At 49.1% G+C, this 282,902-nt stretch overlaps 5 protein-coding genes and 1 long non-coding RNA gene across 22 annotated transcripts; 4 read left to right on the plus strand and 2 right to left on the minus strand.

The window, feature by feature from the left end:
* Positions 1 to 3,166: 3,166 nt before the first annotated feature.
* Positions 3,167 to 28,164, plus strand: Stard10 (StAR related lipid transfer domain containing 10). Of its 2 annotated transcripts, XM_076938934.1 has the most exons (8): positions 3,167 to 3,307; positions 3,669 to 3,988; positions 16,598 to 16,657; positions 23,934 to 24,081; positions 24,630 to 24,733; positions 25,327 to 25,444; positions 27,484 to 27,536; positions 27,751 to 28,164. In XM_076938934.1, exons 2-8 carry the CDS (start codon positions 3,782 to 3,784, stop codon positions 27,994 to 27,996), a joined length of 936 nt encoding a protein of 311 aa, XP_076795049.1. In that variant the 5' UTR covers positions 3,167 to 3,307; positions 3,669 to 3,781; the 3' UTR covers positions 27,997 to 28,164. The 2 variants fall into 2 exon arrangements, with proteins under 2 accessions (XP_076795049.1, XP_034350191.2); XM_034494300.2 differs by lacking the exon at positions 16,598 to 16,657.
* A 1,566-nt stretch (positions 28,165 to 29,730) lies between these two features.
* Positions 29,731 to 92,389, plus strand: Arap1 (ArfGAP with RhoGAP domain, ankyrin repeat and PH domain 1). 9 transcript variants are annotated; one of them, XM_076938887.1, is made up of 35 exons: positions 29,731 to 29,875; positions 48,149 to 48,225; positions 54,180 to 54,725; positions 65,652 to 65,830; positions 66,350 to 66,414; positions 66,906 to 67,030; positions 67,149 to 67,298; positions 67,535 to 67,604; positions 67,857 to 67,977; positions 69,136 to 69,338; positions 69,761 to 69,867; positions 71,430 to 71,629; positions 73,206 to 73,291; positions 74,557 to 74,739; positions 75,804 to 75,978; positions 77,126 to 77,260; positions 79,311 to 79,446; positions 79,731 to 79,833; positions 80,430 to 80,625; positions 80,903 to 80,954; positions 81,048 to 81,211; positions 81,296 to 81,508; positions 81,781 to 81,886; positions 82,276 to 82,423; positions 82,509 to 82,595; positions 82,679 to 82,747; positions 82,953 to 83,070; positions 84,791 to 84,904; positions 85,102 to 85,247; positions 85,756 to 85,788; positions 88,787 to 88,869; positions 89,864 to 89,914; positions 90,065 to 90,128; positions 91,426 to 91,575; positions 91,811 to 92,389. In XM_076938887.1, the coding sequence occupies exons 3-35, from the start codon at positions 54,217 to 54,219 to the stop codon at positions 91,826 to 91,828; spliced, it is 4,359 nt and encodes a 1,452-aa protein (XP_076795002.1). In that variant the 5' UTR covers positions 29,731 to 29,875; positions 48,149 to 48,225; positions 54,180 to 54,216; the 3' UTR covers positions 91,829 to 92,389. The 9 variants fall into 9 exon arrangements, with proteins under 9 accessions (XP_076795002.1, XP_034368196.1, XP_076795023.1 ...); XM_076938900.1 differs by lacking the exon at positions 29,731 to 29,875 and adding an exon at positions 37,997 to 38,140; XM_076938904.1 differs by lacking the exon at positions 29,731 to 29,875 and adding an exon at positions 42,496 to 42,514.
* Positions 92,390 to 101,983: 9,594 nt separating this feature from the next.
* Pde2a (phosphodiesterase 2A) lies at positions 101,984 to 193,087 on the plus strand. 4 transcript variants are annotated; one of them, XM_034512349.2, is made up of 32 exons: positions 102,032 to 102,174; positions 131,102 to 131,168; positions 141,245 to 141,306; positions 161,541 to 161,630; positions 164,724 to 164,812; positions 174,803 to 174,912; positions 175,739 to 175,794; positions 180,611 to 180,670; positions 181,195 to 181,336; positions 181,584 to 181,636; positions 181,824 to 181,898; positions 181,984 to 182,025; positions 182,505 to 182,573; positions 182,785 to 182,915; positions 183,702 to 183,813; positions 184,232 to 184,271; positions 184,400 to 184,463; positions 184,803 to 184,875; positions 184,985 to 185,162; positions 185,356 to 185,468; positions 186,217 to 186,294; positions 187,213 to 187,335; positions 188,127 to 188,197; positions 188,456 to 188,578; positions 188,877 to 188,964; positions 189,139 to 189,186; positions 190,153 to 190,227; positions 190,361 to 190,460; positions 190,728 to 190,840; positions 191,208 to 191,246; positions 191,401 to 191,507; positions 191,746 to 193,087. In XM_034512349.2, the coding sequence occupies exons 2-32, from the start codon at positions 131,150 to 131,152 to the stop codon at positions 191,951 to 191,953; spliced, it is 2,751 nt and encodes a 916-aa protein (XP_034368240.1). In that variant the 5' UTR covers positions 102,032 to 102,174; positions 131,102 to 131,149; the 3' UTR covers positions 191,954 to 193,087. The 4 variants fall into 4 exon arrangements, with proteins under 4 accessions (XP_076795066.1, XP_034368240.1, XP_076795060.1 ...); XM_076938945.1 differs by lacking the exon at positions 102,032 to 102,174 and adding an exon at positions 123,623 to 123,733; XM_076938951.1 differs by lacking the exon at positions 141,245 to 141,306 and having other exon boundaries at positions 101,984 to 102,174.
* A 25,595-nt stretch (positions 193,088 to 218,682) lies between these two features.
* On the plus strand, positions 218,683 to 261,385 carry LOC143443247 (uncharacterized). 5 transcript variants are annotated; one of them, XR_013112039.1, is made up of 7 exons: positions 218,683 to 218,767; positions 219,333 to 219,472; positions 219,957 to 220,038; positions 228,119 to 228,216; positions 233,496 to 233,841; positions 234,331 to 234,400; positions 258,053 to 261,385. It is a non-coding gene; the product is annotated as an uncharacterized LOC143443247 (long non-coding RNA). The 5 variants fall into 5 exon arrangements; XR_013112040.1 differs by lacking the exons at positions 218,683 to 218,767; positions 219,333 to 219,472; positions 219,957 to 220,038 and having other exon boundaries at positions 220,046 to 228,216; positions 258,053 to 259,133; positions 259,208 to 261,385; XR_013112045.1 differs by lacking the exons at positions 218,683 to 218,767; positions 219,333 to 219,472; positions 219,957 to 220,038 and having other exon boundaries at positions 220,055 to 228,216; positions 258,053 to 258,179; positions 259,208 to 261,385.
* Positions 232,795 to 242,503, minus strand: LOC117695831 (T-cell ecto-ADP-ribosyltransferase 1-like). Its single transcript, XM_076938966.1, has 4 exons — positions 242,402 to 242,503; positions 236,163 to 236,231; positions 234,988 to 235,699; positions 232,795 to 233,203 (listed from the first exon to the last, which is right to left on the minus strand). Exons 2-4 carry the CDS (start codon positions 236,214 to 236,216, stop codon positions 233,121 to 233,123), a joined length of 849 nt encoding a protein of 282 aa, XP_076795081.1. The 5' UTR covers positions 236,217 to 236,231; positions 242,402 to 242,503; the 3' UTR covers positions 232,795 to 233,120.
* A 495-nt stretch (positions 261,386 to 261,880) lies between the features above and the next one.
* Positions 261,881 to 269,692, minus strand: LOC117693579 (T-cell ecto-ADP-ribosyltransferase 2-like). Its single transcript, XM_034484319.2, has 4 exons — positions 269,615 to 269,692; positions 264,239 to 264,307; positions 263,040 to 263,775; positions 261,881 to 262,159 (listed from the first exon to the last, which is right to left on the minus strand). Exons 2-4 carry the CDS (start codon positions 264,290 to 264,292, stop codon positions 262,077 to 262,079), a joined length of 873 nt encoding a protein of 290 aa, XP_034340210.2. The 5' UTR covers positions 264,293 to 264,307; positions 269,615 to 269,692; the 3' UTR covers positions 261,881 to 262,076.
* Between the last annotated feature and the right edge of the window lie 13,210 nt (positions 269,693 to 282,902).

Genomic DNA, 282,902 nt, shown 5'->3' on the forward strand with positions numbered 1-282,902 from the left:
TTCTCCCCTATTCTGGGAGCCACAGTGCTGAGGAGCTGAGTCCCCTTGGAGCGCTGGCCTTCTTTATGAGGGTGCAAATGAGAGCCGGGCTGCTCAGTGCCGTCTGCCCTGAGCCGCCCTGAGCCGCCCTGAGCCTTGAGTTCTCGCCTCCCTGAGCTCCACTTGCTGATTACCCCTCCCCCACATAAACTCTAATCTCTCTAGTCCAAGGCACCTGCTCGGTGGCAAGCTTTTGGAGCTGGGAGCCATGAAAGAGCCAGCCCAGCCTCTGATGGACTTCCAGAGGTGGCACACCCACCTTCTGGGCTCTAGGAAACTTCCTCGCTCTAGGAAACTGTCCAGGCACAGCAAGTGTCTTTCTTTGCCAGCCTTTGCACTGTGTAATCTCGCACCAGAATCTAACTACATCATGATCTTTCCTTAATCCTTTTTTTTTTTTTTAAATCAATGAGTTTTGGACAATCCTCCGGGTGGGTTGCAGTTTGGTTTACATGTCGAAGGATGAAAGGTACATATACCCAAGCCCAAAGCCTTTATTGCTGTCATTCTGAGGTTAATGTTCCAGATGAGGAAACTGGCATGTGGGGGGATCTACTTCTAGTTACAGAACTAAAAAAAATGGTATTGTTTGGATTTGAACCCAGGTCCATAGCCAGAAAGTAGGAACCAGGGGTGGCTGGGTCCTGGGATTCATGTTGAGACCCTTCTGCCAAGCTTCTTCCCTAGGTCCTTGGTTCACTTCTCTTGTCTCTCTTGCTTAGGGACGTGGTACAATAGACTTGGGAGCCTCAAAGCCAAGGACACCTAAATTCATGGGGTGGGGGTCCTGCATAGGCAAATTAATATGTGGGATGAAGTGACATTCTTCTGCTCATCCTCCAGCGGGTCGCCTGCTATTTTTGACCCTTAAGACATGAAAGATTTGTTCTTAATCTGTGTTGTGTGAGTGACAGCTTGGCTCCTGTCATCTGTCCCTCACTAGCTGGCTGTTTTCCCCTCAGACTAGCACCTCAGGGGTGGGGTCCTGTCAGCTTGTCTTCACAGCCACTTCTTGCTCACACGCCAGCCTTATCTCCCCACAACTCTGTACTGGAAGGTGGGCATGAGAGGTTTAGTACTCTGCTGCCTGCAATCTGCCAAGATTCATACTATCAGGGCTCCAAAAGCCATCAGGCCACTGCTGCTATCTTTGCCTCATGGCCAGTCCCTGAAGATCCAGCTCACAAAGCAGTCTTTGGCTTTGCTGAGGTCCCTTTGGGCTTCCCGCCAACCTAGGAGTATTGGTGTCACAAACATACCAGGCTTGGGCAAGGTAGACTCGGGCAGAGGAGGTTCAGAGAGTTAGTGCCTGGGGCCTCTCAAGCTCAAAGCCAGCCCCCCAATGCCACCTACTTATTCCCAGACACTTCTAAAGAGTGTGGGTTTAAAGGGTGTGGGTGTGATTAGCTGACGATTCCTCCCACATTGATGGGAGGCCTGGGTATCTAAGGTCATTGCACAGGCCTGATGGGGACCTGCAGTTTTGTTTTGTTTTAGAAGACTTACTTTGTAGAACACCCTTCAGGGCCGCTTGCCATCATGGCTACCTGTTTGCCCTTGATTATTTTTTATTTGTTAAACCTGAGGCTCTATGACAAAGTTACAGCCTCAGCTTTAAAAAAAAAAAAAAAAATTGAGTCAAGCTCTTATTTTATTGCCTGTGCTGGTTTTGAACTCAATATGTAGCCCAGGAAAGCCTTAAACTTTGGATCTTCCTCATCAGTCTCCTGAGTAGCTGGCCTGTGCTCATTATAGGCCTGTGCTACCACATCCAACTTCCTGCTCGTTTTAAAATTGGGCATGATTTACAAACATCTCGGAGCCCTGAGCACTTCAAGAAAAAAAACACATCTATTTGTGAACCTGCAGTGCTGACTCCGAGGTTTTCTCTTAACACCTATAAGAAAAGCAACCTACGTGGTGAAGATAGGAGGTGACTTCTGAGGGTCCAGAGAGAGAATGCAGAAGGCACAGCCAGGAGCCCTGGGTGGCAGAGGCTTGGTGCTGGTGGGGATAGCCATTAGCTCACTACTAGGTCAATGGCGGTCACTTATTGCTTCTATTATCCAGAGGAGCACATCAAAGGCCTTCCCTGCCCTTCTGTGGCTCAGGACCAGTGACAAGATTGTCATGCTCATACTGGCCTGGCCCTAGCTTTCATTGAGTAGATGGGGTAGAGTTGACACAAGGGGTCAGGGCTCCCAGAATGGAAGAGTAGGCAGAGGAGTTAGTGACAGATCTTAGACCAGGCTACAGAGTGGGGCTCTGGGCCACTCTATTCTGTAGAGGGGTGGCGGGGGGGCGGGGGGGGGAGTTTCAGCATTCTGGGGCCCTGTGCTCTTAAGAACTGGTGTCAGCCTATGGCCGGTGTGTGTACACGGATGAGAGCTGCGTGGGTTTGGAAGCTGCCAAATAGGGATGTAAGAGGGTGCTGATTCAGGACATCTCTCTGGTCAGGGTGAGACTGAAGTGGAAATTTTGCCAAATTCTGGCCAGCCTGTGAACCCTGAGCCTTTTAAGTAGGATCAACTTCCGGCTTGGTTTGCACATCCTACTGGGAATTGAGTTGGGTGTGTGGAGGAGGCTTGTTATGCTCTTGGTTGTTGGGGTTTGCAAGCTCTAAGTTAGCCACTGAGGGGCTGTCATCCCTATCCCTGCTAGTTAGTCTCTCAATCGTCATGGGTGTGTGTGCCTGCCCACCCTTGAATCTCCGAAGAGTTGTGTGTGTGAACAAGCTGTTGGAGAAGCGTGTACCTGCAAGGGTGGGAGCGAGGAGTAGAGAAGCGACTCCCAGTTAACTTCCAGAATCCCTCTTGGCACTTCAACCTTACTCTGAGAGCCCAGGCTACTTTGCTACTGGGCTACTGCCCACGGGTTCCCGGTCCTCTGCGGGTGTACAGCTCCTCCCGGACTTTGCCCCTTCCCCGGGGCTTACGGGGGCGGGCGCTAGGACCCGGCGGGGCGGGGCGGGGCGGGGCTCGATGCTCCCGCAGCTCTTACCTCCGCAGCCTGGAAAATACCAAGCGAGGAGAGCGGAGCCCGGGAGCCCCGAGCCTAGCGGGAGGGAGGAGGGCGGAGGGGGCGCGCGGGGCGGGGGGCGCGGAGCGGGGCGGGGCCGGCGGCGGCGGGACCCACTGCTCCTCCCCCCAGGGCCCCCGCGCGGCCCCCGGTCGCCCGGGCAGCGGAGGCAGCGGCGGCAGCGGCGGCGGCGGCGGCGAAAGAGCTCGCACCCCGGCTCCAGCGGGCCCCGGCAGAGAAGCCCGCACAGGTGAGACTCGGCCACCACGCCCCGCCCCCACCACGGCCCCGCGCAGCTTGCTGCCGAGTTAGTTGTGCGAGTCAGGCCAGCACCGCGCGGGGACTTCGTGCCAGACCCGTACCTGCGATCCCCCAGAGTCCCGCCCGGCTCTCGCGGGCTCCTGCACCCGCTACGCAGCAATCCTACTGCCGCTCCAGGGAAGTATGAGGTCTCTCCTTGTGGGAGGGTGGCCCGAGTGACTGTCCTGTGCCGGTGCACAACCGCCTGGGGCCAGTACCTGCCCTTCGCAAGCTGTCCGCTGGTCCGGACCCCGGCTAGCCCCACCCGCGCCCCCAGCGCACTGACTCTGGTCCCCAAACCGGTCTTGCAGGTCCCAGGAAGGTGGCGTCAGCATCTGCAGCCGCGTCGACGTTGTCTGAGCCTCCGCGGAGGACCCAGGAGAGTCGGACTAGGACCAGGGCCCCGGGCCTCCCCACGCTCCCTATGGAAAAGCCAGCTGCCTCAACAGAATCCCAAGGGTCTCGGCCCGCCTTGGGCCGTGAAAGTGTCCAAGTGCCCGATGACCAGGACTTCCGCAGTTTCCGGTCAGAGTGTGAGACCGAGGTGGGCTGGAACCTGACCTACAGCAAGGCCGGCGTGTCTGTGTGGGTGCAGGCTGTGGAGATGGATCGAACTCTGCACAAGATCAAGGTAGGGTTGCCCTGTGGTACCTGCAGCCTCCACTCCTCCCAAACTGTTTCTCACAGGAGTCTCCTCGTCCAGACTCAGACCAGGGGCCCATAGAGAGTTTCATGTGGGCTCAGAGTCTCCTAATATAAACCAGGAGCAGGTATGCCTTCCCCCCCCTCCCCATTACACACATGGACCATATGAGTTATCTGGCCCACAGAACTCTAACCTGGGCATGCCTGTGTGTTTGGGTGATGGCCAGGCACACTTAGGGGAATAGGGTCTCTGAAAGATCTGTCTTTCAGAGTAGCTTCTGCTTGGACCCTTAGTTTGACTCACTAGGTAAGTGAATGGCCCACTTTCTCCTTCACCCCGGGTTCTCTAGCCTGAGATGGGTCTTCTGCTCGACTTTCTGCACTCTTGGGTGCGGAGGATGAGATTCCTTCCTGCTTGATTCCTCTAGTCCTCTCTGTTCCTGCCTAGTGACTCCATCGGGCTCTAAGTCTGCAGCAGGCCTTTAGGACTGTGGCTGGCAGCTCTTTTGCCCGGAGCCACACTGGGGGTGAACTAGGGGAGGTGGGGCCTTAGGGTCAAGGAAAACCAGCTCAGAAGAGTGTGCTCATCAGCCCCTCACTGACATTTCCCCCCTCCCAGCGACAGGAGTGTCTTTTCTCTGTCATGACAGGGCAGCTTGGGGTTTGATTGGACAGAGATCCTGGTCTTCGGGCCTCAGTAGCTGTTTCTCACACGTGTGGTTTTGTTGTGCGTGCCACGTTGTAGGGTGTGAACTTCCCCTTAGAGGACTCTTGGAAGGCCATTGCCTTGTGCCCTTCGGCTGCTCTGGATCTGTCGAGGATGCATTCCTGTTCTTAGAGGCCAGGGCGCTGGAATATCTTAACAGGGTCTCTTCTGCCTAGGTCCTTCCTTATAACAGAGCCTAAGGTGCTAACCTATTCCCTCTGGCCCTATGCTTTTTTGCCTTGTCCTAATATTTATAGCTTTATCTACCTGTCCCCACATGATTGGCTTGCTCCTCCTGCTGTCCCTTTGCCCTCTGTGACTGTCTCTGTATGCCCTGGCTAACTGACTCTTTCTGGGTTTCCGTGTCTACCTCCTTGTTCTGAATCTCTTCCTAGGCTTAAAGACCCTGGGCTGGAGCTTCTTCAAGGCCTAGACTAGGTCTGAGCCTGAGGAGCAGGGTGGGAAGGGCAGCTGGTAGTGTCAGCATGTTGCTGATTGCATTCAGGGTCCTCCCCACAGTGTTCACTAGGGTAGTGATTTTGGAGAAAGATGGACCTGGGAGCAGAGTGAAAGGTGGTGGACTGACGGAGAAAGTCTTAAAGCCAGCAGTGTGCAGGGGCTGGGAAGTTTGGCTTCCCCACAGGACTGGCTCTCGTGTGTGTGTGTGTGTGTGTGTGTGTGTGTGTGTGTGTGTGTGTGTGTATGGGGGAGTGTGGGTACTCCCACCCTTTGTCAATAGGGCGGAGCTGCCTCCTCCATCTGGCTTGGTTAATGAATAAACCCAGCCTTGCCCAGGACTAGAGTTGGCAGGTCTAGAGACCAGGTTGCCTCAAACAGACCCCTTGTGGCTAGATCAGACTTGGGAGGGGAGAATATTTGAAGAAGCTGTGGTGTTATGGGCTTCTGGGCAAGACATATGTTTTCTCCAACATACAGGGTTTCAGTGCTTTACATACTGAATAGAGGCTAAGGTATTATACCGCCTTTTGTACAACCTGCTTTGTAATCTCCCCCTTCTCCTAGGATGTAGGTGAAGATACTAAGGACAAGAAAATGCCAGGGACCAGCACGTGGCTAAGGGGGGGGGGGCAGAGAGAGCGTGAGTGCACTTACAGCCCTGATGGGTTAGTCTCCAAGTCTAATCTTGTCTCTAACTTTTCTCCCATACTGCCCTTGCCCCATTTTCCACAGTAGAGGAGGTAAGCACAACCTGACCCAGGGAGGAGACTGGCACCTTAGTTATAGGTATCACCAGTGGCCAGGCTCCATGCCTGGTCCTCTCAGGACAGCAGATGGAGCTCTGGGAGATGAGCTGAGGTCTCTGAGCTTCCTGTCCCCAGATTTAAGGACTTCCAGTTGCCACAGTTAGCCTGTTTCTGGTAAGCGCCCTGCTCCCAGCCATTTTCTCTCTGTTATCTGATTTAGCCTCAGACCAGTCCTGGGGAGTCTTCAGTTTGTCTCTGTGTTCCTAAGAAAGAAGCAGACCAAAAGAAAGCTCACCCACCACTGAGGCAGGAGCACAGCTCAGGCCAGCATGCCCAGAGCTGCTGGCCCTCGCCAATGAATTTGCATCCTTGGGCAAAACTGGCCTTTAACCCCATCAGTTACTCTTTGAAGAACTGAAGTACATGATGTTCTCATCATCTTTTGTTTGATGGATGACAAAGCTGAGGCCTAGAGGGGTGAGTGACTCTTGCCAAGGTCATGCATCAGGTAGAAACCAGAGTCCCAGGGATCATTGGGTCACTGCAGGAACCTGGGACTTAACCTCAGTTGTTTGTTGAAATTCTGTTTCTTCTCTTCTCCTTTCTTCCCCTCTATCCTGCACGCTGTGTGTGTGTGTGTGTGTGTGTGTGTGTGTGTGTGTGTGTGTGTATGTAGGGGGTGCCTTATTTTCTTGATTGATTTCACCCTGCTCTTCAACCTATCTCTGTGTTCAAAGGTCCCTGGAAGCCACCATGGCTCTGGGCCCAGCATTCAGCTAGGACAAATAAAGGGGCTGATGGAACCTACCCGTACTCTTTCCCTCCCTCCTGGCCTCTGGCCTGCTCTGGCTTCAGGCCTGCACTGGGCTCTGGGTTAGTGGACAGGAGGCAGGCAGTTCCTCCTGCAAGTCTAGGCCCTGTACCAGAGGCAGATGCGGAGTATGGACCCCAGAGACACGGCAGAGGGCTACTTAGAACTCAAACCTAGGTTTCCCAAAGCCCAGGCTTGAAGAAATAGGAAATATTTTTCAGTCATTAAAGCAGGAAATTGTTTAGATCTGGTATCTTTTTGCTTTGTGTAGTCACACTCTCTGGGCTGTCTGGTTACCTACCATTGGGCCTTTCTAATTTGAAGGATCTCTGAACTCAGTGGCTGGGTCAGGACTCATGGGAGAGAGAACAGAACACTCCTGGCAAGTGTGCTCTGGATAACTGTGCTCAAGTCTTCTGATGCTTACTGTATGTCTCTATGTGTGGCAGGCACAGGACGACTCCTGGCTTCTTCCTAATGCTTTCAGAACTTACTGGAGAGAGGGAAGGCAATTCTAGGTGCATCCAGGCCCACAGAACATAGGTTTGTGAGCACACACAGCAGCAGAGGTGACCCAAGAAGGAACCAGGACCTATGACAAGAGCAGACTGGTGTCAGTGTCTCTGGGGGCTTGGAGTTAGAATATCTGTGAGAGTTCTTGAGAGCCTTTTGCCACAGGAAACTGATTCAAAGGGGCTTGTCTCCTGACTTCTAGTCCTGTGGACCTTCCTTACCTTTAGAGTCTGGGACTCAAAGCTGTCATGGGAAAGACCAGGGTATATAGGGCTAGGACCACTGAGTGGTTATCGTCCTGTGAGGTAGGAATCTTCAGTCCAATGGAGTAGATGTGGAAAATGAGGGTTCAGAGCTGGGGTCTGCTTGTACAAGACCAAACAGAAGTGGCTGAAGCTGGATCAGAACTCAGGTTCTTGCCTCCCACTGCCCCAATCAAAACTACCTTCTCTCTGCCCCCTGGCCAGCTCTCAGCCCTATGGGCCTTTCTGTCTCCAGAACCCCATGGAGATTCACCCTCTGTCCTTGGGTCTCTCTGTGCTGTGTCATTGTGAGAGGATACCTTGGAGGGGACCCAACAGGGTAAAAGTCCAGTCCTTGCTGTGTAACCCGAGGGGTCACGTCACCGTTCTGGGTCTGTTTTCTTGTCTGTGGTGGTAAGGGTGAGAGGTGATATGTATTTAGCAGCTGGGGAAGTTCAGCTCCTGGTTTGGCCTTTGCTTCTCGAGGGTCAGTGAGTCCATCTCTATCGGAAGTTGCTGGGCAGGTGGTTTGTAGAGGCAATCCTAAACCTTAGGCCCAGGATGGCGATGTGAGTTCTGCAGGGTGTAGGTGAGTTTAAGGCCTTGCTGATCTTTACCAGCAAGAAAGGCCCCCTAGGTGAGCACTCTGAATCCAGAGATAGCTCTGAGGATTCCTGCATTGGCTCCAGCCTTGACCTGACATAAGAGACCTAGAAGAAGAGGCCTCCAGAGATGTCCTGGGGAATAGAGTTCTAGAGAGGTTTCCAGGGAGTTACTAGTGTGTGCTGTGGGGAAGGTGCACTAGAGGGGGACAGTCAGCAGTGGCTGGAGGTGTTGAGGAAACCTTTCTGGCTTGAGGTGCCTGTTTGAGTCGAAGCTCTACAAGAGAGAACACAAGATTCAAAGTCTTAGCTCTGTGGTCCTGGGCAGGCTGCTTCTGCTTCCTCCTCTCTTTGACGTGGTCAGAAGTATCAGTTTTTCTGTATTCTGCTACTTCAGTTACTCATTCAGTGAACATCTCTGAATAGCCCCTCTCTATCTGAACCCATGCTGGGAGTAGGGGACAGCCAGGAATTGAAGGGCTCCCAGTTGAACCCAGAGCAGCCACTGAGCCTGCCAGTCCTGGAGTATGATGCCTAGGTGGTAGCTTTGGAATTGAGGGGAGAGAGAGTAGGAGTTTGTCAGCATCTGGAGCATTCTGCACAGATACAAAGAGGAGGTTAGGATGGAGGAGACAGGACAGGGACTTGGAAATGATGCCCTGGTTGAGAATAGGGAGTAGAAAGGGATCAGTGAGCTAGGCCAGGCCTTAGGCTTTCTGGAGCTCGGGGTCTTATGGTGCCAGAGTTTTGCTGTTGGGAGAGGCTGCACCTGCCCAGGCAATGGTACTGAGTCTGTACCAGAATAGGGGTTGTGGCCAGTGCAGCCTGGGATCAGCCCAGAGGCATGAGAAGGGCTGGGATAGCAATGTGCAGGCTGTGACTGTACTGAGGTGGAAGATGGTGGGTTGCATAGCCCCTTGTGGCCCTTGCCCTGGCTGTAGGTGGGATGTCTCCAGGCTATGTCCCTGTTGGGGGTAGGGGAGTCCACAGTTCCTAGGCTGACTTAGTACCCTCCACACCCAGTTCCCCAGGCTCCAGCTTTTAAACTTTAACGAGCCTCAGCTCATTTTCCAGCCGAGAGTGTTTAAAGTTTCAGGAGATGAGAGAAAAGAGCAGTCCTGGAGACAGATGGGTCCTCTTTCTTCCCTTGTGCCTCTGTGCCTGGCTGGACCACCTGGAGCCAGAGCCCTGGGTACCATGACCCTGGAGACTTGGCTCTCTGTGCAGGTCTGAGACCTACACTGGCCCTCTCTAGAGTCTTCCCAAAGACCTGGGCGCCAGGTTGTCAACAAGCATAGATGGGGATAGAACCCAGTCACAGCCCAGACCCCTTACCTGGGTAGATGATGATCCTCTGGCCACAGGAAGAACACGCTTAGAGTAGGTGTCAGGTTGGCAGTGTTCCCAACCCTCTCAGTTCCCTTTATGTCCCCTTCTAGCATGCTTGTGTTGGTGTAGATGCTGTAGGTCCCTATAGAGACTCAGAAACGTGGGATTGGAGAGTCCCATGCCAAATACACACTCTTGTCACTTGTCATTAAGTGGAGCTTGTAGCCAGTGGCTTAGGACAGCTGGCATTGTTTTTTGAAGCTGTATGTATGTATGTATTGTATGTTCTATGTATATGTGCACATATGCATGCATGTGCATATGCCATGGCAGGAGTGTGGAGTCAGAGACCAACTTGACGGAGTTGGTTCTCTCCCTCCCATATGCAGGTCTCAGAGGTTGAACTCGGGCCCTCAGTCTTGGTAGCAGGCTCCTTTATCTGAGCCATCTTGTTGGCCCTCTCTGGCATACTACTGTACTTCTGCTTTCCAGCCTGGTCTCCCAGAAGGCGGCCATATGCCACATCGCTAGAGTCTTTCTGTCCTGGGGCAGATATACAGTGTCTACACAGGTGGGAAGTAGGGGGTGACACCTGCTCTTATCTACTTATGGCACCTGGGCCATTTGATCTTATTGGGTTTCCATCACAAGGCTTATAGTGCTGGCCCCTGAAGATCCCTTCATCATTTTCTGGTCCCCACTCTCTGTCTTTGGACCTTTCTAGATGTCCTGGCACCTAGAAATGGGTGAGAGGTGATAAGACTTGCGATAGGGAGAGGCCTGGTAGCTAGAGGGAATCTGTCTCCCCTGTGTGTCTCCAGCATGCATTCATTCATGCACTTATACATTTAATCACGGAGTCCATACATTTAGAGAGTGCATACTATATGCCAAGCATAATGTTCTGCAGGAATTTGGCACCAAATCACACTTATCAGACCCTGTTGTTATGAGGTTCATATCCTGTCAGGGAGCCAAGCAAAACAGAAGCAAACAGCTGAAGAAGATACCAGAGGGTGGCTCTGTTCTAAGCACAGGGTAATTTGATGGGGGTGGAGGATTCTGTGTGTGGGTTTTTGTGTATGGAACTGGACTGTGGGTGGCTGTGTGTGATCCAGCCTTCGGATGAGTGGACTGTGAGCCCCTCACAAGCAGGTACAAGGTTTCCCAACCCCAAGTAGGCATCTGAGATGTTTGGGTCATTCCACACTGAATGCATGTGTGTGCCAAGTGTGAGTCTCTGTGTTTCTGTGTCTGGCATTACTCTGTGTGTGAGTCACACCCCCTCACTGCAGGAGCAGAGTTGTCTCTGATCCAATTATGTCTGCTCAGCTGTCTACTGGCAGCTCCTGCCCCCTGGTGCAGCTCTGGATCTACCATGGCTTCTCCTTCCTGCTGCTTCTGAAACCTCTGTCTGCCTTTTGCTTCTCTCTGGGTCTCAAGATATCCCCTTTCCAACCCTGTGTCTGTTTTCTTCTTCCTGCCTGGTAACTGCCTGTGTCCCTGATGGCTCTGCTTGGCCCTTTCTTCTTTCCCCCCTTGTCTCAGTTGTGTATTCATTTATCAAGCCTCCTCTTCTGCTGTCTGCCGACTCTGCCAGCTACTGTGTTGTGGATATGGAGACAGATCAGACCCAGTCCCTCCCCTCCAGAGACTCTAGGCCTGGTGGAGAGACAGGGAAAGCCTTCACAGGAGTGAGGACAGAGACTTGTGCTGAAAATGATGACCAGCAGCCTGAAGATGGGAGCAGGGCGTGAGACAGGACTTCCACAGGGAGCGCGGTGCCTAGACCTAGCCAGATTCTGGATGTCTGTGAGCTCCTAGATGCAGCAGATGTACATACTGGAGGCTGAGGAAGAAGGGAGGCAGGACAGTTGGATTTTATCCCGAAGCCAGGAAAGGGAGAGGCTTTCAAGCTTGGCAGTGCCATTGTCTGTTCCAGGGCTTAGAAACCTCCCTGGTCAGGAGACCGATTGACAGGGAGCCTGGAGACTTGAAAGGAGGATGTGGCTACAGAGGTCAAGCAGGGATGGTAGGGCAGAGAGGGCTTGCCCAGAAGGAAGGCTGTGGTTCAGCAGGCCTAGGGAATAGGGGGAGGAAGGAATTGGTTCAGAGCCAAGTTTGGGTTCCAGGCACTAAAGGGAAGAAGGTACTTGGGGCAGCTAACAAGCTAGTGTTGGACACAGGGAACCCAGTGGCCTGGGGGCTGTCTAGGACTCGATGCCTAGGAGGCTACTGAGGCAGAAGTCCAGTGCTTGCTAGATCTTTAGGGATCATCGTCCACGGTGGTTCCTGATACCAGGGGGAGTGTTTGTCTTTATCTGTCTCAGTGTCCAATAGCAGCCCTGAACTTGTCTCATGTCACTGATCCCCTGCCTCATTTCCTTCTACCTCCCCGTTATACCTCTCTTTCTCAGGCCCAACCCCCCCCTTCATCTGTCTCCCCCGTCCTCAGGGTAAGAGTGGAAAGGCAGACGGATAGAACAGGGGAGGGCCCTTCCTCCCTGTTCAGAGCTGGGCCTGCTGCTAAAGCTGGGCTTGGGGGTGGGGGTGTCCAGGGAAGCTGCTGGAGACCAGAGGGAGGGAGGGCACCAGGCAGAGCAGGGATGAGTCACCCAGCCCTGGATGGAGAGCGAGCTGCAGAGAAGGGCTTGGGTGGGTCCTCACAGGAAGCTCTGTATACAGAAGACACAGCAGGACATCTCTCCTCCACCAGTCTTGGGGGTGCCTGAGAAAAGCTGAGTTGCAGGTAGTTGCTGCCAGACCCCTTCCCTTCATAGGAGAAGGCTGTGGGGACCATTTTCCAGGTGTGACTACTGAGCTGGAAGTGGGGGACAGAGACTTTGTATTAGGCCCACAGATGTACCCCTCCAGTAGGCCCACCCCAAGCAAAGTTAGCCCCAAGAGCCCCTTTCCATTCCACATATATCCTATGAGCTCCAGCCTCTAGCACGGACAGCCTTCATCTGGCTAAGTGCTAGCCCAGCTGCCATTTCCTGGTTCTCTTACAGAACAGAGCCTGATTCTTAGGGACCAGGCTTGGGGGTAGACTTTGGGTTACACTGGCTCTAGGTAGGTTCCTCCATACTATTTTCCCAAACCCCCATTCACTAAGGGACACTGACTTCCCATAGAGTGGGCAAAGCTGTCCGGCCACTAGCTCAGAACCTGGCACAGCAGGCACTCCATTAACAGTTGCTGAATGGATGAATGAATGAGCAGGTTGAGTGCCCAAGGGACAGCTCCATTTCCTGCCTTATCCTTGTTCACTGAGGTGACTCAGGTTACCTCACGCAGCTGCATGTGCCTTCCAGAAGCCAGCTGATTCTGGTTCCCGGCTTGTACCAGTATCTGCCAAGGGCCTTTCCCCCCTTTCACCTGGGTGCCACCTGCCCATCTCGCTTTCCTTTAGGATTAGGCTTTGCCATGTTTTCCTTTGCCTGTAGTTCTTCCTTCTGTCTCTGCTGTGACCCTGCAGGGTCATCATTGCCTGCTTCCTGCCCTGGCCCAAGAGTGAGTGGCCTAAGACCCCTCTGGTTCCTACTTCTAGCACAGTCTCAGTGGCATAAAAGCCTGATGGGCATTTCCAATAACCTGTGTCAGCCCAGTGTCAGGCCTCAGCCTGGATGAGCCTGGGCCTTCAGCTCCAGGCAACAAGGTCTTAGAGGATCTGGATAGAACAACTCCAGCATCTTCAACTTCAACAACTCCTCTTCCTCCTTTTCTTCCTCCTCTTCCTCCTCCTCTTCCTCCTCCTCTTCCTCTTCTTCCTCCTCCTTTATCTACCTCCTCCTTGCTTCCTTGCCACCCTCCTTCTCTGACCCTCTCTCTTTCTTTCTTGAGACAGGGTTTCTCTATGTTGCCCTGTGTTGGAACTTGCTCTGTATAACAGACTAGCCTTAAACTCAAGAGATCCTCCTGCCTCTGCTTCCTGTGCTGGATTAAATGTGTGCACTACTATCACCTGGCCTGGACAGAACTTCTGATTAGGACACCAAAATGTGTTTTTTCCACAGGTCTTACTCTAGCCAGGCTGACATCAAACTAATTTACTCTCCTGCGTTAGTTTCCTATGCAGTAGGAGTACAGCTATGCAAGATCAAACATTGGGTTTAAAAAAAAATATTTCATAAATATTATAGTAATAGTAAGAAGAATTCAAAAATTAAAACCTGGCACATGCCCAAAGTTTCAATAACTAAGTATGCTGAGGCAGGAGGACCACTTAAACTCAATAGTTTGAGGCCAGCCTGGATAAACAGCAGAAACCTTGTGGGGCAGGGTGTCAGTGGGAGAGAATGAGGGGTGGTATGTAGTTCATTTGGTGCTTGGTAGAGTGTTCGCCTGGTGGGCACATGCATGAAGCCTTCTGTTTGGTTCTCAGAACTGTATAAACTGGGTGTGCTGGTGCAAGCCTGTGATTTCTGTACTGGGGAGGTGCAGACGGGGTAAGAGGGTAGACATTTGAGATGATCTTTGGCTATGTAGCAAGTCCAAGGCCAGCCTGGTCTACATGAGACTGTCTCAAGGTTTTTGTTGTTGTTGTTGTTGTTTTTTGTTTTGTTTTTTGTTGTAGGTTTTTTTTTTTTTAACAAAAAACCAAACCAAACCAAACCCAAACCCTGGTTTCCCAGTGGGACCAACCCCAGCACCCCTTCCAGCTCTTTTCCAAAGGCACAGGTAATCTGCGTAGTTGAGACCGAACGCAGTTTGTGTGCTGCTTTGTGATGTGAGCAACATTTAAATTTGCATTGCTCACATCACTAGAGTTACTAATTCATGAACAGTTCTGGCAGCTGCTTTCACCAGGCCTGCTCTGGGCTTGGAGGGTTACAGAGCTGTAAGGCCGTCCCCGTCCTGGGGGTGGGGGATGGGGGATGGACAACACAGCCCTTGATGGCTGTGCAGTCCTCAGGGTGATGTGTCATTCTGAACGGAACTGGCCTTGCTTATGCTGTTCTTCAATATAATTTTCTAATTACAAATTCAATAATACACTCATGAATATTGTAACAGAACTTATTTTATTTTTTCCCTGAGCTTAGGTTTTTTTCTGAGTACTGGGGATTGAACCCAGGCCCTCATGCAGGCTAGGCAAACACTCTACCTCAGTTCTTAGTGTATTAGGTACACATGCATGTATGTGCATGCACATGTATGTGTACAGAGGCCAGAGAAAAATCTTGCCTATCACACCTCATGTACCGTCTACCTTGCTGCTGCTGCTGCTGCTGCTGCTTCTTCTGCGGCTTCTTCTGCTTCTGTTGTTTTTGTTCTCGTGTCTCTCATGGAACTTGTCAAGTAGACTAGGCTGGCCCATGAGCACCAGCCTTTCTCTATTCTTGAAGTGCTGGGATTAGCAGTTTGAGTTACTGCCTTTTAAAAAATTAAATTTTATGTGTGTTGGTGTTTTGCCTGCATGTCTGTCTGTGTAACATGTGCCTGTGTAAGCCGGAAGAAGCATCAGATCTTCTGTGACTGGAGCCGGTCGTGAGCTCCATGTGGGTGATAGGAATTGAACTTAGGTCTTCTGGAAGAGCAAATACTCTTAACCACTGAGCCATCTCTCCAGCAACTCCATCCCCACCCCACCTAATATCAGTTTTGAGGATCAAAGCAGGTCCTGATTCCTGAAAATCAAATACTTTACCAACTGAGCCTTCTTGTGCGCTCGCAGTGTGTGTGTGTGTATGTGTGTCAAGGCCTGTGCACTCACCTGTGAGTGTGCAAATGTAGAGCCAGAGGTGGACATCTGGTATCTTCTTTTGCTCTCCATCTTAATTTTTGACCCAGGACTTCGCTGAGTCTGTGTTTGCTGTTTCCATCGCGGTGTTGGCTGTAAGCCCCAGGATCCACCTATTTTCACCATGCAGTGCTGGGGTTCCATGTCTGCTACAGTGCCTGGCTTTGGCAGGGGTGCTGGTGATCAGAACCTGGGTCCTTATGCTTGCACAGCATCCACTTTACTGACTGAGCCCTCTCCCCAGCCCTGTCCCTGAGCTTTTTCTTCTTTCTTTGAGAAAGAGTCTCATTAAGCTGTCTAGGCTGGCTTTGAACTTGCAATCTTCCTGCCTTAGCCTCTCAAGTAGGTGGGGTTTCATGGCTGTGCCAACCAGGCCTGGCTTGACAAATTATTTCCTCGAATAGTACAGCTAGTTGTTATTGTCACATATCATTCTTTTCCTTGGGTGGTGGAGCTGCTGAGGGCCTGACCAAGGCTTTGCTCTCATTACTAAGCTATACCTAGAACCCTATATAACACTGTTACCACATCCTTATAAGGAGTGGGTATTTCATATATTAGCGGGCATATTCATGTTAGTTTATGAGTATAAATAGGTACTCAATATTTTTTAGATGATGATGATGATTGGTTTTGAAGACAGGGCTTCTCTGTAGTCCTGGATGTCCTAGAACTCACTCTGCAGACCAGGCTGTCCATGAACTCAGAGATTCACCTGCCTCTGCCTCCTGAGTGCTGGAATTAAAGGTTTGCATCACCACAACTGACTAGATATTATTTTTTTGAGACAGAGGTCTCATAATGTTGGCCAGGCTAGTTTTCAAAAGACAGTCTTCCTCCTTCTTCAGCCTCCTAAGGAGGTGAGATGTAGGCCCACTATCTGACTAACTCATTACTTTTTTTGACTACCAGAACTATTAAATATCTTAAAAACAAGTCCCAGATCTTCCCTGGACCTGCCTCTTGGTGTTTCTGATCCACTCCAACCCCTCTACTCCTTTGTTAGAGGAATTTACCTTAAGACAAAAACTTTTTACAAGTACCCAAGGGTCTTTCCCAGCTGTGCAGGTGTCTGAATTGAACTCTGGAACACTGAGTTACCAGTCAATATCCAGCATCCTGAGTTAGAGAAACCTATGCAGGCACAGCCTCTCTATGGGCCTCGTTCACGAAGCAGGTCTTAACTGAACACTTGGTATATGTCAGGGGTTGCTATGATCAGGGGCCACAGAGCTTCAGGCAGAAGAATGCAATGCCTACTTGAGACAGCACTATTGCCCGGAGAGGACAAAGAGGTCTGGGACACAGCATAGCCTGAAGAATTTAGGGAGAAGACAGCAGATGCATTAGGAAAGGAGCTAGTGAGAGGAGACCTGGAGGAGTAGGTACCTTGCTACTCATCATGGCAGGACTGACAGATATCTTTCCTCTTTTCTCTTGCCAGCCTCTGGAGAACGGTCTTAGGAGTTTCTGTTTTGGGGACCCCAGAATCCCAAGACAAGAAGCAAGTCCACCCTCAGATCCCCTGGGCCTGGTTTCCTGTGGAAATGCCAAAGAGGAGGGAGAGCCAGAGCAGAGGGCCAAGAGCCTGCTGTGTGGCTTATGCCATCTGGGCCTCTCAGATCCCCTTTCCTGGTCCCGCCCCCTTAGGGCAGAGCCTGGTTGTAGGTCATGAAAGGTGACTGGGTTGATCTATTGATGTATGTAGGTGTTCCTATAGCAAGTATCCACCTGTTTGTCCACTCAACATCTCAGAATTTTTTTTTTTTAAATTCCTTTTCTTTATATACCTTGGCCTTTGGAGGTTAGTAGGAAGACACTCCTTGGGCATGGCCAGAAAGGTCAGGGAGGAGCCTGGGGCTTGAAGCCAGTAGAAGGCACAAATTTGAAGGCTTTCAGTGCAAGTCTCCTTTAATACTCATGACACCTTCCAATCAAGGGTGATCCTTCTTTGACAGGTACAGATGCTGGGACTTAAAGCTCCTCTCTTTGCTCAAGCTAAGACCACATAGCCAGGATGTAGCAAGGAGAGATCTGTTACAAGCACAACAGTCCAGAGCTGCTAGGGAAACTGAGAGCCTGTAGGGCCCCTGCAGGGCACTGTGATAGCCTGAGGCTTCTCAGAGAGGCAGAGCCCCAGCTCTGGGTTTCAGAAAAGCATGGCCCTGCCTTTGGGGAGGTCAGATGAAGAATCTGTTAGCTGTTCCTCTCTGGCCAGCCATCCCTCCAGAAGGTCATAAGCATAGCACTGTATGGTCCTTAGACAACATGCTTTCATTGCCAGCATGCTCATTTTAGTTGGGCAACAATCCTGATGCTTTGGGGTCAGGAGTCCGTGGACTCTGGTTCTCTGCTCTGGTACTATGTGGCCTTGATCCATCATTATACCTCTCTGGGCCTGTTTTAGCATAGTGCATTGGAAAGTTATGAGGGTGATATGTTTTCGCACTGGGGAAACTTAGCCCAGAAAAAGATAAGGGAACTACTAACTTATCAACAAAAAATATCTGAGCAGATGATCCTGTGAAGGGGGTAACCATTAAGCAGCCAATAAGATAGATATGGCCTTGTACTATGGAAACCTGCCAGGTAAGAACAGCCATATTTTGAGTGTTCACAATATTCTAGGCATATTTCATACATTATCTCATTTAGTCACAATATTCTTAGGAGGTAGTTGTTATTGCTGTCCGTTTTTTTATGTGAGGAAGCCAAGGCTTGTGTGTTAAGTCTTGTGCCTGGGGGTAATAGCTGGGGTAATTATACAGTAGAATTGCCTGCCCCGAGTATTCCTGAGTGTTCCCTGGCACTCTTCCTTGCTTATCCAGTTCCTTCTGCTGTGGCTCTGTGAGTTTAGGGTGCTGAGTTAGGGCTATGCTTGGTAGTTCTGGATAGCCTCACACAGTCATAGGGATCCATCCCCACATCAAGATTTGGAACGTTCGCCGGGCAGTGGTGGCACACACCTTTAATCCCAGCACTTGGGAGGCAGATGCAGGCAGATTTCTGAGTTCAAGGCCAGCCTGGTCTACAGAGTGAGTTCCAGGGCAGCCAGGGCTGCACAGAGAAACCCTGCCTCGAAAAACCAAAAAAAAAAAAAAAAAGATTTGGAACCTTCTGGGGACACAGCATGCAGATGCAGTTTCTCTGGTGACAGTGGTCCCTCTGGGACGCACTTGTAACATGGCAGCTATCACACATGCTATATTCACACACACTATACCAGACTTTGAAAGCTTTGTAGCCCAGTAGGGCTCCTAGCACTCTCTACCCCTGAACTTGGCAAACATCCCCCTCCTAGACTGAGCATCTCCAGGAAGCCTGCTCCACACTGGCCTCTGAGGAGCCAGGCTGCTCTGAGCCCTACCAGGCCTGTTAGGTCACCTTCCTTCTCTGGAAGGTTAAGTCCAGGCTTCAGATTCCCCTCTTCCTCCTTTGACTCAGGACAGGGCTGGAACTGGGGGCTGCTAGTTAGATGGTGGGATCCAGTCAAGCACTTTCGTGGACTAGAGAAGCAAATGGGGCAGAGGGAACCGACTTCCCCATTTAGGTATAGTTGGAGTTCATCCTTGGATATGTTTTGATGCTGGTAGAACCCACAGCTTTGGCTCTGCCAAGCACTGGCTCTGCCAATGAGCTCCGTCCTCCTCTTGTCTGAACTTTAAAACTCTTTTTAAAATAAAATGTAATAATGCTGCAATGTGTTTGCTTGTGCACGTATGTGTGTTTGTGTGCAGGTGTGTGTGTGTTTGTGTGCAGGTGTGTGTGTGTGCATGTGCCTGTGTGTTCTATTCATTTTATTCAGAGGCTGAAGGTGGGGAAGGGCTGAAGATCTGATCTGGTGTCCTCAGCCAAGGCAAATCTATCTGGCTGCTTCCTTGCTGACAGCTGGGATCGGCCTCTGCTGAAAAGGTGAGAATCTCGGCTTTGACTGGAAAGGGGTGGTATAGGACTCCGAGGAGCCTGGCTCCTCAGGGGCCAGTGTGGAGCAGGCTTCCTGGAGATGCTCAGTCCAGGAGGGGGATGTTTGCCAAGTTCAGGGGTAGAGAGTGCAGTGAAGACCAAGGCCCAGAGCCAGACAAGAACACAGTCTACTGGCTGGCTGAGCCTGTCCACCTGGCTCCAGTTTCTGTGGCATGGCATACATAGCCTAATACTCAAAATGTCCCTGGTTCCAAATATGCTAGGACCAATGGATGATTCCAGGTCTGGTCACAGAAAGTATAGGATGAGCCTGGGACATCTTACTGAGCTAGAAAGGAAGTACTCAAAGAATGACAAAGCCCTTGTCCAGTAGACATGACAGCCAGCCTGAAGACTGACCAGCCTCTCAGGATTTACCAGGCCTCTTGAAGTTTTACCACTGAAAGTAGCCAGTTCTGGGAGACCCAGTTCCTGGTAAACTAGGTTAGGTATCACCCTACCATGAGCTACATCTAAGACAAGCTGATTAAAATGAGTAATGAACAAAACAGTGATAACAGAGTATACTGAAATCAATACGGAACCAAAGTAGCTTTTCCAACCTGGGCCTGGCAGAATGGCTCCCGCAAAGAAGGGTGGCAAGAAGAAGGTCCATTCTGCCATCAACAAGGTGGTGACCCAACAATATACCATCAGCATTCACAATGGCATCCATTGACTGGGCTCCAAGAAGCCTGTCCCTTGGGCATTCAAAAAAATCTGAAAATTTGTCATGAAGGAGCTGGGGACTCCAGATGTGCTCATTGACACCAGGCTCAGTAAAGCTATATGGGCCAAGGGAATAAGGAATGTTCCGTAGCACATCCTTCAGAAACTGGAATGAGGATGAGGATTCACCAAGCCAGCTCTATACATTGGTAAGTTATGTGCCTGCTCTCATGTTCAAAACTCTACAGACGGTCAATGTGGGTGAGAACTAACCTGCTAAAGGTCAAATAAAGTTAAACAGACAGACAGACAAACAAACAAACAAACAAACAAAAAGAAATCAAAGTATATATAATTCTGAAAAAATAAGTGCAGTGTATGATCAGGAATGAATTATGTACATAGTTTCAAGGCACCGCCTATCAAATACTTATTAATTACAAGGGACAATAAGAGCCTGGGAGATGGCTTAGTAAGTAAAGCACTCGAAATGCAAGTGTTGAAGGCCTAAGTATGGTCTTCATCATCTATGTAAATGCTGGACAGGTGTGGCAGGCCTCCTGCAATCCCAATACTATGAGGCAGAGCTAGGGAATTCCTGGGACGAGCTGGCTAGTGGGACTAGCTGAATTGGCGAGCTCTTGGTTCACTGATGAATCCTGCCTCATTAAACAAGGTGGAGAGTTACCAAGTAAGACATTCCATGTCAACTTCTGGCCTCTACACAACCAAGTACAGGGGCAGAGAGTGCAGTCAGGACCAAGGCCCAAAGCCAGGCAATAGCATGGTGTACTGAGTTGTGTCCACCTGGCTGAGTTTCTGGGGCATGGTGTACATAGCCAAGTACTCGAAAGATCGCCAGTTCCAGACACACAGAATGAGAGAAATAACATCACAGTAGAGAAAGCTGGTTGATTTGTGAATGTTACTAAGTGAAAATAGGGCACTCCCTAATAGAATGCAGTGGGAAGAATGTGAACAGCCCTTATGGGGTATCTCCCCCAAGGAGGCGTTCTTTGAGTACTTCCTTTCTAGCTCAGTAAGATGTCCCAGGCTCATCCTATACTTTCTGTGACCAGACCTGGAATCATCCATTGGTCCTAGCATATTTGGAACCAGGGACATTTTGAGTATTAGGCTATGTATGCCATGCCACAGAAACTGGAGCCAGGTGGACAGGCTCAGCCAGCCAGTAGACTGTGTTCTTGTCTGGCTCTGGGCCTTGGTCTTCACTGCACTCTCTGCCCCTGAACTTGGCAAACATCCCCCTCCTAGACTGAGCATCTCCAGGAAGCCTGCTCCACACTGGCCCCTGAGGAGCCAGGCTGCTCTGAGCCCTACCAGGCCTGTTAGGTCTCCTTCCTTCTCTGGAAGGTTAAGTCCAGGCTTCAGATTCCCCTCTTCCTCCTTTGACTCAGGACAGGGCTGGAACTGGGGGCTGCTAGTTAGATGGTGGGATCCAGTCAAGCACTTTCGTGGACTAGAGAAGCAAATGGGGCAGAGGGAACCGACTTCCCCATTTAGGTATAGTTGGAGTTCATCCTTGGATATGTTTTGATGCTGGTAGAACCCACAGCTTTGGCTCTGCCAAGCACTGGCTCTGCCAATGAGCTCCGTCCTCCTCTTGTCTGAACTTTAAAACTCTTTTTAAAATAAAATGTAATAATGCTGCAATGTGTTTGCTTGTGCACGTATGTGTGTTTGTGTGCAGGTGTGTGTGTGTGTGTGTGTGCATGTGTCTGTGTGTTCTAATCATTTTATTCAGAGGTGGGGAAGGGCTGAAGATCTGATCTGGTGTCCTTAGCCAGGCAGCTCTATCTGTTCTCCTCCCGGCTGACAGCTGGAACTCTTCATTCTATACTATGTTTTATCCCTCAGAATGTAGTTGTTACCTGGGGTACATTTGTACTATAAATTTTTTGTTAATAGCTGGGCATGGTGGCACACACTGTAATCCCAGTACTAGTGAAGCAGATGCTGGTGGATCTCTGAAGTTTGAAGCCAGCCTGGTCTACAGAGTGAGTTCCAGAACAGCCAGGGCCACACAGAGAAACCCTGACTCAAGAAACCAAAGGGGAGATGGTGGGGATTATTGCTGAAGCAGTACTACAGACATTTCAGAAACTCAGAAATACAACAAAAAACAGACTTTGCACTTCTGGCAGAGAGAGCTGTTGCCACCGAAATTTGTGCAGCTTGAGCTTTTTCTAAGCATAGATTGTCCTCGCTGCTCTTTCCAGTTTGTAATGTACTTGGGGTGGGGACAGACACTTCCCACCGTTTGTTTCCATATGGTTTCAGTGCATCTAAGACTCAGATCACCCCTCATGTGTCTCTGGTTGTCCCCCAAAACATCTTTTGTAAGCGGGACATGGTGGTACAGGCCTGTCAGCTGAGGCAGGAAGATTACAAATGCAAGTCCAACCTGGGCAACTTAATGCAATCCCATCTCAAAAATAAGAAGCAAAAAGAGGCCCAGGAATTTAGCTCAGTCATAGAAGTCATTGTTTTGCATACATGAAGCCCTAGATCAAATCTCTGGTTAAAAGAAGGAGGAAGAGGAATATCCTATTTATAGCTGATGTGTCATAATCCAGAGTCACACTTTACAGATGGTGCTACTCAGGCCTGGAGAGATGGCTCAGCAGTTAAAAGCACCAGCTTCTCCTTTCAGAAGACCTGAGTTCAATACCCAGCACCAGCACATGGCAGCTCAGAAATGTTTGTTACTTCAGTTCCAGGGGACTGAAACTCTTATACAGATACAGATACAGGCAAAACACCAATGCACATAAAATAAACATAAATCTAAAAAAAAAAAAAAAAAAAAAAAAAAAAAAAACAAACCTTGCCTTTAATGGGAGCATTTAGGAGGTATTGGTGGGAAGATCTCTGAGTTCTAGGCCAGCCTGGTCTACATAGTGAATTCTAGGACAGTCAGGGCTACACAGAGAAACCTTGTCTCAAAAACAAACCAACCAAACCAACAATAACAACAAAAAACCAAATGGTGGCGCCCAGTCCCTTCATTATGACACCTATTTGACAAGGGCAACTTGTCTGCATAGACTAGGCTGATAACTCTGCAGGGCCCAGCATCTGGCTGTGTCTGTGTCTGCTCTCATGGGATCCTGTAGCTTGTTCCTTTGTGGTTGTATTTTCTGTAGTCTAAATGAGTGTGTAGGGTACAGAGCATTTCTTGTACTTAGAATCCCCAGCCAGGAGCAGCCTATCATGTGCTTTCATTGTGCCCAGGCCTGTCCTCCGTGAGGAGGGGGGCAGTGCTTCCTCTCGTAGCTGAGTGTACTCACTTTCTCATGGGTAGAGAGTAAAGTGTGTGGGTTTCCTGTGTTGGACGAATGTCAGTTCTAGGAGAGTATTATAGACTATACAGAAAAAAACCATTATACTTTACTGTGGGGGTTGGGCTCTTGGGGCAGGATAGAAAAAGGACATTGAATCTCACCTTTTTGAGTATGGATCTTGTGAACTCTGGTTCTGTCTTTACTTGCTGCCCAGACCTGTGAGCTGGATTAAATCAGCTACTTAACCAGCCAGGTGACCTTGGCTGGGTCTTAACCTCTTTGAACCTCAATTCTCTCCTTGGCTTTGTTACCTGGCATAATCGTTTGAAGGGTTAAATAAAGCAAGGTGTGCAGCTTGGCTGTCCTCTCCCCTAGATGGGAAACTCTCTGAGGGTACAGCTGAATAACAGGAAGATGTCTGAAAATAGTCTCCTATCAATTCACTATCTAGCTCAAGCTGACCCTTGAACTTAGGGTGATCTTCCTGCCCCAGCCTCTCAAGTGCTGGTATTACAAAGATGTTAAAACACACACACACACACACACACACACACACACACACACACACGCTCACATTTAATGTGTCTATCTCAGGCTCCTTGCTGCATTAATTGTGTCTGCCCACAAGCTGCTCCCAGGGGACAGGGAGGCATAGACACAGTGTGCAGAAGCCTGGATGGTTTGCCTGAAGAGGGTACAGGGCTGAGCTGGGGGGCTGACTGTCCCTTGGTATGAGGTTTCTGGGGAGCTGAGACAGGCAGGTGGTAAGAAGTGGCTCCTGTTCCTCTGTCTCCCCTCCCCCACCCTGTGCCTGTGGCCCTGACAACCCCTGTCTGTCTGCAGTGCAGGATGGAGTGCTGTGACGTACCAGCTGAGACGCTCTACGATGTCCTGCACGACATAGAATACAGAAAGAAGTGGGACAGTAATGTCATTGAGACTTTCGACATCGCCCGCTTGACTGTCAACGCTGACGTAGGATATTACTCTTGTGAGCAGGCACAGAAGGAGGCTCCAACCGCCTCAGCCTCCATCCCCACCTCCCACTAAGTCTCCTCTGAGTCTCCCTCCCTGTGGTCACTCCTGTGCTGGGCTGCTTGGAGTCCTGCATGCTGAGATGGAGAGCTGCGCTCTCCTTGGGCATACTTACATGCTGTCACTGACACATACTCAACAATAGCACACACAAACACATGCATGCACAGTTGTATGCCACACGCCACATACCTCAGGGACACATTTTCAAGCACATGCTGTCACAGTGTTGTCTGTCTTTCAAATATATTCACACATACAGACAAGTCAGACCAATGAGGTAAGGGCTGTGTGAGGCCCTGGGGGGCAGGGTAGGCAGAGACAGTGGAGACAAGGGTTCTATTAATACTTCCTGGTTTCACAGTGTGCCTGTGGTAGGGGGTATCTCTTGGGATGGGGAGGGCTGGCAGTTAATTGGATCCCCATATTTCTGGCCTCCATCACACTGTCCCTTATAGGAAGATGGGCCAGCAGCCTGGCTGAATTGTTCCTTGCCCTCTACAGGGAGATGTCCCAAGCCCCTGAAGAACCGTGATGTCATCACCCTCCGCTCCTGGCTCCCCATGGGCGCTGATTACATCATTATGAACTACTCAGTGAAACACCCTGTGAGTTGGCCTACCTTCCCCCTGGGTGCGCAGAAGAGTGATGGGCAGGGCTGGGCTGTGGTTATCCAGTGACTTCAGGCAGGCATGGGGGCTGGTTCTCTTCCTGCATTTTGAGGATAATGACTTCCCTTCGGGGACTGTCAAGTAGCTCAGGGAAAGGGTAGTGGGCTGGCTCTGTGGTGAGTGGGTGTGATGAACTGATGTGGTTGACTAGCTAGCCCTTGGGATGAGGCTGGCCTATAAATGGGTTAGCAGGAACTAGAAGGCAGGTTCCTGTGGTGAGACTCACTTGAACTCCCTGGGCAGAGAGGGCAGGCAGGCATAGTTAGCCTAGGCAAGGTTTCAGTGCCCATGAACACTCACAACCCCTGACACAGCCTGGCCTTTTCCTAATGGTACAGAGAAAGCACAGTAAGATGAGGCAAGGATGACCTTATTAACCCACATTAGGGTTGGCTGCACACAATTGTCAAGGAATGTGAACAGCTATGAGTTTGTGTGTTGTGTGTGTGTGTGTGTATTCGTGTGTACCTTATAGAGACATTGCCTCTGTCCCTACCCAAGTCTCACCTCCCTGTGCCTTCCATCCCCAGAAATACCCACCTCGGAAAGACTTGGTCCGAGCTGTGTCCATCCAGACGGGCTACCTCATCCAGAGCACGGGGCCCAAGAGCTGCGTCATCACCTACCTGGCCCAAGTGGACCCCAAAGGTGAGGGCTCGGCCCCGCAGCCCATCGAAGGGCTCCTTCTTTGTACAGGGAATAAACCTGATTTTCCAGGCCATCTGAAGGCCATCTGTTAGGAGCCATTTAGACCTGGAGGTGTCTCTATCCAAAGCTAGTGGTTTGAAAGGAATGGCCCCACGAGGCGGCCAGTGATCCTCCTGGGAGTTTGGAGCTGCCTTCCTGGTGCTAGCATTCCTAGCTTGGACCTGCTCTTGCTGAGTCTCCTTCAGCCACATCCCAGAGGCCTGAGTTTTCCAAGCTGTCACATCCATGACAGCTGAGCCCTCATCTCTGTTGAGGTCGTCAGCCTCCTAGACATATTTCTCAGGATGTCTTCTGGACACCTGAGACTTGGTGTACCCAACTGTGAATTCACCATTGCCCTTCTTAGACCACCCTTTCTTCAGACCAATAGCTTGCTTTCTGGTTCCCCCTGGTAAGAACTTGTCCAGCTTCTCCTTGTCAGCTCCTAAATCCAGTACTTAGTCTCTCCCTCCCTCTCTTTCTTCTGACTCACTCTGTAAAGCCCAGGCTGCTCTTGAACTCGTCATCATCATCCTGCCTTTGTCTCCTGACTGCTGGGGATTCCAGGCCTGTGCTAACATTCTCAGCCCCTGTTCTCACCTTTCCACTCTCTGACAGCTCCAGCCTGTCACTCTTCTGGTACTCAGCCACAGTGTTTGTCCAAACAGCTACTAGAGGAGATAAAAAGCAACACTTACTTCCTCTGACTCACCTGCTTAAAATGCCACGGTGACTCTGTTGCCCTCTGAGTCCAGCCAGAGCCCCTGCCCAGGGCAGGGAAGAGGGATTTCTAGCCCCTCACATGCTTCACTTCCCACCTCCATGTTCATCCAGCCTTTGTCCTCGGCTAGCTCCCTGTACCTCTGCTTCTTACTCAGTGCTCCAGGGATCCAGGAAGTGACCTTTCCTCTGTCCCTGATTCCCCTAGTGTCTTAGTCAGGGATTCTATTCCTGCACAACATGACCGAGAAGCAAGTTGGGAGGAAAGGGTTTATTCAGCTTACACTTCCACGTTGCTGTTCATCACCGAAGGAAGTCAGGACTGAAACTCAAGCAGGTCAGGAAGCAGGAGCTGATGCAGAGGCCATGGAGGGATGTTACTTACTGGCTTGCTTCCCCTGGCTTGCTCAGCTTGCTTTCTTATAGAATCCAAGGCTACCAGCCCAGGGATGGTACCACCCACAAGGGGCCCTCCCCTCCCCTCCTTGATCACTAATTGAGAAAATGCCTTACAGCTGGATTTCATGGAGGCATTTCCTCAAGGGAGGCTCCTTTTCTCTGTGATAACTCCAGCTTGAGTCAAGTTGACACAAAACCAACCAGTACACTTAGTGAGGGCCTGCTCCCTGTTTCAAGGCCCATGACCCTCCAGCAGAACATCAGTCTATGTTGAGATGCCACATACTGAATTCCTGTTTCGATTCTCCAGGCAGGTCCAGGGTGGGTGTCACAGAGTGTGAAGTGAGTTGGTGACTGAACACGTAAATAAAGGATGGTTAAACCTCTTGACAGGATTGTCATAGATAGGAATACCCCATGGCCCAGGTCAGGGCTCCCAGCCCTTAATGAGTATTCTGTGTGTACAGAGCAGGTACTTGGGAGGGAGACAGGTGGAGAGCTGGCCTATGGATTCCAGAGCAGTCTAGACTGGAGTGCTGGGCTTAAAGAGTCTGAGGAGGCCCAGCAGGACAGACAGGAGAGAGGCTGAGCACCAGGGACAGTCCTGAGTTATTAGTGTGAGGAGAGGGAGGTGACAGGCTGGAGCTTGGTGGGTCAGAATGTCTACCCACAGGTTACTTGTGGTTACCTAGAACCCTGTGGTTTTCTTCTCTGAGCTGGAGCTCAACAGAAAGACAGTGGTGGCAGGGATGAGCTTGGGGGATTTGAGAACTTCATTGAGAAGGAATGAAAAGGGGTGGCCTACCCACAAACTCTGAAGAGGGAGGAGGGCTGGCAGTGGGTGGGGCTGGGTGCCTAAGGGCCTCTCCATGCCCCCACAGGCTCCTTACCCAAGTGGGTGGTGAATAAGTCATCTCAGTTCCTGGCCCCCAAGGTAAGTGGCTGTGTGCTCTGGGACCTGGGGGGAGGGGCGGGTAGCACTGAGGAGTAGGGCAGGGGCAGAGTTAACACTGGGTGATGGCTGATAGACCAGGTCTACAAATGGCCATAGGTGTAGTTGGGCCACTGGGGACTACTGTGCACCACAGGAGGGCTCTGGAGGGGTGCGGCCCTCCAGGCACCCCTAACAATGTTCGGATGGTCTACAGGCCATGAAGAAGATGCACAAGGCCTGTATCAAGTACCCCGAGTGGAAGCAGAAACACCAGCCACATTTCAAGCCATGGCTACACCCGGAGCAGAGCCCATTGCCCAGCCTGGCGCTGTCTGAGCTGTCAGTGCAACATGCAGACTCACTGGAGAACATCGATGAGAGCTCCGTGACTGAGAGCCGAGAGGAGCGAGCAGGCGGTGCGGGAGGAGAGGGCAGTGACGATGACACCTCGCTCACCTGAGTGCCACCTCTCTGCAAGGACCAAGACAGGACCTGGGTGGAACCCTGGGGCACTGAGCCTTCTGCACTTCCTCCCCTCCTCCACCTGCCTTCTAGGGGCACTGGGCTCCTGCTCAGGTGGCTGCGGCATGGCTGGACATGGCCCCAATAAATGAACCACACAGCCCCAGCCAGCTCTCTGTGCCTGCTTCTCATCTGCCCAGCACCACGCTGCTCTGTTCTACAGCTACTTTCCTTATTATTATTATTATTATTATTATTATTATTATTATTATTGCTCGCTGGACCTCTGTCCCTGTAGGCATCTTCTTTCTACTTGTGTAACGTAGGATGGGGCTTGTTGCTTCCTCCTGTCCTGTGGTGTTTACTTTCTCCGTGTCCATTTGCCCATTCATTTTGCTGGTCACAAAGGTGGTTTGCTCATTTTCCAGGGCTCTTAAAAGGAGCTGGTCTTGCCAGAGGTCAGGTTTCTACTGTGTGACAGACTTCTGGTCCAAGCTAACTTTAAACAGTTGTTCTGGCATACTCCGACTGGCTCCTGTCATCACAGAAGGAAGGGGAGGGACCCATAGGACAGAGACCAGGGCTGAAGGCCTCAGAACTGAGTGGGCCGCTGTGTGCTGGAGGAGGGAGAGGGGTGGGTGAAGACACTTCCACTGCACTTAGTGTTAAAGACCTTAGAGTGATCACAGGAATTGTGGGGTCCTCTGAACAAGTGTTGACCCTCATATTATGCCTAGCTGCTCTGAGATCTAGAGGGAAGCCTGGGCCGCCTCTGCTGTCCAAGAGAAGCCCAGAGCCCCGGAGTTAGTCTTAGCCCTGCTTTTCTTTGGCATTTTTGGAAGAACTCAAGATCTGACCCTTTCCACCTCTCCTGGGAAGCCCTGTCAGTGGAAACCTTAGTGAGCTAACAGTCAAGTTTTCTCCAGAAGAACAGTTTTAGTAGAGAGAGGCCTGGACAGGACCCTGTCACCTGGAACATCCAGCTCTATCTAGGTCTGCCCATAATGGTAACTTTGAGAACACCCTGAAAATTTCAGACTCTGGTTTCCTAACCCATAACCTAGGGTGACAGTTTTTACCCTTAAGCAAGTATGAACATTTTTTTTTTTTTTTAAATTAAACAGAACAAATTGCTCATCCCTGGACCAGGCATGTAGTAGGCTCTCTGATTGTCCTCCTCTCAGGACAAAACCCACTTGATGCACCCTGCTGAAAGCTGTTCTTCCAAATATGCCCACTGTTCCTATGGAGAAATGGAAGCCCAGCTAAATTAAGGCCTCTGGCTTGGCTGGTCCCAGAGGAGCCCTGGCCTCAGGACCCAGAAATGCTTGCCAAGTTTGGGGATTTCATCTGTATGGGGAGGAGATGAAACGCTGCCAGACTCTGGGGGGACTTTCCCAGCACCTTCTGCAAGGAGATGTAGTCCTGGGGACAGAAGCAGAGGACTCCCAGGGAAGGTGCTTGTCCCACCTCCAATGGTGTGTGTGTGTGTCTGTCTGTCTGTCTGTCCTCCCAGAGGGTAGACTCACCAGAACAGGGGTGTCGAGACAAGGAGACTCAAGGATCCGTGGAGTCTCAATAGGGGTAGGGTAGACATGAGCCTCAAAGCCTTAGCAAGCCAAGGGTAAAGGAGAGACAGAAACCCGGCGGGCCGGTCGGCCTAGGGTACTGAGGATCCGGACTAGGCTGGGGGCGGGACCGGCCGGCTCCCTGCCCGTTCCCCGCCCTCACGTCCCCCGGGTGTCACGTGGGGCGGGCGGAAGCGCCGGGCGAGGTGGGCGCGCCCGGACCGCTGCCGCGAGCTGGCTGCACCGCGTGTGACAGACGGTACCGGGACCCCGAATCCCACCTCGTGGAGTTCTTTTCGCTCAAAACAGGTCAGTGAGGTTGCTGGGACTCCCAATCGCCAGTTGTGGCCTGCATTGCCCCCATTCCTCAGAAGGGAATGGTGAGGCCCGGCTCAATTTTCCCGGGGTCATCTGGTGCGCGCTCTTGCCTGGGGATGAAGTGAAGTGGGGTCGCCTTTGGAGGTGGAGACGTCCAGCCAGACCCGTAGGGACAGAGAAGGTGAGCTGGTGGACTCTTCTGCCTTCGGGCTTGCAGGTTCCGGAGCCAGTAGCGTCAGGCAGCTTCGTTTTCCCACTTAAGAAATGAAGACTCCTACCTAGTCTACCCGGGACATTCTTACAGCCTCGCAAAGCTTTAGGACTTTAGCCCCGGACCTGAAGCGTTTGGTAACCTTGGGCAGGCTACTTCCGTCCTCTGCACCTCAATTCCCCACCAGTTAATGGGGGCATGGTTTCTCTAGAGCCTACCTGGCCCAGTTACCAGGAAAAAAGGGGTGTGTTCATTGAATGGGGTCAGGCTGGGAGTGGGTGGATGGGCTTAGAGCAGGCTTGCAGTGCAGCCGGGTGGGGGGGGGGGGGGAGGAGGCGGAGGCGGCGGGGTAGGTGTTTGGACACAGATCTCCGTGGGTAGGTTTGGGTGCTGGGTGATTAGGAGCCAGCACAGTGGGTGTCTTGGGGAAACCTTCCCTAATGCCTAGACTAGGGGTGCGAAGATCCAAGGTTGGACTTGGGGATGCCCAGGTAAGGATTTGACTGCTGCTGGGTCCAGGGGACCTTGATACCTGTACTTGGAAAGCCGTGACTGTCCTGCTAGGGGAAGCCTAGGATCCTAGCAGCGTCATTATAGAGTAGAGGGAATTTAGCAGAACCCAGAGACAGGCATGGACTGGTGCAGACCTGGGGAGGAGAGGATGCGTGAATGAGCCTTGGTAGTTAAGTGGCTGTTGGCAAAGACGGTACAAGGTGAGGCAGAGCTTGTGCCACGGCAGGGATACTGATATCTTTCCGGAGGAAAGGCAAGGGAGGTGGGTGTAGCTCTAAGGGGTTCAAGGGGGGGATGTACAGAGAACTCATCCTTGGGATTTATGCCTGGCTAGAGTTTATTTAGACTCCGGCCCGGGGACCGTGCTCCCAATGGCCATTTGCTCACTGGAATTGGGTACATGTGAGATGTCCCAGGCAGGCTGTGACATCTGGTTGTGAGGAGGAGATGGCCCCAAAGCCCCCAGGTTTCATTTGGACGGTCAGTCCTCCTTACTTGGCCCCCCACCATGCAGAGTACACACACACAAAGGTGCTCCCCGCCAGATTTCCTCATCTAAGTCCCCATGTTCTACGAGACTCCAGGGTTCAGATGTGGGCTGCAGATTGCAGTGCCTTCCAGCCTGGTTTTTACTTCCGGGTAATGGCAAGGCCGGGACAGGTTTCCTTGGACGACTCTGATGATGGGGTCTAGGCATCCGGAATACTAGCACTGCTACCAAGCCCCGTGTGACTTTGTCACTCTCCATCCTTTTCAGAGTCACTTTCCACCTCTGAGGCTGGGGTGATTAGCCTGGCTTCATGTTCCAAGGACAGACTGCTAAAGCAAGAGTCAGGCCAGTGTGAATCCTCCTTAGTGTCCGAGTGAAGGAAAGGCAGACCCAAAGGAAAGGGCTGTGAGGAGCGGGAGAGCAGAGTGCTGGCTAGGGGACCTGTCTCTAACATTCTCTAGGGCTTCTCCCTCCCCACTCCACTCTCTTGGCTGAGCTCAAAGCCAGCCGCCAATGCCCAAACAAGTGGCCTCTGTTCCTAGGGGAGGGGGAGGGGAGGCAGGCCCTGGGCTCCGGGCCTGCCTGTCCAGCACTGACCCTGCCTCCCCCTTTTGCTGTGGGTCTTAACTCTTGGAAGCCTGGACTGGGTACTGGGCTGTTGAGGGCCGGTACCTCTTGTCCTACAAGTGTCCTGCTCACTTTGCCTCAGATCTCTGGGCTCTGAATAGGATGTCCTTCTCAGAGGAACACGTATGTGGGATATGGGTGACAGTCAGCCCCTCTCAACTCCTTTCAAGTCCATCAGGCCAGACTTAGTCCCTGCACAGACAGCATGAGGACATGGTGTTTTAGAGAGAGGTTCTGTGCTCAGAATGATCTACCAGGTGTCTGACAGTAAAGACAGCTCACAGTTTACAGCTGACTTTACATCAGGACCCCTCCCCCCAGTTCTGACAGAGTATATAACTTCTTGTCCACTTAACCCCCTCCCCCAAGTCAGGCCCTTAGACCTGTACATTCCATCTGGGGTTCTGGGGAGGCCAGTGTCTGCACAAGGAAGCAAATGTCTCCTAGATGACAAAAATTAGGAGTGGTGAGGGGCCACAGCTCAGGGCTCATCGTCCACTGCTTTCCTGTAGAATCAATCTCTCTCTCTCTGTCTCTCTCTCTGTCTCTCTCTCTCTCTCTCTCTCTCTCTCTCTCTCTCTCTCTCTCTCTCTCTCTCTCTCTGTCCCTCTCTCTCCCTCTCTCTCTCTACACACACACACACACACACACACACACACACACACACACACATCTTTTGGGTGGTAGGTCAGAAAGAAAAGCCTGTTCTATAGGATTTCTGAGTCAGGTATGGTGGCCTATGCCTTTAATCCTAACACTCAGGTGGCAGAGGCAGGTAGATCTCTGAGTTTGAGGCCAGCCTGGTCTACACAGTGAGTTCAAAGGAAGCCAGGACTATACAGAGAAACCTTGTTTAGAAAAACTAAGAAAGAAAGAAAGAAAAAAAAAAAGATTTCTGTCCTAGATCATTGGGATAGAGTGGCTGGGAGAGATGTGGAATTAAGTGACTACTTCAATAACATTAATATTTTATCCAATATAATTATTGTTTGAGTGTAGTCATAACAGCAGTAGAAGCTGCTATTTCTTGGCCATTCCCATTTTATAGGTGAGCAAATTGAGGCCAAGAGGCAAAGTGAATTTTTAGGGACTATCCATTTCTTAGACTAGTGGGGACATTAGTTACTTAGAGTGAGACCCTTGAGCATGGGGAGATTTTTTTTGCAGATTCAAACTCAGCCCTGCCCTACATATTCCCCATTGCAATAACTGGCAGGTTGGAAGGCTGCTTAGTCCCTAACATTGGTGGTGATCAGTCGGTGGCAAAGATTAATTTTCTCCCTGTCCCCTGGGCTTTCCCAGACCCTATTTTACTGCTGAGGAAGCCAAGACCTGCAGATGGTCAGCATCTTGGGGACAAAAGTGAGGACAGGAGTCCAGGCTGGGATGTACGTGTGCTCTTCTCCCTGCCTGGGGCCAGGGGTTCTCTGAAACCCTGAGCTCCCTGCAGAGGGTGCCCACTGCCCTATCATAGGGCACAGGTCTGTGTCCTCAACAAACCAGGAGCTAGCTCTTCTTAGGGGCCCTGCTATTGCTGCCATGTAGGGTATTGGTGACTGAACAAACCTGGTTTCCAGAGTCAAGAGACCAAGACACAGAGGCCACCTGAGGTCAAGTGGATTGTGCTTCAGTGGGCCAGGGAGGGTGCAGGGGTTAGAGATCCATTTGGTAGCCCCCTCTATGTGTCTCACCTCCTTTTCCCTCATTTTCATTTTGTGAGGACCTCTCACGACCGTTCCTCTGTCATTATCTGAGGGTAGAGAGCTGGAGCCACATCCGGAATTCTAGTGGCCCAGGACTCCAGGGGAGTCTTGTCTGGCCAGCCAGACCAGGCCAGGCTGCAGTAGGTGGATGCATCACCAGGACACTTCAAGGCTGAAATGTTCTTGCTCTGTATCCTCCTGGGTGCCAGGGTCTCCCCCACTGGCATCCATCTCTCCAGACATTCTCTTCTTTCCTCCTCTACCCAGATCTGCCTGTCCCATGTGTGGACAGCACTAGAGAGAAACCAATGGGACAGTCTAGGACTCGATCAAGTGATAGTGACTGGAAGGGAGGCACCGCCCATCATCACTCCGTCCCTCGACCCACTCTAGCTGACTCGTAAGATTCTGAGTCTGCCACACAAAATGTTAGTGACTTAAGGAGCAGGTGTTCTCAGCTTTTAAATTTTAAAGTCCTAGGGGGCCTATGAAGCTTGGATTTGGAGTGGGTCTCCTTAAATTGAAGCTAAATCCTATGCCACCCTTGGCCACATTGTCACCAGACTGTGGCTTACAGAATGTTGTGGGTTACTCAGTGGCTTTGATTCCCTGCTGGCCTCCAGTCTCATACGACCACATATGCTCTGCTCTGCTACTTCTCTTTCTAGAAATCCACAGGGCCAGCCCTGTGGCCAAGGAGTAGCATGTGGTACAGTAGTCTTGTAACGGAGAGCCTTGGGAGTGGGGGCGGTTGGGACCATTGACTGCATTCAGGAAAGAGAAGCCCCATGGATACGAGGGTGCAGTTGGGGAGGAAGCCAGCCTAAGGGCTGGCAGGGCCATAGAACAAGGTCAAAGGTTGCTCTGTGGACATCGGAAATAGCATGAGATGTACCTCATCAGACCTAGATCAAGTCTGCAAAGGATCGGGGTCAGGCTGGAGGACCCTACAGAGAGGGGTGGTGGGCAGAGGCCTGAGTCAAGGAGGCTGAGGAGACCTGTCTTGCCTTTGGGTTCAGGAAGCTGGACCTTGGCCAGTGCACTTAGGTTTTTACCGTATCAGCTGTGTCACCTGGACCCTGCCCTTGTAGGAGAACTGTTCCTTACAGCTGTGTGATGCTTCCCGAAAGTCTCCCTGGCTGGGAGAATCCTTGATCGGGTTGGGGTACACCTCCCAGTCCCTTACTATGTCATTTCCTCTGTGGAGATTCCCTGTCATTGGATTCACCATTTGATGTCCCAGGACCTGGGGCAGGTGGAGTCCTCTCTGTACCCATGGTGTGTGAGCTAGGCTAGGCTTTCAAACCCCCGGAGTGTCAGCTCTCAGTCTCCTTAGTGAGGACCTTCAGTGGGCTGTGTGTAGTTTTGTAACTAAAATGCAATGATTTTCCCCCTCTCCAAGACCCCAAACCTGACAGGGAGAAAGAGGAACCCCCTCCCTGAGGGGCAGAGCCTGGGACAGATACTTTCCCAGAGGGTGAATTCCTCTTACTTGGTGAAGAGGTGCCAGAGTATTATTAGCTAATGGTCTACCTTCCCCATCAGAGGGGGCTGTGTGTGCCCCCAACACCTGCTACCTCCTCTTCTGCCCTAAAGACGACTCACTGAGCCTAAGGAGTCTGAACATACAGGGGCCTGACCGGTCACTTACCTGCCTGTACCGCTTGTGACCTGAAAACCCACATTGTCAGGTCTGGAGAGATGGCTCAGTGGTTTAGAGCACAGGCTGCTTTTCCAGAGGACCCAGGTCCAATTCCCAGCACTCAAATGGCAGCTCACAACTATCTCTAACAGTTCCAGGGGATCTGATGCCTTCTTCCAACCACTGAGGGGACTAGGCACACATGTGGTGCAGAGACATACATACAAGCAAAACACCTGTAATATAAAATACAATGAAGGTAAAACCCACATTTTGGACTAGGGTTTATCCAGCACCCACTGGGTTCAATCTCCAGGAGAGCAAAAACTGGGTATAGTAGTATTTCTGTAATCCCAGCACTTGGGAGGTAGAGGCAGGAGATTCAGTAGTTTAAGACTGGGATGAGGAGATGGGTTAGGGGATAAAATACTTGCCATGCAAGTGGAAGGACCACGTATCTATCACCAGAACCTATGACAATAGTACATTCATCCGTAATTCCTGCACTCCCATGGGAAGATGGGAGGCAGAGACAGAGGAGTCCAGAAGCTTGGGGCTGGCTAGCCTGGTCTATGAAGCAGAGAGCAACCAGAGACCCTTTCTCAAGCAAAGCAGAAGATGAAGACCCACATTGAAGGTGGCCCTGGTTAAGTTCTTGCTCTCTCTAGGACTCACTTCTCTTCTGGAAATGAGAGAGTTGGATGAAACACTGCCTGGTGCGTTAGGAGCAGGTGGCTGGGGCCCGGGTAGTGCTGGGAAGTCAGGGCAGGAGGTGGGATTGTGTCAGGTACAGTAGAATAAAAAATCCCTATGCCAGGAAGGCCACTGAACTGTAGTTCCTGCTTCGTGTGTCAACCAGGAACTGTCCACCCAGTTATCAGCTATTTACTATGTGGCACCTTTGAGACACAGGGGAATCAGCCCCTGGCCTTGTCTGGGTTGGGTTGAGAGGAAGCACGTGATCCAGTTGTGACCTGGGAGTGAGAAACTTGGAGCAGGCTGGAAAGGCCGGGTGGAGAAGCAATCCAGGCAGAGGGAATTGTATAAACCCAGACATGGAAGGATGCATGGCTATAAAGGAAGTGGGGCCAATGTCTGAGCTCCCTGGACAGTGAACAGTAATGGACGGTAGGCAGACAGAGGAGAGACGTGTGTGCTGTGTGAGAAGGGTGGCCGGGCTCAGACTCCTGGAAGCCAGGTGTCAGCTGCTTCAGGGACCTGTTAAGCTGTTAGGCATAGGTGGCGTGAGCCAGCATTTTTCCTGTGTGGACTCCCCAGAAGTGTTTATGGAGCTACCCAGCAGGAAGTGGCTGGGCCAGCCTCACTTGGGAAGACAGCTGTAGAGGATTCCAGGGGACCCCAGAACCCTAGGATCTCTCTTATGTCTGAGAGATTTCTAGACTTCTGCCTTGAACTTCACAGGTGCCTTGCCCAACTCTGCTGTCTCACTGGGTGGCTGTTGTGCTTAGTCTAGCCATCTGTAGATCCTGCCCTGCCCATGCTGACCCACTGCTGTCTGTGTGTGGTGTGTTTGCTGGAGGCTGAGGGAGGATGGTTGCTGTCAGTTCTAGACCAGCCCAGGCTAAACAACACACACTGGAACAAAAACAAAACAATACCCCCCAAAATACCTCAAACACCTCCTCCCTCTGTGCCCCCCCCCCAAGAAAGACAATAAAAAAAATCATATCCCAGAAAGCAAGAACACAGTGTCAGACTAGCTGAGGACTCCCTGGGGGCTAGGCCGGAGGCTCCATGGTAAAGGGCCTTGGAGTGCTTTCATTGGACCTGAGTTCAGATCGCCAGCACCCATGTAAGGAGCTGGGCACAGTGCTGTAACCCCAGCACGGGGAGGCTGGAGACAAGCAGCTCCCGGGAGCTCAGTGCAGTCAGTCCAGCCAAACTGGCAAGCTTCAGGTTCAATGAGAGGTCCTGTTTCAAAACTAATGATTGAGAAAGACACCTGGCATAACTCCCCAGCCTCTGCATGCATACACTCTGTGTCTGTGTCTGTGTGTGTGTGTGCGCGCGCACTCACATGAGTGTGCGTGTGTGCACACACTTGCATGCATGTGTACATAAATACACACAAAAAAGGAAAAAACAAGTGAATCCTCAAGCCTCGCAGTAGTAGGAGCCCCTCTGTCACTGAGTGCTCTGTTTCCCTTCTGGTCATCTGTCACCATTGTCTGGACAGTATAAATGAGTATACTTTTTTTATTTTTATTTTATTTATTTTTGATTTTTTGAGACACAGTTTCTCTGTGTAGCCCTGGCTGTCCTGGAATTCACTCTGCAGACCAGGCTGTCCTGGGACTCAGATCGCCTGCCTCTGCCTCCCGAGTACAGAAAGCAAAGGTGTGCGTCCACTGCCCTGCCTTGGATGAGTGCCTTTGCGTCTAGGCTTTGCATAGCCTGCACTCCCCTCTTTCTCTCCTTTCTTCCTGTGTCCTCCTTGGGCCTGCCCATCTCCACGTTCATTCTTCCTTCTGAGGAAATTAGAGCGGACTGAGGGCTTCCTAGGCTCAGATCTTGCTTTGTGTGTGTGTGTGTGTGGGGGTGTCACCTTGAGTGAGCTACTTCACCTTCCTGAGGCTCATTTTAGTCATCTGTAATGCTGGCTACATCACATGCTCTCTAGGATGTGAGGGTTGTGGGTAGGGCATGCAGTGTGGTGGCGGGGTTCTTGTTGGACAGTGTGGACTACATAAGTTCAGTCTTTGAGGGCTCTATGCAGGAAGACAGATGACAGATAGGCTGGACACCCCTCCTCCTCCACACACATATACATGCCCTGCTTAGACAGGGCTGGAGAGGGGAGGAGGAATGAGGAGTCTTCCTTCCGGTTGTCGGACTGTGGACTGGAGGAGGCTGAGGTGACCTGCGGGGCTGCTCCCCACCTCTCTTCCACTCCCAGTCCCTGTGCAGCTGCCACCCACGCAGCCACCCAGCCAGCCAGCCTGCCGGCCCTCTTCAGCATGGCAGCTTTCACTTTCATGGGGCCAACAGCAAGGGACCTACCTACTATCTTCATCCTCTCCATCCCAGGGGACTTCTAAGGAAATGGCAGGTTTGTGTCTCTATTTCCTGGGGTCACTAGTTCTGAGTACAGAGAGCCAGAGTCCGTTCCTCATGGGCAGTAGCTTTTGATTGCCCAGCTTTCTCCACCTCCAATCAGCCAGTGCTGGCCTTCAGCCTCTGAGTACATGGTGAGGGTCCTACTACTTACTCTCTGGTGACCCTGGTCTGTCCCTTCCTGCTGCCTGTGATCCTGTGGTCAGCCCTGTGCCCTCTCTCCCTCCTGTGGTCAGCGGCTTCCTGTTTCTACCCCATTTAGTGTCTCGGTCCCCTGGGTGGAGGGTGCAGCGGCCACAGGAGGATCTTCCTGGAACCATGCTGTGGCACCTTGGGCAGTGTATGCCCTTGTAGGGGCAAGAAGTCTCAGTCCCCAGAAAGGCATTGCTCAGCTGTTCAATGTGGCACCAGGGCCACCTTGGTGTACACTAATGGAGAGTACTGCAGCCTGGGACCATGGCTGTGCAGAGGCAGTTAAGGGTCCATCTCTGCCTAATATTTGCAGGAGAGGGAAAGGCAAGGAACAGGGATTCCAATAGGGTCCAGCCAAGAGCCTGAGGTTGAGGCTCTGGTAGAGGCCTTGGTGTGTGTATGTGTGTGTGTGTGTGTGTGTGTGTGCGTGTGTTGGGGTGTCAGGGGCTGGGTTCCATCTCTAGCATAAACAGAAAGGCCTGGGAAAATATTGAGGGGAGCATGAGTTAGAAGTATGCCTGTAAGGAATAGCTAGGGGCATGCGTGGGCCCATTGAGAGGGTTCATGTTGGAGTATGAGAGCAACAGTCTGTAGCACTTTGTCACATGGCCTAAAACCACCCCTTTGACTTTCAACTTTTTTGATTTGCAAGTGAGGGACTAAAGAGAGTCACACCTTCTCCCCCTGTGACCTCCTTCTAGGGTGGAGCCCAGGCATGAGGGGCCCCTGGATGAGGTTTGAGGCTGTGATGGGTCACATGCCGTCTTGGGGGACAAAGCAAGGGTCCCTGAGTCTGATGTCTACTAGGAGCTCTGTGCGTCCATGTGGAGATTTAGCAGGCCCAGCCTCACTGCTCAGGATGGAGTGGGAGGGGCCGTGAGTCTCTCTGGGCCAGATGGCCTGGGACTGTAGCAATTTCATACGTGATAGTTCCGCTAGTAATCTATATATATTGCTGGGTGTGGTGGCTCACTTCTGTAATTCCAATATTAAGGAAGCAAAGACAGGAGAATTGTCACAAGGTTGAGATCAGCTTGGCAAACATCAAATTCCAGGTCAGCCAGGGTTGTTTTACATAGGAGGACTTGTCTCAAAATAACAACTTGGGGGCTGGAGAAATGGCTCAGTAGTTAAGACCATTACTCTTTCAGAGGATCCCAATTCAATTCCCAGTACCCACAGTGACCACTTACAACTGTTTGTAACTTCAGTTCTAGGAGATCCAACACCCTCAGACAGACAGACATGCAGGCAAAGCACTAATTAATACTCATAAAATAAAAATTAAAAAAGATAATAGCAAAAATTAAAATGAACCATCTATGTTGTATTTAAAATCACAAAGGACGAGGGTACCTTATACTTGGTTCTGAGAACCAGCTGCCTTAACTCTCGTTTTGTGTTTTAATGCATTTCTTTACTTATTATGGTATGTGTACATGCATGATGACACATGGGGAGGCACACACCACAGGTGCATGTGGAAGTCAGAGGACAGCTTTACTTCTGTTCTCCTTTACATGTGTTCCAGGGATGAAACTTGTGTCACCAGGCTTTGTGTGACAAGCACCTTTACCTACTGAGCCATCCTGCTGACCCATTGGTTTTTACTTTAAAAATAAAGTGTGTGTGTGTGTGTGTGTGTGTGTACAGCTTGTGCATGAGTGTGTATAGCATTATTTGGAGGTTCAGAGGCAACCCTGAGTGTCATCTCCTCTTTGAAGTAGTGTGTGTGTGTGTGTGTGTGTGTGTGTGTGCGCGCGCGCGCATGTGTATATACAGCATTGTGTGGAGGTTCAGAGACAACCCAAGTGTCATCGCCTCTTTTTGTCATTCACTGCTGCGTATACCAAGCTAGCTTCTGGTTCTCCTGTCTCTGCCTCCCATCTTGCTGGAGCCTTGCTGGGATTACAGGTACATGCTACTGCTACCCTTAGCTTTACATGGGTTCAGAGGATTTGAACTCAGGTCTTACACTTATGTGATAAGTGCTTTACCCACCGAGCCATCTCCACAGCCCTCTTTTTTTGTCTGTTTTTGAGCCAAGGTAGCTGAGACTAGACTCTAGCTCAGGCTGGCCTCTTATCTCTTGATTCTCCAGACTCAGTTTACAGAGTACTTGGCCACCAAGCCTAGTTCTGAACTCAGTTCTAGTGGTTTAAAATACATCTTGGTTGGGGATGTAGTTCTCTTGGTAGGATGCTTGCCTAGCATGCTTGAGGTCCAGGCAACTAATTAATTAATTTTCAGCTCTCTGTAAACTGGACATGGTGGTGTGTGGTTGTGATCCAACACTCAGGTGGTGGAGACGGGATTTGAAGTTCAAGGCAACATAGTGAGTTTGAGGCCAACCTGGGATACATGAGATCCTATATCAATAAATAAATAAATAAATAAATAAATAAATAAATAAAAGTCATCTTCCTCTTGCCATCTTCCTAATGGGGGATTGAACTAAAGGCCTCAATGTTCCAGGCAATGCTCTACCTCTAAGCTCATCCCCCATCTCCATTCTAATGGTAGAAGTGATAACACTAAAACTTTAAACAACAGACATGAGATTTATAGAAAGTCTTTCAAATATAGCTTTTGTAGCTCAGTGGTAGAGCAATTGCCTAGTATGTGGGAGTTCCTGGGTTCAAATCCCAGCTAGTACACGAATGTACACATGCACACAAGATGGGGATAGGAATTAAGAGCTAGGCCTGACATTATGGCCAGGGACTGTCTGCTCTCCTTTTGTCATTAGCATCCCCTGTTTATTAATAAAACTGTGGGTTAGCATTTTATTAGGGAGATGCTATAAAAAGCTTGTTCAAGCTAGGCAGTGGTGGCACACGTCTTTAATCGCAGCACTCAGGAAGCAGAGGCAATTGGATCTCTTGAGTTTGAGGCCAGCCTTGTCTACAGAGAAAGGCCTAGGACATCCAAGGCTATACAAAGAAACCCTTTCTTGAAAAACCAAAACGGAGGAAAAAAGGTTGTTACGAAGCTGTGCCTTTTGCCAGTTCCTCTATGTACGGATGCCCATGCGGTCTAGAATTCCTGATGGAGGGTCAGGGTGAGAGCCAGGAGAGACAGGACTGAGTCCCCAGCCTATCCTCTGTAGGCTGAGCTGCATCCTGTTGTGGGGTTCTGGGGAAGAGACACCTTTTTCTGATTTGTTTAAGGTCCCCACCTGGTTTAGGGACAGCAATTCATTAGAGTGGGGAGCATTGGGGAACAGTGGAGAGTTCTATGTGGGGTGGAGTGTGGGGTACCTGAGTTGTAGGCTGGTGTGTGTGTGTGTGTGTGTGTGTGTGTGTGTCGGTGGTGGGGTAAGTTCCATGTAGCACAGGTGTCTGGGACAAAGCCCGCTAGAGAACATCACTGAAGCTGGGGTGACAAACTCATTGGTGACAGAAACCTGAGAACATTAGGTACTTGGAACTGGCTATAAGCCTAAATACCAAGTCCAGTCAGGACCAGTCATGGCCTTAGGACTGGGGACAGGAAATGATGCCTGAACTGAGGAGGAGTGAGCAGAAGATGAAAGTCTTGCCTTTGCTATGCATGAGGTGACACGTCACAGTCATCTGGGTTCCTGGCTGTGGGCAGAGACCTTCACTTTGTAGAGGGGAAAATGTGGCCTACAGTGGGATGGGATTACCTAGGGTTTCCGGCAGACATGAGAGCTAGCCTTGACTTGCATCTCTGGTAGAGATGGGGGCCACGCTTGGAGCCTATTTTTATTCATATAGGCCTGGGAGGCCCAGTCATACTCAAGACCCCCCAGAAAACAGGACCTACCTCACATGGGATAAACAGAATGCTCTGGGAGCCAGGGAGAGTCAGTCAGTAGGGATATAGCTGGGATTAGTACAGGAAACCTAGTAGGCTCTTTATGAGACCTACATGCCACAGCCTACAGTCCCTGAGAGACAGGAAGTAACTTGGTCTAGGGGTCCACTATGCTGTGCCCCACCCCTTAGTCCTTACTGCCTTGGCTCAGAGGGAGTTAGCTTGGCAGAGTTGGGGGTCACTTCTGCACCCTTTGAGCTGAGAGCCCAGCCCCCCACCTAGTTCCTCATAGCTACAGGAAGTATCTCCAAGGCTTCTTGCGCGCTAGTGGAGGCTCACAGAGTCCTGTGGACACACATGAGAGCCGCTGGAGCCTAGGAGGGTGGCCCCGCCACAGGTATTACCTGGTTACTTGGCCCAGGCATATGTGGGGTGGGTGCTGGGCATGTTGGGGTTTTAGGGAAGTTGTGTAGAACTCTTGGACAATTGTGTGGGGGCTCTGGGACAGTTAGGTGCACTTGAGTTGTGGATAGGGGCATGGGTTCCTCAGGCTGGTGGCTGAAGGGCAGCTCTACCCAATAGCTGCTGGTGAGTAGAAGGCCTGAGGCCTTGCGGGTTTGGGGGGCAGTTCAGGTATGGTGCTGTGGTGTGTGGTTTGTAGATCCAAGTAGGTGTGTGGTAGTGTTTACTGTGGAGGTAGATCTGAGGGGATTCCTGAGGGCTAGACACTGGAGTCCCTCTCCAGCTGCCTGGCTTGGGAAACCTGCAGTCCTGGGGCAGGGGTGGGACTGTGTAAGAAGCCAAGGAAAGGAGAGCGAAGGCCACAGGTAGGCCTAGGGCTGCCTTCTCCTTCCTCTCTCTCCAGGGCTGGGTCTTTCCTTGAACTTGGAGCAGAGTCCTGTAAAGAGAATACAGCAAGGGAGACCACCTGGCCATGGGGCCTCCAGAGCTCCAGTGGGAGGAGCCAGGACCTTTAAGATTGCTCTGAGTCACTGTTGTAAATCCTGAATGCAAAGAAGACAAAGGGAGGCCTCCAGAGAGGCACACTCCTCAGGCCCAGCAGGCTCACAAGTGACCTTGCAAGCTGCTGCCCAACCTCTGGGGTGGCCTGACTTCCTTCCCTGCTGGACTGTCTCATCTCCAGCCGGTTTGATCCTTTGCTGTGTGCTGTGTGATCCCAGCCTTGTACATTCAGTTCCCACTGCATGGAACAGTGTCCTTCCTCCGCCCGTGTCTCCACCTGTCGAGGCCCAGGGAGGCAGCCTGTTCTCCAAAGACTTGGGGCTACAGCAGGGGACTTGGTAAGTGTCCACCCTACCCATATGACATGAGGCATGTCCCCAGGTCTTGGGTTCATTGTAAGAACTAAGGGGACATAGATGGCAATCTGGGAGGGGCTGAGCTGATGGTGGCATTTAGGAGAGGAAAAGAAGCCAAGGCTGTGGCTACCTTGCTGGGTTGATGAAGTTGGTGTCACTGGTCAATAGTAGTAGGCATACCATGCAGGAAATGTTGACCAGGGCCAGAAATGGGCAGTTGGTTCAAATTCTGCCTTGGGATTGGGCTGATAAGGTCATTAGAAGGGTGAAAGCTTTGGATCCAGCAAGAGGGAGTCAAGCTAGACCTGAGGAAAGACTGGCTGGGAAGGATTAGAGTCCTTGTAAAGTAGGAGTGAGTGCCCTGAGTCCCTCTGTGGATGGTGAAGTTGGAAAGAGAGGCAAACTCAGGCCATCACAGAAGATGCTGAAGGCAGGATACAAGTGGGTCCTCAGAAACAGAGCGACCAAGAACAGGCAGAAACATGGAGGTCAGGAGCAGTCTTGGAGGACTTTCTGAAGGAGGTGGCTTGGAGTGGTAGTTGATATACTCACTGGCAGCTGACTCTTTTGGGGGCTTCCCTATGTCAGGCTTGTGCTGATGTAGGAAATGACACAGGAGTTGTGGATGGGGCTGGGGCTTGGGGTATGTCATTGAGCATTTGGGCAAGTCACTTCCTCTCTGTGGTGTTTATTTCTTCATCCATAAGTGGCAGGGCCGGACTACAGCAAATGGCAGGCTGAGGAGCCCCCGGGGCACAGGGAGCCCCATCAGTGTGGTGTCGGCAGTCGTCCCTGAGCAGTACAGGAGGAAGAGCGGTGTGGATGTGGGTGGCTACGCAAGCCTGGCTGGGTGTTGGGGTGTACCCCTCACCCCTAGCTGCAGGGTTGTTAGATGAGGACACTTCCTCAGCTGGGTTTCTACCTCCCAGAGAGTGAGAGCAGAGCCCGATGCTGAAGAGCTCCATCATTGAGGCGTAGGATACGCTGGCACCATTTAAAGAGAGAAAACCCATGTCAAACTTCTATGGTTCTCTATAGAGACAGGGCAGTGTTACCAGCACTCTCTGGCCTCCGCAGTGATGACCACAGACTTTTGTCAGCCACTCTGACCTAACATGGTTGTGGTTCCTGGGTGCCAGTGTCCAGCTTGAAGTTCCTGGAGGCTTCTCTGGGTTGTGCTCCCAGCTCCTTGAGTAGTATTGTCCCCGAGGCTGTTAGCACCCAGTCCCCAGGTCTCTGACCTTGGCCAGTGCCCTTTAGTGCAGGAATAGGAACTTGAGAGAGGCCGGGCTCTTCTCAGGGAGAGCAGTGTGTTCCTGTTTCCCAGCCCCAGCCTGTCCAGCAATGAGGGTTGGGACAGTAAGCTGCCTGAGCTCAGCAGGCAGTCCTTTATACATGACTCTTGCTATGAGAGGCAGACTAAGGAGAGCTGCCTTGCCCAATAAACAATGCAAGAGCAGGCTGGGAAGATGGCTTCGTGCTTGAATCGCTGGCTGTGCAAGCCGGATGACCTGAATCCAGATCCGCAGAGCCCAGGTAAAGCTGGTGAGGTGGCTCAGAGAGTACAGATTCCTGCCCCCATCTGACGGCCTGAATTCAGGGAGCATGTGGCAGAAGGTCCTTGAAAAGTGTCCTCTGGTTATACACATGCGCACACATACATGCATGTGCGTACACACACATAGCATAAAAACAAAACAAAATCAAGCCTGGATGCAGTAGTACATGTGTGTGTGTGTGTGTGTGTGTGTGTGTGTGTGTGTGTGTGTGTGTCTCGCCATGCTCCAGAAGATAAGAGGTTCCAGAAGTTTGTGGAGAGTGAGAAGTAAGGCTAAGCTGCCAGCCTGGTACACAGTAGTGAGCAGTGAGAGACACTGTCTCTAGGGGATAGGTAAGAGACACATGCCCAGGGTTGCCCTGGGATTTCAACACATGCATCATGGCATGTATGTGCATGTACTCACATGCATGCATGCACTCACATCACACACACATGAGTGCAAAAGAAGTCACATTAGCATCCCAGCACTCAGGAGCCTCAAGGACAGAGGCCTTGCTTAGCCTGGGCAAGGCCCTGAGTTTGATCCTAGACAGAACAAAACAAATAAGAGTAATGAATTCTAACGTTTTTACTTATGATTTTAATGTTTACTTTTTGAGTGTGAGTGCTTTTCCTGCATGTATGTACGTGTACTACGTGTGTGCCTGGTGCTTGAGGAGACCAGGAGAGGCATTGAGTTCCCTGGAAGCGGTGTGGAGACAGGTGGTTGTGAGCCACCATTTGGGTATTGGAAATGGAACCTAGGTTCTCTGTAAGAACAGTGAATGCTGTTAACCACTGAGTTGTCTCTCCAGCCCTGCTTTTAAATTGTTAAATAGTGTCGTCATCATCATTGTCTTTAGAGTCAGGATGTTCTATAGCCTGCGCTGGCTTTAACCTCACTGAGTACCCAAAGCTGGTGAGTTTTTGATCCTCCTGCCTCTACTTTCCAAGTGCTGGGATTATAGGTGTGTATGACCGACCCTCCCTAGCTTTACGTTGTTTTAGTAGCATTTTAAACCTAAATATCCCCAATATCATTCATTACTCATCGTGTAATCAATAGCAAGACAGTGAGATAGTTTACATTCTTTTTTTTTTTTTTTCCACTTTCTTCAGAATCCCATATGTTCAGAATTCAGTGTTCCTCATTTTGGGGACCATATTTCAAGTGTTCAAAAGGTGTATATGGCTGTGCCAGCTACCGTCTTAGACAGTGCAGGGCTAGATATGTTGAGACTGCTCCTTCCTAGCCCACGACTTAGATAAGTCGCTCAACTTCCCTCTACTCTAGTCTCTTTATCTCAAATTCTCTAGACAGTTCTTTGTGCTTCACGGATCATGGCGAGGACTGAGTGAATTTAAGTGTGGAGACACTGGGTAGAATGCATGTTGTTTCTCTTTTTTTTCTCCCCAAGACGAGGTTTCTCTGTGTAGCCCTGGCTGTCCCAGAACTCACTCTGTAGACCAGGCTGGCCTCAAACTCATAGCTCCTTCTGCCTCTGCCTCCTTAGGGCTGGGAGCCAGTTTGTCTTTTTAAAGCAGCCATTTGATCCGCCTGCCATTTGGGTCAACACTTTCTCCAGGGTACCAGTTACTTACCATGTGTTTTAGAGGCTGGGGGGATGGCTCAGGGGTTAAGAGCACTGGCTGCTCTTCCAGGGGATGCAGATTTGAATCCCAGCACCCATCCAGTGGCTCACAACTGTCTGCAACTCCAGGCTCAGGAGGTCTTCTTGCCTGCTTTGGCACCACATGTGGGTGGTGCACAGACATACATGCATGCAAAATATCTATACACATAAAATATATAAAATCTTCAAAAGTTGTTTTAAAAATTCTCACTTTAAAATCTCATCCCTTGGGCCGCCGCTGTTTGTAAAGTGAGGCCCTTGTTTCTATGCCTTCACCTAAGAAGCTGGACATGGTGCTGCTCTCTTGGGGGACATGGTACAGCATCTCCTGGGGTCCTGGCCAGCCGTAGCCTAATTAGTGAGCTCCAGGTCCCAGTGAGAGACTTAAAAAACGAGGTAGATGTCTCTTGAGGAATGACACTGGAGATTGACCTCTGGCCTCTACACACCCCTGCATGCGTTTGCACCAGCTCCTTCACAGGCCCTTGTACTAGCACAAATACCCACAGGCACCCACATGCACATAAAACACCATTTTGTTTTGTTTTGTTTTGTTTTGTTTTTGTGGGAGGTGTTATTTTTTTTTATTTTTTTTTTTTTTTTTTTTTTTTTTTGATACAGGGTCTAACTATGTAGTCCAGGCTGGCCTGGTACTTGCTTTGTTGTTCAGGGGGCACCCTCTTCATAACAGTTCTCCTGCCTAAGCCTCCCAAGTACTGGAATGCAGATGCGTGGGATCCAGATGTGTACCACTGTTTTAACCTTGATTTAATCAGTGACAGTTGTAGCGTCTACTTACCATAAGTAAATGGTCATGAGTGTCCCCAAAACCATTGTGCAGGGCCCAGCAGTTACTAGGACACTCCTGCCCTGATTTTGCTCTTTTGCCCCAGGGAGGGGTCTGTCCATTCCACTGTGTTCATGTGACCCCCCACCTCGCAGAGCCTGGTCCTTCTGAGCAGCAGGAGCATGGGCCTGTCTGTCGGCTAGCCTGTTCTGTCTTCCTCTGGAAACCCCCTATTGGCTCATTTTCCTCAACCCTTTCTCAAGTCCTTGCCCCAGCTGCACTGCACCTTTGTCTCAGCGTGCTCCATGGCCTCCAGATTAGTGTAGTCTTGTGTTCCTATGTCCCTAGCTCTCCTGTCAGGAAAGCAGCCTGCCCTCTTGCCTCCCTCCAGGATGCCATCTCTTTGCCAGACTTCCCTGTAGTCAGTTCACTGCTGGGGTCCCAACCAGGGAGCCAGTAGCCCTGAGCCCTGAGTTAGTAACTGCATGTCTCACCTCTTAAAGGAACCTCACCATTCCAACCTCCCACTCCTTCTCCTGGAAGGAGTGGAGTTTCTGGGGTCTTACTCCATGGCCAGCATCCTGGTGCTCTGGAGGCTTCTCTCTGCCTGCTCTCTCTCGCTTCACCTCCTCCCTGTCTCCACTTTCTTCCCCTGTCTTTGGTTTGCGCCCACCTCATCCCCCTTTCCCTTTCTCTCTCCTCATAGCATTGTTTGCCTCATGGATTTTCTCCCCCATCTCTGTCCCTGCAGCTTCCACCTCAGACACCATGAGGAGCCCTTGAGACTAGGAACAGCCTCCTTGGAGGACCAGGTGTCCTTGGTGGCAGGTAAGTGAGGAGCTGGGATCCTGAGGTGGAGTTTCATGGAGGCTGAGACCTGGGGCTTTATGTTCTGTTTGGGGAGCTGATGTTGTGGGCAGAAGAAGAGGTCTGAAAACCTGGTAAGGCCTTCCTGAGGGGTTCTGAGAGGAGAGGACAGGCTCCCAGGCTGGTTTGCTGGGTGATTGGTGGTTTGCTAGTGATTGGTGTCTCCTTGTTTGGTGAGTTTGGTTTCTTTCTCATTCCCAAGTGCTCTTAATGATGACCATACCCCTCTCCTTTTTAAACATTTGTTTTGTTTGTGTGTGAGTGTGTGTGTGTGTGTGTGAGAGAGAGTGTGTGTGTGTGAGTGTGTGTGTGTGAGTGCGTGTGTGTGAGTGCGTGTGTGTGAGTGCGTGTGTGTGTGTGAGAGTGTGTGTGAGTGTGTGTATGTGTGTGAGTGTGTGTGTGTGAGTGTGTGTATGTGTGTGTGAGTGTGTGTGTGCGTGTATGTGTGTGTGCGTGTATGTGTGTGTGTGAGTGTGTGTATGTGTGTGTGAGTGCGTATGTGTGTGAGAGAGTGTGTGTGTGAGTGTGTGTGTGTATGTGTGTGTGAGTGTGTGTGTGTGTGTGCGTGTATGTGTGAGTGTGTGTATGTGTGTGAGTGCGTGTGTGTGAGCGCGCATGTGTGTGAGCGTGCGTGTTTGTGAGTGTGTGTGTGTGAGTGTGAGTGTGTGTGTGTGTGAGTGTGTGTGTGTGTGTGTGTGTGTGAGTGTGAGTGTGTGTGTGTGTTTGCTGTGCTCTCTGGTGCCCTAGCATGTATATGGAAGTCAGAGGACATCTTGTAGGAATCTGAAGGAGTGTTCCTCCTTCCGCCCTAGGGATTGAGCTCAGGTCATCAGGCTTTGTGGCAGCACCTTTACTCACTGAGCACCACATTCTCTCTCATTTTAGGGGCTTGTGACAAAAAATCAAAAAGAAGGATCTAAAAGGACCGGGTCTCCTTAGCTGCCATTTCTCCCCAAATGTAGCTTTTGTTTGTTTGTTTGTCTTTGTTTTTATGAAACAGGGTTTCTCTGGGTAGCCCTGGCTGTCTTCAAACTCACCCTGTAGACCAGGCTGGCCTGGAGCTCAGATCCGCTGGCCCCTGCCTTCTGAGTGCTGGGATTAAAGTCATACACCACTGCTATCACCTGGCCCAAATGTAGCTTCTTATGTATCTACCCAGATGTGTGAGTTCATGGGTTTGTTGTTTGTTTTGCTTTTGTTTTTCCTTAGCTCAGATGTTTATATAATGATGTTCTGTTCTTTGCTTTTTATGCTTGAACATACATCTCTAACATCAGTTTATATAAACTTTAGAGCCTTGCCCAGTTTCAGTTTGGAAATTGCTTTCAGGGTCCAGTTCAACCCAGGAAGACTTTCTTTCTACTATTATGCCACTGAGGGCCGGGCCGCTGTCTCCAAGAACACTGAGCGCTTTTGTTTCTTTCTACCATGTGACTGTTCCTTTAAAACTCACATAATTGAACACTAGGTGGCAGAATATAAAAGGAACCGTCTTCATCCACACCAAAGTACTTTACCAGGGAAGCTGAAGTTTTCATGTTCAAGGCCATTCTAGGACTCAGAGAGGGACCTGAGCAATGTGCCTGCAAGGTTCTATGTTTAGTTAATTTTTCAAAAATAAGATATTCTTGTGTTTTCTTCCCTCAAAAGGCCATCTGTGTTTCTGTCCCTGTTTCTTCAGGACCCCTCAGCCCTTAACTTCCTTCCTTTAAGGAGAGTTCCCTTGGCCTTGCCTCCTGTCTCTGTGGAGATACATCTAACCACGCTTATCCTGACACTCAATTTGTCTGTCGTTACTGTTGTTGGCTCTTCTTGTATGTAAAGGACAGAATGTTACAATCCTGTACTGGTTCCTGCTCACGTAACAGGGAGTTCGTTCGTGTCAGTGTAAAAGGATCTTCCTCATTTTCATACTCACTTGGTATTTTATTGCATGATTACACCATAATTTAGTCATCCATTTCCTGGCTGATGGGCATTTTGGTTATTTCCATCTTCTGAAAAGCACACAGTTTGGTAGCTGATAACCTTCCACATATGTTGCTTTGGATGGGTGCCAGTAACACTGCAGGAGAAACACCTTTATTTGTGTTTTGACCCAGGGTGACTAGGTCAAAGGGTAGCAGCAGGGGGCTCTTCTATTGACTATGACATTGCCTTCCTGGAGGCACCCTTGCTAGTCAGGGAGGATGTACCTGCCCCATGACAAGTGCTGTGTGTATTCAGGATGTTTGTGTTGGCAGCTTGATGGATGGAAGGCAGAGTTTTACCTTTGTTGAGTGCCTTGTCCTGTGTTGAAAGGCTGTGTGTGTTTCTTCCTCTGAACCTCTCTGTTCAGGTTATTCCTCACCGCCCCACAGCATTCTCTCTCTGTTAGTTTGGTGTCTGTTGCTGTAATAAACACCTTGACCAAGAGCAACTTGGGGAAGGGTTTGTTTCATCTAACAGCCTGCATCATGAAGGGAAGTCAGGGCAGGAACTCAAGGCAGCAACCTGGAGTCCGGAAATGAAGCCGAGGCCATGGAGGATGCTGCTTGCTGGCTTCTCATGGCTTGCTCAGCCTGCTTCCTCATAGAAGCCAGGACCACCTGCTCTGCAGTTGCAAGGCTCACAGTGGTCTGGGTCCTTGTACATCAATCACTAATCAAGAAAATATCCCACAGACTCACACACAGGCCAGTCTGTTGAAGGCAGTTCCTCGGATAACATCTCTTCACAGTAACTCTAGGTTGTGTGGAGTCGACAAATTACAATATGCCCACACTCGTGTGCTCCTTCACCCACTTGGGTTCTCATTCTCTCCTTTTCTCCCTCTCTTTCTCCTCTCTCCTTTTCTTTTGTAATAGTTTCAAGTAGCCCAGGTTGGCTTTAAATGAACACTGTCTTCCCTCAGCCTCCTGAGTGCTGAGATTACAGGTCAGCTCCACCAAGCCCAGCTAATGTCCTATTTCTAGGTGCTTCTCAGCTTTTGGGAAGTAAGGGGCCAGGGGACACCTCCTAGGTGGTTTCGTACCTCCCAGTTTGTTTATAGTGGGTTCTACCATGCAGAGTAGCTTAGTTTTTATGTACTGTGCCACATGACATTGAATGACAAGGATACAGTCTGGGGGGAAATGTGGGGCGCGAGCAGGGACGTGGCTGAGTTGGTAGAGTGCCCGTTCGCCTGCCGGAAGCTCTAGGTTAGTACTCAGTGCTGCATAGCAGGGTGTGGTGATAGGCCAGTAACTGGGAGGTGGAGGAGGAAGGCTTTGAAGGTAAAGTCATCCTCAGCTATACCCGGAGTTCGAGATGATAAATACTTCTGTGGTGCCACCTATCCAGAAGTTATGCCTTTCTATTTGTCCAGGTCATCTTATTTGTGTGTGGGTGTTTTCTTTGCATGTTTGTCTGCCCATCATGTGAGCCTGTGCTTGAGGGGCCAGAAAAGGGTGTTGGATCCCTACGGACTGGAGTTGCAGACTACCGTCAGCCACCATGTGGGTGCTAGGGAATCAAACTTGGGTCCTTTGGAAGAGCAGTGAGTGCTCTTAACCATCAAGCAAGCTCTTCAGACCCATATACAGGCCCTTTTAAAAAATCCCTGAGTAACACCTCAGACTTTTATTCATGTCACTTTTCTGCCTGCCTGCCTGCCTTCTTCTCTGGTGTGAGAATGTTTTTAACCCTGCTTGTGCCCTTCTGTCCTTCATGCTCTTCCCCTCACTGGGAATGAACCAGCCCATCAAGTGCACTGGGACAAGCTTTGTCACCTCTCTGAGGTGTGTCTATTTCTTATGATGCTCACTCTTGGTATTTTCTGGTTTGTGAGACTGTTGTTGAGTTGGGACCTTGATCCGGCTTCCCGATCACTGCACAGAAATACCGGCGTCTGTTGTGTTAGCGTCGAGCTCACTGATCATACTAAACTCTTCTCTCTGTGCTAGTAACAGTTTCTCAGCTAAGGTGCTTGGCCTCCCATCTCAGAACTCTTACTGGCAGCCGTGGATAGTTTATCTGTCCTGATTCATATTTCCAGCCGCTTGCTTCTCTGTGCTTGCCTAGGACTTTCAGAGCAATCTGGATAGTAAACACAATGATGAAATCACTGTCTTATTCCTCACTGTAATGGGATATTTTTTAAACTTTATTTTTATTTATGTTATTTATTTTTGTTTATTTCTGTGTGGTCCTTCAGAGGCCAGAAGAGGGCAGTCCCTGGGAACTAAAGATACAGGTGGTTGTAAGCCATCCAGCATGGTTGCTGGTCCATGCAAGCGCTCCTGACCTCTAAGCTCCATGCCCCTACAATTGGGCTCTTCTATTAGCTTGAGGTTATATGAGGTTTGTATGCGGAAGTATCAGTCTGTTAAGTGAGCGAGCTCAGTGCTGGACGTTACCATCACCTCCTCAGTGCTGTGGGGCGACCAAGTGCCTTCGCTCTTTAGATCTCTTAGTTGCCTCTTTCTGTCTTCCTTGGACTCTTAGGAGAAAGAGGCTCTCAAGTCCTTGATATGAGGGGGAATTTTTACTGTCCAGGGCCTGCTGTGAGGGGGGGGTTCCTCAGTATCCAGGGCCTGGTGTGAGGGTGAGTTCCCACTGTCCAGGGCCTGGTGTGAGGGTGAGTTCCCACTGTCTAGTGCCTGGTGTGAGGGTGAGTTCCCACTGTCCAGGGCCTGGTGTGAGGGTGAGTTCCCACTGTCCAGGGCCTGGTGTGAGGGTGAGTTCCCACTGTCCAGGGCCTGGTGTGAGGGTGAGTTCCCACTGTCCAGGGCCTGGTGTGAGGGTGAGTTCCCACTGTCCAGGGCCTGGTGTGAGGGGGGGTTCCCACTGTCTAGTGCCTGGTGTGAGGGTGAGTTCCCACTGTCCAGGGCCTGGTGTGAGGGGGGGTTCCCACTGTCCAGGGCCTGGTGTGAGGGTGAGTTCCCACTGTCCAGGGCCTGGTGTGAGGGTGAGTTCCCACTGTCTAGTGCCTGGTGTGAGGGTGAGTTCCCACTGTCTAGTACCTGGTGTGAGGGTGAGTTCCAGGTTGCTTTGATGACTGAGTCAATGAATGAATGGATGAACACATGAACAAATGAATGTTTTTTTTAAACTCTGCCTTGGTTGTAGGGGAGGGGGTTGCACAGGAGGCAAGCATTCCGAGACTCTGTGACCTGGGCCTTTTCCCCTTCTGGAGCACTCCACCTAAGGGACATGGAGGCCAGCGGCACTGCCCTTCGATCCCACGTGCTCACTGAGCCTCCAAACCTGGCCCTCACTGGGATCAGGCACCTCACAGGGATTGGGCCTGGCCTGGGTCTTGCAGAGAAGAGTGGGTACTGGGTGTCTTGCCCAGCATCAACCATGCCATTTGCTGGTCTCATGGCAGTGGCTGAGCCTGAAGGTTGGGGGCATGATGGCTGAGGAGGAGATGATATGTGAAGAAACCTCGGGCTAGATCCTGAGAAGACAGAGACTCACAGAGGGGGGACCAGGGTTATTCAGTTAGGCCTGGCAGCTCTCAGCTTTGCCTGGTGTGTGAGCACAGTGTGGATCTACAAGAATAGAACTGGTGTTGGGCCTTGTGGCACATACCTAGGATTCATGTGAGTTTAGGTTAGCCTGGGCTACATAGTGAGTTGAGGGCTAGTTCATGGCCAGAGCCAAAGGGGCACATAGCAAAATCCCATGTCAAAACGTGCAAGGCACTAACAGCAAGAGAATATAGACTTTGAGCTCCTGGTGCGAGCGGGCCTGAGCATTTCAGCTGTCAAGGCCTTTGTCTCTCAGGACTGTAGTCTCTGGGATTTAGGCTTTAGATTTTGATCTTTTGGAATTCTGCGTTTGAGATTAGGACATTCAGGATTCTGACTGGTGTATCGTGGAAGCTCACAGAGGGACACTGCTGGCCACGGTCCCGGGTTGCTGTGCCTCTCACCTGTGACCTTCTGTTTCAGGTCTGAGCCCAGCCCTGGGCCTCTGCTGCCAGAAGCCATGGCAGAGGGTCATGATGCAGCACTGTCGGTAGCTGAGTGGCTGCGGGCACTGCACCTGGAGCAGTATACGGCGCTCTTTGAGCAGCACGGACTGGTATGGGCCACCGAATGCCAAGGCCTCAGTGATGCTAGCCTGGTGGACATGGGCATGCTCCTTCCTGGTCACCGCCGCCGTATCCTGGCTGGACTGCATCGTGCCCATGCACCCCCCATCCCCTTGCCTCGCCCCGCCCCACGGCCTGTGCCCATGAAGCGACACATCTTCCGTTCACCACCTGTGCCCGTCACTCCACCTGAGCCGCCACCCACAGCTGGAGAGGATGAGGGTCTGCCTGCTGCTCCACCTATCCCACCCCGCAGGAGCTGCCTCCCACCTGCCTGCTTCACTCCACCATCCACAGCTGCCTCAGATCCTGTGCTGCCCCCACTGCCTGCCAAGAGACACTTGGTAGAACCAAGCATTCCTCCTGTACCTCCTCGAATCGGACCCCCTTACCCACAGGCCAGGTGAGTGATATCACGGCTGGTGGGTGGAAGGTCCTAGGGCCAGCATTTGAGGAATGACTCTGACTGCTGGTGGGAACACAAGTTTAGAGAGAAGAGAGCAGGGCCAGGCCAGGGCAGAGTAGGGTGAGAGGTGGACCCAAGGATAGCCAAGACATAAGGATACCTGGATATGTGCAGAAAGAGCAGGGGGGCTACAGTGGCCCCCAGGTGTCTATCCCAGCAAGTGGGTGGTGGTGTCATCACTGAGGGTGGCCCAGTAACGAAAGAAAGTTTGGGAGACATGTGAGTTCGTTGGGGCACCTGGCCTGTGAGATACTGTGGAGATCAGGGTGTACCCTGGCACTAGGAGACAATATGTGAAGATGGAACAACAGGATGAAGGCTCAGGTATGGGGGTGGGGAGTGCTTCTGCTCCCCACCCCCAATGCTGTACTTGGCAAATCTCACCAAATTCCAGGACCTGTCTGAGCGGCAACCTGCTTACTCTCCGTCCCCAGAACTCCTCCTCTCCCTGGCTAGTCTCCTCTTGCTTCCCCGAGCTTTTTCCTCTTTCTATGGAGACTCCGCGCTCAGCCTGCCTCCCTGTCAGCTGTTTGCTTTGGTGCCCGCCAGAGAAGTGTCTAAAGACAGGCTGCCGTATATTTGGGGGAATGAGTTTCCATTGGATTTTTGAAGGGACGTGCTGTCACAGGTCTCTTATTCTAGTCACTGCTGGACAGTGCGGAGGAATTTCACTGATCTCTGCAGCAGGCCTTCAATGGAAGGTGGGGATTGTGTTCTGATTTCAGGCTGGGAACCTGGGGCTTGGGGCATGGAGGGAGGGACTAGCTGGATCCATGCAGGTTCTTGGTGGAGATGGGAGGAGGGGGCAGAGAGCACTCTTGTGGGGAAAGTCTGTGAGGTTTTCACCATCTAGAGAGTAGCATTGAGTCAGGGGACCTTCTAGGCCAAGCCAGATCTAAAGTTATGAGATGTAATTGATGGGAAAAAAAAGTACAAGATGTTTTTTTTTTTCCCTCCTGGATCCTCGGGACCCTGATACCACAGTATAGATTCATGGTTCTTGGTGCTATTGCTCCCTCTAGTGGCCATTTTCTTGAATGCAGGATAGAGAGGAAGCGGGAGAGGGAGAAGAGGAAGAGGGAGAGGCCATAGCAGATTCAGAGTTGCTGGAATTCAGGATACCCTGAATTTAACAACCCACATCTCTTCTCTCCTTTCTTCTCCCAACCCAGGATGTAGGTTTTAATTTTTTTACCTTAATTTTAATAACGTTTTTAAAATGTTTTAACCTTCCTTCAAGCCCACCATCCACCAGAGGTAGTGGGAAAAACGGTTATTAGTATAGAGGAGTACTGGACCTGCTTAGAAATTGATTTTTGGAGCAAATCTCATCGTGTTGTTAGGAAACCAACAGTTCAGCTTACAGAAGTCATCTGCGGCAGCTCGATCCACTTGCGAACATTTTACGAATAAACTAGCAGTCTAGTTTGGTAGTGTCAGGATAGTACACATGAATCAGCAGCAGTGGCAGGACCTAGCAGAGAGAGCCAGGCCTCAGCTGAATCAGCACAAATCAGCAGGAGGGACCAGGACCACCAGGGACTTGGCCATGCCTTTCTCAGTGAAGTGGAGATGAAGAAGCACTGTTAAAAGCTAGTCAAGCCCTTGTCACTGCCCGTCAAGTCCTATTTATACTCCCTACAAACGTCATGTGTCTTCCACGGGTCTTGTCTCACCACACGTCTTGTCTCAGCATGTGAGTCTGTCTTAGTAAAACTCCATGTGAGTCTGTATCTGCTGACATCACTCTGTCAATTGTCCTGTGGAAGCGGCAAGAAGCTGCAGGAACCTCACTAGAAGTTTTTTGGTGCCTTTCTGTCTATGGAGTCCTGACAAATGGAGCTCAACAGCGAAATGTAAGGTGGATGAATACATGTGTGGTTAGCAAAGACTCCTTCATCACGTGTCCTTTCACGTGCTTGCTTTAGCAGAACATCCTTTCACCCGTGTCTGCTTCAGCGAAACATTCCTTTATGTGTCTGTTTTAGCAAAATGTCGTTTCACCTGTGTCTGCTTCAGGAAAACACTCTTTCACATGATCGCCCCCAAAAAACACCATCTGACACAACTGACTTTTGAAAGAAACCATAAGTTTCCACTTCATCAGGGTGACCCTCTGGAGATGTTTTGAGAAGGGAGAGGCCTTCAAAAGAGGACAGGAGAAACTCAGCTGGGATAAGATTTTAGGCTGTAGACCAAGATCTATACAAATCAGGAAAAACCAAGGATGGGGTTTCCACCCTCTGCCCTCTGCCCTCGGGACCTGATGCCCTCCCTGACCTATCTGAGCCCTCTGTGTTGTACCTTGTTCATAAAACTCTTAGGGTAAATAAAAATCATATCCACAGCCCTGAGCCCCAGGATACAAGGCTCTACTCTCAGAGCTATAGTCCAAACACAAGTGCTTGGCCAGCATATGGGGGAGTCAAGGCCTCTGACTAAGACATCTGGCCCCTCAGGAGGCATGGGGTTGGGGGCATTATAAAATGGTGTAATACTTGCACGAAATCTATGTACATTCTTAATGGTTTCTTTTGCTTTGGTGTTTGTTTGTTTGTTTTTCTGGGCTTTAGGATCAAACTCGGTTATGCATATGCTAGGCAAGTTCTCTAACACTGGTCTGTGTTTCCAGCCCCATCTCTTGTACCGCAAATCATCTGGACATCACTTACAGGGCCAAGTACACTGTAAATGCTCTGTAGATAACTACCATAATGGATTGTTAGGGAATATGGTCCATTTCTTGGAGTGAAGTGGTGCCAGGCCTGGCATCCTTGTCCAGGGGATGAGGCATCAGTAGTCGTGGGCATCTGCAGTCCTCAGCTCATGGATATATAAAGCCTTTAGTTTTTTAAAAAAATAGTATTTAGTTAATGTATGTGACTACACTGTCACTGTCTTTAGACACACCCAAAGAGGGCATCAGATATTATTACAGATGGTTGTGAGCCACCATGTAGTTGCTGGGAAGTGAACTCAGGACCTCTGGAAGAGCAGTCAGTGCTCTTAACCACCGAGTCATCTCTTCAGCCCCTAGTTTTTTCTGTTTTGTTTTAAATTTTTACTTTATGTGTATGGGTGTCTTGCCTGTCTGCGTGTCTAAATACCACATGTATAGGTACACATATGCACCTTTAGCCAGCTGTCCGGGTGATGACATGTCTGTCTATTTGCATATTTGTGCTGGTTCTGCAGATGGTCATGCTTGATCCTAATAGGGACAGGGATCTGTACAGGTGACAGGCCTGTATATCTGGGCTCATCCGGGCTGAGTAGACATATACACAGGCCTGTGCGTTTTGCTGCTATGGGGATTTCAGTGCTAGGTTGCACTGTTAATAGTGTGCAGATGCTGTTTGGGTAAGTGAGTTGGCACATTTATTGTTTGTGTACTGTCAAGTGTGAGTCATTGTGCACATATGTGTGTGCATATGCTGCCAAGAGCCATTAGAATGTCAGCTCTCCTTGAGCTGTGGGATCCTTGTCAGTTTCCTTTACTGTTGAATCCCCAACGCCTGGCAAACAGTACCTAACAGGTTCTTTATACATGTCATGGAGAGCAAAGGCCCGTGATGCCAGGAGCATCCACACTGCGGGTGCTGAGCTTGGGTATCTGCAGGTGCTGTGAGCAGGCCTCAGCCCAGACTGGCCATAGAGCTAAGAGCCCTGAGTTCATCACTCTATATCCTTCTCCTTAATTCGTGTCACCCTACCTGTGGGGTGGGGTGCCTTCAGCAGAGATGGTGGGAACCAAGACGCTGATAGGATTCTAGGCCACAGAAAAGCTGTAAGCAAACCAGAAAACAAGGGAAGATGGGGCTCTTTCCTTTCTGCCTGGTCAGATTGAGGGCTTGTAGAAGCAGGCTCACAAGCAGCCCGAAGACCTCACTTCACCTCTGCATCTGTAACGTTGTCTGTTATTTCAGCCCATGGCCATGAACCGGCTGAGGGGAAACTTGCCCAAGGCCACTCCACCCCAGAGGGGAAACCAGCATTCAGATCCTGCCTCCTGGCCCTGTCCACTCAGTTTTCCATGTCAGAGACAAAATCCTCAGAATTTGCTTCTCTGGATCACAGAGGAATCATTTCTGATCAAGGGTCCCAGAATCACCCCACACAGCCCCTTCCACCTCTTGTGGGTCTCGGCTTCCTCCTCTGGTACTTGGATACCTACAGGTATTTGAGGGAAAGAACGTATTTGCCCAGAGTGGCTAGCCACTGGCTAGACTCACACCTTGCAAGGTTTCCCTTCTGTGCCCCAGAATGCCTTGCCGCTCAGCCAATCCTTGGTCTTTCTGAAGACTGATCACCTGTTGCTGGGGCAGAAACTGTTCCCTTCAGGGAACCTATTTTGCAGCCTCTTTGGGCCTCCTTCAGCAGGTTGGGACGGGAGATTCACCATAAGGGCTTGCTAGAATCAGGGCTTCCTGGACACTACCCTGTGAGGCCTCAGGGGAGCGGCTAATTGCCCATTTTAGTTTGGACGGTGCTGGCGTGGCCTGAGGGGCGGGGAGGAAGTATCTGTCCCAGGGGATTATGGGTGACGTTTCTCTTTCTCTCTCAGTGTTTTCAGGAAGTGTATTGGCCTAGGCTGAAGGGGGGCGGGGAAGGGGTAAGAGGTGGAGAGCAGGAAGCAAAGACCAGAGCTGGATACACACACACACACACACACACACACACACACACACACACACAATCTCTCTCTCCTTCCCCTCCCTGACATATTTATGATTATATTCAGACACACACACATTTACACACATTCAGAGACACTACCCATAGGTGTGCATAGACATACCTGGGGCTCACATATCCAAGGGAACAGGACTCAGCTGACAATAGGGACTCTGGCCACAAGACCAGCCAGAGCCCACAGAGGCTTCCATCGGCAGACACAGGACACCTTGGCACACAGTGGTCTACCTGGCTGGAGCCTTAGGAGTTCTTAGGCCCAGGACAGGATTCAGCAGACCTCTGAGGGTGAGTGAGGGGCAGCCCTGGCTAGGGTGTTGGGCAGGTGGGAGGGCTGGAAGGACAAGTCTCTCTTTGACTGTCACTTTCTGAGCTGCTTTTCCAGGGTGCTGTGCTTTTCCTTGGTTCACTCACAGTTCCAGGACCCTTTCTCGACTTCTCCTGCTGTTTTGTTTTCTGCTCTTTTCTAACACTGCCCCCCCCCTCCTTCTCTCTGTGTCTCCACTTCACCCTCTCCTAGACCCACTAGTGATTCCAAATACCTGTGTTCTGGTCCTTTATTAGAACCTGCCCCATAGACTTGTTGTTGTTGTTGGTGGTGGTGGTGGTGGTGGTGTGTGTGTGTGTGTGTGCAGGAGAGGTGTCTTTGCTCCTTGGGCCTCTGGTGCCCACCTGTTTCCTTCTGGCATTCATTCCCAGTTCCCTGCACCATCAAGCAGTTTCCTTGGGTAGATATAGGTTAGCTTGTTGCACTGTCATGTTCAAGATTGCTGTGTGTCTAAACCCCTTACCCACAGCCCAAGATGACAGGGACCTCCCTGCGGAGGGCTGGCATACCATTTGTATGGATCCTCCCTGGGTGGCCAGGGTGGGTAGTTGGTGGGTGCATGTTGACTGTGAGGTTGCCCTCCCCTCCTTCCAGTTACCAGGAATCCCTAATGAACCCAGCACCCCTTGGGTCACTGGGGACACATTATGGCCTCTACTTTGGACTGGTCACCAGAAGTGGTAGGGGAGGGGTTCTGGAAGTGTCCAAAAGCTCGCCAAGGGCTGACCTGTTCTTCTTGTCCTCAGGGAGACAGTAGTGCCAGACCCAGGAGGTGCACACAGCAGATGCTACATGCCTCTTGCCCACCACAGCAGGACTGGTCTGTGGAGCTCAGGCCATGGGGTGGTATGGGGTGCCCAGCAGGCCGTGTTAACTAAAAGAGGGTGAAATCCGCCTTTAGGTGGATTTCCTGGAGGGAGAAGTGAGTTTTAAGCAAAAGGGAATTGATGGTTTGGGGTCATTTTATGTAAAAGGTTCCAGAAGAAGCCTGACCCATGTAATACTTAGGAAGGGAGCGCTTGGCACAGGAAGAAGTGCCCAGGGCTGTGAGCCTTGTTGTGCGTTGAACTGTAAGTGGTACTATTGAAGGGTGGATTGGGGGCTACAGCCTTCTAAAGCAGGATGCTGGCAGGGTGGCTGTACAGAGCATATTGGCTGCAGCCCCTTTGTGCTAAGTGACATGCAGGCTGCTGACCTCTGTTCCTGCAAAGGAGGCCTGACAAGAGGTTTGCGTACTGTGGCTTGGGCAGAAGTGAGTGGGACAGAGCCAGGGTGTGCAGCAGCAGCCCGTGGTGGAGGAGGAAGGACAGAAGTGACATGGAGGAAGCAAGGAGTGCAGGACCCAGCTGTTGAGGAGGAAGTGGGCAGCTGGGAAAGTTTACCACTGAAAGGGGCATCAGGAAAAGCCACAGGTCCCCAGATCACTGGGCCTGGCCTCTTCTTGCAGCTGTGCTGATGAGAGCCTAGAGGGATTGGCCTGGGGGGCCTCTAAGGTCCATGGAACATTTTAGGGGGAAGGTTCTGACTCTGGGATAAAATGTAGTCTGGGTCCTTTGTCTGCTGAGCTCATCACAGCAAACCAAATATTGAAGGATGCAGAATGAAATTAGAAATATAGAGTCAGTCTGGAGAGGTGGCTCAGTTGTTAGGAGCACTGGCTGCCCTTCCAGAGGACCTGGGTTCAATTCCTAGAGCCTACATAGTGGCTCACAACCACATGTAACTTCAGTTCCAGGGGGTCTGATACCTCTTCTGACATCTGTGGGCATCTACACTGCAGGTGGTACACTTACATACACATTTATGCATACACTTAAATAAGTAAATAAATCATAAAGATAGAGAAGTAGTATGGAGGGTGGGGGAGCCCCAAGGAAGCCCCTAAGAAGCCTGAGGCATGAGGGAAAGCCCACAGTAGAGGTGGAGGAGGTGGGAGGAGGTGGGATATATGTCTTTAAGAAAGAGTATGAATTTGACTAGACAGGGACAGGTATCTGAGGTGAGAGGAATGCTTTGTGCAAAGGTTTTAAAGGATATGTTTATAGACTGCAGCTTGGAACTGTAGAGATGGCCCAGAAGTTAAGAATTTATGTTGCTTTTGTAGAGGACCTGAATTTGGTTCACAGAACCCACGTTGAGTAGTTCACAGCCACCTGGAACTCCAGTTCCAGGGGATCCTCTGGACTCTGCAATCATGTGTGTATACATAAACATGTACAAACATATGAAACATTTATAGGCTGCAGATTAGCTTTTGTTTGTTTGTTTGGTTTGGTTTTTTGTTTTTTGAGACAGGGTTTCTCTGTGTATCCCTGGCTGTCCTGGAACTCACTCTATAGACCAGGCTGGCCTCGAACTCACAGAGATCCACCTGCCTCTGCCCCCTGAGTGCTGGGATTAAAGGTGTGCACCACCATACACAGCTTTTGTGTGTGTGTGTGTGTTTTTTTTTGGAAATACACAGCTTTTTATAGAGTGTTCGGAAGTGAGTGGATAGGGTTGGGGAGTTCGTCCACAGTCAGCTTGACACGTAGGCGGCCCCTCTCTGCAGTCCTCCTGCCCTCAAAGTGAGCCTTGGTTTCCGTGGCTGGAGGTGGATATAGACAGAAGTATTGGGAAGGAGCCCAGGGCAGTTGGAGAAGGAGAAGGCTGTAATGCAGCTTGTGGCCTAGCCTCTGAGGCTGTGACTCCTCTGGCTACAGCCCAGGTAAGAAACTGTGCTATTACATGTGAGAGCAGTGTGAGTGAGCTTGCTGGTTAGTCAGAGGGGGAACTGAGGCTCAGAGGTGCTGACTGAGCTCTGGGGCTCAAACCCAGCTCTGCCTGCCTCCAAATCAGAGCAGCCACATGTCACTGTGTCCAGGACACACTGTTTGCACCTGTTGCCGTATAATGATCATTGGCTAATCTTTAAGTTTCTGGTTCATACCATTAGTGGTGGGGTTACTCTAATCTTATCCATTTAGACTTGGGGTCCTGATATGTCTCCCAGCCCTGGGTACAAGGTCCTCTAATTTGTAAGGTCAGACTTCTTGGGCTAAGGGTCCAGGCTGAGATGGGTCACCCCTGTCCCTGGTTGCCAGTCCTATTGTGAATGGCATAATAATTAGAATAGATGATCCATATGTCTCTTGGCTAGAGAAGGGCCTGAAGGACAGCAGAGCTGAGGGTAAGAAGGGGAAGGGGCTTTCTTTGCCTTTCCATGGCCCACGGGGGTACATTTTAAGGTACTGAGGGTGCGTCCCTGGGTTGAGAGTGGGTAGGAATCAAAGGAGATGGAGCAGGGTGAGCAGAGGGATGATTCACCAGTGTTCAGGGCTTGGACTGTTTATAAAGGGCGGATACCCAGGGGCTGCTCCAGGGGTGCTCCCCCCTCCTGGGGTGCTCCCCTGGGCTCAGTTCTCGGTAGGGGATACTACCCCCTTCCCTGGGGATTTCCCACAGGCCGTGCCTTTCTGACCTCACTTCTCCTTTCCTGGCCCTGACTCAGCGCTACTAGATGCCCTATGCTAGGCAGTCATGGAGGTTTCTTGCCCCAAGGATTAGGAGAGGCTCTGTTGTCTTCCCTCCTTGGGCAGATAATAAAGACAGAGGGCACCTGCAGGTAGCCAGCCTCAGCGCAGGCTTGTGGACCGTCAGGACACTGGTGGAGGTAGACATGGTGAAGAGGGCTTGTACTTGCCTGACCCCTGAGGATGAGGAACAAGTAGGCTCCCGGTTGCTACGCTCCACCCCACAGGACACTGAGGAGGAGAGTGACAGTAGGAAGCCAGGCCCACTTGTTTGACCTGAAGAGTAGGAATCCACACTTCCCCATAGGCTACAGTCTGCTCTCAGCTGACTCCTGAGCATGGCCACCGCAGTCCCTTCTTCCTGGTCTCCGGAAGCAACAGTGTGGCAGATTGATGTGCTCATCCGGAAGGCTAAGGGTGTCTGGGACCAGGCAGGCTGTTGGGAGGTCTGCGCTCAGGTGCTCGGTTGCCATTGAATCATTTGTTTCTCTGGCAACTAGAATGTTCAGCTTGTTGTGAGTCTGTCCACAGATTGGTCCCCCTGTTTACCACCTGCCTGTCTAGCACACTCTTGTTGCCCATTCAGCCAAACTCTACACTCGGTGGAGGGGAGAGGCAAATGCTTTCCCTCTTGCAAAGAGACTCAGGTCAACTCGGGAAGACAGCCTGGTGCTGTGCTCACAAAGGGTCATCACTGCCCCTTAGAATCAGTTCCCAGAGAGGTAGGCGGGGCATGGAGAGCTGCTTTTTCTCATGGTAGAGATGGGTAATGATAGCCATCACAGTTGTCACAATCCACACAGCTGTCTAGCAGCCATTCCTTTTGACAACTCAGGTGACAACTCAGAGGTAAGAGACTGAAGATCAGAGAAGCAGGTGACCCACTGGGAGCCAGCGTGGCTTAGAAACTTTTATTCCAAGGGGCCAGTTGCATGTTCTCAGGTGCAAGTCACTACAGAGTTGGCTGCGTTTCTCCTGGTATACCCCCCACGCCCCCACCCTGCAGTTCTCACACAGGCTGCTGTTGCCAAGGCAGTGCTGTGTGGGTAGCTGGGCTGCTGTAGCACCTCAAACAGATTGTGACTCCACAGGGAGGTTCCCTCTCTGTCTGCATGGCTGTGGCACAAGCTATGTGGAAACAGACACATTCTAAGGAGCATGGGTAGCAGAGTTCAGCTTCTGTTAGCTTAGATGCTGACGGAGCCTGGGCAGGAGGGACATACTTTGAAGAATATTCTTTGGAATACTTTTCACATACAGGGGAGAGCAGCAGGGTTTAGGGAGACACAAAAGGTGTTGCCAGGGAGATGTGGTGTCGAGGCAGTGATGCTTCTACAAGGAGCAGGGAGAGGGGAACTGGTGGATTCAAGAGTGACCCAGTCGTATCCTCCCAGACCTCCTTGCGTTTCCGGCAGTCACATGTTGCTACTCACTGCTGGGAAGACTGGGGAACAGACCAAATCAAAAGTGACTAGAGGGGAGGAAGCTTCTCACTCTGATGCCCCTCCTTAGCCCTTGGCAGATGTGGACAGAGATAGCTAGTGGAACCCGGCCACTAGGACGTGGCCGCCATTCTAACTGCTGGGCGCTGAGGATCCTGTGTATTGGTATGTGACCTACTCTTTCTCTGCCTGTGAAAGCAGATCCTACCCTACAGAAGAGGAGACCCAGACCTAGGGAGGTTAGGCATTTAGTCCAGGGCACACAGGAGTGAAGATACCAAGGTGGGGTTCAAACCTGTGTCCTGGATGACAAAGCCCTTCAGGAGACTTTCATCACCAGAATAAGACAATAGGGTGTGGGGGAGAACTGGGTACCTGAAACAGGCCCCAGGAGACTGACATCAGAGAAGAATAAAAGTGGAGGGTGAAGAGAGCTTGGGCACTGAAGTCACCATTTCTGAATGTGGACTGAAAAAGAAGAGAAGACCTTGTCCCGGACACCACAGTCTGGGCCTTAGGAATCAGTTTCTGAGGCTCTGGTCTGTGGCTTCAGCGCTTGGTCTTAGTGCCTGTTTCAATCCCATCCTGTCTGCCAGCAAACACCCTGTATCCTCCGTAGTACACGTCAAGACTTAACTTCCCCTTGCTCCATTCGGGTCTTTTCTCTGTGTCGGTGTGGAGGTCCCATGGATACGTAGCTAGAAGCTGAAGCACCAGGGCTGGACAACCAGCACATATGGACCAAAGGGGTGCTGACCTGAGAATGTTGAGGGCTGTGTGAGGCAGGCTGGTGTCTGGGTCAGGAAGATGCTTGCCTAATGAGCAGGGCCTCAGTGGGTCAGAACCTTGGCTGGTGCCTGCTGACACCCAGCTTTGGTTCTGTTCTCAGCCTTCTCTCTAAGGAGGAGTTACTACTGCCATCAGTGTCACCCCGGTCCCAACCAGAGCCTGCAGAGACTCCAGCCACCCTCCTGCCTGCCTTTCCCCAGGGGCCCCTGCAGCCTCCGTCTCCTCCTCCCTGTCCTCCGGTGATCCCTCCCAAGCCTCCTCGCCTGGTCCCTGAGTTTGGTGAGTGCTACTGGGCAACTAGGCTCTGGGTGGTCCCCTGGGATCAGCTCTGGAGAGCAGGTAGTGGGCATATTCCCTCTCCTGGTGGCCAGCAGTCCCCTGGGTGTCCTAGGCCTCTGCAAAAAGTATGCTCTTTCTCTCTGTCTCCTGCTTGCCAAGTGTGAGCATGGCTGATCTTTGAGGTAGCGATGTTCCCTGGCTGAATAACCCTGTGGCCACCACTCCTGGCACATCTTGATTCTTGTTACCTTGTGTGCCTTGTTTGGACAGTCCCCACCCCAAGTCCCAAGCTTGCTGCTTGGTCAGCCTCCTTGTGGTGGCCCTTCCTTTCCTTCAGTATAAATAGCACTTCCTGTCTCCTGTGCCTTTCTTTTAAAACTCAAGCCTGGGTGTATGTGTGGGGCGGGGTAGGGGGGGAGTTTATTCTAGCCTGGGAGTGGCCTTTGTGAAACCAAGTCCTAGTGTCCCTTAGAGGAGGTCAAGCTCCTGGCTTCTGAGCTACCCCCTCTCTTTTACCAGACGACTCTGACTATGATGATGTCCCAGAGGAGGGGCCAGGGGCCCCAGCGAGCGTGATGACCAAGGTAGGCAGGGCAAGTGCTTGGGGTTGATTGGGTGCCTGTGTTGTAGAGGGAGGGTTGTTCACTGGCCTTAGAGACCTCAGGATCTTCTCCCCTAGCATGGGGTCTACAGCTCTCTGGTCTATGGCTTCTATTTCAGGCTTGAGTGCTCTTGTTTAGTGTATGTAGTCTATTGCTGTGTGTGTCTTGGAGTGGCTTCACTTTCTCCTTCCTCATGTCACCTTCTCTCTTGAATGTATATTGTGTCTCTCTAGCTCTGAGTCTCTCTCCTGTCTTTCTATCTTTCTCCCTGCCCTAGATCCATGTTTGCCAACAGTTCTCCTGACCTTGTCACCCTGGTCCCTGTGTGGTCTCAGCAGCTGGGGGAGGGGCGCACAAACAGAAGTAAAAGTGCTGAGTTGTGGGTGTGGAGTAGAGTTGTGGGTGTGGCAGCTGGGGCTGTGGTCTGGGATTTGAGAGGAAAATGTGACACTGGGTGATCCTTGGGGGACCAGGAGGAGCCCCTGCCCAGCCGAGTCCCTCGGGCCGTGCGTGTGGCTAGTCTGCTGAGCGAGGGGGAGGAGCTGTCTGGGGATGACGCTGAGGATGAGGAGGATCATGCCTATGAGGGTATCCCCAAGTGAGTATCCCATTCAGCTACCTTCCTTCCCAAAGCCCAACCTAGCCTACCCTTCTATCCCAGTCCTAGCCTGAGCAAACCCTCAGCTTCCCTCCCTGCCTTCCTTCTCTTGTCCTAGTGGCGGGTGGCCAACCAGTGGCCTGAATGCACCCTTACGTAGCCTGATCCCCGATCTCCCACTGCACCCCATGGATGAGTTGCCTGGGGGTTCCACCCCCATCATACCTGTCATCAAGGCTGGCTGGCTGGACAAGAACCCACCACAGGGGTGAGTGAGGCCTGCCAGCTCCTTCTAGTATCTGCAGGGGGACAAGCCATACTCTAGGATACTGGTGTCATGGATCCAAAAATCAGATTGTTTGAGCAATTTTCCCTCCCCACTCACTGTAACCATTGGTAAATGGATGATCTTAACTGTGCTAGGATAGGGGGACTGGGTGTAATGGTGGGACCCCCCCCCCCTCCATTCCCAGTCTTTGCTGAGCCCTGCCTTTGCCTGTTCAGGTCTTATATCTATCAGAAGCGATGGGTGAGACTGGATGCTGATTACCTGCGATACTTTGACAGTAACAAGGTGAGGGCTCCATCAGTCCCTCAGTTGACCCTTGCTCCTGCCTGGGCCTAAGCTGAACCCCAGCACTGCTTTAGGCAGAGTCCTTAGCTGGCCCTCAATGGGGATCCTGGTCTATGGGCTGGTGAAGGTAGTGATCAGAGCCAGCACAAGGTCCACCTGCAGAAGATGATGGGCTTGCAGCCATCATTTCGGTGGAGCTGGGCGAGGGGCTGTAGGGTTCCCACTCTGAAATGCAGCTCTTCTCTCCCCCAGGACGCCTACTCTAAGCGCTTTGTTCCTGTAGCCTGCATCTGCCGGGTAGCTGCTATTGGAGATCAGAAGTTTGAAGTGATCACAAATAATCGGACCTTTGCCTTCCGGGCAGAGAGCGATGGTGGGAGTTTAGGAGTGTGTGTGTGTGTATGTGTGTGTGTGTGTGTGTGTGTTGTGTGTGTGTTTGTGTGTAAGTGTGTGTAAGTATGTATGTATATGTGTAAGTATATGTATGTATGTGTGTGTGAATGTATATATGTGTAAGTATATGTGTGTAAGTGTGTGTGGTGTAAATATATATGTGAGAGTGTACGTGAATGTGTAAGTGTGAGGGTATGAGTAAGTATGTGTGTGTGTGAATGTGAGTGTATAAGAGTGTGTGTGTGCATGTGTGTATGTGGCTGTGAGTGTGCATGTGTGTGTAAGTGTATGTATATGTGTTAGTGTGTGTGCACATAAGAGTGAGTATATGAGTGTGTATGTGTGTAAGTGTGTGTATGAGTGTGTAAGTGTGAATGTATGATGTGTGTATAAATGTATTGTGTGTATATAAGTGTGTCTAAATGTATATATGTGTGAGTGTAAGTGTGAATGTATGTGTGTAAATGTGTATATGAATGTGTGTAAGTGTGTGTGTGTGTAGGGGAGAAGGGCCTGGAAGTTGGACCACATTGTGAAGAGTGGGAAGGGAACTAGCTGTATGTCTGCTCTCTAACACATCATACCCGGGGAGGCGTTGTCCCTGTACGGTGTTGGGGAGGAGAAGGATACTGACAGAAACCTGGACTAGAACAAGCAGGATGACGGCAGGGGAAGCATAGGAGCTGAGTGGGACAGGACTGGAGGGTGCTGTTCAGGGACAGGATGAAGGTGAGGCTCAGGCAGACAGGAGGGAAGAGGGGAAATGCTGGCCCAGTGCAGGAAAGGCTGGAAGGGAAAGTACTGGGCTTAGGTCCTAGGCAGGACCAGGGAGAGACCAGGTGGACAGGAGCGGGGCAGGAGCTAGTGCTCCTTTCCAGATACTTCCCAGGGCCACAGAGGCACACATCAGTGTGCACAAGGGATACAGTCTCCAACAGTTGCGGTGGCTTGCCCAGTGTAAGCCACGCTAGGTGGCATTGTTGCCTAGGTTGTCCAAGTCAGAGAAGTCTAGCGATGGGACAGCTAGATGGTGTAGGATCCTTCACCAGTAGGATTCCTAGCAGAGGTGACTTCTGAGCAGCCTAGAGCCAGGAGGCCCCAGGGCCTGAATTCAGATGTTACCTTCACCCCTTTGCAGTGGAGCGAAATGAGTGGATGCAGGCCCTGCAGCAGGCGGTGGTTGAGCATCGAGCCCATGTTCGGCTCTCTAGTGCCTCTGTGTTGGGAGTTCGAGGCATGGAGCAGCCTGACCGTGCTGGTAGCCTGGAGCTACGAGGCTTCAAGAATAAGCTTTATGTGGCTGTGGCTGGGGACAAAGTACAGCTCTATAAGAATCTGGAGGTATGAAGGGCTCTACTAGGCCACTGAGCTCTCCCTGTCCCATACTCATCTGTCCCTTCCCTGTCCCGCTCCTGTCCACCTGGTCTCTCCCTGGTCCTGCCTAGGACCTAAGCCCAGTACTTTCCCTTCCAGCCTTTCCTGTGCTGGGCCAGCATTTCCCCCTCTTCCCTCCTGTCTGCCTGAGCCTCACCTTCATCCTGTCCCTGAACAGCACCCTCCAGTCCTGTCCCACTCAGCTCCTATGCTTCCCCTGCCGTCATTCTGCTTGCTCTAGTCCAGGTTTCTGTCCCGGCTCAGATTCCTGTCCTTCCTCCTTCCTAGGAAGGAGGAATAGGGAATAGGGACCACTTTCCCTATTCCTTGTCCTGCACCTTAAACCCTGCTGTCAGCCTTGCCTTCCTCCCTTCCCACCCACCCATCAGGAGTTCCATCTGGGCATTGGTATCACCTTCATCGACATGAACGTGGGCAACGTCAAGGAAGTGGACCGGCGCAGCTTTGACCTCACTACTCCCTACCGCATCTTCAGGTGAGCCCCTTTTCCACCTTCGGCTCATGGGCAATCCTCTTGGTTTTTTTTTCCTCTCCCTCCCAGCCCCACCCCATGGAGCAGGTGCATTGCTCACCCACTTGCCTTTGTCAGAAGGCTTCATCCCTCTCCATCTGGCCAGCTCTGTTCTCTTTGCCCATCATGTTGTTTATGAGGAGTCCCACCAGCACCTACAACCCTCCATGGCCTGGGACCCAGGGAATCTCTGTAGTACCACCCTGCCATCCCCAACCTCGAGCCTGTGGGTTCTCCAGCAGAACCTGCTTACGCTCAAAGTGTGTGTGCCTATTGTCTCTTGGACATCTTCCCCATGGCCCTTCTCTGCCTTATGTGGCCTGCCACCATCTACACCCTTTGCACTCTACCTTGGCTGTCTCCTCTCTGTGTCTGTCACCATCCAGGCCTCTGGTCTCTGTCTCAGTACTCAGTGATTGTCAGTCTCAGGGGCCTCACTGTGTCCATACTTCTAGCAGGGTAGTGACCTTTGACCTCAAGAGCTAAGTGGGTGCATGTCCTCCCTCACATCTGAAATATCCTATGACATTGGCCCTGTAATTCTTTGCCATAATCCTTAGTGACCACAAAAGCAGCGGCCAGCCAGCCACTTCGGGGTTTCCCTTTCTGTCAGCTGCAGAAGCCACTGAGCTTCTGGTTACTGTCATTGTCACCAACTTTACAGAGGCCAATAGATGTTTGGCAGAAAGGGCCTCCACCACCTGGACCTTCAGGGCTTACTGCAGTGGGGTGTGCTGCTTGTTGCTTATCTGAGGCCCTGGCAGCTTTTAAGTTCCTCTGCTGGCTGTCCTGGGGGAGGCCATCTTCAGCCTCTCTCACTCATGGCCGTTACCTCTTGGACACTCCCGTGTGACTTGCAGTTGGCAGTGACAGCAGCAGCAGAGAAAGAGCCAGGGGAGTTTTCTAGGAAGGAAGACAGTTTTACACTTGCTGTCTAGGTAGAGCTTCCCACCTGGAAGAGCAGCAGGCTGTGGCTTTCTTTTGTCCTTTTTTTCTTTTTCTTTTTTTTTTTTTTTCCTGTCAGAGTCTTTCTGCCTCTGCCACCTGAGTACCTGAGTGGGGTTAAAGGCATGTGTTACTACACTGGGGGCTAATGGACTTCTTTCTGGGATGCAGTAAGAGCTGAGGCTGGGATAGGGAGGATGTTGAGGGTGGAAACACACACCTTATACTCTATCTTCTGTCTGTATAAACACTTGACTGGTGCCCTGCTGTTCTAAGGGTGCCCTGTGCCTGCTCTGCCTCTCAGGTCTGTTCCTACCTGACTCTCATGGTCTCCTTGGCCAGTCTGCTCTCCTGTCCTCTGCCTGTGTGTCGTTCTGCCCTCTTTGTCCTAAACTCCTACCCCGTTTCATCACCTGCTTCAGCCTGTCTTTTCTGTTGGCGTTTTCCAACTCCTCCTTTCTCTCTAATTTCCACACTTCCTTTGTTTGTAGCTTCTCGGCAGTCCTAAGATGACACCTCCTTCTGACCCTCAAGTCCCTCCAAGCCCTTTCCCACCAGTTCCCCTGCTTGTGTGTCCCTAGCTTCTCGGCTGATTCAGAGTTAGAGAAGGAACAATGGCTGGAGGCCATGCAGGGAGCCATCGCAGAGGCCCTATCTACCTCAGAGGTGGCTGAGCGCATCTGGGCTGCAGCCCCCAACAGGTTCTGTGCTGACTGTGGGGCTGCCCAGCCTGACTGGGCCTCCATCAATCTCTGCATCGTCATCTGCAAGCGCTGTGCAGGTAGGTATGTGTGCAGCAGGCTGACCACTGAGCAGCAGGTGATCTATTGGGCAGATCCACTATTATACCTAATGGTGGTCAGTATTATTGGCTATTCTCCTGGGAGTGACCTTTGGTCCTCATTTCATGGTTATACTCTCTCTACAGGGATGGGAACACACAAAGAGGGAAAAAGCATTTTTTTCAGGGCTACCTGGCAAGTAAGTGATCTTAGATCAGAGCCCAGGCTGTTGGAATCTGATGTCCCTGTCACATCAGAAACATGTGGGAAGCCAGGACCACCAAGGCTCCTCATGCTGAGAGAGGAGCCAATGTTTTGCCCAAAGGGCATGTAAGACAGGGAACCCAGGGACGTGGTCAGCTCTATGGGCCAGACTCTGGCTTATGAGCAGAAGCTGAGATTGGAGACCCCCATCCAGGAGGGGGAGAGGAAGCCCTGAGCCTTCTAGGGTGGCCTGAAAGTTACATATGAAAGCCTCTATGATAACATGGCGGAGGAGGGTGGGAATGGAAAAACATGGGGCCCAAGGTGCATTCATCTGTTGACTCAAGCAGTAAGGCCTAGCATGTGCCGTCTGCTTACTGCATGCTGGGCATTCCATTATCTGAGAGCTGACAGTGCTCAGGTGGTGTTTTTTTCATGACTGCAGGGAAGAGGAGGAGTCTGATGTGGGAATCCAGGAGAAAGGACAGATCTGAGTGACTCACTGAGTTTGGGGAAGAACCCCTAGGCCTGTGGCACTCAAAAGCAGATGTCAGGCCCTGGGAACATGAGGTCTGTGTGCAGACAAGTAGCAGCTTCACTGGTGACCAGATAAGGAGAGTGTCAGCTCTCGGAGCCAACACAGGATGGCTGTGGCTCTCTGTGGAAGATGGCTGCATAGATGCAGGGCCAGGGCTTGAGACAGCAATGGCAGGTGTTCCTTGTGTCCCTACCTCCCTTCTCTTTCCCTGCCTGGGACCCGTGGCTGAGCAAGCTTCATCCTCTATCTCCAACCTGAGCCTTCCCTTTCACTCCCCTGACCTTTATTAAGTTCTTATTGTGTATTTGTTCTGGGCACTGAGGACAGATCCTCAAGCCAGGTGGTCAGGATCCCGTTCTTATGCAGTTGCATTGCAACGGGAAGAACAAAAAACACAGGAGGCAATCAAAATGGAATTACAAGAGGTGTGAAGAGAAGGTGCTATGTGTTTGAGACATCTTCTCTGAGGAGGTGTCTTGTCAGCTGAGACCTGAACGACAGGGAGGCGTGGCCATGGAAGGGGGGCGGTCAGGAAGAGAGTCGAGGCAGGAAGTTGAAGATGACAGGGGAGAGATAAGGTTTTAATATCTACACTGGAACAGCTGACGTGTGGAGCAGGGATTGGCACGTCAAAGCAGTCTCTTGGTAGGGAAGATGGCCAGGAGGGTCTGCTGTGCCTGGAGGGTGGCCTGGTGCATAGTGAACACTGTGACCAGATTCTGGAGCCATGCCAAAATGGAGCTGCAGGCTAGCTCCAAGCCTGAGGAGCAGTGGGATGAGCCAGTGCTCACAAGGAGGGCTGGACCAGAGTAACTGTATCTGCCTCCTCTCAGGGGAGCACCGTGGCCTGGGTGCGGGAGTGTCCAAGGTGCGGAGCCTGAAGATGGACAGGAAGGTGTGGACAGAAACACTCATCCAGGTGGGCGTGCCCTGCGAATCATCCATGCTTGGGGTTGCCTCTCTCAGCTGCTGTCCTCCACCCCCATCTCACTGGCCTCAGAACTTCAGAGCTGGGGGAGCTCTGTGGTAATCTAGTGGGTGGGGATTTTGGAAATGCCCGTTTTTAGCAATATCAGTACCATAAAACCTAAACTACTTATTATTTGACCTTTTAGAGAATTGCTGACCCCTGATATAGTTCAGCTGTTGTCCTGATGTGGAAACTGAAGCCCTGGATGGGGCTGTAATGTGCCTGAGGTTACCTAGGCCTTGCATATTGACCACCCAGTCTGCTCCTTTCCCAGCCCGTGTCCTAGCTGGGGGTTCGCCACTGTGCACACCACTCAGAGCCTCTGAGCTTTCACTGCACCTGAATTCATGTGTACAGTGTGTATGTAATGCATGACTTGAGGCACGCATGTGTACACATCTTTATACTTATGCTTTAAACTTCTCTGGTGCCTGGGTGTGATTGTTATGGGGACCCTGCAGCAGGAGGCTAGACCAAGGGACCTGCCACCCAAGGCCTTGTTGCTTCATAACGTATTCAGTTCATATGCCCACATTGTGTTCGGTATACCACTGCTGAGAACATGGCTTTTGTTAATGATTTGTCTTTAGAATAATCCTGGGTTAAGATTAGAATACCTAGGATATAGTTGAGAACACTGAGGGTGAGGCCCAGGAGGAAAACAAAACAAAGCCAACTCTGATTGGGTCTGTGGTGTCAGGGAAAGTTTCTGCTTTGTCCTGTGCTGTGCCTCCAGCACTAAATGAGTGGGTGGGGAGCCCAGGAAATGCCTGTGATAGCTTCACAGAGTGTCAGAAGGGAAAAGTGAGCTTGCCCTTAATGCTGCCTGACATACATTTCCTAGAAACTGTCACCCCTTTCTCACCCAGAGAGAAATGTTAGGAACAGATAGACCCAAAATCCCTGCCTAGCCTATCGGCTGACAGGTTAGACACCACCCCTCACTGGGACAGCCTCAGGAATGCAGAGTTCCAGATGTAGGGGTGGGTGAGACAACAGGGAGGGCCCCAGAGACTAGACCTCAAACATTGACCTATCAGACTGTCGGAGACAATCTGGGCTCAGAGCCCAGGCCTTGAGCAAGAGTACGGTGGCCACCAGCAGACCCAGCTGTTCCTGACCTCCCCTTGGGGAAAATGGGTGTGTGGCCTGTCTGTCCGACTCTAGACTTCTTATTGTCAGCTACCCCTCTCACCTCTTGCCCATACCCACAGCTCTTCTTACAACTGGGCAATGGTCCTGGGAACCACTTCTGGGCTGCCAATGTGCCCCCTAGTGAGGCCCTGGAGCCCAGCAGCAGCCCTGGTGCCAGGCGGTATCACCTGGAGGCCAAGTACAGAGAGGGCAAGTACCGCCGCTACCACCCACTCTTTGGCAACCAAGAGGAGCTGGACAAGGTCAGCAAATGGAGCCTCTGGGATTCTTGAGCCTTCCTATTCCTGCATTATCCCTTGAACCCAGCCCTTTCTTCCTGTGGCCCCATTCCTCTCTCTCAACCCATCTCTTCCATCAGCTTAGAGGGCTGTGAACATATGGGGAGATTGAGGCCCAGAGGGCAGTAGGGCCTGCCTAAGGAAAGCTGGAACAATGTAGGGAGGAGTCAGGCTTGGTTCTTGGTCCAGTGCCATGTCTTCAGCATCTGGCTGCCTCCTCCTGATTCCTCTGTCTCCCGCACCCTGTCCTGTTCTTTCAGAATCCTGCCAAAGGAGTGAACTTGGTGGGGATGCTATTTCCTGTCAGGCTCATGAAAAACAGCTGGACCGCTCTGACCCACCCCATCCACACCCCATTCTAGATGAGGCCCCATATGGGCCCCAGGCCCCAGAAGGTTGGGAGCCAAGTCTTAGACCCTGATCTGGCTCGGACTGCTGGCTTAGAGGCAGCAGGGTAGCATTTATAACCTGTGGGCAGCCTTCAGCTCATCCCCTAAGCAGCCCTATCCAGGCAGGCTGAGTCTAGAGCTCTGTAGAAACCAGGCCTCCACCTCCCCAGGACCCAGGCGTCCAGCCCCCAGTTCAGCCCAGCCCAGTCTGGCCTAAAAGCCAGAAGGGTGGTGGCTCCCATTGGTCGGGAGGGCTGGGCCGGCAGTGAGGAATTCAAATGTGGGAGGAATTAGCTACAACTCCTCAGCCCCGCCCTCTGCCCCTGCTACAAGGCAGAGGGAGCCTGAGATCCTCAGGGGCTCCTTGTGCTCTGACCAGCAGCTGTGCCCCAGGACCCACAGGGTGAGGGCCTGTGCCTAGGACCCCAGCCTCAGCCCAGCCTCCCTGGCTTGCCTTCCCCTCTTCTTTTTCTGACTTACATGCCTTTCTTTTCTTCTCTTCTGGCTTCTTTAAGCCCTGGTCTCTTTCAATCTGAGGATGGTCCACCCAGGTTAGGGTGACTCCTTCCCCTTCCCTCCTCCCATCCCTCCCCTTCCACCTCCTACTCTTTCTTGGACTGATCTCTCCCTCTCCCCTAGGCCCTGTGTGCTGCAGTGACTACCACTGACCTGGCTGAGACCCAGGCGCTCCTGGGCTGTGGGGCTGGGGTCAGCTGCTTCTCAGGGGACCCAGCAGCTCCCACACCCCTGGCTCTTGCCAAGCAGGCCGGACAGACTCTGCAGATGGAGTTTCTGCGGAATAACCAGAGCACAGGTAAGCAGCCTGGGGCTCTGTTCTCCTCTGTAGCTGGAGGTCCCTGCTAGCAGGGTCTGGTCTTTCGGAGAGTTTTATCGAGGTTATCAACAGGAACCATGAATCAGCTGAGAACCTGGATTTGTAGGCCACTCCCAAGCTGTGATTGAAGTTCCTGGTGGTCCCTGAGGTGGCAGCATGGTACTTGGGGCATGCTTAGGTTATGGGTCAGTGTTTTGTGTGAGTGGCCTTTAGTGTCTATATCTCTGTGACTATTGTGTGCTCTGTCCTGACTTACCGTGTGGGTTCCTAGTGGAGCTATCTGGTCCAGGAAGAACCTCGAAGCTGCCTGGCTTCTTGTTCCTCATATTGGTGATGTTAAGGCTTTGGGGTTTGTGTATGTGTAGTGGGTCTGTGTTGCTGTGGAGGAGGGTGTTGCTATGCGTGTGTGTGTGTGTGTGTGTGTGTGTGTGTGTGAACTACACAGCAGCCTTGTCGTCTGTTTGCTCAGTCTGGGTGGAGTTCCGTCATAGACCTGGGTTGGGTCCCATTTGGCTCCTATTCTTGGAGTGGGTGAGGAGGGGGTCGCTAGGGTGAATGTGTTGGTTATGGCCCAGGCCGGGTCTCCTGAGGCCGCTTCCTAAGGCTGAGGGTGTGGCTCAGTAGTTGGGGCTCTGGGCCTTGGGCCGTGGGTGGGGTGTGCTGGGCTGGAGAGAACCCAGGTGTCTAGGGAGGTGTAAGGGACCACCCAGCTGGCTTGGACTACGGGGCAGGACCCCTCAGTGCTGAGCATGGATCCAGCTCTCTTCACTGGGCTTTGTGCTGTCTGGGACAAACCTCTCTCTAGGGACTATTATTGAGTTGGTCCAGAGCCCCCTTCATTCTAGCATGCTTGGCTCTATGCCTCCAACAAGGAGTGTGGGGTGGGTTTTGGAGTCAGGGTGCCTTCCTGAGATGGGTAGGGCTGGAGCCAAGCCCTGAGAATGGAGTGACTTTCCCACTGGTGGGCAGAGGTTGAGATGTGGCTTTTCAAAACCCTGAAGGTAGCAGTAGGAGCCTGAGGAAACAGGGCTGTGATGATGAACCTAGGAAGTTTGCCTCAGAGGGCATCTGGGAGGGCACCTCCTGGACACCAGCATGACCACTACCATTCTTCCTTCCACTCCAGAGGTCCCGCGGTTGGATGCAGTGAAGCCCTTGGAAAAGCACTACTCCGTTACCCTGCCAACTGTGAGCCACAGTGGCTTCCTGTACAAAACTGCTTCTGCCGGCAAGCCTCTGCAGGACCGCCGTGCCCGGGAAGGTGGGTGCAGCATCCTACCCGTCCAGGACTATGGCGTGTGTTAGCCTGGCTGCAGGGCCAGCAGACTAGGGCTGGTCCTGCTGCTGGACCTGAGGGTGCCAAGTGGACTCTGGCAGAGCATCCTGGAAAGTCTCGGAGAGGGCCTCTTGTATGCAGTGAGTGCTTGAGAAATGGGCTGGTTGGGGTGGGGCATGAGTGCGGCACTGCAGAGAGTTTTCTGGAGGCTGTATGGAGCCCCTGTTGGGCGTGGTCTTGTACTGGGCATCTGGCATATTCCAGATGTGGATGAAAGGCAGGTTGAGGACTTGAACACCATCCCTCTCAGATCTCAGCTGCCTTCCATTTACTCCCTGACTCCAAGTAAAGACTACAGGCCCTGCACAGCACCCAGGAGCTACCTACCCTCCTATCACATGGGCTCCCCTCCCTGGAGTCTGCCTCAGCTCTGTGACTTCCATGCTTTGTCACACAAGCCAGATTCACTCCCACCAGGAATCTGCGTTTGCTGCTCTCTGCCCCAGTTGCTTTCCCCAAATATCCCTTAAAATGTCATGTCTCCGGGGATATCATGCTTTTCCCAGCCACTCGATACCCCATGTCACCCCCAATACTATTTTTCTACTTATTGTTCCATCTGAATTTTAGTCTTATTTTTCCCCCAAGACAAAGTCTCTTTGCTACCCAGAGCCTGGCATTGAGCTCCTGGGCTCAAGTTTCCATCTTGTAGCTTCCAAGTCACTGAAATTATAAGTAGTGCCACTATACCTGGCTCAGCCCTTTATCGTGTATACCTGTATACATGGTACCTGTTGTAGTCCTAGCACCTAGGGAGCGCTGGTACCCACTGGTGACGTAACAAACATCTGCAGAAGGAAGAAGACCTCAGCAGGCTAGTGTGCTTTTCAGAGCACAAGCTTGGAGTCACAGTGTTCTCAGACGGCAGGTGTTAGGCTACACGGACAGGATGAGGAACAGCATGGTGGGGGCCATAATGCCCATTGCATACAGCTTCTCTCAGAACTCTTCTTGCAGTACCCCAGATAAAGCCCTCTGACTCCCAGATGGTGTAACCCTCTGCTGCTCCTGGTCCAGTTCCCTCTGCTTGATGATGTCCTTTATGTAACCCCCCTGAGTCATCCTTTTCACCCTGAGTGCCAGGAAGCTCTGAGCCACTGTGAGGCTAGAGCTGTGAGCTATAGAAGCCTGCCTGGCTTTGGTGTTCTGCTTTCTTACCTTTCCTGGTCCAGATTCCCCATTTCTGTTTCTACTGGGGATCTTGTACATCTTCAGAGCCATTGTAGGAGGAGGCAGATATAGAATGAAGAATGTATCTGGCAAAGGAGACAGGGCACAGAGTGAGCCCATGTCTTAGGGTTTTACTGCTATGAATAGACACCATGACCAAGACAACTCTTATAAGGACAGCATTTAATTGGGGATGGCTTACAGGTTCAGAGGTTCAGGCGGGAACATGGCAGCATCCAGGCAGGCATGGGGCAGGAGAAGCTGAGAGTTCTACATCTACATCTGAAGGCTGCTAGCAGAATACTGACTTTCAGGCAGCTAGGATGAAGGTCTTAAAGCCCACACCCACAGTGACACACCTACTCCAACAAGTCCATACCTCCTAATAGTGCCACTCCCTGGGCCAAGCACATACAAACCATCATAGCTTCCAAGTCTTCCTATGCAATTGGAGCTCTAGGTAGAAGGAGCTGAAGAGACAGACAGAGGCAGACCTAGGCTGAGAGACACAGGTTGCCCTGAAGACTGGGGACAGCGTGGGATCTAACATCTAAAGATAAGTGAGATCAAGACTCCATCATTCTTGGCCTCCAAGCTGGAGGCCAAAAGTTCACATAGGCAGACTATAGGGGAGAGTTGGGGACTTTGTATAGATGGCTACAGCTGGGGGAATACTTAGGCAAGTAGTGAGTTAAAATGAAGAGCTTATAGGTTGGGTAGGAACAGAGACCCAGGGAAAAGGCAGGAGTGCCTTTTAGCTAGCCTGGGACTTTCTTCATGGTTCCTCTGTGTAACTTCTCCGAAGAGTTCAGCCGACGCTGGTGTGTCCTGAGTGATGGGGTCCTGAGCTACTATGAAAATGAACGGGCAGTGACACCCAACGGGGAGATCCGGGCCAGCGAGATTGTATGCCTAGCAGTTTCCCCTCTGGACACCCATGGGTGAGTACCCCTGGCCATAACCACAAACTACCAGTGCTAGGAAGTCCAACTCTGATTGGGGAGACAGAGACATAGGCTCAGAGAAGGACAGGACCCTCTCAGGTCCACACAACAAAGAGACTGTAAAACATTGACTTTCTCTCATGAGGCTGCAGCCCAAGGCTGTCCATCCACCTCATGGGGGTCAGGCAAGGGTACTGACAAGGGCAAGGAGTAGAGAGTGCTAGTGAAGGGGGGGGGCATGGTTGTGCTGAATGAGTGAATCCTGGTTTGTGTATTCGCAGCTTTGAGCACACTTTTGAGGTGTACACGGAGGGAGAACGGCTGTACCTGTTTGGGCTGGAGAATGCAGAGCTGGCTCACGAGTGGGTCAAGTGCATTGCCAAGGTGGGCCTGGATTAGCAGGGCAGGCGTGAGACAGAGGCAGGGGGGGCCCTCTGGATGAACCCCATAAGTCTCTGATGGAGCAGGAGCTGGGTGTGGGTATAACAGACTCAGGACAGACCTCTCAGGTCGAGGGCAACATAGATGGATATTTGCTATGAGGGGCATGTTTTGGGGGTCATCATTTACAGTTAGACTAGAGGGGAAGACAGGGAGGCTGCAGAGGAGAGGTCTGCCTTAGAGGTGAGAGCCAAGAGCTCTCTTGTGCTCTGAGACTCATTTGATAAGCTCTGTGTGCCTTCTGAGATCAGTGCCCAGGGCGGGGAGGACCCAGGTGTACCAGTCCTCTGTTGTTCCTGTGGGAGTGTAGATGCTATGGCATATGGAATGCTGTAGCAGATGGTTAGGTATGTGGACACTGGGAACACAGAGAAGGGACATCCAAATGGGTACAAAGGACATGATCCCTAAGTCCTGTCACTGTGCTATGTTATGTTGGGGAGGAGGAAGTAGCTAGATGGAAAAGCGCTCTTGCCCACAGGGTGTCTCTAGCAGGCTATGCTGTGCTTACGTTATCCCTCCACTGTTTCCCCACCTAGGCGTTCGTGCCGCCCCTGGCTGAGGACCTGCTAACCCGGGACTTTGAGCGTCTTGGGCGCCTACCCTGCAAAGCTGGCCTGAGCCTCCAGCAGGCCCAGGAAGGCTGGTTTGCCTTGACTGGCTCTGAGCTCCGGGCTGTCTTCCCAGAGGGGCCCTGGGAAGAGCCGCTGCAGCTCCGGAGACTGCAAGAGCTTTGTATGTGGACCTTTGCTTGGTTCCCCAGTCTCTAGGATTCCCTTGTCCCAGTCCCCACCCCCAGCCCCTAGCCCTTGTTTAGAAGTCTGAATTCTATTATGGCCTGACCAGATGATCCAGCCTGCCCTCTGTATCCTCTCCTGTCCTTGGAGTACATCTCAGCAGCCTGTTAGGTTGGTGGGTGGAATCCAAGGGTGAGACCCAGAGGGCCTCAGGAGGGAGCAGTTTATGGGTCATGAGTGAGGCCTGGGTCTCACCTTGACTGGCCCCTCCATAGCTATCCAAGGAGACAGCGAGAACCAAGTGCTGGTGCTGGTAGAACGGAGGAGGTGAGCCTTGGCTTCCCTGAGGATCTTGGAGAAGCCTGAGGGCAGGTGGGATATAGGGACAGGCAGGTGGGACAGTAACTATCTCTGGTTCAGGACATTGTACATCCAGGGTGAGCGGCGGCTGGACTTCATGGCTTGGCTAGGGGCCATCCAGAAAGCAGCAGCCAGCTTGGGAGACACACTATCAGAGCAACAGCTTGGGGACTCGGACATCCCAGTGATTGTGTACCGCTGTGTGGACTACATCACGCAGTGTGGTGAGCCCAGCCTCTAAGCTCCAGCCACCACCCCTTCTGGGTGGCCCAGGATCCCTCTAAAAAGTGGTGTAACTCCCTCCCCAGGCTTGACCTCAGAAGGTATCTATCGCAAGTGTGGTCAGACCTCTAAGACTCAGAAACTGCTAGACAGCCTACGGCAGGACGCACGCTCTGTGCACCTAAAAGAGGGAGAGCAGCATGTGGATGATGTCTCCTCTGCACTCAAACGCTTTCTCAGGGACCTGCCTGATGGGCTCTTCACTCGTGCACAGCGCCTGGCCTGGCTGGAGGCCTCTGGTGGGTCCTGCTGCCTGCACCCATCCTTGTCCGGCCTACCTACCTCAGGATGCCCCCATCATACTCTGGACAAGGGTTGCCCTAGCTCCTCCTCATACTCTGCTTCTGGGTCCTCTAGTCACTCTGTAGAGATGGAGTTGCTTAGAGGTGGAGGATGGTACTCCCCTGTCCCTGCTAGGTGCCTATGATGCTGTCTCCATCACGAGAGGGAAAGCTGCTGGAAGGGGGGATTGGTGGCCAGTGTCTAACCCAGTCCATCTCCCCACACCCAGAGATTGAGGATGAGGAAGAGAAGATCTCCAGGTACCGAGAGCTCTTGGTGCATCTGCCCCCTGTCAACCGGGCCACTGTGAAGGCCCTTATCAGCCATCTGTACTGGTGAGGGTCATGCCAGTGTGAGGCTCTGGGGAGATGGGTGGGAAAGGTTCTTCTACTCCCAACCTGGCTCACTGCCCTCTCCTGGGAAGCTGGTGGGCCTGGGGACCACCCAGTGACTGCCCTGATCTTGGACATTGTATCTTAGCTTATGTCCTTCAGGATAAAGGGAGATGGGGTATTTGTCAGTTTGGGGCTAGGTTACTGAGGCCAAATCTTACTCTCCAGTCCTATACCTTGGCAGGACATGAAATGTGTCCCTTTTGCTCCTTAAGTGCAGTCTACCCTGTTTCTTTGACCTCAGTCCCTTGGCCAGTCTTGCACCTGATGAGACCTGGAAATGTGGCTGGGAAGCTCTGGGCTCTTTAATGATCAGTTGCTTGTCTTTCCAGTGTACAGTGTTTCTCAGACACAAACCAAATGAACACACACAACCTGGCTATTGTGTTCGGGCCTACCCTCTTCCAGACGGATGGGCAGGACTACAAGGCCGGCAAGGTGGTGGAGGACCTCATCACTCACTACGTGGTGGTATTCAGTGTGCGTCCCAGCTGGGATTGGGGGCGAGGGGAGGGGTGGGCAAGGCTAAGCCTCTCAAATGGCAGTGACATCTGACCCTCCCCAGGTGGACGAGGAGGAGCTGAGGAAGCAGAGGGAGGAAGTCACAGCCATAGTGAAGATGCGAGTGGCTGGCACTGCCAGTGGGACCCAGGTGCAGGCCAGGGTTTGGGGAGGCTTGGGCTGGTTGCCAGCTCTGCTCCCCAGACCTCTAGCTGAGCCCCGTCTCTCCTGCAGCATGCTGGTGACTTCATCTGCACCGTGTACCTGGAGGAGAAGAAGGTGGAGACTGAACAGCATGTTAAGGTGGGGGTTGTTGAGCCCCACTGTGCCAGGGCAGGCATAGCTAGTCCTTAGAGATGTATGAGGATCCCCAAAGACACCCCTCTTTGCATCTCAGGGCTCAGAGGACCCGATGAGGAATGGGTTTGGGTACCGAATTACAGGAGATTGTGGCTAAACAGAAGCTGTTAGTGCATTTGGGACTGGCTGATCTTCTGGATCTGTGCAGATCCCAGCATCCATGACAGCAGAGGAACTTACTCTGGAGATCCTCGACCGTCGAAATGTGAGCATCAGGGAAAAGGACTACTGGACTTGCTTTGAGGTCAATGAGAAGGAGGAGGCAGGTGAGTGGCCATGGACTGCCTTTAGCCCAACCTTCATTTCTCCTGCTCCCTGCAGTTTGGGAGCCAGAGGTTCTAGATGACACTTCTTTTTGCTGGCACATGGATGAAAATTGTGGTCTCTATGCTGGTGGTGACCGGCAGCTAGCAGGTCCGGGTGATGGTGCCAGCCATGATGATGCTTTCCCAGGTGTCAGAATGGTGTTGCTTGCAAAAGGGGCAATGCTGAATTGAGTGACAGGATTGTAGGGTGATACTATTGGGGTGAAGAGGATGGTGGATGGTGATCATACAAGCAGGTGGCTGTGATGGGGAGCCAGACTCTGGTGGTGAGTGGCCAATTGGAGCCTTTTATGGTGAAGGGAGTGATGTTGAGATGAGAGGTGGGGTTGTTGCTGATGCAAGCGTCGCCTGTTTTTGTTGAGTGGCAGTTGCTAGGCTGAGGACCCCAGCAGTGGTTAGTCTGGTAAGGGACAGAGATGTTAATACCATGATCACTCTAGGAAACAGACAACTCCCTTGGTGTTAGCTAACTGCTTTAAAGGAAAGGCCCAGGTTATCAGCAGATCCTATGATGTGGTCCTGGGTTCTGCCTTTTCTCTTGGGGTGTCCAGATACTAACAGTACACTGGCTCGGAGAGAACAGGGTGAAGTCCAGAACGGGTGGGGTCTGAAGTCTGCCTCTTCCCTTCAGGGTGTCAGGCTCAGAGTCTGAGATGAGCAGGATTTTGGCCTGGTTGGGAGAGAGTGGGACTGGTAGCTTCTTCGAAGATTTTAGTGTTAAGGCCTTCTCTGGCAATCTTTAATGAAGCAGGTCTCTGAGATGATCTCAGCTTGTTCATATTTCATTTGAACTTTATTTGGTGTGAACCAAGGGTTATATAGTTTTTGGGGTGAGACTATCCAGGGTAAGAAAAAAAAAAAAGCTAAGTTACTCAGATACCTCATTAGCATGGAGAGGTGGTCCAGGTGCTGCTATGTGACTGGGTGACTGCCTGTGACCACCTGATTGTGGGTCGCTTGGTTACATGCTCTGAGGCAGGCACGAAAACAGGGAAGGAGTTAGCCGGTCTCAGGATGAGATTCTAATATCAGTTTTTAAGATTTCTGGGTTTTGGACATGCTCAGCTTCACCCAGTCCATGCCAGTTCCTCTGGTGGCACGGTCTATGTGCCCTACACTATGACAGGGCTGATGACTTTGGAGTGCCTTAGCCTACTGTGAGGAAGAGTAAGGGCTGCTTGGTAAAGACAGGTCAAGTGCTCCCAGAAACAAGACCAGCTCCAGCACCAGGCTAGGCCTTCCAAGACACGAGGAAACCCAGGTTGGGATAGGAGGTGAAGTCAGCCATCCAGGGCCTGGTGGGGATGCTGTTGGCTACTAGCATGAGAAAGCTTGACTGGAACTTAGAGTACATGCTAGAGACCAGACCGTGTGAGGCAAGTACAGAGGGGTATACCACGAGGGTGGAAGGAGCTGGAGTATTTCTGATCTGAGTAGAGGCAGTGCTTGTTGGGGACACATGGGTGACAATACAGACTTGGTTTTGGCTATAAGTAGGTGTGACAAGTCAGAAGCTAGCTTATAGGAAGGGGTGATTGTGATGGTGGTGTGTCACGATGCTAGTGGACACTGAGCTGTGTAGGCGATGTCTGTCCGTTCGCTTGCCCTTGGTGTTACTAAGCATTGTGGACCCAGTGACAGTGGTGTGGCCTCTCCACAGAGCGCCCGCTGCACTTTGCGGAGAAGGTGCTGCCCATTGTGCACGGGCTGGGCATAGACAGCCATCTGGTGGTGAAGAAGTACCAGTCTATGGAGGCTATGCTGTTGTATTTGGGTAAGTGGTATCTGCAGGGGATGTGGGGTAGGTGGGTACCTCCATCTAGAAGCAGGGTGAGACCTGGTGGCACCAGGACAGAGCAGGTCAGATGGAGGAAACTAGGGTGCTTCCATGGGGAGTCTGGGACATGAGGCGGGGCATTGGAGTCAGTAGGTGGGGTGGTGTAGCCCATGCCTACTCTAGTCCTCCTCTAGCCAGCCGTGTGGGTGACACCAAGCATGGTATGATGAAGTTCCGTGAAGACCGCAGCCTCCTGGGTCTGGGGCTGCCTTCAGGTGGCTTCCACGATCGCTACTTCATTCTCAACAGCAGCTGCCTACGGCTCTACAAGGAGGTCCGGGTAAGCCTTCTGATGGACATTTGTATCCCATATGTGCTCAGACACTCGTACACAAGCATTGCCCTTGGTCTGTAGGCGCAAGGTCCCCGTCTGAGGGCCTTGGCAGCACAATGGCTGATGATAATTGTATATCCTCCTGCTGTGACCCTGAGTAGCCACCCAGCCACATGAGACCTTACAGTGAATGTGATTGCTGGGACATTGTACACATGCTCCCATGTTTTCCCTTGCCTGTGGTTTATTATACCCTCACAAGAATGTGTCTGTTTCGTGGCAGCAGTCCTGAGCTATGTCCAAGCCTGCCCTGCCCCTTCCTAGGACACAGTCCTCCTGACCTACTCTACCCACATGCCGAGTGGTCTCCTAGACCAGACTCCTTGGCACCCCATTCTTCTGCACACAGATACCCTGCCATCCCCCTCTCCCTTGCTCTTTACACCACTACACAATCTGTCCTGGCTCTAGACTGGGATGATGCCCTCCATAACCCTGCTCCTCTATCAAACAGAGCCAGAGGCCGTGGAGCGGGGCCCCTGAGACCGTGAGTAGCTGTGTGCCAGCTGCCTTGCCTTACACTACCTGGGGTCAGGCGAGCAGGGTAGAGCTTGAGGACACAGTCAGGGCTCCCAGTTCTCTCCAGGCATGGTTCTCTGTCTTCTTACCAAGTCACTACAAGTCACTGGCCCCTACCCTAACCCCAAACCAAGATCTTTTCCTCAAGAATTTTTCATAATACGCAGAGAAGAAGTTTTGGAGGCAGTGTTAAGAGACCCAAGTGCCGGTTAGGACTGGTTCATTTCCTCTTACTATCAGAGCTCTCCACCTTCCAAACCTAGACAGAGTGCTATGGCTGTCCTTGACCATGTTGACCCTGAGGTGCCAAACTGGGACACAAGGCTGTGAGACATTCTGTATCAGGAATGGCTGTGCTTTCCCGGCCTCCCCAGCTGGTGGACCAGCTTTCCTTTGCCACCCACGAGAGCCCCTCCATGTTCCTCTTAGGGCTGCCCAGTCTGTCTCTTCTGTCTGGAGATTGCCTCTGTCTCAGGTTCAGCTGGGAATCATCCTCTGTGGTACCCTGTGGGTACCACCTCTGCTATAGGGCACAGAGTGTAGATGGTTCTGCAGAAGAGCAATGGAGGCACAATGCCAAGAACAGTGTTCTAGCATGAGGTCCTTCAGTGACTCCATCACAGTCTCTAGCCCTTTGTTGCTCCTTGCAGCTCCTGCACACATCTGAACAGATCTGGCTGCCACGGCGGATCAGATGAAGCAGCAGCATCCTCGTCTCCGTTTCTCTGTACATCTTACCTCTGTTAATGCTGCCTGGACTCCTGGCAAACACCCCCATTTACCTTTCCTCCTTGTCTCACTCACTTCTGAGCCTGGTTCTAGAATGTTATCTCTCCTGGCCCTGCTTCTGGAGGTGCTTCCTTAGACTCGGGGAGCAGAGTGAGGCCATCTGTGTGGGCAGAAGGGAAGGGGGGCACCTGAGGCGCCCCAGAAGGCAGGTGCTGACCTCTAGGCATAGAGAGACAGACTGATGGTTACTGAGCAGGGCTTAGCACTTGTCTCTACTTTTTTCAGAACAGGAAGTCACCTTTTCCAAGGTGAGAAAGGGTCAAGGGACTTTCTAAGGCTACTTTGCTCGTGGCAGACTAGGACGAAGGCCAGTGTGTTAGGGTTTGTACTCTGGCTAGTGTCCTGGTAGTTTAGAGCTGCAGGGTATAGCAGGAAAGCTGTCAAATGTTAACGGGCAAAGCTGTCATCTCGAGGCCACTGAAGTGTTGATGATTTTGACATCAGTTGGCTTATGAGGCCACAGGAAAGAATATTTGAAATTAGGATAGTCTCATACCAAGGAGGCTCTGTGGCCTCTCAGTCCCTATCCCAAGACCTCCTGCTGTTTAAAATTCTGGAGCAGGTGAGAAAGGCATATTAGAAAAATCATGGTACCAGCATGAGGTCCCATGAGCATTGAGCATAAATTTTATCTCTTGGACCTTATGGTGCCAGAACCCTGAGCTGCTTGAAAGTGTAGTTCCTATAGGAGATAGTCTCTGAAGGGAGAATCTTCTCTGTGCTTCTGCCTCCCACTGTCCACTGGTCTCCTGCCCTGACAGCGACTGCCCAGTCTTCTGCCTGACTTCTTCTAGCCCCTTCTTCATCCCATTGTCTTTGCAGGGGCCTCTGTTCTCCCAGCCTGTGTCCTGTCTCCATCTCCCACCCCTTTTCCCGTGTCCTAGTGTGCAGGCTGACTTTTTCAGTGCTTCAGCCTTGCCTCTGCCTGGTGTGTGTGTGTGTGTGTGTGTGTGTGTGTGTGTGGTCTTCCTCCTGGTGTTCTGCCCACAACCTGTTTCCCCACAGCCTTAGCTTTATTGTCTGTCCCACGTCTTGATCCCCGTACTACAGGCAGTGGTCCAGGCTGTTTGGGACATGCTTGATTGTTGGGTGAGGTGCTCTCTATAGAGGGGTTGGGGCTCCTTCATCCATCAGGCCTTATATCTTTACACATTCTCTGGCCCACATCGCTGAGGTGACACAGAAGGATCCTCTAGTTCTGACACAGATTATCCTTTTTTCTCCTGCTGAGGAGCCATGCCTGGGGTGGTTGGAAGCAATGGTGGGGACCAAGGTGGGGATGGCTCAGTTTTAGAGCTTCAGTTGCATTTGTGAGCACATCTCCCTCCCCTGCCATCCTTTCTGGTACCTCTGATGGGTCCAGGGGTGCCTGGTAAGGGGAGGAAGCTAAGCAAATGACTCCCAGAACTGGAGGATGTTCATTAACCTTCAAACAGTCTCTTCCTTGAGGGTCATTGCTCGTGTCCCCTCTGCCTTCAAGCCAGCCTGCTCCCTCCAAGCCCAGACCCATATATGCAGAGGTGAGGGCCAGGCAAACGTCAATAATCTGGTTCCCCACCCTGGTATATGGGTCTCTTGCTTCCTGTCTTAGACCATTGGGAATTTCTCCCTCTGGCCTATCATGCAGAACATCCATGTGAGCTTCAGCTTGAGTCATTGGCCTTCTGATGGGGCCAAGATGCTAGTGATTGCTGGTTCCCAAGCTTCTGTTCACACAGTCAACCCTGGAGCCTCCACAGGCAGGGAAGGGAGAGTGATGAGTGATTGAGGCAAATACAGACCCTTGTGGACAACCTTCAAGGCTCTCTCACAGCCTGGGCCTGCCCCCATGTGTTGTGGCGGATGGCATCCAGAGGCTTCCCTCCAGCTGCAGTCAGGCCTATGCTGCAAGCTGAGTCTCCAGTCTGACAGGCAGCAGGGGCTGGGAATCATTACCCTGGAGCTCCTAACTGGAGAGTTATCTTTGGTGACTGAGGGTTGACTGTCTGATGCTACTGCAGAGAGCATCGTTTGGCTGGACAATGAGCAGGGAGGGCTTTGGTGAGAAGGCTTCCTAGAGGAGGAGCCCTGTTCCAGAATGCCTAGGTGTTGGGGGTGGGGGAGGGCAGTATGCCAGTGGAAGAGCTGCTTCTGACTGTACCCACCTGACTGATGGAGGTGTCCCCCCCCCACCCCAGAGTCACCGGCCTGAGAAGGAGTGGCCTGTCAAGAGCCTCAAAGTCTACCTGGGTGTAAAGAAGAAACTGCGGCCACCTACTTGGTAAGTCAGGACTGAGGTGCCAGGCCTATGGCTAGGACCTGTGGGGTCAAGGACTGATAGGAAAGCCCAGCTGGGGTTCAGAGCTTTATAGGGGATAGCATCGTGGTTTTGTAGTCAGGGTCCTCTTGGCCAGTAGTATTACTGAGACATACCATAGAAGTACAGTTTTTCAGGGAACCCCTGAGCCGCCTGAGTTTGGGGTTTTGTAGTATGGCTCAGGGCTCAGTGTCTCCTCAGGCTGTCCGGGTAACAGTGAGAGTGAGTTTACGATTTGGGGATTGGTGTATTTTATGCATGTGTGGTGCATGTGAGTGTCTGGGTGCATGTACCTGTGTGTGCTCATGTGGAAGCCAGAGCAGGGGTTGGGATGTCTTCCTCTGTCACTGTCGGCCTTATTCTCTTGAGACAGGGTGTCACTGAAGCTCAGTACTTCAATTAGGATGTCTGGTCAGTGTGCTTTTGGGGTCCACCTGCCTGTGTCTGCTTTCCAATGCTAGGGTTACAGGTACCCACAGTCATGCCCAGCTTTTTATGTGGTTGCTAGAGACTTGAACGCAGATCCTCATGCTTGCAGGGCAAGCATTCTTATTAAGCAGTCTCTCCTACCCCAAGTATATGTTTTAGCAAGTCGAAAAGCAATGCATGCCACTGTGGCTGTTAGGCACTGCAGTCACGTGACTTGATTTTCTAACTTTCTCATCTGCTGGCTGTGCCAGGCTAACTCTGGTTCTTGAGTGGGCTCGGGCAGACGTCAGCACATTTGGATGTTTTTTTTTGTTTTTCAGTGGCGAGGATAGAACTCAGTATCTCAGGCATGCTAGACACATGTAGCATCCCCAGCTCAGGTCCTGCATTTGGGTTGGGAGAGAGAAGGACACTGGCCTTAGTGTGCTGCACTGGGGGAAGCTTTGGCTCTGCTTTGCCCAGGGTTCTGGGCTCTGTCCCACAAGTCTTGGCAAGTACCAAGTGACACGTTCTCTGGCTCTTCCTGCAGCTGGGGCTTCACAGTGGTGCATGAGACAGAAAAGCATGAGAAACAGCAATGGTAAGCCAGGCCCCATTCTAAGGCCTGGGCTGAAGGAGACGGGCAGGATCTGGGATCCCCTCTCTGCCAGCTCTATGACCTATGAGATAGGGAGGCAGAATGGGCGCACTCTGAGGCCCTCGGCAGCAACTTGACCTATGCCTTCTGCAGGTACCTCTGCTGTGACACTCAGATGGAACTTCGAGAGTGGTTTGCCACCTTCCTCTCTGTACAGGTACCAGCTGCTTCTCAAGAGGCTCCACCATGCAGAGTGGGACAGCAGCAGAGAAATGCTGTCATAGGAATTAGGTCTCTGGGCACAGGGATGTTCACCTGGAGAGGAGTCACTTCCAGGCCGAGGGGACAGCATATCCAAAGGCCTCAATGTGAGAAAGAAAAGGAAGGCTGCTTATGAAAGACAGAATTTAATTTGGGGTTCATGATTCCATAGGGTTAGAGTCCATGACCACCATGGTAGGGAGTGTGGCAGCAATCAGGCAGCCATGGTATGGTACTGGAAGAGTAGCTGAGACTTTATACCTTGTCCATAAGCAGGAAGGGGAGAGAGAAGGAGGGAGAAAAGGAGGGAAGGAGAGAGGGAGGAAGGGAGGAAGGAAGGGAGACAGGTAGTTAACTGGAAATGACAAGAGCTTTTGTAACTTAAAAGCCTCACTCCCCAGTGACACATCTCCTCCAACAAGGCCACACCTCCTAAACCTTCCCAAACAGTTCCACCAAGTGGGGACCAAGCATTCAAATACATGAGACTATGGGGCCATACTCATTCAAACCACCACAGTCACCACTTGCAAGGGAGGAGCCAGCAGTGCCAGAAGTTGTTCCTGCAATGGGTCAGGAGCAGGACTGTAAGGAACTTGAGACCATGGTCAAGAGGCTGAACTAGGCCTTGAGTTTCAAGTGAGTGCGAGTGGCATGTAGGATTGAGCCCGAAGCGGGTGTCTCAGCTCCATCAGTACCTGCGTACAGGAAACAGGGCCACACTCATGGAGAAGTCGTGCTGCAGTGGCTGGGTGACTGCCCTGGAGCCAGAGCAGCAAGGCCAGAGGCTGGTTAGACATGAAACAGATGAGTTAGAACAGATGTTCTAACAGAGTTCAGAATTGTGTAGGGGGAAGGAAGTCAAAACTACCAGGGCTCTGTGCTGAGTCCCTGAGTCCCTGCTGTTATTATATTCTTTTAACTCTGAGCTTCCTGGTGGTCAAGGCCTAAATGAAAACAGGGTAGATTCTGTAGTTCTTGGTTGCCAGGAAGAGGAGGCACAGTGTCTTTCAGTTTCTTGATGCTGCATTCTTAGGGAGGTTTGTGGATCTTGAGTAATCTAGTTGGCTGGGTTGTGCTGGGAGAAGGTCATCTGCAAACAGCCGCTTCTCATATCAGCCTCGATCAAAACTGAAAGCATCATCAGCTCAGACCCTAGCTGGAGGCTTTTCTGAGAAGGGGTGGGTGGAACTTGAGCCTGCAAGCTGAGTTGTGGCCCAGACCCTAGCATTCCTTTCCTGGTTGTTCCCTAGCACGATGGCCTGGTGTGGCCCTCAGAGCCCTCTCGAGTGTCCCGGGCAGTGCCCGAGGTCCGGATGGGCAGTGTGTCGCTGATTCCTCTACGCGGCAGTGAAAATGAAATGCGCCGAAGTGTGGCAGCCTTCACTGCTGACCCCCTGTCTGTAAGTGGCTCTGATCCTGGTGGGCAAGGCTGGGTGGGACCTGGCTGGATGCCTGGCAGCACTTTGCTGATTTCTCTCAGAGCCCACCTAGTCCCTTCCCTAGGTTTTTGGGGCCCCCTCTGTCTGGCCCTGGGAACCCCAGCTGCTGATAATTTCTGCATTCAGTCCATGGGTGGCTGCTACCTTTTACTATCACAAAGCACTTATAGGTTCTGGGCTTCTGTGCTTCCCACAGCTCCTCCGTCATGTCTGAGCACAGGAGTCGTTCTGACTCTGGGACCACCATCACTGCCGCCAGGAAGCTTTCCTGTTCAGACACCCTCGTGCTCTGCGTGTTTGGTGTGAGCCAACGGAACACACGGGGAAGCCATACCCACATCCCACATCCTGACTGCAGCACTGGCTCCTTGGCTGGGCAGGAATGGGCTGGCAGTGGGGATTTCCCAGGAGGGGCCCTTCCTTGTTCTCCAGGCATGCAGTGCTCTTGACCTGGCTTGCTTACCTAGGGTTGTTCTCCTTGAATCCATGGGATTGGAAAGATGGACAGAAATCAGGAGCTGTGCAGGAGAGGCTCAAGGGTTTGGAGCCCCGATGGGAGGGAGCCTATCACCTCCTGCCCCCTTCCCACAGGCTCTGAAAGAACTCCGAGGGGCTCTACAGGGGAGCTCACGGGAAGCTCCTACAGGATGAGATCGGGCTTGGGGATGCCAGCCCTCTTCTGGTGTGCTGGCAGGGAGGCCCAGGCTGTGGCTGTTTGCTATCCCCACTTTGGATACTTTTTGATAATATAAATATATCTGTATATTTTACCCTATGGTGCTAGGCCTGTGATTGTTTGGGGGGGGGGGGGTGTGTCCTAGGCTAAGGGCACAGTTGGCTGTGAAGCCCAGAGGTGAATGCTGGTGCATTGAAGCAGAAGCCTGAGCCCTACCTCTGCATGTTTACTGAGGTGTTTCCCCTCTGCTGGCCTGGCAGAGGCCTGGCCTGGCCCTGTACCTCTTGTGCCGCTGTACAGCCAGGCTATGGAATTCCTGATCCAGGACAAGGCAGACCTCAGCTTGTTGGAGTCCTGGTCCCTGCAACCATCTGATCTGGGGCCTAGATCTGTGTTAGTGACCTGGCACAGCTACTCACAGCTCCTGCTGGAGACACAAGGCCATAATGCATACCGAAAGCTTTGGCGGACTGTGAAGGGGGCCTTCACCCTGGGCACCATGCGTATGGCTCCAGAGTGGAGCCCCCCTCTCACGTCACAGGGCATTGCCTTCAGAGGGAGGTACTGACCTGTAGAGGTCACCAGTTACTCAGACAGACTGGAGACTTCTGGGAAAGTGCCAAGCATTCTGCCTCCTCTGGAGTCTCGTTACCACCCTATCTCAAAGGCCTAGTGAGCAGACTTGCTGGTGTCCTGTCCTTAGCTCGAAAAGGGCTGAGCAGAGCTGGACAAGACTGGCCCGTCTGTGCTGCCTGTGATCCCCATCAGTGGGAACCTGGATGATGTGGGGCCTGGTACACCTGGACATGTGTCCTTTGCCTCATTTCTCAGGAAGGGGTTTTTGCCAGGAGACAGCACAGGGTCCTTGAACTCTAACCTGTTACACAAGTGGCCTAAGGTCCCCATCTCTTTTTTCCTATCTTCAGGGAGCTGCTCCAAGCCAAATTATCGTGTCCTCCAGGCAGGACATGGCTAGAGGGCGTATGTGCGCAAGATATGCTTGGAATTCCTCCCTGAATTTGATCTACTGTCCACCAACCCCAGAGGCCCAGGAAGAGGGTGCAACTAGAGTGCCCTCTGCTGGGCTGGCACTGTCATTACTCCGGTTTAGGGACTAGCTAGGGGGAGCTGCATTTGGCCACTAGGGGGCAGTCACGGACCACTCATAGTTGCTAATTTTGAGGGGGGGGGTCTGTACTGTAACACCCCCTAACTCTCCTTCCATCCGCCAGTAATGTTCCTGGATCTGACTTTGTTCTGCTGCCAGTTGGAGCACTCAGTCCTGCCTCTGGCCAGCATGATGTGCTGTAAGATAGCACAGTAGAGATGCTTTGTTTTGGTCTCCTGGGCTCTAAGATCTGAGAGGAGCCCTTCACCCATTGCCTACTGAATGCATACCTAAGCCTGAGCCTCTGCTCTCTGCCTTCCCTGCCTGACATTAGAGTTTCTTCAGCTCTCCTCATGCTCTCAGCACTGTTCTCTCTTGTGAAATGTTCCCCGGGGAAGAGGAGGGTAGCCAGCACTGTCTGACTGTAGAATGCTTTCCCTTGGCATGAGGTCACATCCCTGCAGGGTTGAGATTCAACCTTCATAAAAAATACCTGTGTCTACAGTGTTGGGGGACCAGGGCAGAAGGCTCTGTTGTCTCAAGGATTCCTAAAACTGGAGCCAATGCCAGAAGGGAGGAATGCACTTGGTACTTTAGATTGCTTGGGGTGGGAGGAGCCTAGAGTTAGGGAATAGGGAGCCTGGAAGAGGAAGGACTTCCTGGAGGGGTATGGTTGGGGGTAGGATTGGAGGTTGGGGAGGAGAACAGGGAGGGAACTCTGAGAGAGAAGGCTGCAGTAGGGCACAGCCTAGGCACTGAGGCATTGCAGTGGAGTGTTGAGGGGAAAGTGGGCAGAGAAGGATATGGCGCAGAAGAGGGCTGGGGTATCTGCCTTTCTCTCTTCTGGCTCCTTCAGCTGAACCCTCCTGCTCTGCGTGATATCCAGCACGGAGGACTGAGGAGCCCTTGGCTCCAGAGAGCCCTGGGCACACAGGCAGTAGTGAGGCAGGTGGGGGAAGGGCTGGACCCTGCCACCACTGTGCTAACCCTGGGCTGGAGGGGACACAGAACTTCTTCCCTGCCCCCTTGCTTCTATTGCTGCCTGCCCACAGTTCTGTTTGGGGAAGCATGGGTGTGTAGGCAGATATCCTTTATAGTCCGCGTGGCTCTGACAGTTGCTTAGCTCTCTGATCTTCTGTGCTCTCTCTGTCCTTTGGAGCCGAGCTGCTTGCTGATAGACTCCTGGGAACACTGAATGAGCAGGTAAGTGTGAAGAGCTAGCAGTGTCCCTTGCTAGTCTCCCCAGATCTATGTGCAGTGACTCCAGGAGAAGAGCTTGAGAGGTTGAGCCAGCACTTACCGAAGACTTCCTGTGTTCAGTTCTCACTCACCAAGCACTTGTTGAATACCTGCTGTGCGCAGAGCTTTGCTGAACACGTGGGGCAGATGAGTGAGTGGTGTGGGGGAGGAGGGAACCCTTGAGGAGAGAGGATGCTGATCAAAGAGGATTTATGGAGTGCTCAAGTCCAGAAGACAGGAGGTTAGGGGATGCTGAGGAGAGGCCTGTCCAAGAGAGGGAATGGCTTTGAGCACAGACAGATGCATGCGGCCTGCAGTAAGACCTGTTGTAACTGGAGCCTAGCACCCATGCAACCCCAGGGCCTCACACCCTCAGCACCAGACACCCTAGGGTCTACCCTCCACACCCTAGCTGTCAGGTCTTAGCTCTACTGGTTGCCCAGGAGACATGACCACATCCCTCTCTAATGGGCCCTTTAGGATCTTGTCCCTACCAGAAAACAGCATCCTTCCTGCCACTTAGCTACTTAGTGACCTGAATGACCCAGATCTTACTCTGAGACTCTTGTGACTGTTTCTCTCTCGCTGACACACATACACACACACACAGATGGCTGGTCAGAATCTCCCTGCCTCTCCTGTCAGGAAATACCTTTGGATTATTCTTCCCAATGTCCATGTTCTACGAAAACATGGGGAGGATTTTGTACCCAGCTAGCCAACCAGGGGCTGGCCCATGAAGAGCTTGCTCACTGGCCCTGACACATTCCCCTCTTCTATGCTACTTTCAGCCTGTGGAAATTTCCACACTTTCTCTGCCCTGGTTACAGCTCCTACTGCTGTATTTATCACCCTGGAGACACAGTGACACAGGCCACATGCACACACTCATGCTCCGCACTCACGTGCCTGCACACCTCAGCTTGCACTGCCGTAACTCAATGGCAGCGCACACACACACACACACACACACACACACACACACACTCTGCACGTGGAGGAGGAACACCCACACACAAAGAGCTCTCTAGGAAAATTGCTCTCCTTTCTGCTGCTGCTCCTCCCCCACCTCCTCCTCCTCTGTTCTGTCCGCCCACTACCACCCACAGACCAAAGAGCTGGGCCTAAGGACTGTACCTCCCACCCCTTATCAGCTGGGAGGCACTCTGCCTGGTGACTTGAGTGTGCCCTCCCTCTTGCCACCCCACCCTCCCTCCCCCCTCTGCCACTCCCCTGCAATCGTGTCTGCTCTGCTTAAGTCCCCTCTTTGTCACTCTTTTGACTCTGAAGTGGAAACTGTCATTCTTCTCTGCTTTGTCTCTCGGAGGTTCAAGTCGAGGAACTCCAAGGATCCAGGCAGAAGCATAGACTAGGAGGGGGTGCCAGGAGCCCGCTTCTCCTCAGCTCCTGTCACCTTCAGCCCCCCTCTTGATGAGGAGAGGGCTGTGTGCCTGGCACCATGGAGACCGCAAGCGTCATGGCAACACAGTCTGGGTGGGCACAGCCTTCCTCCTCTGGGGTTTGTTGGGGGGGTGCATAGGAGGAGCTCCATAGGCCTGATGGCAGTGGGCCTTGTGCTGGTGCCCAGTGCTGGACATCACATCCGCCTGCAACCTGTTCTAGTCCTATCACTCCTTGGCTCACTGCACTGCAGGCTGCAGGGCTCAAAGGCTCTGATGCTCCCTGGACACTGCAGGGAGGATGCTGCAAACACCAACACTACTCAGGGGCTCACCCAGGGTCCCACAGCGCCTCCTACCTTCACTCTTGATTTTGTGGTTGGCCAACCATCTCAGCTTCCTCAAGGCAGAGAAGTCAGTTCAAAGTGAGTTTGGGCTCCCTGTGAAACCCCTCAACCAGCCCTTCGCCTCACCAGTGAGAGTACGGAATACCTGCTGTGCCAAAGCTTCATGTGTTCTCTCACTTCACCCTTGGGAGACCCAGGGTGGCCAGGAAGTGGCCGGGCAAGGACAGACCAGGCTTGGGACAAGGTACCCATCCTGGCAGGTGCTCTTTTCTCATTTGTGTCTTCCTCGCTGGAGAGGGGTTCCTGGCAGGTTTTGCAGCGTCACCAGGCTCTGGCCTTAGGGTGTCTAGAAACCTGAGAGCTAGTTTTGGGGGGTATTGTGGGGTAGACACTTCCTTAAGTGTCTAGACATAGGGACAAGTTTGCAGCCCCACAATGACTGGTTTCTGGTCCTGTAAAGAGTTGTCTCTGCTGTAGACTAGGGTGCACAGAGTCCAGGAAGAGACCCCTGCCTTGCAACCCAGACTTGACTCCTGGCCTCTGTGCAATCACGTTGCAGCTGCCTTCCTCCTGGCTTATGTAATCATTCAAATATAACAGCTGCCTTTACCCACTGAGTCACACCCCCTCCCTCCCTCCTCAGGTGTGGGGAGTTGTACAGAAGAGGTAGAGCTGGGCTGAGTGGGAGGCTGGGGGACTCCGGGAAAGGGGGGTTCTGGTGTGCTGGATTGGAGGGAGATGAGGACAGCAAAACCTTTCTTAGAAGAGGAACTCAGGAATTGCTTCTGCTCTGACCCATCCTGGTAAAATGCCACATTCTTGTCGGTGGAGGGGGTCCAAGTGTTAAGGCTGTTATCTACAGCCTTCTTTCCTGAGTCTCTGTCCTTAACAGAGGAAAGGCAGAGTATGAAGGGGAGAGAGTAATTTGGGACACAATGGCCAGGAGTCTCTGATCTGTGGTCCAGTCTATCCTGGATATGTCACTGGCCTGTTTGCCTATCTGTGTAATGAGGGGTTGGATTTTCTGGCTCTGACCTTTTATGCTCTGTGATATCAGTCTCTAGTAGAGGCACCCAGGGGCCCAGCTACATCCGGATTGGCCTCCCTCATCTGCCTTTTCCTGGCTCAGCTCAATCTTCCTCTGAGCCACTTCTGCTTAGCTCTACCCATGGCACTGGGTAGAAAGCAGGGCCACTGGATTCTGGGTTGAAGGACACAGTAGCCTTTGGCGCTCTGACTTGATATCTGTCCCAGTGTTTCATCCCCAGTGGTAACTGGAGATTACTATCCCCACCTAAGGTCACCAGCCTCGCCCCTCATAGGAAGCTGACCATGCCTCCTCATCTGTGGATTCTGGTTTGACAAAGCCACTTTCCTGAGATGTTGAAGAAGTTGCTCCCCCCTAAGGCTGTTCTAGAGACCATGGTGGTTTTCCATGTCCTTGTCAAAGCAAAGGCTTTGTCCCTGGTGGTGTGATGAAGTCCTTCTCAGTGTGACCTGTGCCTGGCACCAAGGGTACATGCCAGGCCTTTCACAATGGCATGGTTCTGGGCATCACACCTACAAGAGGCAGCTTCCTGGCCACGGGAGGAAAGGCACTGTGAGATGACTCTCTGAGCTACCAATTCATCTCTCCCCTGTCCCATGGGTGCTTGTTACCAAGACCCAGGGTGGACCCCCCACTCTATATCCCTGATCCCAGACAGAGTCATCCAAGATGTCCCAGTCGCCCATGAAGTCCATGGCCTGACAATTACTCCCCATCCCCAGTGGAAGACATTGTACATTGCAGCATCAGCTTGCCCCAGGAAGTGGGGGACAGGCCCTCTCCAACTCCTTACTAGACTCTGCAACATGATCCTGGACTGAAGTTGGCTCTGATTAGCACTGTCTTTTTTCCATCTTTTGTCTCTCTCTAGACGTCTCCATTAGCATTCTTCCCTTGCACCCTTGGGCTGGGCTAGGAGTCAAGGCCTATCCTCCAGGGTTCAGCAGATGAAATGAGAAGAACCCAGACAGGCAGAAGGAGGAGTTGGGGCAAATGCAAGGTGTGGAGGAAAAGCCAAAAGCAGATTAGCTTCAGGCCCAGAATCCCAAGGGTGCTGGGTTGGGTGTGTGCTGAGATGGTACAGGAAGGGTGAGCCAGGATTTGGGATGGCCATGAGGAACGAGAAGGAAGAGAAGGAGGAGGAGGAGGAGGAGGAGGAGGAGGAGGAGGAGGAGGAGGAGGAGGAGGAGGAGGAGGAGGAGGGGGATGTCAGTATCTTGGAGAATAAACACTGTACAAAGAAAGGAACAGAAGGGGACTGGAAAGTGATAGGTATCCCCCCCTACACACACACACACACACACACACACACACACACACACACACACACACACCTGTAGCAGAAGAGGCTAAAGAGAGATCAATCAGGGCCAGATTGAGGAACATGCCTTTGACCCTGAGCCAGAGGTGGAGGAGTTGAGGGTGGAGGATGGCCACAGGAGGGTTTTGAGGGAGTCACAATGAGACCACATGTGCCAAAAAGCTGACACTAGGTGCAGCATGGATGTGAAATACAGGGGTTGAACTGGAATTGGGGTCTGGGGAGAGGCCAGGATAAAAGGGAGGAATCAGGGACATGTGAGTAAGTATGGATGGATGTGAGAATCCACTGACTTCTGGGGATGGGGCATGCGGGGAGCAGAAGGGAGGAGAGAGACCAAGCTGTGAAGTTCAGTCTAGGGATTGGAAATTTTGCTGATACTTCACACACAATCAACAGTCAAATTGGTTCTTCACTATTTGTGTTTCTGGCCAACTGGATGTTCCCAGAGGAGATGCTCAGATACATACTATACTGGCCTTTGACACCCCCAGAAGAGGGCCGGATGAGTTGGTGTGTTGGGAGAAGGATCTCTGCCCAGTGGGATAAAGAGAATGGGGGAATATTGTTAGAAGCATCCACATTGTGGAGGCAAAGATGGGATGCGCCCAGGAGGGAGACAGAGGAGGGGCCGCCTGGAAGGTGGGAGGAAAACAGCAGCACAGGAGGAGGCGCAGGCTGGTGCTGAGAAGTCGTGGTCTCGGGCAAAGAGAAGGTAGCTGGAACCCAGCATCTTGCAGTCCTCCGGAGGCAAGGGTTGGCGGCGTGGAGGCCGATCCCAGAAAGACACTCTCTCATCACTTTCGGCAGCCACCTTCATTTCCATAAGCATCCTTCCTCCTCCCACTTGCTTCAACGGCGACCCAGTTAGAAAAAACAAAATACAAAACACAAAAACAAAACGATGACTGCTGACCCTCAAGTGGAGGGCAGGGGCCTTAGAACGCAACGCGGCTGGCTTGGCTCAGTACCCTGGAGAGCATCCTTGGGCGGGTCTTGGGTGGGCGGAGTCTGCAGCCCTACGGAAGATCTAAGTGACTGAGGGACAGAGGGGTGTGATGTGGAGAGTCTTGGTCTATTTCAGTCCCTCACCCCTTTCCGCACCTCTCTCATCCAGATACTGTCCTGGGGGAGCCCCTGTCCCAGCACGTAGGACTAGTACATTTTGGGTTCCATCCATTCAATTTCTTTCTCCATGAGACAGACAACTATTTACTGAGAAATTAGTGTTTTTCCCCCAAATTTTACAACTGTTTATGTTTGGAATCTGTGACCTTGTCTTTCATGTGAGAAAATGAAATTGGAGTTCAAAGAGGTGAAATTACTTCCTTGTATGTGTGGCAGAGCTGGAATTCAAATCCCATCTGAGCCCCAAAGCTCACTTCATCTTCATTGTTCTGGACCTTGACCTTGTTCCTGCAGATGCTGCTACAGGGAACTGTGAGGTGTGGGCTGGCATTTGGATAAGGAGGAGAGCACCCTACCTTGTTCCCAGGAGATTTCTGAGCAGGAAGCCACTGCTACCATTTCCAGGTGGGAGAGCAGAAAGGGGGCTAGTAGTCAAGACTTTGAGCACCCACATGCAGGAAGCACCCGCTGAACTCTTCTGGCCCAGGTCCAAGGGTCAGATCCTCACAGGTCTGTGAGCAGATTCTGGATCCAAGGGGGAGCTGTGAGAACAACCATGGGCCAGGACCTTGGGGAACATCTCAGTTCACAGGCCTAGAGCAGGGAGGTCCCAAACAGAGGTGCTAGGCTAAGTAAAAAGACACCAGTTCCTGAACTGGCTCAGTTGGCTTTGAACCAGCCTGGCCCTTGTTCCCTCTGAGTGAGAATCATATTTCCCAGAGCTTTCTGTGATTTGCAGGTCTATCTTTGGGGTCCTAACAGAGAAGCAAAAGCTTCCACAGAACCTGACATGTCTGAGGCTACAAGCCTACTGTGTCTATAATACTCTGCTTGGATAGGCTGCCTGCACAAACTGGCTCATTCCTGTTCATCATGCCCTTCAGCTTGTGTCAGGTTTCCATTAAGTCTCAGGGGCTTCTCTGCCTGGAGCCTAGTGTGTGTGTGTGTGGGGGGGGAGGAGGTGGCACTCTCTCCATGACTTGGGGAGATGAGGTCACCCGTGAGACTCACCATAGCATTTCCTTGGATTAGCTCTCCCTTCTGCCTTTAAAGACACAACATAGAGCCTCCTCTAGAAATGCTGCCAACTTTCTGCTTGTGTCAGGGTGGGTAGAGGGGCAAGAAACAGTTCAAGTCATAGCTGATGGGCTTGGCCAATGGTAGATGTTTGCAAATGTGTGAATAGACCAATGGTGGAGTCAGAACTCTATTTCCTTCCCCTGTCTCCCACCCACCACCACGCCTGTGCCATGGCATGGCACTTTCTCTCCCACACGCTACAGTTGTCTACTGAGACAACTGCCTACCTGTTCCTTTGCTAAATGCTCCCATTCTGTTAAGTTAAAGCTTTGTCCTGAAGAGTCCCCCATGAGGACAGGATGTCGATGCAGTAGGTCTTTCCCATGCCTAGAACTTGTGGCCTCTGGAGGGGGGGAGGGGCAGGCTGTAGTCTGGGTACCCACAACTCCTAGCAGTTCAGGCCACAGCTCCCACAGTGACCCTGGGAAACACTCACCAAAGGTAGGCTTTGTGACAAGGCTGAGTCTGCTATGTGACAGACAGCTCACACTGGTATGCGCCCTAGGACATGACACAAAGACAGCCAGAGTGCCTAGAAGGGATGACAGCTAGTTCTGCATGAGGCTTTGCTGTCCCAGATTCGGAGGACAATGGTGTTTTCCCACCCTGAGGGACTTTGTGGTGGGGCCTCAGAGAGCCTGGATTGTGTCCTCCTGTCCCTGGGGTCCCCAGCCTCATCCCTGTTCTCATAGCTGTGTTTCTGTACCCCTTTCTGGTCTCTGTATTTCCCATCTTTATCTCTCAGAGATGCAGCTATCTCTCCGTGTTTCTCTCTGTCTGTGTATCTCTCAGAGTCTCTCCCTCTGTGTGTCTTTTCCCTCCTCCCTCCTCTCCCTCTCTGTCTGGGCCTCTCTCTGTTCCTCCTCCACGCTCCCTCCCCCTTCTGCATTATCAGACTTGCTTTAGCCTCCTCCCAGAGCCAGCCTAGCAGCAGAGGCAGTAGCAGCCGGAGAGGCAGGCGGAGCAGCCCAGGCAGCAGAGCTGGATCGGGTGTTGAGTACAGGCAGAGTCAAGAACCAGCCATTGCTCTTGGCTCCTATGCCTGCTGGGAGTGCCCCAGCCAGAACTCCAGGCAGTGGGGACAGGGGGGACAGGGCGAGGTGCCACCTTAGTCTGGCTGGGGAGGCAGAGGATGAGGAGTGATGGGGCAGGCATGCGGCCACTCCATCCTCTGCAGGAGCCAGCAGTACCCGGCAGCGCGACCGGCTGAGCCGTGAGTACTAGCAAGGGGGTCTGGGGGCTGGATAAGCAGCAGCGAGCGATACCACAGACAGGATCAGGAGTCCCTCTAGGAATTGGGGTTGACATGGGGCTCAGCCACATGGGAGGTTCAATCCTGCTGGGGATGGACGGTTGCAGGATGACAACCTAGGTAGGGGTCTCTATGTAGGGGAGAGATGCCTGGCATCCACCCAGGAGGTGATTAAGCTGGGGTCCTAAAGAGGGGCTCCTGACTGGGGGATGGGTGGTGAGAAGCCTGAACTATCCTTAGGGTGGGGTGAGGAGTTTGGCCAAAGAGTTTCTAGGAGCTCTGGTGGCTGAGGGGTGGTTCAGCACCCTGGAGAAGGACAATCTTTGCCAAGAGTGTGTATAGAGGGGTCTAGGGTGTGTGTATAAGAGAGAATAGGATATATATAAGTAGGAGTTACCCTGGAACAAGATCGTATCAGGGTGACACATTCCACATTCCATAGAATCGGGAATTTAGGGTTTGGGACAGTACCTTATGCAGCTTTCACCTCAAAGCATCCATCCCAGGATAGTGTAGTGAGAGCCACGGAGCTCCTGCTTTGTTCAGGAGCTGCATGTGTGGATGAAAGAGCCACTGTGAGAAGTTCCAAGGTGGCTAGCAGGTGGTGGTGGTGGTGTGTGTATGTGTGTACGCACGCACACATGTGCACATGCATGCACACACCTGTGGAATATAAGGGACATCGTGGGTGTAGAGGTCTTGAGGATTCTGGGGTCCCTGGGGTTGGATGTAAAGCAGCCTGTGTGGGTTTGTGAAAACCAGTGTGTGGCTGTGGGAGGGTACAGCCTGTGTCTGAGTGAGTGCAGGCTGCTGTGTATGGGAGGAGGTATGCGTGTCAGGTCATTTGCATATTGCCCTGCATGCTAATATGTGTGCACTGTCACAGCGACTCAGTATGCATGTTTGCTTGCTTGGGTGTGCATTCACAGTTGTGTGTTATTAGTGCTTGAATAACTGCTTTTTGTGTGTGTAGGTGGATCTGTGTGTTCACCTAAGTGTTCTAGTGTGGGTGTGTGATCATGGGGCGGGTGCAAGAATATGTGTACATCTGGGCCTTTGTGGAAACACTGTACATGTGTGTGCCTATTGGTGCCCATTTATGTGTGTGGGTTCCTTTTCTTTCACGGTTGAATACACAGTTGGGACACTCTGGCCTGCCCAGGGAGGAAGGAGGTGGCTGAGTGTGGAGTGTGACCACCTCTGTGAGCCCAGGACAATTCATTCTGTATCCCGTGGAGAGATGCAGAAAAGAAATAGGCAATAATGGCCCTGTCCTCTGGGGCCCCCTAAGCTGCACAGACACAAAATAGCTCGAGAATAACGAAGCAATAAAGAGCAGCAGAAGCTAACAGGTGGTGCATCCTGGGAATGGCTTCAGCACAAGCTGTGAGGTGGGATTGGGCGGAAGAAACAGGGAGGAAGCTGTGGAGACGTGTGGTGAGAAGTAGCTGCAGGTGGGGCAGGAGCCACATCTTGCAGAACTTTGAACTCCAGATCCCCTGGGCTTTGTACAGAGGTCCCAAGGGAACCTTGAAGAGTTTCCTGCAGGGGAGGGATATGAATATTTGGGCAGAGGAAAGATGGGATTATGTTTGTGTTAGAAATCTGCTTCAGTGATACTGCCAAGGTTGTTCAGAGAGCTGGGCCCAGAAAGGGAGAGCAGGGGCCAGGCCACTTCAAGGGGCAGTAAAGTCTGGGGCCAGGCCGGACAAGTCAGCCAAGGGGCAGATAGAGTAGAACTTTCTGCAGTGCATCTTTAGGGAGAGAGAGAGAGAGAGAGAGAGAGAGAGAGAGAGAGAGAGAGAGAGAGAGAGAGAGAGAGAGACGGAGACGGAGAGAAAGACAGAAAGACAGAGATAGAGAGACAGAGAGACACAGAGAAACAAACAGAGACAGAGACAGACAGAGAGGGAGAGACAGACAGAGACAGAGAGACACAGAGAAACAGAGACAGACAGAGAGGAAGGTAGAGAGACAGAGAGAGACAGAGAAAGACACAGAGACACACAGAGAGAGACAGAGAGACATAGAGAAACAGACAGAGACAGACAGAGAGGAAGGTAGAGAGACAGAGAAAGACACAGAGACACACACAGAGAGACAGAGAGACATAGAGAAACAGACAGAGACAGACAGATAGGGAGGGAGGGAGAGAAAGAGAGAGAGAGAGAGAGAGAGAGAGAGAGAGAGAGAGAGAGAGAGAGAGATATCCTAGCTGAGGTGCATAGTGGCAGAGTTACCTTTTGTTAGCCTCCCCTGACTGCCAATGTAGAGCCGAACCTTATTCTCAGCTTGGTCCTCAGCAGCCTGGCGTCTTCTCCTTTGGGCTCTTGGGCTGCTCAGGGTCAGCTCACTGGGCGTTAACTGGCCATGTTCCCTGCAGCTCCAATCCCAGCTCCCCCTACCCTCCAAGCAGCTCCTGCCACTTTTCCTGCTTCCCACACCAGCTCTTGTCCCCAGAGACTGCTGATGGCCTGTCTGGGATCTAGCCAAATGGTGATGGGGGGGTGTGCTCCCATCAGTACCCCTCTCAGTCTTAATGGACTAGTGTCTCACTCTCAGCTATACTGCTGCCAGCCCTGCATTTCTCTGCCTTCTGCTGCCAGGGCCTTTAAAATATAACCCCTCTGCCTGGGCTCTTTCACTCACGCATTCATTCATTAATTCATTCATTTGTTCATCAACAGGGCCTCCCTGGAGCCTGCTTGGTACCCATGACTCGGTCTTTAGAGACACTAACCCAGTTTTCAGACTCAAAGCATGCTTACTATGAAAGAGACAGGGTGGAAACTGATACCACACAGTGTCCTAAGGTTGTATGGAAAAAGAATATCTCTTCTGAAGGAGAGATATTTGGCTGGCCCTGAAGACTGCTCCTAGTTAAGGAGCAGCAGAAACATGCAAGGATAGGAAGGTATGGATGTCTGTAGTCAAGGTACAGAAAGAACAGGCTAGGAGCCAGAAAGGATGTGGAAAGAGGCAGACAGGGCCAAAGAGGCCAGTGTTTGTAGGGTCTCCAACGTCACCCCCAGGAGTGTGGCCCTTGTCCCAGGAAGCAGAGGTGGGCAAAGATTTTTTGATAGATTGCCTCTGCTAGGAAGCCCTCATAGGCTGTCTCTTCTCTCTAACCCTGTATAACCCACCTTGCAGTTTTGATCCTGCATGGACCAGGGTTGATGATGTGGCTCAAATGCGGCCCTCTGATGTCTCCTGTGTTTACCCACACAGCCAAGGAGATCCTCAGGGGCCGCCCCATCTTCCCACCCTAGTCTACAAGGCTTCTTCTCCAAATTTTGGATGTCAGAGCCATCCCGTGGCAGTTGCTCCCTTTCTATGTGGTGTGCTGGCTGCTCTGACCAGCTCCTGACTCGCACACTCCAAAGACACTCACTCCTCTCTGCTTGGGTAGCCCATTCCTTGAAAGCAACCCAGGGCTGTTTACTCCAAGTACCTGGCTTGGCTTTATGTCCTTTCTCCATGCTAGGTCATTGTCCTTGTCCTAAGCTGTTGCATTCAAGGGTATAAAATGGTCTAGGAGGGATAGCATCTCAGGCTCAGGCTGAGTGAAGGAAATGAACAGCTTCTAGTGAAAATACATAGTGAGCTGCGTGGAGGCAGGGGGATGACTCTTTTTAAGAAACCATAATACAGAAGCAAGCATGGCCTGAAGGGGAAATGAAGATAGATTATAAGAAGAACTTTCCACCACCGTAGAAGGGCTGCAGAATCTGCTGGCTGGGTGACTGATGGAGGAGAAAGTGTCTCAGGATGGGAAAGAGTTAGAGGCAAGTCTTTATTCATCCTTGATCCTCCTGCAGGTGACCAACATCAGCCAGGGATAAGGACATGGGATTCAGTGATGGAGGGAGGGTCATTCATTCATTCTTTCCTGGAGCTGGTGCCCAGCTGAGTATTGCATTCCTAAAGGACATGGATGGAGCCAATGACAGTGACGGAGGAAGGAGCCACATTCCTTTCTTGTGCCTGGGCCACTGGTGCAGCCTTCGAAGGAAGAGTCACTTCTAGCCAAATTGAAAGCACACAATGTACAAAGGCCAGGCAGCGCTAGCATGGCTTTACTTATGCCAGGACTAGCAGAGTTCAGAGTGGCCTAAGTTTGAAGTGTATGCTGGGAGGGAAGCACTGAAAAAGGAGCAAGGAATCAAGGGTAGACTATAGGTAGCACTTTCAGCCAAGAAGGTGTCTCTGACAGCTTGGACATGTAAATAGTCTTGTAAATGTGCAACGTTTTTGGTTGCTTCTAGTGCCCCTGCTCAGGACCTGCCAAAGAACACCATACTGGCTGAGAATGGTTCAGTGAAATAAGCAGAGACCTTGGAAATAGGGCAAGGCAGTATTTGAAGAATGGGAGCCCTTCCAGAAAGTAGCATGCAAATGAATGCAAAACAATATTCAAATCAGTCCGTTGAGCTTGGCAGGTTAGGTGCTGGCCTCCCGCTCCCTCTGCCCCAGGCCCAGGCAGCCAGGATGGCTTTATCTGCTGCTCCAAGTGCCCTGGCTTGTCTGACCGACCCACAGACTATGGCCTCCAGGGTGGGGACCACGAGCTTCCTGTCAGTACCTCAATTCTCTTGGGATATCGATATATTTAGTAACGAATCTTTTCACACGTTTATCTTTCATTGTTCAGCTGCCCACTCCCTGGGAAAGGCCAGTTCCCTAATGATGTGACCCACTTCTTGAAGTCCCTGGAGTGATAGTCTCACTACCCTTTCTGAGGCAGCCAGAGCTTGGTGCAACAGAAGGAGTCGGTGTCCGACATCTGGGAGTACTTCCCACTAGTGTTGCTGAGATGAGTGAACCTTGAGACTTCTGGGGTATTCCTCCTGGTTCAGAAGAAGCTTTGAAGACGGGGCATGGTGGGGGTTGGGGGGAGGTGGCAAACAGACATAGGTTCTTCCCAGAGCCATGTGTCCTGGGAAAGTTGCTCCACTCACTCTGAACCTTGAACATGAAGTGTGCAGTGGCAATAAGCCTTCTGTCCTCACAGGATAGTTGTGAAGAATCTGGAAGCACAGAACGTAGCGCTAGGAATTGAGTGAGTGCTCATATAGAGGCTAGCTGCTGTCACTGTAGAACACCCACACTCACCTACACTTTTAGACCACGGCTAGGAGCCCAGAGAGCGTCAGCGTGTGGGAAAGACAGGAGGCGGTGGGTGTGGTGAGAGGCACAGATGCTCTGTGGGCAGAAAGAGGTGTCTGATGGACATATAACCACCTTTCTAGGCTGCACCTGCCTGGCCTAAGACTAACCCCAGAGGGTACAATGGAAGAAAGAGCTCATTGAGGAAGGGGTTAAACTCGTGGCCACACCCACAGCAGCTTCGGTCATTCTGGGAATTGTAGTTTGGTGTATGTTTGCAGTAAGTACACTTGGTCTAGCCTCTTTTTAGCCAAATCTACACCCTGCTGCTGAGGCTGGTAGTTGGCAGGCCCTAGTAGGGTAGGGTTGGGGGCTGGGGAGCGCATAGATGAAGCAGCCTTGACCCTTTCTCTGCTCCCTGCCAGCTTGCTGTGTGCTTGAGTTTGGAGGTAGGAGCAGGGATCAAAGGATTAAGTCATAATGAGAACTCTTGCACATGCACAGGGAAGTTTACAGCTGCCTGAGCCCGATTTCCACAGCTATGATCTTCTTTAATCCCCTCCACAAACCCGAGAGGCTGCTGTTTTCTGGGTGAGGGAGCAGAGATTCAAGAAGGGACTGACTTGCCCATTGGGATGAGTGGAGCCCAGCTAGGGGCACAGGGTGCTCAGGCCCTCAAAGCTTCTGCTCTTTTCATGATTTATTGGTCCAGATGGCAAAGCACTAGCCTTGAAGAACAGGAAAGATCTGGACGATTCAAGTTGGGGATGAGGCCTCTCAGTAGAGGAACAAGAGCTGGCTGAGACAATGAAAGCAAGAACTGCATTCTGGGATATAAGGCCAAGGGGAGGGGGAGAGCTAGACTAGGCCTAAAGACCCGATCTCAAGCTGAGTTTGGATGTGTGGCTGTGATCTGCTAGAACTCCCATCCCAAGGGCTTGGAGTGAGGGTCAGACATGGTCACCATGGGGCCTTGGGAAGGTTGACCTTGAAGCCTTGGGGTCACTGATTGACTTGGACAGACCCATGGCTGTCTAAAGCTAACTTCATCCTTGGAGCACCCAGCATTTGTGTTCTTGTCCTCTTCTTCCTTTTTGCTGCCCAGGCTGGGGATTGGTACACTACAATGGAACTGTGCTGTAATGTCACATGAACCCAGCAGGGGTCGCTGCATACTCCGTTCCAGCCCCAATCTTGGATGTTGGAAAGACCCGGAAAGAAGAGTGAGCAAGGAGCTTAGATGGTGGAGAGAGGGTGACCTTGCTCCCCACCTCCCATTGCAAAGGCATGCGTGGTGAGGAGTGAGGATGGAGAACAGTTGGGACCTCAAATAGCAGGGGCAGACATGCTGGAGAAATGAAGCTCAGAGATAAGAGATTTCCACTTCACAGTTCAGGGACTGACTGACTGGGGAATAGACTTAGAATCACCTTGTGCTTAGGTTTAGTTTTTATTTTATTTTATATTGTTTGAAATTTGTCTGATGCTGAAATGCAGGATAATATTAGTTGGTGTGTGGTGTGTGGTACATGGTGTGATGTGTGTGTGTGTGTGTGTGTGTGTGTGTGTGTATGTGTACCTGAGTGTGATCTTCAAGTCTTAGGTATGTGTATACTGGTTAAAGAGGGGGAGAATGTAGGGACTTGTGTTTGTGAAAAATTGTGTATAATTTGTATGTGTGTGCTTGTGTGTTCATTCTTGTACCCAAATCTTGGTAGATAATTGTGTATGCAAGTGTGGCTTGTGTGTATGTGTGTGCACATGTAGAGTGTTATGCACATGTGTTCTAGTGTGACACTGTGGGTATTTGGGTTTGCAAGGTGTGTGTGTGTGTGTGTGTGTGTGTGTAGGGCCTCAGGCCTGTACTGCTGATGAAGTAAGGCCTCACTGAGGTCTGGCCCCTCATCACCCTCCCTCTTGAGTCCTCCTGCCTGAGGGTAGAGAGGGCCTTGAGAGGCTGAGCTTCAGGGGAATAGTTTCCTTGTCTTGTGTTCAGGTTGGGTGGTTGGACTCTTTGGCCATTAATTGAGAGGCTAGATGTGGCTGGAGAGGGGAGGCTGCATTCCCCCCAGGATGACCACACCTTCACGGTGCTCACAAGGCTTTAGGGCTCCCAGGCCTGTCTGCTTATTCAGAAGCAACTATCAAAGCCCAGAGAGGAACAGTGAAATCACCCAACAAAATCAGGGAGAGAGACGGCTTGGAGTGGAGAGAAGGGTGTGTCTGGCTTGGAAGGCCTCTCCCTCAGACCCTTAGGCAGTTGGGGCACCCTGAGGAGATCCAAGGCTGTGCTTGTGTCCCCCCCCCCCCCCACCTGAGAGTCTCCACTCCTCTTGGCTTCTGCCTTTGAAGTTTTTACCAGAGTTTCTGCATGCAGCGAGATGCAGCGAGATGCCTTCCGGAGGTTTGTGAAGTCTGTCATTCCACAGAACACAGGGACTCCATGAGAGGAGTTTAGTGATAGGTGTGTGTGTGTGGGTGGGTGGGGGGCTCCTTTTAGAGCTTCAATTGTGTCATTTTGAGCAGAGCCTTTATTTTAGGCTTCTCCTGTTCTGACATTGAAGGGTTCCCTACGATCTCTCCATGAGCTCCGGGTGTTGAGATTGTGCTGGCCTATGTATAAGGAGGTCCAGAAAGTCAGCTCCGCCCCAGGGCAGGATGCAGGATGCCCCTGCAATAGGCTGTGTTCCATTCATGAGGCAGGAGGCTACACGCGGGCTACAACTGCCAAGAATTTTGTTGCAAACTAAAGTAAACATCCAGCAGTAGCTGCGTGGTGGTGGCACAGGAAGCTGCCTGAGGAGGTGAGGCTCTGCTGGGCTCCTCAGCAGCTGTGCTAGTTAGTGCAAGGAAAGGCTGCTTGGCCTAACTAGAGACTGAAACAGAGAAACCTGTCCCTGGTACTAGAGAGAACTCTGTCCTCATGAGCTTTGAAACTAGAAGCCCCAGTGTCCTCTACCTGCACTCATTCGACTCCCATCATCCAAGGGGTGGGGGGTCTTGGAACATAGAGAAGGAAGGCAGTGTTGAGGGGGTGACATAGGTTCTGGCTGGAAAGAACTGGGGTGAGGAACAGGCAGGAGTACCAATGCCCTTATCATGTCAGAGAATTCAGAATTGCTTTAAAGCTCTGAGTGGCAGCCCAAGTGGAGAGAAGAAATGTTTTTGAGTTTTTCTTTATTTACTTTAAACATTTAATTTATATGTATTTTATTTTACTTTTGCCCCTTTGAGACAGGGTCTCCTTGTGGCTCAAGGTAGCTTGGAACTTACTATGTAGTCAGGATAGCCTTGGGCTCTTGGTCTCTTTGGTGCTCCCCCTGGAGTTCTGGGACTTCCAGCATGCAACAGCACAGCCTGAAGCAGGAAGGGATGTCTCCAGAGTGTCCTCTATAAAATCTTAGAAATTGCTTGTTTTTATCACCTCAACAGTTTTTTAAGGAGTCAGTACCATTGTGTAGAGAACAACCCAATTGTCTCTCAAGCAGTTTCCCTGTAGGCTGTGCTGAGGTGGGGCTTCCTGTTGAGACCCTTTGATTGGCAGTGGGAAGGCCTAGGGGCAAGAGGACACTGGACCCAAGAGCCCAAGTCTAGGCCTGGAGAAGAGGCTACCAGTGACTGTGGCCACCACCACCTGACAATAGGAGTGGGTGCTGAGGAACAAACACCCATGCTCTCTCCCTTCCCCCTCTCTGCTCTCTGGCAGCACCCCGCCTACATCAGCAGAACTTGTCTGAAAGTGGTGTGTGTGTGTGTGGTATCCATGTGTGATGTGCCTGTGTATAAGTGCATGTGTATGGTGTGGTATGTGTGTGTGTGCCTGTGTTGTGTGGTGTGCATGTGTTGTGTGTGGCATGGTGTATGGTATATGTGTGTGTGTGCGCGCACACACACACACACACACACACACACACACACACGTGAGTGCTCGAGGTGTGTGTGTGATAAGTCGAGAGGAAGCAGCGGCTAGAGGCCAGCCTCCCAGCAGGAAAGGATTGAACTTGAATCTGAAAGGACAAACGGATGATGGGAAGACAAAGTCCAGAGAGGGTAGAGGCTGGCCCACAGTCACACACATGGTTGATCTCAGAGTTAATACCAAAACCAGGTCTAGCCTTTAAACATGTGCTCTCACATTGACTTTGGTCTGGTGGGTGCTTCCTGAGAGGCCCCATATGCACATCTGTGGTTGCTGTCAACCTAGGAATGTCTTCCGGCCCTGCCTTTTGCTCCTCCTATCTGTGTATCATGGGGGGAGGGGTGCTGCTAAGGAATGCCCTTCGTAGGATCCACTCATGGGCATGGGCTCTGCACTCTACTGTGCCACCTACTCGGGCATTTCAGTTGTCTTTGATGATGCCCAGGGTGCTCTACCTCTGCTCATCACCCAGCCGATGGAGATTAACTAGCTGGTCCTCTCCCTGCTGTGTTAGAAACAGGTGTGCCCAGATGTGAGTACTGGAGTGACTTACTAAGATTCTTACCAGTGATGTTGGAGTTGACCTACCAGAGCGACAGTGTGTGTGTGTGTGTGTGTGTGTGTGTGTGTGTGTGTGTGTGTGACAGGTACAGGGCTCTGGGGCAGGAGGAAGAACCTGGGGATAGATAGGCAGACAAAGAATCTCAGCTCCCATCAGGAAATAGAGGTTTCGGGCTGGAGAGATGGCTCAGCAGTTAAGAGCTCTGACTCTTCTTCCTGAGGTCCTGAGTTCAATTCCCAACAACCACATGGTGGCTCACAACCATCTGTAATGAGTTCTGATGCTCTTTTCTGGCGTGTCTGAAGGTAGCTGCAGTGTACTCATATGCATAAAATACATAAAATCTTTTTAAAAATTAAAAAAAAGGAAATAGAGGTTTCAGTGGGGTCAGGTTACAGTTACTCTGGGGTTAGGGGGATTAAGCAGTCAGAAAGGGGATGCTGTGTTGACCCAGATGAGAGGGCAGCAATCCCCCTGAGGAGTAGCTGAAGATATGTAAGTTGCTTTGATGGGTCAGAGGGGTCGTGTCAGCTCTACCCTGGCTCACCGACCTGAGTTTTGGTCAGTTTTCTTTGATGCTCCTGATCTTCCTTCAGGGACAACCCTCCTTACCAGGCTGTCTGCAGGGACAGCCCTCCCTGCTTCATGCTGCCTGTACTTTACACTCTTGGAACACCCGTTAATTTTACCCATAGGTCACACTCCCCAATTCTTTCCCCACTCCCGGAGAGCAAAGTTGGGCCACTGCTTTTCATCTCCACGTTATATTTGTGATCCCAGCAATACCAAGTCCACACCAAATTCTCTCTTGAAGAGCTTCCTCCCGGCTGAGGCGTCCATCTTTATTGCTGTCCTGAGCCGAGCCCTGGCTCTGGGCCTTCTTGGGAGATGAGTCAGTGAGGGTGGCTCCCTTCCTCGTGATGCTGAAGGGTTAGGGACTCTGGCCCAGCCACCTCATCAGTGCCACACACCAGCGGGAACTTGCAGCTTCCAATGGGCCTTGAGCCTTGACTCTCATTATCAGGGATAATTAGCTACCTTCAGCCTCACTCAGTGTGCGATGATCATGATCGTTAGGTGCTACTGTGGGCAGCTGGGTCTTTTTGCTGCACCGCCTCCTGCTCAGCCTGTTCCTCTGGCTCCAGCTGCCTGACCTGATGAATTAGGTGTCATGGCCACAAACACACAAGGCACCGAGAATCTAGGCTTAGGGACACAAACACCAACACAGGTTCTCAGAGAGAAACAAACTCAAACGATTTATATCTCACTACAGGAAGAAGCTCACAGTACATGAAGAGGCACCATGTACACGGCAGTCATTAGTGTGTATTGAACAACAGACACAGGCTCGTCTAAGACTGGCCTAGAAACTGGAGAGAGAACAACTAGACACATCCAAGCACACAGAGCAGGCTCATTGACCCAAGCAGACAGCATGATGGGACTCAACTCATGCATGCTGCATCCCAGGAAATCACTCGTGATTGGCATGGGTACAGCACTGCCAAAGTCAGACCCAGTCACTGTTTGGGTCTGTTTCTATCAGGAGAAGAATCCTTCCTTGATGATCCCTGTCTTTTATTTTGATTTTAGCGTCTCCTCTTTCAGGGGACTTCCCAGACCCCAACACACTATAGATGTATTTATATAGATGACATATACATATATATTGATATCAATATATATGCATTGATATAGATTTAGGGCTGAGCAGTCATGGCACTTATTTTTGGTACTCTGACCAGTTATGTGTCTGCATTAACAGCTGTGCACTGCAAAAAAGAAGCTTCTCTGACCAAGGTTGAGAGCAGCATAAATCTATAGGAATAAACGTAAATATTTAGAAAGCACTTTGACAATATGCCCATTTAACAAAACAACCATAGACGGTTGTCCCCTATGAACTATGACCTCCGCAGCCATGGGGTTCTGGATAAGTTTATACAGTGCCAGGCGTGAATGCTTTGTTGTAGAGCAGGCCTCAAATCCAATCAGAAAGCAGTTGGTTACCCCGTAACACTTGTGCCACCATCTTGCCTGGTAGGTTAGTGTTGTAGCATGCAGGGTCCAGGGCTGAGTTAACTATAGATGCCTTCTCTCCTTCAGTATAACGATACAGTAGCCTGTCTGATGGATACATGCTGGTGCTATGAGAGCTAGCCAGCAGGGAGAAAGTTTCCCAGCCTGTTCTGGGTTAATTTCTCTATGTCCTGCAACCAAAATGTGTGGTGTCTTTGGCAGTAGGATCTTAACACCTAGTTATGATAGGCAACCAAGAGCAATGGGAATAGCCTGTGATGTTCTGGGGGCTTCTGGGAGATTCCCTGACCAATAAATCAAGGTTGGGTACCCAGTGTCTGGTATTGATATTTTAGCTTAATTATTAATGTCTGTAGGGGACAGCATCATTCATAGATTCAGGGTACCTTCTTTCAAAGGCCACCTTCTTTTGAGACAGGTTCCTACTATGTAGCCCTGACCAGTCTAGAACTAGCTATGTAGACTAGGCTGGCCTTGAACTCACAGAGATCTGCCTGCCTCTGCCTCCTAAGTTCTGGCATTAAAGGCATGCAACATCATGACTGATTTCAAACTCCTTTTCAAAAACATAGAGGGCAGGAGAGATGGCTCAGCAGTTAAGAACACTTGGTGTTCCTGCAGAGGACCTGGGTTGTTCCCAGCACCCACATGATGACCCATAACCATCTGTAACTCCAGTTCCAGGAGATCTACTACTCTCTTTTGGCCTCCGTGGGCATCGGGCAGGCTCATAGTACATATTCATACATGCAGGCAAAACAGGCACATACATATAAAATAAAAAATGTTCCAAGAGTCTATATTTTAATTAATGTAGACAGTACTGGGTTTCTATAATTCATGACTTTGGGGTTAGTTAACCCAACCCCACATCCTCCTCACCCTCATTACCCCTCTCTCATACCCACTTAAACCTTTAGTCCCCAGTATTCCCCTCTTTAGTGTGTAATGTGTTCTTTTAACTCCTCCCTCCATGAAGACCTAGTCCCCTCTTATGGTCCCTGGCCTGATAGGACCATTTTTTTGTGCCCCCCCCCCATCAACCTTGAAGGTATCACTAACTATTTATCACACACATGGCTTTTGTCAAGTCTGGGGTGAGGAATTTTGTTTTTTGTTCTCCCATATCCGGTGCGATTGTGGCAGTGGGTGTGAACGGGCCATTAAACTGAGAAACTGGACAGAGGCTAATGTGAAGGGGATGAGTCACCCACAGCATGGAGGGACCCCTGCTGCTCAGGGCCCAGAAGGCTCTGAACTCACTGCTTCCTTCTTCTCTCAGACACTGTGGTTTCTTTTATGTTTTTCCCAGGCTTGTGGGCCAACCCAGTTCCCTCCTTCCCCAAGCTGGCCTTGCCTCTCGCCAACTCTCTTATATGCGCTGATTTATGTGGAGTGTGCCTGGGCTCTCGTCTCCCCTGCTCTCTTCTCTCCTCCCCTTTCCTCCTTTCCTCTCCTCTGCTCTCCTCCCCTCCCCTTTCCTTTCCTCTGTCTCCTCTTCCATGTCCTCCTCTCCTAACTCCTTCTCTTTCCCTTTCCTCTTACCATTTGCTCATGCTTTTCCTTCTTTTGTTTTATTTGTGGTTTGGGTCATAGTCTTTCTGTGTAGCCCAGGCTAGCCTTGAACTCTCAATTCTTTCTCCATCTCCTTCAGTTTTGGGATTACAGGTAGGCACCACCACATTCAGCTTCTGCTTCTACTTCTAAGCACTCTTCAGTCAAGCCATGGGCTCAGACGGCATGGCCTCCACATACAGCTTCCTAAGCTGTGCAATTTAGAGCCATCAGGGGAAGCAGTAGGAGGTTCTTATGAATGAAAGCCTGGCACATCCCAGTGGCAGGACCTGAGAGGCCTGCCCCCTTTGTTCCTGCTTCTGTGGGTGGGCATGATCCTGGCACCCACCTCATTAGGGCTGCTGCGAGGATGAACTGAGACCACATGGGTAATACCCCTGGCATGCACTGGGGCCCTCTCCTGGGCTGTGGAGAGTGGGAAACGAGCTAATGAGACTCAGGATGTGCAGGTGCACACAGGAGCTGCCTATTGACACCTTGCTAATTGGCACCGAGCAAACCAAACATCTGCGCCGTGAGCACCTACTAAGCACACACTATTGCCACTCAGCTCCTCCTGAGTCCCAGCACAGCTGTTCCTGCCATGAGGGCCTGGAGGGTGGAGATGGGACTTCTCCTTTTAAATGTTTGAAAGTATGTGTTTTATTGATTATAACTTACATATAATAAAACCTCTAATGAAAGAGTGTAATTAATTTTAGTAAATCTGTAGCCATGTAATCACCATTGAAATTAAGAAAGGCATTTTTAAAAAGATTTATTTTTGTTACATGTATGAGTGTTTGCCTGCACATTATTCAGTGCACCACATATGTGTCTGGTTCCTGCAGAGGTCAAAAGACAATTGTGAGTCCCCTGGAACTGGCGTTATAGGTGGTTGCGAGCCACTGTGGGAAAATGGGAGCCAAACTCTAGGTCCTTTGCAAGAGCAGCTGCACTTTTACTTACATAGCCATCTCATCATCTTATTCTCCTCCTTGGAATGCTCTGTTGTGCCCTTGTAGTGATTCGTGTGTGTGTGTGTGTGTGTGTGTGTGTGTGTGTGTGTGTATGTATGCGTGGTGTGTGTGTCTGTATATATGTCTGTGTGTGCATGTCTCTGTGTGTCTCTGTGTATGTTTGTGTGTCTCTCTGTTGTGTTTGTGTGTACCTTTTTCTCTCTGTGTGTGAGCACATGTGTTGTGTGTGTCTGTATATATGTATGTGTATCTCTCTGTGTGTCTCTCTCTGTGTCTGTGTGTATCTGTGTGTATGTGTGTCTCTGTGTGTGTCTATATATGTATGTGTGTGCTTGTATCTCTCTCTCTCTTTCTCTTTCTGTGTGTGTGTGTATGTGTAGACTGGGGTAGGACTGTGAGAGGTGCTGGGTTTTCCTTGCACTGACAACTTGGTCACATATAGTTAGACTGCCTTGTATGTGCTGGGTGGTGCTAAGGAACTGGTCACCTTCTCTGGGCCCTAATATCTGCCACTACCAAGGTGACAAGGGCAGCCAGTATAAAGGATACTTAAGATGTGTCTCATGATGACATACCCTGGATATGAAACTGGAGTGGTGTCCTCAGAAAGGCATAGATTAGGGGGCAAGGAGTAGAGGGTCTGCACTTCCACAAATCTGCTTCTCCAGGTGTTCTCTGGGGCCCTGATAGCCATATATGGCCCCAGATTAGAGCAGAAACCTGACTAAGATGACTCTATTGCCCCCATCAGGGGCCCCAACCCCATTCTTTGGATTACCAATTCCCTGAAAAGAAGGGGGCCACTCTTGTTCCCCAGTTCTAGAACCAAATATTAAAGCAATTATGTAACTAGCAATAAATTACTTAAAGTAGTGACTCACTCAGCTTAATTAGAGCGAGAGCAGGGAGGGATTAAGGTATTTTTAGAGCACACACCTCACTCCCTCATGCTGGGTAGGGGGAGGCCTCTGTACAAGGTGGGGGTAGATTAAGGGCTAGGAGGCATGGAAGCACCCAGCTGATGAAAGCTCATCTCGCATCCTGCTGAGTCCCTAACAAAGTCAGAGCTGCAGCAGGAGGTGGTCCGGTTCTTTGCTGTGGGCTTGTTGACTATGGGGCAGGGACAATAGATTATAAACTTTGATGAACAGGGACTATGTCTGTGATTCCCTCTCCAATTAGGAGGCAGACATATTTTGAGTTTAAGACCTACCTTTGATGGTCAGTAGCTCTGTAACCTTGGGCTAGCTCCCTTGTCACCCCAGTGTTTTCCATTTCTCACTGTGAAATGGACAAACATTTGTTACTTAACTTGAGTGCACATCATAAGGCCAGTATGTGTCAGTGAGGGTGTGTGTGTGTGTGTGTGTGTGTGTGTGTGAGAGAGAGAGAGAGAGAGAGAGAGAGAGAGAGAGAGAGAGACAGACTCCAGTGTTGACTCCATCAGATTCAAGCTCCCAAAGGGCAGAATCAGATCTGTTTTGTTACTACTGTATCTGTGCTTCATCATAGGATTGTACAACCTAGGTGCTCAATAAATTCCTTATGTGACTGCATTCCAGTTTCGTACCCATTCTTCTGTTCCAAATAGATTCTTTCTTCCAAGGCTTGTTTTATTGAGTTACGTTATTATTGCACGCATGTTGGGGTGGGGAGGGCAGGTGCACCATAGCCAGCATGTATAGGTTAGATGGTAACTTTGTAGCATTGGTTCTGTCTTCTACCTTTTAGGGAGGTTCCAAGGATCAAACTCAGATCATGAGGCTTGAGCAGCAAGTACCTTTACCTGCCAAGCCATCTCTCTGCCCCCTTCCTGAAGTTTTTTGAATGCAAGAAATGGAGGGCATTTGAGGTACCTGATGTGTGGGAGTCTAGCCTTGCCTCTCTGTGCCGAGAAGCTGATGGGTTCCCATAAGAAAAGGTGGGCTTCCTGTGAGGGCAGGCTAGGAGAGTTCAGAACCACGGACAGCTCCCACTCCTGGTCCCCAGGTATCTGTGATGGGAAGATCTTCCTATTGGGATTGCCACCATTCAGGGTAGAAGAAAGAGGAACTCCAGTCCAGTATCCTGCAATAGGGTATCAGACGTCCTCAAACTTAGAGGAGATGTGAGAGTGGAGTAGGTAGGTTATATTGAGGGCCTAGGGGTTGGAATGGGGTATGGATTAGGATTGGCCAGGAGGATTCAGGAAGAGGGGACATCCAGGCTTCTGAAATGGGTAATAATTCTGACCCTTTATGTTCTCTGAACTAAGTGAGTAACATTTAGAGGTCATTCATTGGTACCTGGACATGGCATATGGCTTTCTCCTGTCTTTTCCTTTCCTCAGCCCCAGTGGCACACTGAGAACATCTCTACCTTATTATTGTTTGGTACCCAGTCACAGAGGCTGGGGCAGCAATATTTTCTACCACCAGTTTTACTGAATTAAGTTAGACTGAGCTAGATACTCAGTAGATGCTACAGTAGGCTGGAGTGTCTCACTTGGATTGCAGAGGGTGATAGGAGGGCATAGCTGGACTGGGCGGAGTTTAGTTCATGCCCCCAAGCCCAGTAGTTCTGATCATCTCTGACCAGCACTCCTGACACCTTGCTGGCCTTGCAGAGCTCAGGTGATGAATTTGTGATGACAGCAACCAGCATCACTATAACGACTGTATACTGATGATCTTAGCTTCCATTGGTGTGGGGGCAGATGCCAAAGACCCTGTTGGGCCCCAGACCTTTGTATTTTTGTGCTTAACAGGGATTAGAGCCCAAGGGATAGCAGAGGAGGGGGACAGAGTCTGGGCCAGAGCCTGGGGCTTTATAAGAGTAGATGAAGGGCATGAAGCTAGAAGGAGCTTTGCCACAGTTATGTCTCTCATCTCTCTCTCTTTTTTTATTTCTTCCTCACTTACCGTCTTTCTCTTCTATATACTTTCTTTGAGTCCCTGCAGTACATGCCTTAACCTTTTCTGCATCCTGGGGAGCTGGGTGGGATAGAGGAACAGGCACACCCTGAGAGCGCTGGTGTGCAGTAGGCCAGAGGAGGGTCTGGTTTAACTGTACCAGCACCCTTACCGGGAAAGGGGTACTTCTGGCGCCTCTTGAGTGGGAAGGACCTCTGAGATGAAAACCAAGATCCAGAGGTGAAACGTGGAGGGATAGAGGAGTAGGTAGGTCATATTGAGGGCCCAGGGGATAGGGAGCAGCCGGAAGGCAGGGTGTGTAGTAGAGAACACAAGGGAGTCGGCATCTGCAGGAAGGAGGCAGTGAAGGTTTATAGCATGGAAAGGGACTTGGAGGATTTCATTGCTGCTTGCTTGACTTTTAAATGGGAGGGCTTGTTTTTAGAGATGGAAAGATAATTCCTGAGGCACAAAGTGACTTGTGGAAGCTTGCTTAGGTTACTAGTGATAGACAGAGACCTTTAGACTCTGCTAGGTTCCAGCTAGGAGCTCTTGCCCTAGCTGGCCCAGGTAACTGTTACCTCCTCAGACATGGCAGGGGCTATAGGTCACTTTGCTCTTGGTTTGAATGAAATTTGCATGGGATGGGTCTGTGCTGAGGACTTTTCCTGCCTTTTTCAGCCCACTGGCTGAGTCTGTAGCTGGTAGCTGCAGGGCATCTAGGGCAAGGTCTGGAAATCAGAGCATTTGACAGTGGTCAGGAAGGGATGAAGACCAGAAATGGATTCAAATTGGGTATTTGGAGCCTAGTGCTGTGGTCTTTGTCCCAGCACTTGGGAGGCAGAAGCAGGAGGATCTCTGTGAATTTCAGGCTAGCCTAGTCTACACAAGTAGTTCTAAAATAGCCAGGTCTACACAGAGAAACAGTGTTTCAAAACAAACAACAAAAACACCCCAAACCACACTTTGGGTCTTTGGGTTCCCTGCTTAGGACCTATTCTCTCTCTTTTTCCTCCCTTACCCCCAGGGACCTTTGACTGAACTGGTCACTTGTAGGAGATAAAGGTGTCCCTGTACCCCTTGAAATCTCCCTAGGGCTCTTTCTGGACCCTAGCCTGGTATTGAGCCTGAGAAAGTAAAGAAAGAGTCATTTGGCCCCATTTTCCTGAGGAAGAAACTGAGGTCTCAAGGCAACAGTGACTCCTTCAGGGTTGCAGCATGGCAGGCACGGGGCTGGGCTTGGTTGTCTTGCCCTAGCTCGTCTACACTTCCCCCATCTTTAAGCTCTCTTTCCTCTTCCCCACCCATTGTGTAGCATTACTGGGCCTGCCAGCCTTGATGGATGGCCCCACAACACAGCCTCCCTCCTATGCCTCTCCAGATACTGGGCTGTGAGCCTCCTAATCACTGGTCCTGCCTGGTGGCTGCTGAGCCGTTCATCTCCTAGAGTCTTGCTTAGCACAGATATTTTCTTTTTCAGGGCATGTACAGCAAGTTCTCCTTTGTAGCTGAGCCCCAGTTAAGGGGGCCTGGTAATTAAGGAACATTTCCTGCACCTTTGCTAGTATGTTCCAAGTCCTCCTGGGCCTCTCAAGGACACCTACACATGCATACTAGCCCACAGTTACAATTACACTAATAAAAAGCTTTTGTGTATCAAAACTGTTCTAAGGGGAAACATTGTGGCTGAACTTCACATACATCCAACTGTTTAATGTTATTGTTAACCTTTCTGTGTAGATAAGAAAACTGAGGCTCAGACAAGGCTGAGTGACGCAGATAGCACACATATATAGGAAATGCAAGAGCCAGGATTTGAACCTAGACCTGTGCTGCTTACACCTTGTGTTCACAATTCCTGTTCTATCAACTTGCGTGTGTACACATGTACACACATGTGAACATGATGAGCATATGTGAACATGATATACCACATTGGTTTTTGCAGCATCCGTCCACCTGGTCCAGATGCCGGGGCAATGGCAATGTCAGGCTGTAGAAGAGAATGAGGGTCACTGCTCATTATTCCCAGGCTGACCCTAGGCTCTCACCCTGGCTGTGACACTGGCTGTCGAGGAAGGAGGGGTCTTCATGGAAGAAGCTACCTTCAAGGCAGCAGAAGAGGAGGCTGGGAGGCAGATCAATCATCCCTTCAGCATCGCCTTCCAGGAACTGGGGCCCATGGGAGGATGGCGCCATGGGTCGATTTTCTGGATTGTGGCCCAGACCCAATGTATAGTGTGTCGGGTAAAGCTGGTGTGTAAGTCCACCTTCCACTACCAGCCCACACCTCCCCCTGCTCCCCCATGCACCCTCACTACAGAAGGGAGAAATAACCTCTCACTTCCCAGGTACTCTTGGCACTGGCTACTCCACAGCTCACTCTACCTCAAAGGCAGTTTGGGGGGATATAGTTAGGTGGGATGCCATGAAGACTGCCTGAATGTGGTACCTATGGGAGTGGGAGCCGTAGGGAGATGGGTCAGCGCAGACAGTGGCCTCCAGAGACCTCTGTGGGTAACTTAATGAACTGATAAATGTCAAGTGTTCCACACCACAGGGCACATAGTAGGCACTTAATTAGTCTTTATCTTGGTCCTCCTCCAAGAGCCTGAAAAATTAGAGGCAGATGAGGCAGATGGGTACCTCTGAGGGCAGTATGCTCCCAGAACAGGATATCAGTGCCTCCACAGTGCTAATTAGAGAAACAATTACTACAGGTCCCGGCAAAGGCTAGCATCTGATAGGGCCTAGCTAATTACTGTCACATCCTGACATGGGGAGATGGGACTCTCCCCATGGAGGAGTAGTGGCCTCCAGCAGGGCTTGATCTTCCTAGGCTACTCCACATCTTTCTTGGGAGGCACCTTGAACAGACTTGGGTCACCCCCTTCCTAGATGTCCCTACCTCCCATGACTTTGCCCAGGCCCTTCCACTCACTAAACTCCTAGGCTTTAGAAGACTAGGGTTTAAGACCTGGCTCAGTACCTGCTGGCCACTGAGAAGGTTAAGGCAAATGATCCCTCTAGGGGATCAGTCACCTGTACCTATACCCCAGGCACAAGGAGGATTAAATGAGATGCTGCCTGCCAAGCACCTGCCACTTCCCCTATCCCTGGAGGCCAAGCTGCTCTGCTTCCTGCCACGGCCTGAGATGTGCAGCTGGGTTTGTTTCTCTACAGCTGCCTGCCTTGTCCTTAGTCCCCAGTGAATCCCCAGTGCCTTGAAAAAGTCTGTTGTAGAGGAAGACGGCAGGGAACCTCCAGGGCGGGAGGTCTGCCTCCATCTTAGGCTATGTCATCTTGTTCCGACTGTAGGGAGACAAATATGGTTTGTATGAAAAGCCTCCAGAGCCTTTGTGGGCAGCTGGAGTGGGCTGACAGAGGCCGGGTGGGCAGTTTCCCCTTACATTCAGAAAGCCTATATCTGCTGTTTCTGACGCTGCTTTTCTTTGTCCAGATGGGGGTAGGACAAAGGCCCCTGATCAATCTCTTTGCTGAGGGTTTGTGTCTAGATGACTTTGTGTTTAGGGAGAGATGATAGTGAAGGGGCAGAGAGAGGCTGTTGATGTCTGTGTGACCTACGGACAGACGGAGGAGGAAACACCCAGGACTGGGGCCAGCTCAGGACGCTGGTGGCCTCAGTGCCCTTGTCCTCATATTTCTGCCATCTTGTCCCCACTGTCGTCTGCTCTGCCTCTCAGTCTAGTTCCCACTGGCGGGCTCACCCACTCTGTCTTCTGTTCTCTCTTCCTTTATTACTGTCACTATATTGCCTCCTGCCTCTGGCTTATCTCCTGTCATGAATCCATCCATCTCTGTCACTCCTTAGAGACTCTCCCTCACTCTCTGGCACCCGGACCCAGAGCTAGGCGTAGGGTCCCTGAGAGCTGGTGCCTCTCCGGCTCTGCCTCTGTCTGTCTGGCTCATTTGCTCCTACCGCCCCATACCTGTCTTCCTGATGGTGCCTCTGCCTTTTAATCCCCGGATTCCCTTTGTCCAGCTCCACATGTTTTTCAGCTCTAATCTTTGGGTTTCATCTCTTGGGTTCTGTATGGACTTAACCTCTCTGCCTCTTTCTTCTTCGTACAAGCCCTGCACAATAGCGGGTCCGAGCCTCCAGCCTGAGAGTGGATGTAGTCTGCTCTCTTGCTGGCTGCCTCCAAAGCCCCTGGCAATGCCCTCCACCCCACATCATGCCTTGTTGCTAGGCCTTGGGCTTGCAGCACCTGGCTTCCATAGCGACGGGTGCTTAGAAACCAAACACCACATCTCCTGGTCCCAGTACGGGAGTCTGCTGATCGAGTGACTTTGGATCAATCAGGGAATGTAGCTGCTTCCAGTGCAGAAAGCAAGAGAAGAAAGGATCATGGTCTTTACCTCATTGAGCCTGGGGACCACTGGGATAGGAAAAGGAGGCTGCCAGAAGCGAGGCCCCATCTCTCCTCCCAGAAGCCAGTCTGCTGTAAGGAACAAGAGCTTGGGGAACTGGGGGCAGGTGGTTATTCTACCATTCCTAGCTGTGTGGATTTAGTGATAGCAATCTCACAAATTGTAAAATGGCATGAATATCACAAGATGAATGGAGGGTGAGAATGGTCCCTGCTGTTCCTTTTCTTCCCTGGTTAATCGGCAGAGATGAGTGAAGGTTCCCAGGCACAGGAGATGATGCAAAGAGGGGAGGCTAGAGAGCCTCACATATGCAGGGCGATCAGAAAGGACCACAATCCATATCTGGAGATGCTCTGCCATAGGACCACCACAAAGGAGGGACTTGCTCTCCTGGTAGTGGAGGTGGGGGGAGGAGGGAATAACCTGAACAAACTTGAAAGGGTAGCTTGAACAAACTCTTTTCAGCCTTCAAGGTTCCCAGAGTAGAGAACCAAGTTGGGTCCCTTAGTCTATTCTCAGCTCCTCCTTGTCACTGTATGAATATGGCACAGACTGGCTCTTCCTGCTAAGGTCTTCTTACACAGGTCAGGTCACCATGACCACAATAGCCTAAATCTTGGCCAGTAAAATTTGAGCATGAGGTTGAGGGAGACTCCATGGCTCATGGTCTCACTTTCTAAGGGACCATGGGATGGGGAGGGAGGAGCCAGGATGGGCCTTGGGGAAGCCAAAGTCAGCAGTAACCTGTCACTTGGGTGTTCGGTTAAACATTCTGTGCCTAAACCATGGACACTCATCCTGCCAGGGACTGCAAGGCTTGCTGGGGGTGGGGAACAGCAAATGTTGTCTTTTCCTGAGCTCCTGAGCACGCCTGGCTCTGTGCTGTTGCTCACGGGTTTTCTCATTTATCCATCACGACCCAAGGAAGGCCAGCTGATCCCGCAGCTGAGAAACGAGAATGGACTGTGTTGGCACTTATTAGGATGGTGACATTGGACTGAGTCGCTTACACTGGCCCAGTTCCTTCCCTGTTCTCACAATCTGGGGCTCCCCATGGCTGTCAGCACTGCCTGGGAGAGGGGTGTTATTTCTAAAAGCCTTTCCAGTTGCCCCTACGCTGGTATTCAGACTCAAACCCACAGACCACCAAGTTCCAAAGGTCATAGAAACCCAGATGTGAGAGTCTTGCCTATGTCATGATGTTAGAGTATAAAAGAATATTAAAATTCATAGGCTCTTGTACCCTGAGGACTCCAGGGCTTTGAATTCATAGAATGTGAGCAGCACAAATTTTGAAAATTTCTTAGAACACGAAGCTGTACATGTTTCTCAGGGCCTTGAAGGCACAGACCGAGGACTCCCTGAAAGGTTTGTGAGTTGGCTGAGTTGCTTTTGGATCTCTGCGCCTTATATTGTCTTACCTCAGTTTCCCAAACAGGGCCTGCTCTGAAAATCTCAGGGAAGAGTGTGTGTCCAGGAAGGACAAGTTAATGACTGGCTGTAGTCTGAGACACCTTGGGAGCTTATCCAGCTCAGGGACAGCAGCTGCTCAGGGAGGGTCATGCAGAGCTGTGGGCAGCCATCCCAGCTGAGGGCCAGCCCATCCATCCAGCATTCTTGCAGCTTAGGTTCAGGAGGGCTGGATCTTACATGGTCCTTTCCTAGTGAAGGAATCAGAATGGTTTCCTCCCCTGTTCTTGTAGGAGATGTCGAGAGGGGAGGAACATGGCATCAGGAGGGAAGCGGGCCTTTATCTGAATGGATAGGGCTGTGGGGGATGAGCTTGGTAGGGTTCAGTGACGGGCAGGAGATGCGATAAAGGGGACTCAATGGTGACTGTGTTAAGCGGGAAGGCAATGAAATCCAGGGGAGACTGCCCAAGGATTTTCCCAGGATGCCTCTGTACTTGGATCAGGCTCCTTATATGATGGGTGGCATTGGGTATCTGAGTGCCTTGAACTCACCTGCTGACCTGAGACAGGCCAGAGGCGAGAGCCTTTCTTCCCATGACTGCCCAAGGCTGTACAGAAGATAGCCAGAATGGCTCTGAAGGGACCTGCCTCTTCTCCTGCCTGGCTACTTCCTGCTTCCTCAGGAAGCTGGACCTCAGGAAAGCCAGGCTGACAGGATGATGCTGTAAGGGAGGAGCCATCTCTCACACATGAGAAGGCGCTAGCTGGGAAAAGGAAAGCTCCTGTCCCTGGGAGTGTGCAAGCAGGGATGGAGTGGCTAGGAAAAGTGATGTTAGGGTTCTGATGAAGGAGAAGGCAGCCTAGAGGGCTCTTCCCTGGGGAAGTTTCTCTTTGAGTAATTTATTCAAGCAGTCCTATCTTCCAGATGTGCCTGAACATCATAAAGTGGTTGTCATACCCTGGGATCCACTGTGCCCTAGGCTTTTGGCTTTGCTCTCTGTGCCCAGCCTGTGCTTGGGCATGAGTCTTTGTAGCTTGCTGCAGACCCAGTCTCTGCCTTAAAAGGAGCTGTATCCTGTGGGGGAGGTACATGGGGGAAATGTATCGTTAAGCAAATCCCACTGAGGGAGGCTGAACAGACTGGGGAAAATCCTACCCGATTCCTGGATGTGACTTTAAGTAACAGTAGACCAAGCCACATTCTGGAAGCTGAGGTCAGTGTAGTGAGCAAAGCAAAAATGTCCCATTACAGGGGCTGACAGCATAGTGGGGGTTGGGGAACAGTGCCTCCAGACAGTTAAAGGAGTGTTAGAAGGCAGTAGGCACCCCAGGGCAGAGCTTCACCTAGGCTTAGGGTTTGACAGGGATTCCACTCAAAAGCAGGGCATCCTCTGTGTCCTACTGGCAGCAGGGACTCATGTAGGCATAAGTGAGACTAAGGTTGAGTTGGGTAGGAGAGATAATCACGGTAGGAGTGAGCGCTGGGGCAACGGTAGAGTGCCTAAAGTGTGTGTGTGCGTGTGTGTGTGTGCGTGTGTGCGTGCATGTGTGTGTGTGTGTGCATGTGTCTGAGTGTGTGTGTGTGTGTGCATGTGTGTGTACATGTGCGTGTGTGTGGGTGTGTGCATGCATGTGTGTGTGTGTGCATGTGTGTGTGTGAGTGTGTGTGTGTGTGTGTGTGTGTGTGCAGGAACTTCAAAAATGGATATATACCTGTGTCTGTGGAAAAGCTGTTAGTGTTTGGAGGCATAGGGTGTAAGTGTGTGGGGCTTGGGGCAACTTTGTGTACAGGAAGGGTCATGTAGTCTGTGGATGATGGGGAGAAGATGTTAAGGTTTCAGGGATGATACAACCCAGAAGATTCTGAACTCATCCTTATGGGCTCCCTTCCTCCTGGAGGTTGATGGCATTGACCACATGCTGCATACAAAACAAATGAGGATGCAAATGACATGGAAATGTCTGACCCATCCCAAGCATCAAACAGAAGAGGTTGAGCAAAGACCAAAAGTTAGAGGAGAAACACAAGCTCTGGATGGGGTGAGGAGGTGTGCGTGGAGAGGAGGAGCTTGGGTGCCATGCAGCCCTGGATTCTGGAAACCTAGGGAAGGGGTGTGTGTAGGCATGGTTAGAGTGGCTACACTCGGGGCCTTGCTCTGCAGGTACAGATGTTCATTCAAAATGATAAGTACACAATATGGAGCCCAAGTAACTGCTTGTCCAACTGTTAGAACCCAGGCAAGGACTATGCATCTGGGAGCTCCAATTTTTTTTTTCTGTATAGCATGGGGCTTAATCAAGACCTCACGCATAGTTTCTGGGTACACACAGGTCCCAAGTCCTGTCATATCTGCAGACACAAGGCAGTACAGGTCCTATGAGAGACTGGAGGTCAGAAGAGCACAGTATCCAGAGTGACAAGGTCTCAGTGGATCATTTTTCCTTAAATATCTTATCTAGGACAGGGGTTTGGAGGAACACCTAGTATTGGCCAAGCGGGCCCTAAGAGAGGGAGACAAGAAGAGGTCTAAAGTGGCTTTGGAGGACATCTGGGGATGGGCTTTCTGGTGCCAGAGATGAGCAGAGAGTGGAAGAACTGGGCATAGAATCCCCAGTCACTGCATTGTTGGGGATAAGAGTATACAAACTTCATTTTCCTTACCTGCCTTTTCTTAAGCATCAGGCATGAACTTAAGCACAGATGATAGGTGGCCAGGGATTGAATTCTGGGTCCATTGTTTACTAGATGTGTGAGCATGGACAATTTACTTAGTTTTCTCTGCCTTCCTTATCTATAAACTGTGGTTGATAGGAGATAACCTGGGAGATAGCCCCAGACGGTGAAATGTTAGCCTTGCCAGACCAGGACCCAGTCTGGTCCCAGAACATATGCGAAAATGCTGGTTGTGTGGTGTTCTTGAGATCCCAGCACTGATGAGGCAAATGACTGGAGGATTCTGGGAGCTTTGCTGGTCAACCAGGAATCTAGCCTAATTGAGGACCTCTATGCCAATGAGAGAGAATAATCTCAAAGAGCGGACAGCACCCTCGAGAATGACCCTTTAGGCTGCCCTCCAGCAAGCACTCACCTGTGTACACTAATACACATACAAACATGCACACATGCATACTCACATACATGCACACACATCAGTTTTACTTTATGATGGAGAGGGAGGTGGAAGGCTTGCTAGGCATTGGAGCATTCCAGGCCTAAATGTGAAACTCAAATCTTAGTGGTGAGGCTCAACTCTTGCCTTCACAGGACAGGGATCAGCTAGAATCTAATTCTGAGCTTTCAGACCAGGGAGTACTTTCAAATCATGAGGGAGAGCCAGGCATAGTGGAGCACAGCCTGTAGAGATAAGGGGCCCTAGGATCTACAGGGAGATCAGGGGAACCAGACTTAACCTTAGGGTGGCAACACTTTCTAGCCACGGGAGTTTGGCAAAGTCCTTCCCTTTGCAATTTGGCAGAGCCTTGGTTGCCCCAACTGTGAGAGGACTGGCCAAGGAATTTCAAGGACTTCAGGTGAAAACAAAGCCCACCAAATGCTGTAGGGGATTCGGTTGCTCATTTATTGAATCTAGACATGTTAACATTTTACAGATGTGGCAGTGAAGGCCCAGATAGATCCATTGGCCACAATAGTGCAGGAGCCCTCTGACCGAGTGAGGACTCCTGCTGAATGCTTGACTCAGAACAAATAACACACAAAGACCTGAAGGAGACTGAATGTGCATCTGGGACTATAGTCACCAAAGCAGGAGAGACTCAAGTAGGATTTAAAAATAACTTCTCAGGAGGCAAGTGCTGTGGAGGTCCCACCTAAAGATGGGGTCTGTGCCAGGTTGGGGCTGGCTCTTGACTGCAGAGCTAAGATGAGGTCCTTTGAAGATCCAGTAGCTAGGGCCAGTAACCATGCCAACACCTCCTGGGCACCTGTGTCCTACCTAGAGTATCTGAAAGCCCGGGACCAAGCCAGTGACGTGTGACCAGGATTACCAAGAGGTTTGTGTACTAGACCTAAGGACAGCCACCAACATATTGGCAATCCCTCTCCCCTTTTTATATATACAGGAGGAAACTAAGGCCATAAAAGAGAGTCCCATTAAAGAAATAGGTATAACCTTTACACATCTTAGCCCATGTCATGTTCTGTAGTGTTACTATGTAGGATAAATTGCTTTATTATGAAGATGCAATAAAAAAACACATTGACTTAGTCTAGATTCGGCCCTCAGCTCCCCAGATCTGACTCTTGAGGGAAGGATACAAAAGGGCTCCCTTAGACCACTAAGGTGGCATCCAGAGAGGGACTCCTGGAGCAGATGGCCTCTTAGTTGCTCCTGAATGGTTAGCAGGGGACAGGGTGGCAGCAGGACAGACCAGAAGGCAAGAATGAGGCAGTTGCTATCTGAAAGAAAAGGGCTGTACAAAAACAAGGGGTGGGGGTTGTCAGAGCTGGTTGGCAATCAGGGTTGAACTGTGGAAGGTCTGTGATGCCAAGTGAGAGATTTAGGTTTTAGGGCGCTCATGGTAGGGGCCCATTAAGGGTGTTTGAGCACAGGAAGCTATAAGGTCAGCTAGGATGGAAAAAGTCCTTGTATGGAAGATCACCCTTTGAGCTACTGGGACAGCCAGGACACTTCCAAGCCTGTGCCAGGTGCTGGGACCGTGTCCAGCACTGGGCTCAGTGACTCAACACTGGGGAAATTGCTCCCCAGGAGGAAGGGCCCAAATGAATCACATCTCTGAGGTGGGGAGCTGGGGGCTCACTGAGTCACCTCCTGAGGGCTGGGGTATAGGGAAGAACATAAAGGGGGCAGTAGCACAGAAAGAGACCAGGGAGGTCACAGTGAGGGCTGTCGGGAGTCTGTCTCACCATCATTCCAAGTTTGAGCCTTCTGGCAGCCGTTGTGGGACAACTGGGAAGGGGATCTGGCTAAAGTCACACTGGCAAAATCCAGGAGGACCCAAATTCACCCTTCGATATAGACACGGCCCGTGTCTTAGCCCGTGTTATAGCAAGCAGAGGCCAGAAAACAGGTTGGTTCAGGCAAGGAGTTTGACCCAAGTTGCACAAATGTCCCCTCATCCCTCCAGCCAACACCAACTGGGGTCGGAGTGCACCTCTGCGATAGAACACCAGGGGGCGCAGGAGCGTCACCGCTGCTGCAAGCGCCTGAGCAGAGGCCGCTCTGCGGAGAAATGCGCTCCCAGCTCTGGGGTCCCACCGCGGAACTGCGGACTACGTGGCCCTGGGGCTTGCACCCTCTTCAGCCTCCTGGAACGCAGATGCAGACCTACCTGGTAGCCTTAGGGACCCAGTGATCTCACCACACACTTGGGAACGATGCGCCTGTATGTGTCAGGGCGCACGTGTCTCCTTCACAGATCTGCTACCGCTTCAGGGCTCGTCCCATTTTGGGGCGACCTCTAAATTTCTCTCTCACTTTCCTCTACCCTCTGCACTGGAAGGAAAGAAGGGACCTCGGGGCTCCCGGACTGTGGCCGCGGCCCCTCTCCCCGCACTGAGCTGGACTCGGGCCTCGGGGCTCTGGCCCTGCTACTGAAGTCCAAGTGCTGGGGAGAGAATGTGGTGCGACAGTGTGCGGGACTCTGGGAGGGGCCCTACCACAAGGAGGAGTGACGATGGGATAAGCGGAGGGCAGCGAGGGCTGAGAGGCGACCGAGGAGAGGGAACCCTTATAGCCAATCCGCTGCAGGAGACTTGGGAGGGTGAAGGCCTGGCAGGGGGCGAGCCGGCCGGGATCCTGTGGGGTCCGATCTTCAGAAGGCGTTAAAGTGCTGTCCGCGGTAGCAGAGACGTAGGCGGGGCCTGGAGGCCTGGGGCGGGGCGGGGGCGGGGGCGGGGCGGGACCAGGGCGGACCCTCCCGCGGACCGGCGAAGCTGTTGCGGACGCGCTGACCGAGCGCAGCGGGCCGGGCTGGAGGGGCGGGCGGGAGGCTGCGAGCATGGTCCTGGTGTTGCACCACATCCTCATCGCTGTTGTCCAATTCCTCAGGCGGGGCCAGCAGGTCTTCCTCAAGCCGGACGAGCCGCCGCCGCAGCCATGCGCCGACAGCCTGCAGGTAGGAGGGCTCCCCCATTCTGGGTAACAGGGAGAAGCGGGTGTCCGGGGAGAGCCGGGTCAGGGCCCGGTCCTCTGAAGAGCTTGCAGTCGTCTGCCCCACGGTCCACTCTCTCCTGAACCTTCCTTTAAGAGGGGACCCTCCCCTTAGTTCGGAACCGTTTTGTACTGAATGGGACTGCAGCCATACCTATAGGGGGTCCTTGAATCTTCAGCTCACAGCTCAAATGCCACTCCAGATTCTGAGTCCTCTTCGCATCCGGAACTCCTCCATCCCAAGCCCTGAACTCATAATCCTCGTTGGCCCCCTCAGCCACATTGACAGCTCTGTATAAGCCTGGAGTTCCCTCCTCCCAGGTTAACCCCACTCCCTCCCCAAACCTCTGGCTGTCTACTGTACAGATCAGATTCTAGGCACACCCAGATCCCCTAAGCCCCTGGCAGCAGGGAACTTGACCTCATAAGTAGGACCTCACCCCTAAACCTCTAGCTTCTGTTCTATAGTCTTACTCCCCATTCTTACTAACCATCTAGATTCTAGTCCCCATCTTGCGCCCCAACCCAAGGGTCCAACCCCCTTTTAAGACTCCAGCTTCTCTGCCCCCTCCCAGTCCTCAGACCTCCAGTCTCCTCCTGTTGTCTCCCAGCCTCTAGTTTCTCTTGAGGTGTGATGGTTCCACATAATTCTTCTGGTTCCCAAATTCCCGAGCACACTGTTCTTTGGTCCCTCTGCTGCTCTCTTCCTGTGTTGCTCCAGGATGCCTACCTCTCTTGGTCTGTTCAGCCCTTCAGTTTCTGTAGGTCTCCATCTTTGGGCAAGGGTCTTTCTGTGACCATGCCTTCCATATATGTCTGCCTCTACTTTGGATTGTGGGGAAACAGGCTCAGACAACAGGGCTGGAGCATCTAGGACCTCCACCCCTGCCTGTCTTCTCAAGCATGGCATGGAATGGACTCAAGTCCAAGGGCTTAAATATGGAGAATGTTGCCTTTGGGGGTGTCCAAAATATGTGGTGGGTAGGGATCATGAGGTGGGACACTGGGGTATTTATAACTTATAAATTATATCCCCTTATCCCAGCTGTCCTGCTGGTTACTGGAGCAGTTGGGTTTGGGGATGGAGAGAGGAGGTAAATGCAAGCTAATGTCCTTCACCTGTGGTGAGGGATGGGTGAGTCTGGGGTATATGTGCTTGTAGGAGGGTTCCTGCGTGTATAGCATGTGTTGAGTGTGCCTTGTGTGTAATCATATATGTTGTGCTATGTATAATCCCACCATTTCTGTGAGATTCTTCATGGAGAGATGACAGTATGGAGATTATGAGTCTGTGGTGTTACATGCTGTATGTGACTACAGAGGTAGGATTGTGGGTAGGAGCTGTAGCACAGCAAATGACTCTGGTGTGTACATGTGGTTGTGTCTGTCGTGGCATTGTGATGTTGTAGGGACAGCTTGCATGTTGAAGACTGAACGAGTGACTATGCATGCAGTATGTAGCCGGGAAGAGTCTTAGTATGATCCTGTTGATTTGAACAGATGTCTTGTGAGAGGGGAGTGGATGTTTGTGTCTGGGTGTGCTTCCAGCCTCCTTGGTAGCTTAGGGTTACTATGGTACATCTGGGTTTGCTTGGGGAAAATATTCAGACCCCTTTGTATCAGTGTTTGTGTACCTCGTGTCTGTGGTGATTGTTCATGCAACTATGGATAAGACTGGGTGCAGCCAAGACCCAGGGTTCAGTTCACCCTGGTTGACCAGGTTGGAGGGTAGGCAGGAGAAAGCAGTCTTCAGACTGAAGGACTTTGTGTGTCTACAAATGGGGGATATTTTGGTCTGACATTAAGCATGCAAATTATGCAGAATATGTCTGCACACGTGCTTCTGTGTCTGAGTGGTGTGTGTGTGTGTGTGTGTGTGTGTGTGTGTGTGTGTGATTTAATTGGATGCATGCATCTGTGGCTAGGAAGGTGAGTGTGAGGTGTGTGAGGCACACGGTGAAAGATGGAGTCTGAGTGTGGTGTGAAGTGTGGGTGGGGGTGTAAGCCGTGTGACTTTTTCAGTGTGAGGTGTGGGTTCCGTGATCTTTTCTCCCGGGGAGCTGTTTGCATGTGATAGGATAAATTAGGGATGCCTTGGGGCAGGGCTGAGGTCTGGGCAATGGAGTGTGTGCATAAGGTGTGTGGTGTGAGGAAGGAGGGATATTATGTTTGGCCATGTGTGAATACAGCAGGTGCCTCATAAATGTTTGTGGAGTGACGTGTGTGTGCAAGGAAGGCTTAGCTGCCTTCCTGTCCTCGCTTTCCTTCTAATCAAGTCCCTAGAGGTGCCCTCGCCTGCCCTCCCAGCCCAGGCTGCCCCTAGCCTTTGCCCTCCATCCTCCTCACTTTGACCAAAGCCTTTGTCTTGGGTTTCCTGCTGAGCAGGCGCTGGACAGGCGGGCGGCGGGTGATGTTGTGGTCAGGGAACCTTTGTTCTTTTCCTCTTAGTTTGTCCTGTGTTTGGGGCCAGGTTTTAGAGGGTGGGGAGAGGATACACGTGTCAGCAAGTCTACTGTGTTTACTACAACCTCGGCAGAAGGGAGGGTCTAGCACTAACTAACCAAGAGGTTGGGTGGTGTCTTTGGAAGTGCCCCTCAATGCCAGAGTGGACTGTGCCTGTAGTTGACCAAGCCTGACAATGGTATTCTGTTCAAACCAGGATGGTTCAATTGTCTTTCTGGGTCATTATCACCTCAGTGATACTATACCAAAGGCCCCCTTCTCTATGATCCCCTCTTCTCCTCCCTTCTCTATGTCACCAGGCTGGGAAACAACTAGAAAGACTTCAGTCTGGGTTTGCCTTTGTTGACCCCACATTAAATGGAGAGGTAGACTGTTCTCACAGAAACCATTACCAGAAGGGGTTGACTTGGTCAATCTTTGAGGGATCTTTAGTCTGACGGCAGAGGTCCCAGGCAATAGAGACTCACAACATACTCTCCAGAGAACACTCTGGGAAAGCCCTTCCATGCACTCTCAACAGGTGTTAAAAGAACATTCAGGACTCCTAAGGTTGGAAGCACAGAACCATCCCATTAACTAGAAAAGGGCTGGGGCTTATTCAGCATCACCTTCTAGAAGATTCTTCAAGTGAGTTGTGCATAAGCTGGGCCTTGAAGCAGTGTGAGGTGGGTGTGCAAGTGCGGTGGGAAATCATGCTGCTTCTGCTCAGCTCCACCAGCAGCGCTGCCTGGCTTCTGGTCGCCATCCCTGGTTTCTAGCTTTTTGGTCTCTTTTCCTATCCTTTGTCTTTGGCTGGGTCACTGTCATAATTGTGGTCATCATTGTTTAGCTAGTTCTTTCTAACTTCTGGGGTCCTTTGATGACATCTTGCCTAACGACTCAACTCATGCAAATGCCTACAAGCATTGGCGGAGGCCCTGCTCGACCACATAGGTACAGTTTAAAGCATTTGGATCGTTTAGTGGGCTTCTTACCTTCCCTGCGCAGCAGCCCCCCTCCTCATGCCAGGGGCAGCTCCCCAGGCTAAATTGAATTTGGTTCTATGGAGCCTTCCATGTCCACCCCACGGGGGTCTGGCTTCCTGTGTCTCAAGCTAGGTCTGTCTCCTACTTGCCATTGGAGGCCCATAATTGCCCTGGAGGGCTGGCAGCCCAAGCTTGAGAAACTGAGGCCCTGAGCAGGGAATCCCTCCCAGAACCTTATCCCTCTAACATCCCCAGAGAGGAAGAGATGAGATGGCTGGGCAGGGCTCAAAGCATGTGGCAGCGCTGATACCACTATCCAGCTCTCCTGGCCACCAGGCTGGGCTCTGGCCACAGCACCATGCTGTTCCTTGGCTGGCCTCTGTGCTGCCTGTGGCGGGTAAATGATTATTAATGACCCCCCTGGCAAAGAGACAGGAAATGCTTCCCAGCCACAGCTGGGGCATTCTTGCCTGCCAGCCTGCCCGCCTGCCCGCCTGCCCGCCCTGGCCCTGGGGGTGAGCGCCATGCTATGTCCATTCTTTCCTGCACCCCAACTCCTCCAGCCCCTCTCACTCCTCTGACTTTGACCTCCTAGGACTACAGAACAAGCAGAGATCAGCTTTTCTCTTCTATGTCTTTGCTCCCAACCTTTCATTTCTACCATCTTCCTTGTCTCAAACAAGAAAGAAGTAACCCCCTCTTCCAGGAAGCCTTCCCTGAATGTTCAGCTAGTTTCTCTGGTGCCTACTTTCATGAGCTTGAGAACACTATGTTTCTGCCGTGGGTATTCTGTCCTTACTCTTATGGCTGCTCTGGTGGTTCTGGAACTGGGCTGAATGCTTTCTGTAGGCTGTCTTTTCCTCCTGGAAGTCTTTAGCCCGGATTCCTAGGGTTCTCACACCCCTAGCTCTGCTTGCCCTAATAATACTCTGTACACTGGCAGGTCTTCTTAGGTGCATGCTATGTGACTAGGAAGGTGAGAGATGAGCGTCCCCGAGTCTGTGCAATGCTACATCACCTAGCCTGTCACAGGTAGCTCAGACCCAGATGCCAGGTGTGAGGCAGGAGAGAACCCAGGCAGAGGCTGGTGTGTGTTTTAAGGCAGAGCCGACTGGGGCCCTCATTCAGCCTCAGTTAGAGAGGAAGAGCAAGCTGGGAAGCTTTCAGAAAGAAACAAGTCTGAGAGCCGAGGAATGAGCCTGGAGAACACTCTGGAGAAAGGAGGATGGTAACTGAGGTGGCTTGCTGGTGGCAGACAGAGGGAAGAAGACTGGCACTCTCAAGCCCCATGCTTCTGCTTATGGACCTGGACCCTGGACTACCAAGGTGGGCATGCTGCATGGTCGTAAGGCAGGGGAGGAACATCAGGAGACAGGAGACGTGGCTGGTGAGGCTGGCAGGATCCACAAACCATGTTGAAGATTCTGGATGTTTTCCAGGGAGCTGGCATGGGAGGGAGGAGTTGCAAGGAGGGATAGGATGTCAGGACTGTGGAATGTGTGCAGCTCCCTGGAGTGGAAACTGAGGCTTTGGCTGCTGTGGTCCATGCTGGGGATGATGAGGCCTGGCCAGGGAAAGGATGGAAGAGAGAGAATGCCATGCTGGGAGAGGAAGCCCAGCAACAGAGGTGGAGGGGAGGAGAAGGGGCTGCTTGAGGTGACTGGGTGGGCTCTGTGTGGCCTCTGAGAGCTCAAGAGAGGGGACAATGATGGTGTGGGGATGAAAGCTTGGGCTTCCAAGAAGCACCTCCCAGGTGGTCACCAGCCACGAGGCTAACGGGGGACTTGGATTCTACTCAGGGCTGCTGTGCTCTCACCAGTACTTATGTGGGCAACTGGTGTTCTGCCCTGGGCAGCGTGTTCGGAACTGGAAAAACTAAAACAAGCTGCAAAAATTAGTAGACTTCAAATCCAAAACTGTATGAGAAGAAATGTAAATTTATGAAAATGAGCAATATACCTGACCCTTCTCATGTAAATTGTAAACTGCTGCTTCCCTGGACTTTATAGTTCAGGCTCCAGTGAACTGTCTCTGATGTGGTCACCCCCCAGGGCCCCGGCCTTCCTGTTTTGAGGAGCCTGCCCTTCCTTTCCAGCTGGTGCCTGGGGTGAAGGAAGACATTTTGCTTTTCCTGTCACTTGCCCTGAGGGAATTAGCCCTTTGCAACCCCCATGCACGGTTAGCACACCAGGGTGGAGGGTTGGGGAGACAGGCTGAGGGTATTGAAGGAAAAAGAAAGAGAAGAAGCTGAAAGGAGACATGAGAGGGGCTAGGAGGCTGCTGACCCAGCACAAGCAAGGGATCTTCAGAATTTCAAAGTTGTCCAGTTGTTAGAAACACCAACCTGTATAGATCCAATTGTGCAGTCTCGAGGCTGGGCACTGCTGGGTTCTTTGCTTTGTGGTTTATTCTTCTCTGAGCTGTATTTTCTCACTTGTAACACAAGGAAGTTGGAGGCCCATAGCTCTGAGGGCTGTATAAGTACCAGCTCCTAAGGGACTGTCAGCTTGGGGTTCTCACTGGGAAGAGGAGAGCCTTCCATGACTCTCAGCTCTCAGCCCAGGGGCCGGTGGGTGTGTGGCTGTGTGAATCCCACATTCTGTGACTTTAAGATGCTGGGACTCTGGGAGCCCAAGATGCGGACATTCTGTGCATGCACGATTCTAGAATTTGATGATTTGATGATTCAATGATGCTAAATGGGGCTGCTGGGAAGAGCTGCAGCCACCTGCCTTGTTAATGTCAATGTTCAGTTATTAAAAACATAACAAGACACAATGGAGACAGATAGCTTGGGGTGGGATGGCAGCTCCACCCCCGAGTAAAGGAGGGGAGGAGGGGTGCCTTGACATCAGGAGATGGGAGACCCTTTTATCCTGGTCACATGGGCTCTCCCCTGCCACAAGAGACTTGGTACATGTTCATGTGAGGGACCTGCCACTTTCTAAGCTTGTTTGGCATGACAGTCAGTCCCATCACCCACTGCCTGCATCCCCCAGCCATCTTAGACTATGACCAAAGAGCACCATTCCTCCAGGCCCCCGAGGTGTCTTCATAGAGCTGTAGATGGATGTAGACCGTAGAAGGAGGGGCCTGCTCACCCCCTTTCTCAACAGCTGTCTGAGGGGAAAACAGGACATGAGTACTTCCTGGACACGGGTGTGGAGATGCAGGAACCTTTGCCAGTGAGGGCTAGGGGGACCCAGAGACTAACCAGAGGATAGTCTCTGTGCTCCCTACAGACTCGGTTCTTATCCTGAGGCTCGGGGTCTTAGAGAAGAGCTGATGGGACCTGGCCTGAGTCTCAGGCACACCATGCAGTTTGTCACAAAACCAGCCCTGTTGTCTAGTGCCTCACTGCCTCTCAGGTCCTGCTTGTGTCTCGTTACCCAGGCCAGAGTTGGAAAGGAACCCTGGCTCAAAGAGAAGCTCTTGCCTTTAGAGTTTAACCTTGGTGGCCCCACAGCAGCCTGTCAAGGCTGCCTGTCCAGAATTCCCCAGCCTAGTGGGCCGCCAGATCAACACTAGTCCAGGTCTCGTTACCCAGCGGGTCTGAAATGGAGCTCCCTGATTTCTTGGGTGCACCTCATTGCCGCCCAGCCTTTCCTTTTCCCTGGGATCCCTGTGAAGCAGGAGTGGAGGTAGGACTCAAGTTCAAGGGCAGAGTTCCTGTCTGCCACCCTCCAGCTTTCTCCTCCCACATGCTAGAAAGCAGGTGGGAGACAGCTGTCCTTGTCATCCACAAGGCTCTCTTGTCTACTCCCTCCTGTCTGGGTCTCAGGAGTAGGGTCTCCTGCAGGAAACCCTCTGCAGCTGACTGGCTCTCAGAGAGCCTTCCTGTGGTTCCCCAGCAGGGCTTTCCTCTCTGCTCTTCCACCCCTGTTCCCTAATACTCTTTCTTGGCCACCATCCCCGGGCTCTCTTCCATCCCCATAGGTCTCCATTTCTGCTTGTACAGGTGTGACTCTCTCAAAAGCCAGCCTAGGGAGTGTCCTAGAAGATGAAGTCGAACCCTTTTCTTCTGATGAAGACGCTGCCTCAGAGAGGGGAAGGTTCTGCCTAGAGTTACACAGTAGGCTGTGGCAGAGCTCTGTGTTGTGCTCCCTCTCCTCTGGGTCATGGGCACACACTGCTCTCGGCCTCTGGTGTCCAAGGTTTGAGATTTGACCATGATAGACACAATACACAGGTACCTCCTGAAGCCCAGCTAGCTTCTCTTAGCCTCACCCCACAGCCTCAAATTGCTGTCTGTCTTCTTTGCTCAGGCCTCTGTCTTCTCCACTGTCTCTGATAGATAGCCATTCTATTTGGCAAACCCTGACCTTGGGACTCAACTTGGGCCTCCCCCTGGTATGGGCACCCATGCATACAGACACACAGACATCACAAGCGCAAACGAATCCCATCCCAGGTTAAAATTAGTCCAGACATAGAAGAGGCTGCTCTGGTTGCTGCTGCCTTCTCTTTGCTGTAAACCCCCATGCATCTCATGTGAAGCCCTTCAGGGTCGTGCAGATGGGCTCCACCTCACTGGAGGCTTGAGTCTCTATTCCTCTCCAAGCCCACCTCAGCAGTGAGGTCCCTCCCTTCTGTCTCCAGGAGTCACTCAACTTCCTGTGACTGGGTGGGAAAGCCAAGAGGTTCCCCAGAGGACAGTGGGACAATGAGGAAACTAACAGACAAGACTTTGCATCTTCTCCAAGCAGGTCCCACCCCACCCTGACAGCCCCACCTGGCAACTTGGGCGTAGCTGTTGCCCTTGTGTACTAAGGGTTTTGTGTGCCCGCTGACACAGGTCAGAGAATGGGGAGCCTCAATACCCAGTGGTAGTCTTTTGACTGAATCCTGAGAGGTCATGTTCTTAGGTTACCGGCGACATGCGGGCAGGTAAATGGGTATTCCCAGGCATGGGGTCAGGAAAGTGTGTGCTGGGGCAGTGATCAGCATTACAACTGTGGAAGTCCTGTGAGTGCCTAACTGAGATTCTCCCCACATCTAGTTCCCTATACTTGGGGTAAAGTGGAGAGGGTAAGAACAGAGAGAGAGATGAGGTGTCCGAACAGGAGCATCCCTCTCTACGAGTCTCTGAGGACGATAGAGGCTCACTTCCACTCGCTGTATTCTCCTAGGAGAGGAGGGCATTCAGGACGATGGGGAAGAGGAGGCAAATGTTTTGTGTACAAAAGGGATGTCCTCTAGGGTCAGACACTTATCTCAGCCCTCGTCATTTCCTCTGCAGGACAAGGCAGGGTTAGTGGGGTCATTGCACATAAGGAAGGGACAGGCTGGAGCCAAAAAATGCCAGACCCTATAGCAGCCAACACAGGTGGCCTTGTCATCCCCTGGGTTATAGTAGGTCCCCTGTAGCGGCCTAGCCACTCAGCCACACTTGTCCAGGGAGATGACCACTTCTGGATGTCACTCTACACACAGACACCTGAGTAACAGTCAGGACTAGCTGGATGTGTAGCAAAGCAGGAAACCCCACCGGACATGGGGACATGTGAGACAACCAGACACCTGACACAGTCACTCCACAAGCATCCACACACCAGGTGCAGCTACAGTCACCTCCCCCATCACCCATGTGAGGGCCAGAGACTCCTATAGCCATAGGCAGGCGTCCAGTGCCTGGGTAGGAATAGAGGGATGCCAGGCAGGGAATTTAGCTCTTCCCCATGCCAGACTGTGTCTCCCCCATCCTGCGCTTGAGGCTGTTTATTTCCTTTTGAGGATGGGTGTTTTGTCCCCCTCCCCCTCTCCCCACCCTGTCCCCACCACACGCTTCCGAAGCTGCCAAATCAAATCAGTCCCTGCACCCTCGCCAGGCTGGCATGGAGGCCAGCAGCTGACGGGAACGAAGCCAAGCTCAGAATATCCCACCGCCTGTCCGATGCTGGGACATGCTTGGGGGTGGGGGTGGGGAAGGGCAGGAGCCTGCAGCTGGCTCAGGACAGTGCTTGTCAGAGAAGCTGGGGCTTCTCCAAGTTGCCTGAGTGGTAGACCTCTGAGAACAAGTGAGCAGGTCCCTGATGTGTCTGTCAGGCCTGCAGTAGCACTGTTAGCAGCACTCTGGGAGCGGTGGAGGTGGTGCTGAGAGAACTGGGTGGAGGTCCAGTCGCGGCCCAGAGATCTCAGTGCCTAATTGGTGATAGCTACTAGCACGTAAGGCACAAGCTCTTGGGATTTTCAGTATCTCTGGACTTTGAGCGCCAAGGCCCAGCCCACTCTGGAGAGTCACCTGGCTACTTCAGGTGGGTATTCTGATCCCATTTTACAGATAAGGAAACTGAGGTTTAGGAAGGGCTGAGGTTTCCTAGAGAGAAGTTGAAATGGAGGGACCTCAGGATGAGTAGAACTGTGTTCATTTCTGTGCCTTAGGAACACTAGGCAAAAAGGCAAAATGTGTCTCTGTCCTCAGAGCTGAGAAAAAGCAAAGACTGAGATGCCCAGGGATCAAGAAGGATGTTTCAGGGAGAGCCGGGCACAAGCAGGCAGGGCTGCCTGGAGGAGACAGCTACCTGTAGGCTTACTGGAATCCGATGGGGGGCAGGCTGGGGAGAATGGGAGAAGGCCTGCTAGGCCTCAGCCCTCGGCCTTCTTGTCTCTGCAGCCAGCCAGGACCCCCTTGCACAGAAGCCAGAACCCCCAGGGAGTAGAGACGGCCGACTGGAGGTGAGAGCTCAGTGGACGGAAGAGTGGGTGGGCGTGGGGGTGGGGCGCAGGATTTGGAGGCTGGAGCTGCATCCCCTGCCCACCCACTCCAGCCTAAGGGCACAAACACACCAAGACCCCTCTTCTTACTCTGTGCCCAGCCTGGAGGGCTGACTCCCTGCCCTCAACTCAGCTGGAAGCCATTTCTGACTCCCCTCTGGTGCTCCGCATCCTTTGGATTTTTCGCCCATTGCAGAGTTCCTCTCCCAGCTCCATCCATGCACTGTCCATTCCCCTGACACTCATGGCTGCTTACTCTCAATTGTCCCAGCTTCCCTGTGAATGACAAAAGGATCTTTCTAACCTGACTACTCGCCCTTCTCCATGGTCTCCATCCTCTTGACCTTCTGAAGCTCTGGCCTATCACAATTTCCCTCGGCCGTTCCTGCTTCACCAAATACCTGCTGCTGACATCCTGAACAGTCCTGGGCTCTGCAGTAGCTCCCCTCCTCCAGGATGGCCTCCTCCTACTCTCCATCAAATCCAGCCCCAGCCGGCTCACACCTCCTCCTCTGAGCTCTCCCACCTGGCGGTTGGGTGCTAGGGAATTCTGTTGTCTTTGCCCACTGTGTGCCATAAGAACCCTGCTTTCTTCATTCTGTGACTATATGTATGCCTGGCTTGCCCCCTGCACTATGAGCTCCCTACGCCTGGGATCTGTGTTTCTCTCATTCCTTACCTCCACCGATGGGAGGGGCACCAGCTCAGTTCTGACTGTGCCTGTGAGGGTGCCTTGAATTAACCTTCCATATTTATGGGGTAGCAAAAAATGGGGATAAACTGTGGGTATTGAAGATTGAAACAGAGTGGTGTGTGTGTGTGTGTGTGTGTGTGTGTGTGTGTGTGTGTACTGGTTCTGGTGTCAGTGTGCCAAGAGAACTGAGGAAGAAGTTGTTGCCAGTGTCAGCCCCCGTGGTGCCAAGCACATACCCTGTATAACTCTTAGCCTAAGCTAAGGACAGCTGTGTTTGGGGGAAGTCAAGACTCAGAGCAGGTGCTGGGGGTGCGTCATGGTAGAGCTGGGGCTAGATGCCTCCCTGTCCATTTATTAAGTTGAGAAGGAGCTGTCCACCAGGGTTTGGAGCAGGGGCTTGACATGGCTTTCCTACTGTGGCATGAGACCAAGGCTGAGAATGTGCCTTGCAGTGGGAGTGGGTCCTGATGCTAGGCACTGGCCAAGGGAAGGGGGAGGGACAGGAGCGTCATTATTAATTTATTTATTGCCATGGCATTCCCCATGGGTGGGAGCTCCCCCCAGAGCTGGGACAGATGGTGTTCCTGGGAGCCAGCAGTGTCTCAGCAGCCTCGGCCACCCGCCAGGAAAGACTGCATTTGTCACCAACCCAAGAAGCCACAAGGGGAGGGATTTGGAGAAGCTGAGACCCTCTAGGGTTATGGGGACTGAAGGAGCCTGGCTCCAGGTTCTGCATCTCTGTGTGCAGACTCTGTTCCTCACCCATTGGCCCTCCTGTCTGCAATTCACCCTTCCCCATTCCACCTGCAGCATCCTCTCCAGGAGGCCTCCCTGGATCAAGCCTTTGTTCTCCACTGCAGTCTCTCTCCCTTTCCTGTTGTTCCTGTTGGGTCCTGTTACCCTCTCACTCTGATTAAGGATTTCAGGTTGGGACTGTCTCAGCTCTGTTCTACCCACAACCCTTCACTCATCTCAAAGGATGGTCATCATCAGCTTTGCCTTTTGGGAGAGCCTGCTCTGGTCTGGGTCCATCCCGTAGCAGTCATGAAGCCATCTTCCTCACCTGTAAGCAGAGATGAGATCTCCCGATGGATATAGTTCAGGTTGGCAGAGCGCTTGGTAGAACAAAGGCCCTGGGTTCTTTCCTGAGCACTGCATAAATCAGGCACAGTGGTCAGCCTGGGATACAAAGTACTTTGTTTTTAAAACCCAAAATAACATAAAACAAGCAAGCAGAGACAAAAAGTCCAAACAAACAAAAAAGATCTCCCACCGTCACTGGGACAGAAATGCACTGTTATTAGCTTAGCGTCCTGAGCAGCTGGGAGAGGCTGCAGGGTCCATGTGAAGCCCAGGCCCAGGCCTGTGCCACAGCAGGTTGTGGGAAGAGCTTTCTTCCTCAGTGATCCTTATAGTCAGAACTAAATTGCACCCACCGTAGCCCCAGCGTGCACACAAGGCAGTGCACACAGTAGGGCTGAAACGAGGCTTGTTAAGTTCTGCAGGCACGGGACACTCTTCTGGCACTGGCTTGGCAGCAGCAATGGGCACCATGCTGTCAGCACCCCTTCCTACCCAGAAGGCACTGGCTCAGTATACTCTTTAGAGATGGCTCCCTGGCCTCTGACCAGCTGGAGAGAGGGAGCTTTTCTGGCTAATCCCAGGGTGACAACATCATTCTCAGTAAGGACAGATCAGGTTGGTGAACTGAGCACACCAAGCTGATACCTCCAAGCTGGGAGCAGGGACTAGGTGGGGTCCTGGAAGCTCCAGCTGGGATGAAGGCTATGACAGGTGCTGAGACAGAGGCGGGCACGGAGCAAAGGCACAGGTGCCTACACCAAGCTCCCCAACGCACGGTCCAGCTGTTGCACCCCATGGCTACCTTTGGAGAAAATAAAGACTATATTCCTTGGCATGGCATGACTCCCCAAGCCCACTGGGTTCTCTCACATCCACGTCTTGTTCTTGAACAGTCAGAGCTTCACTCTGGTGGTTTTGCTCCGTCCTCAGCACACACTAGTTCTTTCAGTCTCCCAGCGCCACGCCACACTTGCTCATACTGACCCCTCCAGGTTGAATGTGTGAAGTTTCCCACCTCAAGTGGAATCGGTCTTCTTCCCTCCCTGGGCACTCAGAGCTCGAAGTTTCCCTGCACATACCATTGGGCGACTTGTTATATCACAGTTACTGGGTTGTAGATCTCCTCTCAAGTTTCCGAAAACACCTGACTCTCTTTCATCTCTCTTGGGTTCGGTTGGCCTGGTATACAGTAGACGCTTAAACCATGTCTCACGAATGAGCACACCTGTGCATAGGGGTGGAGTAGGTGAGAAGGAGCCTCAGCTGGTGGATTAGGGCCATCATGGAGGCTTCTGAAAGACATCCTTGGAACTATGAAGGAAGGAGCCGGTCAAGGCCAGAGATCAGCTAGGCTGTCAGAATCCATGTGGTTAGCTCCTGACAGAACCAATGAAGGGTGTCAAGGATCAGGAACACCCAGATAGAAGTGTCTGAAATTCAGCCCTAAGGGGCATTCCCAGGAGGTGGGAAGGTGTGGTTTGAGAGCTAGGGAGTGAAGCAGAGGCTCCAGTGTTGTAGGAGGGGCCCCATGCACTGGTTCACAGTGGGCACATCTGGGAGCCATGCTAAGCAAGATCAGGAGTGCTGTGGAGGAGAAAGGCTTGGGTGAGCACAGGTGAGCAACAGGGCAGAAGCACAGGTCAGTGGAGCACAGGTCCTGGACGCCGGTGTGAGCAGGAAGGACCACACTGGAGGCTATTTGCCAGGCCTAGTTGAACATTCTTGATCAAGCACTCCTCCTGCCAGCTGTTCCGGCTTCTTCCTGAATTCTCACATCAGTAGCAAGTGGCCTCAGCGCTGCCCTGTGGCCCCTGAGGGAGCTACTGCCAGCAAGTCGGCTGCGGCATCTGGCATCCACGGGGGCCCCCGAGGCCCTGCCATCTGTATGTGCCCACCTGTCAGGCTGCATGGGCCTGGGGCATGTAGAGCCTTGGGACCAGAGAAGAGGTTTCAGCTGTCATCCTAGCCTGTCTCTCTGTCTGCCCATCCATCTGTCTAAACCCCGACTGATGAGAGAACAGTGGGAACCACCACAGGCAGGTCCTTCCATCAGCAAAGCACAGTCAGAAGGGAGAGGTGTCAGAGAAGATGAAAGCCGAGATAAGGCCAGGCTGTGGGTAAGCTCTGGCTCAGAGACATCCAGGCTCCGTGAGAACCCGGACTCAGCTCAGAAAAACAACGGGGACTGGCTGAGAGACACACAGCAGGTCCACAGTGGTGCTGGGGCAGATGCTGGGGGCCCAGGCATGAGCATGAGAGCAGAACACCCTCCCCTCCCCCACCATGTCCTGCTTGGCCCTTGGCTGTAAACACTCAGAGAACAAGTTCCGTTTCCCGGGAAATATTTATCTCAGGCCGTGTGGGGAGCGTGTGCGTTGGCCTCCTCGTGTCCTTCCTGCAGGTTGGCCCGGGCAAGAGGTGAGGGGCCTTGGCAGCCAGGAGGGACAATCTGTAGGGCCACAGGAAAAGCCAGGAAGGAGGTGGCGTACCCTGAGTTCCCTGACTGGAGCCTGAATCAGAACCCTGCTGGCCTGGGAGGGAGGAATCTGTTTTCTCTAAATTCCACAGAACGACCTCTGCTCTCTCATCCTGTCTTCATCCTTGTCAGCCTTGGCGCTGCCAGGTTCTTGTCTCTAAGACATTTTGCTCCTGTCTGGTTCCCCAACTCTAAGCCTTTTCTGTCTCTTCCTCCTTATTTCCCAGCTCTTGGGGCCTTCCTTAGGGGTGGCTTCCTCTGGGGCAGATTTTCTAACTCTCTGACCTTTTGACCTTTTGTCATCTGCCCTCCTCCTTCCTTTGTCAGGCTTCCAGACTGAGGCCTGCTGGTCTTGTCCAAAGTCGATCAGACAGTGTTGTAGCCTGCCAGGAGTCTCACTAGGAAGCACAGGGCTAGGCACTCTTATCAATGGTGCCTATGTGGCACATAGTGGATATCGCCTGTGCCCATCTCATGGGACCAGCCCAAGCCCAGGCACTTGGACAATTTGTTAAGGGGAGACTGAGAAAAGCCCCATGAGACCATATAGAATAAGCAGGAGCCCAAAGTGTTTGCCAACTGGCTACGGGCTATATGTCCCAGACAGGGCCCAGCCTGACTGGACCCTGACAACAGGAAACTTCTGAAAGAACATGCCTCAGCTGAGACCTCTGAGCACAACAACAGGAAACAGTGTTGACACGAGGCAGAGGCTCTGTGATTATGCCTAGCAAAGGGGTGGGTGTGGGTGCTGCTTCGGTGACACTGAGAACATGGGTAGTGGGACAATGGGTATTCTAAGGGGTGTGGACATTGGACCTATGACATGTGATACTACTAAGTATAAGACCATGATTATGGGATTCTGTGTAGAGACTGAAGGAGTTACTGAATACTGGTTATGTGACACTCTGAGCTACTAAGTGTGTGAGACAGTAGGGACCTTGTGTGTTTACTCTGGGGATAATGATGGATACATAAAAGGCGTGACATCATGAGAATCAAATACATAAACATGGGGAAATGACACTGTGTGGTAATAGGTTGTGGTCCCGAGCTTGTGGCTCAAGAGTTTTGACACTGAACTGTGAGGTCCAGTGTGTGCCCCAAGGATATGATATGGTAAAACTGAATGTGTGAACAAGGATGTGACAGGAGGTGACATCAAGGGTGTGAAAATGGTTATGATGCACGCAACCCTCAGCCTAGCGTCGCACATATGATGTGTAACGGCCATGACAAAATGAAAGGTGAGCCCACAATGCTGAGTGTGACTGAGTTGTGGGAGGAGGCAGGGAAGTAGCACAGTACAAGAGACAGTTGGAAAGATGCCTCTGAGGGCTGCGTGTGAGTCGAGTAGCACAGCAGGGAGCTGGGCAGGCCCGTGGGAGCCTCCTGAGAACTGAACAAGTCTTTGAGAGGGTTGCAGGCTGAAATGATTGAACTTGTTGATGACTTTGAAGGTGAAAGAGAAGGCAGAGACTGTGCCGTTGTGTGGGTGTGAGAGGCTAATAAGAACCCCTGAAGTGGGCTGGCAAGACCGCTTAGCTGGTAAAGTGCTTGCCCAGTATGAGAATCTACATTTGATCCTTCCACACTGGGAAAAAAAAATATATGGCAGCCTGCATCTGTAATGCTAGTATCGGGGAACCAGAGACAGGAGGAACGCTGGGGCTTGCTCACCAGACAGCCAGGCTGGATGAGGGCCATGGTCAGTGAGAGACTCTGTTAAAAGAGCTAACGTGGAGAATGGTTGATGATAACCTGAGGATAGCCTCTAGCATCCATGCAGATTCTGCATGCAGGCATGACCACTGAGACTCAGCTATGCAGAGGAGGGGTAGGATTGCTAGACAGATGGTGGGGTCAAAGAAGATGAGACATTTTTAATGTGGAACTTTCTATTTTATTCTTTTTTGAGACAGGATCTCATTATGTAGCCATGGCTGACCTAGAACTCACTACGTAGACCAGGCTGGCCTCAAACTTACATGGATTTTCCTACCTCTGCCTCTTTTTCCTGAGTGCTGGGATTAAGTGTATTTACCACTATAACGGTCCCCAAATAAAAATGCTTTAAGCACAATACCATAAAGCTACAATACGCTGTCCAGTCACCCAGGCTCGACACTGTCATGACCTAGTCATGTGCAGCTCACATGCACTCTCATTAACTTTGTAGCCCCTCTTCATTTTTGTTTTCAATTTTCTTTGGTTAAGTTGAAAAACTATTTCATTGCGGTAAAATATACACAGGAGACTTTCCTGTCCTTAAATACATTCACAATGGGAGACAAAGGTGGGTGGATCTCTGTGTTCCAGGCCAGCATGGTCTGCAGAGCAAGTTTCAGGGCAGTCAGGGCTACACAGAGAAATCCTGTCTCAAACAAACAAACAAACAAACAAAACTAACCAATCAACCAACCAACCAAACAAACAAATTTGTTTAACATTGTTTCTGAACCAAGCTCCAAACTCTTTTCATCTCCCAAACAAAATCTACCTGTGAAAAAGCCTTCTGCCAGCCCCAGCCCCTGACAACTCCTTCCCACTTTCTAGTCTCGAAGGACCTCATCTAATCGGAGTCTCGCAGTGTTTGTCTTTTGAGGAATGGCTTTCTGTCACTGAACGCATTGTCCTTGAGGTCCATCCGTGTTGGAACACGTGACAAGACTTTCTTCCTCTTATGGCCAACTGATTCCAGTGCACACATTCTTGCTCATCTGTTTGCCCACTAATGGCCACTTGTGTTATTTCCACTGTTCAGCTGTTGTGGGTATGGCACCGCTGAACACGGGTATATAAAGATCCCTTCAATACCTTCAATACTGTGCCCTCAATGATCGTGGGTATATATCAATAATCATTCTTGCTGGGCCATATGGTAATAATCTACATTTGATTTTTATGTTTTTTCTCTCTTTATTTTAGATTCTTAAAAAAATAATTACCTTTTACTTAGTTTGTGTACATGTGTACATGTGCTTGCGTGTGTTGTATATACACCATGGCACACACGTGGAGGTCAGAGGACAGCTTGCAGGAGTTGGTTCTGTCCTCTGCCATGTGGATGGCAGGAATCAACTCAGGGTTGGTGGCAAGCACCAACCTGTTTGATTTTGTTTTGCCATTTGTCCCCAAATGGCCTTGAATGCTGGGCTTTTTGCCTTGGCCCACTGAGTTCTGGAGTTGCAGGTGTCACTACCACACTTGGCTGTGTTTTAGTTGTTACTGGTTTTAGAAGTGGCAATACAATGTCTTGAAGCATCTGCATCATTTTCTAGTCCTACCTATGGTGTATAAGGGTGTCTGTCTCTCCATACCTTAGCCATCCCTTACTGTTTTCTGGATTTCTCAGATAACAACCTTCAGAATGGGTGTGACACGGCCTCTGGCTGTGGTTTTGATTTTCTTTTCTAAAAGATTAGAGATATTGCACATCCTTCCAGATGGCCATCCTCTCTGCGTATCTTGTGTGTGATTCTCTAGGGAAACGTCTACTCAAGTCCTTTGTTCATGCTTTAGGTTGGATTGTTTTGCTTCCTGTGGCTGTTGGGTCATAGGATTTCCTTATGTGTTAAACCTTTATTAGATACAAGATTTGCAAGGATTTGCCTCTCATTCTATGGGTCATTTTACTGAAACATTCTTATTTTGTTTCATTTAACTTAGATGCTGTCTTCCCTCCTCAATCCTTCTACCGAGTTCCACCTGCTACTCTCAAATCACATTTATTTATTTATTTATTTATTTATTTATTTATTTATTTATTTATGGGCCTGAGGTAGTATTGAAATGAAACAATGTGACACACAGAGCCAGCATGGAAGCCTATCTTAGAGCTGTGACAAGGTGTGACACTGGCCCGACGTGATGTGCAGTACAGAGAATGTGAGACATCCTGAGTGGAGGTGACAGGAACAAATCACTGTGTGACAGTCAAGGTGGGACACTGTGAACACTGGAGAAACCCTGTGTCATCAACTGTGTGGGACCTGCTGCGAGAAGGTCACAGTGATTGTGTCCATGCGTGATATCTTGGGGTGATGTGTGTGGCACCAGGCATAACTCTGTGTGGGAGTGAGAGGGACTGAAGATGCTTGTGAGTGACTGTGTCTGGGGTCATACTTGCTCACATTGGAGAAGGGGGATGGACATTGTAGCATGGACAGGAGACATTCTCAACTGGGTTAGAAATAGTATCTGTGACCAGGTATGAGGAGCCCTCCCTTCTCCAGATACCCGGGAATGAATCACAGAGGAGATTGCCTCACCCTGGTATAAGCCTTCAGAAGCTGACAGAGCCAACCAAGGGCAGTGCTGTGGGTTCTGACTGAAGCTCATCATTTTATTTGTTGAGCCTCAGTTTCCCCAAGTACCACATAAGGTTGTTGATGGGATTATAGGAGGCAATCTCTCATACCAGGTAAAGGTTCTGCCTCTTGGGGTGTTTCCCCCTTAACCCTAGACCTCCAGGCATTTAGCTGATGGAAGCACCCATAGGGCCACCTGTGAGAGATGTGCTCCCATGCCCTCAACCCTTTTGTCTTTCCCTGTTCACTTTCTCCTGTCCTTGGCTCAGTGTTCTGGCTTCTGTTTGTTCCTGCATTCCTTTCTCCCAGACTCCTGCTGTACTCACCAGCCCATGAGCCTCCAGCACAGGTTCCTGAGGCCTCATTCAATTAAGACCGATGCAATTTGCTCATGGAAGGAAAAAAACCCATAATTTGGTTAATCACACCAGTAGGGGATCTGGGCCTGCTGGGGAAAGCAGGGAAGGGTAGGAGGCTCATATAAACAGTTGAGGACATAGGTGTCCACTGCCTGTCCCAGGACCTAACCACTCCCTCAGGTTCTTTCAGGAGTCAACAGAGTCCAAGGCTTGGGTCACCCAAAACCCAGCTAGAGGCTATGATACAAGAGCGCCCCCTTCTCCCCCACTGGTGTCCCTGGTTGAGTTTCTACCTGACTTTGTGCCTGTTTCCTTATACATGAAAGTTGGGTTGAGCTGCCTCAGAGCCCCCAGGCTGGGTTAACTGGGCCCAGTATCTCAGCTGCAGTTTGTGGCCCTGATGGCTCCTGTAGGACATTCTTCCTGGGCCATGGAGATGGAGGGTTCAATGGTGGGTGAAGATGGAAGAGTCCTAGAAGTTAGGAAATGGGTGAAGGGCGGGGTTGTCCTGCAAATAGAAATGTGGCATTCTAATTCCAGAGTCAGAGTCCCTCTAGTCCTAGGCTATCCTCAAGGTGGGACAGGAAGAAAGGGACCTGCAATTTGCTTGTTATCTCCAAGGCCAGTGCATCTTAGTCATACATATTACCTCTTAGACAAGGACTGCCGAGGAACTGAGACTGGAACCGGCCCTCTCTCCTCACACAGACCTGCCTTTCTCGACTTGCCCAGTGGTGGTCCCAGGTACCTACAGTCCACTGAGGCAAACTTGGTTTGTTCTACCTCTGGGAAGGCACTATTTGCTGATCAGACCACTGAAACCAGGGAGGTTGTTTGTTTGTTTGTTGTTTTTTAAGATTTGTTGAGCATGTGTGACATGTGCTGGAGCAGGGAGGCGGGTCCTGATCTCAGGGAGGTGACAGAGGAGGTGAGCAGTAGATGTCGAGGAGACTCTGACTCTGGAGATGCCAACACTCAGCTACAGGCTCATCTGCTCATTTAGACACAAGACCAGCCACCAGGCTATTCATGATCTCCCAGACAGCCACACAATCATGAACATACCAGACTCAGTCACCCTTAATGAATATCTGCCTGGACACTCATAAATACATATGGCCACATGGATACAGGAGATACATGGATTCATGCACTTTGCTCTCCTACCGTCTTCCACAGAAGCACAGACTACATACTTTCACATCACAGATGTTTCTCTCATGACCCAAGGGACATATTCAGCTATGGTCATGTGATGATCCTTAGGGACACACCATTATGGATGGCATGTGCTTAGGTCACCAGTAAAGTAGGAGCACTCAGCTCCCCAAATAGTGAGAAAAAAGCCAGTTCTGATGAATGTACCCAGAGTTTCACAACAAAAAAAAGGTCTCAAATGCTTAACAGTCTCCTTTGCAAAATAAAATTTGTTTTGCATCACCCAGAGGGTCTGAGGCCTGGGAGGAGGACATTGTCTTTCAGAGACCTCTGGCTCACAATCACCCAGCCCTGGTGTATGTGGAACTGTATGAGTGTATGTGTGTGTGTGTGTGTGTATGTGTGCACATGTATGTACTGGCCCTAGCTCCCAGGCCCTGAGGATATGAGGAGGGTGAGTGGGAGAATTTCTGCAGAATCCGGATGTTTGTTCTCTAGCTTCTGGGCCCTCCAAAGGCAAATAAATAGCTTTGGATGCCAGCCTGCTGCTGGGTGGGGCTGGATGAGTGCGTGAAGAGCCTGCTTTTGTCCCTGGAGCCCCACCAGCTGGGATCCTGTACATCAATGCACAGTGACGAAGGTCCTGGCCAGTTTCTGCTGTGCTTCTCTCTGGGGATTGATTTTCCAAGCTGAAAAATGGAGGTAGGGAGGAGGTGAGTCTCTTAGAGATGGAGACAGACAGTGACACTTGGGACCTAGAACAAATGAGAATAGGCTTGGGGAAGACCTGGAGGGGGCAATGAGAGCACGGACTCAAGACATGGGACCCCAGAGCCTACAAGGTCTCCCCAGCAACTCCATGGTTCCCTGGTGGATGTGCTAGGTCCCTGAGGCCTAGCCCCTACCCTGCTATAAGTAAGGAACAGGGACAAGGGGGTAGAGATGAGAATTAGGGAACCAGACTGGGGCTACTGGAGGACCAGACCAGGGTTGGGCCTGAAAGGTCAGAAGAGAAGAGAAGAGAAGAGAAGAGAAGAGAAGAGAAGAGAAGAGAAGAGAAGAGAAGATGCTGGGGTTTAGGAAATGGGGAATAAGGGTACCAATATGAGAAGGATAAAGAGGGTCAGGGGTGAATGTCACCCATTGAGCAAAGGCCTGAGTTCGAAAAGACTGGGTAGAGATAGAACTCAAACGTCAGGGTCCTCTGGTCACGGTGCCCCTTTGGAGCTGCCATGGGAGCTTTGCCATCAGTCCTCCCAGGCTACAACCTCAAAGGGATCTGAGAGGACAGGGCCACTCCACAAGGGGGTGGGGACTTGTGGCTCACACTTATGTTTTAGCAAAGTGTTGCACAGGGTGAGGAAGTCCAGAGAGAAACTCAAAGGCAGGGGCATGCCTGAGATGAACCCTGTCCAGAAGATTCCTCACACCAGCCCCCAGTAAAGAAGGGTTATTTTTAGGAACAATAAAAGTGCTCACACATTCCAGCAGGGGCAGGGAGAGCGAAAGGAAGGGCAGGAGTCAGTGCAGAGGAGGGAAACCTCTCCTCCCTAGGTTTCCTTAAAGGGGTTCCTTGTATGTTGGGGGTCTTCCCTGGCTGGTTCTGGCCTCTCCAGTCCTGTCTCCAGGGTCCCCTTCTGGCTCTCATGTGTTTCCCTGTTTCTGAATTGGTCTCTGTCCCTGTATTTCTCATAGTCCTATTCTCCTGGGATTTGGGGAACAGTTAGGCTGAGCCAAGTTCTGAGGATGGAGCCAAATAAGTCAGAAGAGGAAGCAGCATGAGGCCGTGGAATCGACACACACCAAAGAGACACACCAAGACAAGCAGACACAGAGGTCCCTGGGGAGGGACTGGGAGAGCTGGAGTCAGAGTCAGGACCAACTGCCAGGCAGGTACCATGGGACAGCCAGTTCTCTGCCCAGCACCCCTGATCAGCCCTTCCTTCCTGCCCTTCTGCAAGCCACACATCACCCTGTGTCAAGCCAGTGACGTTTAGCATTTATCATCTATTGTGGGCACAGCAGGGAACTGGAAGAGTGGGAGGCAAGAGACTCCACCCAGGCCTAGAGAGAGACACCCAGTCCCATCCCAACATTGGAGAGGTGACAAGACTATCCCTTGGCCAAAGCAAGACTTGAGAAGTCCAAAGTCACAGGAGAGAGGGCCTTGCCCGTGCCTCTAGGGGAGAACCTGGCTAGTCTTTTTTGCCTCCTCTGGCCTTCCATATACCCCATACCAAACTGGGCATCCAATGCCATATCACCTGAGGCCTAAAGACTCTGGTCCCATAGGAATTCTCAGGAGAACTGGGTTGGAGACAGTGCTCACCTGCTATTCCTGAGGCCCTAGGCTTTTTCCCACTGGGAGATGACCCTGAAAAGAAGATGATCTGGCTTGCCAAGAAACCTTGAAAATGTTGTCAGAAATCCTCAGGGGAAAGCACCCTCTCATTCCATAGGTTCTTTGTCTAAGACTCTCATCATGCCAGACTTGGGATACAAGTCTTGCCATTGTCTTCCTGCCCGGGGCCTCCAGGAGCTCCACCTCTCTGCTCAGGAGTTTACAGGCCTCTACCATTTCTAGGCTCTGTTGAAGGATAGATGATGCTGAGAGCCAGAAGAGCTATGGGACAATCAGGATGCAGTCCTCTTCCCCCAAAAGTTCCTGATCTGCTGGGGGAGCCAGAGAGGGCAGAGTGGCAAGGCGATGACACACAGCACTGGGAAAGAGCATCCATTATGTTGTGAGGGTCTCAGGTGAGCAGACTGTCACTGGCTGTCTCACCTACTCACTCTTGTCTGACCATTTCTTTGGCCATCATTTCCTTTGACACATGTCCCTTCCTGACACTGGTCCAGCTAGTCACTCGGCACTCCTTTCTCCTGAGGGGGCCATTATGTCTGACTTTTGGAGGCTTCTGGGCTTGCTGTGTCTAGCTCTTGTTCTACCTTCAAGGCCACATAAGGGGTGGGGTCACAGATATTCAGGACCCGGTGCAAGAGGCCAGCCAGTTCACCAAGACCCTTTCTCAGGGTACTGATTCCCTTGGGTCTCTTTCTTGTACATCCTGGGGGACAGTGTACTCAGCTTCCTTGCTGCCTAGACATCTCCCCAGGCACAAATCTGAGTCACTGCTGCTTACCACAGTCTCCAGCGACTGACCCACTGTGCTCAATTCAACTCTTATGGTCACGGAGACAGGAAGGTTAGAGACTACAGGAAACCAAGATGACTGGGTAACTGTGATGAGGAGACTGTGGTGATGTGCTTGGGAGCTGGGCTTTGCTGGTGAGAAACCTGAGGGCTATGGGGACAGAATGGTCCTACTGTGTGGAGGAGGCAACTGAAGGCAGGGAGGGAGAGGAGAAGTCAAAGCCTGACCTAGCTCAACATGATCTTAAGTCTTCCAGGCAGGGATATCACCTCCTCCTGATACTCTGCTCTTGTCTCCTTCCTCTTCCCATTTCCCTAATCCTTCTCATCTAGACTGGAGAGTAGTTCAGACTGAGAGGACTAACAGCCCCTGCCTTCCTGCCTGGCTCTTCTTCCCATTCTCTATCACCACACTTGGCCCTGGGTGGCTCTAAAGGGGTCAGTACAGTGGGAGGACCTGGGATAGAAGTTCAGCCTGGTTGGGGTGGAGCAGGAGGTCCAGGAGGGACTGGCCATGGTATGGGATAGGAGAAGACAACATTTGGCCCAAGGGACCCCCTCAGGGAGTGGAGGTTTACCCTGGGAGGCGCCAGGACAGGCGCAGGTGTATTCTACAGTGCACGTGTCTCCAGTGTGGCTCGGAGGCTGGAGACGCGGCCCTGTTGGAGTAACAACTGAAGCCAGAGTCTTCGAAGGGTGGTGGGCTATGGGAGAAGAGGGCATGGTGGGCAAAAGAAAGGGGGTGGGGGGGTAAAGAGAGAAGGAGGACAAGGGAGGCCCTTCCTGTAGTGCTTGGCTCTTGAGCTGCAGGTGGTTCCTTCCACGTGCCCCTTTGTCACGAACTCAACTCTGGCCATAACTCATTCTCTCCTTCCTCACTCTTATGCCTCCTGTCCTTGGGGATCTTCTTGTGAATTCTCTTCATGTGGGGGTAGCATCCAGTTCTCCCCGTGGTTGCCTTCACTGGAGCAAGGATCTGTCTTCCCTTCACCCTGATCTTTATACCCCTGCTCCTCTAAAGTGGGGTGAGTGAAAGGCACCTCTCAGGCCAGCAGCAGCAGCTAGAAATTGAGGGGTGGGTGATGCAAATTCATCAGCCTCTTCCCAGACCAGTTGATGTAGAAATTCTGGGGGTGGGAACAGCACTTTGTATTTCAACAACCCTCCAAGTGACTCTGGGGCGTGCGGAAGTTTGGAAGCCACTGAGGGACGTCTGTAACCACAAACAGTCCCTGAGAAAGGGATCTTCCCTTCCCCATAGCCAGAGTCACTCAGGGCATTGACATTTGTGGTGGCTTGCTTGGCATCTCGGTTGCCCAATGTCACCTAGCTTCTTTCTTTTCCTTTTGCTTCTGGCCCAGCTCAGCCTTGCTATGGGGAGGGCTGTGGATGCAAGTGTTAGCACACACAGGCAGCTCTTGTAATCTTTTCAGGTGACAGGACTGCTAGAGCAGCTCTTTGGGCAGGTGGCAGGCGTGGGCGGTGGGGAGGGAAAGAAGCCACCTTCTCCTGCTTTCTGTTCTCTGCCTTGATGTCTGGGCAGCTGTGAGGACCCAGAGAGGAAACCTGGGCTTCTGGGCTTGGGCTGGGAACTATCCTATTCTGAGTTTCAAGGAGTCTTCTTAAGTAGTTACACTAAGTGCTCTACCTGAGCCTTGTCTCCAGCTAGTGGAGGTATGTGCTGGGCATGGAGATTGATGCACTCCTCCCTTCTCCAGGAAAGATTAGGAAGTGTGTGTATTGCTCTCCAGAACAAGAGGACGGAGACAAAGGGACAGGTGGCGTCTTCTCCAGACTCCTGGTTTTCCCTCCTGTGACCACTTTCTGGAGCTTCTATTCATGGCTGCACTCTGTTGGTGTTCTTTCCCCATGTTCTCAGGATGATTTCTTGGCGATCTGGGGGAGGAGTGGGCAGGAGAGACAGGAGTGGTGGGGGCTGGGAATATGCAGGAAAGAGAAGGAGGGTGGGTGGAGAAGCCTTCCCAGAGAGAGAGCCAGGATGTGGAGGTGGAAACGACATGGCAAGAGCAGTGTGTGACAGACGGACATCCACTGGGCTCTGACAGGGAGAGGCAGAGAGGCACTCAGAGGGACCAGAAGAGCCTGGCCCAGAGGGATGGAAAGAGGCAGACAAGCAGAAGAGTTCCTGGGCAATCTCCTGGATATCAGATTAGAGGAGGCTATCAGATTCCAGTCTGTGAGGACAGCCTCTAACCTCAGGCCAGGAGGAGACACAGAGCCCACAAGATGGATCCGCAGAGATGGTTCCGGGGTACAGTTTGGGTCTTCCTCTGGAGTGCAATGTTTTTTTTGTTTTTTGTTTTTTCTGGTTTTTCAAGACAGGGTTTTTGCGTAGTCCTGGCTGTCCTGGAACTCATTCTGTAGACCAGGCTGGCCTCGAACTCAGAAATCCGCCTGCCTCTGCCTCCCAAGTGCTGGGATTAAAGGCGTGCGCCACCACCGCCCAGCAATGTTATTATTTTCTTATAGTGGGTCCAGGTGCCAGCAGCAGGGAGAGCAGACAGTGGGTTTGTGAGGTAGGAAAGACATGGAGAGTTATAGACATGAAATAAGACAGCATCTTCTGTCAGTGACCCCTGACTCTAGGCTATCTGTCCCTAAGGATGGCCCCAAACGGGAAAAGACCAAAGTTTCTGGTTTCATATGAAGGAATTAGAAGCAATTCAGAGTGGACCCTCTGCTCTCCCCAGTCCAGCACACAAATGCTGATTCAGGCCCGGGTTTTAGAAAACTGGCAGCCTCCCAGGTTTCAGAGAAACCCTGGTTCCAACAGCATCCCCTTTTATGGTACCTCAGGAGAAAGACCAGCACACGGGAATGGCGCTGTCTGCGGTGCTGATGGCAGTCTCAACCCACAGCAGCAGGTAGAGAACCAAAGTTATGAGGGAAGGGGCAGGGGCTGGGGAGAGCAAAAGGGTTCTGTCCATCCTTTCACCTACTGTCCACAAACTACCACTAACCCTCCACCCATCCTCCTACCCACCACCCACCTACCTACCTCCCATCAATTTCCTATCTCTTCACCCATTTGTCCACCTACCCACCCACCCATTTCCCTTTTCCCTACTTATCTACCCACATCTATCTCCCACCTAACAGCTCTATTCATCCATTCATCCATTGATTTTTCTCATCTGCTCATCTGTTCACATACCCACCATCTCTCCCATTTTCCTACATAGTCATCTATCTACCCATTTTTCCACCTACTTACCCATTTACCCATCCATCCATCCACCTACCCTCCCATCCATTCACCCATCCACCCTCCCACCCACCCATTCATCCATCTACACATTCATCCATCCATCCTCCCACCCATCCATTCACCCATTTATCCACTCATCCATCTATCCATCCATCCATCCATCCATCTATCCATCCATCCATCTACCCACACACCCACCTACTCATTCACCCATCCACCCATTCATCCATTCATCCATCTATCCACCCATCCACCCTCCCATTCATCCATCCATCTATCCATCCATACATCCATCCATCCATCCACCTGCCCATCCACCCACCCACCCACCTACTTTCCTAATCACTCACTCATCTACCTACCCACCCATCCCATTCATCCATCCAGCCACCATTTGCCTACTTTTTCAACCCACCCACTCACCCTCATCAAATTAGACCATAAAACCACAGAACTAGAGATGTAGCAGAGTGGAAAGACCCTTTTACATTGAGGACACCAAGGTTTAGAAGAGGAAAGGGGAGTGTTCAAGGCCACGAGGAGCTTCTGTCCTCAATTTGGGACAGGACTGGAAATCACTGCTCTTGTCTATACACCACAGGTTCTCCCCTGGGGTCTGGGAAATTGCCTGGTTGTTATGCTGATATTTACTCTGGTATTTGTTCACAAAAGCTACAAGGACAGGAAATGTGACAACCTCCATCCACCCTGAGCCAGGACTCTTGTGTATATGCACACTTGCTATGACACCCCCCCAGTGTGTGTGTGTGTGTGTGTGTGTGTGTGTGTGTGTGTGTTTGCATACTCCTAAGTATTAGTTCTGACTGTATTCCTCATTGGATGTCTGTGTGTGCATATATGATCCGTCTACATGGTGGTGTGAGCTAAGGTGTATACTTGACAGTGTGTATATGTGGTATGGACAGACATGTGGGTAGAAATGGCTGTTTTTCTCTCCCTCATCTTTTGAAGAGTCCTGGGGTGCTAGCCCTGTTTGTGGCTGGCTCCCCACTGTGCCTCCATTTCAAAAATTACCCCATTTCCTGTTCACAGCTGCTGCCTCCCCCAAGGCTGCAGCTCTGTCCTGTTCCCAGGCAGGTTTAAATGTAACTCCCATCCCTCAGTTGGTGTAGCAGAGGTTAAGTTATCTCAGACCCTGGTTGTGGGATGTGGGGTGGGTGTTCATTTGTGCAAGTGGCATTTGAGCAAGCTATGAAGGCCCCTCTGAGTGCCAGGTCTGAAGCGGCCTGTTTCCCTCAGTGGTTCCTGCAGCTAACACCTCATTCTTGAGCAGGTCAGACTCCAAAGCAGATGGAGAGGTGGCTGCCAGGCCTAGAGCCTCAGCTCCACTAGTTGGCATCCTACTTTCTTGGCCAAGGATGGAGACCCTCCTTGCTGGTGCTCCAACTTTTCCCAAGTTATCTTACCTCATTCCCCTGCCCCCGCCATTTTCCTGCCCTTGGCCTAAAAAATCCACAGAAAACTGATCAATCAGAACAAAGGCCAGACAAGTAGCAACCAAATGGAGTAAAGGACAGCTCAAGGCATCCACCAATCAAAGCAAAGGGCAGGTTGGGGAACTGACCAATCAGAGCAAAGGACACACTGACTTCTCTAAGCCCTTGGGGTGGGAGATGGGAGTTGGGTGCTGAATATGCAGGGTGGGAGATCTGGAGGTTTGAGTAATCTCTGGTCCACCACAGACGGGTCATTGTTTTTCATTAAGCCTCAGTTTCTTCATCTCTCAAATGGGGAGACAGCTACTGCATCCTGTGGCTTCAGAAGTTTCTCTTGCGTGTAAGGCTTGCTCCATGGCGTTGGCTGTACTCCTGTTTTCTTAGCACACACGTGGCAGGTACCACCAAAGTCAGACCCTCTCTGGGTCCCTTTTGGTGATCCTCCTGCCTCCAGGCAGGAATAATTCTCCATGGACACCAAGACCTGGAGCCTTGTCCTTGAAGCTCTATTTGAGTGTGGGTCAAGAAAAAAATTTTTTTGAGATATTCTGGGCATGGGATTTTCCCACTTATGGTCTTTAGCCTTAGCCTTGGGAGCAACGTAGTAGCCTGGGACAGTGCTGTGTGAGCAGGTGATAGGGGGGTCTCTGGTCTGTGCTACATGAGGAAGTAGCTGTTGCCATGAGAACCTAGAAGGCTGACATCATGCAGGGTGTCTTCAAGGATACGGGGCTCCATGTAAGGGCAGCGCTGATGCCGTGCAAACTGCCAGAGGGTTACAAACAAGCAGACTTAGGGATTGTGTTGTCTGGAGTCAACTGCTTCGAGTGTTCAAGAGTGGATAGACATCAACCATGACCAAGATGTGGTACACCCTTGACAGTGGGAGAGACCAAAGCAAGGCCTGGGCAGGGAAGGCAATGCCTGCTGTCGCCCCTCCCACTGGGAAAACAGAGAGTGTGTGAGGCTGTAGCCGAGGAGACTTGTCAGTGGCATTTGGAGCTGACACTTGGACAGACCCCAGTCTTCACACAGACCCCAGCTCAGGTCTATCTGTCCACAGAAAGGCAGCCTTTCTATCAGGTAGCATTTGACTCATTCTTGACCACTCTTAGAGCAGGGGAGCCAGTACCCCAACGCCCCCTTCACTAGTGGCCTCAGTCTTTGTAACATGGCTGTGCTGGGAAGAGGCCCCTGAGATCCCATTGGATGGTTTGTGCCAGCTTCCTGTAAAATCCTTTGGGCCACCTGGCCATTCAGTGGCCATGGAGTTTAATCCTTTGTTGTGGGGTGTCTGAGAGGTGAAGTTGGCCACAGAAGCTTCAGACTGAGCCTCTCTGAGCTATCTAGTCTTAGCCACATCTGGATTTGGTTTTCTACCTCCTGCCTTGAAAGGGTCATATCATTTGGATAAATCTCATCTTGTTCGTAACTGGGACAGAAGGAATTGGGGATGGCTTAACCACATTACAAATGTGAGGAATTTGCACACTCCCTATGTGGGCTAACAACTTTCTATGAATACAACTCTGATATTTCAGCACTTTAGTCTTTACCAGCTATATGCATTCTATGGGGTCCTCCAGGAGCCCCAGCTCAGCATAGGAATGGGGCCCACACAGACCCACAGAGAAGACATCAGGAATCTCCCCAATCCAAGGGTTGGGGAGAGGGCACAGCTGAGTGGATGGTGTGAGTCACCACCCTGCCCTGGCCTTGCTCCCCTGTTCCGTTACCTTTCTCTTTGATCCCCCACGGCTCTGGCCAAGTTAATAGAGCAAGAAGAAGAGACCTTTGTTGTCTCAGTTCCGGCTCTCCAAGGACGAGCTAGGCCTATTCCTGGAGGGGAAGGCTAGGAGGCAGTCAAGGCTGATTCTGCCTTCCCGGCCTGCAGTGGCCTAAATCTGTGGTGCCTACCCTTTGTGCTCAGCTGGCCCCAGCCTCCATGCTTGCTGCTTCCCACCCAGCCTTAACTCAGCTGAAGCTGCGGTATGGCCACAGTTCCTCCAACTTAGAGATGCCAGAGTCGCTGCTTTCCTAAGGACAGGAAACCTGTGCTGACTCTTGGCTTGACTTCGTAACTCACTGTGAGGCCTTCACTATGCCTTTGGCCCATCTCCAAGCCTCAGTCTCCCCATATTCAAGGCCAGGGGACTTGGGAAGTCTTTGGCCTTAATTCTGCCGGAGTCTGATGCTCTAAGCTCAAGTCTCACCCCACAGTCCTTGGGCCGCCGGGCAGAAAGAACCATTTATACTCTTTCTTCTCTTCCAGGATGCTTTGCTGAGCCTAGGCGCCGTTATCGACATTGCTGGCCTTCGACAGGCTGCCAAGGATGCCCTCTCAGCCGTGCTCCCCAAAGTGGTAGGTGTTTTCCCTTCCTGCCCTCCCCTCTCAGCCTTTGTCCAGCTCTGAGCTCACCGTGACAGACCTATGTATAGCAGGAGAGATTGAGGATAGACATAAAGAAGAACTTCCTGGGTATCAGATCTTGGAAGCTCTAGAGGACTCACTCTTCATGAGTGAATCTAGTATTAGATTAAAGGAGGAAGCTGGGGGCTGGAAAGATGGCTCAGCAGTTAAGAGCACTGACTGTTCTCCCTTAAGTTGTGAGTTCAATTCTCAGCAACTTCATGGTGGCTTACAGCCAGCTATGTGATCCAATGCTCTCTTCTGTCTGGCATGCAAGCATACAGGCAGACAGAGCACTCATACATAAAATTAATAAATCTTAAAAAAAAAAAAAAGTAGAGGGCTGAAGAGTTAGCAGTCTTTAAACCTCTCTCTGTCCCATCACAACACTACGAGTGGGATGGTAGGTCCAGGGGCAACCAAGGTCACCTGAACCCTGAGTGCCTTCTTGGGGGTGTTATATACCTCCCTTGCCCTTGGGACTTCTGGCTCCAATCGCCGTTGCTCATTCTTTAAGCAGGAGGCTGATAAATCAGCTTCTAGGAGTGAGAGCAGCAGGGTCACAGCTGTGCCAAATGGAGGGATACAGGGAACTCTGGAGAATAGGTTTTGTATCCACATAAGGAGCATGGAAGACTTCCTGGAGGAGGAAATGTCTGAACTAAGTCCCCTTGAACATCCTCTCCCTGCTCTATACACCAGCCGAGGCTTCGGGAAACATGACCAACTCAGGATGCAGCCTTCCCACCCCACTAGAGCCTATTGTCCCTGGCTCTGAGTGATGGATGACCCTTCAGAGGCCCAGAGAGGGAGGGTATTTCACCAAGGACACACAGCATGACAGGGACAAATGGGGCTTGGCATGTATGCACCCCTATTCCCTGTTCTCAGCTCTGTCTTCCCTAAACCTCCTAGAAGTTCAGCGCCCAGGAGGAGGGCTAATGGCTGAGCTTTATTGAGCGTGAAATTGGTAGGAAGTGGGTGGTGTGTTGGCGCCCAAAAATAAATCCTTTGGGAGAGGGTTGTGACTGAGACAACATCTGCCCTGGGGTGGAGGAACATCTGGATGGTGAGGGTAGGGAAAGCTGGCAGGTCAGAGACTGTGGACCTGCCCTGCAAGTCTTGAGGTGTGTGTGTGTGTGTGTGTGTGTGTGTGTGTGTGTGTGTGTGTGTGTGTGTTAGAAGAAGGGGGTGAGTGACTGGCTTGGTGCCCAGCTAACTAAAGCCTAAAGCTGGGGCTGAGATGACAGCTGAGGTCCAAGAGGCAGTGAGATGTTACTCCAGAGGCCAGTGATGGGCTGGGGAGCCCAGGCCTGGGGGAGCCTCTGCTTGACTGTAGGGAGGACTGGGCCCTGGGAGGTGGGGGTTGGAAGAGGAGGAGAGCTGCAGCACCTGGCTTCCTCATCAGCACCCATTGTGGCAGGCAGCCCCAGTGCAGATGGTGCTGATGTGTACGAAACGAAAAGCAACCCTCCTACCCAGTAAACTGGGCTAAATTTAACCAGGATGGCTGAGTGTGAGGGTGGAAGGCGTGGACATGCGGAAGTGAGGGGTGGCTCCTGCCCCCGCCACCCTTAGACTGCCCACCTTTCTGTGTGGGGAGGATGGACTCTTGGACTGAGTGCCCTACTAGGCTCTGAACCTGTTTGAGCCAAAACCAAACCAAACCAAAACCAAAACAAACACCCCCCCCCAAAAAAAAAAAACCCAAAACCAAAACAAAAATCCTCCAGAGTTCCGGATCCATTAACAAGGAGGGGGCAGGATAGAGATGAGGGGTGACAGCTCACTCAAAGTGGCTTAGTTCCTGGATTTTGGCCCAGAGGCTGGGCATAGTGGCCTTGCTTATGATCCCAAAGCAGGACTGTCACAAGTCCTCAGCTTTAGCCACACAGTGAGTCTGAAGCCAGCCTAAGCAACACGAGAAAGCTTGTCTCAAAGTCTCAAAAACAAAAACAAAAAAACCTCAAACAAAACCCAATTCAAGCCTAGACCCTGTTCACCAAGGCCAAAGGGGCTCTGGGCCTTCCCAGAGGCTGTTCCTGCCCTCCTGTGATCCCTACTTCACCTCAGGACAACTGAACCCAGTTGAGTGTCACAGGAGGTCATGGTAAGGAATTCCCTGTGGAATATCCAAAGGACACAGAAGCAGCTGGCAGGGTTGTGGCTTCTCAGTCTGCTGAGGGTTCCACACTTCTGAGAAAGAGCCTTCAGCAGCTCCCCCTGAAGCCACCCCCCCGCCACCCTCAGCAGAGAGGGTTCCCCAGACTCCCAGGAGAGTGGCCAACCATTGTAGGATTGGCCAGGACCTCTAAGGGTCCCCATGTGGGGAAGTAGATCTTTGTCTGTGAGATGACAGCTTCTGCCAGGACAAGGCTTGCAATTGAGACTCCTCTGTCCTAGGGAGGGTGGATGGCTGGACCAAAGACCCTACAAGCTCCAGCCAGTGCTTCCAACTCACAGTGAGAAGTGGTCGATCTAAAATGTGAACTTCCTCTGCGTCTGCTCCCAGCTGTTTCTAAGGCCCTCCAGCCTCAGCCCTACTCACCTTGCCATCCTATGCCCCTTCATCCCACCGTCAGTTCCGAAATGCTTCTTGCTCTGTGCCACTTGGCCTACCTGTGCTAGTCAGTTCCAAGCCTCATCCACACCCCAAATGTGGCCAGTCATAGCTAAAAGACTGCTTCTTCTGGGAAGCCCTCCAGAGCCCCACAGAATACAGGCACAGTGCCCTGGCTATAGTTTCTTGGCTTGGCTCACCAGGGTATTGGAAGGAGGACTCGTCCTAAGCCAGTGTAGCCTGCATGCCATACCAAGTATGGTTTGCCAGATGCCTGAGGCTGGAGTTCAAGGTTTGGGTGTGATTGGCTCACACCTTGGATTGTTGTGATCTGTAAGGAAAGTAACAGTTTCATGGATCTCTGCCTGCCCAGAACCCCTTCCCAGACCACCAAGCTCTGGCTCCCAAGCCCCCATGGCCTTGCCATGGACAGACTAGGGCTGGTCAGCCTCTCTACAGGGTCTCACAAGTGCCTTTGGTTCTAGGAGACCGTCTATACCTACCTGCTAGATGGGGAATCCAGGCTGGTATGTGAGGACCCCCCTCACGAGCTCCCACAGGAAGGAAAAATTCGGTAAGTCACTTTCTGCCTGTCCTTTGCCCTCTGGAACTGCCGAGAGGTCTCAGGGTTGAGACACCTTCCAAGATCATCTGGTGCACCCTCAACTGGGTGGGTCCCCTGGGAAAGAATTTCTCCTCCTATTTTGGGGATGTATCAAGTGGGATGGATTCTCTCTTTATAGAGTCTTTTTCATAGAATTTTTTTTTCTTCTAATACAAAGTCTCATGGTGTAGCCCAGGCTAATTTTGAACTTATAGTGATCCTTCCACTTCAGTCTCCTAAGTGCTGGAATTATAGATGGGCTCCGCCATGTGCAGCTCCCATAGAGTTCTTCTGGGTGGCTGTGGCCTCTCAGAGTGGAGTGGAGGGGTGAGCGGAAAGGGGCTACAGCATCTCTCAGTTCCAACCCCAGGATGCCATGAGCATTACCCATGAGGCTTCGGTGTAGGATCCAAGTATACCTGGGCTGCAGGAACACACAGTGACAGCTTCCTGTACCTAAGATTAGAAGTTTTTGGACCTTTACTACCTAAGTTCAAATCCCACCTCCCTGTGTACTAGCAGTGTAACCTTATGAAAATCAGACATCCTCTGTCGTGTGATTCTTTTTCTCTTTGCTTTATGATGGCACGGTGGTAATTGTGTGTGGTCTGCTATGACAATCAGAACCCAGAGCTCAACACCCGATGGCCTGTCATGCCTCTGAGCCCAGTGAGTTCAGCCACCTCATTTTCTCAGAAAGGATACATTCAGAGACATGTTTAAGACCATAAGGCAGTTGTGACGCCAAGCTGGGCCCAAGACACAGTTCTCAGTGGGGGTGGGGAGATGACAGCCTCTGGGTGACCCATCCTTTTTATCTGAAGACTATGGGAGCAGAGGGTATCGTGGGTGCAGTGCAGTGAAGCCAATTTCAGAAGGTTGGGCTGTTTTGGTCTAGCCTGCCACTCTTTTGGCAATGCCAGGGCTGCTACCCTGACAATTCTTAGTCATAGAAGTCCTGAGAGAAGTCTGTCTGGAGATGCCAGCCTCGTAGTTCTGGATCCTTTGTGGTCCCTGATACCCTGGGTTCTAAGACACTGACCCCGCTGGACTCTGGTGAGTCCAGAGCCCCTCCTTCCCATTGTTCTGCCACAGGTCTGGGAGGTGGGGCAGGGTTGACACTTTCCCTTTAGGTTTCTGCTCAGGACTTCTCCCTGAGAGGACTGCAGTGAACAGAGCCACAGCCCCCTGTAGCCTGGGTCCTATCTAGGGGCTTTTGCCTTGGACATGGTGACAGCAGTGGTACTTCCATCATCATTTGGAGATGCAAGCACTTCCTACTTTTTAGCAGTACTGGCATCGAACCCAGGGCCTCATGCATGCTGGGCTCTACTGAGCTACATGCTCCAGTGCACATGCTTACACGTTTATTTTGTGACAGGGTCTCACTAAGTTGCCCAGGCTACCTGGAATTCACTCTGTAGCTCAAGCTAGCCTCACATTTTTCCTTCTCCTGCCTCAGCCTTCTAAGTAGCTATACCACCACTAGGCCAGATCTCCTGAATCTTAAAGATTTAAAAAAAAAAAGCTGGACTTGGCAGTGGTGGCCATGTACTTGGGAGGCAGAATCAGGTAAATTTCTGTAAGTCTGAGGCCTGGTCTACAGAGTGAGTTCTAGGACCGCCAGGACTACACAGAGAAACCATGTCTCAAAAACCAACCAAACCAAACCAAACCAAACCAAACCAAACCAAACCAAACCAAACCAAACCAAACAAGCTGTAATGTGTGTTCCTTTTCTTCTCTGAGCCAATTCCTCCCACCCAGAGTTCTTCATCTGTTATTAGTTTGACTCCTCCAGGAAGTCTCCCAGCAGTCAGGGAAGGCATTCCTGAGGATTTGGAAGGCATGCACAGAATGGCAGGCTCAAGGGACAGGTTTGTGGAGCTTGCTCTCCCTGGCGCTCCGGGCCCTGCTCCCTTGGGGAGTTTGGTGGTATCTGCAGTGTGGGCAGCTTGGAAGGACTGACACTCTGCACTATCGGCCTGTTCAGCATCCTCTCCATAGCCAGTAAAGCCTTTGGAAAAGACAATTAAAAGTAAATGTTCAAATGCAATTAGCCCAGAACTACATGGAGATGGGAGGCTAGTGCCTACTGGGACAGAAAACCAACCAACCAACCAACCAACCAACCAACCAACCAACCACAGGGATTCCAGAAGGCAGAAAGAGCAAGAGGGCAAGGGATTGGCATCTCAGAGCACAGCATTTAGAGCACAGTCAGGCCAGTAAGGACTAGGGTTAGGGTCTCAGGCTGGCACCCTCTTCTGGAATCTGTTCTGCCTGCCCATATCTGTGTCTGATGTATGGGACCTGAATAAGCTCAGGTCCATTAGGGCTGATGGGCCCAAGGGTGGTATGGGCCCTGTTTTTGAGTTTTTTCCAGCAGAATGAAGCGTGAGACCCAGGCATGTGGAAGGCAGGTAGACCTGGATTCTAGCCTAGCCGCATGCCTGCTCAAATGAGAACTAACCTTGGTTGACCTTGAAGGAATGAGTTTCCTTTTGACCTCAGTCTCTTTTTCTGTGAAATGGGTGAGATTGGGGACAGGCTTCTCTCAAGTGTGACCATCAAGACATAGAGAGGCACCTCCTTGTGTGCAGCTACGTGGGCAGTGGTGGGGGAGGGGTGATCCAGCAGGAAACAGCTTTTGCTGGCTGGCAAACAGCAGCAGGTGTGGCTGGAGGCTGGATCGTAAAGGCAGATAAGGCTGAGGTGATGGACAGAAAAATGAGCTAAGGTGGTGTTAGAGGCAGGGTAGAGCCACGCTCCCACCTGTCCGACCCCGCCCACTCTGAGGACTCTAACTGCATGGCCAGTTGAGGAGCTCATGTGTGGGTCGCCTTTGTATCCTCCCAGGCTTGCCTGTTCTCTTTGCTCCCCAGATTAATCTTTCCTTGCTCTTCTTCCATGGGCCAGCAGCACCCATTTCATGAGACATGCACAAGGGACTCCTTGCTGATGAGAAAAAGCCAAGCTTCACAAAAAGGGGCTGGTCGCCATGGCATCCCCAGGGAGAGTCTGTCCACAGAAGAGTTTGGGACTGGAAAGCAGGACACTGGGCCTTCAGGGCATTGTGGCCGTGATGACAACTCGATTGCTTTCTCCCGAGCCTCTGTTTTCCCCTTTGTAAGATGATGAGGTTGGTCCACCTCTAAATTGTACTGGCTTTAACAGGAATTCTGGCCTGGAAAGGAGAAAACCCCTTGAGGCTCTCCACCCCTATCTCCTAGCCTGTCTGAGATCCCGACCAGGCAATCCTCTTGGCATCCCAAAACCTCAGAGTCACCACTGCCAAGTGTAGGAGCTTTAGACCTTCCAGCTGTCACTCGGGCATAGCCTTGGCTACCATTTGCAGGGCACTTCCTCAAGGCAAACCTGGTCTTTTCTCATGGCAGAATCTGAGTGTCCATCTGGTTTGTCTTGGAGAACACAGTGTCTGTCCGTTCCCATTTCTGGAGTCTCATTCTGGCGGACCCAGGTGCTGGCCTAGATCATAATTTGTCTTCAAGAGAGAAATGAAAGGTCATAGAAATTAGTGCAAGGCTTGGGGAAGGATGGAGGGATAGTGAAGAGATGGAGGATCAGTGACATGATGGGGTTCAGTTAAGGGGTTCAGTGAGATGATGAGGGTCAGTTAAGGGGTTCAGTGAGATGGTGGGATTGAGTTAGGAGATGGGATTGGGTTCTGTGAGTGGGATTTAGTGAGGGATTGGGGTTCAGTGAGGGGTGGCATTCAGTAAGGAGGGTCAGTGAGGGGATTAGGTTCAGTGAGGGAATGAGTTTTGGTGAGATGATCAAGGGGATAGTCTATCATGGCAGAGAAAGGCATGGCGGCAGGAACAGGAGGCAGCGGGTCACACTGTATCCACTGTCAGCAAGCAGAGAGGAACAAATACTTGCACCCAGCTAGCTTTCTTGTTTTTATTCAGCATTAGATCCCAGTCCATGGAATGTGCTACCCACATTTAGAATGAGTCTTCCTATATTAATTAACCTAATCCAGAAAATGCCTCACACGCATGCCCAGAGATTTGTCTCCAAGGTGATTCCAGACCCTGTCAAGCTGACAATCAATATATACCACCACAGAGGCTGAGTGAGGGGGTGGGGATCGGTGAGGGGCAGAAACTGAGTGATGGCATGGAGAACAAGTTAAGTGGGGCTCCGTGGGCTGGGGTTGGGTGGATGGGGTGAAAGACTCAAGTGAGGACCACATCGAGGGATCGGGGCCCATTGGAGATGAAGGGTCCGTAAGGAGAAGGAATTTGGGAGTTGAGTGGGTCACGGAGAAGTTGGAATTTGTAGGGAAGGGCTGAGAGTGAGCTCAGTATGAGGCTGGGGTGCTTGGTTAGGGCCAGGGCTTAGCGGAGCTTGGAGAAGGATGATGTTCAGTGAAGGAGCAGGTGTGGGCAGGTCTCAGTAAAGGAGGAGGCCAGAGAAGGATGCAGGAGCTCCGGGAGGTGGAAAGAGCCTGGACACGTGGCCCTTTCCAGGCTATTGACCTTGCCCACATACAGCTTTCCCCTCTATTCTTTCTCCATTAAACAAATAGTTGTTAAAGGAACGGAACTGTCATAAACTCCACGCCCGTTCCTTTCTGTGCTCTGTGCCCATCTGTCTTTTCCTTCAGTAGGGCAGGCCATGACCACCCTGGCACTAAGACTGAGTCATTGGCATTCAGTCTGGGCAGCTGGGCTTGGGCAGGGGTTGAGTTCTTTGCCCCTGTCTACAGCATCAGCCTGGAAGATAGCAAGGAGGGGGTAGGAAAAGCTCTGGGGTTTAGCCATAGTCAAGCCTCTCCCAGGCCTCTCCCAGGGTGGAGGGAAGTCCCCATCTCAGCACCCTTGTTTATAGTGTGTGGGCATTTGTGGATCATTCAGGCAGTGCACATTCTGGGAGGGATGTGACCAAGAAGATAAGCACCCATGGGAGTGTGTGTGATATGCCCTCTTATCTGAGGCTGTGTGCTATGCAGAACTCAGAGCAAGGTGCCAACACATCCTTAGAGTTTGGGATTTGGGGAGACCCTGGTGCTTGCTGAGGGCCTGATTCTAGTCAAAGCTGCACTGTCTCAGCCTGTCTCTCCTCTTTGGTGCCAAGGCTATTGAGACTAGATTTCCAGTCTTTCTCTAGTGAAAATTCTACCCAGGCAGACAGCTTGAAAGATCTGAAACAAAATTCAACCATGTCTTTTCCTGCTTAAATTCCTGTCAGGGGTTCCTCTGTCTCAGAATCAAACCCAGCTCCCCACAGCCCTTGGCTCTCCTTGGCTCTGCCTTGCACCGTCCAGCCATACCTGCTTTCTGTGGCTGTATTTTTCAGCAGGCATATGTTACTCTCCCCTTTGAGCCTTCATATATTCAGTTCCCTCTGCCTGCTCATCTAGCCCGTCCGTCTGGATGACCTCTGTGTGTCCTTCAGGACTCAGGCACCTCCTTTAGGAAACCTTTTCTGACCCCACTTCCATCCCATATGAGGATGGATTGGGCATGCTCTTCATCCTTTTGTCGTGGCTCTGGTACCTAACTCCACTGTGGATCTGTATGTCTGTCTCTACATGATGGTAGGATCCCTGAGTCAGGTATGAGTCTCACCCCTCATGTCAGCTCCCTCCACTGAAGCTGACCCAGAAGGGCCATATAGGAGACTGCAGTGCATATCCATGAGGCCTCTCGCCTAGGAAGTAGATCCTTGTTCTGTTAAGGAGGACAGTTAGAAACCCAGGTAGGAGGCCAATGGCTGGGGTAGAGTATCTCCACTGAGGCTGGGCAGTAGCTTGGGAATAGAGAGCAGGTTACAGCTCTGAGTGACACATGGGAAACAACCCATCAATTACTGAAGGGAGCTAAAGAAAGAGAGGCGGCTAGGACAGTCTACAGATGAGTCACAGGAGTTTTGACAGGGAAGGAGCTAGAGGAGATATATCCAGGCTGAAATATCTTTACTGCACTTCAGGGACATCCAGGCTGTCCCTGGTACCTCCAGGTAGACTTGGGGTTGCTGGAATCTGGAGCTGTGAAGCAGATCCAGAGACTTATGAGGCCATGTGCACAGGATCCTGGGGGCAGGTGCAGCTGAGTCTGGGGGTGGGATAGTATGGGCTGGTGGGTGAGGTGTTGAAGTTTACTGACCTTCAGTTCAGGGACCTGATGGTCATTCCATTCTAGCGTCTGGCATGTCTGAGGCCAATTAGCATGGTGGGGTTTGAAACCTAAAAACCCCCAGCCTTCATCAATTTGGTCAAGAGGAAAGATGGCTTCCATCACCTTCCTACCACCCTGATTTCAAGCAGTTGGAACAGCCCAGACTTTAGATGTGAAGGGCAACAGATGAGAGACAGTCCTGGCTCTTGTAGATTCTGAATTGGTCAGAAGGGCAGGGAGGGAATGCCTTCTGTGTGGTTCCGAATGCTGTGTGACCTTACAGAGATGCTCAACATCTTTGGTCCTTTTTATTCTCCAGCAGCTGTGACCTCCTGACTTGGTGACTTGCAGGCCACCCCCTCCCTTTTCCTCATCTAATCTGTGCTGTATTCCTCCAATGACCCTGATTGCACGCTCCAGAGTCCCAGCATGTCTTTTATCCAGGCCAGGCAGTTCTTATAAACACAATACGTGGAAGTTGCATGAGAGATGAGGAACCCAGGGCAATTAATCATCAGGGAGTGACATTTGGTGAAAAATCAGGTGCTTAATTAAGCAGGAAGAGCCAGAGGCCCGGGGGAAGATGGTGTTTGTGGAGGACAGAGAGAAATTTTCTTCACATAACCAATCTTTCTTACCTCAGTTTCTAGCCTCCACATGTGCCCGTGTCCTGCTTGAACCTCAAATGCCACACACCTTTGGCCTTGTCCAAGCACAGTGATTAAACCTAAATCTGGTACCAGCTGCCCAGGTTCAAAGCTCCATCCTACCACTTATTAGCTGTGTGATCACAGATAGGTTGCTTGACCTGTCTGTACTTTAGCTTCTGCTTCAAAATGAAGATGGCAATAATTTTTAACCCCTAGAGATGTTAAGGATTCTGAGTCGATATGTGATGGTTAATCTTCATTGCCAAGTTGTTTGGAGTTGGAATCACCAAGGAAACACTGTTTGATGTCCAGAGTGGTTTAGCAGGGAGCAAAAGTCTACCCTGAATGTGTGTGCTGGGGCGTAGCATCAGTCTTTCTCTGCTCCCTGACTGTGGTTACAATGTGACCCGTTACTTCATGCTCCTGCTCTAGCAAACAGAGCTGCTTCCACCATATACCTGCCCCAGCCATGACAGCTGTGCCACCACATTGTGTGCCTGGACAAGCCTTTCCTTCTTTAAGCTGTTTTGTATGTATATTTTGTCACAGACAGGAAAAAGGTTAATATAGAAATTGGTACCAGGAGTGGGATCATTGCTGTAATAAACCTGACCATGTGGGTTGTAGGTCTTTAGAACTAAGAGCCTTGTGAGAAGGATTGGGATATTTGGGGGGAGGGGGGGACAGAAGTTAGAGAAGCTCGAGATTGCTATAAAAGGAGCTTAACAGACCATTCTTGTGTACATGAAGAAAACCAGAATTCCAGTCTAAATGTTATCAGTACAGTTCTGTCTCACAAGATTTCAAATGAATAGGAATCTATTGGGAATGGGACAAGAAGGCATTTGTTTTATGAAGTGCAAATAATCTGAAAACATTCAGGTTGTGTCATAGTTATTGCTCGTTGCATTTATAGAGATTTATAATGAAAATTCAAAGCAGAAAGATGTGAAAATGTGCAATTTACCAAGGGAAGGAATGTGAATACAGTTGAAGCTGTAGACATAGTGGACCTCAACAGGTGTCTACACATTTAAGAGATTTGCTCCATTAAACAGAAACGTTGTGCTTTGCACTGAGCAAATAGGAAATGTGTCTATTCAATATCTATTGAAAGCTCTAGCTTTTAAAAATGCATATTCATTTGAAGGAAAGGTGATTGAACTGAGACTGCCACTGGGGGTTCTCAGCTCAAAACAACTGAATAGGGAAACATTTTTTTTCTAGCAGAGTCACCGAAGTACACAGAGGTTAGTTACCACAGTTGTGGTAGCAGTGGGCCAGACTATGTCACCAACTGATATCAGAGCTTCAATGTGTCATCCCTATTGTATCTGTTTGGTACATGTAAAGAATGAGTCATAGGACCATGCAGGCTTTTTTTCCCAGAAAGCCTCTGGGTTCAGGAAATGGTTTTCAGGGTCAGATTCCCTGCAAGAAGGTCCCAGGAGGCCACTGCATCAAATTTGAAAGTAAAGCCTACATTTTAAAAAGACCTCAGGATGTTGAAGATATGAAGATTATCCACCAAGAAAAGCACCAGGCATGAAGTTGAGCTAGTGCAAGAAAGAGGATATGTTTGTCACAGGTGGCCAAGCTCGAGGGTGGCACCCAGACAGTGCCACCAGGAGCCATAGACGCTAGAGCCTTGAGCTCTGTGCTAGCTTTGCTGAATACCCAGTCTTGTTTTGATCTGACCTTTCTTTGCTGTGTGTCCTTAGTCCTTCCTTTTGGAATGGGAAGGCTTATTCTGTGCCACCGTATATTGGAAGTATGTGAATTGCTTTTTTGATTTTACATTGGTGTACAGTTCAGAGGTTGCCTTGAACCTCGGGTGAGAGTTCAGAGTTTGAGCTTTTGCATAATGTTATGATTTTTGAGGACTCTTACATATAAAGTATGTGCATTTTTCATCTTGAGGTGGCCTTTGAGGATCAGAGAAAGAATGTTATTTACAGTGATGTGTTTGGGTAACAGGGGGGATTGTGATAGTTAATCTTCATTGTCAGCTAAACTGGATTTGGAATCACCCAGGAGACACACCTCTGATGTGTCTGTGAGGTGTTTAGTTAGAGGAAAGGCCCATCCAGAACGTGGACCATGCCACCCCCTGGACTAGGGTCTGAAGTCAGTTTAAGAAGGGAGCAAATGAGAAGCCAAGATGACCACCTGTTTCATCCCTCTGCCTCCTGACTATGGACACACTGTGACCAACTGCCTCACCCTCCCATGGCCTCACTCAGAGCTGCTCTCACTGCCTTGCCTTCCCTGTAGCATGGACTGGACCCTTAAACCGTGAACCAAAAGAAACCCTTCCTTCCTTAAGTTGCCTTTTGTAACAAAACCTCAAGGGTTTTGTTACAGCATCAAGAAAAGTAACTCACACATCATCTATGCAAGTTGCATGGTGCAGTATGACTCTGTTGGTGCAGGGAATGAATGCCCAGTGACTATAACTCTGCTGGTTCCTGCAGTGTCTCCCTCCCGTGCTTAGCACTAAAACTTGTTGAACAAATGGGAGACTTGTCCTCTCCTCGATTTCAGCTTCTCCCGGGATGCTCAGAGAAGGTAGACCCCGCACCCGAGGTCAAGTTGCGAGGGTAGAATGTGACCTGACAGCCCTAACTGTGAGCCCCGGTGTTCCTCTGCTTTCTGTTACCAGAGGATCTGCCTTGGGCTGTGTGCATGTCTTTTTCACATCCAACAGCGAGAGATATGGAAGGCTAGGCTGTGGCTCCCTGCCTTTTTACATGGGGCATGGGTAGGGTCCCGCTCTCATTTTGACCTTCCTCGTGTCTATCTTGAGGCAAATCATCTAGAGCAGTGGTTCTCAGCCTTCCGGATGCTGCAGCCCTTTAGCACAGTTCCTCATGTTGTGGTGACCCTTTAGCCATAAAATTATTTTCCCTGCTGCTTCATAACTGTAATTTTGTTACCGTTATGAATTGTAATGTAAATGTCTGTGTTTTCTAATGGTCTTAGGGGACCCCTGTGAAAGGGTCATTTTTAGCTCTGAAAGGAGTCTTGACCCACAGGTTGAGAACTTCTGATGTAGACTCTGGCATGTGTACAGGGTTCAGCCTGTTTGTTGCCAGGCTGATGGGAGTGGGCCCAACCCCTCTTTGATCCAGGACCTGAGAGGTGAGAACATGTTTTATTTTCAGAGAGGCTGTGGTTTCTCGGAAGAGGCTGAGTTGCAATGGGCTGGGACCTTCGGACCTACTGGGAAAGCCCTTGGCCAGGCTGGTGGCTCCGCTGGCTCCTGACACGCAAGGTAAGGGTTAGAGACTAGACGGGAACAGGGCGGCTGAGTTCTGTTTCCAGGTCTGCTTTCTGCCTCATCTGTCTCCTCCTTGTGCTCGATGTCTCCAGCCATCCCTCCTCCAACTTTCTCTCTAATGCTACTAATCTCCCCAAGCCTAACTTCCTGACTGTAAAACGGACAACAGTGCCTTTCTTGAGGGGGTGTTTTTGAAGCACAAATGCAATGTCTGTGTAAAGGGTCTCAGTGACTGTTGGCTGCTGTAGCTGTGTGCTTATGCCTGTTGCCAGATGGGGCTGGAGTTGTCATGTTCGCTGTCATTGTCTGTGTCTCTTTCTTGTCCTCTTCATGCCTCCTGTCCGCCATGTCTCTCTCTGCCTCGTGTCTCAGTCTCTCTAGGTCTCTGTCCTCTGTCTCGATGTGGAAAGTGCACAAGACTGGGAGTCAGGAGAGCTGACTTGCTGAGTGATCTTGGGCAAGTCACTTCACCTTTCTGGACCTCAGCTTCCTACCTGTAGAACCAGGATGCTCAGCCTTCCCTAACTCACTCCATCCCTCCTTCCCTCCCTCCCTCCTTCTCCCCCTCCCTCCCTCCCAGGGTTTCTGGGAGAATCACAAGAAAGTTGTCAAGTGAGGGACTTCCTTCTGTCTAGGGGTTGTTGTTATGGTTGTTTCTGTCATGGACTCAGGTCTGCTCTCTGTCTCACGGGGCCTCTGGGTCTCTCAGTCTTTGTCCTGGCCTCTTTGTCTGCATCTTTGTCTTCCCTGGGTCCTTACTCAGTATCTCTTGGCCTCACTGGGCCTGCAGGACCACCTCATTGCCCTCTCCTCCCCTCAGTGCTGGTCATACCTCTGCTGGACAAGGAGACTGGAACTGTGGCAGCCGTCATCTTGGTAAGAGCCTGCCCAAGTGGCTGGGTTGTGGGTAGTTTGGCGGTGAGGAAAGCAGGGGGAAAAGACTGTGGTTAGAGCCTCTGTGTGTGTGTGTGTGTGTGTGTGTGTGTGTGTGTGTGTGTCGGGAGAGTGTGAAGGTGCACTACCACTGGGATAGATTGGAGATAAATGAGGGCTTGACCAGAGCCTGGGCCATTTTAGACCAATGCTGGGCCTCATCCTGGTAGGAAGAAGCCACTGGTTCATTGGGTAACCCAAGCCTCATCTGAACTCAGCTCTCATCTTTTCCTCTTGGAAAACTCTGGATGGGTTATGGGACAGGGACACATTGAGGTGATTGTGACCAACAGACACTGAAAGGGCATAGAAAGGGACGTGAGGCTGTCCCCACTAGAGACACTTAGGCAGTTTAGGCATCAGAGGTGCTGGAGCTAGGGGCTGAAGAGAAGGTGAATGTCCCCAGTGGAGCTGCCTAGGTGACAAGCAGCAACCAAGACGCTTCTTGAAGCTACAAACCAGAGGGATGAGAGGGCCTTTATCAGAAATAGAGACACATGGGAACTCAAGAGGTTGTTTTCCTTGCATTCCTGGATGCTCTTTACTTTCCATCATGGGGTGTCCCCACCCCCACCCCCGGGCTTCTGCTTCACAGCTTCATAGAGAGGTGCCTTGCCAGCAAAGGTTCTGTTCCTCTCCTAATCTCTTATGGAGATGGAAGTCAAAATCCTTGTCTTGTCCCAGGAAAGGGCTTGCACCCCAAGCCACAGCAACCGGTTATCTGCCAGCATCAGAGTAGTGGTTCCCCAGACAAATAAATTAGGCTCCAAGGGACTCCTCCTGATCTCATTAAAAGAGAATTAGAGGTTTCTGAGGCGCCTGACCTTTCCTGAGCTGCAGGGCAGGCAGTAAGTGGGATTGGAGGGGGCAGCTACCCACTGGGGTGAGGTGCCTGGCTTGACTCCCTGACAGGAGGCCCCATCTGCCTGAGGGAGGAAACCCAGAATCATCCTTACTGATCCCCAGATCCAGGTGTTCCCCTGGTGATGGGATGTGCTGTGGACAGAAGTAACTGACTTCTTGCCCTGTTTTTTGGGTAGCCTGTCCTAGAGTTGGCAGACTGAGGCCAGGCCAGGGCAGGTGTAAGGGCTGAGGTGGGGAGACAGTGGCTTCAGCCCACTTCTCTGTAGACAGAACTGTTCTACAGGTGCCAGGCTCCTTGCAAGCCTTGTCCTCACTTTGAGACAGTGAAGACTTGGGTGGAAAGGAAAGCATTTCCCCCAAGGTGAAGACATTTGGGAAGTTGTTCATCTTGGCAACAGCAGGATGGTTGCCATGTTTGCCTTGGCTAGTGTCAAGCCAGGGGTCTGGGCTTCAGCTTTCTGGAGAGCGGAAACTCCAGTGTAGTCTTAACTCAGCCAGCCACCATCTGGGGGCTGGAACCAGCCATTTCTACTTCTTGGAGCTTTCAGTCTGGGAACAGGCAGGGACACCTTCAGGCCACCAGGAGCCAAATGAAATAATTGCAGGTGCTCTGATGGCACTGGAGCAGCAAGGGGTGCCCCCCCCCAAGTGGAGAGAGTGTTTGAGTGAAGCTTTGGGGTGTAGGTAGGAGGTAAGGGCAGTGGGGAGAGCATGAGCAAAGGCAGGGGGAGGAGGTGAGAATCGGGGATGGGGTGGGGGGAGGAGTGTGATCCTGCGAGGCTGAACTGTGAGATGTGTACTACCAAGGAAGATGTTACCTGGGGCTCAGAAGTTTCTGACAGACATTCTCTCATCTCCTTAACGATCCCGACAAGAGCGAAGAGCTCTTGAAAGGACTTTAGAGCATCTCACTGTCCAATTCTCTAAGCCTGAATCTTCCCAGTCAGGTAGAAACACACTTCTTAGGATGCCTGCTCCCCAAGACACTCACATCTTGACAGCTGCTCCCTGGGTCACAGGATCTTTCATCCTCCCAGAGGCAGCACAGGCAGCCATGAGGTACACAGCTGCTACCCAGTCCTGAAGGTAGAGGAGACAGAGGAAGAGGGAAAACCGTAAGTCATCAGCTCCTTCCTTGATAACTCCAACTTTTACCCGGATCTCTCTCTGCTGTTGGTGTTTATCATCTACACACTCATGCAGGCACACCACACACACACACACACACACACACACACACACACACACACACACACATCCATCCAAGACCTCTTCCTGCTAGGTCATCGGCTCCTGCCTTCAGACTGTTAGTCTGGAGGGCATGGAACAGGTGGCATAAGTAAGGGAGGATTGCAGACGCTCACAAGCTCTAGCCAGCAGACCAGGGAGTCTTGTGAGGAGCATTGGGTTAGATGGAGCTGCAGTCAGCAGAGGACCTGCTGAGAGACAGACGTGCCATCCAGGTGCAGCTGTGTGCCTGAGTTCTGAGCTTTCCCTGCTCAGTTCAAGGCTCCTTGATTGCAAAGTCTTTGTGTAGAAAGTCTCTTACTCTGCTTTCCAGTTCTGGGATAAGAAGTGTCTTTGAGGAGTAGGCGGCTCTTGGTCTCTGGCATATGATGCATGATTTGCGCCTGCTCCCCACCCCCTAGCTCTGCCTGCTAGCTCCTTGCATGAGAAGAGGGTGTTCATGCCATTAGTCATGTTGAACTTGATGAGGGTGGGCCTGGTAGCCTGGCCAAGTTTGTAATTCTTTCTAAACACTGGTACCCACTGATTAGCATTTCCCACCGAACTCGGGACACCCACCTCAACATTAACATTTACAAGGGTAAATGTTACCACATGCAAGTGTGTTGGGGGAGATGAACTGGTTTGTGTTATGGAATGTTGGAAGTATGGGTGTGGCTCTTGAATGTATGAACTAATTTCTTGTGTATGCACATGTGGATGGTGTGGGTACTGGAGGGGTGTGTGTGTGTGTGTGTGTGTGTGTGTGTGTGTGTGTGTATTTCCAGGGAGAAGTGAATGCAAGTGTGTACATGTGAAGGCCTGAGGTTCTTCCAGTAAGTACCTGTGTGTGTATGAGCACATGCTAAGTGGGTAGACTGCGGCAGTCTCGCAGTGCATGCTGGGATGAGGGAACATCACAGTTTCTTCTTTTCCCTCAGCATTTTCAACCTCACAGCTCTGCATCTGGGTCCAGGCCTTTGGAAAACCAAGGAGCTGGTTTCCTGCCCTGCTCCCAGCTCTAGAGGGGTCCCAACTGCCCCTGTTCCTGAGAGATGGGTCCAGGTGTAGAAGGAGCAAGAAGGCTCTCTCCTCTACATACTACCCATAAAAGTCCAGCCCAGTTATGTAAACAACTGCAGCCTGCCTCAGATGCCCTCAGGCCACGCATTCCCAGCCTCAGTTTCAACTCAGTCCTTAGCTTCCCAAGTCTCCTCCAGGTCTCCCGGGCTCTAGTCTTGCTTCCTGTCATTTACCCTCCATCTCATAGATAACAGCTCTCAGATGCTAAAGTTTACCATAGCATCCTAAATCCCAGTTCTAGGCCCTTTCCTCTATGGCTCCATGGACTTTACTCCTCCCCGCAGGGACCTCATCTTCCCATATACCTCCCACTTGGCTCTTAACCAGGACAGCCTCCTGTCTACAGCACACACACCCTTTCTGCTTGTACTTCCAAGTGTAAGAAGCCTCCCAGATCCTATTCCCTCTAAGATTCACAGTCTGTCTGTGCACTCCAACCCACTCAGGTATAAGGTCCCACACCCCCTCCCAAGTGCACCCCAACTCATCCATCCTGCTCCTGGCCAGACTGTGAGCTTCCTGAGAACCTGCTGGTCTCCTCCTCTCCATCTGTTCCTGGCAGGGAACCCAGTGCAGGGAGGCAGGCAGGGGGCTGCTGGGTGAGGGAAGCAGCATGAAGCCCACACCCCATGCAAGCATTGTGGGAGCCCCACAGGTGGTGAACAGCTTTGAGTAAGCTAAGGAAGTTGAGACAGCAGGGTGGGAGGAAGCCTTGCTGGAGGGCCACCGTGGGTCCCTAGACTGTCATCTCTACTTCTTTCCATCTCCGTCTCTCCACATTTCCCTCTTCAACACCCAAGAGTGCTGGAGGAAGAGAAATTCCCAGAGCATGAAAGATGGCTGAAGGGAGCCCTGGTGACTGACTTGCACAGGGACAGGGGAGGATAGCTGGGTGGTAAGAATGAATCTAAAGTTGACAGGGAGGCAGGAAGGGGAGGAGTGGGTAAAGATGTCCTAACTCTGCTACTTTCTGCTTAGTGACTTTGGCAAAGTCCTCCACCCCTTCTGGGCCCCCTGGTTCATCTGTAAAGGGAAGACTGCATCTCACTGTGGTGAGAACCATGTGTAAAGCAAAAAGCACTCCTTCCCTCAATCCATTCATCTCCTCTGCACAGCTTCCTGGCAGGTGTCAGTCATGCTGGGCTTCCTTTTTTACCCCAGATGTAAGGGCAGCTCAAACCCCACCCAGAATGGATGAAGCAGGAGAATAAAGCCAATTCCACAAATTCTCTAATCAGGGCCTGAAGCGCTCCATGTGTAGACGGTGGAGAAGGGTCTAAGGTTCCCTCCCCTTCCTGACACTGTACTCCTGGACTGTGCTATCTATGGCACAGTTTGCTCCAGGAATGGGACAGTAAGCATGGAGAGTGATGGGACAGACAGAAAAGTGCCACTCTTTTCACCTACCCTGGACATCTTCCTTGGGAAAGTCACCCCCAGAGCTAGCCGCCTGGCCTGAAGGATGGGCTTATGTGCAGGTCATAGACTGTGTTGGTGGTAACTGGTGTGTACCGGCCATGGGAGGATATGCTAGTGAAGATAGGTTGGCGAAGGTCACAGCTGGTCCCTTCTCCCTTCTCTCCAGGTACACTGTGGCCAGCTGAGTGACAGTGAGGAGCAGAGCCTGCAGGTGGTGGAGAAGCATGTGAGTCGGGTAGGACCAATGGTAACACAGGGGCTGCTGAGGGCCCTTGCCAGAGCTTGTAGGAAAGACAACCTGGCCAGAGAGCTGAACAGGCCTGGCTTCTGGTTCCAGCTCGACCACCTTGAGCAAGCCAGTTTCACATCTGAAGATGGGGTAACGCTAGCACTGACTTAGCTGGGTTAGTGATGAGTCAAAAACCCTGAGTGCATAACTGAGGCTCTTTTCTGCTTAAGGTTTCAGGGGTCTGTGATCTTAATCAGGATGGTCTTAGACAGAAAAATCTGACCCTGTTTTGGAAGAGTTTGTGAGCAGGGGCTGGGGAGGGCTATACTTGGCCATGGAAGGAGCAAGGCTATAAAGGCAGTGGGAACTCCTAGGAAGTGGAGGGAGCAGCGGGTTGAATTATTTGGGACCAGAACAGGGGTGGGCAATGGGCACTATGTGGCCCAAGGAGGGATCTGTTTGAGCTAATAAGGAGAGGAGTTGGTAGTGGCACTGGTACAGTGCCACTCTGCCTGCCCTAGGCTCTGGTGGCTCTGCAGAGGGTGCAGGCCCTGCAGCAGCGCAGGCCCGAAGCTGTTCAGAACACTTCAGCGGATGCCTCTGAAGATCAAAAGGATGAGACAGGATACACTGACCATGACCGAAAGATCCTGCAACTGTGTGGTGAGGGCCAAACTTGGGCAGGTCTATAAGACTTGATAGAGTCGATCCTGGAGGGACAGGGACAGGTCTCTAGAGTAGGCAGGACCTGGGAGATGAGGTATACCAGAAGGCAGAACCCAGATAACACTTGGAAAGCACGTGGGTCTTCTGGGAGGTCTTGTGGAGCCTGAGGAGAGGCAGGGGTGGAGCCTGGAAGCAGACCACAGGCAAGGCAGAGTCCTCCCTGATCTGAGTCTTGCCCTTGCAGGGGAACTCTATGATTTGGATGCCACTTCTCTGCAGCTCAAAGTCCTTCAATATGTGAGTCCCTGAGCATCTTCTCCTCCACCCCATCTCTCTCCAAAGACCAACAGACCCTTGAACCTGTCGCCTCAGTTCAGATTGGGACATCCCATCCTCTCTACTTTTCCTCAATCCTGAAAAACCCAGAGAGGCTAGAGGCTGGTCCAGCCCCACCCTCAGCCTGGCTCTGTCTGTCCCCTTACAGCTACAGCAGGAGACACAGGCCACTCACTGCTGCCTCCTGCTAGTGTCGGAGGACAATCTGCAGCTTTCCTGCAAGGTGAGGGTCCAAGTCCACTGTGAGGCAGGGCAACCTGTGTCTGCCTTTCGTCCCACAAACCTGTCTTCATTGCTGGGTCCCACAGGTCATTGGAGATAAAGTGCTGGGAGAAGAGATGAGCTTTCCAGTGAGTTCCACCTCCATTGTCTGCATTGGAACCTGCAGGGACCATGAAGCCCTAGCAGGACTGGGGCTGCCTAGAATGTCTTGGTGGTAGTAGTCCAGAATGTGAGAGCTACTTAGAAGTATTACAAAAGAACGCTGTTTCTCATGATCAGGCTCTAGCAGAGGCAAGCTCTTAGAGGAAGGCTTACATGAGACCAGCTCTCTGGTTGAGTATTTCTAAACACAAACCTGTTAGAATCTCCTGAGATCAGTGAGATTCCTTGGGGTCTGCTCATCACTCTCTAGTCAGGGAAAACCTTCAAGTTCACTATTGGTTACCCAGCCCCCCCCCCCCCCATGCATTTTTCCTCATCTCCTCAGTATCAGCTCCACCCATTCTTTGAGCTGTTCAAAGAGTTTATTGAAACTTTGAGACTTGGAAGGCAAGGATGGGTTGACACGGGGAGAGCTGAGCCAACTGGGTCTCTTTTCACTTTCCAGTTGACCATGGGACGCCTGGGCCAGGTGGTGGAAGACAAGCAGTGTATCCAGTTGAAGGACCTAACTTCTGTAAGCCATGGCCATGCTGAGCCAAGGGAGAGGAAGTGGGAAACCCTTTGCTCAGGCCCCAGTGTCTTTGGAATGGGGTAGCCTAGAAACAGGGAGACAAGACCCAGAGACTTTGTGGCATCCTGTCCTCATGCTGTAGTGGCCTGAAGAGTGTGGTGAGAGCTGGGAAAGAGGTGCACTGCCCCTCCTTACTGTTCCCTCATCTCTGCAGGATGATGTGCAACAGCTGCAAAACATGTTGGGCTGTGAGCTTCAGGCTATGCTATGTGTTCCTGTCATCAGCCGAGCCACTGACCAGGTGGTGGCCCTGGCTTGTGCCTTCAACAAGCTTGGAGGACACTCGTGAGTTTGGGGATGGGGGTGTCATTAAGGAATTGGAGCTGAGAGGCAGGGCAGGGCCAGTCATAATGTGAGAAGGGGCCCAGCAGTGGTAGGCCTCAGTTAATACAAGCTTGCTGACACCCCATCATCTGTTGTTTTGGTGGTTTTTGCCACTGTCCCTCCATGAGGGTGGGGGCATCAGGGAAGAGCAGGTGGACAGCCAGCTCTAGTCTTGGCAAGTCTCTAGTCTGCAGGGGGAGACTAGCCTTGATCTGAGTGACTCTAATCAAAGGGAGATGTGGCTTTGGTTTAAAGAAGCAATAGCTCTCTTGAAACATGTTGGGCTGTGAGCTTCAGGTTATGATATGTGTCCCTGTCATCAGCCAAGCCACTGAGCAGGTGGTGGACCTGGCTTGTGCCTTTAACAAGCTTGGAGGAGATTTGTGAGTTTGAGGGTGGGGTTGTCATGGTGTCATGGCATTAGCCCCAGGTTCTAGGGAGTCTGAAGTGGGAGGATCATGTGAGCCTAGCAGTTCCAGGCCAGCCTGGGCAACATGTTTGTTAAGCCTGCCTCAAACAAACAGAAGCAAGCAGTAGCCCAAGGAGGAGTCACATTTTGGTCTGAGGATAGTAGAGCTTTCCCTTGAGAGGGCTCTGGGCCTGAAAGGATCATGTGTGTAGTCCCGGTGTGAAGAGAGCTCTGTCAGCTGGCAGGCATGAGCTTCATGGTAGCATTCGGGAAAGCAGAAAAGGGCTGGGAATCCCATCTTCCCTGTCCTCTCTGGTGATCCCCAACCCTTCTCCCAGCTTCACAGATGAGGATGAACATGTGATTCAACACTGCTTCCACTACACAGGCACGGTGCTCACCAGCACCTTGGCCTTCCAGAAGGAGCAGAAGCTCAAGTGTGAGTGCCAGGTGAGTGCCTGCCTTGAGCTTTTCCTGAACCAGCTCCAGCCCCAGAAGGCTATCCACAAGGGTGATGCTGAGCCTGTGTGATTTAGGCCAGTGGCAGCCCTGCAGCTAGGTAACCTAGTGACCTGGAAGTCGCTTAAAGAGGGAGGTCAGTAGTTCCCCAGGCTCTAGGCACTGTCTGTGATTGCCCTCTAGTGTCTAACACGGGCACTACCACAACATCTGGGCAGCAAGAGGCAAAGGTAGCAGAAGTCTGAAACTTCCAATTCTTCACTGCCCCCACTCCCCACCCCCCAGCTCTTTCTTTTAGTAGCCAAAGGGTTTCATTAGGCACATCAGTTCCCATCCTGCTCTGGGAGCACTTGGGAAGGGATGAGAACATCCTGAGCCATCTTTATGATCTTCATTTCCTCTTTCCCAGGCTCTTCTCCAAGTGGCAAAGAACCTCTTCACCCACCTGGGTAAGTGATGATCTCCCACACGGGCAGTTTGGGGAGGAGACTTTCACATGGGCAGTTTGGGGAGGAGACATGGAGGACTTGCCTGGCATCCCTCAGATCTCACATGCTTTTCCTTCCCCTTCCCCCAGATGACGTCTCTGTCCTGCTACAGGAGATCATCACAGAGGCCAGAAACCTCAGCAACGCAGAGATGTGAGCAGAAGTGGGGTGGTGTGGGAGGGGAAGCTTTAGCCCTCACCACCGCTGCCTCCTCCCTGTCTTCTTGTCGGACATTTCCTTCTGCCTGGGCTCTTGTTTTAGCCAGGACAGCATTAGCTTCGCTTGCCATGGGTTTCTATGACACATAGTAGAAACTAAAAACAAAACAATACAAAACAAATAAAATGAAAATGGAGGAATACTTGGAAATGGCCAGCCCCTAGGAGAGTGTCTCACTTTAGGACACTTTCCAGGCTCTCAGAAATCGCTATTCTAGTCATAAGTGGTTGGGGAGGTGTCAGGACCCCACGAAACAACCACTTCTCTCCACAGCTGCTCGGTGTTCCTGCTGGATCAGAACGAGCTGGTGGCCAAGGTGTTCGATGGTGGTGTTGTGGACGATGAGGTGAGGGAGTATGGAGGGTGTCCGGGAGTAAGCAAGGCACTTGGGGGGGGAAAGCCACATTTGAAAGCAGGCTAACTTCTTGCTTTCTATTCCATCCCTGTCTGGGCAGAGTTATGAGATCCGCATCCCGGCAGACCAAGGCATCGCGGGCCACGTGGCCACTACCGGCCAGATCCTGAACATCCCAGATGCATACGCCCATCCGCTTTTCTATCGCGGCGTAGATGACAGCACTGGCTTCCGCACGCGCAACATTCTCTGCTTCCCTATCAAGAACGAGAACCAGGGTGCAGACTTGTGGCCGCCAGGGGCGGGGCTGGACAGGGCGTGGCCTTACGGGAAGGTGGTCTTAGTTTCTAGGGTCGGGAGTTGAAGACATTGGGATTGTGGGGTCTTGAGCTTTACTTCCAGGGGAGTTAGAGGAAGGCGGGTCTCACTGGACCACTTCAACAGCAATTCCTGTTTTCTCTCTCTTCCCAGAGGTCATCGGTGTGGCTGAACTAGTGAACAAGATCAATGGGCCATGGTTCAGCAAGTTTGATGAAGACCTGGCCACAGCCTTCTCCATCTACTGTGGCATCAGCATCGCCCACGTGAGGGAGTGCTACTGGGACAGGGAGGGTGTCCGCCTACTCCCCGTATCTGCTGTCTTTGCTCTGGCCTGTCTATGCTCAGGGATCAGATCCCAGTGAGCAGGTGCTGTGCAGCCTGCCATACATGCTGGCTCATGAAAAAGAAAGGAAAAGAAACAAAACAAACCTCAGATAGTTCTGCTGGGCTGGTGGTATGGGCCTGTGATCTCAGAATTTGAGAGGGAGTGAAAGGAGGATGGAGTTCAAAACCTTGCTACATAGCAAATTGGAGGACAGCCTGAGCTACACGAGACACTGTCTCAAACAAAAACCCCAACCCACACATTCAAAGCCCTATTGGTAAGATTCCACCCCTACCCCAGCAACTCCAAACCAATCTACTAGTCAGTATCTTTTTAGCAAACTTTGGGTCTTTCTGTCCATGCTTTAGGCAGCTTTAGCCTGCAAATCCAACCTAGGTTCCCGAGTTAATCCCTCCTTTCTGATCTTCTCCAAGGGCTACCAGGGCTACCAGTTTCACGGACAAAGTGCCTCAGATGTTAAGAAAATAGGGAAGGCCAGTAAGAGAGCTGAGATTCCAGTCGGGGTGGGGCCTGAACATTGGGCTATTGCTAATGGCTTATACTGGGCCCCCAATGGGATAAGAAGGAGAACTTTTGCAATCTGACCCATTTGTACCAGTTCTCGGCATTTTGAGGATGTCACAGCCTTCAGCTCCAGCCCCACCCTTTCCATTTTCTCCCCTCAGTCTCTTCTATACAAAAAGGTGAATGAAGCCCAATACCGCAGCCACCTGGCCAATGAGATGATGATGTATCATATGAAGGTGAGGCTTTCTTGGAGCATCTATACATCTTAGGGTCTGGGACCACCTGTTCCACATGTTTTCTCTGACTCCCAGAATCCTTTGCAACCCAGATGCAGGCTGAACTTGGCTATTGCTGGCTCTTGAGAATGGGAAAACAGACCCACACCAATACCTGGCCTCTGCTCTGCCTAGGGGGCCTCCTCAACTTTCCCATACTCCTCTCCTAAGCTCTTTTTTTTTTTTTTTTTTTTTTTTTTTTTTTTTTTTTTTTTTTTTTTAGCCCAATCTGAAGGCAGCCAACAGGCTTTCACCCAGGAGAAAATTTGGTTCAGACAGCTACCCCCATCCCACATCCAGAGCGTATGCCCTACTTGCAGAATCCCTGAAGGCTAAAAACCTTGCTCAGGGCTTTCCCCTGCCACTCTGGCTGCAGTGGCCATGCATCCCTGCATGATCCTAATTGCTGATACTCCAGTCCCATTACCTGGCCTGTTTCAGAAGAGCTACCTCAAGCCTTAGCTTAGAGTAAATGGCAGTCACTATTCAATGGGCCATCTTCTCTCACCTGTGTCCCAAATTTTAGGAATAAGCACAAAGCAATAGTATGTGGGACTGAGATTAGATCTAGAAGGCTCTCCCTGAGAGAAAAACTGATAGACTTGGAGTCTTCGAAGGGTTAACAGGGTTGGAGTATCACAAATAGGCATTCTTTATCTTTGCCTAGAATTGTCAGTCGTGGATGTAGTCATCTGGGCATAGGCAGGGGACACAGGAAGGTGGGCTGCAGTGCTGTGGTGATCTTTCCAGTCGTATATAGAGCTGGTATCCAACTTGGTGTATGCTGGACAAGGGATCCCACATCTGCATGGGAATTTGATGGGAAGGACAGTGGAGAGGGAAGAGGGCATGTTCTAATATCTGGCTTGTCTGCTTCAGGTCTCTGATGATGAATACACCAAACTTCTCCATGATGGCATCCAACCTGTGGCTGCCATTGACTCCAACTTTGCCAACTTTACCTACACTCCTCGGTCTCTGCCTGAGGATGACACTTCTATGGTGAGCTGGCCCTTCTCAGCCTAGCTGGCACATGGAGGTAGAGGGTAGGAAGTATAGATGTCAGTTAGATGTGCATAAGAACTTCCGGGTTGCCGGGCGGTGGTGGCGCATGCCTTTAATCCCAGCACTTGGGAGGCAGAGGCAAGCGGATTTCTGAGTTCGAGGCCAGCCTGGTCTACAGAGTGAGTTCCAGGACAGCCAGGGCTACACAGAGAAACCCTGTCTCGAAAAACCAAAACAAACAAACAAACAAACAAAACAAAACAAAACAAAAAAAACAAAAAAACCTTCCGGGTGAGGCAGGAACTCCAAGGAAGGCTATGGAGTCTCCTTCAGAGATAGGCTAGGCATGCCTTTTGCCATTATGGGGCCATGGGGTGGCTTGGAGGACAGCAGTGGACTGGATGGTGCTCCAAAGCTGCCCTTGGTATGTGGTCTTGAGGCTTGCAGCACTGCCCATTCCTCTAAGATTATATGCGAGCTTGCTTCCAAGAAGTCTTAGCTCTTGAACCCCTTAAATTTTAGATAGTTCACAGTTTGACGCATGCCCATTCATCTATTTAATTGTTCTTTAGTTTAGGTTTAGAATTTTAAGACTTTAAATTTTGGGTTCTGAGGTTTCAAGAGAGGTGGAGATAGAAGGCACATCTTGATAGTGACAATGTCATTGACATTCTCTCTCTCTCTCTCTCTGTCTCTTTCTCTCTTTGTGTATATATGTGTACTTTATATATGTACTATATGTATATATATGTATATATGTATATATATGTAATATATATACTTTACAGGCCATCCTGAGCATGCTGCAAGATATGAACTTCATCAATAACTACAAAATCGACTGCCCAACTCTGGCCCGGTATGTCCCCAGCACTGCCCTTGGAGCAGAGCCCAGTATCCCCTTCCCATTGTCCTCCAGCCTCAAGTCCACTGCCCCAGGCATTCTTGGGAGGGGGAGGACTGGATTGTGGGGATGGGGAGGGCTCTGTGAATAAGGATCCATTCTCAGACACTGGATCATAAGTAAAGAAAGGGAAGAAAATGTACTGGGCAGTCTGGAGGGCTTCCAGGTGGAGGAGAGGCTGAGGCCCCTCTGCTGCTTTGGCTCCTCCCACAGATTCTGCCTGATGGTGAAGAAAGGCTATCGGGATCCGCCCTACCACAACTGGATGCATGCCTTCTCTGTCTCTCACTTTTGCTACCTGCTCTACAAGAATCTGGAGCTCTCCAACTACCTCGAGTAAGTGGCTGGCTTTCCCACATCTTCCAATAATGAGGCCCCACTTGTGTGGCAAGTCCTTTACCTGGCCACTGTCTACTGGGGGGGGGGGCAATGCTGTACAGTCCCACCTTCCATGCTCAGTCATGGAGAATGATGGACCTGATTCTCCCAGGACTGCCACACTCCAAAGGAGAGCTGCTTTCTGGAACCTTTTGACTGGGTGGCCCCTGGGCATCTCATCTAGCTGTCTGTCCTCTGACGCACGTACCCAGGGAGGAAGCCCTGGTGACATTTCTTTTTTCTGCTCCCCACCTAGGGACATCGAGATCTTTGCGTTGTTTATCTCCTGCATGTGTCACGACCTGGACCACAGAGGCACAAACAACTCCTTCCAGGTGGCCTCGGTGAGAGCCTGCCCTCCTCACAGTGGGGACCCTCTGCCTTGCCCTTCTCAGCCTGAGAAGGAATGGCAGGGAGACCAGCATCTGGGGCGAGAGAAGGGAACAATACCCTCAGTGGGAGGGGCTCACTCTGATCCAGACAGGAGGGTTAACCAGAGCTTTTATGGACTTTTCCAGAAATCTGTGTTGGCTGCTCTCTACAGCTCAGAGGGCTCTGTCATGGAGGTAAATTGCCATCCTGTCCAGCTCCTGTTCTGAATCCCCAAAGCCAGTGGCTTGCAAGCTAGAAAGTTCTCAAACCATGCTCTCTAGCCAGACTGTGGGAGTTCTGCCTCGTGGGCTTCATTTTCCTGAAACAGGCACAGGTTGGGGTGAGACTAGGTCCACTGAGTCAGCCTGAGCCAGGTTTGCAAAACCAGTGGGAACAGGGCAAGCCTGCCCCTCGAACCTGCCCCTTTAGGCCAGAGCCAATTCTAATCCCCTCAGTTTAGCCGTAGATTGTGGGATGGAAGTTGGTATTGAGGGGCACTGGTCTGTTCTCCAATGGCCTCTTGGGTCAGGAACAAGATCCAAGATATCTGAATTTCCTGTGCCTTATGTGGTCTTGATTCAGGGTGTGAGCCACATCTTCAAGGTCACCTTGCCCCAGGCTGTCTCCCACAGCATCCCCTCCAGAGGTTGCCCCTAATAGCATACCCATAGAGATATGCTTGTGCTCACTGTCTCCCGGGAGGTCTGGTGGCAGCCGTAGTGCTGCCCTTTGTCCCTTGGGATAAGCTTGCTCCTCCTCCGAATGACAGCGCTTCACTATCAGGAGACAGGGCCTTGCCCTTGCCTCCTTACTGCCTTCCCTTGTCAGCAAACAAATATCTTCTGCATGAATTAGTGTCCAGGACATCAGGGGATCGTTTCAGAGTTTTCTTCCAGCCTGTGAAGCCTTCCGAGCATACCTTACTGGGTCTCTTTGGGTGACAGCTAAGGGCTCTGAGTCATGGAGCTGGCTGGGGACTTGCCCAGGGCCATAGAGAGCTCAAATAGAGCACTCTCAAAGGGAATAGGGCCCCCGACTCTCCTTTCTATCTGCTTGCTGAGCCTGAGGGCCAGTTCCTGCCTGTCCGTCCTGCCTCTCTGGGAGCCTCTGGTGAGGGGGGCACTTTGACCCAGTGGGACCCGTCTCTCATCTCCCTACAGAGGCACCACTTTGCTCAGGCCATTGCCATCCTCAACACCCATGGCTGCAATATCTTTGACCACTTCTCTCGGAAGGTGATGGGGCCGTGTGGGGGTGTGCTTGGTGGGAGCTGGGAACTGGCTAGGTAGAGGGAGCTGAGATCCCCCCCGGGAGTGGATTGGATGTGTGCACCAGGGACCATGACGGTCCTCCCCTGACACTCTGCAGGACTATCAGCGCATGCTGGACCTGATGAGGGACATCATCTTGGCCACGGACCTGGCACACCACCTCCGCATCTTCAAGGACCTGCAGAAGATGGCTGAAGGTGCCGCACCTCATGCTGGGGAGGGATGGGTGGTTTAGCATGGAGATCTGCCCATCTGAACATCTGAAGTGGCTCCGTCCTGTCCTTAGCCCATTCTTGGGTATGGTGTCCCTCCAGGTAGACCTAGTACTAGCCACCTTCCATTAGGTGAGCTTTGCTTCCCCATGGGGTGCTGTAGACCCACTTTGGGACAGGTTGTGGGACCCTTGTTCTCAGAAGGGACAAAGAACCTGGACCCTCCCACTTGACTCTATTGTCTCCCAACAGTGGGTTATGACCGAACCAACAAGCAGCATCACAGGCTCCTTCTGTGCCTCCTCATGACCTCCTGTGACCTCTCTGACCAGACAAAAGGTTGGAAGACCACCAGAAAGATTGCGGTAAGAACCAGCCCTCTAACCTGAGCAAGTACAAGCTATACCCAGCTCCATGTGCCTCCACGGTAGCCTGAACACCTTTCTGTGCTGAGTTTGGCCTGGTTGTATTTTGGGGAGTCAGAAACACAGAGTGCTTCAGAGCAACTGATGAAATGACCCAGATGTGCACTGAACTCACCCAGGGTTACATAACAAATTAGTGGCTTCTGGCAAGTGGGCAGAATGCAGACATTGTACTGTACCATCTGTTAAGCTAGCGAGGGTAGGCCCTAGGTGGGACTAAGACATCTGGCCTCAGCTTGCCACCATGGGAATGGGCTTTGGTGGACAGATGCCACTTGCAGGAGGTGATGACATTGTTGCCTTCTAGGAGCTGATCTACAAAGAGTTCTTCTCTCAGGGAGACTTGGTATGTGTCAGGTGACCTCGGGATGTCCAGGGTAATGTGTGTGCCAAGGGAGGGGTGTTCCTGACATGAGGCTAGAAGGGTTTGGGTTAGCTGGCTCTACCTGGTACCTGATGAAGGGGCAGGAGGGGTGGGCCTGATGATCTGGTGTCTGTAGGAGAAGGCCATGGGCAACCGACCAATGGAGATGATGGACCGAGAGAAAGCCTACATCCCTGAGCTTCAGATCAGCTTTATGGAGCACATCGCCATGCCTATCTACAAGTGAGCATGTGGGGCACAGCTGGGACCATGCATAGAGAGGGCGGGGCGGCCTGTATCTGCCTCAGTGTTAGTAAGAGGGCTGTCTCTTCATCCTCAGACCCTGGTGGGAAGGGGTCTTCACACCATGCCAGTCCCTAGGCTTCATACCCTTACAGAAGTGCTATGGGGAGGGGGCATCAAATTTCTTGCTGTCTGTGCTCTGTTTTCTGGCTTCTGACCCCATTTCTCCTATCCCCAGGCTGTTACAAGACCTGTTCCCCAAGGCAGCAGAGCTATATGAACGTGTGGCCTCCAACCGTGAGCACTGGACCAAGGTGTCCCATAAGTTCACCATCCGAGGCCTCCCCAGTAACAACTCGCTGGATTTCCTGGATGAGGAATATGAGGTCCCTGATTTGGATGGCACCAGGCCTCCTGTCAATGGCTGCTGCAGCCTCGAGGGCTGAGTGATCCCCTCTAGGGATCCTCCCTGCCTGGCCCTCCTTTCACAACTCTACCAGTCTGTCTGATGCATTGGGAACCAGAGCCATGGGTCCTGGGTTCTAGGCCAGGATGTCCCCTGTGACCCGGCACATGCCACCCTTCCTGGGCTTCATCTTTCTCATCTGCAGAAGGAAAACAAGATTCCCAGTCTCATACAGACTTTGTTCTTCAAGAGCACAGTAGTGACCAGTGGCAGTGGGCTCCCTTCTGCCTCTCTGACTATACCGTGCCCAGTCCTGCCCAAGCTGCTCCATCTCTAAGCCACGTCACAGAACCTTCTGTGACCCCGTTAGAGCCCTGCTAGGACAGTACCCTTGTTTTCCTGGAGGAATCCCAGGTCTCTGGAGACTCCAAGATCCTCATGGAAGAATGAGAGACTAATGAGTAAGCAGAGGGTATAAAACAGTCACCAGCTGGAAGTGGCCATAAAGTGAAGGTGCCCGAGGGTGCCTCTGTGCTTCTGGTAGGATTGGGACCCTTGGAGGATCTGACAGCCAGGCTGCTCAGCGCTCCAGCAAAGAGGATAGGAGTAACGGGCAGGAAGGATCCCCAAGCTGGGAGACAGTCCTGTACACACCCATGCCCTTCAGGCGATGTGACCTGAAGCAAGTTCCTTTCCCTAGCTAGGCAAGACCTGGATCATTAGACAGCCTATTCTCTGTTTAGATCAAAGTCTCCATAGTTTTGTGGAGTCCGTGAGTGGCTGTGGCACGCTCTGCCACCCTAAGGCACAGAGAGCCTAACCTTTCTTTCCTCTGAGTGTATCCCCTTCCTCTGAGCCCCGCTCCCATTCCTGCCACCAGAGAGGGGCCTGGCCTCTCCCAACAGGGCTTCTCTCCTCTTCAAGGCCATATCCACACGTGCCCCCGGGGGCTCAGGAGACTCTCCCAGGGCTGGGCCTCTTGGGTGAGTGGCCATTAGCTTCTCTTCTGTTTTGTTCTGTGTGTGTTGTGGGTGGGGGAGGGGGCCACCTGCCTTACCTACTCTGAGTTGCCTTTAGAGAGATGCGTTTTTTCTAGGACTCTGTGCACCTGTTGTATGTGGTCCCGTGGGCTGAGTGCTTTGTACATGAGAATAAATCTATTTCTTTCTACCAACCCTCCTGCAGGAGGTTGTCTGTGGACTCTGTCTGTACACTAGGTGGAGGGGAAACAGTTGGCACAGGCAAGTGTCCCTAGAAACTCTCTGACTACCAAAGCTTTTACCCTTAGACCCTACTCCCTCTTCTGTGACACCCCTGTTCTGGGGACAGGGTGTGTCATAGGCCTGTTGACATCATTCCTGGCCCACATATGGGGCTAGGGGTTGTTGGCACACAGGATGCTCAGGTATGAAACAGTGAGAAAGTGTATCAGCTGACAGATTGTAGACTAGAGAGAAAGACCTGAGAGTCAGAAGCAACCAGGGAAGCCACTTGGAAGCTACACTTGGCTTCTTCTACACCTCTGCATGCTGGTCTGCCATGGTCATGATACCCAGATGGCCAGCACTTGGGCTTCAGAGCCTCTTTAGCTGTGGGGTTGTCTGGTAACCATATCCTTGTTTCTCCTGAGTGTTGTGGAAGGGGTCCCCATGTGTGTCAGTCTCCATGCCAGATTTGATGATGGGTTGTGTCTGTGGACCTTGCTGGATGAAGAGTGGACCTGAGAGATGCTGGCTTGCAGGACAGTGGCCTGTGGTTGCACAGAGGCCTGGAAAATGCACTGGGAGCTGAGGTTTCTATATCCCATGAATGTCTACTCATCCCTACCCTACCCCTAGCGTGGAGAATGGAGCTCCGGCAGGACTGTCAGGGTGGTCAGGGCAGCTGCCTGAGGATGTCAGGGATGAAGACTAGGACCTGAAGACCAGGACCAGGGACAAGCCTATGTGGGGGAAAGGCTCTCTCTTCATAGAACCTGCAGGCATCCCTTATAAGGTCACACAACACAAAGCCAGCCCCATTAACCTCTTGTAACTGTCCTATCTTTCAGACTTAATGGTTCCAATTGGCATTTTATCCAAACATCACAAGAATCTGTGGCATAAATGCCATTGGCCCCTTATGTAGCTGAGTGGTCCAAGGTTTGGAGAAGTACTTTGCCAACGCTAGGCTGTGGGCCAGCCCAGCATGTCTGACTCCTCTCCAAGGCCTCTCTTTCTGTAGAGAGGCTATCCTGGAGGACAGAAGCTTCACCTGCAGTTTGGGCAGTACTGCCATGATGCATACCGGTGACAAGCAAGTGGGTTGGGCCCCAAAGAAGGAGCTGGGAATCGGAGGAGTGTGTGTGCATGCATCCTGAGAATGAGTGAGTTTATTCAGCAGTTAGTCTCCGAGGTGACAAATTACATCTGGTGAATAAAAGCTACTTTTAGAGTTGACCCCCCTCAGGGCTCAGCCTTTTTAAAAGGGGATTGGGATGAATGTGGCGTCCTGGGTGGGTGACCCAAGGGTGGTATGAGACGGTCAAACAGGGTAAAGGTAATAGGGTGAGAAGGAGCAGAAAGAGGCTGCTTTACAGCACTGCGGTAACCTTCTGGTGGCGGCAAGGGAATAGGCGCAGTGGTGGGGCCAGATCCAGGGAGCCAGAGGAGTGAGGGGAATGGGGCCCCCAGGGAGTCAGGGTGGCCATTGCTCTGGAAGCCAGGCTCTGGCAGGGTGAGGAAGATGGGAAGGCAGAATGGGTATGGGAGAGGAAGGGATTTTAGTGGGGATCTTGTCTAATAGATGTTCTCTCCTGAAGCACAAAACCAAGAGCTGTCACCACATAGAGGCGCCTGGCTCCCTGTAGTCCTCACAAGGCCCCCCGGGCTTTCCCTTCTTTCAGGGCAGGATAGGCATTGGGATTCCTCCTTGGTGTCAGTTTTCTCCAGAATTAGAAAGGAGGAGCCTTGCTGGAATGGGAGGGAACGAGAAAGGAGACTGTCCCACATCACATGGGTAGCTGTGTGTGAGCAAAATCTCAGTGCACACAGCACAGCCAGAGTGTTCTGGAAGGAAAGATCAGGGTGAGTCCTTGTAGGAAGCAGAGGACAGTCATCATGTTTAGAGATTGGTGAGTCAGGTGTGGCAACCAATGGAATGGCGGCTCCTGCCAATATGGCTGCCCGTCTCAATACCTAAGTCACCCACCTATGGAGAAACTACAGAAACATGTGAGAAGTATGGGATTCTAGGACCCAGGAGAGTAGCCAGGATGCACAGGGCATAAGGAGAGAACAAAGGGAGAAGCCGGGATGGAGGAGAGCACTCAAACCCTCAGGTATGAAACAGTGGGAAAGTACATCAGCTGACAGATTGTGGACTAGAGAGAAAGACCTGAGAGTCAGAAGCAACCAGGGAAGCCACTTGGAGGAGGTGACCTGTGGCTTCTTCTACACCTCTGCATGCTGGTCTGCCATGGTCATGATACCCAGATGGCCAGCACTTGGGCTTCAGAGCCTCTTTAGCTGTGGGGTTGTCTGGTAACCATCAGCCCCATATCCTTGTTTCTCCTGAGTGTTGTGGAAGGGGTCCCCATGTGTGTCAGTCTCCATGCCAGATTTGATGATGGGTTGTGTCTGTGGACCTTGCTGAATGAAGAGTGGACCTGAGAGATGCTGGCTTGCAGGACAGTGGCCTGTGGTTGCACAGAGGCCTGGAAAACTCACTGGGAGCACTCGAATGCCACCTGCACCATTACTGCCTGCCGTGACAGCTGTTCACATCCCTGGAGAGGCCTCCTCATGGTGCTGCTTGGAGAGTCTGGAAATCCACAGCGTGCTAAAACCATGGCTGTGGGGAGCTTAGAGCTCAGCCTTACCTCCTGCCTTAAAGTCAAGACCCCAACACACACAGAATACAGCTTACCCCGGGGGCTCTTCACCTCCACGGGTGTCCCCCAAGGCAAACACCGGCTCACAGGTCAAAAGAGTACACGGGTTCAAAGGAAGACGGAAAACCAGACGATACAGAGAAATGGGAGACAGACTCCCTGGAACAGATGGGCCCTACTCTAAAATAAATGCTTTAAATTTACTTAAGGAGATAAGGGAAGATAATAGCAACATGAAGTTACAGCGAGAAATGATTATAAATGAGCCAAGTAGAAATGTCAGGCATGAAAAAAGAAAGCGTTTGGATTAGAGGAAGCTATAGGAGAGAAGGCCGTGGTGGAGAGAACAGTGAAGTTTGCCATCAGCTAGGCCAGCTCTTGACCAAGGCAGTGTGTGGGGGAGGGACAGGAGCTAGTGTGACAGCGACTGTAAGAGTTGTGGAGGCAAGCAGCAGCTCAGATGAGGGGAGAGGGAATGTCTGTAGAAACTCGGTGGTGGGGCTGAGCTCTGGGGCTCATGCCTACGATCCCAGAGGACAGGGCAGGAAGACTGTGAATTCAAGGCAAACCTAGGATACAAAATAAGTTCCAGGCCAGTTTGGATGACATACAAGAGCTTGTCTAAAACATATGAGTAAAACAAAAAAGGAGGGGATGCCAATGTACTTTATTTAAAAAAAAAAAAAAAGACCTAAGGGAAAGGAAGACCTAAGATTAAAGGTGTCAGAGCATATCCACCAGGGGACATGAAGAGAAAATCTGAACAACCAGACACATCAGTTCAGGATTTTCAGATCACTAATACAGAGAAAATCACGAAGATGTCCAGAAGGAAGACTGAATCAGGTTGTCAGAATTCTCAACACCGTTGGCTGTTGGTTGGAATACAAAATGGCACAGCCAAAGAGCGGCTGTGCAAGTCTGCACAGTCCCTGGGGAACGCGCCAGCTTTCTGTGCACACAGAGTATCTGACAAAGAGACTAGAAAGCCACACAGTACCAAAAAGTATCCATAGGCCAAAATGTTTTCTGATCACAAAATAATAAATGTCAACATATTAATAGGTATGGTCATAAAAAAAATGAATAATACATTTCTGTAGGGGTTTGGGAGCTAAATGGCATGTTATTAAGTTTCTTGTCAGTTAAAAAAAAGGTATTCTTTATTTTTATTCTTTCTACTGTAAGGTTGTTGGAATTAGATGGTAAGAACCCTTCACCACATCACAGTATGGCCGAAGCAGAATTTAGTGAAACTTACATCTTTAAGGTCATTTATTAGAAAAGAGAAATGATTTTTAAAAAATCAGTGAAGTAAATGAGCTAAGCACTCAACTCGAGAGGCTGGGCCTAAAGGAGATGCGTAAATTCGGGGCGGAAACACAGCAGCGACAGAGAACATCGGCTACGGGGCGGGAAACACAGCAGCGACAGAGGACATCAGCAAAGCCATCAGCGTGGTCCTTTGAAAAAAATTGTTAAGACTGATGTCTGGTAAGAACAATAAAGAAGAAGGGGGCTGGAGAGATGGCTTGCGCGCTGTTGCTCTTGCAGAGGGCACACGGTAGGCCTCCAGCATCCCAGCCACTCACAACTCCAGTTCCAGGGGGAACATAATACCCTCTTCTGGCCTCTGCAGGTACTGCATGCATGCGGTGCCTAGACATACATGCAGGTAAAACACCTACCTGTACATATATAAAATAGAAATAATTAAATCTTAGAAGAAAGATGAAAATATACTAAGTACAGGGCAAAATCCAGAAAATATTTACAGATGCAAAAGAATAAAAAAATCATAACAAAGGATGGTAACAAGTAACCATAACTTTAGAATCTGGAGGAGACAGAACTTTCTTTTGCTCTGCTCCTGATTTCACAAGGTACATTGTTTATTGTGGGCCTTATTTCCTGGTGGACTGAAATATTATTCAGGAAGTTTGCACTTGTGCCAATATTGTGAACTCTTTTCCTTCTAAGTTTTGTTTGTTTGTTTGTTTGTTTTTGCAGGGTTGCACTATATAACCCTGGTTAGCCTTGAACTCACTATGTAAACCAGTGGTTCTAAACTCCTAGAGATCTGCCTGCCTCTTCCTCCTGACATGTGATGCCACAAAGCTTCGTGTTTCCAGTCAACTTCTTTGGTCCATATGCCTGGTTTGACCCTGGTTTTTATGAAGGCAAGAGATGAGGATGCAGATTTGCATGTGTAGAACAACCCTTTAACTTCTGGAATAAAGGCAACTTGATTGTGGCTTAAAACAAAACCTAGATGGAGTGAATACTCATCAAATATATAAATATTATTAAAGGGATGAAATTATAACTTATAGCACCCTCTGAAAACCTCCTCTGAGGGCTCTACCTTCCATGAGGAGCTTTTGGCAATTTATGTTGCCAGGGGAGGGGGAGCCACTTTCTTTATTGCTGTAGTCATTGGTAGGTTACCCATGCTCTGGTAAATAGCCTCCTGCATATGCTTATACACATAACCTTAACTAACCTCAGTGAGTCTCTCTCTCCTCTCTCTCTCTCTCTCTCTCTCTCTCTCTCTCTCTCTCTCTCTCTCTCTCTGTGTGTGTGTGTGTGTGTGTGTCTGAGAGGAGTCAGCAGGAGTGAGAGGGAAGGAAAGGGGTAAATGTGATCAGAATACATTGTACATTTTGAAACCGGCAAAACAACAACAATAACAACAGCAAAACCAAAACACTTGCACCCAGTTATAGATGAATGAACTCACTAGTGTGAATGGGTAAAAGAATGGTTAGTTTCCAATTCATAAAAACCACTCCTGAGCCAGGTGGCAATGGCGCATGCCTTTAATCCCAGCACTCAGGAGGCAGAGACAGGCAGATCTCTGTGAGTTCCAGGCCAGCCTGGTCTATAGAGTGAGTTCTAGGCCAGACAGCTGTTACACAGAGAAGCTTTGTCTCAAAAACAAAAACAAAAAGACAAACAAACCAACAAACACAAATCTTGAAAAAAAATACAGATCATTTATGAAAATGGCCTGGTTTTTAATTTCCAAATGAGATAGTTGTGACGCAAGAGATGATAACAGGTATGAACCAGGGAGAAACGGCTCAGAGAGCACAGACAGTGACGTGTGGCTGTCACCCCAATTTTGTCTACGAACTGTCAAACTTCTATGTAAAAATGGAGATGCAAGGGAATATTTCAAAATGCACCATAATCATATGGAAAATTTTTCCCTACAGGTTGAAAGAATGTTTTCACCCTAGAAAACCCAGAAAAGTAATTTACCATATCAATAGGACTTATTGAGGAAAACCGTGATTACTTCAATCAGCACAGAAGAAAGTGTTTGATCTAGATGATGTCTATTTGTGATTGAAATGGCTTCAACATCGTGGGATGGGAAACCAACTTGGAAAAATATTTCAAAAATCTTTAGCAAACATTTGAGTCATTTTCAGGGCCAACACATTCTGTTTATGAAAAAATATAAGACAGAGATGCCTACCATCACTGTCATGGCTGATCTTGGTTATCGACTTGACAAACATCTTGGAGAGAGAATCCAGATTGAGGGTCTGTTTCCATCATTCTGGCCTGTGGTCATGTCTGTCTTTATTAATGATTGATGTGGAAAGACCAGTCTGCTGTGGGTGGCGCCATCCCTGGGCTGGTAGTCCTGGGCGTATAAGAAAGCTGGCTGATCACTGGAGGAAGCAAGCCCACCAACAGTATTATTCATCTGCTTCAAGCTCCCGTCCTGAGCGCCTGCCCTGGCTCTCATCTTAGTTTCTTTTCTTTTGATGTACTAAAAGACTGTGATGGAGATAACTTAGGGAAGGAAGTGTTTAATGGGAGCTCACAGTTTGGGAGAGTGAGTCCATCAAGGCAAGGAGAAAGGCAGCAGGTAGGCATGGTCCTGGAGCAATAGGTGGGAGCTTACATCTGGTCCATAAGCAGAGAGAGAGAGAGAGAGAGAGAGAGAGAGAGAGAGAGAGAGAGAGAGAGAATGCTAACTGACAATGGTGTGGACTATTGAAACCTCAAAGCCCACCCTCAGTCATAAACCTTCTCCAAGAAGGACACACCTCCTAATCCTTCTCAAATAGGTCCACCAAGCTTTCAGACCTCTGACGTTGTAGGGACCACTCTTATTCAAACCACCACAGCTTCTCTTAGTAATGGACTGTAACCCATAAGCTAAATAAACCCTTTCTTCCTCCAAGTTGATTTTGGTCATGGTGTTGAATCACAGCCTCAGGAATGCAAAATAGAACAATCAGCAACACTGTGTAACTCAGAAAGTCTGGCTAATGCTATAATGTATAGAAAAGATATAAGATGTGTATATCTGGACTATGAAGGGAAACTTCTTCTTCAAAGGTGGTGCTACTGTTTAAGTAGAAAGCAGACAGGTCGATAGATGAGAGACAGAGCTAAAAGAGCTCATTGGTGCTTCTGAAATGCAAGCATTGATAGCACTTCCATAGCAACAACATTAGTGCTTCGAGAGCCCAGCATGGTGGAGCACACTTGTAGTCTCAGCATTTGGGAAACTGAAGCGCAAGGATCGTGAGTTCAAGGCTAGCCTGGACAGCACAGTGAGATCCAATTCAAAGTGTTCTCTCTCTCTCTCTCTCTCTCTCTCTCTCTCTCTCTCTCTCTCTCCCTCTCTCCAGTATATATACTGGAAAAGAAACTAGCCATAGAGTACTTGTCTACTACATGTAGAACCTGGGTTTTATGCTCTGTACTGTAAAAGAAACAGCCAATATGTCTAGAGGGTCATAGGCCCTAGTGGGGAAGCAGCCGTTGTTGTTGTTTTGCTAAATGGGCATGCTGTGCCCATCAAATTGCCTTCTGGATAAGTGCTTATGCCCACGGGTGAGTGCTGCTGTCGGCTTTGGTCAGAGGAGCTCTGTTTTGTAGTGGGCAGCTGTAACTGCAGAAGCTCAGAGATGGTGGAAGCAATGAGAATAAATGATGGTTGAATGCTCAGCAGTAAACGGGACATCTATATCATCTCTGATGCCCAAAGAACATCGCAGCAGAGGGAACGAAAGTGTATTCCAGCCAGAGGAAGTGAGGGGACTGGAGAATGCAGACTTCTGCATGGCTCACTTGAATCTGAGCCACTGTTGTTACCTGCACTAGATTGAACCAACTAACATTCTGTCACAGAGACAGGGGCTCTCCAGGCCCTAGCCTGCCCTGGGGATTTATAAGAAGTTCCTGGTTGCTGATGAAGAGACGTTTTCTACATGAGGGTAGCCACTGGTAAGGTGCCTGTGTGCCTGTGAACAGCTTCTCCTCGTGCTCCTAGTGAAATTCACTGGTCATGTGAGAAAGAAAGAAAGAAAGGAAGGAAGGAAGGAAGGAAGGAAGGAAGGAAGAAAGAAAGAGAGAGGAGAGCAACGAGCGCTGAATATGATTTATATACATCGCATATGTGTATACATATGTCACAATGCAATCCATGATGTATAATTAATGCATATTCATAAAATGATGAAAAACAAAAAAGTGAAGTCTGTGAATATAAAAATAGGCTTGAAAGATGAAAGTAGAGAGAGGAGTTATCTTAAATGGCATCGATGTAAGAAAAGCTACTGGGCCAACAGAACAGGAATAGGGTGCCTGGAGGAGAGCATGTGGCAATTAGGAACTCCATGGTGCTACCCAACAAAGTTGGAAGCAACATCTAGGGGAAAGTGTGATTGTCAGGAAACTTACTTGTGATACAGAGGAAGAGAACGCCGGATCCCAAAGTACCGTCATATGCACAGGAGGATGCTGAATTAGGCTAAAGGTAAAAGGTGAAAAATGAAGTGGAGAGGAAGTAGCCAGGCTGGGTGGTGCCCATCTGTGCCCAGCACGGGAGGATTAGGCATTGGAAGCCAGCCTTGGCTACAGAGTGAGCTTCTGTCTAGCCTGGGGTGTGTGAGGATCAATCTGAAAAGAAGCGAGTCAAAAATAAACAGAAGAAAATGCAGAGTAATCCTGCGTGCAGAGAGGACAAGCCATAAGCAAAACCACTGGAAATCCAATTACTCCGGAAGTGTAGACTTCAGATGTCTTATCAATGGCATGTGTCCCAGACAAAGACAAAGAGCTGGTGGAATGGGGGGAGTGATTTGCAATGTTTAAGATTGACAAGGTGCTAATATCTGGGATGCATAAGAAATTCTTACAAGAAAGCATCAACCTCGATAGAAAAAAAAAGGAGAAATCCCTGGAACAAGATATTTATGGAAAAAGCAGCTCAAAAGCATTTATAAAATCTGCTCAAGCTCGTTGGTTACCAGAGAAACAGAAAGGGCAACAACAAACCATTTTATACCTGGTAGACTTGCAGAAACCAGACAGCCAGATGATGACGTCACCTGCAGGTGGGAAGTAAGAAGGTGGGATTTGAGACTGTCCACAGGAGTGTGGGCTACTGTTTTGACACCAACCTGGCAGCTGTTATTCAAATGGGGCACAGGAATATGCATAGAGGTATATGCATGCCCTATGACCTTCAGGGCCACTTCTGAGTGTTCACATAATCCCGAACTATTGGAACAAGGGTACTGATGCTGACTGACTGTATAGTGCATTGGTGGGGAGGCACCATCCGGTGATATTTAGCAGGCAAGGATAATATACAGATGTACCTAGCACCATGAACCCTGAGAGAGAGAGAGAGAGAGAGAGAGAGAGAGAGAGAGAGAGAGAGAGAGAGAGAGAGAGAGAGGAGATTAAGATCTATTCTAGGTTCAATTGCAGAATTTAAACCCAAGCATCCACAATTGCAGAATCCATTTAATTAAAATTCTTATGAACCAAAAGCTAGACATTAGGCCTGTGATTGCTCTTGAAGTGGGACCTGGGAGCCAAACTCAGATCGTAAGCCTGGGCAGTGAGTATATTTACCTGCTAAGCTGCCTGTCACCCTCAAAGCCCTGCTCTTGTTTTAGGTCTCTCCTCCTCCTCTTCCTCCTCCTCCTCCTCTTCTTCCTCTTCCTCCTCCTCCTCCTCCTTCTTCTTTTTCAATTTTTATTTTATTTACATGAGTAAACTGTCCCCTTTGTGAAAAGAAAGAACAAACTTTAAAAGCTGTCCTCTGACCTCCATACATGTGTCTCAGCACACGCCTGCCACCTCCCCCAGCAGATTAACATAGATAAATGAATGTTTTTTTTTTTTTTTTAAAGAATAGGGCCGTTTGATGATCAGTGATGTGTTAATGTTGCGTACTGAGCGTATGATTAGTTCCATCCTCTGCACCTGAGGTCCAAAGCAACAACAACAAAAAAACAGGTACCTACCCAGCCAGCCCTCCCCAAGTTCCTTAATTGCTCTTGTTTGAGGCCTTAGCTGTTTCAGAGAGTAAGAGTCCCTGATTCCTGGCCTGCAGAAGGCCTCCATGAGTGTTTACCAAGAAAGAGAAGGAAGTGGGTGGGTGGGCAGATAAATAACACTTGAAGGAGAAATCAGCAAAGGGATTGAGGTAGTAAGTTCATGGGTGAATGAATCCGTGGACTTTGAATGAGTGAGCACCAGAAAGACTGAGTGAATGGATAAAGAGGTTAATGAGTGGATGGCTTGGGTGAGTCCACATGAATGGATAGATGAATAAATTTGTAGATAATGAATGAGGGAGGTTGGCCCACTTGTTCAGTCCTTAGAGAGTGATTATCTGACAGGCAGGCAGGCTCAGCTGGAATGGTTGCCTGTCTGCTCAGTACTCAAAAGAGCCTCAAGGATGCTGGCATGCTCCCGTGTGAATACGCCTCCTGACAGAAGTTTACAATGACAGAACTCCATGGGAGAAATTAGTATGTCCTGACAAAGCTTAGACAGAAGCTCCAAAGCAGGTCTGCAGAAAGCATAACAGCATCCCAACTCTGATGACTGATTTCTGGCCCAGATGATTAGGGACGCCCTGGTCCTGTTGGGTAGAAGTCCGAATCCTCCAAAGCCCAAGGAGAATGTCTACCCCTGGGAATACTGCCTGCCGAGGATTCTCCTTCAAGTGCAACAGCCCCTTACCCCTGCATCAGGGTCAGATAGAAATTTGGGGCCTCAAGGGAGAAAGACCTGGTTAGACAGCTCCCAAGGGGTCCACCTGCTCAGAAGTCTAGGTTCAGCACAAGTTCTGGTGTTAGGTGACTTGCTGGGAGCCAGCATCCATCAGGATTGGAATCTGGTCTGGGCTGAGCATTAAAGTTGTATAAAGGGAAAGAAAGGACAGGAGAAATAGGGTGAGTTTCTAATGCGAGTGCTCCGAGGCCTCCTGAGCCATCTCCCAGGACTCTTGCAGCCTCCAGAGATACCATCAAAAGTGTTTGGAGCTATTGTCATAGCAGAAGACTCAGGTGTGGGATAGGAAGGAGGGAGGGGCTCTCACCAAGTAACCGTCGTCTAAAGCTATGATGAAAACTGTCCTGTGTTTGTCTCATTCACTATCTGTAATTCCCTTATATGGATCAGGAAGCTGATGTGCAGGCTGGTCATGAGGCCACTCAGGGCCTCCTCTCCAGGAACTGATGTGGTCTGGATTTCCACTCCAACGCTGCACATCCATTCCCTACCCAAAGCCTATGCCTAGCTCCCACGTGCAGACAGGTGGGGAGAGTGGTTTCAGGCCAGAGGGACATGTTGATGGAGAGGTGCCTGTGATGGCTGCTGCCAAGTGGGGACAAGGAATAAGATGCAGGAACTTCTAGGATCTTGTCCATCTCATCTTGGTATTGATTATAGAAAAATGTTATCTCTTTAATGGGAGGCTCTCCAAAGGATCATACTATTTGTTATAAAGGAAATGGAAGCCTAGAAGCTAAACCTACAGGAACCTTCCTCAAAATGCAGGGTTCTTAAAGAACACCGAGGGGTTAAGATTTGAAATTGAGATCCAGAAATGTGTGGGGACTTTGAAGTGCAAATGATTCACAGGCAGAATGGGTGATTCTCTTTCCTGTTCCAGAGATGCCAGGTGTTCTGCTCTCTCTCTCTCTCTCTCTCTCTCTCTCTCTCTCTCTCTCTCTCTCTCTCTCTCTCTGTGTGTGTGTGTGTGTGTGTGTGTGTGTTGAAACAAGGTTTCGTAGCCCTGGATATCCTGGAACTTAAAACTCTGTAGACCAGGCTGGCCTCAAACTCAGAGATCCTCCTATCTCTGCCTCCCAAGTGCTGGGACTAAAGATGTGCTCCACCACCACCTGGCCAGGCTTTGTCTCCTAAGTCGTCAATCTCAAGACTCCAACTTGGGGTTTCAAGACTGAAATGACATTTCCCAAACTGCCCTACATCTTGGGTTGCTTGTGTGGCCTAGGTTCTTGCAAGAATCATCGTGGGCACTGCAGGCTGGAGTGGGGAGACAGGATCCTTGAAGAAGCTGCTGGGACCGAGGACACTCATGGAGGTCTAGCACCTCACATAGGTGTCAAGTTACAGGTGGCAGAATAGTGACTTCATTTCCACCAGAGTTCCAGAGGTGGGCCATGCTGTCCCTGGCCCTGCTGGGTTTGAATATACAGAAACACTGAGTCTACCTCTCTCTGCTTCATGTTGTATGGTGTGCAAGCTAAGACTTAAGCTGGCTGATGCTGTCCTCTGGAAGCATAGAGAGACCATTGGTTGTAATCAACTGTTCCTCCAATCCAGCCTGAGCTGCTTGGGGGGGAGACTAAGTTTCTTTCTCTATCCTTATTGCCTACACAGAACGTGAGACAGCATGTGTTCAGCAGTCACTGAATGTTGAATTGAAATACAGTCACTATTATTAAAAATCCAATCTGAGTGATTGTATCTCCCAAGGAAGCTGGGCTGGCCCCACATATCTTTGGGAATATCTTGGTGGTGATCGTGGCCATGCAAGAGTCACTTCATTCAGCACAAGATAATTGCCTGCTCGACAAACTTGTATCTGCGTGATGAACAGCCAGCCGCCCAGCAGAAGAAATCATGTTCATGGCAGAGTCAGGCCTGCGTGACCAGTTATAGAGTCAATCAAAACAAACTAGCTTCTAGCACAGCACAGGCTCCAGGAGACCAAATGTTTTTTTACCAAAAGTAGGGCATATAGACATAACATAGGAAGCTAACCAGATTTATATTATATTGCCATCAAATCTATTTGAAAATATCACCAATGGAAAACTCCTGAATAAAAACTGCCCCAAGCACCCCTTTTCATCAACTCAGATGACCTGTGATAGGTTTTTCTCTCTGACTTCTACTAGTTACAACAAAACAAAACAAAAAACTCAAAACAAACAAACAACCAACACACACACACACAACACACACACACACACACACAACCAGGTGCTGCCCAGGGTAGCAAGATGGCTAAATGGTTAAAGGTGCCTGCTGCCAAGCCTGATGAATTGAGTTTGATCCCCAGAACCCACATGATGGAGCTGGAGAACTGACTCCTGCAAGTTGTCTTCCGGCCCCTGCATGCCTGCTATAGCATGTGATCCTCCCCCACTAAGTATATAAATAAATGTAAAACAAACCAGTGTCCTGGCTTAGTGTCCTTCCTTATTCTTTTCAAAGTTTCCCAGGACACTCTTCTTAGTTTCAAGGTGAGTTTCCCATTGGTCCTCCTGACAGCTAGGAGTCACTTGGGCAGAATGCTGTGTGGACTGTAGCACAGTTCAGGTTCAGATCCCTGCTCTGCCATGGCCTTGCTCCCTTTGGGTCTCGATTTCCACCTTTACAAACGGAAGTATTCTCAAACTTCTGAGGGCTGGGAGGATGGCTCCATTAGTAAAGGGCTTGCTTTGTAAGAACAAGAAACTGAGTTTGATTCGAATAAGTTTTTTTTTTTAAGTCAACCAAGGTCATTCATGCTTTTAATCCTAATAGTGGGGAAGCAGAGACAAGTGGATTCCCAGAACTATCTGGCCACAGAGCCTGCCTAAGGTAAACACAATCAATCTCTCTCTCTCCCTTCCCCCCCCTCTCCTTCCTTCCCTACCTCCCTCTCTCTCTCTTTCTCTCATAAAGAGTGGATGGAACAACACCCAAGTTTGTCTTCTGACCTCCACATGCATGCTCACATCTGTGCATGCATACATACACACATGTGCAACTGCACACACATACACACAGAAGAGAATACACATAGTGTAGGCTCGTGTTGATTAACTGAGAGGAGGCATGAGAGACTCCACTGTCAGAGCTGCAGCTGTCTGAGCTTCAGGGCTTCCTGAAGAGGCATTTCTGGGAACCTGCAGCTTCAGGCAAGGCTAGAGGGTCTGAAGGGAGCTTCCAGGATAGCTTTGGGTTTACACCCATCAGGGGCAGAAGGGTTTTGAGTTCTTATAGCATCAGGGTGGAGGGGATCCGCTGAGGTCTAGAGTTGAAGTGTCTGTCCAAGAGGCCCCTACACTGAAAGATAGTCTCCTAAAGCTGATGCCATTTGAGGGGCTGCAAGACCCTTGGGATGAGGAGGTTAGCTGGAGGAAGTAGGCCATTAGCAGGTTCTTGGAAGCACATTATCTCTGGCCCCCTCCTGCCATGATGAAATGCAAAGAATTTCTTCTGCCATTTGTTCCTGCTGCCATGGTGGAGCCAAGTAACCATAAGCCAGACCTCCCTCTACAAACATGATTGCTTCTGTCACAGAAACAGAGACGTGAAGAGTGACCAAGACAGTGTTGTAGGTTGAGTTGTGTGCCCTCAGATACACTCAAGTCCCTGCCTCCTGTTCTTGTGAATGTGACCCTTATGTGGCAATAGAGTGATGTGCTCACAATATGATAAGGTCATAGTCGGTGAGAAGGGGTCCTAAATCCAATGACCAGCGTCCTTATAGGAAGAGGGGTGGAGAGGCACAGGGGGAAGGTCACCTGAAGACAGGTATGATTAAATCTGCCCAGAGTTCCTGTGCTAAAACTTAATCTCCAAGGTAGGTCAGGTGAGAGGGGATGGATGCCACGGTTCCAGGGATGTGCTCATTTTTGGAAGACTGCTCATTTCGAGAGCAAATATGAGCCAGGCGTGTTACCACATGCCTTTATAATCCCAGCACTTGGTGGAGGCTGAGGCAGGAGACCTCATTACAGCCAAACTAGGCTGTATGGGGAGACTGTCTACAAAAATAACAAGGCAGGGTGTTCCCCTCTTGCCTTCACGCTTTCTTGTCTTCTGGCTTTGGCCATGAGATGAAGTAGGATGAGTCCTTTGTCAAATGCCAGGCCCTTGACCTGGGACTTGTCAGCCTCCAGAAGTGGGAGCTGAATGCAGTTCTGTTCATTGTAAATTACCCAGTGTGATGGATCGTCAATTTGACAGGATCTTGAATCACCTGGAAACAAGCCCCTAGGCCTGTCTGGATATTTTTCTATATTGGACAGCACCACCCAAGGAGGCTGGGATGGTGGACTGCCCATGCAGGAGGAAAGCAGGTTTAGCTTCGGCATCCCCGTGTCCTGCCTGGAGATGTCATGTGACTTCTGCCTCCTGCTCCTGCCTCACACCTTCCTTGATATGATGGACAGCACCCTTGAGCTGTGAACCCAAACCAATTCTTCCTTCTTTGAATTGTTTCTGTCAGTGATTTGTCACAGAAACCTCGGGCATTCTGTTATGGCAGGAGGAAGCAGACCAAGACTTGAGTGGAGGAAAGTGATGGGCTGTAAGGGGGCTGGAGGAAGTGAGGGAATCTCCTTCTTTAGGGCCTCCAGGGAGAGCAGGACACCTCTCACATGACTTTAGCCTTTGATCCCATAAGCATGAAGCCACCCAGTTTGTGATACTTGGTTTCAGCGGCCCTGAGGAATTAACCCAGTGGGTGAAGCCAGTGAGAAGACTGAGATCATGGGGTACAGCTGGATTAGAGGGAGGAAGAGAAAGCCAGCTGAGAACCATCATTTCCAGCTGTGGGGTGTGGTGGGCAGATCACCTGGGAAGTGAGTCTCAAAGAGGAGTCCTCTAGATTAGGTTGGCTTGTGAGGGGCTTTCTTAACGGGGTTAGCTGAGATGGACAGACCAGCCCTGAATGTGGGCAGCCTGGGTCCTGGACCAAATGAAAAGGCAAGAAAGCTGAGTGCTGGCATGGTGCATGGATTGCTCTCGGCTCCAGGTGGTGGAAGCTATACAACCAGCTGCTTTAAGTCCCCGCTCCCTTGATTTCCCCACAGTGATGGGCTGCAACCTAAAATCACGAGCTGACAGCCAACAGCCCTTCTCCCTTATGATGCTTTTGTCAGGGTATGTTGTCTTAGCGACAGGCAGAGAAACTAAGACAGCACTCTTGTTGGCCTAGTCTGACTTGACTGCAGTAGCAGAATATCACTTTATGAGATACTCTGAACATGCCTGCTCTGTCTAGTTTTATGTCAACTTGGCACATGCTACAGTCACTGGAGAGGAGGGAGGTTCAACCGAGAAAATGCCTCGGTCGATAGGGCTGTAGGCAGGCCTTTGGGCGCTTTCTTAATTAACAATTGATGTGGCCATTGTGGGCGGTGTCATCCCTGAGCTGGTGGGTCTACACAAAAGCAGTATGAGTAAGCCATGGGGAGCAAGCCAGTAAGCGGCACCCCTCCATGGCCTCTGCATCAGCTCCTGCCTCCAGGTCCCTGTTTTGTTTAAGTTCCTGTCCTCACTTCCTTTGGTGATGAACAGGGACATGGAAGTGTCAATCAATTAACCCAAGTGGCTTTGGGTCATGTTTTCATCACAGCGATAGTAACCCTAGCTAGGACAATGCCTTTGTGGTGACTCATTTACCCATGGATCACTAACTTGTGCTACTATCCTCAGGAATGTTGGTCCAGTAATTTCCAATGAGAATGCAGCCTGAGCAGAATTTCAAGCCAGAAGTGATGAAAGCAAGCAGTGTATGAAATTTTTAAATATAAGCACAGATGGAACAGAGGATTATTAAATGGCTCAACTACCTATGCACCAACAAAAAAATATTTTAAAAGAAAACTTGAAGTGTCCTTCTGGTTGACTATGAGCAGAAAATGCCACCCATGTCCTTCAAGCACGTTCTCACAGGTGCTCGTCTGACTCTGAAGAAAGCCTTCTCATAGTGTTTCGGTCTAAGTCTACAGTCCTGGAGCCACACTATGGGGCTGGGGATGCTGGATACCTGCTGTGATGGCAGGTGAGGATCACGTGACCACATCTTTAGCATTGGTTACTCTTACATGGTCTGTCTGTCAACGATGAGCCCATGGACACTCTGAAAGAGTATATGCGTGAGTCTGCAGGAGTGTGGATGTAAAGGTGTGGGGGTCATGTGATGCGAAGGTGAGTCTGAGTGTGTGTGACTCTGTGTGAGAGCTGAATGTGTGTGAGGATGCGACAGTGTGGGTGTCTGTGTGGGTGAGAGACTGAGTATGTGACTGAGTGTGAGCATGAACATGTGAGTCTGTGGATGTGAGTGTACAAGTGTGAGTGGGTGACTGAGTATGGCAAGAGTGTGGAAACGTGAATGACTGTAACCACGTGTGCATGAGCGTTACTGTGTTGGCATGGGTATGCATGGGTGTGAGACTTTGAGTGTGAGCATGAGCCTGCATGAATATGTGAACTTACTATGGATGAGGGTGTGATTATGTCAGTGTGATTGTGCACAACTGTATAAGCATGTGTGTTAGATTGTGACATGGATGTGTGTGTGAAATCATGTTTGTGAGTGGGTGTTACTATTAATGTTTGTGAGTGTGTGTTAGCTTTCGTGTGAGAGTTGCATTCATAGGTAAGCATGTGTGTTAATATGAGTGTGAGAATTACATTAGCATATGCATAAGTGCTTTGTATACTTGAAAATGTGAGTGTTATGAGTGTGGACATAATTGTGAGTGTTGGTGCATAAGTGTGAGTGTATGACTGTGAGTGTGAATGTGTGTGGACATATAAGAATATTTGTAAGTATGTACATGTGTGACTACATAGCTGTGTGAGAGATTAAGTATGAGACTGTTTATGTGTGACTTTGTGTTTGGAAATAGGTGTGTGAGTGTGTCAGTGTGCACATGACAGTGTGTAATTATGTGACTATGTGTGATGTTGTGTGTGGCTGTGACCTGTGTTTGTGTGTGGTGTGTAATAGTGTGGTCTGTGTGAGTGGGCATGACAGTGTGGACACATTGAGTGTGTGCGAGTGTGCATGAGAATGTATGAGTACATATGTGACCGTGTATGTGAATGAATGTATCTGTGTGAGCATATGTGTATGTGTTTATGTGAGCATGTGTGGCTGTGCATCTTTGTGTGTGTGCAAATATGAGTCTTAGAGTAAGTGTGTATGTGCGTGAGTGGATATGAATAAGCATATGTGATTGTGTGTGAGTATGTGAAAATGTGACTGTGCTACAGTATGTTTGAGTGTATGTGAGCATGTCAGTGTGAGTGTCTGTGTTTGAGTGTAAGTATGTGAGTGTGTATGTATGTGTGAATGTGAGTGTATGTGTGTATGTAAAAAGGGGGCATCACACTGTCAGATCTTGGTTGAGTCCTGGCTCTGCTTCCTGGCTGCTTGGCCTCTTTATGTCCCCGGAACACCTGTAAAATGGAACTCGCGTTTCTGTTCCCTGGGACATTGTATGATGTGTGACAGAACACATGCAATGCCTTTTAAATGCACAATTGCTTTTAGATCAGAGCTTTGGACACAGTAAGTGCTTAATAAAAAGAGACTATTATTGGTTCTCCATGCAAAGCATGTCATAAGTCATTTTGTCTAATCTTTACAGCAACAGCACGAGAGAATGATTATATCTCATTTAATAATCATAACACAATTATAATAATACCCCATAATAATCACTTATGTTGATTGCACACTCAAGAGTTTTCTCCCTTCTACTGCACCATAAGAAAACCTTATTGTTTGATTGCTCACAGTTTCATGTTCAAGAAAGCTAACCCCCTCTCTAGCCCCTTGGGTGTGACTCATTAGTCTGACCTAGTCATGCCGCTCCTCTGTGGAATGACTGGTTTGAACAGTCACATGGCCATTCTTACCACTCTGCCCAGGTTTGGGAAAGTCCTGGTTCTAGTAGTAGTAATTATTGCCCCAGAACCCTTCAGCCCTGGGCAAATGGGATGGATGGCAGGATGCTGTGGTCAGAGTCCCTCTGTGGGGGAGACTGCATCAGGGAGTATTGAGAGCAACTTAGAAGCAAGTTTTACCACTGTGGGACAGCGGGGGAAAGGAGATGGGGCTGCAGCAGGAGACACTCAGCTTGGGACAGCAGTGGCTGCAGGCCACAACACATGGACTGTTCTGCAGGGCTGGCCTGGAGCAGGCATTCTCCCCCAGGCCACTGTTTTCTAAGGTCCAGGAAACAGACCTACCTAATGCGTGGCCTGAAACATAGGGGCCAGTTTGAGTATGGGAAGCAGAGTGGTGGAAGAAAGTAAGAGAATTGCTTAGTAAGGTTCTTGGTGGCTAACGGCTGTGATGGTTAGTGTCAATTTCATTTTGACTGAATCTAGAATCGTCTGGGAATGTCTGGAGGTGGGGATTATCTTGATTATTATGTTAACTGAGGTGAGAAGCATGTCCATTGTGGGTGGCACCGTTCTCTAGCTATGCTGATGCCATCTTTGGTCAGGTGGGCTTGGGTGTTACAGGAAGGGGAGCCAGGAAGCCAGCCAGTATGGAGGTGGGGGTGGGGTGGGCAGTGCTTCTCTGTGGTTCCTGCTTCAAGTTTCTGCCTTGAGTTCCTCTGGCCTTGGTTTCCCTTGATGATGGGCAGTAACCTGTAAGCCAAACAAACCCCTTCCTCCCAAAGCTGCTTTTGTCAGAGTGTTCTATCAGAGCAACAGAAAGCAAACTAGAACACTCCTAATTCCTGCTCTTCTATATTCCTCTCTTCTTTATTTCCAGCCTGTGTGCCAAATGCAGCTTTTGCTTCATGACAGCCATGCCCCAAATAGTAGCTTTTAAGTCGAAACCACTTATTTAGTTCACATTTAGGTTGGCAATTTGGGCTCAGAAATTAACGTCATTCTTGAAGACATAAAAGACATGGGGTGGTAGTCCCCATTCCACCCACCATGTAGTCTCCTGTAGTCATGTCTACAAAGGTCCCTTAGGACATGTTAGCTTAAGTGTTGTGCTTACCTGGATGAAGTGTCTTGGTTACTACATCAGCCCAGCATCTCCCATTTGCCTTCAATCCTGTCAACGTATTCTTTCAGTACCATTAGTGAGGAGAGTAAGGAAGTGTTGACATGTAGATGAGAAGAATAGTCACATCCATCGCCTGTTGTGTGTCCCAAGGCCAGAGCATCCTTTGTAATCCATTTGGATACAACATGCCAACACCTTGGTGGCTTTATTTTCTGTGGAAGGCATTCTAGTCCACCACAGTGACATCATGCATTTGGGAAAACAGGAACACGTTGTCATGTTGAATTTCCTAATAAAACACACATGTGTGAGAGGAAGGAGGTAAACCCTACAGAGTCATATTTCTGTCTAGAAGGTTTTAGGGAGTCTGGGGCAAGGACTTGCTGTGATAGGCCTTCTGAGGTACAAGTTATTGTACCTTATTATTAAGTGAGAAACCCATGTCAGGTGTTTGGATTTCAGAGGCAACACAAGTCACATAGAGAAGTCTATTCTTGTGTTCCTATCAAGTGGTCAGAAGCCTGATAACTTCAAGTAGGGGAAGAGAGGTCCTGCATCAGGACCAGGTTGCAGGGTAAAAAGCTCTGCCCACAGCTTCAGTGTTAGAGGTATCCATGGAGATAGGGATACAGATGGTCTCTGAACAGTGCTGTTTGGAGATACACAGCAGGCACCTCTAGCTAGGCCTTGCCTTCTGCATACAAGAACTATGCATTCCAAATGAAGTTTCTGCCAGGAGTGGTGGCACATACCTCTAGTCCTGGCATTCTTGAGGCAGAGGCAAGCAGATGTCTGTGAGTTCTAGGCCAACCTGGTCTACATAGTGAGCTCCAGGATAGCCAAGGGCTATGTAGTGAAACCCTGTTTCAGCAGCAGCCCCAGCAGCTTCTGATATGCTGCTGAGCCCTCATGGAGACCGTGGGGCAGACATGAAGTAATTATGAAATTGCAGCTGTCTCTCAGGAGCAGGGAATCACTAAAGCTGTCAAGTCATGATAAGGTCTGGAGTGTACAGTATCAAGCCATCACATTACGGAAATGGCACATCTAGGACGTGGCAAAAATGAATCAACAGCGGGGGGGGGGCAGAATCCCTCCCACCGCACCCCCGCAGCCCACACAGCCCCCAGGGCTTCCTCTAACCAGAAGACAGAGGCAGAGATCACTCAGGCCTGAGTCTCTTGTGCAGGTACATCTGTAGATTGAAGTGAGAGGAAAGCAGGCTGTGGCTCCATTGTAGCCCCAGGCAGGATGGGAGGGAAAGCCTCTGAGGGAGCGAACAGCAGTAAACATGGTTGTGAGCCTTTTTCGTGTGTGTGTGTGTGTGTGTGTGTGTGTGTGTGTGTGTGTGCGCGCGCGCGCGCGCGCTTGAGCATGTGTGGGAAGGCCAGAGGACACTCTTGGGTGTCGTCTTCAGAGATGCCATCCAGCTCCTTTGGAATAGGGTCTCTTATTGGCCTGGAGCTCACCAGGTTGGCTAGACTGACTAGCCAGTGAGCCCCAGAGACCTTCCTGGCATTACAAATGCCATGTGTTCTGCCTGTTTGTGTAGCTCAAACTCAGGTGCCCATTACTGACTGAGCTAGCTCCCCAGGCCTAGCTGGGAGCCTTTAACATGGGTGAAAAGTGACTTAAAGCAGAGACGGGTGCTCCATGCCTTGCAGTACAGAATCACTGACTGGCTGGACCCAGAAGCAAATCTGGATAGACCCATGGGGGTAGGTGCTGAGTCTGAGGACATCGGCACCTCACATTGTCATTTTCTGGGGAAAATGAGGGGATTTCTCTGGGGATGTCAGGCAGCCCTTGCTTTCAACTTCTCTAGCAATAGACTCACAGATGGAGAGGTCACCATGGCTTCTGTGAGGCTCTTCACTGGCTGACAGCATGGTTCTCTCATTCACCAAAGCAGCTGTTGGTGCCATCTCTGCTGACACTTCAGTGTGCCGACAACTGAACTCCGAGTGCAGCCATGTTCCTGGAGAATGAACGAGCTGACTGCATCAGGTTCCTAACTGGACAGAGCAAGCATCTTCCTCACAGTAGTGAAGTCGCTATGCAGGCTTGCTTGCCTTGCCTGCAGGATCTCTGCCAGTGCCCATAGCGAGAGCTCCTCTACAAAGTGGCCCAGGAAGGCTCCACCCATCTAAGAAAGAGAGTCAGCCTAGATGAGCTACTGGGGCTCCTAGCAGAAGCCCAGGAAGGGTAAAGCAATGGAACACGCAGGTCTTTCAGGGGTGAAGAAGGAACAGCTAGACCCAGCTGAGCTGCTGCCTGGGAGTAAAGGCAGCTCCAGGTGGGCGGTGGCTTAGGTGGGGTAATGGTACTGATGAAAGAAATGGAAATTCAAAGTTCATTGAGATTAGTTCTGGCTAGATGTAGCCAACCTGTCTGGTATGTCAAGCCCCTGGGTTCCATCCAAGTGGAGGGGAGGGGCGGGGAGAAAAAGGGAGGGAAGGGGAGGGGAAATGAGAGGGGAAGGGGAGGAGAAGGGAATCCGAGTGAAGAAGAGAAGAGGAGGGGAAGGGAGGGGAGGGGAAGAAGAGAGGTTGGGGAGATGAAGAAGAGGGAAGAGGAAGCCAGGCCCGTTCTTGATTACCTAATGAGTACGCCTCCCATGGCTGGATTTAACCTGTCTTAGTGGGGCTGTGAGGGACAAGCAAGCTGGAGGAAGCAGAAAATGTCATGGTCCCCACAGGAGGGGAACAAGGCAATAGCTAGCAAAATCACATATACATTTACCCATTTCTAGGAATCTATCCCAAAAGTAAGCTGCCAAAAACCTGAACTGACACTGGCACAAAGCTGTTTGCTGCCAGTCTTGTTTATGCTCACGGAGGACCCAGAGGATCAGCACAGAGAGAACTGCACTCCTCTGCCGAGGCCCTGGGGAAGGGGTTGGAGTCTGGACAAAATGCAGGATGATTAATTTGTTTCTCACTAATGTGTACTGAGTGCCTGCGATGTGCCTGATGGTTTACACGTGCCAGTCCACTTAAACTGTTCAACCTGTAGCAGCAGTCTTTTACACACAAGGTCTTAGAATATATAATGAAAACATAACCAAAAATGGTGAAAACTTTTTGTGTAAGATGTTTACAGAAATAGTCCTTTTGGAATTAAAAAATACATTTCATCAAAATTATGCAGGCACATGGTAACTCCACCCCCAAATACGCACGCACTCGAACACACATACACACACACACCACACACAAAATTAAAACTATTAACTACGTTGGTACCAATGGCAGGAATACATGCAATGAGTAATGCTACCCAGAATCCTGTTCTGTATCTCCCTGCCCCCAGTCTAGTCTCCAAGGGCAACCAAGCCCTTTGAACAATTCCAGTTTTATATCTTCAAGGGGTTGCGTCTACATCTTTAAATAATGTGTTTGTGTGACTCTGACTTGATCGAGTTTATTATGGATATTATGGATTGGCTTCCAGCTATAAGTTAGATTAGAACCTCTTCTAAAGCAAAAACAACTTATTTCTCTCTAGAGACCCAGGACTTGGACTTGGGACCAGCAGGGAATGGGTGTTCAGTGAATATTGGTTAAATGAAGTGATAACCTGAGGGGTTGTGGTTGGGGGGAGCATTGGAAGCACAAAAGAAGATGGGGTGAGGGGGCAGAGTCTCCTTCCTGACAGGAACCAGACTTTATTCAGGGTGGCTATGTCCCTGCCTCCCATACTCTTGCAGCAAATAGAGACCCAGTGTTCAGGTTCTAGCCAAGGAGATATGAGTGAATGCCGGATGAAACCCCAGAGAAAGGTTTTCAGAGGAAACCCAAGGCAGGACACAATGTTGTCAGTCTGTCTCTGAGTTCCTCCTTACTGGAGCAAAGATCCAGGTTGCTAGAGGCTTGGCAGCCATTTTGCACTCACATTCTAAAGACAGAATAAAACGACAGAGTCAACTGAGTTTCCACAGAGGCCTGGACTGCAGATCTATATATTATGCAATCTTGGGGCTAATAGTGCTTTTGTTTAAAAGCATATAAACTAGGTTTTCTTTTGGTTGCTGCAGCGTATCTTCTTCACTGAGGGAGATGGAAAAAGAATGACCCAAACAGGATGGTCATGGTTGGTACAAGAGATACACTCCATCACTCGATCTAGTTTTGTTTACTTCTAAGATTTTGCATAACAGAAAGATTAAAAAGAGGTTGCATGATTCCCTTCTATTTTTGTATATTTCTAAAATTTTCCACCATAAGAGGTTTAACAGAACCGTGCAAGCAAACAATGTGTCTAAATCATCTTTGTGATACGCAGTCCAGAAGGGAGCTTTGCAAGGCACCAAGGTAGGTCTTAGCCAGGTTGTTGCTATGACACATGATAGATTTTACAAGTATTGTAATTGGGGCTAGAAAGATGGCTCCACACAAGGGCACTTGCTGCTCTTGCAGACACCCTGGGCCTGAATTCTAGAAACCATATGATGGCTGATAACCATCCTAACTCCATTTCCAGGGATTCCGATACCCTCTGACCTCTGAGGGTACCAGACAAATGCACGAAAGACATACAGACCTGAGGGCGGAAGACTCACAGAATTAAAACCCCAAATCTAAAAAGTTGTTATTATTACTGTTATTAATGCTGTTGTTATTGTTGCTGTATGTGTGCTGTCCATGTATATCTATGCACACCACAGCTCAAATGTGGAGGTCAGAAGACAGTTTTGTCCGGTCAGTTCCATCCTTCCTTCCTTATTGGGTAAAACTAACAAGCTCCCTAGCTTTCCTCAGATACTATCTTACTATGTATCCCTGGCTGGCCCTGAACTTGCTTTTTAAACAAGATTGACCTTAACCTAAAGAGATGCCCCTGCCTCTGCCTCTCTAGTACTAGGGTGAAAGGAATGTGCCACCCTCCTGGCCCCAGATTTTGTAATTGCTAAAAAATCAGCAATTTGGATTTTTCCTCCCACTCAGTGTTTTTCACTGGTGCTGACATCTAAATCCACACCTCGGTTTAGGGGAAAGGTACAATGGCATGAGACTTTTCTCTTTTTAGCCAAATGAGCTTATTAACTCAGCTTCTATACACTATATACACAAAGTGAAGGAAAACAATTTTGTTGTTGGATTTCTTATTTAAAACGAAAACTATTTAACTCCGTTAAATTAATAAACTAGGTGGAAGCCAAGGCAGAAATTATGATCTCCTGTTTAGTCCACAGATGAGCCAAGTGAAGGCTGGTAGAATCAGTCGTCATGCGTGGGCCACGTCTTGACCCCCTCCCCCACATTTGCGAGTTTGATTCTCCAACAGTTGCTGTGGCAGAGTGGTGTGGGCGGAGCCCACAGCGCCGCTCCTCCTCCTGCTGAGCTGTTTCCCTCTTTCCATCCAGTTTCTCTGATGCCTCCATGAGGAGTGCCTATGGAGGGTCACAGGCCCCCAGGAAGAGCCCTGGATGCTGTAGGAGTTAACGTTCCAAACAGAAACATCACATGCTCCTGGAAGCCAATGAACCATTCTCCCCTCTTCCACCCTACAAGTGACCAACTCTGTACTCTGTACTATGGGATTAAAACAAGTCAGAAACTGAGCCTTGTGCTGGTTTTCCCTCTTCTAGGTCCAGCAACTCACCAGCTGACTGCTCCTCTCATACCTACTACTTGGGTTTCACCTCTTAGAAAACCTCTCAATGTTCCACAAACAGGGACAGCTGGTCAGCGTGACAATTCCTCATTCCTGCACCCGGCATCGCCTACTAAGTAAATCTTCACGGAGGCGACTTTTTGACTCAGGCTGTGTTTTTAAGGGAACCCAGACTATGACAGGCAGTTCATCTGAGTCACCACGGAATGCCCGCCTATTTCTGAAATATTTCTAACATATTCTGTACAACCCAGTACAGGAGCTTCCAAGAGCAGCTGTCGAAGAGCATCTACTCAGCACCAGAGGTGAAAAGCTCAGTGTTGTTTCCTGCGCTGATGTTGGAGGCTTAGCCAGCTTCTTCTCTCTCTCTCTCTCTCTCTCTCTCTCTCTCTCTCTCTCTCTCTCTCTCTTTCGTGTGTGTATGTCTGGAGCTCAGAGGCTCAGAGGTGGAGTCTTACCTTTGAGGCTACAAGTCATCAGAAGACTGAATGAACTTTGTGTATCTGTCTTCTGGAATGACTGCATCTAATTTCTGGGTTATAATGTTATCTGATTAGAAGTTGGAGTGGGTTTTTTTTTTTTTTTTTTTTTTTTTTTTTTTTTTTTTTTTTTTTTTTTTTTTTTTTTTTTTTCTATTCCAATTAAGACCTAGCTAAGTCAATTTTCCCCAGAGGCTCCAATTTCCCCCAGAGGCTCCAAGGAAACAAAACTATGCTGTTTTTCACCAGAAACAGGGAACTTACGCCCCCTAGAGGACAAATAGGTGTATGACCGTTCAGAGGACAAATAGGTGTATGACCGTTCAGGGAAGCCAGTGACTCACCCCGGTTTCAAATATATGCAAGATTTTTTTTTCTTTTCCTTTTCTAGGGAAAATGCTACTGCTTAAATTTTATATTGACAGATATTGTAATATTTGCTTTTGCTTAATGGAGAAGTTTTCACCCTACGTAATAGTCCAATGAGTTTGAATGGACCTGAACCGAAGGGCTTGAAGTACGGAATCCAAGGTGATTCTAAGAGAGCCAATAGGCATTGAGCTTGGTTGTTTCTGGAAGACTGGCCTGGAAATGCCATAGGCGGGGAAGAGATGCATTTGATATCAAAAATGGTTTGTAATTAATTAGACCTCCTCTGTGGGCGTGTAGGCTGCTATGACTCTCAGCTCTGTGGATTTCTCACTTACAGTGGTTTCAAGAGACCAGTAAGAGCTCCTGTAAATCAAGGATAAAAGGACTTGATCCGTCCATGGGGCAGGGGTGGGGGTAGGAGTGGAAGTGGTAAGGGGTGGGGGAGGATTCAGAAATGAAGCCAAACCTCTGGTTCTTAAAGAGTGAAAAGCCCTTCAGGCTGAGGGAACAATAAGAGGAAATCAACTAGCAAAATGCCACGTTTACAAAGAGACGTGAGGTGCAAATCACACTCTGTAATTTATGTTAATACATTTTAAAAGATTAAAGCAATTAGTCTTCAAAAGGATAAATCTTTTAACAGTTTTCTATTTTAGAAAAAAAAAAACAGCTTGCAAATGAAAAAGAAGAAGCTGCCCTGATGAGTTAAAACCTTTGGATAAAAGGTAAATTTCACATTTCTATAAGAACAAAACAAAATATTGTGTGTGTAAATAATCCTGAAAAACAAATTTGTTAATGCTAATTTAAGGACTGTTCTTGCTTTCAAATCTAAGCCCCTTCTTAATATGTTTGGATAGAAAAAGAAAAGAATCTCTTTGGTTGAGTAGCTTCAAGGTCCCTGCCTGGTTATAAAATAAATATGCAGATCAGCCCAGATAAAATGTAAATTCAGTCAGGTCAAAAAATGGCAGTGTAGAAATTTTAGGAAACCCTTCAGTACTGACTTCTAATCAAGGTTTAAAGGACTCTGGTACAGTCAGGGATGGTGGCTCACACCTTCGATCCCAGCATTCAAATATCAGAGGTAGAGAATCTCTGTAAGTGCCCATCTGGTCTTCATATAGTTCTAGGCCAGGCTAGCTTGGGCTGCATAGTGACTCCCTGTCTCAGAAATAAAGTAGGTACCCTGCTTGCTTTGGATAGACTGCTCTGATCTAGTGGGAGGAACCAGGTTCATTCGAATCGGGAAGCGGGATACAAGAGCGGGAGCCTACTCTTGCTCCCACTTGGAGATGCAAGATGGAGACAAGAATCTTTAGAAGTGCAAAGGCCACCTAGACTGACACACGAGGCAAGGACCAACCAAAGCCTGTTTCAAATAAGGCAGAGGTGAGGACTGAAAATTTCTTATCTGATATTGTTCTTTGGCCTCCACATGAGTGTATGGTACATATGCATCCACTACACACAGACACAGACATAGACACACACACACACACACACACACACACACAGAGAGAGAGAGAGAGAGAGAGAGAGAGAGAGAGAGAGAGAGAGAGAGAGAAGTCTATTACAGTTGTTTTAGAATTCACCTTGGACATCTGAATTCAACAATGCTTACGTCCTGTCTATAAAATTGAATAGTATTTGCATATAATCACTGTGTGCTTTAATCATCTCTAGATTACTTACAGTGACTCATACACTGCAAACGCTATGAAAACCATTGTTAGCCTGTATTGGTTAGGGAATAGCAACACCCCCCAAAAAAAAACCAAATTCTGTACATGCCTAAGACCCCCCCCTTTTTTTAAACCTGAGAAAGGGTTTCTTGGTGTAACCTAGCCCTGACTTTAGATAAGGCTAGCCTTGAACTCAGAGATACACCTACATCTGCCTCCCAAGTGTTATGATTAAAGGCTTGCACCACCACGGTCCATGGAGACACATTTTTTTTTCCTGGATTTTGTGTGTGTGTGTGCTCACGAGCACTCTGGATATTTTCAGCCTGCTATCATAGTTGGATCCACAGGTCTAGAAGCCACAGTTACAGAGAGACAACTCTTATCTAAAATAAATAGAAAGAAGCCCTGGAACCCTGATGTCAAATGGCCTCTGTGCAGACTCAGCCAGGTGCTTCCTCCAAGGCTGTGGGTGATAGGACTTTTTGCTGCCGGGGCACATGACATTTGATCCAGTTTGTAAATTATTGAAATGCTCAGAGATTCTACAGTCTTCAATCTGAATTCTGTTGGGAAGCCCCAAGTTGTCTCATTTCCTCTCATGTTCCTGTCTTAAATTATCGGGACCCTGTGTAACTAACTACCTGGAGAATATCTAGGTAAATGACAGATTGTGATTTACAGAGAGCACTGGCATCGTTCTTCAACTTATTAGTTCCCTGCCCTCAAGCATACTTTCTTCTTCTATTGACTTGATAACTCACCTCTCTGAGAAGCAAGCTCTGGGAAGCAAGATTCTAGTCTGCATGAAGTTTTAGACCCGGCGTGAAAGATGTCAGTGCTCAGAAAGGCTTTGTTAAATATGCACCGCGCCCCCTCGTGGCTACAAGTGCTCACTGCAGACTGGAGACGCTAAGCATAGGCTCCACTGCCCTACATCCTATAGAGCAGCAAATAGGTCTCTAAGCTCCTAGGCATTTCCTGACGCTTGACTCTTCTTCGGATTCAAAAGAACATTTTGTAACCCAAACGTAAAACGACTCTAGCCCACACGTAAAAACAGTGGAAACTGTGCCATCTTCTTCCCAACACACCTACTTCAGCCAGTCTATTCCTCAATAACTTTCTCTTCACCTTTTTCTAAAGTAAAAAAAACGGGATCAATTCAGTTTGGATTTTAATTCTAACAGAAAGGTCGGCTTCTGCGGAGAGGGCATCCGGAATTTTAATTATCTCAGCTTTCCCGTGTCACAGGGCAAAAACTTTTAGCCTTTCGGTGGTATGGGTTTACTGGGGCTATTAGTACTGTGGGCTCGGCAACTCTTACTCCATTCTTGGGTACTTACTATTGTCCTTCAGACGTTGGTTTTGTTTGACCAAGAACCTTAGCAGAATCCCAACTTTGTGGGTACCCCGCAATGCTCATATTGTGGAGGAAGAGCGTGTTTCAAGTATGAATATGCATCTCCTGTAACCCGTCTTAGATGAGGGATATTTTAAACGCCTGTAACAGAAGCCCTCACAGTCAGAGTGGGCTGCGTGGAGCAGATTAATTCAAATTCAGCTGCCGGCTTAGATTTGCTGTGTTTTGAAGACAGAGGAAGAAAAGAAAAAGAATAAAAGCCGTCAAATCTTGCCCAAGCATGCCCTTTATCGGATGGAGTTCTGCTTGTCTCTAGGTCCCCAGGTATCTCCCGACAATGCACTTTCATCCGTTGGGATTTCGCCGGTAGAGTTCTCAAGGCAACAGACATGAGGTGGGGAAAATTAAAAACAGCAAAGAAATTAAGTGCCAGCGCGTGTGCATTCAGTTTTTCTTCATTAAAGACAGAGCTTTGATGGGAAGGCACCATGAATTTTAGCTAAAAGATGACTGTGGGTCTTCTCCCACACATAGAGGCAAAGATGCAAATGTGATATTGTAGTTCCTGAAGGACCTTGGGTTTCAGATTTTAATGTTTGAAAGAGCCAAAGGAAGTGGAATATACAAATTCCCTGGGTTGGTTTTTTTTTTCTTCCGTTTTTCTTACTGACATTCAAGAGACTGTGAATACAAACATGAGTATTCTACTAGCTGAATTATTCTGAAGAATCAATAGTTTATAAACTGGTTCTTTTATGTTCATATAATACAAATCCAAAATATTCCACTTGAAGTAAATACTTTTGTCACTACATTTCTCTTAGGATCTCTTATTATCATACCTGCATGTATGATGCCCCAAGCCTCATAATCAAAATAATTGACTCAACAGTATTTTTCTAAAATTTATAAATGTTTCTCAATTAAAATGATGAGATAATGATGATGACTTCCGAGACAGGGTTTCTCTGTGTAGCCCTGGCTGTCCTGGAACTCACTCTGTAGACCAGGCTGGCTTTGGACTCACAGAAATCTGGGATTAAAGGCATGTGCCACTACTGCCCTGGCAGAAATAATGAGACAAAAAGTAACTCCTAATTACCTGGAGACCTTATTGTTGTTTGTTTTTCGAGACAGGATTTCTATGTGTATCCCTGGTGGTCCTGGAACTTGCTCTGTAGACCAGGTTGGCCTTGAACTCAGAGGTTCACCTGCCTTTTCTTCCCAAGTGGCCAGCACCACCCTTACCTGGAGTCTTTTAAAGAAGTTAAGAATCAAAAGAAAAGTAACTATGCAAAAACTACATAATCCTCAGGTATGGTGGGGCGTGTCTTTAACTCTTGCCCTGGAGAGGCAGAAGCAGGTCCATCTTTGTAAGTTGTAAGGCTAGCTAGATCTACATCATGAGTTTCAGGCCAATCAGAGTTACTCTGGGGGGGGGGGAGTGGCAAGCTAAAAACAAACAAATAAAATCCTACATAAGCCCAGACATATTTCTGACCCATGCATTTAATTTTCGATATATAAACACTTTGGGTCTCTGACACTTTCAGATTAAAAACATAAAACTAGTCCATGTGTCATAAACTCTTCTTTGTAACATGCTTGATTATGTCCATTAAAACTTTAAGACTAGCCGTTGTCATTTGATTGTATTGGTATTATCTCGTGGGAGTGTGTACACAGCCCGAGGCTTGTGTTCAGGTAAGTCATGAGAAAAATGACGCTAAGCAGCAGGGTGGAATCAGGAGGGGAATCAAGGGAGGAGCGAGCAGGGGCCTAGAGAGCATCCTAGTGTGGACACTGCCCGGGAGCCAGTGTTTCCCAGGTGAGTACCAGAGCTGGCTTCCTGGGGAGCAGGAGTGGTGTGCTTTAATTGTTTGGCTTCTGTCCTCCTTTGGTTAAGGGCTGTCCTGGGGAACTTGAATCATCCCACAGTTCTGGATCATATAAATACGAATGCAAAGTGGCTTTTCCCAGGTGTCCTGGGCCTCTGTGTGAGAGAGCCTAAGGGCAGAAGACATTGACTAGGTCATGACACTGATAGAGCTCCCATGGGTGGGCTATGTACAGAGGGACCCTGGAGAACTAACTTGTGCCCTCTGCCATAAGAGGACACAGCAGAATGATGGAGAATGATAGGCCAGCAAAGAGGCCCTCATTAGAAACCGAACCCAGTGACGCTGTGATGTTGGACTTCCCAACACTCAGAACAGACAAAAATAGGTGTGTTATCTTGTTTTGTTATAAAATATTCTCTCTCTTTCTCCCTCCCTCTCAGGGTGGAGGTGGTATGGGTATGTGTGCCACAGGTCAACTTTGAATGTTGCTCTGCAGGACTGGTCAACCTTGGTTTTTGAGGTAGAGTCTCCATGGGTTAGGGCTCTCTGGTTAGGCTGGGCTGGCTGGCCAGCAAACCCCAGAGATCACCCTGTCTCTGCCACCCCAGGTCTATTTTTAATTTAAGATTTGTTGAATTTGTGTAGTGCATTGCCTGTGTGTGTGTAGGTGCAACAGGTATGTGCATGTGTGCATGGTATCTGTAGAGATCAGAAGAGAGCATAGGATCCCCTGGGACTGAATTTATGGATTTTTGAGCCACGATGTGGGTGCTGGAAACCTAACCCAGCTCCTCTGCAGGAGCAAGTGCTCTTAACTGCTGAGCTGCCTCTCCAACCCCATCTACCCCTGGGTGTTTTCCAGGCCAAACTCAGGCCCTGTGTTTGTGTGGCAAGTGTCTGATGGTGCTGTATGCCCACACCTCATTCTTGTTTCTAATTGTCCCAGGTCATAATGCCTTCTTAGAGCATTCTAAATGCACCAAGACATCCGTGAAGGGTTCTCACCTCTCATTACACTCGTGTTACCTTCTTCCATAGCTACCTGGAAATCCAGTCAGCTGGATTAATTGCTGAGTAAGCTGCAGCGGGTACTGGTCTTGCATACCTTAATCTACTGATAATCAACTGACATCCTTTAGCATGCCATTCATATGGTCTCCGACTCCAGCAGTAGGCCCTGTATCTAGAACCTTCAGGAGCAGTCTCCGGAAGCCATCTTAGTGCTTCCCAAAGAATTAATTGGTACCAAGGATCTTCTCTTTTACTTGTCTGGTGATTTTGAATGGAAAATGTCTCCCTTAGGCACCTGTAGTCAAGCCCTTACTCTCCAGTTTGTGGTGTTGTTTGGAGAAGTTATGGAACTTTTAGAACTCAGAAGTTCTCTCCTCCTTCTTCTCTTCCTCCTCCTCCTCTTTTTCTTCTTCCTCTTCCTCCTCCTCTTTCTTCTTCTCCGTCTCCTTCCCCTTCTCCTTCTCCTTCTTCTTCTTCTCCTTCTCCACCTCCTACTCTCTCCTCTTCCTTCTCCTTCCTCTTCCTTTGGCACTTAAATAGAATTTTTTATATTTTTGACAAGATTTTTTTGGATTTATTTATTTTATGTATATGAATACACTGTCACTGTCTTCAGACACACCAGAAGAGGGCATCAGATCCCATTACAGATGGTTGTGAGCCACCATGTGGTAGCTGGAAATTGAACTCAGGACCTCTGGAAGAGCCGTCAGTGCTCTTAACCACTGAGCCATCTCCCTAGCCCTATTTTTTTATATATATTTTTTAATTAATTATTTTATTTGTTTGTATCCTAAATGTTGCCCCCAGGTCCCCTGCCAGGAAAGGAGGATGCATGGGAGGGGGCATCCTCTCTCGGCTTCTTAATTGTAGTTGATCTGTGACCTCTCAGCTTCCCTCTCCCGCCACCCCCTGGCATGTCTTCTCTGCCAATATGAGCTCTACACTCTTGAACTATAAACCAAAATACACTTTCTCCCTTACGTTGCTTCTGGTATTTTATTACAGCATCAGAAAAGTGACTAATCCACCTTGTATAGATAAACCTCTGTGCTGTTCCCATGGACAAAATAAATAGGCTGCAAGGCAAGTTTAGCACATGTGAAGTATGTTAGTTATCAGAACTATAAAGAAATATATTTTCAAGGCTACAGTGTGGGGAAAACCAACAAGACAAGAAGAGAAACCACGCCTCTCTCCAGCCAAGAAGGAAAAGGGGAAGTGTTGGCTGTCCAAACACATTTTAATAAGCAGACGCACTTTTGAATTCTATACAGTGGAAGTGTTGATACACTGTCTGTTGGCAGAGTCCTAAAAGTTTTCTGAAGGTTTATTTTTACATTTAGATCACCCTCATCTATTATTAGTTGCCTTTGTGCCTTTCATCGTATAGAATCAGAAAAGATAGTGAAACTTTAAAATGGAGCTCAAAAAATGATGAACCGCTCTGGGAACCTAGGCTAGGGTGGTCAGCTGCCTGTCCATAGCTCTTGGCATACAGTGAAAACCAAAGACCAGGACTCTTCCCACATGACCAGTCTCAGAGCAATGTTATCATGGTTTGGGTATATAATTTAGCAATAGGTTCGTGTGTTTGAACCCTACCTGGTGGTGCTTTTGGAGGTGTGTGTGGAATCTTTAGGAGTGGAGCTTAGATGGAGGAAGTTGCCTGCTAGGGGTGGTAGGGCTTGCAGTATGGAGTCCAACTCGTGTTCCTGATCACTCTCTACTTCCAGATCTGCCCAGAACAAAACCAAGCAGCCTGTTTCCCTTGCCATGAACTCAACCACTCCCTCCTCTGTGTCTCTGTTGCCTAGATGCATTGTACTCTCAGCCTAAAATCAATCTTCCTTCGCTTAACTTGCTTATCAGGTCACAAGAAAATCATCAAACATAGAAAACTGCGGTCACTGCTTCGATGAAACCTGACAATATGGTATTAAACAGATCCTATGAAGTCTTCACTCTGTTACTGGGGAGAGGGCTGGCCAGCACTAAGAAGAGCCTCTGAGAGCCCTGACTTCTCACTGGGCTGAGGATGTCACATATAAATTCTTTGAGGTCGTCATTGATTTGTCCCATAGACTCGTCTGTCGCTGGAGCTTGGGACAGCATCACTCACTTGCCATGTTATTTTTTGAGACAGTCTCCCACTGAACCAGTAGTTCACCTGTTTGGCCACCCAGCAAGCATCCAGGCTCCTTTTATGTTTTCTCCATACTCAGTTCTGGGATTATAGGCACAGGCTGCCATGCCTGGCTTTTTCCACAGATGCTAGGAACCCAAACTCAGGTCCTTATGCTTGGGTGCCAAGTGCTCTTCCAACTGAACCACCCCCCAGTGCCTACATATTTTTATCTAAAGTTTTCTTGGCTCAATGAGAGTATAAGCTAATTTATAAGGTACATTGTACAAGTTTCTAATAAGAAAGGAGTAAGACATAAACATATGTTCAATAAGCTCAAAGGAATTTGTAGTATATGTAGGTCACAAGGAGGCCGAGACACATGTTGATTCTAAACATGGTTCTTAACTTTGAATTTGGGATTTTCTTAGAGAAAGGAGTTTAGTCCTTTGTAAGCAGTTTAGTCGGTTGTGTTGAACTTCTTGGCTCTCAGCCAACATGAGACTTAAATCAGATCCAAGAGTGATGGGCTCCTTTCCTGTGTCCCCTCTCCTTCAGTTCCACTGCCATCTTAGCCTACTTCAGTAGAACTTGCCTTATGAAGTTGTGGTTGTTTGAGTAGGCACGACTCCCATAGACTCACGTGTTTGAATGCTTGGCTCATAGGAAGGCACTATTAGGTGTGGCCTTGTTGGAGGACGTGTGTCACTGTGGGGACAGGCTTTATATATGTTCTAGGTATGACCAGTGTGACTCACAGTCTCTTTCTGCTGCCTCCAGATCGAGATGCAGAACTCTCAGCTTCTTCTCCAGCACCATGTCTGCCTGAACACTGCCATGCTTCTCACCATAAAGATAATGGACTAAACCTCTGAACTGTAAGCCGGCCCCAGTGAAGTGATTTCTTTATAAGTGTTGCCATAGTTATCTGGGTGGTGATGGTGTGCAAGCCTTTAATCTCAGCACTTGGGAGGCAGAGGTAGGCAGATCTCTGTAAGTTTAGCCAAAGCTACACAGAGAAACCCTGTCTTGAGAAAATAATAATAATAATTGCCATGGTCATGCTGTCTCTTCACAGCAATAAAACCCTAAGACAGAAGTTACTATGAAAATTTCTTTCATTAAATTCTTATTTATGTACTTGTTTGTGGGTGTGTGTGTGTGGGGGGGTACATACACTGTGACGTGTGTGAAGGTCAGAGGACAACCTGGAAGCGGCTTTCTCTCTCTACCATGTGAGTCCGAAGATCTAACTCAGGTCACCAGGTGGTGGCAGATGCCACCTGCTGAGCTATCTTGGTAGCCCTATGTTGAGAATGAAATCTGTAAGGTGTCTGTCACAGTGAGTGCCAGATATACGGTAAGTAACCAGTTTGCTTTAACTGTTCTTATTTACTAGAGTTTGAAGGTGAAAGTGTTTGAATAGTTAGTTCCCATATGTCAGCATTGTTTGGGGAAGATGTAGGGAACTTTTGGAGCACAGGGTTTAGACGGCCTACCAAGAGTTATAGCTTGGCCTTGCATCAGCACACGTTCTCTGCTTCCTGGTCTGTGCCCGGGATAAAACATGTGCTATGGACATCTACTGCTACAAACTCAGCCCCTTCCCTTGTTTTGTAGGCTTAGTGAACTAGAGTTTATTGGGGTTACTTATAGAAACACAAACACTCAAGGCAGTTGCTTCTCCAGAAAGCCCTTCTGAGCATGGGCAAGACTAGGAAACTGAATTCCTCAAGCCCCCTGCTGGCCTTTAAGACTGCTGAGCTAGTGAAAAGTCTCCCTTCAGCAGTAATTGTTACTGATTATACAGACTTTGGGGAGAACCTTGTGAATCTTGTAAATTTCCAGAACTCCCTGAAACTTCTTAGTTACTTCTTGGGCCATGCACTTTTTTTCCTTTTTAATTTATTCTTCTCTCATATATTACATCCCGACTGCAATTCCCTTCCCTCCCCTGTCCCCAGTTTGTCCCCACTTTCCCTTTCCCCCAGATTTATGGCCCCTCTCCACCTCCTCTCAGAAAAGAACAGGTCTTCCAGGGACATCAACAAAATACAGCACATACTTTCATGGGGGCGGGGCAGGGCAACCCAGTAGAAGGAAAAGGGTCCCAAAAGCTGGCAAAGAGTCAGAGACAGCTCCTGTCCGGACTATTAGGAACCCCATAAGATCACCAAGCTACATAACCATAGCATATATACACCAGGAGACCTAGGTCAGACCCCTACAGCCTCCCTGATCTCTGTGAGTCCACTTGAGTCCCAGTCAGTTGATTCTGTGGGCTGTGTTCTCGTGGTAACCCTGACCCTTCTGACTTCTACAATCCTTCCCCTTTCTCCTTAGAACTCTCCAAGATCTGTCTAATATTTATCTGTGAGTCTCTGCATCTGCAGATTGAGCCCTCTTGATGGAATGTTTGTTTTGTTTTTAAGACAGGATCTCTCTATGTAGCCCTGGCTGTCCTGGATCTGTCTGTATAGACGAGGCTGGAATTAAACTCAGAGATTTGTCTGCCTCTACCACCAGAGTGCTGGGAGCAGAAGCCTGTGCCACTATGCCTGGCAACTCATGAACTCCTCATGCCTTGAACCTTGGGCTAAGATAAACCCTTTCTCCCTTAAGTTGCTCCTGTTGACTATCTGAGCACAGCATTAAAAAAACAAATTAACACAACACTGTTATAATTTTGCCAGTTTTGTTTCTCTTTGATTGTGCTTTTTGTGATCTTAAGAAATATCTCTCAATCAGGTTTGTTATACGTACCCTCCCTTTCTTGCCCTTGCAGATACCTTAGAGGCATTTTTTTGAAGTTCAAGATAGCTGGGCGACTTGCTCTGATCACTGAACTGTGCACGAAGGAGATAATATCATTATGAACAGTGATAAGTAAGACCCAGGGATCCAGTCACTCGTTTGTCTTGCCTTATCTTGCCTCAGGAACTGTGAGAGAATGTTCCTGTTGGTGTCCCAAGCACCCTGTATCCAAGAGTGAGTATAAGCAGAGCCCTGGGGAGAAGAAATAAGCCTCTCCTTACCACCCCCTTGCTCTGATGCTAAATATTTTCCCTACATTTTAGTAATAATTTCAGAGCTTAATTTTTTACATTAAACCTTTAATTTTTCAGGATAACTTTTTAAAAAGATTTATTTATTTTATGAATGTGAATAGTGTCTGGCACACCACATACCAGAAGAAGGTATCAAATCCCATTACAGATGGTCGTGAGCCATGGTGTCGTTGCTGGGAATTGAACTCAGAACCTCTGGAAGAGCAGACAGTGCTCTTAAGCAATGAGCCATCTTTCCAGCCTCTCTTCAGTAGGACTCTTACGTATGGTGTCTTGAAAAACACAAGAGAGTGAATTTAATTGGCTTTTTAGTATCTACTCCAGAGCCAGGCAGCATCTTGTTCCACAAAGCAGAATGTACTGAGTATGTTATACTGCCCAGCAGTGGGAGCTGGTTTCAGAGGCAAGAAAGAGCTGGTCAGCTGAGGCCTCGCACAGGAGCCTGGTTCCAAACAGTAGTTTACCAGGAATGTAACTTAACAGGTACATGTGGGGATCTGAGAGCCAGCTGCCTTCATTCCATTTACTGAATCTGCTTTCCTACCCTGAGTTTCAAGGGGCCACCCCTGCTATACACTTCCTGTCTGTGCTGCAGGGTTTAGTTTTTTGACTATCTCGCCAGTGTTTTGTTGTTGTTGTTGTTGCTGGTGTGTGTGTGTGTGTGTGTGTGTGTTGTGTGTGTGTTGTTGTTGTTGTTGCTGCTGCTGCTGTTGTTTTCTTGTTTTAAGGCAGGTCTCATTATGTAGCTCTGGTTCCCTGGGAACTTGCTACATAGATAGACCAGGCTGCCCTCAAAGTCACAAGATTCTCTTGCCTCCATCTCCTGAGTGCTGGGACTAAAGGCATGCACCACCACCAGATCATTCTGTTTCGTTTTGTACAATTGAAACACTGGCTGTTGCTTACTGGAAAACAAGACAGGATTGTCTTCAGGCATGGAGGATGGGGAAGGGGGAGTAAGGGAATCTTTGTTCACTTGGGCTGAATCCACTCTTGATAAATACAAGGCACCGACTTCCTGACCCATATATGCCTCAAGATGTTCCTGTCTGGGAGGTGAGCTGGTAAAGCAGTTAAAATGCTTGGTGTGTAAACTGACAACCTGAGTTTGATTCCTGGAACGTTCATACGGGTGGAAGGAGAAAGCTGAAGCCCTGAGTTGTCCTCTTACCCTGTTATAGGGTCCGCTTAGATCCAACATAACTCAAACACCAGGCTGATGCAGATGACACAAATTCACTGTAATCAAGCTGCTACCGATAGATCAGGGCCCCAGAACAGACTCAGGAGTCGACCTCTAAACCTGAATGGAAGTCAGATGCATATTAAAGCATGAAATCATAAAGAGAGGGGGGCATGGTGGGCTGTAGCATTCTTCAATCATATTTTGACATAAGGGATTGAGCAAGGCAGTTTCCACCAATCAGGATAGGAGTTGGTTTCTGGGCCTAGGAACATGAACTTAGTTTGACCCTGCCAGCAAAACAGAGAAGTTGTCCCTGAGATAACTGAACTCAGATAACCGTCACCTTACAACAGACACTGTTCAGCTATTGGTAAGTCCCCAGGTCCCCTAGGGCTGGGACCTTAAACTTAGTTCCCCCCGCCCCCATGATGAAATGGAGTCTGAAAACAAAACGGCAGCACTTAGAAAAAGTCTCTTTTGCTTGTTCCCAACAACCCCTACCCACATTCTGAGGCATGAGCCACACCTGCCTCATGCACAAACAGTAATAATACAATTATAAAAATGAATGTCCTTAGCCAGGCAGTGGTGGTGCTTGCCACTGATCCCAGCATTCAGCAGACAGAGGCAGGCGTGTCTCTGTGAATTTGAGGCTAGCCTATTCTACAAAGCAATTTCTACTACAAGCAGGTGTGTTACACAGAGAAACCCTGACTCAAAAAAATTTAATTTGCTTAATTATGTCTTTAGAGACAATCAAGGTTATTAAAGTAAACTGACAGGGCTCAGTATCTGGTTGTATTTCAAATGGGGTTGAGTAGGAAATAGATTTTTACTGGGTCAAAACTTACATTTATGGAACATAGACTCTGTCCTGCAAGAGCATCTGTAAGAAATGTGCTATATGGCCGGTCAGTGGTGGCACATGCCTTTAATCCCAGCACTTAGGAGGCAGAGGCAGGTTGATTTCTGAGTTCGAGGCCAGCCTGGTCTACAGAGTGAGTTCCAGGACAGCCAGGGCTATACAGAGAAACCGTGTCTCGAAAAAAAAAAAAAAGAAGAAGAAGAAGAAAGAAAGAAAAGAAAAGAGCTATATGAACATTCTCAGCTGCAGACGTGTGGGCATCAGAACTCACACTTTAGAAGAGCTTCTCAGACAAAGAATACAATCTATAGAAATATCTAGTTACAGAAAAGAAAGCTGTGATTATATATTTTTTATTTGCCTAGACTGTAAAATTCACCGTGAATTGCATACTTAAAATCTCTTACTGCTGACAGGGCAGACAAACATTACTTTTTGATCATAGCAAAGTGTCAAAGAGTTATAAATTTGAAGTCAGAGCATAAATTTTAATGACTGGCACAGTGGGTCCCTAGGATGCTTATGGAAGTCATGAATGCTAAAGCAGACCTCCCCTGAAAGGATCCCACACTTCCCCTACCTCAGATCTTAAACAACCAATCAAGTGCTTGCCCTTTGCCCTCCCTCCAACACTCAGACCCACAAACTGCAGACAGGAGAGGGCTACAGCTCTGCACGAGCAAGCAGCTGGACCAGAAGACCGAGGAGAACCACAAGGAACAGGGATACACAGCTCTCTCTGGATCCTGAAGAGAAAGGAGAGAGAGAGGTTTCAAAATGGGATCTCTCAGGACATTGGTATCTCCCATAAGCATCCAGAACTTTATATATAGCTTCAACCCAAGAGAGTAGGCTCCAGAGAGCTAGGGTGCCCGGCTAGACTCTTCCAGCACATTTAGGATTCATAAAGTACTGAAATACCAGGAGAGTGAGCAAATGGATAGATGCCCACCACTTCACAGATTCTGTGCTCTAAGATACTGCTTAGAATAAGGATAATAATAATAATAATAATAATAATAATAATAATAATAATAGGAAGAAGAAGAAGAAGAAGAAGAAGAAGAAGAAGAAGAAGAAGAAGAAGAAGAAGAAGAAGAAGAAGAAGAAGATGATGATGATGATGATGATGATGATGATGATGGAAAGCCTTCCTTATCCAGAGTCTTCCCTGGCCTTCTAGGAAGTATTACAGGCTTTGTTATCTTCACCAAAGAAGAGGATTCTGGGTGTGAAACCTCTGAAAGTCTATTGTTGAAACAACATGTATTCTATACTAGCTGGTGTGATCTAGAGCTTATCTGTGTCTATCAACCTGCCTGGACTGGACAGGGACCATTTGGCCCAGAAGGGCAGCATCTTTCTTGGTGGACTCTGTACCTGGGTAGGTGTCATGGTTTCCCTGGGACTGATCAAAATTCAAAATTTCTCTATAAAAATGCATGAAATCTCTGCAGTCACTTCCCATAGTTCCACTTCTGCCTCCAAAGACTTCTCCTGTTTCCAGAAACCCTTCGGGCAGTCAGGGGTACATAGACCCAAGACTGCTCCGTGCGCACTACTCTAACTGTAACTCATTTCAGGTCAGCTCCTTGGGCTCTCAGTCAAACTTAACATCCTAGACAACATTTAGTGGAGCCGGGATGTAAGCCAGTCACTCTCCAGTTCCCGAGTGGTGGGTGAGAGGAGACAAGGTCTCTAGATTGTAAACAAAAGATTTTTCTGTAATAATTGAGTTCCTCATCAATATGAGTTTGAATCAAATGGTTGGGATGTGAACAGCATTCTTCATATTTAAAATCAAACAGTATTTGTTGAATGAGATCTACAGGCCAAGTAATATATCATGAATGCATTTCATTTCATTCTCCAGGCAATACTACTAGAAAACTTGTTATTTGGGTCTTTAATATGAAGTGGAAAAGCAGAGGCACAGATATCTGGTAAGTTGCCAAGAGTCACACAGCACTAGTGGTGTTTGAACCAGAATACCACTGAGTCTGACTCCAAAGCTATGACAGAGAGCATGGTACAGTAATTTTCTCTGGAAGTATTAAGGAAGGATTACCGTGATAAGTGATACTTGAACTGTGCCTTGAAAGGGAGTTACCATGAGAAAATTGATGGAGTCTTTGCTTGCATTGAATGAGATATCTGATCAAGGGATGAAGAGAACTCAGGCCACAAAGCATGATGGGTAAGCATGAATAGGGACTCCCAAACACAGGCATCTTACGTTTGAAAAGATGGGGAAAGAGCTGCAGATGGCACATGTCATTCATCACAAGGAGCTGCTGGTAAAAGCTTTTTCCTGAAGTGTCTCACTATTTCAATCATTTCTGACACTGTCACTGAGCCACACTCTTGGCTTGCCAATGCTACCATTCACCATTCCAGGCACCCTGGACATGTGCAAGATCTACAGGGTAGATCTTGTGCAGGGTAGCCTGCGTCTCCTAGTAGGGAGCACCCTGTCTTCCTTTCATGAGGTGCCCTGGCAGCTCCATCTCTAACACAGACCCAGTCTTACCTGAGCTGCTACGGTAGCTGTAGTAGCAGTTGAAGTTGCTCTTCTGCCTTTGTGGGGAGTCCAGAGAAATCTCTATATAACCATTTATATTTTCTGTTGTGACTTTGTCATATACTTCATAGCCTGGGATTAACACTTCCTCTTCATTAGGGTAGTAGGAAAATGTTCTTATATATACCCCCAAGCAGGTTTTGATGATGAACAGTGTCCCCTGTGGACTGAAAAATTCTGGATCAAGAGCAACACTCATAGATAAAGATGAGGAAGTGAACTGCCCAAAACGCACAGAGCCTGTTCCTGTATAATAAAACTTGGTCTTAGAGCCCCGATAAACTGAACGACAACCCTGGTTACTCAAAAGCTGCAGAGCTCTTGTTAAGTAGTAATGGAAGCCTTTGTAGTGGAAGTTACCCCGATTTATTCTGAAGTCTCTAGTAGCATCATTAAAGTTTTTGTGCATGTCCCCAGTGTAGGCAACTAAAGCTATTCCATGGAAATCATGGAAACCTTTGGGAGAGCTGATACGATTTTTGATCTCATTCCATTTTATCTCTGCATTTTTCCACTCAAGTCTTAATTCCGCATTCATGTTGAAGTCTTCTTGTAATAGTTGGGGTGCCCTTTTCTCCATTTCTTCGACACAGCCCTCATACTGATCATCAAATGCATTGGGAGCCATGTCTAGCATGGGAGGCCCTGTCAGGCCAGTCACCTGAAAGAAAGAAGCACGGTCCTCTGTTACTCACTAAGGTTGCTAAGTAACCAGCATGTGCTGGATGCTGTGGAGCCAACAGCATGAGATGTCACATACTCCAACCTCACTCGAGGCTCAGGCATGGACACAATCTCATTACATCATAAGAAGGGCAGAAAGACAAGGCTGTGATCTCTGATTCCTTTGTGTCTACAGATACTATATTTCCTTCTTTATTCAATTAATTCTTTAGTGAGCACACAAAACACGAGGTGTCATCATGACCTTTGCCTATTCATATATCACTGCAGGTTGTTCATATTCACCACACACACAACTCTCTATATTATCTTTACCTTACTCCTTCAAGGTTCGTGTTCTCTAACATCCGCTACCACAGACTCAACCCTGGGAACTGTCATATTGCAAAGAGGTGGGCAGGGGAAAGCAAGGTCAACAGGATGTGGGTTGAGAATATTACCTGCTGGGTTAGCCACCAAGTTAGGAAGAACTTGCAAGTCTTTGATGTCATCATCAAGTTCAAAAACAGCTGCAAGCAAATATAAAACAATGAAAGAGGTACACACGCAATCCATTAACAGTCTGCTCATGGAGCTGCTCTGGGTTAATGACTCAGTCTCCATGTCACATCCAGAATCCTGCTCACACTGCTCCCAGAATGGCGTCTGCTTGGCTTTCTTACAGTGAGGGGCTATGATAAATCCTAGTAACACACAGAACTGCACAGAATGTAGGTTTCCAGTAGAAAACAGGACATATTTTCACAGATCTCTGATAGGCTGTGGTGTTTTACTTTGCAAAGATATGCAAACTGTTGTCCATGTTTGATTACCTTGTGGCTCACAGTCAGCCTGATACCTCAGAATGAAGTCTCTTAATCCTGTCAGTATTCACTCTGTTCTATGATTTGGTATGGCTGTCCTCCAATGTGTCAGTGTGCCCACATGGAGGTAGTGAAACCTATAATGGGTGAGGTCTATTGGGAAGTGGAGGGCATCACCCTCAGAAGAGATCAATGAAGTCTTGTAGGATCCTACTAAGTTCTTGCAAGAGCAAGTCCAGCCTAACCTCTCTGGTTTCCTCTCTTGTCATGTACTCCCATCTGCACATGGCAATGGCTTCTCTGCCATATTGTTACTCTGCAGGAAAACCCTAACCAGCCAGCATTGCCATGATATTTAGACTGTGAACTAAGTAGACACATTGACTATAATCTTTGCAGCATCAAGAATTTTGTGAAAGTAATAGAAGACACAAACTGAGGAGACAGCTCAGTGGGTAAAGCTCTTCCCTTGCAAACAGAACTGAGTGTGATCCTCTGAACCCTAAGGGGAAATGCAGGGTATGGTGAATGCATTTGTGATTCTGGCACTGGGAGTTGGAGAGAGATGGATTTGAGAGATCCCTGAGCTTCACTAGACAGTCAGAACAGCCTAGTCCATGTGTCTCAGGCCTGTGACAGACCCTGTCTTTACATAATTTGTGGACAGTGCCTGAGGGAAGAGAGCAGAGGCTGTCCTCTGATTCACACATGCATGTACCCACACACATGCAAGCACATACACGAGTAGGTGCCATGTTCCCTAACATACATAAATAAAAAGAAAAAAAAAATAGACTCACACTACTTGCCCTAATCAGAGTTGTATCTTATAATTGTTTATTGTTTTCAGTGCTTCTGGAGGGTAGAGATTTACAGTGTCCCTTGAGTTGCAGGTAAAGGAGAGAGAAGGAGCACTCACTCCTCTTTGGCCTGCTACCACTCCCTTCATTCCTTCCTGTCTTTTGGGGAACCACGAAAGCTCCACTCCATAATTATCTAAGCCTGTTGTGGTACTCTCCACAGAATTTCTACTTCATCTGACAAGACAATACTCTCCCCACATCCTGAGAATGACAGAGAGAAGCTGCACCATGTGGCCAACTAGTTGTTCTTGGGGAGGCTGGACTCCTGGCTCCTCCTCAGCTTGGCTTCTCCTGCCTGCTTCTTTAGGGAACACTGCAGAGCCAACAGACCGAGGAGTTTTGCACTGCAGTCCACCTTCTCTACACCCTGAACTTTAAACTATTATCAAATAGTGTAGTATAGTCAGCTACCTAAGAGCTGAGCACAGTGCCACCTTTGTTTGCACACAGTCAATACTCTCAAGGACATCAAACAACTTTACTTCAACTTCCTGCCATTATAGATTGGACATCCCAGGGGAGTGGCACCGGAAAATTAGAGGGAAAGGTAACTCTGCCAGTTGCAGGCCAGCCTGGTCTATTTAGTCAGTTCCTGGCCAGCCAGGAACCCAGTGTCACACCCTTTCTCAAATAAAACATAGAGCGGGAAGTTATACACAATCAATTCCTTACCCCCCAAATCTGTGTTAGCCTGGGTATCCAAAACATAAAACAACAGTATCAACAACTCAAGCAAGGGGTCTGGAGGGATGGCTCATCACCCACTATTCTTTTTCTCAAGAATCTGGGTTTAATTCTCAGGTCCAGCTCAAGCAGCTAACAGCCCATAAAACCAGCCCCACGATGTAATGCCTCTGGTCTATCCAGGCAGCTACTTATGTTTACACAGACACACAGACACACAGACACACACACACACACACACAGAGAGAGAGAGAGAGAGAGAGAGAGAGAGACAGAGACAGAGAGAGACAGAGACAGAGAGAGACAGAGAGAGACAGAGAGAGACAGAGGAGAGAGACAGAGAGAGAGAGACAGAGAGAGGGGGGGGGAGAGAGACAGAGAGAGAGAGAGAGAGAGAGAGAGACAGAGAGAGAGAGAGAGAGAGAGAGAGATATTTAATTAAAATAGAAATGAGGGCTGGAGAGGCAGTGCAGGGTTTATGAGCACTGGTTTGCTCTTCTAAAGAACCATTTTTCAAATCCAGGCACCTACATGTTGGTTCACAACTGCCTGTAACTCCTGTCCCATTTGTATCTGACATTCTCTTTAGGCTTCTAAAGGCTCAGCAACCCTGTGGGGCACAGATATAAGTACACACAAAATAACTATATGTGTAAAAATAAATAAAAATTACAAAATAAAATTTAAAACAAAAACTTTTGTATCTGAAAAATGTAAATGTAAAAGTTTTTATGAAAATGTTTAAATTATAAGCTGAGGATGTATCTCAGTTGGTAAAGTGGCAACTTGATGCCCAGAAGTTTCTGAATTGAATCTCGCCACAGCCTAATCACTGGCTATGATGGCACAGCTACAATTCGAGCTCCTCAGAGGTAGAGGCAGGACCATAAGACGTTCAGGACACCCTTGACTATATATAATAAGTATCAACTCAAGACATCAGGAGGCCCTTGTCTCAAAACATGAAAGCCCTGTCATCTTTGGTGGTACACACCTTTATTCCCAGCATTCAGGAAGGAGAGGCAGGTAGATCTCTGTGAGTTCCAGGCTTGCCTGATCTATACAGCAAGCTCCCAGACAGACAGGACTACACTACATAGTGAAACCCTGTCTTAAAACACACACACACACACACACACACACACACACACACAAATATCTAATACAATACAAATTGATATCTGACACAGAATCCTAAATCACTATTAATTTAATTATTTCATCAATTTCTATCTATACTTCTCCCAATATTCTTAATTGACATGAAAATTTAATGTTATGGCATTAAGACAATGAATATCTCTATTGATACAACACCTCTCTCTATGGAAACAACTGTTTTCACTAATTTTAATGTGCCCCTATCACTTTCTTCAGCAAAGCTGTGAAACCTTACATCTCCTTCTTTAAAGAGTCTGAAGACTCATGCAATCTTCCCAAAATCCTTAAAGTCCTCCCATATAAACAAGGCATGGCCAAACACTTCTGTAATCTCAATCCTTGGGAGGTAGAGGCAGGGACATCCCAAGTCCCAGACCATTTTAGGATGTAAAGAGACTCTAAAAACAAAAAGAGGTAAGAGAAAACAGGGCAGCAATAGAAACACAGGCGACTTCCTCTGGCCTTGTGTACAGACTGCAGCCGTTCAGGATCCCACTACTTCTTCATAATGGTTCCTAAAGCTTGGTTGTATGAGAAGTTCTCTGAAAACTTGTCATCAATTGAGATTCCTGGACCTCAGTCTCAAAGTCATGCATTTAGTATTTCTAATAGTCTTCCTGCTAATTTCTGACAGTTTGCTTGCTTAAATTTATTTTTATTTCATGTGCACTGGTGTTTTGCCTGTGTGTATGCCTGTGTGAGAGTGTCAGTCCCGCTGGAATTAGAGTTACAGACAGGTGTGAGCTGCTATGTAGGTGCTGGGAATCGAACCTGGGCCCTCCAGAGAGCAGCCAGTACCCTTAACTGCTGATCCCTCTAGCCCCATTTTGCTTGTTTTATGTTCTTACTCTTACTAAGTATGTGTTTGCATATGGGATGGGGTGGAGGGTATGTGCAACTGGGGAAGGTGCTGTCTCAGGCCAGAGGTGTCAGATCCTCTGGAGCTGGAGATACAGGCTTTTGTGAGCTCTGATCTCCCTGCAAGAGCAAGCACCTGCTCTAAACCACAGAGCCTTCTCTCCAGACCTCAGTGTGCTTTGAGGAAGAACTTCACAGCATAAGATTCCAACTGTTCTGTGCTGAGGATTAAACCCAGAACATTGTGCAAGCCAGGCAAGCACCTTTCCACTGAGCCATACCCAGATGGAGAGTGAAGCCTCTTTACACAGGCTCATCCTCTCATTCCAGCTGTCTCCAGCCTCAGCTACAACCAACCTTTCCTGGTCTCAATGCTTAGGCTTCAATGCTCTATATGGAAGGCACCAAGTTTGAGAAATCCTAGATGCCAGAGCCAGCAGAAAGAATCTGTCAGCACAGGGACTTTCTCAATCAGGACACATGGCTCAGCCAGCCTGGAGTCACTTTTCAATTCACTTCTCCCCTCTTTAGTGCCTCAGAGTGGTTGATCAAATGTCTGTCTCTCACAAGGCTGCTGTCTTCTCTCTATGGGACAGCTAGGTACAGCCTCGGTCACTGACACTCATGCCCCTCACAACCCACACAGACTGCAGATATACAGCAAGAGTCACTTCAGCCCCACTAGGAACTCCTGGAATTTGTGCCTGACAAATTCCCCTGGAACCCTGGTTATCTAACACCTTAGACCTCAATAAAAATCTGTCCACACTGCTCTCTCTTCTTTCATCCCCATCCCACTTCCCTCCCTCCTTCCCGCTCTCTGTCCCTCCTGCTTCATATCTGCCCTCAATCTCCAAGACCCTACACTAAAACAAAGAATAAGCTGATGTTCTCAACATGCAGGAGATCTGGTGCAGGAGGACCTTGTGTTCTTAGACTGGGCTACATAGCAAGAGTTTACCTTTAAAACTCTTAATAAAATTGAATGAATAGCCAGGCAGTAGTGGTGCACACCTTTAATCCCAGAAATCAGGAGGCAGAGGCAGGTTGATCTCTTTGAGTTTGAGCCCAGCATGTTCTACAGAGATTGCTCTAGAACAACCCAGGCTACAAAAAGAAACCCTGTCTCAAAACTTGCCCTCCCCACAAAAATTAAAGGAAAACTAAAGCAAAGAAGAAGAGGACAGAAGGTAATGTTTGCATGGAGCCATAAGGAAAATGGCATTGATTAAGGATATCCATGTTCTGGCTTGAAAACTGAGCAAGAACAGGAAGAAAAAAGTCTATATAAATAAGAGCCTGACTATGTACCTGGATGCCTGTTGCATCCTGCAGGATCTGGGAGGTAAGCTGTATGGTCCTTCATTGTAATTTTAAGTTTCTAAAACCATTTATAGCCTCATTTCTTGTGGGGCAGTGGGCTGTGAGAAAAATGCTTGGTTGAGCATGAGCTTGGAACCCCAGAACCTTATTGGATGGCAGGGGTACAGAACTGCTCCCATTCCCTGGTTCTTCTCATTTCACTTCAGTCCTCCCACAACCCCTGCCACAGAGAGGTCTATGACCATCAGTCACAAGGAACAGTGCCTCAGGCTCTCCCACATGCAGATGAGGTATTTCCAAGCTCTTAGACCAAGCCAATAGGCATTATCTGCTGCCAGACCCTAACCCACCCTGAAACTGTATATAAAAGCTCTATTTAGGGGAAGTAGAGTGCTCAAGAATCATCCTGGTGTCTGAGAGTTTCTGTCACAAGAGCTGTAACACTTGAGGAGAGATCTACTCTCCCAGAACCTACCAAGCTGCCTCCTTGCCAGCTAGCCAGGCCTGGACCAGCTCAGCATAGAGAGATAGGTGCAGCACCTTGGAGTGACCAGTCAGCTACAATGGCAGCAGCAGCGAGCAAGCAGAGGCAGCAGTGGGGTCAGGCAATCTCCCCTCCCTGCTCGCACTCTGTGCCCTTTGGCCCGGACCTCCGGCATCAGGCTGGACCGGAGACCTACAGACAGTGGAGAAGCAGGCCGGAAGCAGCACAGAGACAGTAGCGAACTCTCCTTGCTCTCACCCTGTCCCCAGCCGGGAGATCATCCTGGGACACCCTCCAGAACAAGGGACCCACAATTTCTGTCCTGCCTTTCTATAGATCTGACCTCATCTCCTTCCTGGGCTATTTAAAGTCAGAACTGACCTCTGGCTTTAACCATTTATGACATGGACCCTACTGATACACCTACACCAACCTTCAGATTTTTCTCAAGTTATTTACACTGTAGAGACCTTCACCGTCACAGGTTCAGAGTTGTTAAGTACCTGAGAAGATGTCTAGCAGCTGGGTCTCTGTCCTCTTCTAAAAGGAAATATAGCAAAATGTAGTGCTGTGGCCCTTTTATCATCTGGACAATGTACTTTCACTTTCAAGTTAGGGTTGGAAGGGCATCCAAGTAGGTTCTGAACAACTTAAATCATGCAAATTGTGTTTGTTACTATACCTTTTCCACACTCCATCACTTTTTTGTTCTAAGATTTTAAATTTTGCCTCTGTGTGAGACAAGTTCCCATTAATCCAGACTGGCATCTAACTATATAGCTAATTATACCCTGAACTCCTGATTGTCCTACCACAAAAGTAGTTTCATTGGGGTGTGTGTGTGTGTGTGTGTGTGTGTGTGTGTGTGTGTGTGTCCTGGCCCTCTGTTAGCACAGTATGCTCACAGACACATGAGCATATGGAAGGCAGAGGCTAATGTCAGGTCTATTGTCCCCACATTACATTTACCTAAGACCGTCTGTCACTAAGCCTTTGAGACAGCCTTTGCTTGCTGTTTGATCTATGGAGGCTACATGTGAGTTTCCAGGGAGGGGTGCAGGAGAGACCAACCAGCTGTCCCGGAATCTCTAGTGCCACCTGAGCAGATGAAGCCCCATGCTTGCTTCTAATCTCTCCTCAGCCATGGGTGTTGCTCTTGGGCCCCTGAGCTCTTCTGGAGAGCCTGGGAAAATGCGGTGGGAGAGATGGCTTTCTGCCTCTTTGAACCTAACAAAATTAGGACGTTATTGCTGGTCTGTATAGTCTTGAGAATGATCTATGATAGCCATATTTGAGGTTATGAACTAATTAAGCTATTAAGTATACAGCAAACCAAAGTAAAAGAGTACATGTCAAGTAGTAGTCTGGTAAATAGGTGGCTGGTTGGATAGATTATAATTAAATAGATAAAAAGATATGATAGATAGAGAGATAAAGATAGATAGACAAACATCATTAAAATGCATGTTCAAATACCCAGCAGGAATCAGCTGGAGACTGGAGAGTGAAGCTTCTCTACAACAGGGCACATCTCCACTTTCCAGCTCTTTCTTCTCCATCAGAACCATCACTTACTTGTCTTTAAAAAAAAAAAAAAGACTTATTTTATGTATGTAAGTACACTGTAGCTGTCTTCAGACACATGAGAAGACAGCAGCCGATCCCACTGCAGATGGTTGTGAGCCACTATGTGGTTGGTGGAAATTGACCTCAGGACCTCTGAAAGAAGAGTCGGTGCTTTTAAGAGCTGGGCCATCTATCTCTCCAGCCTCTTTCTTGTCTCAATGCTTAGGCTTCAATGCTCTATATGGAAGGCACCAAGTTTGAGAAATCCTAGATGCCAGAGCCAGCAGAAAGAATCTGTCAGCACAGGGACTTTCTCAATCAGGACACATGGCTCAGCCAGCCTGGAGTCACTTTTCAATTCACTTCTCCCCTCTTTAGTGCCTCAGAGTGGTTGATCAAATGTCTGTCTCTCACAAGGCTGCTGTCTTCTCTCTATGGGACAGCTAGGTACAGCCTCGGTCACTGACACTCATGCCCCTCACAACCCACACAGACTGCAGATATACAGCAAGAGTCACTTCAGCCCCACTAGGAACTCCTGGAATTTGTGCCTGACAAATTCCCCTGGAACCCTGGTTATCTAACACCTTAGACCTCAATAAAAATCTGTCCACACTGCTCTCTCTTCTTTCATCCCCATCCCACTTCCCTCCCTCCTTCCCACTCTCTGTTCCTCCTGCTTCATATCTGCCCTCAATCTCCAAGACCCTACACTAAAACAAAGAATAAGCTGATGTTCTCAACATGCAGGAGATCTGGTGCAGGAGGACCTTGTGTTCTGGTGCAGGAGGACCTTGAGTTCTGGTGCAGGAGGACCTTGTGTTCTGTGTTAGACTGGGCTACACAGCAAGAGGTGTTTATCTTTTAAAGGCATAATTCTTAAATCTCTAGAATTAAAAATGGATAAGTAAAGTAAAGGAGAGATAGACGCTGATGTTTCTGTGTAGCTGGGAGGAAGATGAGACTTCTTCAGGATAACCATACTCTGGACAAAAACGCAGGAAGTACAGGAAGGAAAAAGCTATATACATAAGAGACTGACTATGTGCCTGGGTGCCCATTGCATCCTGCAGGACCTAGGAGGTAAACTGTATGGTCCTTCATTACATTTTAAAGTTTCTAGAACCATTTATAGCCTTGTGCCTGTCTTACCTTTCTCTAGATCTGACCCTGTCTCCTACCTGGGCTATTTCAGAACTGACCCTTTAGGCTTCAACTCTGTAAGATATGGACCACCACTGCTACACCCACTCCAGCCCTCAGATTTTTCTCTTGTTCCCTCCACTTTAGAGACCTTCCCCTTCACAGGTCAGAGTTCAGAGTTGTTAGATAACTGAAAAGATGTTTGGCAACTGGGTCTGTGTCCTCTTCTTAGGGAGTATTGCAGTAGGCAGTAGTATGGCCCTTTTATCCTCTGGATAATATGCTTTCAGTTTCTGGTTAGGGTTGGAAGGGCATATGGGTAGTTTCTGAACAAGTTAAATCAGTTATGTTGTACTTGTTAGTGTACCTTTTTCGTTGTTTATCTCTTTTTTGTTCTGAGTTGTTTTTTTTTTTAAAGGGGAGTTATACTTTTGTTTGAGACAAAGTCCCATTAGCCAAGATTTACCTCTAACTTGCTATGTAGCTGAGGATAATCTGAACTCCTGATACTCCTGCCACAGAACTAGATTTATTGATGCTAAAATAGAACCCATGGCCTCATGTTGTTAGGCAATCATTCTACCAACCAAACCACATCCGTACCACAGCATCGTTTCCATAAAGAATTAGGGCCTTTCTGTTATCTCCACAGGAGTGTGAGTTTGTGTGTGTGTGTGTGCCTCAGTATGCTCTATGTAGCTACTGGAAAAGTAGAAGTTGGTTGAGCTTTGCCCTAAACTCTAGTTTTACAAATACATGAAAACCTGTGTGGTTGCTCACACCTTAATTTTAAGATTTGGGAACTGAGATAGGATCTCTATGTATCTGAGACCTGCCAGGACTACACAATCAGAACCTGACAATAAAATAAAACTATCACCGTATTACTGAGCCCTTTATGGAACCTAGGGAAATGTGAAGAGTAGTGACCCATTGTGAAGCTCAGTTTTGTATCCTTAGTTGCTCCTGGCTATTTGTCATATGAATAGAGCATATAAAGTAAGTGTTGACTTTAGAGTTTCTCCTGAGGACTACCTGCTTCTTTCAATGCTAGATCCTTACAATGAATTTGTCATCTTGCTGAGTCCTTATACACAGGGACCAGGTGGCACTGTATATAGAAAATGCAGTAACAGACTAGGTGGACAAAAAATCCATAACCTTGTTGAGAACCATACTACCCCACATTTAGGGGCCAAAATGTCGGAGACCGCTCTATCAATGTTGGAACCCACACTGCCAAAAGCCTTGGGGGCTAAGTTGTTACAGCCCACACTGCCCCAAGCTGCTCTTGTCTGCAGGTCAGGGTTCAGCAAGAGAGAGAATGACAACAGACACGAAGAATGGAGACCAGACAGAGTGTGATTCAATCCCGTTTATTCTCAAGTCTCCCTTCTTCTCTCTTTCCAAGTCCCTTGTTCCTAGTCCAAGTCCCATGTCTCCAGTTCCTAGTCCCTAGTTCCTGATCCCTAGTGCCTCCAAGTTCCAAGTTTACAAGTTACTGAGTCTCAAGTCTCAAGTGTCTGTCTTCTGTCTGCCTCTTGCCTTTTATATGTCTCACTTCTAAGTCATACCTTTAAGTCTTATCTTTAAGTCACACCTTTAAGTCTCACACACCCAAGGGAAGATCCTGGATATCTCAAACAAGATGTTATCAGAGTATGCTCAGCTGTTGTAGGCTGTTGTAAACAAGTCTCTTGTCAGGGTATATGACTCAAGATGGCTGCAAGGATGATAGCCGCCTTCTGTTGGCTCCCCACAGGTCCCCCCTTTTAAATTTCTTTTTAAAAAGGAAAGGCTGGGAAAACTTATGGAAACTGTGTCTGCCTTAGGTCGAAACAAAGGACCCCAGCCTCCCTTTCTCGTCTTTGGATACTCAACAGCCTTTGGTTGAGCTCCTGTTTTAGGATGGTGAGGCTTCCCTTTTTAGGGTTTGAAGTGTTCTCTTACCCGTCATTGACTATCTGGCTTAGCGTGTAAATTAGGGGTTAATCCTCATTACTCTTGATGACAGAGGTTTTAGAATCCCCTACTTCCAGCCTCTAATAATGGACCTGTATGGGTTCATTTGAATAGCATCTATCTGTTGTCATACAAAAGCCATCAGTTTGTTGAACAGCATGGACCCGCGAGAGAAGAGATTTAACAATGCCTGAATAGTCAGTATAACAGCAACACTCTTTTTTAAGGGCAACACATAGCTCCTCTATCCAAGAAGTAAAAAATATAAGCCTCTTTTATTCTGTTTACAAATGTGTTATAGCAAAATCTAAATCTATAGAAATACAGAATTGATCATAGCTTTGATATTAACAAAACAAGTAAAGAAATCCCTGTTCCTGCTCCAGTCAATCTCAAATCCAAAAAACAACTATAGTAACTGTGGTAGTGGGTTTTCTCCTGGGTCTAAACAATGTTCCCCACTAAATCATAAGTTGGGGGAACTAAGAGTTCAATAGAGCCACCCTGGAGGTATGGGTGGTGATGTCTCCTTCCACATTGAGGACTTCCCAAGTCAGGTTTGCTGGTTGATCTGTTTCAGTTTGAAGGCAACTGAGAAGCATCTTCATGTTTCCTGCAAAGAAAAAAATACACTTCTCAGGGGGTTTCTCCTCCCTGGATTTGTTATTGATGCCTATTTGTTTAATCAGTCTCTCTGGCAGCCAGCGTGCAGCATCTGCAGTTTGGGAATATATGCAGACAGAACCTCTTCCCCAGATAAACACTAGATTTGGCTCATTCCAGATTCCAGTTAATAGGTCTTTCCAGAGGACTGTTGCAAAATTCTTTTTGATATCAGGATGCCAGAATCTATCTGCAGCAGATTTTCCTTCAGAATCCAAAGTTTAAAAATTTAAAATAAAGAGCGTGTGTTGAAGGATATTTCTGGGGGATCCCTTGGTAGGGTACCATTCCCCATTTTTAATTTTTTCAAATTGACATTTAATGGTTCAATGCACCCTTTCTACCATTCCTTGGCCCTGTGGATTATATAGAATACCCGTTTTATGTAGTATTCCCAATTTTTCACAGAATTGGCAGAAACTGGAGCTTGTATACCCTGGGCCATTGTCAGTCTTTATCTATTTAGGCACACCAATACAGCAATTGTAGCAAGCAAATGAGTGATCACATGCTTGCTTGTTTCTCCAGATTGTAATGTCACATAAATGAAACCACCTTATGTATCTACACATACTTGTATATATTTTTGATTGCCTAATTCCTTATAATGAGTAACAGCCATTACCATGGACCTCAACAGGATGAATAATCCCTTCTTCACTTTTTCCTAATCCTTTCCCTGGGGAAAATCCAGAGTTTACCATTTGAGCCATGATTACTTCATTAGGGCTGCACATAATCAATCCCAACTGGGATAACAGATCTCTGCCTGTTAATGGGGAGGCCAGGGATGACATAGGGTTGTATATTCCCTGTATTTCCTTCTTTATCTTTCCATGTCAGCACCTTAGAGCTTTGTTGTGGATTTTGACTTTGGCCAATACCCCGTAGATTAGTTAAGGTTGGGGTCAGAGGCCAGGGGTCAGGTCAATCACTTTGTTTTAGGATAGTTACATCAGCTCCTGTGTCAACCAAGCCTTGGAATGCCTTTCCATCCAGCCATAGTGTCATCATAGGTTTTTGTTTAAATATAAGCTGTACCCAGTATGCATCAAAGGAACCAAAGCCTTGATCCCCTCTCTTAGGACTCTTATATTTGTGATTAGTAGGGAACAATGGAAATAACAATAGTTGAGCTATCCTCCTTCCTGTAGGAATTGTGACTATATTCTGAATTGTCTGGGCCATTACCTTAATCTCACCCTGATAATCATTATCTATAACTCCAGGAAAAATTTGTAGTCCCTGCATAGTAGTACTGCTTCTTCCCACTATCAAGCCAAACATGTTTGGAAATTGCGGTTCAAACACTCCAGTGGGTAAGGCTTGAGGTCCCATTTCTGGGTTAATACTGTGTGGGTGGCAGAACTGAGGTCTAGTCCTGCACTTCCTGGTGTTGCTCGACTAAGTTCTGAAAGAGATTGTTGTTTGCTGGTATAAAACTGACTGCTCCATAAGCCTGTTTTGGCTTGTGTTGGTTCGGGGCCTGGAGCTGGACTCTGTTCCCATTTCCCTGATCATAGAAAAGGGTGTTTCCTTCTGTGTCTCTTTTGGACCTACATTCACTAGCCCACTGCCTTCCATGTTTGCAAAGTGGGCAGAGCCCAGGCTGATTTCTGGGCTGTCTCTGGGTTAACTCATGTTCTACCTTGCAATCTCTTCAAAGTGTCTAGGCTTGCCGCATTTAAAACAGGCCGTTTGGTTTCTACTAGCCAAAAAAATCCCTTACTGATTGTCCTTGCATGGCAGTCGCCATAGCTAAGCCCTGTTGGTAGGAGGGACCTATGTCAGAACAAAGTCTGATATACCCCATAAGGTCTGTCTTTTTCCTGTAGGGTCTAATGGCCACTTGGCAGGCAGGATTGGCATTTTCATATGCAAGTTGTTTCACATAATCTACTCCTGCCTCTTTATTACCAAAAATCCTCCCTGCTGTTGTCATTAATTGATGGACAAAATCAGAAAATTATTCATCAGGTCCTTGTCTGACTGCTGTTAAGGATGCACCAGGGTCCCCTTTTGCCGGGAGTTTACACCAAGCCTTCATGGCTGCATTTTGAATTTGAGTGAATAAGCCTGGGTCATATTGCATCTGGTTATCACTAGAAGCAAATTGCCCTTCTCCTACTAAGTCATCAAAGAACCAACCATTGCCTGCCTGAATGTTTCTCCTAGCTGTTTCTTTACAATTCTCATGATACTCTGATTTCCAAACAAGATAGTCACCACCACTAAGAACTGCTCTCACAAACGTATTCCAATCGCCAGGAGTCAGCCACTTCTCTATGGCAGACTCTAAAATTGCAAGAGTAAAAGGAGCAGTGGCACCATATTGTGATACTGCATTTTTAAATTCCTTAATAATTTGAAAATTAAACCCTGTGTGAGGTCTCCAAGCAACCTGTTGATCTTTTCTGGTCTCAGAAACAGGGAAAGCCTCAGCATCTTCCTTCTCTGGATGATCTGTGGCTAATCTAAAGCTAGATGATAGGGGCTGCCTTTGGACTCTGGGTTGAGGAACACAAGGAGCAGGGGGATTTTTGCAGTTTACCTGTTGAGACATCTTCCTTGTCTTTAATTTTTGTAGCTGATTAATTAAGTCCTGATACTCTTTTTCCAACTCTATTTGTTGTTTAAGAAATTTTTTTTCCTGTAACTCCCTTCTGAGATCTATAACCACCATCTCCATTGAGGGAGCATTTGGAGATGGAGGCGCATAGGGAGGGGGATCTTTGGGAAGAGAGCCATTCAGGGTCATAATGTTCGGCTGCCTCTTCCTCTAGGTCAGCACAATCTGGCTCTGACAAATCGTCATCAACCTTTGGTTGTATTTTAAATTTTAATTTCAGATAAATATGTTTCTTTTTATTTTGAACATGAAAGATAGTATTTAAGGAATGAAGCCAAAGCAGACAATTAACACACGTGAGCAGTAAACAGCAAAATAAAAACAGAGACTTAAGTTCAGGCTGACTTATTTCTTGTCCCATTTTCATTATCATGATTTACCTTTCTCAACGAGGCAGATTCCCACTGTGATCACCTTCATTTCACTTCTGAATTTTCAGCAGATCCTTCTTCCAGTAATGTCCCTCACTGGGTCTCTTGTTCTTGCTGCCCCACGTTGGGTGCCAAAGTGTTGAGAACTGTACTACCCCATGTTTGGGGGCCAAAATGTCAGGGGCCACTTTATCAATGTTGGAACTCATACTGCCAAAAGCCTTGGGGGCTAAGTTGTTAGAGCCCACACTGCCCCAAGCTGCTCCGGTCTGCAGGTCGGGGTTCAGTAAGAGAGAGAGTGACAACAGACACAAAGAATGAAGACCAGACAGAGTATGCTTCAATCCTGTTTATTCTCAAGTCTCTCTTCTTCTCTCTTTCCAAGTCCCTTGTTCCTAGTCCAAGTCCCAAGTCTCCAGTTCCTAGTCCCTAGTTCCTAGTCCCTAGTTCCTAGTCCCTAGTGCCTCCAAGTTCCAAATTTACAAGTTACGAGTCTAAAGTCTCAAGTGTCTGTCTTCTGTTTGCCTCTTGCCTTTTATATGTCTCACTTCTAAGTCACACCTTTAAGTCTTATCTCTAAATCACACTAAGTCACACCTTTAAGTCTCACACACCTGGGTATCTCAAACAAGATGTTATCAGAGTGTGCTCAGCTGTTGTGTACAAGTCTCTTGTCAGGGTATATGGCTCAAGATGGCTGCAAGGATGATAGCCACTTTCTGTCAGCTCCCCACATAACCGCTTGTTCTATCATGTGTAGGGAAGATAGATGATAGAGAGAGGGGGTTAGAGAGGTTCCACTGAAATAAAACCCTGGGACCTTTTGTGCATCCAGCTTTCGTCAGTGAACTTCACAAATAGAACTTGGAAGAGTGTGTGCTCATGCTGGTTAATATTTCAAGGGAACTCAGTTTCTCAGATCCTACAAGTGAAAAACCTAATTTCCTTCCCCCTCTTATTTCTTTTTCCTTATCCTCCCCCTCTTCCACCACCTCCTCCTCTTCCTTGTCCTTCTTTTTAGCGACAGGGCCTTGCTATATTACTCAGGCTGGCCATGAAGTCTTGTTCTCAAGCCTCCTCAGTGGCTGAGATTACAGATATCATTGCTCCCAGCTCTACCTCTCCCATTGGTCTAGATCTATCTAACAATCTTGATTCAGCAGACTTTACTGCCCTAACCCCATTTTACAACCCCTTACTGTTATATTGAACAGACATATGGTCCTTATTGTCCAGACCAGCTGGACAATCAAGTGGGACCCTTAGACCCTGTGGAGAGGTCTGAGATGCAAGAGAAAATAAGGAGGCACAGCAAGTCAAGAAGTCTGATCAAGCTGGCAAAATTTTTATTGTTCACACAGGTTATATACTCTAAAAACAGGATATGGGGAGGGGTAGGAAAGGAAAGAGGGCTTTGTAGGTGGAGGAAGTGGGCTGCAGCTGCAGGGTCTAACTAAGTTATTCTCACAAAGCCTTTCCGTTACCAAGGGTTCTGAAAACATCTATCTAGCAGGATGTTGGCTAAATCTAGAGATCAGGAGGAAGGGTTACTAAGGCAGGTTGCTATGAGGCCTTGTTTGAAGTTCTGAGAACTGAGAAGTGAATCATGGAAGGTAAGCAGAAAGAAGAATAGTAGATAGGAGAGTCAAGGATGAGTGTTTGCCAAGAGTAAGGCTTTGCCATGGCTTCCCACACCTTATGATTGATATTGAACTAAAGGCATAAAATCCTAATGCCAACCTGAAAAGTGTGCACGTGTTCCCAGGTAGGGTGACCTATGTGCTTGTAAGCCTATCACTTCTGAAGGGAAGGCAGGTAGATCAGGAGTTCAAGGACAGCCTTGACTACACAGCATGCTTGAGATCAGCCTGGACTACATAAGATCCTGTCGCAAAAGTTAAAAAAATAAAAGTAGAAAGGATGTTAAGAAAGGCTACTGTTGCCGGGCAGTGCTGGCGCACGCCGCCAGCACATGGGAGGCAGAGGCAGGTGGATTTCTGAGTTCGAGGCCAACATGGTCTACAGAGTAAGTTCTAGGACAGCCAGGGCTACACAGAGAAACCCTGTCTGGAACAAACAAAAACAACAAAACAAAAACAAAAAAAGGCTACTGTAGCAGGAAGATGCTCTAAGTTTAAATCAGAAAACTCTCTGGGGCAGAAGAGACAAACCCTTCCTATGCCAGGGTGTGAGGAAGAGGAAGGTGGTTGTAAAAAGGAGGTGACAATAATGTCATGAGGGCGTTTAAACTCAACATGCTGTGTCTCGCACACCTTAACCAATGCTGGGAGCCAGCATGTTGTGGGTGATTAGGTGCATCAGTGGAGTTTAGGGGTGTGGTGGTTTAAATTAGAAAGGCAGCCATAGGCTGATAGATTTAACTCCTAGTCACCAGAAAGTGGCACTAATTAAAAGGATTATTAGATGATGCCTGTTTGGAGGGAAAGTATCCCTAGGAGTGGGCATTGAGGTTCCAAAAAGCCCCTTCCTTACCCAGAGACTCTTTCTTGCTGCTGCCCATGGATCTGGGTGTAGACCTCTCAGCTACTTCTCCAAGACCTTGTTCCAACATGCTTCCTGCCATGCTGATAATAAACTAAATCTCTGATACTGTATATGAGCCCCAAGTACATATGTTCTTTTATAAGAGCTGTTGTGGTTGTGGCTTCTCTTAACAGCAATACAAAAGTGACTAAGTCAGAGGTCAGTACCATGGTACCACCAGTAGAGGACTGCTGAGGCAGGACTGGACCATGCTGCTTGTTGGTGTAGTGTGGGCTTAGGGGGTCTGGATTAGTAAAACAGTTCAACATTTAAAGCAAGGCTTAGCAGGCCATCCTACTAGGAGCATGGAAGATATGGTGCTGAGGGTGATCTCAACTGTGGAGATTTCAATGGGCAACTGCTTTAAATTCTGAAAAGGCTTGTTCTGCAATTAAGCATTTATTAGATCTTATGGACATTATGGGAATAACTGTACAAATTAAGACTGAAGATGCTCCAGCCTATGTCTCTAGTAAAATTAATCAATATTTTGTATATTATAAAAGTAAAGCAAATTATGGGTATACCACACAGTCCTATGGGACAAACAATGTTAGATGATTCTACATGTAATTTAAAGGACATACTCAACAAACAAAAGGGGGTAACAACCCCCCACACACAGATAGATTATATACTGATTTATTGACTTTAATTTCTTGTATGTTAATGAACAAAAACAAAAGGTACTGAGAGACATTGACTTATGAAAAAACTACTGAACTAAACCAACCTGTGTACATTACAGATGTCTTTACATCCAAGTGCAGGGAAGGAAACCTGTTGTGCTGGGGGAGAGGCTTTGTATATGTTTCCACAGGAAAAGAGAAGCAATGGGTTCCTTCCATAATGGTAAAAATCAGATATGACAGGGGAAGACCTCCTTGAAGATCTCAGCTACAGATAAGAAAACAGAAATAAAGAGAAAGAATGATAGAGATTATTTAGGAACAAAACTTTAAACTTGTCAAGATAGGATAGATAATAGAGTAAGTTTTTCTAAACTGTCAAATTCAAATGAGCTGGACATTGTGAATGAAACTCTTACATGATAGTTTTTGTAACTGTTTCAGAATTGCTTTTATTATATATAGTTTATTATTGTAAGACAAAAGGCCCTTTATTGAACTAAAAGGGAGAGAAGTCAGGATTAGTCTGTGAGCTGTGTATTCAGAAGCTGAGTTCTATGCCCCTATTCAGACTGAAACCTAATCTTAGGGCAGTGTACTAATTAATATGTTGTAAAGAATGTTCCCCAATACTCCCTGGTTGGTTAATACAAGGCTGGACCCTATGGCTGGGCAGAGGATACAGGAAGGGAATTAGGATTGAGTGGAGGGTCTCAAGGGAGATCACGAGCAGAAGAAAGTGGAAGTGGAAGGGGAAGGAAGTCGACATGAGATGGGATGGGCTAGGAGCATGTTGAAGAGAACTTCACCCTGAGGACAGACAATAGCAGAAGCTGCCCAGGCAGAACTGACTGGCAAGTGATAGGGCATCTAATTGGGTGTTAACAGCTTGGGAGGTGTAGTCTGGCTCAGATCCTGCCAAGCATAGTACACATTATTAATAAATTATAGTAATAAATTATAGTATCTTTGTGTCATGTTCTTGAAAGCTAAACTGAAAAGGTAGGGAAGAAAACCCCAACAGATATTAAGAAACAACAGAGGGCATAGCGACACCCCCTCCCAAGACAAATACAATATGATAACTACAGAACCAAAAATCAAAGTACAACTAGAGACTTTCCCAGTACTATGAACTTCGATGGATCAGGTCTGTGTTTTTATTTTGGCAGCTGGTGCTGTATACAATGCTGAGCTTTATAGCTTTATTAGTACTTCCATCATGGAATCAGTTGTGCTAAGGTCTGAGGCCCTGTTACATTCCCCACTAGTCTACGCAAATGAGTCAAATCATGGACTCATACTGCTGTATAGTAAGATGCAGAACCCCTCACGTTATCCAATCAGAATGAGAACAAAAGGGCCACCACTGCAGTAGCAGAGTCTTATTGTCTTAGCTTGGGGAACCAAGAGAACTCAGACAGGTACCAAGTATATAAAATCAATCAATCAATCTCTCTCTCTCTCTCTCTCTCGCTCTCTCTCTCTCTCTCTCTCTCTCTCATCTTCCTCAACCATGACAATTTTTTTCTAGCAACTCCTGATCAACTAGAATAGAAACAACAGGTTTCTCCCAAAGCCATGCACAGCCCTTTATCTCATGAGAAGTAACTCTAAGACCCTCTGATTTTGTAGGACCACTTCTGCAAAGGAGACGAATTGTTGTTTTTATTCAATGGAAACTTTAATGTTTGTAGGTCCTGATCAACCTGTCTACTTTTCTTTATCTCCCATGACAAAGGCTAATGTGCCAATAGCTGTTGGGGTGGCTCAGCCAGAAGTAGGATGTGAACAGGAAAAACCCTTCCTTTCTTTGTTTCTATCTTCCTTCTTTTCTTTCTTTCTTTCTTTCTTTCTTTCTTTCTTTCTTTCTTTCTTTCTTTTTTCTTTCAGTCCAGGGTCCATGTTAAAATATATCATTTCTGACTTTTCCACTAGGTAAAGCATCAGAAGGGGCACATTTAATCAAGCCATTAGTATATGCCCACCAAGTAGTCTCAGGGGCCTAGCAATATTGCTTTTGTCCAGAGACATTGACCTGCAAGGCAGAATAGCAGGCAACAGAATAAGGGGACGTGTTTAGGTTAAAAGTGTTGTGTATTAGACAAGTTTTAGTCCCTTATAAGTTCTCTAACATTAATTTAGTCTGCTCCCAGGTATAATGTATTTGGGGCTGATAGTCTGGTTAGTCCCTATCCCTATGTAATTTTGGGGTTGGGTGTCTAAGTGTAACCAGCAATCCTGGCTAACTTCTGGCTGGGACTGATCAACTCTATCCCCAGAGTACTTTCCCGTGGCATAGTCTGATTCCTCAGGTATCCCCTGCATCCCAAAGGCCAGAATCTTTCTAATGGAATTTTCAGATTTTTAGTTTTATGGCCATTGGATTGCGTGTTTCTTTTGTACATTCCCTAGGAGTGGCTTTCATTATTCATCTATGTTTTCAGGAAGCCTGTTTTACAACCCCAAGTTTTGCAAAAAGAAACTGTCTGGGCCGGGTAGTGGTGGCGCACACTTTAATCCCAGCACTTGGGAGGCAGAGGCAGGTGGATTTCTGAGTTCGAGGCCAGCCTGGTCTACAGAGTGAGTTCCAGGACAGCCAGGGCTACACAGAGAAACCCTGTCTCAAAAAACCAAAAAAAAAAAAAAAAAAAAAAAAAAAAAAAAAAAAAAAAAAAAAAAAAAAAAAAAAAGAAAAGAAAGAAAGAAACTCTCTTGTTCCTGGAAACTAGGGAGTCCAAACATAGGGCATGCATAGAAACTCTACATTCTTATTCTTATTCTTATTCTTTTTTTTTTTTTTTTTTTTTTTTTTTTTTTTTTTTTTTTTTTTTTTTTGAGACAGGGTTTCTCTGTGTAGTCCTGGCTGTCCTGGAACTCACTTTGTAGACCAGGCTGGCCTCGAACTCAGAAATCCGCCTGCCTCTGCCTCCCAAGTGCTGGGATTAAAGGAGTGCTCCACCACCACCAGGCGAAACTCTACATTCTTATTTCAAAAGATAAACTTCCATGTCTTTCCCTTTTCCAATATAACCCGACATTTAAAGTGGACATCAGTGAGCAAAAGACAAGATGAAATGTGAGCTGCTGGTCTGTAGCTACATTATCTATCACCTTCCCTCTGTCCTTCTTAGTTCCCAGATCCAGGCCTGAGGGCTGTGGAGGTGGAATCATGACCCCGTATTCACATCAAACATAAGTCTCATAAGGGAAAGTGGAGCAGCATGGGTGGAAGGCTCAGGTCTCAAACACACCTTAAGTTTGATGGGCCCATAGTGTGGGGGAGACCATTTGCCAGCAGCAGCTGTGGCTTCCGGTTTCTTGGCCTGGGTGTGGTGCATCCATGGTGTAAAGCCAGCTACAGTCACCACATAAGGAGTGGAGAGAATCACCATGGCAACATCCAGGCAGGCATGGTGCAAGAGGAGCTTCATACTTTCATCTTCATCTGAAAGTAGCTAGAAGACTGGCTTCCAGGCAGCTAGGACAAGGATCTTAAAGCCCACTGCAACCATGACACACTTCTTCCAACAAGACCACACCTACTCTCACAAGGTCATACCTCCTGATAGTGCCACTCCCTGGGCCAAGCATATTCAAACCACCACAGCATCCATCTTGGTACCCAATAGCAATTTTACTCTGACTCCAGTCCCTGGAAGAGAAGTTTCCTATAACCCTGACTCAGTGACCTTCACCCAGCCATGGCCACCTCTTTTGTTGGTTACGGTTGTATGGCTAACTGCTCTTTTGGCTTCTGTAACCTGCTCCTGCAGACATTCAAGGACTATTCTGAGATTTCCTTGGACAGCTCTTGGTTTGCTTGTGCAGATACTCAAGGTCTTCTTAAGAATCTCACATTTTAAAATCCTTCTCTCAATCTACCCCATTTGGCTGGACAGTCTCTAGTTTGGCTCAGGTATTGGTGTCCTGTTGGCAGCTACAATAAATAACAATAAACTGTAACTAATTACAGTTGTAATCTGAATTAAGTCTGTGCTCTTTTTCAGAGCAATCTAACTCTATAACATGGGGACTAAGGGAAGCTTTATATACCTGGGCTAAACCCACTTTGGTGGTCACAGGACACAGACTTCCTGATCCATACATACCTCAAAAGGTGCCTGTCTGGGAGGTGAGATGACTCAACATTTAAATAATGCTTCATGTGCAAACTGACAACCTAAGTTTGATCCTTGGAACCTATACAAAGGTGGAAGACCAGTACTAATACCACAGGGTTGTCCCCTGACCCCTAGACACATTTCAAGGTATGAGTGCAGACACATAATACACATAGAGTAATGATATTTTACAAATTAATGTAGTTACCCATTTCCTTAGAGATATCCTAAGTTATTAAAGTAAACTGACAGGGCTCAGTAGCTGGTTGCATTTCTAACAGGATAAAGGAGAGAATGGAATTTATCTGGGTCAGCCCTTATATTTAAGGCCCATTCAATTCATCCTGCAAGAGCATCTGTGTGTGAGAAATGTGTCACAGGAAACTCCTCACCTATAGAAGTGTGGGCATCAGAGCTCATGTCTTAGAGGAGTCTCTCAAACAAATACTACAATATATAAAAATATCTAGTCACAGAAAAGCCAGATGTGGTTATAAATGGTCTATTTCACCATTTATCACAGATCATATATTTTAAACTATCCCTGCCCCGACTTGCCTTGGGATGGGATGCTGACTGCTGCGCTGAGGTCAGTGAGAAGGCGACCATCACAGCATCCCAGGACTGGGTGGAAGCAACAGAACTTAAAAGTAAGTCAAGAGAGTCCTGCCCACCGCCATGCCACCTGTCGTGGGTAGGGAAAGACGCCCATAGACCTGCCCTCCACGGTCAACACGTTCAGACCATAGACACAGGGCCATGCCTGCCACCATGCTGAACAAAAGTAGTAGGAGGAAGACGTTCCTGGCTCTGCCCTCTGCCATTCCACTGGAGAAAGGTGCTCACAGAGACCCGCCCTCAACTACAAGGAGCTGGCAGGTACAGGACACACAGAGCTCTTCCTGCCTTCATGGAACACAGAGTAGTTGGAGTAAGACATTCTGAGACTGGCTCTCTGCCATTTCTGTGGGTCACTGGCAGAGAGAGAAGCCCAGAGATCTGAGAACTGCTGTATGGCTCAGGCAGGCCATAGACACACAGAGGCCAGCCTTCTTTCTGTGCGGCACAGTGCAGGAAGCAGAAAATGTCCATAGACCCGCCCAGCTCCATGCCACATGGGCGGACTGTAGATACCTAGGGGCCCTTCTGTCGCCACCGAGGTCCACCAGCCGTGTGATCAACCTGAAGCAGGAGCTGCTACAAGGTATAAGTGTGGATAGAAAGAGAAGCAGAACAGTTTGAGCATTGTGAAGGGAGATGGAACTGGAGGTGCGAGGGAGAGGAATAGTCTGTTGAGAGTAGCCAGACCTTGAAGCCATATTGAAGTCCCTGACAATGCAGCCACTGAGGGCTATATCGGGGCCCGTGGAGGTCTGTCAGTATCCATGGCTCATATCATCCCCAGAGATCACGGGAAGGTCCTGGCTCTGGGCAGCAGCCTCCTTGGAACCACTTGGATGTCCAAGGACCTGTGCAGAACTGTCCTCGCCCCTCACTGGCTCTGGAGAGCTTGGTCCACCTCTTGCGCATGAGCGGCAGCACTTAGGAGAGACTCTTAGAGCTGGCCTGCGATGTTGCCTGGGTAGCGTAGTGGAACTGGCCTGGTGAGTAGTGAGGGATTGGCAAGCAGGTCCAGGGTCTGAGTATGGTAATGCTGACCCGCCCCCATCTGCTGTAGGTGGAATGGCCACTGGGGTAATGCCCTACCCCAAGACACCCATCGACACATGCAGCAGCTTGCTATGGTGAGTTGAGGGATAGAGGTCGTGAGAGCCAGAGAGCTTCCCCCAGCCCTCGATGATTACTTCTGGGCCCTGCACCTCAACTGGGAAGCACAGTGGATCTACCTTTGGTGACATGGGTGCAGGTAAGCTGCCCTAAGGGCACAAGAGGAAGAGAGGTGACTATGCCTCTCGCCAATGGCAGCATTGGGTGGCCTTATCGGAGCAGTACTTGAAGAGATTGCCCTGGTGATATGGATAAGGGAGAGCAGTGGGCTGACCAGCTCAACAACCACCCAGACCTAGCCCCAGAGCTTTGTGTGGTCCACCCAAAATTCATCACCTGTGAACTGTTGAGACTCATGAAAGGGCCAGTCCTTATTATTCAAAGCTGCATGACACAGGGCAACAACATGATAACCAAGAGGAGTCCTATTGACAATCCAATATGGATGGTGTCACAGGAGTCAGGGACCTGGAACCAGATCACTGACTCACTGCAATGAAGACGTGTTGTCAGAGGGGATACTGTGAGACACATCGGGACAGAGTACAGCTTCCACCATGACATGGATTCTACACTTTGTTTTGTGTTCTTTGTGTCCCCTGTTTGTGTTTCTGTTTCAGTTTGGGGCGGGGAGAGTTTGGAAGGGCAGAGGGTGGATATGAAGGGAAAGGAAGATGAGTGGGACTGGAGTATGTGATATTAAACACCCGAAAAATCAATAAAAAGTTTAAAAAACAAAACAACAACAATAAAAACCTCTTACTGCTGACCATGCAGACCAACATTGCTGTTTTGGTTATAGAAAAGTGTATTGTTTTGAGAATTGTATATTGCAGAATACACAGCCTTGGTGTATCTACTCATCAAGCATACTGAGCAGACCTGCCCAAACCTCCGATGTCCTGGAATTCCATCTGGATTTAATGAAGACACAGCATCAGAGGCTTATCAACTTACTCTTCTCCCCACCCCTCTTCTAAAATCTCAACGCCCTTAATCAGCTTGAAGAAGTTAAAGAAGAGTCAGCGCCCCTATTCCCTGAGCTTGGGGACTAATGTGGTTAATATTGGTCTGTCTTTCTAGGGAAAAGTAGTGGTTTTGTTGGAACAGGGGGGATTAGCTAGGACTTATTGCATAGCCATAACCTATTGGTAGAAATCTGTATAATTATTATCAAGATGAAGTTACAATTTCTTAAATGGTACAAAATTTACTTTGATTTCAAATTTAAGGTTTTCATTGGTATGAGCCTCTTATTAATATAAAAATGAGATGAATATTGATACTCTCATGGGCATTGTGCCTGTATAACACATTTAGGAATACAAGGCCTAGACCCAGCCCTTTTTTAACTGATTTGGGACGGTTAACCTATGAGTTAAGGGACTATAGCAAATTCATGGTTTTGAGTTTATTGTTAGGGTGTTTTCCATATTTTATTTAGAAATAGCTGAGAGGAGTGAACAGACAACAGTCCAGGTTACCTTACATGGATAGTTGGTTTTCAAAACATCAGAAGTCCATAGAACTGATGCTACAAATATTTATATATTAATATTCATTTTGATTAGAGACCTGTCTGCTCCTGACAGCTTCCTGTCGTGGATTCTAAGAAGAAATTGAGCATCCTTAGAGATACTCCAGTTGTGCGGTGACAGCCACTAGGCAAGAATTGCCTCTCTCCATCTACAGACAAATTACTGTCCAGAAAAGGACACACATGCAGAATAGTCGACTGATTATATCTGCCTAGACAGAGTAATCAGCCCTTAATAATCCTGCATCACTAAGGTCTGTCAGATGATTCTGGGCCAGAAGGCTGAAGATTTGATGCTCCAACGTTAGGTAGTATAGGGGCTTTTCAGGTGTTCAGTGCTCTCTATAAATTGGCTAAGTTTTAGAAGCTATGCTTAGTGCTTCCCATAACTTCAGTTAACTCAGTCATTCTGGATTTCTGATGGGGTTGAAGACCTATAGTCTCATAACCAATCCTGGCTATTTACTTTGAGAGAAAAGATCTGAGTAGATTGTTATCAGCTGACATTCATTCTAAAGCCAAAAAGCCAGGATCAAAAGTAAGTGTTTTAGTTAGAAGAGATGACAGAGGTTCTGGTTAGTCAACAGAATGATGGACTGGGTATTAGGACTATCTTGTACCTCACTGGTACAATTAGGAATAAGTCTAATTGTATTTTGAGAGAAAAGTTCTACTTTAACAGGAAGAGTGATATGTAGGAGGAGCTAAGTGGGAAGGAGTACAGAGAGGAAGAGATGGAACAAGGAGAGAAGATGAAGAAGAGGGGAAGCTAGGTGATGAGAGAGAGAAAGAGAGAGGGGGCATGGAGGCAGATGTTCACATGTCTCCACCAGTCAAAGATAGTTTTTATATCTAGGTTGGGTATTGGGTTACACTTCTGATTGAGCATTACCAAACTTATAAATCCTTTGATTAACATTTTTTAAAAAATCGTATAAAAGCAAAAAGGAAAGGGGGGGGCATGGGACAGGGGTGTTCTAGGGAGGGGAAATGTGGAAAGGGGATGGCATCTTAAATGTAAATAAAATATTAAATAAATAAATAAATAAAATTTCAAAAAAAAGAAAAGTGTAAAACTGTAGTAAATTTGAAGTCAGAGCATAAATTTTAATGACTGGCACAGTGGGTCCCTAGGATGCTTATGGAAGTCATGAATGCTAAAGCAGACCTCCCCTGAAAGGATCCCACACTTCCCCTACCTCAGATCTTAAACAACCAATCAAGTGCTTGCCCTTTGCTCTCCCTCCAACACTCAGACCCACAAACTGCAGACAGGAGAGGGCTACAGCTCTGCACGAGCAAGCAGCTGGACCAGAAGACCGAGGAGAACTACAAGGAACAGGGATATACAGCTCTCTCTGGATCCTGAAGAGAAAGGAGAGAGAGAGGTTTCAAAATAGGATCTCTCAGGACACTGGTGTCACTCCTAAACATCGAGAACTTTAGTAGGCTCTAGAAGGTTAGGGTGCCAAGCTAGACACTTCCAGCACAGTTAGGATTCATAAAGTACTGAAATACCAGGAGAGTGAGCAAATAAATAGATGCCCACCACTTCCCAGGTTCTGTGCTCTAAGATACTGCCAATAAAAAATGATGATGATGATGATGATGATGATGATGATGATGATGATAATAATAATAATAATAATAATAATAATAATAATAATAATAATAATAGAAAGCCTTCCCTATCCAGAGTCTTCCCTGGCTTTCTAGGAAGTGCTTCTTCACCAAAGAAGAGGATTCTGGATGTGAAACTTCTGAAGATCTATTATTAAAGCAACATGTATTCTATATTAGCTGGTGTGACTTAGAGCTTACCTATGGCTCTCAGACTGCCTGGACTGGACAGGGACTATTTGGCCCAGAATGGCAGTTTTTGGTGAACTCTGTACCTGGGTAGGTGTTATGCTTTCCCTGGGATTCGTCCAAATGCAAAATTTTCCTATGCAAATGCATAAGATCCCTGTGATCTCTTCCCACAGTTCCACTTCTGCCTCTAAAGTCTTCTCATGCTTCCAGAAACCCTTCAGGGTGTCAGGGCTACTCTGACTGGTAACAGGTTTTTTTTCCTGATATTGCTCACTGTTTTAATCATGTCTGATATGCTTTATCAGTGCCACCCTTCAGCATGCCAGGCACCCTAGCCATGTGCATTGTCTCACACATTGCTTCTGGAAGGGAGCATCCCCTCCCTTCATGAGGTCCCCCGCCAGATCCATCTTTGACACAGACACAGACTCACCTGAGATGATGAAATGAATATTGTCTATTTCAGCAGGACCATTATAGAAACAGTTGAAGTTGCTCTTCTTCCTTTGCGGGGAGTCCAGAAAAAATTGGTTGTACCCTTTTTCATGTCGTGTTGTGACTTTGTGATATACTTCATAGCCTGGAATTAACACCTCCTCTTCACGAGGGAATGAGGAGAATTCTTTGATATTAACCCCCAGGCAGGTTCTGATGATAAACAGTGTCCCAGGAACACTGAAAAATGATGTGGAAAGAGCTACACTCTTAGATAAGGATGAAGAACTGAACTGCCCAAAGCGCACAGAGCCCTTCCCAGTGTAATGAAACTCGGTCTTAGAGCCTCGGAAAACTGAATGACAACCCTGGTTATTCAAAAGCTGCAGAGCTCTTGTTAAGTAGTAATGGAAGCCTTTGTAGTGGAAGTTATCTGGATTTTTCTTGAATTCTCTAACAGCTCTGTTAAAATCTATAGCAAGGTTCCCAGTGTAGGCAACTAGAGCTGTTCCATGGGTATCACGGAAACCTTCAGGATAACTCATACTACTTTTTATATCCTCCCATTGTTTCTCTGCTTTTTCCCACTCAAGCTTTAATCCCTCATTCATGTTGAAGTCTTCTTGTAATAGTTGGGGTGCCCTTTTCTCCATTTCTTCGACACAGCCCTCATACTGATCATCAAATGCATTGGGAGCCATGTCTAGCATGGGAGGCCCTGTCAGGCCAGTCACCTGAAAGAAAGAAGCAGGGTCCTCTGTTACTCACTAAGGTTGCTAAGTAACCAGCATGTGATGGATGCTGTGGAGACTGCAGCATGAGATGTCACATACTCCAACCTCACTCGAGGCTCAGGCATGGACACAATCTCATTACATCATAAGAAGGGCAGAAAGACAAGGCTGTGATCTCTGATTCCTTTGTGTCTACAGATACTATATTTCCTTCTTTATTCAATTAATTCTTTAGTGAGCACACAAAACACGAGGTGTCATCATGACCTTTGCCTATTCATATATCACTGCAGGTTGTTCATATTCACCACACACACAACTCTCTATATTATCTTTACCTTACTCCTTCAAGGTTCGTGTTCTCTAACATCCGCTACCACAGACTCAACCCTGGGAACTGTCATATTGCAAAGAGGTGGGCAGGGGAAAGCGAGGTCAACAGGATGTGGGTTGAGAATATTACCTGCTGGGTTAGCCACCAAGTTAGGAAGAACTTGCAAGTCTTTGATGTCATCATCAAGTTCAAAAACAGCTGCAAGCAAATATAAAACAATGAAAGAGGTACACACGCAATCCATTAACAGTCTGCTCATGGAGCTGCTCTGGGTTAATGACTCAGTCTCCATGTCACATCCAGAATCCTGCTCACACTGCTCCCAGAATGGCGTCTGCTTGGCTTTCTTACAGTGAGGGGCTATGATAAATCCTAGTAACACACAGAACTGCACAGAATGTAGGTTTCCAGTAGAAAACAGGACATATTTTCACAGATCTCTGATAGGCTGTGGTGTTTTACTTTGCAAAGATATGCAAACTGTTGTCCATGTTTGATTACCTTGTGGCTCACAGTCAGCCTGATACCTCAGAATGAAGTCTCTTAATCCTGTCAGTATTCACTCTGTTCTATGATTTGGTATGGCTGTCCTCCAATGTGTCAGTGTGCCCACATGGAGGTAGTGAAACCTTTAAGAGGTGAGGTCTATTGGGAAGTGGAGGACATCACCCTCAGAAGAGATCAATAAAGTCTTGTGGGATCCTACTAAGTTCTTGCAAGAGCAAGTCCAGCCTAACCTCTCTGGTTTCCTCTCTTGCCATGTACTCCTATCTGCACATGGCAATGGCTTCTCTGCCATATTGTTGCTCTGCAGGAAAACCCTAACCAGCCAGCATTGCCATGATATTTAGACTGTGAACTAAGTAGACACACTGACTATAATCTTTGCAGCATCAAGAATTTTGTGAAAGTAATAGAAGACACAAACTGAGGAGACAGCTCAGTGGGTAAAGCTCTTCCCTTGCAAACAGAACTGAGTGTGATCCTCTGAACCCTAAGGGGAAATGCAGGGTATGGTGAATGCACTTGTGATTCTGGCACTGGGAGTTGGAGAGAGATGGATTTGAGAGATCCCTGAGCTTCACTAGACAGTCAGAACAGCCTAGTCCATGTGTCTCAGGCCTGTGACAGACCCTGTCTTTACATAACTTGTGGACAGTGCCTGAGGGAAGAGAGCAGAGGCTGTCCTTTGATTCACACATGCATGTACCTACACACATGCAAGCACATACATGAGTAGGTGCCATGTTCCCTAACATACATAAATAAAAAGAAAAAAAATAAATAAATAGACTCACACTACTTGCCCTAATCAGAGTTGTATCTTATGATTGTTTATTGTTTTCAGTGCTTCTGGAGGGTAGAGATTTACAGTGTCCCTTGAGTTGCAGGTAAAGGAGAGAGAAGGAGCACTCACTCCTCTTTGGCCTGCTACCACTCCCTTCATTCCTTCCTGTCTTTTGGGGAACCACGAAAGCTCCACTCCATAATTATCTAAGCCTGTTGTGGTACTCTCCACAGAATTTCTACTTCATCTGACAAGACAATACTCTCCCCACATCCTGAGAATGACAGAGAGAAGCTGCACCATGTGGCCAACTAGTTGTTCTTGGGGAGGCTGGACTCCTGGCTCCTCCTCAGCTTGGCTTCTCCTGCCTGCTTCTTTAGGGAACACTGCAGAGCCAACAGACCGAGGAGTTTTGCACTGCAGTCCACCTTCTCTACACCCTGAACTTTAAACTATTATCAAATAGTGTAGTATAGTCAGCTACCTAAGAGCTGAGCACAGTGCCACCTTTGTTTGCACACAGTCAATACTCTCAAGGACATCAAACAACTTTACTTCAACTCCCTGCCATTATAGATTGGACATCCCAGGGGAGTGGCACCGGAAAATTAGAGGGAAAGGTAACTCTGCCAGTTGCAGGCCAGCCTGGTCTATTTAGTCAGTTCCTGGCCAGCCAGGAACCCAGTGTCACACCCTTTCTCAAATAAAACATAGAGTGGGAAGTTATACACAATCAATTCCTTACCCCCCAAATCTGTGTTAGCCTGGGTATCCAAAACATAAAACAACAGTATCAACAACTCAAGCAAGGGGTCTGGAGGGATGGCTCATCACCCACTATTCTTTTTCTCAAGAATCTGGGTTTAATTCTCAGGTCCAGCTCAAGCAGCTAACAGCCCATAAAACCAGCCCCACGATGTAATGCCTCTGGTCTATCCAGGCAGCTACTTATGTTTACACAGACACACAGACACACACACACACACACACACAGAGAGAGAGAGAGAGAGAGAGAGAGAGAGAGAGAGAGAGAGAGAGAGAGAGAAGAGAGAGAGAGATTTAATTAAAATAGAAATAAGGGCTGGGCTGGAGAGGCAGTGCAGGGATTATGAGCACTGGTTGCTCTTCTAAAGAACCATTTTTCAAATCCAGGCACCTACATGTTGGTTCACAACTGCCTGTAACTCCTGTTCCATTTGTATCTGACATTCTCTTTAGGCTTGTAAAGGCTAGGCAACCCTGTGGGGCACAGATATAAGTACACACAAAATAACTATATGTGTAAAAATAAATAAAAATTACAAAATAAAATTTAAAACAAAAACTTTTGTATCTGAAAAATGTAAATGTAAAAGTTTTCATTAAAATGTTTGAATTATAAGCTGAGGATTTCTCAGTTGGTAATGTGGAAACCTGATGCCCAGGAGTTTCTGAACTGAATCTTGCCACAGCCTAATCACTGGCTGTGATGGCACAGCTATAATTCCAGCTCCTCAGAGGTAGAGGCAGGACCATGAGACGTTCAGGACACCCTTGACTATATATAATAAGTATCAAGACATCTGGAGGGCCTTGTCTCAAAACATGAAAGCCCTGTCATCTTTGGTGGTACACACCTTTATTCCCAGCATTCAGGAGGGAGAGGCAGGTAGATCTCTGTGAGTTCCAGGCTTGCCTGATCTACACAGCAAGCTCCCAGACAGACAGGACCACAGTACATAGTGAAACCCTGTCTTAAAACACACACACACACAAATTTCTAATACAATACAAATTGATATCTTACACAGAATCCTAAATAACTATTAATTTAATTATTTCATCAATTTCTATCTATACTTCTCCCAATATTCTTAATCGACATGAAAATTTAACATTATGGCATTAAGACAATGAATATCTCTATTGATACAACACCTCTCTCTATAGAAACAACTGTTTTCACTAGTTTTAATGTGCCCCTATCAATTTCTTCAGCAAAGCTGTGAAACCTTACATCTCCTTCTTTAAAGAGTCTGAAGACTCATGCAATCTTCCCAAAATCCTTAAAGTCCTCCCATATAAACAAGGCATGGCCAAACACTTCTGTAATCTCAATCCTTGGGAGGTAGAGGCAGGGACATCCCAAGTCCCAGACCATTTTAGGATGTAAAGAGACTCTAAAAACAAAAAGAGGTAAGAGAAAACAGGGCAGCAATAGAAACACAGGCGACTTCCTCTGGCCTTGTGTACAGACTGCAGCCGTTCAGGATCCCACTACTTCTTCATAATGGTTCCTAAAGCTTGGTTGTATGAGAAGTTCTCTGAAAACTTGTCATCAATTGAGATTCCTGGACCTCAGTCTCAAAGTCGTGCATTTAGTATTTCTAATAGTCTTCCTGCTAATTTCTGACAGTTTGCTTGCTTAAATTTATTTTTATTTCATGTGCACTGGTGTTTTGCCTGTGTGTATGCCTGTGTGAGAGTGCCAGACCCGCTGGAATTAGAGTTACAGACAGATGTGAGCTGCTATGTAGGTGCTGGGAATCGAACCTGGGCCCTCCAGAGAGCAGCCAGTACCCTTAACTGCTGATCCCTCTAGCCCCAGTTTGCTTGTTTTATGTTCTTACTCTTACTAAGTATGTGTTTGCATATGGGATGGGGTGGAGGGTATGTGCAACTGGGGAAGGTGCTGTCTCAGGCCAGAGGTGTCAGATCCTCCGGAGCTGGAGATACAGGCTTTTGTGAGCTCTGATCTCCCTGCAAGAGCAAGCACCTGCTCTAAACCACAGAGCCTTCTCTCCAGACCTCAGTGTGCTTTGAGGAAGAACTTCACAGCATAAGATTCCAACTGTTCTGTGCTGAGGATTAAACCAAGAACATTGTGCAAGCCAGGCAAGCACCTTTCCACTGAGCCATACCCAGATGGAGAGTGAAGCCTCTTTACACAGGCTCATCCTCTCATTCCAGCTGTCTCCAGCCTCAGCTACAACCAACCTTTCCTGGTCTCAATGCTTAGGCTTCAATGCTCTATATGGAAGGCACCAAGTTTGAGAAATCCTAGATGCCAGAGCCAGCAGAAAGAATCTGTCAGCACAGGGACTTTCTCAATCAGGACACATGGCTCAGCCAGCCTGGAGTCACTTTTCAATTCACTTCTCCCCTCTTTAGTGCCTCAGAGTGGTTGATCAAATGTCTGTCTCTCACAAGGCTGCTGTCTTCTTCTCTATGGGACAGCTAGGTACAGCCTCGGTCACTGACACTCATGCCCCTCACAACCCACACAGACTGCAGATATACAGTAAGAGTCACTTCAGCCCCACTATGAACTCCTGGAATTTGTGCCTGACAAATTCCCCTGGAACCCTGGTCAGCTAACACCTTAGACCTCAATAAAAATCTGTCCACACTGCTCTCTCTTCTTTCATCCCCATCCCACTTCCCTCCCTCCTTCCCGCTCTCTGTCCCTCCTGCTTCATATCTGCCCTCAATCTCCAAGACCCTACACGAAAACAAAGAGTAAGTTTATGTTCTCAACATGCAGGAGATCTGGTGCAGGAGGACCTTGTGTTCTGTGTTAGACTGGGCTACACAGCAAGAGTTTACCTTTAAAACTCTTAAATTAAAAATGAATGAATAGCCAGACAGTAGTGGTGCACACCTTTAATCCCAGCAATCAGGAGGCAGAGGCAGGTTGATCTCTTTGAGTTTGAGTCCAGCATGATCTACAGAGATTGTTCTAGAACAACCCAGGCTACAAAAAGAAACCCTGTCTCAAAACTTGCCCTCCCCATAAAAAATAAAGGAAAACTAAAGCAAAGAAGGAGAGGACAGAAGGTAATGTTTGCATGGAGCCATAAGGAAAATGGCATTGATTAAGGACATCCATGTTCTCACTTGAAAACCAAGCAAGAACAGGAAGGAAAAACTCTATATAAATAAGAGATTGACTATGTACCTGGATGTCAGTTGCAACCTGCAGGAACTGGGAAGTAAACTGTATGGTCCTTCTTTATATTTTAAAGTTTCTAGAAACATTTATAGCCTCATGTCTGTCCTGCCTTTCTCTAGATCTGATCCCATCTCCTACCTGAGCTATTTCTTACCCAGAAATATCTTTAACTCTTTAAGGCATGGACCCCACTGCTACACCTACTCCAGCACTCAGATTTTTCTCAAATCCCCTCCACTTTAGAGACCTTCCCCTTGACAGGTCAGACTTCAGAGTTGTTAGGTACCTGAGAAGATGTTTAGCTGCTAGGTCTCAGTCCTCTTCTAAAAGCAAGTGTTGCAGAAGGTAGTGCTGGGGCCCCTTTCATCCTCTGGACAATGTGCTTTCACTTTCAAGTCAGGGTTGATGGGGCATCAAGGTAGATTCTGAACAACTTAAATTAGGTAAGTTATATTTGTTACTATACTTTTTTCACACTCCATCACTTTTTTTTTTGTTCTAAGATTTTTAATTTTGCTTCTGTGTAAGACAATGTCCCATTATCCCAGACTGGCCTCTAACTTGCTATGTAGCTGATGATAACCTTAACTACTCATTCTCTTGCCTAGACTAGTATATTGGTTTTGTGTGTGTGTGTGTGTGTGTGTGTGTGTGTGTGTGTGTGTGTGTGTGCGCGCTGTTGACATAGGAGAAGCAGAACTTGGTTGACTTTTGCTATATACACCAGCTCCACAAATTATGTTGTAGTTGCTTACACCTTAATCCTAGCACTTGGGAGGCTGAAGCGGAAAAATATCTATGAGTTCAAGACCATCCAGGACTACACAATGAGACCCTGGCAACAAAACAAAACTGCTACCATATTACTGAACCTTTTAGGGGACCTAAGGAAAGGTGAAGTGACTGATTATAAAGTTCAGTTTTGCATCCTTAGTTGCTCCTGGCCACAATTTTCTCATATGATTATATGATATGTGATAAGAGATAAGTGTTGACCTTAGACTTTCCCCTGGGAACTACCTGCTTCTTTCAATGCTAGATCCTTCCAATGAATTCATCATCTTCCTCTGTCTTTAGACCCAGAGACCAGGTGACATTGTATGTAGAAAACACAGTAAGCAATCAGATGGCCAAAAGTCTATAACCTCCTGTTCTACTGTGTGTAGAAAAGATAGATTAAAAAGAGAGAGAGGCTCCACCCAAGCAATACCCTGGGACCTTTTATGCATCCAGCTTTCATCAGTGAACTTCCCATAAATAGAACTTGGAAGAGTGTGTGCTCGTGCTGGTAAATGTTTGGAGGGAACTCATTTTCTCAGATCCTACAAGTGAAAAACCTAACTTCCTCCTCTTATTTCATTTCTCTTATTCTCCACCCTCCACCACCTCCTCCTCCTCTTCCTTGTCCTTTTTGGTGACAGGGCCTTGCTATGTTACTCAGGCTGGCCATGAAGTCTTGTTCTCAAGCCTCCTCAGTGGCTGAGATTACAGATATCATTGCTCCTGGCTCTATCTCCCATTGCTCTAGATCTATCTAACAGTCTTGATTCAGCCAACTTCTGTGTCTTGGCTTATTCTAACACTATTCTGTAATATCATAATAACATATTGGACAGAACATATCACTGTATGGTCCTGACAATTGATATTGAACTAAAGGTATAAAATCCTAATGTCAACCTGAAAACTGTGCACGTATTCCCAGGTGTGGTAATCTATGTGCCTGTAGCCCATCATTTGTGAGGTGAAGGTAGGTAGATCAGGAGTTCAAGGACAGCCTTGACTACATAACATGCTTGAGACCAGCCTGAACTACATAAGACCCTATCTCAAACTTAGAGAAAAGAAAAGTGAGAAAGATGTTAAGAAAGGCTACTGTAGCAGGAAGATGCTCAAAGCCTAAGTCAGAACCCTCAGAGGATAGGATAAACAAAGCCTTCATATGCCAGGGTGTGAGGAAGAGAAAAGTGGCCATAAAGAGGAGATGACAAAAATGTGGTGAGAGTGTTTTAAACTCAACATGCTGTACCACACACACCTTAACTAATGAAGGGAGCCAGCCACATGGTGGATCGGTGCAGGAGAGTGGGGTTTGGGTGCTTCAGTGGTTCAGGCAACTAGATTGTATTCAGCTCAAACCTAGTCTGTCTGACTATCAGAACTTTGATCAGCCTTGTGCACCCTCTTGCCCTGGGCTTACTTAGAGGGGCATCATTTTATAACTTGGGGTGAAGTGGAATCTAAAGGAGGAAGCTCTCTTGGTAGTGGTGCTCTTAGAGGACCAGTTGGTGCCTTTATTTATGTTCTAAGACCAGCTTGGACTATAGGAGGCCCCACAGAGCCAGCATCTTAAATATGAGATGACTAAAATGAAATGTATCAATGCGAAATATCAATGTATCAATGTCCCATTAAAGTAACAGTTGAAACCCAAGAGAATCCAGAAAGGGGATTCTAAAAATTGGATAGATGGAAACCTTTCAACTCTACAGCATGGCTTGCTTCTTGAGGCTAAGACATAGAAGCCCTCAGGAGACTCCCTTGATTACTTTTTGCATGGGAGAATGCACTACCCCAGTATTTTACCTAATGGTCCACACGACAGCCTGTCCTGGTGGAAGTCCATCCCATCTGTCTGCAGAACTGGTGGTCCTCTGAGGTATACAGAGTCTTTAGACTGTAGCCTGCAATGATTCTTTAGGTCCTAAGAGAAAAAGCCAATGACCAGGCAACTTAGAATCAGAAGGATCTGGGTAGTCACCTTTGTTGTCAAGGACACAAGTTGGGAAAGGGAGAAATACTGAAGAGTGAATTTGAACAACTGTAATCAGATACTGAAGGAAACTGGAAGAACTGAAAATCTGGTGAGTGTTGAAGGTCAGGTTGTGGTGGCACAGGCCAGCACTTGGAGGGCAGAAGCAGGTAGATCTCTTTAAGTTCTAGACCTACCTGGTCTGCACAGAAATTCCAAGCCAGCTAGGAGTACACAGTGAGACCATGTCTCAAAAAGACAAGAGAGTGGACAATTTGGGCTTATTAAGAAAATCCAGTCCAATTTATAGGCAGATACCAAAACCAGTTGTTCCATAGCAAAAGTTAATTCAATTTTATAAGATAAGAATGTGTATGTATATCCATGATCCACAATTGGTAATTGAAGAAATAATGGCAAGACCATTAATAATGGTTGATTGTTTTAAGATGGGGTCTTCATAGCCCAGGCTGGCCTTGATGTTACATTGTAATGGAATGGGGAGCAGTAACTAAGTTCCTGGTCTTCTTTCCTTCACCTCTCAAGTGCCAGCATTGTGAGCATGTATCTCAGCTAAAGCTCTCTTCTCATCAACTCTGTAAATAAGCCCACCCAACTTAGCTCACTGTACTCCTGACATAAAAATTCTTCCTATGAGTTTCTCTTGTTTTGCTTTCTACAAATATCTCTGTTCATTCAGTTACACTCTAAACTCTCCTCTTTTGCATTCTGAAACAGCTTGTCATTTTACCTTTAACATTTCCTTCACAGAAGCACTTCCTGGATGCATTATCTACAGAGTCAATTCGTGTGTTTGTTTGCACAGTATGTGTCGCTCCCGAGCTGCCTCACGTTTGGGGGCCAAAATATCTCGGACCGTTCTGTCAGTGTTCGAACCCGCACTGCCAAAATCCTTGGGGACTAACTTGTTAGCCCGCACTGCCCCAAGCTGCTCCGGTCTGCGGGTCGGGGTTCAGCAAGAGAGAGAATGAGGACTGACTGGAAGAATGGAGACCAGACAGAGTGTGATTCAATCCCGTTTATTCTTCAGTCTCTCTTCTTCTCTCCAAGTCCCAAGTCTTGAGTTCCTAGTCTCTAGTTCCTAGTCCCTAGTGCCTCCAAGTTCCAAGTTTCTTCTTCCAAGTGCTAAGTGCCTAATGTCTAATAAGTCTTCCTCAATGCCTAATTCCTACTCCAAGCTGTACTCTAAGTTGTACTGCCTAACCTAATTCCTAGTTCCAAGTTGTACTGCAAGTTATACTGTTCAAGTTCTTCCTCCAAGTTGTACTCTAAGTTGTACTCTCTAGCCTAATTCCTAGTTCCAAGTTGTACTCCCGAGTGCCTAATAATCTGTTGTTTTCTTCTGTCTGCCCCTCGCCTTTTATATGTTTCACTTCTAAGCCACGCCTCTAAGTCACGCCTTTAATCATGCCCTTAGGCCTTGTCTCTAAATCTGATCTCTAAGTCATGCCCTTAAATCACACACCTTTAAGTCTCACATACCTTTAAGTCTCACACACCCAAGGGAAGATCCTGGGTATCTAAAACAAGATGTTATCAGAGTGTGCTCAGCTGTTATAGGCTATTGTAATCAAATCTCTTATCAGGGTTTATGGCTCAAGATGGCTGCAAAGATGATAGCCGCCTTCTGTCGGCTCCCCACAAGTATGCTCACAGACACATGAGCATATGGAAGGCAGAGGCTAATGTCAGGTCTATTGTCCCCACATTACATTTACCTAAGACAGTCTGTCACTAAGCCTTTGAGACGGCCTTTGCTTGCTGTTTGATCTATGGAGGCTACATGTGAGTTTCTAGGTGGGGGTGCAGGAAAGACCAACCAGCTGTCCCGGAATCTCTAGCACCACCTGAGCAGATGAAGCCCTATGCTTTCTTCTATCCTCTCCTCAGCCATGGGTGTTGTTCTTGGGCCCCTGAGCTCTTCTGGAGAGCCTGGATACATGTTGAGGGAAGACGTGGCTTTCTGCCTCTTTGAACCAAACAAAATTAGCACATTATTGCTGGTCTGTATAGTCTTGAGAATGATCTATGAGAGCCATATTTGAGGTTTTGAATTAAGTTATTAAGTATACAGCAAGCCAAAGTAAAAGAGTACAAGTCAAATAGCAGTCAGGTAGATAGGGAGATGTATGGATAAGAGAGAGAGAGAGAGAGAGAGAAAGAGAGAGAGAGAGATTGGATAGATAAAATGGGAAAGATAGATAGAAAAACATCATCAAATTGGATGTTCAAAATAACCAGCAGGAATCAGCTGGAGAAACCCCACTGAGGCCCTGTAGAGATCAAACTCTCAACATAAGCATTAAACTTTGTTTATTTTAACAGGGCCAAGATGGAAAGTCTAACACATATGAAAGGAGGGGCTGGAGAAATGGTTCATCAGAAAACATAACTTTGGTTTGCAGCACCCATGTTGGACAGCTCATAACCACCTTTAACATTCCATCTCCTAGAGATCTGATGTCCTCTTCTGGCCTCTGTGGATACCACTGTCTCCATGTGTGGAAAATAGACACACACAGAGAGAGAGAGAGAGAGAGAGAGAGACAGACAGACAGACAGACAGACAGACAGACAGAGACACAGAGAGACACAGAGAGACACAGAGAGACAGAGACAGAGAGAGACAGAGACAGAGACAGAGAGACAGAGAATGAATTAAATTAAATATGAAAGAAGGATACTAGATATGAAAATGTGCAGCAGGTTTCACAAAGCCAGAAGAAAACATTGTACTATAGAGACACAATGTTCAAAGGGATAGCTATGTCGTGCCATGTATACATATAATACTATGCTTTAGTGTGTGGTTGGCCACAAAGAGACAGTTATCAAGGATGTCTGACCTGTTGCATTGTTTGCAGTAGGGTACCCAGGCAGTTCAGTACAGATAGGGCTACAGGGTGCTAAGTGCATTCTTGGGACAGGCAGTTTGAGCCAGGAAAAGGGTCCTGGCTGCCAAACTTTTCTACTCTTGTCTGCCTCAGTTCCCAGGGGCCATGTTTTGGCTGTTCGATGAGATTGTAGGGACCTGGGTTTCTTTACTCATCATGACTCCTCCATCCTATGGCAGGGTTTATTCCATGGTCATATGGGGTCATCTATGTTCCAAGAAGCATGACAGAATATAGAAAATCAAGAAAAAAGAACAAACAACCAGTCTCTTGGGGGTGAGGCCTGAAACTTGGTCATATAGCTATACTTAACTATAATGGGAGTTCAGATTCAGTCCCTAGCACTACAAACCTCTGCCTGGCCTCTGTATGTACAGTGTGTCTCATCTACCTCCATTAGACAGAGATCACTAGGACAGGAAACTAAGGAGTGGCCAGGGTGAAATTACAGGAAAGGGGGTTGATTGGTTGGTTGGTTGGTTGGTTGGTTGGTTGGTTGGTTGGTTGGTTTGTCTGTTTGGAGACAGGTCTCAACATAGCCCAGGCTGGCCTTGAGTATACTATGGAGCTGAGGATGACCTTAAACTCCTGATCTCTTGCCTCACCACCCACATGCTGGGATTACAGTTTGCTTTTTTGTTGTTATTGTTGGTGTTTGTTCTCATGTTTCACTTGTTTGTTTGGTTTGGTTTTTGGTTTTGTTACAAAGTTTCACTCTCTAGCCCACTCTGGCCTGGAACTCAGTATGTACCACATGGTGGTCTCAAACTTGAGCACTGAAAGGAAAAGCATCTTACCATGCCAAAGTCTATTTTAATAAACAAAGAGCGTCAGTAAAAGTAATTATCCAGGTTATTATTAGGAGGCATAAATATTTTTCATTCCTCAGTGAATAAAAAATAGTTGCAAAACCACCCACCAATATGAAACTCAACTTACATAAAAGCATGATCCATGTAACACACCAAAACAGTCACATGCAAGAAGCTGTATTTGAGCAAGAAAATACCATTAGATGGTAACTCAAGTCTAAAGGGAAAGTGAAGGGTCCTAGAAACAGCAGATGTGTAGCTTATTACAACAGACCATGTAAATATATTTTGTCCTCCTTTTAGCATTTCTGAAAGACATAGATTATATTAGACAATAATTATAACACTATTGTTGGGTATTAAAGGGAAACAATAAATATCAATTATGGCCCTGGGACCAGCTGCATAGTAGGAATTGCAGCTCTGTCCCCGATTCCCCTGCACTCAGAGATGACAGCTGCAAAGATCCTGTGATGGATTTGACTTAACAGAGGTCAGAAGCGCTGAAGTGCTTTCCCTCCAGCAAGAGCTACATAGTGAGGCTTAGATTTTTTTTAAAGGATACAGGTCAGTTAATAGGGTGCCTTCTTAGCACAGCATGTAGATCCCACACTCATAAATGTGCCACACAAAAGTGCTAGAAAATCACTGTGCTCATGAAACAACTCTGAATGATGGAAGAGAGCACTTGGTAATAAATGCTTTCCCAAGCTGGGCACTGTGTCACATGCCTTTAATTTCAGCACTCTTAAGGCAGGGGCATGTGGATTTCCCTGAGTTTGAGGCCAGCCTGGTCTGTAAAATAAGTTCTAGGACAGCCAGGACTACACAAAGAAACTCTGTCTCAAAAAATAGATAGATAGATAGATAGATAGATAGATAGATAGATAGATAGATAGATAGATAGACTTTCTCCCTTTTTCATTGGATGGTTAACATTCTTTCATTAAATAGTAGCCAACTAATCACTCACAGTGGCCAGTTCAATAAGACACTGTGGGGAGCCGACAGAAGGCGGTTATCATCCTTGCAGCCATCTTGAGCCTTATACCCTGACAAGAGACTTGTTTACAACAGCCTACAATAGCTGAGCACACTCTGATAACATCTTGTTTTAGATACCCAGGATTTTCCCTTGGGTGTGTGAGACTTAAAGGTGTGAGACTTAAAGGCATGACTTAAAGGTGTGATTTAGAGACAAGACTTAAAGGTGTGAGTTAGAAGTGAGGCAGAGGCAGACAGAAGACAGACACTTGAGACTTGAAACTTAGAACTTGGAACTTGGAACTGGGAAAGAGACTAGCAACTTAGAACTAGGATTAGGACTTGAGACTTGGTTCTGAAACCTGGGACCTGAGAACTAGGAACTAGGGACTTGGGACTAGGAACTTGGAACTTGGAGAGAAGAGAGACTGAAGAATAAACAGGATTGAATCACACTCTGTCTGGTCTCCATTCTTCGCGTCTGTTTCTCTCTCTCTCTCTCTCTCTCTCTCTCTCTCTCTCTCTCTCTCTCTCTCTCTCTCTCTTGCTAAACCCCAACCCACAGACCAGAGAAGCTTGGGCAGTGTGGGCTCTAACAATTTAGCCCCCAAGGCTTTTGGCAGTGCGGGTTCCAACATTGATAGAGCAGTCCCGACAGTTTGGAACCCAATGTGGGGCAGAGCGGTTCTCAACAAGATACCACTAATCCTGCCTCATTCTTTATATTTTCTCTATCATGACCCTTACTTTCTGGAATGAAATCCATAAATAAAGTATTTGAATGTAAATATTTTCTCTGAGTTCTAATTTCATGGAATCCTAGCTAAACAGTTGACTTGTTTATTTACATTTTAAATGTTGTCCCCCTTCCCAGTCTCCCCATCGCAACACCCCATTCCATCCCCCTTTCCTTTGCCTATATGAGGGTGCTCCTCCCTCTAATCACCCATTCCTGCCTCACCACTCTAGCATCCCCCTATACTGGGGCATCAAGCCTTCACAGGATCAAGGGCCATTGATGCCAGGGAAGCAAGAGGCTCCCAGGACCTAATAGGGATGACATAGCTGAACTACCCAACAAAGTGGAGATAGAACCTGTAGAGATCACCCCCCAGTAGATAGGCATGGCCCCCAGTTGAGGGATAGGCCACTGATGCCAGATAAGGAAGTCCTCTTCTACATATGTATCTGGAGCCATGGGTCACTCTATGTATATTCTTTAGTTGGTGGTTCAGTTCCTAGGAGCTCTGGGTGGTCTGGTTAGTTGATATTGTTGTTCTTCCTATGGGATTGCAATTCCCTTCAGCTTCTTCAGTCTTTTTCCCAGCTCTTCCATTGGGGTTCCTGGGCTAAGTTCAGTGGTTGGCTGTTGAGTATCTATCTGCATCTGTATTAGTCAGGTGCTGGAAGAGCCTCTCAGGGAAGAGCTATACCAGGCTCCTGTCAGCAAGCACTTCTTGGAAACAGCAATAGTGCTGGGGTTTGGTGTCTGCAGATAGGATGGATCCCTAAGTGAGGCTACCTCTGGATGGCTTTTCCTTCAGTCTCTGCTCCATTTTTTGACCCTGCATTTCTTTTAGACAGGAATAATTCTGGGTTAAAAATTTTGAGATTGGTGGATAGCCCCATCCCTCAACTGGGGGCCATGCCTATTTACTGGGGATGATCTTTACAGGTTCTATCTCCCCTTTGTTGGGTAGTTCAGCTAATGTCATCCTATTGGGTCCTGGGAGCCTCTTGCTTCCCTGGCACCTGGGACTTTCTAGTGGCTACTCTCAGTTCCACCTCAGTGCTACATTTTTCTATTCAATTTCCTGACCCTCTGTACCTCTCTCCTGTCCCTTCCACACCTGATCCCATCCCCCCTTTTTCCCTCCCCCTCTTTCCTCCCTCCCATGTCCCTCTCTTCCTCTACCTCCTTTGATTATTTTGTTTCCCCTTCTAAGTAGGAAGCATCGACACTTTGGTCTTCCTTTTTTTTTAAGTTTCGTATGGTCTGTTGGTTGTATCGTGTATATTCTGAGCTTTTGGGCTAATATCCACTTATCAGTGAGTACATACCATGTGTGTTCTTTTGTGTCTGGGTTACCTCACTTAGGATAATATATTCTAGTTCCATCCATTTGCCTGCAAATTTCATGAAGTGGCTGTTTTTAATAGCTGAGTGTTACTCCATTGTGTAAATGTACCACATCTTCTGTATCCATTCTTCCATTGAGGGATATCTGGGTTGTTTCCAGCTTTGGGCTATTATAAATAAGGCTGCTATAAACATAGTGGAGCATGTGTCCTTGTGATATGTTGAAGCATCTTTTAGGTATATGCCCAGTAGTGGTTTAGCTGGGTCTTCAGGTAGAACCATTTTCAATTTTCTGAGGAACCACCAGAATGTTTTCCAAAGTGGTTGTACCAGCTTCCAATTCCACCAACAATGGAGGAGTGTTCCTTTTTCTCCACATCCTCGCCAGCATCTGCTGTCACCTGAGTTTTTGATCTTAGCCATTCTGACTGGTGTGAGGTATAATCAGACCAGGTTGTTTTGATTTGAATTTTCCTGATGACTAAGGATGTTGAATGTGTCTTCAGGTGCTTCTCAGCTATTCCAGAATCCTTAGTAGAGAATTCTTTAATTTAATTTAATTTTAGTTTAGCTCTGTACCCTATTTTTAATAGGATTATTTGGTTCTCTGGAGTCTAACTTCTTGAGTTCTTTATATATTTTGGATATTAGCCCTCTATTGGATGTAGGGTTGGTAAAGATCCATAGGTTGCTGTTTTGTCCTATTTAAGCATAATCTCAAGTAATTTCCAAATAGAGGAAGTTTGAAAATATTGTATCTTCTACATCTGAAAATGTTTCTATTCTATTTCATACAACATCATTTAGTTAGGTATAAAATTGTCTGTTAAAAGTAATTTTCCCTTAGGAAAGTTGTGCAAAGTATTTAGCTTTCTTTTCATCTTAAGCACTGTTTATAAAAAAAAAAATCTGTATAAGAATCAAGTCAGGTTTGTATTCTTTAGAGATTCTTTAGATTTTGATTTCCCCTTCTCTATTACCCTCTGGAAGCTTCCAGAATATTCTTTGGATTTCTGAACCTTAATAGTGATATATTTTGAGGTAAATGAGCCTTTAAATTATTTGTTCTGAGAACTTGATGGACCCTTTTAACCTATAGACTGACTTTTTAACATCAAGAAAAGTTGTTTTCATTAGTTGATAATATCTTGGCTTTGGTTTTCTTCCCGTGTGTGTGTGTGTGTGTGTGTGTGTGTGTGTGTGTGTATCTATGTATGTTGCTAAGAATCAAACCCAGAGCCTCAGGTAAACACTGCTCCACAATATTTCCCTCTCTTTTCCTCTCCACCCCTCCCCAACCCCTACCTCTCTCTCCCTCCCATCCATCAGAGTCTCACTTATATAGCTCTGGTTGGCCTAAAACTCTCTGTGGCTTTACACTCTTAGAAATCTGCCTGAGTCTGTCTCCCAAGTACTGAAATTAAAAGCACCACCATGAAAATTTGCACCACCATGCCATGGTTTTTTTGTTGTTGTTGTTTTGTTTTTTGTTGTTGTTTTTGTTTGTTTTTCTCTTTAAGGAAATTATTTTTATTGGAAGAAGTCCTTCTAGGATCAATGCTTTAGTTCTATTATTTTTCTTTCATATCTTGTTCTTGGTTTTCTCCTCCTCCAGTTTGTACACACACACACACACACACACACACACACACACGAGTGCTTGTGTGCATCTGTGTCTCTTGTGTTATTCTTTGTCTTTGTTCTATGTTCTACTCACATAGATCTACCTTATGTTCTCTTATGACATTAAAAGCTAGACAATTTGGGGGGGGGGGCTATACAGGAGATTGAATCTAATGTCTCAGTCAGACTAGGCATACACTCTACCACTGAGCTACAGCCCTAGCCTTTGACAAATATTTTTAATTCAAGACACCTTCAAGGCTTCTAGTTTTACCTATCCCATATACCACCATCGATATATCAAGCTCTTTATTTTCTTTAAGTAGTTTTTGTTTCACAGACAAGTGGGGAGGCATAGACACAAACACCTCATAAACCTCAAAACCCTAGTCCAGTTCTTCTGCCTTACACAGCATCCTGTTATCACTCTACACTGGTGTCTTAAGTTTTCTATTCATGCAATGAAATATGATGACCAAAAAGCAAGTTGGAGAGGAAAGGGTTTATTTCCATATTGTAGTTCATCATCAAAGGAAGTCAGGACAGGAACTCAAACAGGTCAGGAATCTGGAGACAGGAGCTGATGCAGGGGCCATGGAGGCGTGCTGCTTACTGACTTGCTCCTCATGGCTTACTCAGCCTGCTTTCTTATAGAACCCAAACCCCCCAGCTCAGGAATAGCACCACCTATAATGGGCTGGGCACTCCTGCAACAATCACTAATTAAGAAAATGCTCAGGCTGGAGAGATAGCTCTGCAGTTAAGAGCACTGCCTGTTCTTCCAGAGGTCCTGAGTTCAATTCCCAGCAACCGCATGGTGGCTCACAACCATCTGTAATGAGATCTGATGCCCTCTTCTGGGCACTCCCTGACAATAAATAAAAATAAATAAATCTAAAGAAAATGCTCTGTAATATTTTCCCCATCACATAGCTGATGTCAATAATGTTTGTATTATCAAAACTATTGGCAAGTAGTTGTTTAAATAACTCCACTGAGTGGTCAGGGTTCATTGTAGAAACCGGAGCTGTACTGATAACATTAAGTAAACAGCAGGAAAAGGGTGTCTAAAGAACTTGAGAAATAGGACTCCTTGATAAGGATTCAGAAGACAGAAAAGATACTCAATAGAAACCTTGCATACATCTCTACCTCTCTGACCCTGGCTCTGAAATGATAAAGAGCATGACTGCCCAAAATGTTTATAGGACAACTTTTATAATAATGACAGAATTTGATGGGTAGTAATGATGCATGCCTTTAAACCTAGCAATCAGGAGGCAGAGGCAGGTGGATCTCTGTGAGTTCCAGGCTAGTTTGATCTACATAATGAGTTCCAGGACAGCCAAAGTTACACAGAGAAACCCCATCTTGAAAAACAAAACAGAAAGTCAAAAATCCAAAACATTAAATGATGACTATGAGGCTAGAGGGATTGTGGGCCTGTGGTCCCCGCCCCCCAGCGTGGACATGGGCGTGGGCGTGGGTTCTGTTGGGCTGCAGTGTAGATCCTGCATGTCTGCCTCCCCAGGCGGCTGGAGCCATGGCTCAGGGAGCAGAAGCTTGGGCTCAGGAATTTGACTGAGTTCACTCCATGGATGTCTGGCTGTGAGAAGTCGCAGAACTTCTCTTCTCTGGGTATAGGGAGATCTCAGTCTGAGGTCCCTCCGGGGTGGAGTTCTTGGGTCAGGAGTCTCTGGGCAGAGGCAGCTGGCGGGAGACCAGTGGTCTCAGGCCTTGGGCACCCAGGCGCCGCTGGGAGACCACAGAAGGACTGAGAGGGGGTGCATACTGGCTGGACCACCTTCCAGCCAAGAGGGATGAGGGAGAGAAGTGGCACCCCGGGGGGGAAATGCGACTCTTGGTCATGGCGACTTGTTTGGCTGGGTCATGGCTGGCTCAGCTAGCTCTGCTTGAGTTGGCAGCCTCCACGGGTGGAATGCAGAGAGGTCCTCCAGCGGGAGATTAGGTTGGGCAGCTCATTGGTTGAAGGCCCTCTCTATGGTTCTCCAAAGGGGCCCCAAAGACAAGAAGAAGTCCATGGTTTTAAAAGGTTTATTGTCATGGCAGAAAGTGGATGAAGCTGTACCCGGTGCCCTCAACCCCATGTCCTCAGGGCGGGCTTGAGGTTATATATCTTTTGCAAGGAGGAGGGTCTGGGAAGGAATGCTTAATTGGCTACACCCTCTGGCCTTCAGGTACCTCATTAATATGGAGATCTCTTGAGGCTCTGTGGCCTGTAGTCACTCCCTCTACCTGTGTTACCTGTGCTACATGACCTAAGGCCACAAACCTTTCTTTGGGAGGGGCTGTGGATAAGTGAAAGGAACCAGGGCCCAGGAGCAAGGCCAAACACCTACCATCCCATTAGGGTTTTATCCATGGTTCGAGGTCTGTGCTCGACCAGG

Source organism: Arvicanthis niloticus, chromosome 1 (assembly GCF_011762505.2).
Source record: "Arvicanthis niloticus isolate mArvNil1 chromosome 1, mArvNil1.pat.X, whole genome shotgun sequence".
Classification (NCBI taxonomy): domain Eukaryota; kingdom Metazoa; phylum Chordata; class Mammalia; order Rodentia; family Muridae; genus Arvicanthis; species Arvicanthis niloticus.

Bases quoted from the DNA above. Each gene is read 5' to 3' on its own strand.
- Stard10 (XM_076938934.1), top strand. From the start codon at position 3,782: ATGGAAAAGCCAGCTGCCTCAACAGAATCCCAAGGGTCTCGGCCCGCC. The intron at 24,734-25,326 runs GTGAGTTGGCCT...TTCCATCCCCAG, and splicing joins ACTACTCAGTGAAACACCCT to AAATACCCACCTCGGAAAGA. The intron at 27,537-27,750 runs GTAAGTGGCTGT...GATGGTCTACAG, and splicing joins CTCAGTTCCTGGCCCCCAAG to GCCATGAAGAAGATGCACAA.
- Arap1 (XM_076938887.1), top strand. From the start codon at position 54,217: ATGGCAGAGGGTCATGATGCAGCACTGTCGGTAGCTGAGTGGCTGCGG. The intron at 66,415-66,905 runs GTAGGCAGGGCA...TTGGGGGACCAG, and splicing joins CAGCGAGCGTGATGACCAAG to GAGGAGCCCCTGCCCAGCCG. The intron at 81,887-82,275 runs GTGAGGGTCATG...TTGTCTTTCCAG, and splicing joins CTTATCAGCCATCTGTACTG to TGTACAGTGTTTCTCAGACA.
- Pde2a (XM_076938945.1), top strand. From the start codon at position 123,638: ATGGTCTTTACCTCATTGAGCCTGGGGACCACTGGGATAGGAAAAGGA. The intron at 186,295-187,212 runs GTGAGGCTTTCT...TGTCTGCTTCAG, and splicing joins TGATGATGTATCATATGAAG to GTCTCTGATGATGAATACAC. The intron at 188,198-188,455 runs GTATGTCCCCAG...CTCCTCCCACAG, and splicing joins GACTGCCCAACTCTGGCCCG to ATTCTGCCTGATGGTGAAGA.
- LOC117695831 (XM_076938966.1), bottom strand. From the start codon at position 236,216: ATGATGACATCAAAGACTTGCAAGTTCTTCCTAACTTGGTGGCTAACC. The intron at 235,700-236,162 runs GTAATATTCTCA...TCTTTCTTTCAG, and splicing joins CTTGGTGGCTAACCCAGCAG to GTGACTGGCCTGACAGGGCC. The intron at 233,204-234,987 runs GTAAGACTGGGT...CTTTCTCTTCAG, and splicing joins CAGCTACCGTAGCAGCTCAG to GATCCAGAGAGAGCTGTGTA.
- LOC117693579 (XM_034484319.2), bottom strand. From the start codon at position 264,292: ATGATGACATCAAAGACTTGCAAGTTCTTCCTAACTTGGTGGCTAACC. The intron at 263,776-264,238 runs GTAATATTCTCA...TCTTTCTTTCAG, and splicing joins CTTGGTGGCTAACCCAGCAG to GTGACTGGCCTGACAGGGCC. The intron at 262,160-263,039 runs GTGAGTCTGTGT...CTTTCTCTTCAG, and splicing joins TATTCATTTCATCATCTCAG to GATCCAGAGAGAGCTGTATA.